At 47.3% G+C, this 276,924-nt stretch overlaps 16 protein-coding genes, 1 long non-coding RNA gene and 1 other non-coding gene across 41 annotated transcripts; 13 read left to right on the plus strand and 5 right to left on the minus strand.

Moving 5' to 3' along the window:
• Positions 1 to 17,235: 17,235 nt before the first annotated feature.
• TMEM39B (transmembrane protein 39B) lies at positions 17,236 to 38,226 on the plus strand. 3 transcript variants are annotated; one of them, XM_070459082.1, is made up of 10 exons: positions 17,236 to 17,365; positions 19,178 to 19,304; positions 19,829 to 20,048; positions 20,611 to 20,694; positions 21,000 to 21,154; positions 30,628 to 30,964; positions 32,240 to 32,427; positions 33,251 to 33,343; positions 35,778 to 35,898; positions 37,776 to 38,226. In XM_070459082.1, exons 1-10 carry the CDS (start codon positions 17,362 to 17,364, stop codon positions 38,016 to 38,018), a joined length of 1,572 nt encoding a protein of 523 aa, XP_070315183.1. In that variant the 5' UTR covers positions 17,236 to 17,361; the 3' UTR covers positions 38,019 to 38,226. The 3 variants fall into 3 exon arrangements, with proteins under 3 accessions (XP_070315183.1, XP_020751790.1, XP_070315184.1); XM_020896131.2 differs by lacking the exon at positions 33,251 to 33,343; XM_070459083.1 differs by lacking the exons at positions 17,236 to 17,365; positions 19,178 to 19,304 and adding an exon at positions 20,414 to 20,496 and having other exon boundaries at positions 19,960 to 20,048.
• A 3,364-nt stretch (positions 38,227 to 41,590) lies between these two features.
• KPNA6 (karyopherin subunit alpha 6) lies at positions 41,591 to 95,302 on the plus strand. 4 transcript variants are annotated; one of them, XM_020896127.2, is made up of 15 exons: positions 63,963 to 64,064; positions 73,638 to 73,696; positions 76,276 to 76,409; positions 77,274 to 77,366; positions 79,563 to 79,662; positions 80,815 to 80,909; positions 81,874 to 82,005; positions 82,934 to 83,022; positions 83,840 to 83,939; positions 84,257 to 84,420; positions 84,588 to 84,666; positions 86,433 to 86,558; positions 86,874 to 87,001; positions 87,988 to 88,166; positions 90,134 to 95,302. In XM_020896127.2, exons 3-15 carry the CDS (start codon positions 76,281 to 76,283, stop codon positions 90,319 to 90,321), a joined length of 1,602 nt encoding a protein of 533 aa, XP_020751786.1. In that variant the 5' UTR covers positions 63,963 to 64,064; positions 73,638 to 73,696; positions 76,276 to 76,280; the 3' UTR covers positions 90,322 to 95,302. The 4 variants fall into 4 exon arrangements, with proteins under 4 accessions (XP_020751785.1, XP_070315185.1, XP_020751784.1 ...); XM_020896126.2 differs by lacking the exons at positions 63,963 to 64,064; positions 73,638 to 73,696 and adding an exon at positions 41,591 to 41,758; XM_020896125.2 differs by lacking the exon at positions 73,638 to 73,696 and having other exon boundaries at positions 63,950 to 64,064.
• LOC139032270 (small nucleolar RNA SNORA79) lies at positions 74,408 to 74,555 on the plus strand. The gene has a single exon (XR_011484806.1). It is a non-coding gene; the product is annotated as a small nucleolar RNA SNORA79 (small nucleolar RNA).
• Positions 95,303 to 99,702: 4,400 nt separating the features above from the next.
• Positions 99,703 to 112,401, plus strand: TXLNA (taxilin alpha). 4 transcript variants are annotated; one of them, XM_020896119.2, is made up of 11 exons: positions 99,703 to 99,811; positions 100,347 to 100,556; positions 101,560 to 101,898; positions 103,636 to 103,727; positions 104,314 to 104,484; positions 105,832 to 106,026; positions 107,034 to 107,153; positions 107,390 to 107,464; positions 107,970 to 108,062; positions 108,362 to 108,457; positions 109,145 to 112,401. In XM_020896119.2, exons 2-11 carry the CDS (start codon positions 100,379 to 100,381, stop codon positions 109,469 to 109,471), a joined length of 1,686 nt encoding a protein of 561 aa, XP_020751778.1. In that variant the 5' UTR covers positions 99,703 to 99,811; positions 100,347 to 100,378; the 3' UTR covers positions 109,472 to 112,401. The 4 variants fall into 4 exon arrangements, with proteins under 4 accessions (XP_020751778.1, XP_020751779.1, XP_020751780.1 ...); XM_020896120.2 differs by having other exon boundaries at positions 99,704 to 99,852; XM_020896121.2 differs by lacking the exon at positions 99,703 to 99,811 and adding an exon at positions 100,059 to 100,244.
• Positions 112,402 to 115,859: 3,458 nt separating this feature from the next.
• CCDC28B (coiled-coil domain containing 28B) lies at positions 115,860 to 119,961 on the plus strand. 3 transcript variants are annotated; one of them, XM_020896118.2, is made up of 6 exons: positions 115,860 to 115,961; positions 117,151 to 117,356; positions 118,498 to 118,664; positions 118,762 to 118,955; positions 119,173 to 119,195; positions 119,765 to 119,961. In XM_020896118.2, exons 2-6 carry the CDS (start codon positions 117,193 to 117,195, stop codon positions 119,817 to 119,819), a joined length of 603 nt encoding a protein of 200 aa, XP_020751777.1. In that variant the 5' UTR covers positions 115,860 to 115,961; positions 117,151 to 117,192; the 3' UTR covers positions 119,820 to 119,961. The 3 variants fall into 3 exon arrangements, with proteins under 3 accessions (XP_020751777.1, XP_020751776.1, XP_020751775.1); XM_020896117.2 differs by having other exon boundaries at positions 115,865 to 115,961; positions 117,169 to 117,356; XM_020896116.2 differs by lacking the exon at positions 115,860 to 115,961 and having other exon boundaries at positions 115,968 to 117,356.
• Positions 119,962 to 120,157: 196 nt separating this feature from the next.
• Positions 120,158 to 122,947, plus strand: IQCC (IQ motif containing C). Its single transcript, XM_020896103.2, has 5 exons — positions 120,158 to 120,289; positions 120,732 to 120,875; positions 121,085 to 121,349; positions 121,562 to 121,680; positions 121,801 to 122,947. Exons 1-5 carry the CDS (start codon positions 120,248 to 120,250, stop codon positions 122,632 to 122,634), a joined length of 1,404 nt encoding a protein of 467 aa, XP_020751762.2. The 5' UTR covers positions 120,158 to 120,247; the 3' UTR covers positions 122,635 to 122,947.
• A 459-nt stretch (positions 122,948 to 123,406) lies between these two features.
• On the plus strand, positions 123,407 to 132,751 carry DCDC2B (doublecortin domain containing 2B). 5 transcript variants are annotated; one of them, XR_011484788.1, is made up of 11 exons: positions 123,407 to 123,688; positions 124,598 to 124,649; positions 125,090 to 125,166; positions 125,417 to 125,548; positions 125,866 to 126,012; positions 126,117 to 126,156; positions 126,801 to 126,936; positions 127,346 to 127,449; positions 127,842 to 128,051; positions 129,515 to 129,633; positions 132,697 to 132,751. XR_011484788.1 is itself a non-coding variant. In XM_020896107.2 (9 exons), exons 1-9 carry the CDS (start codon positions 123,423 to 123,425, stop codon positions 127,914 to 127,916), a joined length of 1,029 nt encoding a protein of 342 aa, XP_020751766.1. In that variant the 5' UTR covers positions 123,407 to 123,422; the 3' UTR covers positions 127,917 to 128,257. The 5 variants fall into 5 exon arrangements, 4 of the variants coding, with proteins under 4 accessions (XP_020751766.1, XP_020751765.1, XP_070315187.1 ...); XM_020896107.2 differs by lacking the exons at positions 129,515 to 129,633; positions 132,697 to 132,751 and having other exon boundaries at positions 127,842 to 128,257; XM_020896106.2 differs by lacking the exons at positions 129,515 to 129,633; positions 132,697 to 132,751 and having other exon boundaries at positions 127,346 to 127,935.
• Positions 124,351 to 133,342, minus strand: TMEM234 (transmembrane protein 234). 5 transcript variants are annotated; one of them, XM_070459089.1, is made up of 6 exons: positions 133,282 to 133,342; positions 132,850 to 133,001; positions 131,968 to 132,034; positions 129,287 to 129,379; positions 128,957 to 129,020; positions 128,260 to 128,591 (listed from the first exon to the last, which is right to left on the minus strand). In XM_070459089.1, the coding sequence occupies exons 1-6, from the start codon at positions 133,295 to 133,297 to the stop codon at positions 128,396 to 128,398; spliced, it is 588 nt and encodes a 195-aa protein (XP_070315190.1). In that variant the 5' UTR covers positions 133,298 to 133,342; the 3' UTR covers positions 128,260 to 128,395. The 5 variants fall into 5 exon arrangements, with proteins under 5 accessions (XP_020751774.1, XP_070315189.1, XP_070315190.1 ...); XM_020896115.2 differs by lacking the exons at positions 128,260 to 128,591; positions 128,957 to 129,020 and adding an exon at positions 124,351 to 124,881; XM_070459088.1 differs by lacking the exons at positions 128,260 to 128,591; positions 128,957 to 129,020 and adding an exon at positions 124,351 to 124,881 and having other exon boundaries at positions 129,197 to 129,379.
• Positions 133,335 to 141,805, plus strand: EIF3I (eukaryotic translation initiation factor 3 subunit I). Its single transcript, XM_020896110.2, has 11 exons — positions 133,335 to 133,420; positions 133,514 to 133,606; positions 134,856 to 134,943; positions 135,245 to 135,310; positions 136,378 to 136,527; positions 136,615 to 136,742; positions 140,119 to 140,229; positions 140,340 to 140,429; positions 140,739 to 140,812; positions 141,311 to 141,403; positions 141,534 to 141,805. Exons 1-11 carry the CDS (start codon positions 133,418 to 133,420, stop codon positions 141,613 to 141,615), a joined length of 978 nt encoding a protein of 325 aa, XP_020751769.1. The 5' UTR covers positions 133,335 to 133,417; the 3' UTR covers positions 141,616 to 141,805.
• Positions 141,806 to 141,863: 58 nt separating this feature from the next.
• Positions 141,864 to 149,439, minus strand: LOC110138785 (myotubularin-related protein 9-like). The gene is given in 12 exon segments (XM_020896099.2): positions 141,864 to 142,161; positions 142,235 to 142,386; positions 144,387 to 144,490; positions 144,492 to 144,608; positions 144,684 to 144,825; positions 145,009 to 145,170; positions 147,202 to 147,428; positions 147,891 to 148,064; positions 148,180 to 148,305; positions 148,516 to 148,624; positions 148,803 to 149,119; positions 149,367 to 149,439. Coding segments are annotated over 11 exon segments (1,632 nt in total). The 5' UTR covers positions 148,988 to 149,119; positions 149,367 to 149,439; the 3' UTR covers positions 141,864 to 142,027.
• LOC139032254 (uncharacterized) lies at positions 148,954 to 151,135 on the plus strand. Its single transcript, XR_011484789.1, has 2 exons — positions 148,954 to 149,042; positions 150,347 to 151,135. It is a non-coding gene; the product is annotated as an uncharacterized lncRNA (long non-coding RNA).
• A 689-nt stretch (positions 151,136 to 151,824) lies between these two features.
• Positions 151,825 to 153,423, plus strand: FAM167B (family with sequence similarity 167 member B). Its single transcript, XM_020896112.2, has 2 exons — positions 151,825 to 152,315; positions 152,938 to 153,423. The coding sequence occupies exons 1-2, from the start codon at positions 152,058 to 152,060 to the stop codon at positions 153,166 to 153,168; spliced, it is 489 nt and encodes a 162-aa protein (XP_020751771.2). The 5' UTR covers positions 151,825 to 152,057; the 3' UTR covers positions 153,169 to 153,423.
• Positions 153,424 to 155,250: 1,827 nt separating this feature from the next.
• LCK (LCK proto-oncogene, Src family tyrosine kinase) lies at positions 155,251 to 175,679 on the plus strand. Its single transcript, XM_020896096.2, has 13 exons — positions 155,251 to 155,363; positions 167,409 to 167,518; positions 167,811 to 167,892; positions 168,045 to 168,135; positions 168,353 to 168,451; positions 168,606 to 168,709; positions 168,892 to 169,041; positions 169,320 to 169,472; positions 169,655 to 169,834; positions 172,053 to 172,129; positions 172,221 to 172,374; positions 172,457 to 172,588; positions 175,020 to 175,679. Exons 2-13 carry the CDS (start codon positions 167,414 to 167,416, stop codon positions 175,220 to 175,222), a joined length of 1,530 nt encoding a protein of 509 aa, XP_020751755.1. The 5' UTR covers positions 155,251 to 155,363; positions 167,409 to 167,413; the 3' UTR covers positions 175,223 to 175,679.
• Positions 175,680 to 179,769: 4,090 nt separating this feature from the next.
• On the plus strand, positions 179,770 to 212,008 carry HDAC1 (histone deacetylase 1). Of its 2 annotated transcripts, XM_070459091.1 has the most exons (15): positions 179,885 to 179,905; positions 186,791 to 186,865; positions 187,252 to 187,364; positions 199,560 to 199,677; positions 204,076 to 204,150; positions 205,870 to 206,008; positions 206,469 to 206,610; positions 207,684 to 207,776; positions 208,984 to 209,092; positions 209,174 to 209,314; positions 209,875 to 209,983; positions 210,083 to 210,213; positions 210,464 to 210,616; positions 211,138 to 211,186; positions 211,451 to 212,008. In XM_070459091.1, exons 3-15 carry the CDS (start codon positions 187,290 to 187,292, stop codon positions 211,476 to 211,478), a joined length of 1,362 nt encoding a protein of 453 aa, XP_070315192.1. In that variant the 5' UTR covers positions 179,885 to 179,905; positions 186,791 to 186,865; positions 187,252 to 187,289; the 3' UTR covers positions 211,479 to 212,008. The 2 variants fall into 2 exon arrangements, with proteins under 2 accessions (XP_070315191.1, XP_070315192.1); XM_070459090.1 differs by lacking the exon at positions 186,791 to 186,865 and having other exon boundaries at positions 179,770 to 179,905.
• A 190-nt stretch (positions 212,009 to 212,198) lies between these two features.
• Positions 212,199 to 214,583, minus strand: MARCKSL1 (MARCKS like 1). The gene is made up of 2 exons (XM_020896094.2): positions 214,276 to 214,583; positions 212,199 to 213,467 (listed from the first exon to the last, which is right to left on the minus strand). The coding sequence occupies exons 1-2, from the start codon at positions 214,360 to 214,362 to the stop codon at positions 212,958 to 212,960; spliced, it is 597 nt and encodes a 198-aa protein (XP_020751753.1). The 5' UTR covers positions 214,363 to 214,583; the 3' UTR covers positions 212,199 to 212,957.
• Positions 214,584 to 226,044: 11,461 nt separating this feature from the next.
• On the plus strand, positions 226,045 to 237,856 carry TSSK3 (testis specific serine kinase 3). Of its 4 annotated transcripts, none has more exons than XM_020896089.2 (5): positions 226,045 to 226,127; positions 227,735 to 227,798; positions 229,175 to 229,376; positions 233,084 to 233,212; positions 236,826 to 237,856. In XM_020896089.2, exons 4-5 carry the CDS (start codon positions 233,140 to 233,142, stop codon positions 237,488 to 237,490), a joined length of 738 nt encoding a protein of 245 aa, XP_020751748.2. In that variant the 5' UTR covers positions 226,045 to 226,127; positions 227,735 to 227,798; positions 229,175 to 229,376; positions 233,084 to 233,139; the 3' UTR covers positions 237,491 to 237,856. The 4 variants fall into 4 exon arrangements, with proteins under 4 accessions (XP_020751748.2, XP_070315193.1, XP_020751747.2 ...); XM_070459092.1 differs by lacking the exon at positions 226,045 to 226,127 and adding an exon at positions 226,826 to 227,012 and having other exon boundaries at positions 229,169 to 229,376; XM_020896088.2 differs by lacking the exon at positions 226,045 to 226,127 and adding an exon at positions 226,826 to 227,012.
• On the minus strand, positions 234,605 to 235,639 carry FAM229A (family with sequence similarity 229 member A). The gene is made up of 3 exons (XM_020896093.2): positions 235,257 to 235,639; positions 235,029 to 235,175; positions 234,605 to 234,872 (listed from the first exon to the last, which is right to left on the minus strand). The coding sequence occupies exons 1-3, from the start codon at positions 235,391 to 235,393 to the stop codon at positions 234,770 to 234,772; spliced, it is 387 nt and encodes a 128-aa protein (XP_020751752.2). The 5' UTR covers positions 235,394 to 235,639; the 3' UTR covers positions 234,605 to 234,769.
• On the minus strand, positions 237,665 to 260,955 carry BSDC1 (BSD domain containing 1). Of its 2 annotated transcripts, none has more exons than XM_020896085.2 (11): positions 260,787 to 260,955; positions 260,415 to 260,475; positions 255,150 to 255,266; positions 252,937 to 253,104; positions 251,507 to 251,561; positions 249,423 to 249,538; positions 248,958 to 249,026; positions 248,709 to 248,787; positions 247,157 to 247,636; positions 241,130 to 241,233; positions 237,665 to 239,645 (listed from the first exon to the last, which is right to left on the minus strand). In XM_020896085.2, exons 1-11 carry the CDS (start codon positions 260,891 to 260,893, stop codon positions 239,613 to 239,615), a joined length of 1,389 nt encoding a protein of 462 aa, XP_020751744.2. In that variant the 5' UTR covers positions 260,894 to 260,955; the 3' UTR covers positions 237,665 to 239,612. The 2 variants fall into 2 exon arrangements, with proteins under 2 accessions (XP_020751744.2, XP_020751745.2); XM_020896086.2 differs by lacking the exon at positions 260,787 to 260,955 and adding an exon at positions 260,743 to 260,783.
• Between the last annotated feature and the right edge of the window lie 15,969 nt (positions 260,956 to 276,924).

Below are 276,924 nucleotides of genomic sequence, written 5' to 3' on the forward strand. Positions count from 1 at the left end.
ATACATAGGCCTCAATATTTAAAGTGCCAGTCACCCTAGTTTGCACCTTTTGTAGAGCCCCTAGGTCGCCCTAAGTGTGACACCAAATCATCTCTGTGAGCTTGGAAAGGGATAGCACTTGTCTTTAGATGATGACAATTCAGCAAACCCTGGGTGCCCTTAAGGGTTTCCCTTCCAATCCCAGAAATGCTGTTAATAAAAGAACTGGGCTGGGGCAGGATCTGGTGTGAAGCCTGGCTCTGAACCTTCTGAGACCAAGAGAGGAAATGATGGAATTGGTTGACCCTGTTTCCGCTCCTCTACATTAATTCTTAGGGTTCCCATACCTTCCCTAAGGGAGCAACCTAAACTGCTCGGGGGTGAAAAATCCTCTTGTATGAAGTGCCAAGCTGCCTGCAGCAGTGCATGATGGACATTTTTTTTTCTTTTTAAAACACACCAACAAAAAAAAATGTATTTGTAGATTGTGATAAAGTGTAAATAACTGAATTTTCAACCATGGTTTGAAGTCAGCTTTCAGGGCATTATGTCTTGTTTTGATGAAAAGAGATCACTCTATACCCCCCTTTTTAAAGGAAAATTATCGCAAGAGAATCAGGATGTGTAAAGCTAACATGCATCGCAAAAAACCAAAGGTAACCTAAATGTCTGATTTTAATAGCACATATTTCTCTTTTACATAAACTGTGACAGCAACTTGCATAAACAATTCTTTAGCTGTTAATTTTAATGTTAAAACTTTGCAAAACTTGTTTAATAAAAATAGCTGTAAAAAGAAAAACCATATGCTGCCGCATAAATTAGCCATAACTCTTAATAATCCTGCCCATCACAAGTGAACTGTAATGTAACCTGGGCACAAAGTCTGACATCTTAAATGACACATTGTAAAATTTCAATGACTGTAGTTTAGATCTGCTGCTCCCCAAAGTAAAGTTTTCTGCTCAGCTATTTTAAAATGTACAAGGATTATCCCCTATTAGGTCCCCGTATTGATATTCACAATGAAATATTACGTAAAATTTCTTTAAAGTTGCATGTTTCTCTCCTGTAATGTGTAAACTGCATGCAGGATCTCTATCTTTTATTTTGTATGTGTTTAAAACTTCCTCTTCAAAATACTGATCTCTTACTTCTCCATTTTCAGGTGGTTGAAAAGTCCTGAGGCATTTCCTGGAGTAGAATGGGTAGTGAAGATCCTTGTCAGGTACGTTAAGGTGGCTTTCTATTAAGGATATTGGGCTTTTATCCTAACTATAAAATGGTTGTGCCAGGTGGTTTATGCATATTATAGTACATGTCAGTACTTCATATATATACAGTGATAGGAAACATATTACTTCCCAAAGCCACTTATTTCATTTAAGATAGCTCCACGTATTAGAAGTTTTCCTTCATTTTGAATGAGTTGCTCTAGTGACTTAAACTGATTTACTTTAGACCACTGAAGGAATATCCTATCATGTATTTGAACATCATTTTCATTTATGTTTCTTTCCCAGCTTTAAAAGTTACTTGTTAGACTTGCTAGATCTGATTTTCAAGAAAAGCTAGAAATGTGAATTTTATATACTGCCAGTTGTTTACCGTCTGCTTAGATTTGTGTCAGTCCTTGTAAAACATCTGTGCAACCCAGATGCTGCCCATCACTTGCCAGTTTGCAGCTTCTGCAAATAGGTTAGCTCCTATTAATACAAACTAAAAGACATGTTAGGATTACTGAGTATAATTCACATACCATACTATTCACTTGTTCAGTGTACAGTTCAGTGGTTTTCAGTATATACAAAGTTGTACAGTCATCACCACAAATCAATTTTAGAAAGTCTTTTATCACTTCAAAAAGAAATACCATGTCCATTAAGCCATTTCCCACAGTCCTCTTATCCTTTCTAGGTCTAAGCAACCATTAATTACTTTGTGTCTCTATCAACTTGCTTATTCTGGACTCTTCATAAGATGGAATTATGCAACATATAATCTTTTATGACTGGCTTCTTCCACTTGAGAATGTTTTCAAGCCATATCCCTGTTGGAGCATGTTGTCAAATTTCCCCTTTTTTGTCAAACACTTATGATTTGCATGTACTACATTTTATTTACTGCTTTGGCCAATATGAATAATGCTATGAAGATTCATGTACAGAGTTTGTGTGGACATATGTTTTTTGTGGGGTTTTTTGACATGTTTTTAATTTGGGGGGTATATATCTAGGAGAGGAATCACTAGGTCATGTGGTAACTCTGTGTTTAATTTCAAAGGACTAAAAAAAAAAAAATTTCAAAGGACTGCCAAACTTTTTTACACAGAGACTAAACCATTCCTACCAGCAATGAGGTTTCTAATTTCTCCACATCCTTACCAACACTTACTATTTTTCTTTTTGTTTATTATAGCTATCCTATATGATGTGAATTGGTATCTCATTGTGGTTTTGATTTGCATTTCTCTAATGACCAGTGTTGAGCATCTTTTCATGTACTTATCCACCATTTGTCTTATCTTCTTTAGAGAAATGTTTATTTAAATCTTTTGTCAATTTTTAAATTGGACTATTTGTCTTTTTATTATTGAATTGTAATTTCTTCATATATTTTGATGCTGGACCCTTATCAGATATGTAATTTGCAAGTATTTTCTCCCATTTCTTTGAAACACAAAACAGTTTTTCATTTTGATGAAGTTCAGTTTGTCTGTTGTTTTCTTTTGTTGCTTATGCTTTTTGGTGTCATAGGTAAGAAGCCATTGTCTCTTTGAAGGACCTGAAGATTTATATCTTTTTCCTTCCAAGAGTCTTATAGTTTTAATTCTGACATTTAGATCTTTGGTCAATTTTGCTTTAATTTTTGTATATGAAGGGGGGATTTCATATCCTTTTGCATATGGATATCCAGTTGTCTCAGCACCATTTATTCAAGACTTTTCTTTCCCCTTTAAAGACCTTGGCATCCTTGTTGAAAATCAGTTGACCATAGAGGTATAGATCTATCCCCTTTGAAGTTGGTATTACTTAAACTGATTAATAAAATTTTTGGCATACAGCAGCTACTCAATAGCTGATTAGACTATTTTGGCATCATTAAGAGCTCGTCACTGGTGGGTCTGGCATTTGATCCCAGGTATGGATGACTCCAAGTCATGCCTGTAACACTGCAGGCTGCTAATGTGGAAACAAGATTATTCTAGCTACCATGCCTGGCTGTATCCTCCAGAGGCTCAGAGGCTGAGCCCCTACATGCCTTTCCCCCACCATCAGCCTCTTTTGCTCCTCTCTCCAACTCCTTCCAGGGTGTCCAGGGTACTCTTATCAAAGACACTTGCTGCTAAAGGAACTCTCTCACCCCTCCTTACCTCGGGATGTGGCAGCATTCAAATAGCCTTAGGATTTGTTCACTCTTGCTCTCTCTCCCACCACTTGCCACCTCCTGTCCCAGACTAAAAATGTAGGTGGAGATGTGTTAGCAACCACTAGGGCTTTCTGACCACCAAGAGTGAAACAGACTCGGACCGTGTTTTATTTCAGGAACAGCAACCTGAGAGTTAGGGCATGTAAGGGTTCTTGCCTGCATGTGCAGAATGCTCCTGAACCAAATGAACTAGGAGGATAAGGGTGGTGCTGGTGGATATTTTGCTCAGTTGTTTGAATCTTAAGTAATCCCTTCCTGAAGTCAAACCCTGAAGCTATATGTCACCCAAAGATCATTTGAGTTAGAATACATCAGGCAGCATGTGGACTCCCTCTTGATATGTTCTCATGCTTTGCATGAGTCTGTACAGGCTGCTGTTTGCCAGCAGAGTTACTATTAATTTTAATATACATTTTAATTTTATCTCATTTTATTACTTGTTTATTCCTATTAATTGATCTTGACCCCATTTTAAAAAATCATTTATTTATGGCTATGCTGGGTCTTTTGTTGCTGCTTTTAGGGCTTTCTTGGGCTACTCTCTAGTTGGGATGCATGGGCTTCTTGCAGTGACTTCTCTTTTTGTGGAGCACAGGCTTTAGGCACACAGGCTTTGGTAGTTGTGTGTGGGCTCAGTAGTTGTAGCTCACGGGCTCTGGAGCACACAGGCTCAATAGTTGTGGCGTACGGGCTTAGTTGCCCTGTGGCATGTGGAGTCTTCCCTGACCAGGGATTGAACCCACGTCCCCTGCATTGGCAGGCAGATTCTTACCCACTGCATCACCACGGATAGCCCCAGTGACCCCCCCCCCCGTTTTTTTAGAGAAAGTGACATAGAGAAAATAGGCAGCTTTGCCAAGCTAAGGGAGAAAAAAAGTTAATTTGACTATCTACTGTATGTCTGTTTTTGTAAATGAGGCAGCTGTTACTAGGGGAGGTGAAGTAATTTACCACAGTTGTGTAACAAGTCATGGAGGAGGTGCCCATTAGCATTTTGTACACCAAAACCCATTCTCTGTGCCAAAAGCATGCTGCTGCTTTAAGATAAACACCATATTTCATTGACACTGAGGGCATGTGTTACGAGATGCATCATGAAATAGTGCACAGAAAGAAAAAAATACTGTCAGTTAAACTGACACAGGGGTTTGTTTTCATGAGTGTTAAGATGAGTTCTGATTTCAGAAATGATAAAATCAGGAAAAAAAGGTCACTTAGCTACTATTGCATTTTTGTCAATTCTAACATTCTTTACTATGTGCCATTCACTATCTTCTCCACCTGTGAAGTAGCTATTTTATCCCATTTTTACACAGTTTAACACACATTTTTACATAATGATAACTAGCTTTGGAACCTTTAGTGGGTTATCCTATCCAAGGCTCAGTGTTTGTTTCATTTTTAATATTTATTTGGCTGTGCGGGTCTTAGTTGCAATATGTGAGATCTTTGATCTGTGTTGCAGTATACAGATCTTTAGTTGGCAGCATGGCAAGATCTAGTTCCCTGACTAGGGATTGAACCCAGGCTATCTGCATTGGGAGCACAGAGACATAGTCACTGGACCACCAGGGACATCCAAAGTCTTGGTTTCATCATCTGTAAAATGGGAGAATAATATTTATTTTTTTACAATTATATATTTAAAATTTAATACTTACTTTACATTGTTGTGAAGGTTGGGTGAGTTAATGTGTATAAAACATTCAACAGGACATGTGCTAAGCACCTGTATAAATAGAGGCTATAAACAGAGGCTGGGAGAGTAGGTTAGTGCTGATTTTGAAAAGCTAAATTTTAATCAAGGAATTTGGACATTCTCCTAAAGTTTAGGGAGGTATTTTAAGGCCTTAACCTGGACAGTGACTTGAGCACACTTGTGTTTGCCCTTGTGCTGGTGAGCTGGGGAAGTAAAGGAAGCAGTAGGTAAATACCTTCCATATATGCATCACTTCTTTGTAGGAGAGCAAAGGAGGTGTTCTCCCCTCCTCATGCTTGGCTTCTGCTCCCTCTTACCTAAAAACCTTTTTCAGAAAGAATAGCCATCTCTCCTCTCAGATGTTTGAGCTATTTGAGGGGAAGATGTTAGGCCTTCACCATACGTTGAGGGCATCATGCTATATACTGTCCTTTTCACCCACCCTGTGAATTAGAGACCAAAACTCTGTGAGTCTCCACTGGTGAAAACCATACTCTTAAGGAATTACTAAGCGAGACTTTGCGTAACCACTTTCAAGTCTTGAATGAATGAAGTCTCTGCCACCATTTCTGAGCTAACTCTCCAGGGAGTATCATGTTGCAGCATCTAGGGCAATTCTTACAACCTCGTGAAGTGAGAGTTATCCTGGGAAACTGACACTCACTTGTTAGGATGACCACAGGGTCCACGAGCTAGAGTTCAGACCCAAGTCTCTCTGCTCCTGGTCTTTCCTCTGTATCTACAGTGGCCACCAAAAGATCAGCTTACACTGGAAGTGGTTCCCAGCTTTGATACACGGGATGGGTGGTACCCCTAGCTTGGTTTCCAGATTCCTAAAGTTAAAAAAATTAGATCCTCCTTTGCCCTCTTTTTCTCTCTGGACCCTCATGTATCTCTTGCTCTTTGGATTGTTATTGCATGTTTAAAGCTAGCAGGTGTCTGATGAATATTTAATAGCCTTGAGCAGACAGGCTGCATACAGCTGTGTGGGGCCACAGCTGTTGGAAGGAAGCACAATGCACTGCCTGATGAGCATTCTTTTGTTCCCTGGCTCTACCCTTGTAGGCCCCTTGGGAGCAAAGACCTGTGGTGGGCACTGCACCCTAGTCCTGTTGTGGCCTGATGGCTCCCAATGAGGCTGCATTCAAGCAGCAGACCAAACCCATTTGTTTGGGGTAATGAGGAGCAGATATATTCACTGACCTCTAAAATCAGCTTTCTACCCCTCTGGCTGTATGTCTTCTACTCAATACCTGCCATGGCTCTGGGGCTGAGGATGTGTTCTTTTCCAGTGTTCTTCCAACTGTAGCTGTCTTTTTAAAAGGAAGGAAATTTGTATCTGGAAGGGATTTGAATTTCATAACCATGCTGCTGGAGGTTAGCTCCTTGACATTCCTTGACTACAAATCCAGCAGCTTCTCAGCAGTAAGCGTACTTCTCACCCCCAGCCTAAGCTGTGCTGGTTGTCTTTGGCTATATCTCAGGAAGGAAAGGGCAGGTTGGAATTTTCCTACAGGTACACAAGCTATATAGTGCTTCTCCCCAACCTAGACCAGGGGAGCTTTTTGCTTCAAAGAGGCCTTGTCATTTCCCAGTCAAATTTGGGAGAGGTTGTGGGGACTCCTGAAGAAGGACAGCCCATTTGAGGTGTTTCGAGGCAGAGTCCAGCTAGGCTGTCAGCCCAGATTCATCACCAAAGTAGAACACACTGCTGGAAATCTGGGTACTGTTTATGCTCTTAGTACTGCATTAAGGTGCCTGAATTAGCTCTGGAGCCTACATTGGACCACTTCAGGATAGCCAGTCTCCTCAGCAGGTACGTGAAGCATTGAGCTGGAAGATGTAGATACAGAGCTAATTCTTCTCTGCCCTCTTTGGGCTCCTTAAGTCTTCATGCTTCCTATTTACGGCCCCGCTTTAGGTACAAAATGAGTGCTCCCAATCTCTCAGGCGCTCTGGGGTTGGAATGTAGGAAGCAAACTCTGCATCTGCCTTTGAAAAAGAAAAATACCTGGTGTTCAGATACGATTCTTCATAAGCTTCTCTCAGAGGTCAGTATAAATGATGCCTCTCATTCTTTTTTTTAATACATTCACTGTTATAAACTGGAACACCTACTATGTGTCAGGCACTGGAGAGTCAGTGGTGAGTGAGTAAGTAACATAAAACTAGTCCCTGACCTTGTGAAGCTTATAGTATATCTGGGGACACAGACACTAAACGTATTAATCTCTTAAATAGCATAAAATCACCTAAGTTGTGATAAGTGCTATGAAAGAAAAGAATGGGTACTGTGAGGACATAAACAGGGGCTAACCTAGCTCTGAGATTTTCCTTGAGGAAATAATGTTTAAGCTGACATCTAGAGGCAGAGTTAACTAGACACAGAGCTTGGGAGATGGTCTAGTTAACATGAAACATACTCTAGGCAGGGGGTAGGGCTGAGGCAGTGTCAAGGCAAGGTAGAAATCTGGACCTTACGCTGTGGTCATCACTGAAGACTGTTGAATTCAGTAGTCAGAGGTAAGAGGTGGCACAATTAGATTTCTACTTTTTAAACTTCATTCGCTCCTGAGTGGAGAATGGGTAATGGAGACCTACAAGGAAAGAATTGAGGCAGACCTACACTAGGGTGACAGCAGTAAAAGTGTTGAAAAATGAATGGATTCAAGAACTTTGAAGAGAGAGAATGAACATAATTTGATGATTGATTAGGTGTGGGAGAAAGGGGACATACTAATGAGGGGCCCCAAGTTACTGGCTTGAACAACTGGGGGATGGTAGTGCCATTTTTTTTTTAAGATGAGGAGCACAGTTACATTCTTTGGCATGAGATTAGGGCCCTGGCCTGTGCCCCAGACTTAGAATGTCTCTCCTATCCAATTCTCTAGGGGATAACGCTGAGAATCAGGGGCTGGTAAGAACCAGAAAAAGTGGACCCTTGAGCCTAGGATTGAGAAACTAATAATAGCTATGAGAAGATGCCTGTTCCCTTCCAAAGGATTTAAAACTTTCTGTTAATCTTTATCTTTTTCACATCTCTGAGAGTAGAAATTATTTTCTTCTTTATATGGCTAGAGGTTCCAGTGCTTGTGTAGTTGACGGCCCTGAAGGTCTAGTTGCTTCTGTCCCAGATCACTCAGCTCAGGCATGGCCAAGGATGGGAAGTGTGAGGCTCCATTTTCATTGCCTGACTGACAGCAAAAAGAGAGTTCATAGACTGTGGACTTCTTTTTCTACCCATCTGTGTACCTAAAACCTTGTCCAGGATGCAACGAACTGGGGTTGTGCTGTAGGGTGGGGAGAGTGTAAGGGAGGCAGAGTGGTCAAATGGGAGCCTGGGAATCCCCCCAGGATGGCAGCTTCATGCTTCTTAATTTTTTTGCCTATGTCTTTGCAGCGATCAGAGGACTCCGGAAACCAGGAGAGCTGCCTACTGTGTCAAGGCTGGCCTGAGGGCATTTACTGAGCACAGAGAAACCCAGCAGAGGAGAACAACAGTCTTTTCCCACCTACCTCTTGATCTGTCTGATTTACCCACAGAAAGCCAGCCAGAGTTCCTTAAGAGTCTCTAGGCCCAGAATGGAGTCCTTAGGGCAACAGGGGATTGTGATGCTAACAATTAAACCTGCTCAGAACTTAAAGATTGAAGGGGACTAACAGTATCCTCAGCATGGCCTCCTAGATGTGAATAAACTGGCAACTCCAATTGTGTCATTCCCGGTTTGCCTGCTTCCCTTTAGTCTCCTGCAGAACTGGCTGGAGCACCCTACCACCACCTCCTGTTTCCCATTCTGCCACATGTGTGTTGTGAGTGTCAGCCTTGGACACTTGCAGAGGTCTCCCATAGAGTGGCTGGTCACCACCCCTGTAACAGGCTGAGAAAAGCCATGTAAGAAGGTTCATGTACTTTAAAAGGCAAGTTCTTTAGCCTCAGAGCCTGTTGTTTTTCTCTTTGTTGATAACTAAAGTCCAAAAATATCTTGAAGGATAGGGTAGGACTTTTCCCACTTAACATCTGGACTATATCCCTTCCCCAGCAAACACCTGGCACTGAGGAGCTCAATAAAGGTTCAGTCAAGTGATGAAGAGTGCCACTCTGATAGCTTTTACCAGCTTTGAGAGACAGCCAAAGGAGGTGTCCTGTCTTAACTCCCACTCTCCTTCCAGCTATGTTGGGCTAGCTATTTATCCTACTGTTTTCTCTTAAAGGATGGGAAAGTCAACCTTTGCTATACTTCTGGTTTCCTGTGCCAGTGCCATAGGCCCCTAGGCTGATTTTACAGAGGGCATCTCAAGAGGTTAAAGTGGAAACATCCCCTGGTCCACCAACAGAAGAAGGTGGTGGTGCTCAATCATGTCCGACTTTGCAGCCCTATGGACTGTAGCCCACCATGCTCCTCTGTCTGGGATTCTCCAGGCAGGAATACTGGAGTGGGTTGCCATTTCCTACTCCAGGGGATCTTCCCAACCCAGGGATCAAACCCCTGTCTCTTATGTCTTCTGCATTGACAGGCGGGTTCTTTACCACTATTGCCTCCTGGGAACCCCATTTAAACAATACTGTTTCACTTAATCCTCCAATCCACTATACTCATTTTTACGGATGAGGAAACAGGCTCAAAGAGGATAAATAACTTGCCTAAGGTTAAAAAGAAAACATGCTATCAGACTTTTTGTCCCTGCTTTTGACCTTTTATAACTCTTAGAGCTAGAAGTACTTTGAAACAGTAAAACATTGTGTTTGAAAGGTTTATTTAGGGTGACAAACCATCCTTGTTTACCGAAGACAGAAGATTCCTGGGATGTTGAACTTCCAGTCCTAAAACCAGGAAAGTCCCAGGCAAACTGAGATGAGTTTGTCAATCTATGTTTGCACCAAGACCTTCAATCCAGGGTTGGCTGCTCAGGCTTCATTTTCCCTGATTTCTTGGTCTCCTAGACCTCACCTGTGGTCAGTTTCTTCATCTAGCATTTGAGGACCTGCTTCAGTCCAGCAGGCAGAGGAGGAATTTGGGGCAGAAGGGTTCAGGAATCAGATGGTACCTTCATCATGGAAAACGGAGGTGCAGAGCCTGGGTCACTACTTGAGAAGCCAGTGCTAGATTCTAGGCGGCCCTGCCTACCTCCCACCCCCAGATACAGAATATGTACTTAGAAGCCATGGATTTACAGGGCCAAAGCCAGACAGATCTAGATTCAAATCCTAGCCCCTCACTTAACTTTGTATTTTTCTGGGTCTGTTCGCTCCATAAAAGTGGGATAATAATCCCAATCCAGTGAATGGGACCTGAAAAGCAACTGAAAAGTGTGTGAGATACATCCCACAGGGTCTATGCATAATCCTGTTCCACACTCAAGTGTCCTTCCTCCCTCTTTCCTGGCCTGTGTTTCTTGCCCAGTCCTGTCACCTGTCATGTCTTTCACATACTCCCTTTTGCCCTTACCACTTGCAGCCCTAGGGATTTTCCTCAGGGAGCCCTGACCTCGTGGGCTTAGGCCACCCACCCAGCTGCCCTGCATGTCAGTCACCTCCCCTGCGAGCAGAGAAGGAATGACATCAGCTTTTCCCCCTCTCCCCCTATCTGAAGCCTCTGGACTGTTCTGAGCCATAAATATTTTAGCTGGGCCTTTCTCTGGCTGTTGCCAGGGTGATGGACTCTCAGGGGACTGGGGTGGGAGTGTGGAGGCGGGGCTCCGCAGCCTGGCCTAGCTGGAGAGCAGGCCTTGGAGGGGCGGGTACAGGCCTGGCCAAGAGCCAGTGCTTGCTGCAGTAGTTCCGAAGGCTGTTACTCTGCCTGCCTTCCCTCTCCCAGGCCCCTGAGAGCGGCTCCTGCTGTTTTCCAGGCCCAGTTCTGCCCTTCAGCAGTGCTTGATCTTGGTTGGATTGCTATATATCTCTGGGCCTTCATTTCAACAACTGTAACAGATAAGTCCATTTCACCAGTAAGTGGAGAAGATAAGGTTTTGTAAAAATCCTATGAAACATGTTTGGTTAGTAAGTCATGATGGAGAAGCCCAGGGCCCACAGCCCTATCCAATAGACCTACAGGCTGGGGCCCCAGGGCAATGTGGACGCCACTCTAAAGGCTGACTGTCAGGCGCGGCACGGCCTCCCATTCTCCCCCATGCCCCCTATTCCTCATGCTTCGCCCCCAGCTCCTTTTCTAAGGTGCCCAGGCCTAGCTGGACGACTGGCACAGGGGATTCTAAGGAATTTAGTCCTTATGAACAGAGTTAATGAAAGAAAGCCTCTTTTGATTGAAATACAGAAACTGGATCTGGCCCTCACTCTTCTAATCCCCTACCGCCCCACCTCCCACCCCATCCTAAAGATCTACATCAGAATATTTGCAAAGCTGTAGCTCTCAGCAGCATGCCCCATCCCCTTTGGGATGGCTCTAAGAAACAAGAGAGCCAGAGAGAGGGGTGCCTGGCTCCATGCCCTATCCCTACCATGGAGAAGCTCTGGATCGGGTCCAGAATTCCACACCCCCTGCCCAGCCCTGCCCACCAGTGTTTGTGTGGGGTTGGAAGCTGATTCCTTTGTATCGAGCACCCTCTGGTGATTGAGATGTGCATTGCGTGAAAATAAGATCTCAAAAGACTAAATTGCAGGCCACTCTGAAAGGTGGGATGATTTGCTCTTACCTAAAGTTCCCCTTCTTGACCCCAGCTACTAGTGACAGCTATGCATTTCCTATGTCAGACAACCCTCCTGTATGTGTACTTCTGTCTGTCATTAATCCTCACAATGAAGTGGGAATTACTCTAATTTTACAGATGAAACAGACTTAGGTGAAACCAAATCTAAACACTTCACTGTATGTAGCATGTGGCATTCAAGACCCTCAAGTGATATGAACTTAATCTATAGCTTACCTCTGGACCTTTGCTCATGTTGTTTTCTCTGTTGCCATTCCCCACCCCCCCCCCTCCCCCCCGCCCCATCCTTGCAATATGTTACACACCAAATCCATCTATACTGGAAAAACTAACAAAATACAACATTTTCTCAAGCTTGCACATACTATGTCTCTAATAAGCTATTATAAGACATGGATGGGAACAAATGTCTGAGAATAAGTGGGTAAGTGTCTCTGAGATGTGGAAGGTTGGGGGAGATTAACATATATGTGGAAATCAGAATAACCCAGGAAATTAAAACAACATGAAGACATCTGGATTCTCTTGTAGTAAAAAAAAAAAAAATTAGGTATAAGTATTCTTGCTGGCAAAAAGGACAAATCTGGGAAACTGAGGCAGAAATTTAGGTGACATTTCTTCAAAAGTCATCAATCTTAAATTCACATTAGTTTTCTTGTTACTTCATAATATATCCATGTTTTAATAATAGGTAATACTTAAATAGCATTTACTATACACCAGGTATGTTTTAAGTACTTTACACTGTCTAACTTGATCTTCACCATAATCTCCTAAAATAGGTACTAATATTTTTTCAACTGAAATGTAGTTGCTTTATGATAATATATTCAAGTGTACAGCATAGTGATTCAAAACTTTTTTATCAGTTATACTCCATTTAAAGTTATTATAAGCAAAGACTTCCCTGGTGGTCCAGTGGTTGAGAATCCGCCTTCCAATGAAAGGGATGTGGATTCTATCCCTGGTCAGGGAACTAAGATCCCATTGAGCCTGTGCTGCAACTCCTGAGCCCACACACTCCAGAGCTCATGCTCTACAACAAGAGAAGCCCACACACTGCATCAAAGACCCAGCACGCCCAAAAAGTTATAAATACTGGCTGTATCCTCTGTTCTGTACAATACATCCTTGTAGCTTATTTATACATAGCAGTTTGTACCTCTTCAACCCCTGCCCTTATCTTGCCCCTCCCCTCATTCCTCTCCCCAGTGGCAACCACTAGTTTGTTCTCTACATCTGTGTGTTATACTAACCTCACTTTATACTGAGGAAACTGAGGCACAGAGAAGTTAAATAATTTCTTAGGGTCATGCAGCTCGTAAGTGGTAGAGCCAGGATTTGATTCCATGTAAGTCTGGCTCAGAGAAGGTATTCTGGATAACTATATTTTAATATTGAAAATACTGCCTTACATTGCTATGAATAAAACTGACACTCCGGGAAGCAGTATTGTATCTTATGCTGTGGTTTCAGGACCCCCAGAGGTCTGCATAATCCAGGCCGAAAACTGATCTTGAGGACAGACATGCCAACCTTGGTCCCAGAATAACAGAACCAAGGAAGAGATCCCAACTCCTGATGTCCAATGACACATGGCTGGCGCAGAGCCAGTGGCATTTCCTCAAAAATTCAAGTCTCCTGGGAGAGCCAATAGAGAGCAAGTTAATCAGGAAATGAAGACATACATACATAGTTAATCAGGAAATGAAGGAGGGAAGTGAGGGCCTCAGGGTCACAAAACAGCTGAGATGTGTGGGCACAGATCTAGAGGACAAAAACCCAACGAACATCCTGCCATCGTAGTTATTTTCTACACAGAGCCTGTAGTAGGAGGCAAATGTAGAAGGATTAAGGCCCTAGATGTTTCTAGTAGATGCTGAGATGGAAGTGTATATTGTTCTAGATTCTTTTGGTAGCAATTGTCAGACACCAAACTGACTTTTTGTAACAGAAAAGTCCATAAAGACTTCAGATATACCTGGATCTAATGATGCTGTTAAGAAAATGACTCCTGATTCTCTAACTTTTCTGTGTTTCTTTCATTGTCAGCTAAGTTCTCCCCGAAAGGTGGCAAGATAACCACCAAGAACTTCAAGTTTATATTTTACTTCCTTAGCCATCCCACAGGGGGGAAATTTTATTGCCCAATAGTTGTAGCAAAGGTCCTAGGATTGCATCTCATTTGGCCTAACTTGGGTCACTAACACACCTCCACCCTCCCCCAAGCCAGTCCCTGTAGCCTGACATGGCAGGGATGGAATGCTTTGATTTGTCAGGCAGGCCAGGAGCATCTGCACACACGGGAACTGCAGACTAAGGCAGCCACCCTAAACTTCATGGAGAGAGTGGGAGGAAGGGTAGATTCCCAAGGGAAAATGAGTGTTCATATCAGAAGAAAGAGGAATGAATTCTGGGCAGGCAAAATCAGTAGTCAACCTTTACAAGGTGAGCAGGAGCCACAGGTAATGGGTCACATGCATAGTGGTCCATTTGAGTGCCCTTCGCCCCATACCCTGGGTTGATTGAACATCCTCAAATCAATTAAGCAGGATTTCTCTTGTGGTACAGTAGATAAGAATTCTGCTCCAGGAAGATCCCACATGCCACAGAGCAACTAAGCCTGTGCACCACAACTTCTGAGCCCATGCCCTAGAGCCCATAAACAGCAACTACTGAGCCCACATGCCCTAGAGCCCGTGCTCCACAACGGAAGCCACTTCAATGAGGAGCCCCTGCACCCCAAAAAAGAGTAACCCCCGGCTTGTGGCTCCTAGAGAAAGCCCGTGAGCAGCAATGAAGACCCAGTGCAAACAAAACTAAATAAATGAAATTTTTAAATGTTTTTTAAAAAATCAATTCAGCAAACATTTCCTGAGTATTTGCCATGTACAAAGTCAAATACCTTCCACATAGTAGATGCACAGCAAGACACTCCCCTGCCACCAGCCCCAGTAAGGCAATTACCAGACTCAAGCTATTGCTTCCACCCTGAGGAATGTAACAGCCAAACTCCTATTCTCAGAAACCAGGTCCGATGTCCTCTCTTATGAAGCCTTCCCTTGATTACCTCCCCTGTCAAGGTTAGTCATCTTCTATCCACCTCTGTACCTGGTACATACTGCTGATGTTACCACATTGGGTCGTAATTTATTGATTCTCCTCTGTGTCTCTCCCACTAATGAGCAGCACCTCTGTATCCTCAGTGGCCAACATATAACAGATGCTCAGAAATGTTTATTGACCTGAGTTAAAATGAGTTCCCAGGAATGGCCCAGCTTCAGTCATTGTCTACGGAATATTCCCGAAATCCTTTAGCGTCCCTTCCCAACTGGCTTCCTTTCAAGAGCTAGTTTGCCACTATCTCAATTCAACTGAATTGATCCCAAATAAATGCCTATCACTTACCAGGTGGTGGCCAGGTGTTGGGGATTCAGTAACTAACAAGATACACTTCAAATTCAGTACTCTAAAGAGGTCAGAACCGGCTCTTCTAACCAGAATTTCTTTGGCTAGAAAAAGAAATCTCAGCCCTGGTTTCTACCCTACTTTGTGACCTGCTTTGTGATGCAGTTGTTCTCCCTACCTAAGCCCTCTTTTTCCCCAGAAAGGAAGGCCTCTTTGTTATTAATATAGCTCTATAATTTAACAGATGTATATACGTTAAAATCCATATTTCCATTTGCCTAGGCTAAAAACCATGAAGCAATCCTTATCTTCTCTTTCTTCCATTCGCACACCTATTTGTGTTTCTTCGCACACCTATCCAAATTTGTCAACAAATCCTGTTGACTTTACCTTCAAATCCAGGCTCCAACCATGACTCATTTCACTCAGTCTTGTACAAACCATCAATATCTCTTGCTACGATCACTGCCATAGCATCCTGGTCTCCCTGTTTCCACCCCTCTGCCCTACAGGCTATTCTCACAGGACAGCTGGAGTGATTCTTTAAAAAAGGAAGTTCAAAAAAAAAAAAAGGAAGTTCAAGCCCTCCAGTAGCTCCCATCTCATTCAGAGTAAAAGTCACAGGTCCATTCTTTCTCATGTCCGACTCTCATGTCTATTCCATTTCAAGCCACATTGGCCTCCTTGCTGTTTCTTAAACATAGCAGGCGTGCTCGGTGCTTGTACCTGAGGGCCCTTCCAATGACTTTTTCCCTCTGCCTGGACCGCCCCCTTCCTTCAGATATCTACATGACTGACTCACTCTTTCCTTCAAGTGTTTGTTCAAAAGTCACCTCTGTGAAACCTACTGACTACCCCTGTTTAAAATTGCAACCTCCCATCCCCCTTTCCTGTTTTCCTCCATCACAATCATTCCTTTCTAATGATTTTTACTATATTTTTTATGCCCATCTCCTCCCACTTAACTGTAAGCTTTGTGAATTTCTATTAATTAAATACCTAAATCATTTAGTTAATTTAATATTGTTGTCTATTATATGCCAAACATTGTGTTAATTGATGGGAGGTACCAGATGATGGAGACAACTTGGAAGTCTTATGAGGGAAGAAATTATAACAATTACTAGTAACAGCTCATTTATTGAGAGCTCCCTCTGTGTTAAGTGCTTGCCATACATCTTAATAGTAATGGCGGCTAACATTTATCAAAACAGACTCTGTTCTACATGCATTATTTCATTTAATACTCACCAAGCCCTGTAAGGTGAAAGTTACCAGTAAAGAGCAAGAAACAGGAATCCAAGTCTTGGAACTGGCAGAATCAGGATTTGAACTAATGTAGTGAAAGAAGGATATTCTTCCTCACATATTCTCAGAAGTGAGAAATAATGCTGAAGCTGAAGCTCCAATATTTTGGCCACCTGATGCGAAGGGATAACTCATTAGAAAAGACTCTGATGCTGGGAAAGACTGAAGGCAGAGGAGAAAGGAACGACAGAGGATGAGATGGTTCGATGTCCAAACTCGATGGACATGAGTTTGAGCAAGCTCCGGGAGTTGGTGATGGACAGGGAAGCCTGACGAGCGGCAGTCCATGGGGTCGCAGAGTCAGACACGACTGGGCGACTGAACTGAACTGAACTGAGCGTCAGGAAGACTAGGTGGAAGACTGGATATGGCGGTAGAAGGAAAAGGAGGAAATGACTCCCAAGTTTTGATTGTGATGGACTAAGAGCAGTAAGGCCAAAGAGAAAGATGAAAGCCCAATTTGGGACGCGATCAGTTTGAGGAGCCAGTGGACGACTCATGGATGCAGGAACCGAGATGAGGTTCTGGCCACCTCCCTCGGTCCTGAAAAGGTGCTAGGAAAAGGCAGGCAAGGGAAGAGATGGAGATAGGTTCTCCTCCCTCTCGGGTTTTCCAGCTGCATTTGCAGGAAGGGCGTGGGAGACCGCGAGACAAAGAGCGCGCGGCAATGCCTTTGTCCAGGGCGGCCCCTTTAAGAAGCGCGCCCCCAGCTTCTAGCCCGCCTTGTATGCAAATTTGGCGGCGGGGCGGGAGCGCGCAGCTGATACCCGGGGACTGGGCTGCAGCGGTTAGTCCTCTCTCGGCCGCCGTCGCCTCCGACATATTGCCCGCAGGAGCTGCGGCGGCGAAGCGGAGAGCGCCGGGGGGAGGAGATGGGTGAGCGGCACGGGTCCGGCTTGGCCCGGGAACGGGCGGGCTCCGGGGTCAGGATGGCCAGGCTGCTAATTGCTCCCCCACGCGGACAGGATCCCCGCGAGAGGAGGGGGAGGGGATGTTGGGCCCAGGGGGACCCCGCCCCCTCCTGTCGTTTTGCGGGTGGGGCTTCTGTTGTGGGGGCGGGACATTCGAGGGGTGGGCGGGACTGCTAAAATGCGGAGGTTCCTGGGGGCTTTAATAGGGACCTACTGTCCTGGGCGGGAGTGGGGCGGGGCTGCTCGTGGGCGTGGCCTTCGTGCTAAGGGCGGGGCTCCTAGCCTGTAGGCCCTGCTGCAGGGGCAAATTTTCTGGGCAGTAGGGGCTTTGTACTGGGGAGGTGGGGCGGAAAGGAGACCTTCCAGATGAAGGGAGCCCACTCTGGAGCCGGGCTTCTGGGCAGAGAGCTTCTATTGGCTTGTGGGCGGGTTTTCTGAGCTGACAATTGTGTGTAGGCGGAGCTTCTGGGCTGAGAGGCTATATGTGGGTGTAGAGCTTCTATAGAGAGGAGAGTGGGTGTGGGTAGAGCATTTGGACTGAGGGTACCTGTGTGGGGTTTTCTAAGCCAGGTACAGTAGCACGTGAACAGAGCTTTGGCTCTGGGGCTGGTCGCGGGCAGAGTTCCTGGACAAGAACTTTTTTGGAAACGTTGGGGAAAAGCTTCCAGGCGGAGAAGCTAGGGCAGAGGGTGTGTGTGTCTGTGGAGGCTGCTATGTGGTCATGAGGTATGAACAAGGCTTTAACTTTGGGCTTCCCAGGTGGTTCAGCGGTAAAGAATCTGCCTGCCAATGCAGGAGTCACAGGGTTGATCCCTGGGTTGGGAAGATCCCCTGGAGAATGAAATGGCAACCCATTCCAGTATTCTTGCCTGGGAAATCCTGTGGACAGAGGAGCCTGGCAGGCTACAGTCCATGGGGTCGCACTGAACACACACATTAACTTTTGGAAACAACTTAAGTGACTGAGCACACACGTAACTTTGGGGCTGGGGTGGTGCCTAGGAGCTTTTTGCAGGACCTGGGAACTTGGGCTAGATTGCTCAACTGAGAGAAAGAAGTTGTAGGTCTATGTTTTAGGTTCACAACCATGCCATTCTCCCTTGACACTTGCTCAGGCCCTGAATCCTGACTGTGAGAGCTCAGGATGCCCATTAAGCCAGATCTTGGGTCCTGGAGGAATCATAAGCCTACAGGGACTTGTAGTAGTATCCCAAAGGAGTTGCATATACCGGTTCAAAGAGCACAGGACTCAGACCCCAATACCACCTGTGACTCTGTGTAAACTGAATTTACTAATCTGGGTAATCTACCTTGCTGGATTCATTCCCTCATCAATGTGTTGTTATTGAGCAGTTACTCTTACGCTGGGCACTGTGGTAGAGGGAGGGGATACAGCAGTGAAAGAGACAGACCTCACTGGCCTTCCATTCCAGTGGAAAAGATAGGCAGTAAATATGTTAACAAATGAATAAGATGAAGAGTAAACTGTGAAAAGAAAAATGGCAATAAGATAGAGAGTTAGAATGGCAGGGAATGGCTCTCCAGAGAGTACAGCAAGCGCAGAAGGTAGCAGTAAGCTTGGTTTGCTCAAAGAGACAAAGACTAGGCTGGCTGAAGCATGGGGTCAAGGCAGAGAATGGTAGGAGATGCCTTTGAAGCGATAGGCAGGGGAACCAATCATGGGTCTCTGTGATTGAGTGACCAAATGAGACGCCAGGTTGTTATCCTTGATATATGCCCTCTGGCTTGAGGATCTACCTTATGTTGAGCCCCGCAGGAGGACGAAGAGGTCCCAACAGGACATCCTACTGTCGAAATCCACTCTGTGAGCCAGGATCCTCTGGGGGCTCGGGTGGGGGCCACACTTCCAGCGCATCGGTCACCAGTGTCCGTTCCCGCACCAGGTAAACTACTTGCTGTCTCTTGCACTTCCCTGTGGGCTCAGAGCAGCAGTCTGGACAGAGCTCTCCCTGACTGAGCCCTAGGATATGATACCCCAGGTGCCAGATGGAGGCTTAAAGGGCAGGGAGCAGAAGCAGAGTCCCTGGGTGAGGGCGGTCCCTGGGACAGATACCTTGGGACATAGTATAATGAACCCAAAGGCCTGGACTCCACTCACAGTTCTGCTCCTAATTCACTGGTGGATTGGGCAAGTTGTCTGCCCTCTCTGGGCCCCCTTCTCCTCACCTTTCCTTTCCTTCCTGGGGAATCTTGGAAAGCCTGAATAAGAGGAGGGAGGAATAAGGAAAGGCTCTGTCAGCTTCTTTGAGAGGCAGGAGAAGTAGGCGGACTCCATCCATCCTTGCCCTGGGCTGCCTTTCTGAGCCTGCCCCACGGTCCTGTGCCTGCCCCTCGGTCCCGTGCCTCAGAAGCCCCTCCTCGTAGGGTTCTCCGGTCAGCTCCTGATGACATGCGCTCTCTCCCCCAGGAGCAGTTCGGGGCCGGGCCTCTCCAGCCCGCCGCTGGCCACCCAGACGGTCGTGCCCCTGCAGCACTGCAAGATCCCTGAGCTGCCAGTCCAGGCCAGCATTCTGTTTGAGCTGCAGCTCTTCTTCTGCCAGCTCATAGCCCTCTTCGTCCACTACATCAACATCTACAAGACAGTGTGGTGGTATCCGCCCTCCCACCCGCCCTCCCACACCTCCCTGGTAGGTGCCCAGCTAGGCCCCGCTGTGGGTGCGCGTGTGTGAGTGAGTGACACGTTTGGTTTCAGTTTAGCTTATCTCGCCCAGCACCCTGTGTGTTTGGCCTCACACTGGGCATGGGAGGACTAAAAAGGAACCGATGACATCTGAACGCTCACCCCGATGTGCTCAGCACCACACTACACACCGTAAGGGCAGCAGAGATGAATCTGACTCAGATTTTGTGTCAAGGATCACAGAGTCTAAAGTCCTGTGGGGGAGCAGGCGTACATGGTTATTTCAAGGAGAGGAATGAGCTCTGTGCAGGAGCGGGGCAGGGGCCGGGTGAGCAGAGCAGGAGGGCTCACACACCACTCTCTTGTCTCCAGGGACTGTCCCACTTCCCTCCTCTGGGTCCTGTTCCACTCCTCTAGGTATTTTCCTGGTCTGACTCAGCTGGAGGCCTGTGAAGGTCAGAGAGTGGGGACAGTCCCAATGGAAAGGACTGGGTAGGGGGAGGTGGGTATGTGAAAAGCCCATATATGGGCAGGGGGCCCATGTGACCCCCAGCCTCTGCCCCCGACAGAATTTCCACCTGATCGACTTCAACTTGCTGATGGTGACCACCATCGTTCTGGGCCGCCGCTTCATTGGGTCCATCGTGAAGGAGGTGATTGGGTCCCAGAGGCTGGCCCGGGGACTTTGGGACTCCCCTTTCCCCCCTGGGGGCACCACGGAGGCATACCCAGCCCTTGATCCCTGAGGCCTTTGCTTGGGGGCTCCCTTTGAACTCGGCTGAAGAGTATTCATCCCGTTGGCTCTTGGAGTTTCCTGAGCGTCCAGGGAAAGGATTTGCCTTGACAGGTTCTGCCCACCCTGCAGGGGGGGAATCATGGGCCATGCTGGGTGGGATTTGGGCACAGCCCCCATGACCTCCATCCAAGGCCCCATCCCATCCTATCTCCCCTGACCCAGGCTTCTCAAAGGGGGAAGGTCACCCTCTTTCGCTCCATCCTGCTGTTCCTCACCCGTTTCACCGTTCTCACGGCAACAGGCTGGAGTCTGTGCCGCTCCCTCATTCACCTCTTCAGGACCTACTCCTTCCTGAACCTCCTGTTCCTCTGCTATCCGTGAGTACCCCTCACTGCCCAGCACCTGCTCCTGACCTCTGCCCCGAGAGTGGCTGGGCCCCGAGCCCCCCGTACCCAGCCGACACACAGGCAGGCAGCTACAGAACCTCATCACACTGTCTGATAGCACTGCCCTGAGATCGGGACGATTAGCCTTCTTTTGCAGGAGCAGAAACGGAGACGGCAGGCCTAATTACCCCAAGGTGCCATCGAAGGGGAGGTCAGAAGGGGGCTCAGATCTGGGTGTGTCGCCCACAGCTCCGGAGCAGGGATGCACGGGCTTCGTCTTGCTATCTCTTCCTTTCCTTTCTCTCTGCTTCTTTCTGTTTGTTTGTGCATCTTGGTGTTTGTGTAACCTCTCGGTGCCTCCCCCAGGTCTGTGTGCATGCACACATCTGTGTGTGTGTGCGTGTTTCTGTGCAGATGTCTGTGAATGAAGTGTGTGTGTGCATGCATGTCTGTCTTCACATGCGTATCTGTATGTCTGTCTGTGTGTCTGCTCTGCTTTGCTCATCCACTTCCTCCATCTTGCAAGAACCCAGATTGTTGAGGATGGGAAGACGGTGTCTGGGAGAAGCCCAGGCCTGCCTTTCCTAGCCTGGAACTGGGGAGAGCTTTGGCAAGATCTCCACCCTGGCTGTTCCTGGGGCAGGCTCCTGGCTGCCTGGTCATTCACAGTCATTTCCCAACCCCTGGGCTTTCTGGGTCATGAACTTCTTCAGACCAGTCCATCTCTGTTCCCTGGGAAACTTTTCAGAGCTGGACACTCCTCTCTGTCTCCCCTGCGTGACCAAAAGGACACTGTCATGCTCGGAGCCCAGTCACACTTGCTTTAGTTATAACTGGGCTTTAATTGTCAGAGATATGTGTGTCATATAAAAACATTAAACTTTACAGAGGCTTTTAACATAGAAAATGAAAGCCCCACATAATCTCAGTCCTCTAGAAAACCATATTTTGCACTGTATCCTTCCACATTTTTCCTGTGCAAGTACACACAATACGTTTTTTTAGAAACAGAAATGGGATTAATCCCTATGCATGATATTGTATAATTTATTACATTTTCACATGGTCATATAATGTGGATGTTTTTCCATGGCACTATATATGGGTCTGCCTCATTTTTTTAATGGCCTCTTGGTATTCCATAGGACTTCCCTGCTGGCTCAGACGGTAAAGTGTCTGCCTACAATACAGAAGACCCGGGTTCGATCCCTGGGTCGGGAAGATCCTCTGGAGAAGGAAATGGCAACCCACTCCAGTTCTCTTGCCTGGAAAATCCCATGGATGGAGGAGAGTGGTAGGCTACAGTCCATGGGGTTGCAAAGAGTCAGACATGACTGAGCGACTTCACTTCTTCACTTCATAGTATTCCATCAAATAGACTTTGCACAGTTTGTTTTGTTTTGTATTCTATTGGTGGATTTTTGAGTTGTTTCTAGCATTTCTCTGTTGAAAACAGTGAGGCAGGGAACATTTTTCTGTATACGTCTTTGCACATTTATCCGATATTTCTGTATAACAGATTCCCAGAAGTAGAATTACTGCACCAAAAGTCGTGTTTTACATTTTAGATAGATATTAACAAATGGTCCTCCAGGGTTGTACTGAAAGAAATGTTAAAAATTGCCTTAATTTGAAGGGAGCAGCGAAATCGGTGGGGGTTGGCGTGCGTCTGATGTCCGGGGCTCCCAGGAAGCCGCGTTCCTCGGATGCAGCTTCTGGGCTTTCACTCCAGATCCCTCTGTGGTCCTTCGAGAGAATTCGGGAGGGGGCGGGGGCGAGGACTAGCGCAGGTAGGAATTGTCCTTTCGACCACTCTTCCTGCCCCTCCCCTCCAAAACCTATCTCTCCTTGGAATTGTCCTTTCGACCATTCTTCCTTCCCCTCCCCCCGCAAAACCTATTTCTCCTTGGAATGTACTCGTTCGGATGCGATTCTCTGCAGGAATGGGTCTTTCCTGTGTCTGTTGATCATTGATGTAGTTTGTTTGTTTCGGCCACTCTTATACCCAGAGAAGTTGTTTACCTTAATCTATACAGATATGAGAATCTTTTCCTAACACAGAGTAGACCCTAAGTCAGGTGAGAATGTATAATTCGTCGAGTCTCAAGATTTGCGCTTCACACATCAACTTGCCATTGATTCTGATTCCTCCCTGCTCTTTCCCATTCTTTACAGCTCCAGCTCCAAACCTTGTCTGTGTTGAAGGCTCCTCCTCCATCTCACTCAGGGCTCCTCCTCTCATCTCAATCAAAAGATTGGAGGGGGGACAGAGGCCTTCCGGGGAAGAATCCCCCTACCCCAATTAGTTCTAGTGTTTCTTGCCATTTTGCAAGAGATCACCCATTTAAAAAGAATTTTTTTATATTCTTCTCTCTAATGAATATTCTTGGTTTTGTCATCTGGCTTTAGAGACAGTTGGGTTTAATCCCAGGTCTCCCTTTACCAGCTGTTGGACCTTGAGGCAAGTTTCTCTTATCTATTTCTGCATCTGTAAATTGGGAAAAATAATAGTTTGTACCTTATAGGACTTTGGGAGGATTTAAGATAAATTAATAATCTATTTAAGAGCATTTAGGTCAGTGGCTGGCACATAGGGTACAGTATATATGGTGTTTGCTACTCTTTTCCCTGTACATCATTTTAGGGATCTTGCTATATTTGATTAAGCCTTTTCTGTGAGCCTAAAGATACCCTTTCCCTCTCCCCTGACTATTTGTCTACAGATATTTTTGTTTTTCTCTACAAATGTTTATTTCATTCCCTCGATTTTTTTTTCTTAAAGGAAACCTCCTTCAGACTGTCTCTTAAAGACATCCTGTCACAAAAGCTTAGGTGATCCTTCTCTCATCTGCTTTGCCTTCACATTTGAATTCATTGGGATTGTTCCTCAAAAGATTATGAGTGAGCTTGCGACTCTTTTCTTTCATCATCATGGTTCTCAACTTTAAAAATTTGCCTCTGCACTTTGGTGCAACTTTCCTATCAGAAACAACTCTCATTGTATATGAGACACTCATTTGGAGAAAGATGAGAGCAACTGTGAAAAATCCATCTTCTCAAGAGATACTGATACATAATTCCTCTTCTGTTTCCTGTCTTCCTTTTCAAGAGAATCACTGGTCTCTGTAAAGATCTCAGCTATAGCAGTTGTGTCTTTTTAATTGATGAAGTATAGTTGCTTTACAATGTTGTGTTAGTTTCTGGTATACAGCAAAGTGATTCAGATTTATATATTCTTTTACTCTATATATTCTTTTTCATGTTATTTTTCATTATGGTTCATTACAGGATATTGAATATAGTTTGCTGTGCTATAGGACCTTATGGTTTATCTATTTCATATATAGTAGTTTGTATCTGCTAACCCAAACTCCTGATTTATCCCTTCCACCCACTCCTTTTCCCCTTTGATAACTATAAACTTGTTTTCTGTGTCTGTGAATCTTTCTGTTTTGTGAATAAGTACATTTGTGTCATATTTTAGATTCCACATGTAAATGATCTCACATGGTATTTGTCTTAATCTTTCTGACTTCACTCAGTATAACAACCTTGGTCTAGCCATGTTGCTGAAGATAACAATATTTCGTTCTTTTTTATGGCTGAGTAGTATAAAAAAAAGAAAAAAAATTAAAAAAAAAAAAAAATTGCCTTAATTTGACCCTTTCTGGACACTACTCAAATGCCACCCAGTGTTCATGTTTTGCTTTATGTTATATTATTTAACTTTTTGAGTTTTTATTATTATGAGACAAGTATATATTATGTATGATCAAATTCAGTAGTGCTAAAAAGCTGATGATGATGGGAATTCCCTGGTGGTCCAGTGGTTAGGGCTGCACTTTCACTGTCAAGGGCACAGGTTTGATCCCTGTTTGAGGAACTAAGATCCTGCAAGCTGTGCAGCACAGCTAAAAACAACTTACGATGGAAAACAGCCTCTAACTCTACCCTCCAGATTTTTAGTCCCACTTCTCATAGGCAACCTCTTTCACTGTTTTTGGTTTTAAGTGTTTTTTGAGTCACCTCCATAATTCTAATATCCTTGTGCTTTTTTTCATTTCTTTAGATATTTATTGATTGATTTTATAGTGGGGTAATAGATTTGCATCATTAAAATTGCAAAATGTATTAAAGAATGTAGAATGAGAAATCCTTCCTTTGACTCCTCTTTCCCAGCTACTACCCAGTTTCCCTTCTGGGAGGTAACCACCAGTGTTTCTGTTTTCTTATATATCCTGGGAATAAATGTTCTGTATATACAAGCATACCACACACACACACACATACACACCCCTACATGCACATATACATCAATTTCCTGCAATGACAGATGAAGGTTTAGTTCACCTTCTATCCATGCTGTTCCTAGTATTTGACAGTTATTATTTTCAGTTTCCTATTGGTCCTGTTTTTCAATAATGTGAGTATGCCAGTATTTTTTATCCCATCAACAGCAGCCAGTGTCTTAATCCCTTTTATGTAAGTATGTTGTATTCGGAGCCCTACCCATCAGCTTTTGCTTCCCTCTTCCTCCTATCACTTCCTGGCAGCTGTACTCTTATATGGTCACATTTGACATTCACCTTCTCCTGCATAGCCATGTTTAAGTCTTCCATTCTTTGGGCTAATTCTAAAGATTAAAAGCCAATAAGTGGCCTTGATATTATTATGAGTATGAAGCTGTCATTCACTGCAGGACCAAGTAGTATGCATAGAAAGATATTCCTTCTCTGTAGTTCCTGAATTCTAATCTTGGGGCTCTTAAAAAAAGAATGTTCCTAATGTCAAGGGCAAATGGTTTCTCTTTCCTTACATTCCATCGATTGCTTAAAATCATGCCACATTTTAGTTTGCTTCATATTTAGATTGTAACTTTCTCATATAGCTTTTTATTTTTCTTGGAGTTTCTAATTGCCTTTCTTCTCATTGACAAAAGAATGATGGGCCTTCAACATACCCTTAAGTTTATCCAGCCTGTCAGTCATGCTGCCTGTTGCCTAGAGTCCATATTTCCCCCCAAGAGACCTCCCTCCTGGAGCCCTCCGTCCTCCTGCTCCAGTCTGGAGTGGCTGCTCTTTAGGCCTGCTGTACAACTCTCAGCCTGGGACTTCCCTTCACTGCCCTCCTGGGTTGGATCCTCTTTTTCCTGGATCCCATGTCTTCCTCTTTCTTGGTTTTCTCCCTTCTTTTGCTGGAGTACATTATCAGGTAATTTCCTTAATAAGGGGTATGTGGGAGGTATATACATTCTTTTCCTAGCATGTCTAAAAATATCTTTATTCTGCCCTCATAGTTGATTGATGGTTTGGCCTAATATAGATTTCCAAGTTCAAATTCATATTCTCTCAGAATTTTGAAGATGTTGCTCCATTGTCTCTAGCAGCCAACATTTCTAATGAGAGGTCTGATGCTAGTTTGATTCCAGTTACTTTGTAAGAGACTTTGGTTTTTCCTTTCTAAAAGCTTTTAGGAATATTCCATTTATCTTTTGATTATTTGAAATTTTGCAAGAATGTGTCTGATATGGAGCTTTTATCATTCTGTCTTGTCAGTACCTTAGGACTTTTTTAATCGGGAGGTTTGGGCATCTCTTCAAGTCAGGGAAGTTATCTTCTATTATTTCTTTGATGATTTCTCCCCTTGCATTTTCTTCTGTTCTAAAACGTCTCTTCATCAGATGGTAGACCTCACAGATTGGTCATCTGTTTCTCTTATATTGTCCGTCATCCTTTTCATCTATCTCCCTTTCTTCCTCTCCTTTCCTCCCTCCCCTCTTGATTTCTCTCTGTTTCTCTATCTGTCTTTCTCTCTCTTTTTACTTTGCTTTTAGGGGGATTTTCTCAACTATATCTTCCATCTTTTTTATTGAGATTTTTTTCAGCAATCTTATTTTTCATTTCTGAGGCCTCTTGTTTTCTGATTGATCTTTTCTCATAGCATTCTGTTCTTGTTTTTAAAATCTCTTTGTGTCCCTTCAATTTTGTCTTTCCACTGAATCAGTTTTTCTGTTTCATGTTGCTGGTTTTCTAAGTGTAGTTAGTTTCTTTGGTTGTCTGGTTAAGAGTGGAGGCTGATCTTGCCTTCTGAGATGACCCACACTCTGTCTGTGGAGTGTTTTTCTCTAAATAAATCCACTTCTTACCTGGAAAAAAAAAAGTGAAGGACTGAGTAGCTTGGAATGCACTTTTTCTCCCTCTGCCATTGTATATCTGAATGGGAGGTTTGACTGGGAGTTCTGAGTATGTGGGCAGGGCACACTGACCTGTAGACTTTCCTTTAGGACAAGTGAATAAGGTGCTAGTTGTTAGGCTATGGGCCCCCATAGATGAGAAAGGGGAGAGGTATTGCTCTGGAATGCCCCCATTAAAGACCTCAATTCCCAGTTTATTCAGTTTCTTTAGGGAAGAATTTTTCAGGACAGGTTGTATAAGTTGTGTTGGAGAATAAAGGGAATGACTCATGAATACAGATCATTTTAATCCAGTTTGTTCAGCCCTGCTTCTCACTTCTACCCTCCATCAAAGGTGCCCACTTCAAGCCAGTCTCTGTTGGGTCACTCTGGACAGATCAGCTCCTGCCCCCAATGTAGCCCTCTCTTGACGAATCTAGCCCTATGCTATCTAGTTTAGTCATTTCTAGCTGCCTTTTGTTATTAAACATTTAAAATAGGCTAGTTTTAATTGAAATGTATTATTAGTGTAAAATATATAGCAGATTCTGAAGACTTAGCACAAAAAACAAAAAAGAAAGGAAGTAAAATATCTCATATATATCACATATATATATCATAAATAATTATCTTATATGTTGAAATGATAATATTTTGTATATATTAGGTTAAATAAAACAGTATAAAATTAATTTCTTCATTTTTTATTGTGAGTACTAGAAAATGTAAAATTATATATGTGACTCTCATATTTCTGTTGGACAATGCTGCTCTAGATGATGACTTCCTCATTTGTCAACATGTTTCCATCTGCCATCTAAATTTGTCAGAATCACTTATGTACTGATAACCCCCACTCCCGTTCTTTTTGCTGATACGAATTTATTTTCTACTTTTCTTTATTTACTTTCTACATGGATACTGTCACATCTTGGATGGAGAGGGTGAAAGAGAATCTGCCATGTTGCATGTGAAGATGTTTCTAACTTTTGACCTGTCAGAGCAGCCATTCGCTGTTATCAAATAATGTAACTGTATCTGCACTTCTTAGCGGCAAAGCCAGGACAATTCTTAAGTACTTGTCCTTAAGTTTGAGTCTGAGCCCTGTGTGGTCATGTAGGTGCCCACCCCCTCATTCCCACCGAGTATCCTGAGCAGTGTTTTGGGAATCCCATTTCAGTGTTCTTTTCTGTCCCACGGAATCACTGGCCTCTTTCTTTTCTAAACAAAGTTGTACTGCTCTTCTACTCTGGGCCAGACACCATGCTGGGCATTGTTACGAAGATTAACAACTAAAGAGTATTTATGAAAACACTAGCATAATGCCTGACTGAGCATAGAGAATCGATACAAGCTATGTCACTTAAGGCAAGTTAAGGAAACTGAGGCTCATAGACGTTAGATAGTTTGCCCTAAATCACAGCATTAGTAAGTGGCAGAGCTGGGGTTTTAACACTGGCCTGTTTGATCCCAAAGATTATGCTCTTGACCAAAATTCTCTGTTATCTTGTGCTGTGCTGTGCTTAGTCGCTCAATCGTGTCCGACTCTTTGTGACCCATGGCCTGCAGCCTGTCAGGCTCCTCTATCTGTGGGGATTCTCCAGGAAAGAGTACTGCAATGTCTCCCACATTGCAGGTGGATTCTTTACCATCTGAGCCACCACGGAAGCCCTATCTGTTATCTTACTTTAACCTTAATGGAGGGAAAGTAGTAGCATTCCCATTAGATAGATCAGAAAGCAAAAACCCAAAGAGGCTAATTAGATGAGTGCCCAAGAACACTATATCCCCTCTTGGAAGTTCAGAATAAAGGAAGAGAACATTACTATAGATAAGGAAAAGTAGAATTCTCATTGGCAGCCCAAGGACCCTTCTAGAGCTATGTCTGAGGACCTGGGGAATTGAGAGGCCCTAAGGGCTTGGAAGCTGAAACTCCAACACTTTGGCCACCTCGTGCGAAGAGTTGACTCACTGGAAAAGACCCTGATGCTGGGAGGGATTGGGGGCAGGAGGAGAAGGGGACAACAGAGGATGAGATGGCTGGATGGCATCACCGACTCGATGGACATGAGTTTGAATAAACTCCGGGAGTTGGTGATGGACAGGGAGGCCTGGCGTGCTGCGATTCATGGGGTCACAAAGAGTCGGACATGACTGAGCGACTGAACTGAACTGAAGGGCTTGGCAGGTGGCACTAGTGATAAAGAGCCTGCCTGCCAATACAAGAGACATAATGAGACATGGGTTCCATCCCTGGGTTGGGAAGATCCCCTGGAGGAGGGCATGGCAACCAGTCCCAGTATTCTTGTCTGGAGAATCCCATTGACAGAGGAACCTGGTGGACTATAGTTCATAGGGTTGCAAATAGTCAAACATGACTGAAGCGATGGATATAGCATAGCATGAGCTAAAACAAGGAATGCCTATAAAGAGAACCTGTAAGGATATTCTATGTGCTGTGCTTGGCACTTACCTGGCTTAGTTATCTACTCTTCCTAGTTATGAGTCTATCTAATTTTCTCCTTAAATTATATTAGCCATACAATCCATCCTTTAACTTAAGGTTACGCCTCAGAGGAAGGGGTTTATACTGTTTAAGGGCCTATTTCATTGCCTAGCACATATTAGACACACAACAAATACTGTTCCTGAACTGTCCCCCTCTGTAAACTTAAGAGCTGCCTTTACAGGCACCCTTGGCCACATCTTACCTCCCTTTTGTGGTACCATGTACATTTTTAATTCATGAATTGCTTTCATTTGTTGAGTGTCTGTCTTGATCGCGGGTACCAGACAGTTCCGGATTTAAATCCCAGCTCTGTTGCTTCCTTACTAATTGTGTGACTTTTCCAAAGCTACTCCTCCACCTCTCTGAGCCACAGCTTTCTCTGCTGAAAAGGGCACAAGATAATAGTACCTAACACAGGAGAAACAGAAGAAAGTGTGTGTAAAGCAGTTAGTATAGTATCTGGAGCACAGGATGTGCCCAGGGAATGTGGGCTATTGTGACTGCTGCTGGGCAGCAGTAGACTCGGAGGGCTGAGACTCAGGTCTTGCCTCCTACCGTATTCCCACCACTCCATACAGGGCTTATTCCCTGCTCAGGGCTAACACTGGTGTTGAATGACTGATCATTGGCTGGGAGGCTGGCTAGCTAGAAGGACAGGTAGAGTCTCCCCTCGGAGCAGCCAGGACAGCTAAAGCCCAGGAGGAAAGAAGATTCCCTGGGTGGTTAAAGGTTGGGATCCTGGCCCATGGCCAGGCCTGCCCTCACCACTGTCTTCCCCAGCAGGTTTGGGATGTACATTCCGTTCCTGCAGCTGAACTGTGACCTCCGCAAGACAAACCTCTTCAGCCACATGGCCTCCATGGGTCCCCGGGAGGCGGTCAGTGGCCTGGCGCGGAGCCGGGACTACCTGCTGACACTGCGGGAGACGTGGAAGCAGCACACGAAGCAGCTGTACGGCCCGGAGGCCATGCCCACCCACGCCTGCTGCCTGTCGCCCAGCCTCATCCGCAGCGAGGTGGAGTTCCTCAAGATGGACTTCAACTGGCGCATGAAGGAGGTGCTGGTCAGCGCCATGCTGAGCGCCTATTACGTGGCCTTTGTGCCTGTCTGGTTCGTGAAGGTGCGTAGCTTAACCCAGGGAGGGGAGGGGTCTCCCCGGGGCCTCACCTGCTGCCTATGCTCCAGGAGCCCTCCTGCTTGCAGAAACGAGGCTGCTGCTCTTGATGATTTCCATCTGTTCTCTCGAGGGCCAGAGTGACTACTGCCTCCCTTTTATTTATTTATATATATATTTTTTAACTTTTTCTTTTGTATTAGAGTATAGTGAATTAACAATGATGTGACTGTTTCAGGGGGACAGCAAAGGGACTCAGCCATACATACACATGTATCCCTTCTGTCCCAAACTCCCCTCCCATCCAGGCTGCCACATAACATTGAGCAGAGTTCCCTGTGCTACCCGGTAGGTCCTTGTGGGTTATCCATTTTAAATATATAGCAGGACATACATGTCGACCACAAATGCCTCCATTTCAGAATGGAAAAGACAAGGCTTGCTGAATGAAGGTGGCCCGCACAAGGTCACCCAGCCAGTGAGGGGCCCACAGCATGTTGTTCATGATACTTGAAAAGGAGTATACTTTGTATACAAAGGAGTCACTTTGTATTCCAGTGTGGCTGTTTTGGCCCAGGCACATCGCAGCGTCCCTCTCTATTATTAAGTCCAAAAACCAGATGCATCCAGATCTGGATGACTCCAAAAGCCCATGCTCCCTCTCTGCCTTGTGTGGCCATCTGGGAAGGCATATCCCCAGCCAGCTCATTGCATTTCTCCCAGGACGGGCTGCACTGACGGATTGGGGGTTGAGAAGACTTCACATCTATTGGGCAACATGCTAGAGCTTTCTTGAGTAGTATTATCCTCCTCACGCCTCTCAGAGGTGGCTACTCCTATCCTCATTTGCCAGATGAGGAAGCTAGACTGCAGAGAAGTAAAGTGACTTGCCCAAGGTCACATAGTGACTAAGCAGTGGAGCCAAGATTTGAGCTCATTTCTGTTGAATCCCAGGACCTGTTCTCTGGCTCAGAGTGATTTTTCTTTGTAGAAAACTGAGGCCTCTTGCCTTCTAGGTTGGCCCAGATTCTGTGAAGTGTATTTCTCTCTGAATATATCTACTTCTTACCCCCCCAAAAAGAAAGAGAAAGCTGAGTAGTGGGCACAGGGTTTAAGCCCATGATTAAGCTGCCTTTGTTAGGTGTTTGATCTTTGGTCTCAGGCCACCCCGAGGTCTGTCTAGGGCTGTCCTGATCTCCGAGGAAAGAGGGAGTCAGGGAAGGGGAGGGCGTGAGGCCGTTATGGGTGTCTGTGGTCTCACTCACCTCCCGCTGCCTCCAGAACACACATTACTATGACAAGCGCTGGTCCTGCGAGCTCTTCCTGCTGGTGTCCATCAGCACCTCGGTGATCCTCATGCAGCACCTGCTGCCTGCCAGCTACTGCGACCTGCTGCACAAGGCCGCTGCCCACCTGGGCTGCTGGCAGAAGGTGGACCCGGCGCTGTGCTCCAACGTGCTACAGCACCCGTGAGTCTGCCCTTCTCTGCCCCACCCCAGCGCCTCCCGGCCCTCGCCATCAACTCATTCAGTCAGTCAGCAAATAGTTACTGAGCATGTCTTATATGCTAGGCCTCGTGGCCAGAGTAGAATATGGCAGGGCCCAGGAAGGACATGCCCCCTGTCCCTGGGTAACTTGCAGTGTCTTGGAGATAGAAAGGGGGCAGGTGGTAAATTCATAGACTTGTCGACTTTCTCATTCGCTGACTTATGTACTCATTGGCTGATCTGTTCATGCATTCATTCATTCATTCATTACTTCCCTCCTTCCACTCACTCATCCATCCAGTCATTGGCTCATCTACTCTTTCAGCAAGCGTTGCATCTACCTAATCCGTCCCAGATTTGGTTCTGTGTATTGGACAGAGGAGCTTGGACTTTGACCTCTAGGGAGAGAGGTTTTGAACAGTGGAGGGACCCATTCCAAGGTGTGCCTTAGAAACCTCAGTTTGATTAACAGGATATGGTGCTCTGTTTTATGATGACATAACCTGGCCAGGGAAGAAAGCTGCAGGAGGAAAGAGCTAAGATGAGACCCCTTGAGGAGTACTCAGGCTGGTGCGGGTGATAACCGTGTACCCGAAGAGTTAGTTGAGTGGGGTGAGAGGCCCAGCTGCAGGATGGCATTGCAGTCAGAGCAGAGGCCAATGTCACCATGCTCAGGAGCCCCGAGGGGCCGGGCTGTCCTCCCCTCAGCCTGACGTCCTTGCTGGTGCTTAGCATTTCTACAGCCCTTCTTCATAGTATTTTCACCCCAGTTATGCTAATTTTCCTGTCTGTATTCCCACATTAGACTGGAAGCTCCTCAAGGCTGGGACCACCCCTGTATCACATCTGAGTCTTGGGCCCAGCACAAGGCCTGGCGGAGAAGAGGCCCCCAGGACAGGTTTGTGGAGGGAGGCCACAGAGGCTCAGCCTCCTAATGTTGGCCCTCCGTGCCAGTCAAGGTCCCTCCTCTATCCAGGTGGTCCAGAAAGCAGATGGGTGTTGCCAAATGGGCCGAAGTGGGGCTTGACTTAGGCTTAAGGTTCTGAGAGGAAAGGGAAAGAGAAAGATAGTACATGGCTAAATACAAGGATAAACCTGTCCATGGCTCACCATGGTCTGCAGGTAAGATCCAAGCTCCTTCACATGGCATCTCATGATGAACTGGCTCCTGCCAGCCTTTTCTGCCTCATCTCTTCCCCTAACCCGACTCATCTTCTGCTCCAGCCAGACCCAGTCTCTTCAGATCCTCAAATTCTGTCTGTACTTCCATACTCAGACTTTTGCATTTAATACATGTTTTGCCTTAAATGGCCTTTCCAACTTTCTTTTCCTGCTTAATTCCTATTCATCCTTTAGCACATGGCTTCCTCCAGGAACCCTTTCCCTACCACCTGCAGGATAGGTTCAGTGTCCCTGCTCTGCCTGCGCTCCCCCACCCCCGCAGAACCATGAGCATTGCACCTAACACTTTCTGCTGTGTTTGCTTGGTTACTTGCCCGTCATTCCAGGACTAAAGCTCTTGGAGGTCAGGGTCCTTGTCTATCAAGCACTTGGCCATCTCCTCACTCTTGGCAAAATGCCTGGCTTGTGATAGGTCCTCAGCAGATTTTTTGTGTTTTTTGTGTATATTTTTTTTTTAAGGTAAAATTTCCTTATAGTTGAAATGTATAAGTCTTAAAAAGTACACAATTCTCTGAGTTTTGATGAAAGTCATACACACCATGCAACCCATCCCCTGTCAAGATACAGAACATTTCCAGCCAATCAGAAAATTTCCTCCTGGCCCTTCCCAAAGACCCCTCCCTCTGGCAACCATCTTTCACTTCATTTCACCATAGGCTAGTTTTCTCTATTCTACAACTACACATAAAGTAAATCATAGAATAGATGTTCTTGGGCCCAGCTTCTTTCATTCTGCGTATTCTCTGTGAGTTTCATCCATGTTGTTACATATGACATGGGGGGGGTGTGTGCACTCAGCTGTGTCTGACTCTTTTGTGGCCCCTTAGACTGTAGCCCTCCAGGCTCCTCTGTCCATGGAATTTTCTAGGTTAGAATACTGAAGCTGGTTGCCATTTCCTACTCCAGGGAATCTTCCCAACCCAGGGATCAAACCTGAGAAATGACATGGTCACTTTTTTTTTTTTTCCACTTATTTTTATCAGTTGGAGGCTAATTACTTTACAGTATTGTAGTGGTTTTTGTCATACATTGACATGAATCAGCCATGGATTTACATGTATTCCCCATCCTGATCCCCCCTCCCACCTCCCTCTCCACCCGATTCCTCTGGGTCTTCCCAGTCACTTTTTTGAATGAAAGAATCAATAGCTCAATGAGATTGAGCTTCTTGGAGACAGTGATTCTCAGTTCACTGGCCCAGGACCCTTGGAGTTCCTAGGAGATCTCAAAGAACACTGGAAGAAAATTCACTGGTCTCACAACCTTCTTCACATGCCCTGTGGGGGCCTCTCTGCGCCAGGCCTCTTGTGTGGCATGCTCTGAGGACACAGACATGAGCTGGACGCCATCCCTTCCCTTCAGCCCTCCCAGACTAGTGAGGGATGCAGGGAAATAAATAAATGACAACACATTGGGGAAAGTGGACCAATAGCAGTAGCTTCAGGGACCATTTAAAGGATGCTGAACTCTGGGGGGAGTTTGACAAAGACTTTCTGAAGGATATTGGGTTTTGAAAGATGACATAGAGCCTGCCAGAAGGATAAGGTGTCAGGAAGGGCATTGCAGCTAGAGGGAGCACCTTGATGAAGAGACAGAGACAGGAGCAGTCAGGTATGCTGGAGGAACTAGAGGCAGTTCTGGGCAGCTTGAGCAGGCGCTGTGTGGTAGGGGTCATGGAAGGCCTCCCTCGGAGGCCAGAACACATCCTTGGGGCTTGACTCCAATGGCACTGGAAAGCCTTCAAAGGGTTTTGAGGAGGAACTAGTCAGGCTCAGCTTGGTGTTTTACAAAGACCACTCGGGCAGTTAGTTGTGCAGTGGACTGCCTGGAGGCTCGAGGTGAGGCTGACTGGAGGCCAGATGAAGAAGATGACCCGAGGGAAGAGGGGAAAGGGTTTTCTTGAGATCTGTCAGAGACATGAATGTCAGCCCTAAACCTTCTGACTGCAGTGCAGTGAATTTCTTGTGATTCTTAACTCATTTTACAGAAGAGGTGACTAAGACCCAGAAAAGGAAAGTCACTGTAGCTACGTGGTAGCTACGTGATAGAAATGGGAATAGAGCCCTGGCGGTCCCCCCATGCCCAGTCTGTCCACGTCCCCTCGTGTGGGTGAGCTGGACATAAGGGGTTCTGTTGGACTGTGCCTCCAGGTGGACTGAAGAATGCATGTGGCCACAGGGAGTGCTGGTGAAGCACAGCAAGAATGTCTACAAAGCAGTGGGCCACTACAACGTGGCCATTCCCTCCGACGTCTCCCACTTCCGGTTCCACGTGAGTCTCCTCCGCTGGGAAGGAGGGGTGGTGCCTGATCTAGAGAGCAGGAGGGCCAGCTGGGCAGGAAGGTGATATCATAGCAAGAGAAGGCTATTTTCCGTAGTTCCCGAAGCCAAAAGAAGACACTGCACACGTGCAACCCAAGGACAGTCATACAGATGATCACTTACCACCACAGCACACTTGGTACCACCAGATCTTTGAAAACTTTGGATGGAGAAGATAATACAACAAAAGGAGGGGTTCTTGGTGGTGAAAATCCTTACAGGCATCCTTCTTACTGTGTGCCAGGCCCTGTGGTCAGCACTTCCCATGTACCCTCCCGTTCAGGCTACATCAGAACCCTGTGTAAGAGAGAAGTACCAGGGCTGTCCCAGTTTTTAGGTATGAAATTGACTCAGAGAGTTTAACTTGTTCCAAGGATGCCTTACTGGGAAACCTGGGAACTAATGATATTGACTCACAGACTCAGCACAATGGAAAGGACTGCTCAAAATTATCTAGGCTGGTGAATTTCATTTACTTATTTTATTGTCAGAATTCTTTCTTCCAACACAGTCAAACTAAAGTTCAGTATATAGGACCTCTCAGTGCAGCTCTGCTTGAAAGGGTTGAAACTCCTTTCATGTCCCACTCAACACTGCAGTAGCTCCTAGAAGACCCCCCTGGAACCTGAGGCTCCAAGGAACACAGTTTGAAAAACCATAGATCTGGGCTTATCTCTTTATTTCCCAGTAGAGAAACCTGAGGTCCAGACAGGAAGGGGACCTGCCCAAGGTCCTGCAACCATCAGGTACAGAGCTGAGCCTGGCTTGCTGGTCTCTTGGACTCCTGTTCCTTGCCACTCCTCCTTCCATCCTATAATTAGTTCTTTTTTTTTTTTTTTTTTTTTTTAATGGAGAAAATTATAAAACTTTATTGAAAGATATTTTAAAAGCCTAAATAAATGAAGAATTATACCATGTTCATGAATTGGAAGACTCAATATTATACTTAATCTATAAATTCAATACAAATCCAATAAAAATTTCAACTTTTCATCTGTTTGATTTGGAACTTGTCAATCTAATTCTAGAAGTTGTATAGAAAAGTCATTGGCTAAGAATAGCCAAGATACTCCAAGGAAGGAAAGTTTGTTGATGTTGAAGGTGGAGCTATAATTAGTTCTTGAGGTTTAGGTACCTTGGCCCCTGCAGAATCATGAACCCTGGACATTGATCGTTCTTTTAAATTAATCAGAAAATTTTTCTTAGTCCTCTATATTCTACCTTGCTCTGTGGACATCAGGTAAGAGTGATATGTGTCCGTGTTCCCTGGAAGCTTCTGGCCCAGCTGAGGAATGCTGCACACACAATAGTGGGACTCAGGCTGTGGAGTCTATAATAACTTTACATGTCTGTGATAAGATACTACATTGTTCAGGCCTGACAGTACCCAGAAGGTCACATACTGCTTTTCAACCAGAAAAGTCTGATAGGGCAAGCCAGACCCCTCAAGAAAAGCTGCTGGGAAAAGGTAGAAGTTGATCAGGATCTTAAACAACCATGTAGGAAGCAGTAGTCTTTGTTTTTTTGACTATACCCCACGGCATGTGGGACCTTAGTTCTCTGACCAGGATCAAACCCATGCCCCCTGCATTGGAAGGTGGAGTTTTAACCAGTGGACCACCAGGAAGTCCCAGGGAGGCAGTGGCCCACAAATAAAGGCAGAGAGATGACAAGGTCCATAGCCAACCCTACGAAGGCCAGCTCCCCACCCAAGTCTGCATGGGGCCCCAAGAGCTTGACCCCTTCCTTGGCCACCCAGAACCCCCATCCAAGAGGCAGATTTCTGGAGCCTGCTTTCCAGTCCATGCCTACTCTTTTCCTGGGCAGTTCTTTTTCAGCAAACCCCTGCGGATCCTGAACATCCTTTTGCTGCTGGAGGGCGCGGTCATCGTCTACCAGCTATACTCCTTAATGTCCTCCGACAAGTGGCACCAGACCATCTCACTGGCGCTAATCCTCTTCAGCAACTACTACGCCTTCTTCAAGCTGCTTCGGGACCGCCTGGTATTGGGCAAGGCCTACTCATACTCGGCCAGCTCCCAGAGGGACCTAGACCACCGGTTCTCCTGAGCCCCAGGGCGACCCAGGGACAGCATTCAGGCTTCAGCCAGGGGCTCCCTGGGAAGCAGCTGTGTGGGAGGGATGGGTGAGGGGCAAAAAAAAAAAAAAAAACAGACAAAAAAATCCACCAGAGCTTTGTATTTTTGTTACATACTGTTTCTTTCTTTGATAATTGATGTGATTATGAGGAAAAAAAAGTCCTATTTTTATACTCCCAGTAAGCCTGTGTCTTGTATTTCTTTCCCCTCTTGCCTATCAGGCAGCGAGCAGAGGTGTGGGATTCTGGGCCAGGAAGCCCCATGTGCTCTGCTGGGGGCCTGTGAACTCTGCCTTCTCCAGTGGAGAAAAGATGAGGAAACCCCAGAGATCAAGGTAGCAGCGGTAGCTGCTGTATGCCAGAGGCTGCCCTCCCGGTAGCACAGGAGTGAGTGAGTGAAGTCGCTCAGTCGTGTCCGACTCTTTGTGACCCCACGGACTGTAGCCTACCAGGCTCCTCCGTCCATGGGATTTTCCAGGCAAGAATACTGGAGTGGGTTGCCATTTCCTTCTCCAGATCTTCCCGACCCAGGGACTGAACCCAGGTCTCCTGCATTGTAGGTAGACGCTTCACCGTCTGAGCCACCAAGGAAGTCCTTAATCCCATTTTTATGACAATCCTAGGAGGTAGGTGCTGTCACTCCTATAGATGAAAAACGGAAGCTTAGGAAGCTACAATGATTTGCCCGAGGTAACACAGCTAGGAAGTACTAGAGCTGGGCCCCGAAAGAGGGTTTTTGATGACATTGCTGTCCTGATGTGATGTCCCGATTCTCAGCACGCAGTCACTGAGACCCTGCCCTGTGCCAGGTACCATGGTAGATGGTGAAGATGCCAAGACACAGAAACAAACATGTCACTATACGCAGGTGGGTATAACAGTTACAAGGTACAGAATAGCTCATGGGAGAGAACACTGAATGCTCTCTGGACTTCTTGGAGGAGGAGACAGTCTGAGTTGTATTAGCCACTTCGCAGGGGGACAAGAGGAGGAAAAGGTGCTTCAAGCAGAGCAATAGCAAAGAGATTTGGAACATTCTGGTGTGTCCGGGGAGGTAAGCAGAATGTGGTTCCTAGAACAGGAGAGAGAAGGAAAGTGAGGCAGAGGTGGGTTGGAGCTGGAAAGGTCTGCAGGGACTGGGTGAGGGAGGATCAATGGCTATAGGCTAGGGAGATCAAGCCAGTCAATCCTAAAGCAAATCAACCCTGAATTCATCAGGACTGATGCTGCAGCTGAAGCTGCAATACTTCGGCCACTTGATACAAAGTGCCAACTCACTGGAAAGGACCCTGATGCTGGGACAGATTGAAGGCAGGAGAAGAAGGCGGTGACAGAGGATGAGGTGGTTAGATGGCATCACTGACTCAATGGACATGAGTCTGAGCAAACTCTGGGAGACAGCAAAGGACAGGGAAACCTGGCGTGCAGTCCACAGGGTCCCAAAGAGTCAGATAGGACTTAGGAACTGAACAACAAAGGAGGGAACGTGAGCGAGGCTGAGGGCAAGAATGGAAATGAAGCCGCTTGGAAGCCCTCCTGGCTCCCCGTGGAGCATAGGATGGAGGGCTCAGGGGCTGGCAGGAGAAGAGACACAGTTATAGACACTCATCTAGTCTGAGCATGTCCCCTGAGCCCCTTTTCAGCCACAAGTTATACTGGCGCTCCCTTGGTGGTGCATAGAAGACAGACACTGCAGCAAATGTTTTTGGTGCTTTTGTTGAGTCAGGCATTGTGCCAGACACTGGGACAGAGACAAAGATGAGGAAGATACAGTCTCTTCCATAGACAACCAGGAGAGAGAGACACCTTGTCAACAACTTAGGGTGCCAAGTGCTGAGGAAAATGTGTGTCCAGGACACTAGGAAGCAGAGAGGACATAGGCTGACCCTGCCTGAAAATGCAGGGACGTGGGCTCGATCCCTGGTCGGGGAAGATGCCACATGCCTTGGAGCAATTAAGCCCGTGGCCCTTGAGCTGGTGCTCCACAACAGGAGAAGCCATTGCAATGATAAGCCCACGCACCACAACAAAGAGTAGCCCCTGCTTGCCACAACCAAAGCTGGAACCCAGCAAGGAAGACCCAGCACAGCCAAAAATAAATAAATAAAAATACTTTTTAAAAAAGTGAATGGAAAGGCGCAAAAGAAGATAGGAGCATACATGGGGAAATGTGGTCCCCAAATATGGATGGAGCCTGGATTGCCTGGTGGGGAGTTGCCCAAGAAGCCAGTAAGGACCAGCTTAACATGATAAGGTCTCTGCTTTTAAAAAGATGGGGGGGGGCAGTAGCTAAGACTCTGAGCTCCCAATGAAGGGGGCCTGGGTTCGATCCCTGGTCAGGGAACTAGATTATGCATACCACAACTAAAGATCCCAAGTGCCGCAACTAAGACTCACCAGAGCCAAATAGTGGGTGCAAGTGGGAGAACCTGGACACAGAAGACCAGTGTGGAGACAGGTAAAACAGACCCGCAGAGAAAAAAGGGGTCTGACCTTGAGCAGTGGCAGTAGGAAGAGAAAGATAAGGCTCCATTTCCTGATCCCGATTCCTAGAACTGGCTCTTTGAGTTGCTTCCGTCAATGGGCTGGGTACACAACTAGAGATGGCAATTTGTTGTGACAGGACTTCAGCTCCCAAAAGATAGTTCCTTCTTGGGATCCATGACTTAAAGACATAGCCTTCCTCTGTGTGTTGAGGTGGGGAACAGAAGGACCGGAATGTGATTATGCAAAAAGGGAGGTCTAATGTGTACCAGCCATAAATTTCATGATTCAAAAGGCACATAAGAAACTTCCCTGGTGGTTCAGTGGTTAAATTACAGGCTCCCCACTACAGGGGATGAGGGCTCGATCCCGGTTCAGGGAACTAAGATCCCACATGCCACCGGGTGCAGCCAACAACACCAACAAAAGACACTTGAACCTCAGAGCCTCAGTTGCCTCATCTCGAAAAAAAGGAGATCATATTCCTTGTTTTGTGTAACTCACAGATCTGTTCATTCGTTTGTTTATTCATTCAATAAATATTTATAGAGCACATACCCTGTCCCAGATACTGTGCTAGGTGCTGAAGAGCAGTAATAAAGGATACAGAACTGACCTCTGCCCTCAGAGAGCTTGCAGCAGGGATAAATGAAGCTCTCTGTCAACTATAAAGCCCGGCACCAGTGTCATTTTTCTACTTATCTCCCAATAGGATTGTAATCAGTTTTACTTTAGATTTCTTCATTTCCTTGTCTCTATATCCTTGGGCAAGTCACTTTACCTTGCCAGATAACTCCTTATTCATATCCAGTTCAGGGTCTATGCGTGGTTTTAACTATTAATACAAAAGGAAGGAATACCTTTTTGGAAGAAAAAGTTTCTAGGGGAGGAGACCTTTCACTACAAAGAGGAAATAGTAGGATAAGAAGCTGAGAAATCTTAAGCAGCTTAACTTTCTTTGGTAGGTGTCCCTCCCAGTTTTCCTCCACCCACTCCTTTCATATCTCATCCCAGTTCCCCGCCTTTAGCAGCTGCGGTCTCTTTAAACGAACTCGTCTGTGTGAACTAGGCGTTGGGGCCGAAAGCGCGTTTCTTCCCGGGATTGAATGTTAAATTGTTTGTCCTTTCCGGGCTGCCGTCCTGCAGATCCGCCATATTGTCTGCTGAAGCTGCCGCTGAAGCTGCCGCCGCTGCCGCCGCCAAGTAGAAGCGAGCGGAGCCGCGATGGGTGAGTAAGGAAACCAGGCAATTGGGGATTCGGGCTGAGACAGTCTCGGGGCTTGGAGTCTGGCGAGAGCCTGTCTCCAGGCTGTAGAGGATGTCTGAATTTCCTCCAAATAGATTTGAGGGGAGAAGCCAGGCCGGGAGCGCCGCTCAGGCCAGTTTGGGGCCGGGTTAGGGCCCATGCGGGGAGCAGTCTTTGGGGGTTGGTTCCGGGAATACCTTGTCACTTCTGGAACCCCCACGTGGTGGCCCTGGGCCGGATCGCACGCGTTCCCGGAGGCTAGAAAGGGGCCGACCCTCTGGTCTGTGGCGAGCCTGGGCTTGGGGGCCGGGCTCCAGGCGGCGGGACTGGGGGCCGGGCTCCGGGTGGCAGGCCCGGGCGACGCTAAGGGAGCTCTCTCCAGGCGTGTGTCTGACCGACGCGCCTGTTAACTGGATTCACTGACTCCCCTGAACTTAGGGAAATCCTGCCGATGTCTGAGAGAGAAAGTCCTCTGGCGAAGGTACGCCAGGAGATCCGGCTCTAGGCCTGGTAACCAGGGGTAGCCATGCCAAAAGCAGCTTGGGCCGCTGAAGGCCTGAAGAACTTCCCGAGCCGAGGCGGAAATGGGGTGGTTCGATTGGGTTCAGAGTGACAGCCTTCGTAGTGGTAGAAAACCAATGCCAAGACCTCGTGGTCATGTATAGGTCGGGGACTTTAGGTTTCTGGGCCTGGCCCTGATTAGCAGAAAAGGAGGACCTGTTGCTCTTTCTAAAGGGACTCCAGCCAGCAAAGCCAGTGCTCAGAGAGATTACGGTGGCCAAGTCGTTGGATTTAGGGACAGAACCATCAGTGGTGCTTCTTCTCCAGCACTAAAAGCTGCTAAATTTGCTAAGGTCTTCCTTTTGTGCAGGCATTGTTCTGATTGCTTTACATGTCACGTTTTATTTAATTTGCACAATCTATTGAGATATTACTATTATCCCAGATAAGGAAACTGAGGCTAAAGTAAAGTAACTCAGGCAAGGTCACACAAGTGGCTTAAACCAGGAGGATCACTCCAGAACTCTAGTTTATAGCTGCTGTTTTTTGTGGCCTGGCCCTCTAGTGGTTGGGCTGGAGAAGAGGGAAAGAAAGCTTTTAATCCTAGGCAAGAGTTGTAAAGGTGTTTTGTTTTTGTTTGCTAGTGGGCCCACTTTGAAATCTTTAATCTGAAAGAAACTGAATAACTCCAAAGGTGAATTGCTAACCCCAACTATTTTGGGTGTTTTGGGGTAGGGAGCTAAATGAGATTCTAGGATCGAGTTTTGTAAGATCCCTGATCCTGAGGAAACAAATTATTTCCTTGAGCTGAACAACAATGAGTTTAGAATCAGATCTGGTATTATAATCCTGCCTACTTCTTCCTAGCTCTCATCCAGAGAAGTCACTTAAATGTCAAATGCAGTAATGCATATGGAAAACACCTAGCACAGCTCACAATAAATGTTATTTTCCTTCCTTTCTGAGCCTTCCTTTTCTCATCTCTAGAGAGAGGGAAGGGACAGTGTTATCCAGGTGTTTAAGAATTAAACAGATTAAATGAGATACCACAGTATCTCAATGGCTTACCGCAGTGGGTAAAGAATCTGCCTGCAGTGCAGAAAGCACAAGAGACATGGGTTCAGTCCCTGGGTCAGGAAGATCTGGAAAAGGAAATGGCAACACACTGCAGTATTCTTACTTGGAAATCCCATGGACAGAGAAGCCCGGTAGGTTACAGTCCATGGGGTCACGGAGAGTTGGACATGACTGAGCACACAAGCACAACAAGAGCTCTATAAATATCAAAACAGATTCTTTTTCACCTTGTATGTCTGTTCCTTTCTTTTAAGCACTCTGGTTTCCAGAATCCTCGATTAAGGCTGATAGGCCTGTCTTTGTAAGTGCAACTTCATGAATGAATGAAAGATTTGGGGGACTTCTATGTTACAGATTTTGTATTGGCCTTCAGTTTCAGCAACACTGCTGCCTCAAAAGGGAAGGAGCTAATATTTAGTTTATTAAGCCCAGTGAAGTAAATTTGGCCATGATTTACTCAATTTTTACAGATTGGGAAACTGCTTCAGAGAATAGAACACACTAGTTGCAGCAAATCCAGAAGTGAGATTCTTACCCATTTTGCTGCAGAGAAACCTCTAAATAGAATCACATTAGTCCTTTTATGGTACACTTTGAAATGGAAGTTCTTCAGTAGAGCAGCAAAACCTGACCAGGGTCCTGAAGGGGATTTTTAGCCTAGAGTCAGGTAGCTTCCCCCTTTTCTCTGCAGCTCCACTTCAAGCCCCTCCCCCCACCCCATCCCACCTTGCATTTTGTCTTTCTGAATACTCAGCTGTTGGTGGTGATGTTTTGTGTGGATTTTGTGGGTTATTTTGTTATGTGTGGGTTGGATGTTTTTGTTTTCTGATCCTTATACCACAGAGTGAAATGTATCCTTACGTTTAATCCTAACATCAAATCCAAGATGGTTTTGTGTGCGTGCTCAGTCACTTCAGTCCTGTCTGACTCTTTGCAATTTTATGGACTGTAGCCCTGCCAGGCCTCTCTGTCCATGGGGATTCTCCAGGCACAAATACTGGAGTCGGTCGCCATGCCCTGTTCCAGGGGATCTTTCCAATGCAGGGATCAAACCTGCATCTCTTAATATCTCCTACATTGGCAGGCAGGTTCTTTACCACTAGCACCACCTGGGAAGGTAGTTTTGGTTATCCCCATTTATAAATGAGTAAACAGGCTTTGAGAAGATTTGGTGTTTAGTTCAAGGCTGGTGATGTAAGCCCTAGGGCTGGGGACACTAACACAGCCTGCGTCACACCTCCATGTCTAGACCCTGCTGTATTTCACTGCCTGACTGGCATACTCTCCTCAAGCTCTGGCCTATATACTATACTGTTTCTTCTGTGCCAGACTTCGCTAGCCTTAACAGACCTTTGTAGTTATTTCATTGCTATTAGGAATTTTGTGGGGGTGATGCTTGCAGCTCTGAAAGTTGTTTTAACCCTCCTTAGCAGAGACCACAGACTCTCAAGACTAAGTCTTGGCAGACATTAATTGATTTTATCAGGTTCCTATCGTCCTGCTAACCAGGAAGCTGGCAGCACCTTCCCAGCCCTGGGGTGATTGATGTAGCCCACTAGCCTTGATTGATATAAACTCTAAATCAATCATAATTCTATCTCTCTAGACAGTGATTGATGTAGGCATAAACAGCTGATAGAGATTTTGGCTGATTAGATGTGAAGGGAAGCCTAGAGGACTTCTGAAAAAGCCTTTCTATTTGCCAAGTTTTATTCGTTTTTGCCAATTTATATTTTAACCCAGGTATCTCACCAAAGTTTGAGAACTTAAAAAAAAAGAAATGGGATAACTGTATTAATAACCAGTGCTTCTATAGAACTTGCTATATGCTAGGCACTAAGTACTATAATACTAATTCTCACATTCAGATTCTCACATTCTAGTTGAGAAAACTGAAGCACAAAGATGTTCAGTAACTAATGCAAGGTCAGAGCTAGTAAATAGAAGAATCACTTCCTCAGGCAGTGTGGTTCTAACCAAAATATGGGCTATTAAGGACTGTGTTCTGCCTCTGGAAAGGAAGGATCCCTTTTCTGACTCTTGAAATTGCCATTCGCAATACTGGGAATTCAAGAGGCAGAATTTATAAATAAAGAGCATGCAGTTCTAAGAGTGAGGGTCAAGATGGAAAGAATCTGATCTCCTTGTGATGTTTTTGAAACTGTCATTGCCATTGGCCTGTAGGATACTGAAGGTTGCTTCTAGTTTGCTGCAGGTAACAAAACCTTTCTGATAATTTAGAACATTTCTTAGTTTCTTACATCCTTGCCTCTCCATCCACCCCATAGTTCATAACAGCAACAGAGAAGGCACTAAACTAAGTGTCCAACCAGCGTCAAACTCACTCCTCCTGCGTGGGATAACTTCCCTGCATTTTTTGTTAATGATCAGACCATTGGTCCAAACACTAGGGCATAAGAGAAGTCTTACCCTTCTTTGGTTCCTTACTCTTTTCTTCCTTTCCTATATATTGGCAGTTGTTGGATACTATGATCCTCTTACTGATGTCTTCCGTCATCCCTAAATTGTTTTGTGTACGTTTTTCTCAGAGCATAGTTCCAAAAAGACTAATTCTGTGGTCTTTAAACTTGCTGAATCTCAGGCTCCTTGATGTGAAAATATAATAATATTGTTTATTAATGTTAATGAAGTGTCAATGAAGTATCAATGCTAGATGTTAGAAAATACTGTAAGTTGTAAAGGTGTCATTATTTCAGGAACTTTCTAAATCTCTTCTGTAACCTCCTATACCACAACCACTTCTGCTGCAGCAATATTGCTAAAACACCCATCAGATCTTGTCACCCTACTCCTTAATTTAGGAACCTTCATGGACTCCTTATTGTCTGCAGGATAAAATCATAACCCATAGGGTGTGGTATTGAAGGCCTTCCTACTGACTCCATTTAATATTTATCCACATATTCTGCATCCCACTCAGACTGCCTCCTAGGTGTGTATTTCAGCTTTCCTGGTAGAGAAAGTGACAAAAGCAATCCCTTCCCCACCCATCTTTTCCTATGGAAATATTGCCCCTTTTATAAGATCTGGTTTAAAGGCTCCCTCCCTCAGGGACCTTTCCGAAATACGTACCTTATGCCTTCCAAACTGGAAGTGAACTGTTCTGAATTCTGTAGCACTTTGTTCTTGCCTTTCATATAGCCCTTTTCATATTTTATCTTGTGTTACAGCTATTTCATTTTGTAATTCCATTAGAGCTTTAACCAGTTGCTTAATCTCCAGAGCTTTATTTTCCTCATCTCTTAAAACAGGGATGATGATAATAATGTCTGCCTCGTAGGAGTGTTGGGTGATTAAATGAGCGAATGCTTGTAACGCATTTTAGCATGGTGTTTAGCACACCGTGAGTACTCAGTAAATGATAACTAATTGCTGTTAGTTACTCAGTGAGCAAATAAAGTACTTAGTATGTGTCAGGCCTTGTGTTAAATATAAAAGAGTAATCAATTTGTCTTTTAGGGGAAGGCAGAAATATTTTTAAGATTTATTTATTTATGTTTATTTTGGGCTGCGGGTAGGCTTTTCTCTAATTGTGGTGAGTGGGGGCTACTCCTCCTCGTGTGCGGGCTTTGTTAGTTGTGGTCCATGGGCTTAGTTGCTCCATGGCATGTAGGATCTTCCCAAACAAGGGATAGAACTGGTGTCCCTTGCATTACAAGGTGGATTGTTAACCACTGGACCACCAGGGAAGCCCAGAAAGCAAAAATATTATGAACACTTGTCAGAAACATGATGAGGCAGGCAACAGTTATTCATCATTAATTTCAGCAAATGTTTGTTGAATGCTTACTGTGTGTCAGCTACTGTTCTAGGCCCTGGAAATATAGCAGTGAATAAAACAGACAAAAGTGTACTTTTCTAGTGAAATCCTAGAGTTTAAATTCTAATGGGTAAGTTAATAAAATTAACCAAATGGAAACTGACAGGCCAACTAGAGTCCCATGAGATCTGATTGATAGGTTCCAGCCTGTTGTTGCCATTACAGAATGTAGGTCTAACGTTGCCTTAACTTCCCAGGCCTTTCCACAATCCCTTTCCCCAGAGGTTGGAAATCTGAATTTTCATATGATTTCTTAATAGATTAAACATTTTTAGATGTTGCAAGCTAATTTTTAAAATCTAAAAACATTTTGGAAATTCCCTGGTGGTCCAGTGGTTAGGACTCTGAGCTTGCACTGCAAGGGGTATGAGTTCGATCCCGGGTTGGGGAACTTAGATTTTGCAAGCCGCTGATGCAGCCAGTAAATAAACAGATAAATCTAAGAATATATACTCCAATATAAATAAACAAATGAATAAATAAATGTTTTTAAGAAACAGAATCTAAAAACATTAACCAAAAATATATTTGAGGCCAAATATAGCCCCCAAACTGCCTATCTTATTGATGTTTTGCCTTCATTAATATTCTATGTATTTTGTAAACTATCTTAAGTAATCTATGTATTTTACCAAATTCTGTGTATTTAAAAAATATTTTTGAGTGGTCCACTGGATGGAACTTGGCACTTACACTGCAGTGGCCTGGGTTCAATCCCTTAGGGAACTGAAACCCCACATGCTGTGTGGCCAAAAAAAATAAATCATCTTTAAGATAATTTTAAGTCTTTGGCTTCCTTAGATCTGATTAGCTGGTCATTATGTTATTTTGTGTTGTTTTATTGTGATGTGGCAAGTAAAATTCTGGTACTTAGGATCATTTACTTCCAGAGACATCAGCTCTGCTGTTTTTGTTCCTCTTCCTTGTATCATTAACATTCTCTTCCATTCAGTTTCTTGACAGAACTCTACACTGTTTATTTTGTAAATGTTAATTTAGTTAAAACTAGCTATCTTATAAATCCACTTAACGAGATGCAAACCACAGTGTGATGCAGTATGATGAATGTGAATGAACTTCGTCACCCACAGATAAAAGTTGCCAGTATTAATAGGCTAATGTATAATAACATAAAAATTGCCAGTATTAATAGGCTAATATATAATAAAGATAAGCCATGCTAATATATAAGTACATATTATATCATATATTAGTAAAAATATACATATATGCTTTTCTTCCTGTGTCCCAGTTAATTTTGTGTCTCATACTTTGGAGACCATTATGGAATAAATATTTTGAGTGAGTAATCCACCCCAGCCTAGGGGAGTCAGGGAAAGCCATTAAGCTAATGAGACCTGACCTATGGATGTGATTTGTCAGCAGCAGGGTGGAAATGATTTCACAAGCAAAAGATCGGTAGGCTTGGTGGTTGGTAGCATTTCGGGGAATGATATTTAGACCTTACCCTTATGACAGTGAAATGCCATTGAAAGGTTTTAATCTCAGAAGTGACATAATTAAATTTATTTATTTCTATTACTTGAAAGCTCTGGGGAGAATAAGACTGCTAGAAGATTCTAACCAGGAGATTCTTTAAGTAGTTGGTGGGTGGTTTTTTTTTTTTGGTTTTTTTTTGTTTGTTTGTTTTGTTTTCTTTTTAATTTATTTTTGGCTGTGCTGGGTCCTCGCTGCTGAGCAAAGTCTTTCTCTGGCTGTGGTGGTCCGGCTTCCTGTTGTGGCGGCCCCTCCAGCTGCGGAGCACCAGTTCTGGGTGCACAGGCTCAGCAGTTGCTGCTGGCAGGCTCCAGAGTGCAGGCTCAGCAGTTGTGCCTCATGGGCCTAGTTGCTCCACGGCATGTGGGATCCTCCTAGACCAGGGATGGAACCCGAGTTCCCTGCACCAGCAAGCGGATTCTTAACCACTGGACTACCAGGGAAGTCCCAGTAGCTAGTTCTTAAGTAGTATTGTAGTCCTAGCAAGAGATGTTCAGAGATTGAGAGATAGTTACAGTAGAGAATGTTGTTCAGTCACTCATTTGTGTCTTGACTCTTTGCATCCCCATCGACTGCAGCATGCCAGGCCTCCCTGTCCCTCACCACCTCCCCAAGTTTGCCCAAGTTCATGTCCATTGCATCCGTGATGCCATCCAGCCATCTCGTCCTCTGACATCCTCTCTCTTCTGCCCTGAATCTTTCCTAACATCAGGGACTTCTCCAGTGAGTCAGCTGTTAGCATCAGAAGAGCAAAATACTGGAGTTTCAGCTTCAGCATCAGTCCTTCCAACATCTATTCAGGGTTGATTTCCCTTAAGATTGATTGGTTTGCTTTCCTTGCTGTCCAAGGGACCCTCAGGAATCTTCTCCAGCACCACAATTCAAGTGCATCAATTCTTCAGCACTACACCTTCTTTACGGTCCAGCTCTGGACCACTGGGGAGACCATAGCCTTGACTATACAGACCTTTGTCCGCAAAGGAATGTCTCTGCTTTTCAACATACTGTCTAGATTTGTCATAGCTTTCCTGCCAAGAAGCAGTCGTCTTCTGATCACAGTAGAAACTTTGTATTACCAGGCTTGGTTATTGGTTTCATTTGGAGGCTGAAAGTGGTTGGGGGACAGGGGTGGAATTAAGCATGACTCCTGGGCCTCTTGCCTTGAGCAGCAGAGTAGACAGTGTTGCTGTTAACTGAGTTGAGGTTAAATCTGGACATTTTGAGCAATCTCTGTGACCTCCAAGGGAAGATGTCCAAAAACAACTGGATAGAGAAGTCTGGAGCTCAAGAGTGGGGTTTGGGGTTGAAGATAGAGACCTGATCATCTGTTTATTATGTAGTGGCTGAAACTGCGGGAATTACTGATAGTACCTATGAAAAATGTGTATCATGGGAGATGGGCTGACAAGAAAACCTTTAATGTGCGGGAAGAAATGGATCAGCAGCCTTAATTTGAAGAAAGTTAACTAGTAATTGATGTCTCATAAACCAATGGAAAAGAGTACTTTTTAAATTTATTATAACATTTTATTTATTTTTGGCTGTACTGGGTCTTCGTTGCTGCCAGCGGGCTTTCTGTAGTTGGCAGAGTGGGGCCTACTCTCAGGTTGGAGCGCGAAGGTGTCTCATCGCCATGGCTTCTCTCGGAGCACGGACTCATAGACAGTGGGCCAAAAGTCATGGTGCACTGGCTTAGTCGCTCCGAGGCATGTGAAATCTTACTGGAACAAGGATCAAACCTGTGTCCCCTGCATTGGCAGTTGGATTCTTAACTACTGGATCACCAGGGGCATCTGTAAAGAGGGTTTTAGGAAGAAGGAAATGGCTGTCAGAATTGAGTGCTGCCAAGAGGACCAGCAAAAGAAAGACTGAAATTGAATTTAGCATCATGCACTCCATCAGGGTCTTTTACAAAAACAGTTTGACAGCATGGAAGCAAATTGGAGTGGACTAGGATGAGAGAGGAAAGACAAACTATTTCAAGAAGTTTGAAATAAAGAGAAAAGAAGCAGATTAGTGAGACTCTTGTAAAGTCTGGGCAGAAGATCATGAAGATCAGAGTTAGGATAATGGCACTAGGAAAAAGAGACAGAGTCCAGAAATAATTAGGAAATAAATCCACTATTCTTAGTGATTGGATATGAGGATAAGGGAAAAGGAGTTGTCAGGGGTGACTCACAAGATCTGTCTTGAAAAGCTGAGAAGATACTAACTGGTACAGATCCTTAATCCCTTTTATCAGTGTTTTCTCAAGCTTTCCATTTATTGTCACCTTCCTAAGAAGCCTTCTTAGGCATCTTTTTCCCCTAATGCATCCCTCCCAGGAAATTTTAAAACACAGATATGCTCTATGGTTTTTTATATGCAATAAGTATGTCTGTGCTTTATACATAAAAAGTAAACATAAAACTTACTTTATATTCAATGCAAGGTTAAGAGTGACTGAACAAGATTTTTAGATTAAAGTTAAATTAAAAGACTATTTACATTTAGCTAAGTTTTATAGCTGTATTTGCTGGGTAACTGATTTGATTACTTACATAAATTATATCAAATTGCATATGCAAATTAGTGTTTATAAATACAGAGACAAACTAATCAAAACTTTAAAAATTACTTAAAGCTGTTCATTTTGCAGCAAAAGCAAAACAATAGAAAAAGTCAGTTTCTTGAAATTATTGTTAGTAAACTTTTTAACTTTTGCTTTATATGAGAAAATAACAAACTGCTATATAGTCATTCAGATAGTTAACATTATTTTTAGCACTTGGTGTAATTAATTGGGACAAATTTTAATTTGTAGAATTAAATAATAAAATGTAAAGTTTTAATTACCAAAACCCATGTCACATACAAAAGCACTGGGGATCAAACATAAATAACATCCACATAACAGGCATGCTCATTGCTCAGACCACCTCTTGTCATATAACTTCAAAATTCAGCCATTGGTCAAGAGAAAGTCCCCCAGTCATGGCCATCTGTTTCCCAAAGCTTTGTAGTACAGGTCTTATATACTTTTTTTTTGTCAGCCTTTCATGAAGTCAGTGTCAGTGCTGCTCATGGCATACTCAAGAAAACCCAGCAAGAAAGTTAAATACTAGGGAATAGAACATTACTGATGAAAGTTGAGCTTTGGAGGGCCACATACCACTGTAAAATCTAAGTTCTTCCCCTCTCTCATTAACTGGCTTCACCCTTTTGAGTGTATAACACCTCCAGCAGGGTCTGGGATAGAGCCCTGTATAGTCACATATTATTAATATTTTCTGGCAAAGCACTTGAACGTTGAGTGAGATTAATAAGGGCTGTAAGTAGTCTCATGTTAGTTTTTGTTTTTAATATTTATTTATTTATTTGACTGTGCCAGGTCTTAGTTGCAGCATGTGGGATCTAGTTCCCTGACCAGGGATTGACCCCTGCCCCCTGTATTGGGAGCTTGGAGTCTTAGCCACTGGACCACCAGGGAAGTCCCTTTATGTTAGTTTTATTCAGGTTTTGTTGCTTAAATATATTTTGAGGTTATATATACTAAAAACATTCTTAATTTCAGTGCTCTTTTGATTCAGAAATCCAAATAAGGGGTTGTGGTCAATGAAGTGTATAAAGAATGAATGAGGAGCAGGTTTATGGAGACAATGCTGACTTTAAAAAAATGTGTTTAGAGCATTTGAGGTGCTTATGGAACATGGGTAGAAGGAACACCTTGAGTATTAGGTATGACTGCAGATGTGGATTTAAAAGTTATCAGCTTTTCTAGCTGGAAATAGAACTGCCCTATGACCCAGCAATCCCACTTCTGGGCATACACACCGAGGAAACCAGATCTGAAAGAGACACGTGCACCCCAGTGTTCATCGCAGCACTGTTTATAATAGCCAGGACATGGAAGCAACCTAGATGCCCATCAGCAGACGAATGGATGAGGAAGCTGTGGTACATATACACCATGGAATATTACTCAGCCATTAAAAAGAATTCATTTGAATCAGTTCTAATGAGATGGATGAAACTGGAGCCCATTATACAGAGCGAAGTAAGCCAGAAAGATAAAGACCATTACAGTATACTAACACATATATATGGAATTTAGAAAGATGGTAATGATAACCCTATATGCAAAACAGAAAAAGAGACTCAGATGTATAGAACAGACTTGTGGACTCTGTGGGAGAAGGCGAGGGTGGGATGTTTCAAGAGAACAGCATCAAAACATGTATATTATCTAGGGTGAAACAGATCACCAGCCCAGGTTGGATGCATGAGACAAGTGGTCGGGCCTGGTGCACTGGGAAGACCCAGAGGGATCGGGTGGAGAGGGAGGTGGGAGGGGGGACCAGGATGGGGAATACATGTAAATCCATGGCTAATTCATTTCAATGTATGACAAAAACCACTGCAATGTTGTAAAGTAATTAGCCTCCAACTAATAAAAATAAATGGAAAAAAATAAAAATAAAAAGTCATCAGCTTTTAAATCTTCCAAAGAAGCAATAATTGTAATGAGACGTGATTAGAATTGCTTATTTTGCAGTGAGGTAAATGGTAGAGAACGAGCCCTCTTAAAAAAAAATCTGGCTCATTGATTCTTACAGCCTAGCTTTGGAAGGAATGAAGAGGGAATAGAAGATAAAGATTAAGAGAAAGGAGCTACAGTGTTAGGAGAAAGGAAGAGGAAGAATCATCTCTTAGTGGAGAGCAAGGAAATAGAATTGTTCTTTTTGTTGGTTTTTTTTTTTTCTTTTTAAAAAACTATTTAATATTGGAGTGTCTGATTAACAGTGTGATAGTCTCAGGTGCACACCTGAGTAACTCAGCCATGCACATATGTGTATCCATTCTCCCTCAAACTCCCCTCCCACCCAGGTGCAACGTAACGTTGAGCAGAGTTCCATGTGCTATACAGTAGGTCCTTGCTGGTTATCCCTTTTAAATACAGCAGTGTGTACATCACAATGTCAAACTCCCTAACTATCCCTTCTTCTCACCTCCCCCGCCCCCCACATAACCATAAGTTCCTTCTCTAAGTCTGTGAGTCTGTTTCTATTTTGTAAATAAGTTCATTTGTATCATTTCTTTTTAGATTCATCTTATAAGGATTATCATAAGATACTTCTCTTTCTCTGTCTTACTTCACTCAGTATGACACTCTCTGTGCCCATCCATGTTGATGCAAATGGCATTATTTTCATTTTAATGGCTGAGAAGTATTCCATTGTACATATGTACCACATCATCTTTATCCATTCCTCTGTCAGTGAACATTTAGATTGCTTCCATGTCTTGACTATTGTAAACAGTTCTGCAGTGAACATTGGGGTGCATGTATCCTTTCGTACCATGTTTTTCTCTAGATATATGGCTGGGAGTGGGATTGCAGGGTCATTTTGTAGCTCTGTTTTTAGTTTTTTAAGGAACCTCCATATTGTTTTCCATAGTGAAACAAAAATGAAAGTGAAGTCACTCAGTTGTGTCCGACTCCATAGACTATAGCCTACCATGCTCCTCCGCCCATGGGATTTTCCAGGCAAGAGTACTGGAGTGGGTTGCCATTTCCTTCTCCAGAATTGTTCTTTTTGACTCTAACTTCCAGGAAATTGCCCTCATGGGGAATTGAAGATTTTTAGAGTAGGATCTGGGACGAAAAAGGAAATACCACTGATTTAGCATTTAGGCCCTAGACACTTTCACATTACCTCATCAATCATATGGGACTATAAAATTTATTATTAAAATGAGAAGCAGAGATTCACAGTAGTGGGTAATTTGCCCATGGTTATTCATTTGGGATGGGAAGCAGTTGACCTGACTCCCAAATCAATACTCTGTCTCACTATATCATACTGGAAGGAGTTGACAGGATTTGAGGGGCAACACTGAGTGTCTGTCTGTAGCACGTCTATAAGAGGACAGAGAGGATTCCCTTTGTGTGGCCTCTTAGTCTGGCTCTTCCCAACACTGTCCCAGGCTCTTTGTACATAGGGCCTCAGAAGATCACATCCCAAAGCCAGCTCCTTTTTGGATTAATATATACAGGTTAGAGAAATCCTACTTTTAAGTTGTCAGAATAGCTGTTGGAAAAGCTCTTTTTTCTGTTAACCAAAGGTTGAAATGAAGACCTAATCAGAGGATTTGTGTAATTCTCCCACAGGTAATGCTGAACCCTCCTGTCGGAAGACAGGATGAAGGGGTGCGGTGCTGCAGAATAGGGACCAGCCGTTCACTGTTGTGTCTCAGAGACATTCTGCTTGTGGACCTTTTTATTTATACCTCTGTACGCAGACTGGTCTTGTTCCTCAAACCAGCCTTGGGTTCTCTGATCTCTTTGCTTGGGACTGCTCTCCCTCCCCCACTAATTGCCTTCAGAAATAATAACCATCTAGCCTTCACAGACCACTTCAGAGCTCACCACACAGTAAAAATAGTTCTCACTTTGTTATGTCATTGCACACGGATTCTTTTTTTTTTTTTTTTTTTTTTTAAATTTTTTTTGGCCCTGCTGCTTGGCATGTGGGATCTTAGTTCTCTGATCCCAAGCTCCTTGCAGAAGAACTATGGAGTCTTAATCACTGGACCACCAGTGATTAAGTGGTGGAAAGTCCTCTTTGGTTCTTGATGGTATGAAACTAAACTAGATTGTAAAGCTTCCCGAAGACAGAAACTTTAGCAGACTGCCTGGCATATACATTTTATTAAGTGAATAATAAATCACTTGTTTATATGAGTCAGTTTAGAGATCTGACCATTTGGATTTTTTCCCCCTTGATTCCTTGAGCAGTATGAGTACTTGGGAGTTATTCAGTGAATGTTTTGGCACTGACTTAAGTGTGAGGTGAGTGCTTTGGTTTTCCTACTTTTAAGTAATTCATTATAGTTCCTTATAGCACCTAGTGGTCATGGCAGTGGGGTGTCCCTAGGAAGGTAAGAACCTCTAGATTCTGCACAGTCTACAAGGGATATTGGAAATTTTCTTTTGGAGAAATTAGACTTCAGCTGTCCTGTTGTTTAGTTGCTCAGTCATGTCTGACTTTTTGCAGTCCCATGGACTGTAGCCCACCAGGCTCCTTCTGTCCATGGAATTTCCCAGGCAAGAATACTGGAGTGCATTGCCATTTTCTTCTCTAGGGGATCATCCTGACCCAGGGATCGATCCCATGTCTCCTGCATAGGCAGGCGGATTTTTTACCACTGAGCCACCAGGGAAGCCCGTAGCTATCATAGACCTCACCTGTATCTCTCCACCCCTTACTTCCCCATTCCTAGGTCTGAGCACTGCATTTATATATATATATATATATATATATATAGATTGAAAGGCTAAAAGGACTAGTAAATGCTAGGAGAGAATTAGGACTAGAGAACTGGGATTATCAACTATCTGGTTGATGCAGTACCTCAGAGTGCCATGCTTCTCTTAGGTCTCAAGCTTTGAATATATTAGTTGTGTGTACAAAAGATAGTTTTCCCCACATGATCTTTTAGCCACACCTCCTGGTTTATAGATTCAGCTTTGTTTCCTGGAGTGATCATTCTTCGACCCAGTCCTGTGAGGATCTGCCAGAATATGAGCAGCCTTATTATGGCTCCATTATGGACTAATCCAATTGTCCATAGAGAAGTCTCTCCCATTGTTTTGGTGATTAGCAGTTCTGACAGGCTTGCAAATAACCCCCTGAGAGCCTCATTCTGTCAGACTGTTTCAGTACTGTTTTCTTGTTTGCAGTATTGCTTGGTCATAGAGCTCTGAGAGAAATTCCAGAAGTTTGAAAAACTACTATCAAACCCAGTCCTACCTTGCCAGAATAGCATTTTATTTTTCACAAAGCACTTTGGTGTGTATTCTCATAGGACCTTCACTGTAACTCTGATGTAGAGAGGGTAAGGGTAGGAGAATTAAGATCCAGAAAAGTGACGCCCAAGGCTGCACACTTGTTAAATAGCAGACCAGAAATCAGATAGTCTGTTCCCGGTGTGCCTGCTGGGGGTCCATCCAGCACAGCTGTCTTCTCTCAGCCTAAGTATTTCTATTATAAACCCTTGGAGATAGTCTGCCCATTCTCATGTTGAATTTTTATGTTTATTTTTTATTTTTTTATTTTTGTCTGCTGCTGCTGCTGCTAAGTCGCTTCAGTCGTTTCCGACTCTGCGCGACCCCATAGACGGCAGCCCACCAGGCTCCCCCGTCCCTGGGATTCTCCAGGCAAGAATACTGGAGAGGGTTGCCATTTCCTTCTCCAGTGCATGAAAGTGAAAAGTGAAAGTGAATTTGCTCAGTCGTGTCTGACTCTTAGCGACCCCATGGACTGCAGCCCACCAGGCTTCTCCGTCCATGGGAGTTTCCAGGCAAGAGTACTGGAGTGGGGTGCCATTGCCTTCTCCGCTGAATTTTTAAAATTGGTTTCAAGCCCTACACCAGAACTGGGACGATTAATTCAAATGGTTGTTTTTGTTTTTCCTTTAAAGTGGCATATAGCCGGGACTTCCCTGGTGGTCCAGCCGCTAAGACTCTATACTCCCAATGAAGGGGGCCAGGGTTCAATCCCTGGTCAGGGAACTTGATCCCACATGCTGCAGCTAAGGCCGGAAACAGCCAAATAAATAAATTAAATAAATAAATATTTAAATAAATAAATAAAGTGGCATATAACCTTCAGAGGACTACCTAACTACCTGCCAGTCCCTACAATTTTCTACTTCCTTTCTTATCTTTGTTGGTATCTTCTGATTTGTATTCCCTAATCTTGGAAAGAACTGGACCACATCTCATTGACGGATTTAGACAGGCAATGGTTAGGGTGGTAGAATCCAAGGAGGAACATTGACGTTTCTTCCAAGAAATAACAAAGGAGTTCCCTGTGGCTAGTATGCTGTTAAGTAGAATATATGTAATAGAGCTTTGACTTTAGTCAGAAAGATCTGGATTAGCGTCTCCCACTTATTATTATCTGGGGCCTTCTGCAAGTTGTGCCTCAATTTTCTCACCTCTAAAATGGGGATTTTATATGAGCTTAGACTTAAAAGCTAAGAAAATTATTACTAAGTCATTACCAATCAAATTTGCGTTGTCCCTGGGAACATACCCTCTGTAGAGGTTAGAGATGACTTTGGCATTTTGAAAGAGCTTTCAAAAGGGATATCTTGACTTATAGTCCAGATTTAATAGATAAAAACATTCCACCATGGTTAGAAGCTTTGGAAAACATTCTGGACTGGACTTGAAAAGAGGGCTTCATTCACGTCAAGCAGTGAGGACACAGATATGTAGTTTTCAGCAGGAGCATCATGATCCTTGCCTGCCTTGGTGCCTGACAGAGGTGTCCTAGCAGGACATGGAAATAAGTACCATGACACATAAAAGGAACTTATATATAGCAATAATTTGTTAGGTTAGTAGATTGGTTCTATCACAAAAACTTTAAAGGCATCTGAATGCTAAATTTGTTAAGAAAGAACTTGTGTGAATCACAGGATTACCCTAACATGCTTTTGCTATATATAATTAATGCCTAAAAAGAATAGGTATGCATATGCAGAAGAATGAAGTTAGACTCCTGCCTTACACGTAAAAATTAACTTAGTGGATCAAAGACGTAAATGTAAAAAGCTAAATCTATAAAACTTTTAAGATAGCATAGGAGTAAATCTTTATGACTTTGTATTAACAGCATTTTCTTAGATATGACCCTGAAAGCACAAGCTACCCCTCACTCCCCCCCTCCAAAAAAAAAAAAAAAGATAAATTAGACTTAGTGAAAATTTTAAAGTTTTGTGCTTCAAAGGACACAGTCATAGATAATAAGAATTATGTAAGTGCTCACTCATAATTGCTTTATTTTGGCTGACAGCTGACACAACAAAATGCAAGTCAGTTTTAATAATTAAATGATTCTTGGGTTCTGCTTATCTACATTCATCTTTTCTCATTTTCTATACAAATGTGTATATTCCTTTTCCAGATTTGGGGTTTGGTATTTTTGTTTTGTTGAATTTATTGTAAGCCACTTCAGATCTTTTGGAAAACTAAAATTTCAAAATGTTAAGTTTAATATTTGAGAGGATTTATGTGCTGTGTGCTGTGCTACAGATTCTTAATCTCAAAGATTTAATGATCTGGAAGAGAAGTGATGAGTTGTGACTAAAACAGGGTCATTGATGGTTGTCAGTGGGAACCAGTTTATGGTAACAGGTGTCACAGATGAACAAAGCTGGACACTAGTTAAAGTGATAAGGACAGATTTCAGTCAGTAATGTACTGTTGTAACAGGGAAAAGTGTGAACTGATTTCAGCTTTGATTTGTACAGAGTTAACTTTAAAAGAAAAAAAGGATGAGGGAACAAGGGCTGGAGTGAGAGTGAACTCCATACAGTCAGGGAAATGAAAAATCACAAAATTCAAGGAAGGGAAGGTGGTTCACATGAAACCCAGCCGGGCTTGCTTCTGGTGCTTATTGAAAGTAGTCTCCTACCCTCCCACAGAGCCTGGGAAATGGGAACCCTATTTTCAGATGCTAGCTGAAACAGTAAATTCATTCAGCAGCCTTGAGATTTTCCCAGGCAGGCACTTTTAAGTGTGGCTGGGGTCATCTAGCAGTGTGACCTTGAGCTGTTAGAAACTATTGGTGTTTTTTATTCACGTCTTTATAGGCCACGGTTGAGCCTCATCGAGAAAGGGCTCAGAGGAGCCTGGATAGAATTTAGTTAAGGACAGAATCTTTGGTACAGGTGAAAATCAGTTTACTAGCCTGTCTTAGGGGAATAGAAAGTTCATGAGTGGCTCTAAGACCAGAGTAATGGTAATGGCATGAATTCTGAACTAGGGAAGCTAGGGGAAGTAACTGGTTTAAGGAGACAGAAAGTGAGTTGGAGCTAGCAAGTAAGGCATTTGAAAATACACTTGACAGACTGTGACACTAGAGATTTGGTACTTGGTGTAAAAGTGGACATTGAAGCTATGGGTGATCATTTGGGAAAGGAGGCTGCTTCTGCCGAGAAGGGGACTAAAGGTAGATACACACTGACACTGAGGGATTGGCGTTATGAAACCTGAGAAGGAGTGGTTAGAAAGTAAGAGAACTGGTAGAGGGTGGTGCTATCAGAATCATGGGTAGAATTTCAAGAAGGCAAAAGTGATCGTCAGTGACAAGGTAGAAGGTCAGATACAATGAATGCTGATGAGGTTACTGAATGTGGCTGTCAAAAGTATCTTTTTCTGAGTCGTTTGTGTCCTGAAGTCATTTTTCTTTTAAGCTTATTTTGTGTGTGTGTGTGTGTCCTTACATCAGAGTGTTTCCATTCAGTTTTCATACCCATTCTGGAGGAAACTTATGGTTTCTGGATTTCTAGGAAGAAATCTTTTTAAATTCTGCTTTTAGAAGATCTGCTTCCCTCCAGTTCCAAGGAAGAGTCCTTTGCTGTGCATTTCTTCCCTTAACTTACACTTGCTAGCAAACACATGTTAAGCAACTGTTATGGCTAGACCATATATCTGGGACAATGTAGGTGTTCAGTAAGTATTGAGTAGGTATTTGAACGGTGATTCATTCAGCAAATATTTGTATATAGCATAGATGCTGGAAATACAACAAAAGATTTTGTAGAACTTACACAGCTTATGGAGGAGAACAGATACAGATTGCAAATAGTGTAATGAAGGAAATAAAACAGGTGTTCTGACAAAAATGTAGTCTCTTACTTTGTGGTGACAGGGGAAGGACCTAGCAATTCTAAGAGCTAGGGAAGAGAATTGTGGGCTGAAAGAAAACAGTATTTGATAGTTTCCAAATACTGAGAGCCATTGTGACAGGAGCATTTGATGACTGAGGGTAAAAAATTGAATGAGATGAGATGAAGATATAGGCAGCACTTTATATTGTGAAGATTTTACATGGGAGCAGTGGTATAGCCTGGCTTTGTTTTGTGGTGGTGGGTTGGGGGTGAGTTGTAGTTGCCAGGCAAGAGATGACTTTGGGAAAGGGGTGCTGTGCTTAGTTGCTCAGTCATCTCCGACTCTTTGTGACCCCACGGACTGTAGCCCCACAGACTCCTCTGTCCATGGGGTTTCTCCAAACAAGAATCCTGGAGTGAGTTGCCATGCCCTCCTCCAGAGGATCTTCCCAACCCAGGGATCAAACCCATCTCCTGCATTGCAGGTGGATTCTTTACCGGTTGAGTCACCAGGGAAGCCCAGGAATACTGGAGTGGGTAGCCTGTCCCCTCTCCAGGGGATCTTCCCAACCCTGGAGCTGAACCGGGGTCAACCGGGGTCTTCTGCATTGCAGGCAGATTCTTTACCAGCTGAGCTACCAGGAAAGGAGTGAGAGAGATGTAAATACATTCAAGATACATTCAGGATTTGTCAGTAGATTTGATCAAATAGATGTGAGAAGAGAAGGAATCAAGGATGATTTTTTTTTTAATCTAGAGTTTAGATTAAGTAACTTGTAAATACTCTTGCTGTTGATGAGATGGGGGAGTTAGAAATTGTTAGTTTCGGATACCGAAGTGAAGATTTTGATGTGTGTGTGTGTACAGTCACTAAGCCGTGTCCTATTCTTTGCGACTCCATGGACTGCAGCAGACCAGGCTTCCCTGTCCTTCACTAGCTCCTGGCGCTTGCTCAAATTCATGTTTGTTGAGTTAGTTATTCTATCTAACCATCTCATCCTCTCCCACTCTATTCTCCTTTTGCCTTCAGTCTTTCCAAGCATCAGGGTCTTTTCCAATGAGTCAGCTGTTCACATCAGGTGGCCAAAATATTGAAGCTTCAGCATCAGTCCTTTCAATGCATGTTCAGGGTAATTTCCTTTAGGATTGACTGGTTTGATCACCTTACAGTCCAAGGGACTCTCAAGAGTCTTCTCCAGCACCACAATTTGGAAGCATCAATAGGTAGTTGCAATGAAGACCCAGCACAGCCATAAATAAATAAATAAAATTATTTTGAAAATTAAAAAAAAAGAAATTTCTGTCCATGTGGAAGTCATAGGTGACCTTGACAAAAGCAGCTTTTCTTTGGAGTAGAAGGAATGAAAGTCAGATTTGATGAGTTAGAAGAGTGAAATAGAGCTCACAGAATCTACAGTATTAGCAGTGCCTTTTTTTTTTCCTTTTAATATTTATTTGGCTGCACTGGGTCTTAGTTGTGGCATGTGGGATCTCATTCCCTGACCAGGGATCAGACCCAGGCCCCCTTCGTTGGGAGTGTGGAGTTTTAGCCAGTGGACCACCAGAGAAGCCCAGCAATGCCTATTTTTTTAAAATTGGTTATTTCATTATGTTGTTATATGTTCAGTTCAGTTGCTCAGTCGTGTCCGACTCTTTGCGACGCCATGAACCACAGCATGCCAGGCCTCCCTGTCCATCACCAACTCCTGGAGTCCACCCGAACCCATGTCCATCGAGTTGATGATGCCATCCAACTGTCTCATCCTCTGTCGTCCCCTTCTCCTCCTGCCCTCAGTCTTTCCCAGCATCAAGGTCTTTTCTTTTCCAGTGAGTCAACTCTTCACATCAGGTGGCCAAAGTATTGGAGTTTCAGCTTCAACATCAGTCCTTCCAATGAACACCCAGGACTGATGTCCTTTAGGGTGGACTGGTTGGATCTCCTTGCAGTCCAAGGGACTCTCAAGAGTCTTCTCCAACACTGCAGTTCAAAAGCATCAATTCTTCGGTGCTCAGCTTTCTTTTTTTTTTTTTAATTTTATTTTTCAACTTTCTTTATAGTCCAACTCTCACATCCATACATGACCACTGGAAAAACCACAGCCTTGACTAGACGGACCTTTGTTAGCAAAGTAATGTCTCTGCTTTTTAATATGCTATCTAGGTTGGTCATAGCTTTTCTTCCAGGGAGCAAGTGTCTTTTAATTTCATGGCTGCAGTCACCATCTGCAGTGATTTTGGAGCCCAGAAAAATAAAGTCAGCCAATGTTTCCACCGTTTCCCCATCTATTTGCCATGAAGTGATGGGACCAGATGCCATGATCTTAGTTTTCTGAATGTTGAGCTTTAAGCCAACTTTTTCACTCTCCTCTCTCACTTTCATCAAGAGGCTCTTTAGTTGTTCTTCACTTTCTGCCATAAGGGTGGTATCATCTGTATATCTGAGGTTATTGATATTTCTCCCAGCAATCTTGATTCCAACTTGTGCTTCCTCCAGCCCCGCGTTTCTCATGATGTACTCTGCATATAAGTTAAATAAGCAGGTGACAATATACAGCCTTGATGTACTCCTTTTCCTATTTTAAACATACCATTGCTTAAATGGAGTACTGCAATAATCTGGCTACTCCCTTAGTGTGTGACCTTGCTGCTGCTGCTGCTGCTAAGTAGCTTCAGTCATGTCTGACTCTGTGCGACCCAGTAGACAGCAGCCCACCAGGCTCCTCCGTCCACGGGATTTTCCAGGCAAGAGTACTGGAGTGGGGTGCCATTGCCTTCTCCGTGTGTGACCTTAGACTCAGGTTATTTCTGTATCAATGAGGGTCTGTATTAATTTGCTAAGACTGAATAACAACACAGACTGGATGGCTTAAACAACAAAAATGTATCCTCTCTTAATTCTAGAGGCTAGAAGTCCAAGATCAAGATGTTAGCAGGATTAGCTAACCCTGAGACCTCTCTTCTTGGTTTTCAAATAGCTGTTTTCATATTCACATGGTGTTCTCCTACTATGTACATCTGTATCTTAATCTTCTCTTATAAAGGCACTGGTCATATTGAATTAGGGCCTTACTCCAGCATCCTCATTTTTTAAAAAGCTATCTCCAAGTAGTCACATTTTGAGGTATTAGGATTTAAGACTTCAACATATGAATTGGTGGAGGATGAGGTACAATTCAGGCCATAACAGAGTCCACACTTATTTTGTGTTATTCTTGCTAGTTCCTTGGTTCTAAGAGCTTAGGAAATGCATGGCAACAGTAGCAGTTATTTCCTAGAAACAAGAGATGCAAGCAATTTCAGGGACCTATTCAGAGAGTTCTTCAACGGAGAAAACTCCGAGTCTGCCTGAGACAGTCAGATGTTTGAAAAGGTATGTTTGTATTGTGGATTTCTTGATCCAGGCTCAGCAAGTAAGGGAGTGCATGATGAAAAAAGCCCCTTTGCCTGCTAGTCCCTGAATGAGAGTCCAGCATTCCTTTGGTTGCTGCTTCCAGATGTGCTTCTGCAAATGTTCCGCCTTCCAATCTAACCTCCCCTGTTTGGCTTCTCCAGTGAAGTCATAAGCAAATATTTGTGATAGTTTCTTGTCACCATGGTGACTAAAGCACAGCCTAGTTCTCCTTCCAGCTTCACTGTCAGCTCTGCTTGAAAGAAGAGACAGCCCTCTGGGAGAGCCCAGGCTCAGAGTCATGAAAAACCATGTGTCAGGTATTGGGAAACAGCAGTCCATAGTGGTGCCTTTAAGAATTTGTCCTGTGCCTATTAGTCTCCAGGCATAGGGGTGATCAGGGACCCCAAAGGGAGGCCACTGCATTCCCCTAGAACTTTTTTTTTTAACAGTAAATCGACTTGGGCTTTGCCAAGTGGATGTAGAAACTTGCGCATCATAAGACCTCTACTGCTGCTGTGGTTTGCCTCGCCGCTCTCTAGAATGAACAGAGGCATCTTTTCTGAAGTTTCATTTCCTTAGTATCTCTAGCTCCAGAACTCAGCCCTCTCCTCAACTGCTTCCATTTTGATTTCTCTTTCATTCAGATTCTCTTAATGGACTACTTCCCCCCCTCACATTTATGTACTTTCTTACTACACTTGAATCCTCAAGGTGGTCTCCTGTTTGAAGAACCAGCCCTAATCTAACCTTTGGAAGATTTCTTTTTAAGCTCTCATCATGATCACCCCAAAACACTCCCCAGAAAAGGTGATATTAGAGTTAACTGTCCCTTTCTGTGTGCCTCTAAAATTTATTTTTCATCCCTTTTGTAATACTTTTTGTAACTGTTTCAGATTAGAAATTTAAAGGATAAGAAATGAAATGACTATAAAGGGTAGACCAAGTTAATAAGACTTCTTCTGCTCGTATTTCTACATAATCAACTTCACTTTTATCAGTTTTTTAAATAGTGATGTTGTTTTTAACATGTCAATATTGAGTAAGATATGATAAAGTCACTGAAGCCACAGGAGGAAACACAGATGAGGCTTGGAAGGAGGAAGTTTATTATGGGTCCGAGGGCTGTGGGAGGTGGGTTCCCACTTGCCACACAGGGTCACAGAGGAAAACACCAGGGTGGTCAGGGGGCAGAAGGCACGAGCAAGCAGAAGGCTTAGGCCAGATCCTTGATTGCCGTTTCAGAGGGAAAGTGAAGGCAGGGCAGAAGAAACAGTTTAGTATTGGCTAATCTGAATAATTCTGGAGGGCTTTGGGCTATAAGAGTAGTCTCTAGTTACCTACTACTTTTGGGGCCCTGGGATGAAGCAGAGGAATATTGCCTCCTGGGTGTACAGGCAAGATAAAGGAAGTATGACTGGGTTGGTTCCTTTACAAAGGCATGCTCTTAGACATGTTATCTGTAAGAATTAGCTAGCAATTGGAGTGTCAATCTCCTGGGTTTGTAAGGCTCCCAAATGGCGAAACATCAGGAACTCAGAAAATAAGAAAATATAATCAACATAATCGGCCCTGTGATGAGTGAATACAAGTAGACAAATACAAAATCTTAAAAAAAGAAAAAAAAAAAAAACAACTAACTGAGATTCTGCGTTAATTGGAGGAAATATGCTATTTAAATAATTTTGTGGTAAAATATGACACAATTCACCACTTTAATCATTATTAAGCAGCATCAGTTGCATCTACAATGTTGTGCAACCATCACCACTATCCATTTCCAAGATTTTCATCACTCCAAACAGAAACTCTGTTCCATTAAGCAATAATTTCTCATTTCTCCCTTCCATTTGTAGCTGACAATCTCTAATCTACTTTGATAATCTCTAATCTACTTTTGTCTCTGTAAGTTTCCAGGTACCTCATGTAAATGAAATCATGTAATCTTTATCCTTTTCTTTATCCTTTATCCTGGTTTGTTTTACTTAACATACCATCTTTAGGGTTCTTCAGTGTTGTTGTTGTTCAGCTGCTAAGTTGTGTCCGACTCTTTGCAACCCCATGGACGCCAAGCTTCTCTGTACTTCACTGTCTCCCAGAGTTTGCTCAGATTCATGTCCACTGAGTCAGTAAAGATATCTAACCATCTCATCCACTGCCGCTGTCTTCTCCTTTTGCCTTCAATCTTTCCCAGCATCAGAGTCTTTTCCAGTGAATCGGCTCTTCTCATCAGGTGGCCAAAGTATTGGAGCATCAGTCCTTCCAGTGAACATTCAGGGTTGATTTACTTTAGGATTGACTGCTTTGATCCCCTTGCAGTCCAGGGGTCTCTCCACAGTCTTCTCTCACACCACAGTTTGAAGGCATCAGTTCTTCGGCGCTCAGCCTTCTTTATGGCCCAGCTGTCACATCCATATATGACTACTGGAAAAACCAGAGCTTTGACTGTATGGACCTTTGTTGGCAAAATGATGTCTTTGCTTTTCTACACACTGTCTAGGTTTGTCATAGCTTTCCTTCTAAGGAGCAAACATATTTTAATTTTATAGCTGCAGTCACCGTCCACAATGATTTTGGAGCCCAAGAATGTAGCATGTGTCAAATCTTCATTCCTTTTTATGGATGAATAATATCCCATCATATGTATAAGCCACATTTTGTTTAGCAATTCATTTATTTTTAATGTCTTTTAAAAAAATATTTGTTTTATTTATTATTTTCTTTTTGGCTGTACCACATTAGTTGTAGTATGCATGGGATCATGTGGGATCTCATTTCCTGACCAGGGATCAAACCCAGGCCCCCTGCATTGGAAGCATGGAGTCTTAGCCATTAGACCACCAGGAAGTCCCATTGCCTATTTTTACTTTTTATCCTTTTTTTTTTTTTTTTTTAAATTTTTCATTTATTTTTGGCTGCTCTGGGTCTTCATTGCTGCACAGTGGCTTTCTCTAGTTGCAGAGAGAGGGGGCTGCTCTCTTCTCAGTGGTGTGGTTTTCTTGTTGCAGTGACCTCTCTTTTGGAGTGCGGTTAGAGGGCCTCAGTAGTTATTAGTCTGTGGGCTCAGTAGTTGTGGAGCATGGGTTTAGTTGCTCCATGACATGTGGGATCTTCCCGGACCAGGAATTGAACCAGTGTCTCCTGAATTGGGAGGCAGATTCCTAACCACTGGTCCAGCAGGGAAGCCCCCATTTGCCTGTTTTTAAATTGAGTTGTCTTTGCTGTTGAGTTGTAGAAATTCTTTATATATTCTGAATGTTAAAACCCTTATCAGATAGATTTGAAAGTTATTTCTTCTGTAAGTTGTCTTTTTTTTTGTAAGTTGTCTTTTTACTTCCTTGTTAATGTCTTTTTTTTTTTTTTTTTTGCTTGTGATTTTGATGTCATAGCTAAGAATCCATTGCAACATCCAAGATCATAAAACTTTACCCATATTCTATTCTAAGAGTTTTATGGTCTTAGTTTATATATTTAGGTTGTTGATCCAGTTTAAGTTTTGTTTTGTGTATGGTGTAAGCTAAGGATCTGACTCCATTCTTTTGTATCTGAACATTTAGTTGTCCCAGCACCAGTTGAAGACATTATTCTTACTCCATTGAATGGACTTAATACCCTTGTCAAAAATCAATTGGCTGGGGAAATTCCCTGGTGAACCCGTGGCCAAGATTCCGTGCTCCCAATGCAGGGGGCCTGTGTTTGATTCTGGTCAGGGAACTGGATCCCACATGCCTCAGCTAAGACCAGCACAGCCAAATAAATATATAAAAATATTTTTAAAAATCAGTTTACTGGCCATGGATGTATGAGTTTATTTCTGGACTCTCAGTTCTGTTCTCCTGATTATAGAAATCTCTCTCAATTCTGTTCTCTTGTTTATCCTTACACCAGTATCACACTGTTTTGATTATTGTAACTTTGTAGTAAATTATTAAATCAGGAAGTGTTTGTCTTTCAACTTATTTAAGAGTCTGTTGTTTAGTTTCCACATATTTATGGATTTTCCAATTTTCTTTTACTGTTTATTTCTAGTTTCATTCCTTTGGTTAAAGAAGATAATTTGTCTAATATTAATCTTTTAGAATCTATTGAGACTTTGTGCCTTAATAGAGTTTATCCTGGAGAATGTTCCATGCATTCGTACTTGGCAAGATGTTTTTTGCTCTTGTTGGATGGGAGTGTTCTATGTGTCTTTTACATCTAACTGATTTATAATGTAAAAGTTCTCTTTCCTTAATAATCTTCTGTCTAGGTTCTATTCATTATTGAAAGTGGTGTATTGTAGTCTCTAAATGTTATTGTAGAACTGTTTTTCCCTTTACTTTGACTGTTGTAACAGTTTTTTACTTAAAAATTTTTATCTGATATTTAGTACAGCCATCCCAGCTCTCTTTTGCTTATCATTTGCATGAATATCTTTTTTCACCCATTTACTTTCAACTTCTTTGTGTTTTCAGATATACAGTAAGTCTTTGCAGACAGCATGTAGTAGATCATGGTTGTTTTTTTTTTTTAATCCACTGCCCATCTCTGCCTTTTAACTAAAGAGTTTAATCTATTTAACTCCTCTGTTCATGGAATTCTCCAGGCAGGAATACTGAAGTGGGTAGCCATTCCCTTATCCAGGGGATCTTCCCGACCCAGGGATCAAACCTACATCTCCTGGGTCTCCTGCATTGCAAGCAGATTCTTTATCACCTGAGCCACCAAGGGCCCAGTAAGTATAATATAATTACTTGGGAGTTCACTGGCAGTCCAGTGGTTCAGTTCAGTTTAGTCGCTCCATCCTGTCCAACTCTTTGCAACCCCATGGACTGTAGCATGCTAGGCCTCCCTGTCCATCACCAACTGCTGGCGTTTACTCAAACTCATATGCATTGAGTCAGTGATGCCATCAAACCATCTCATCCTCTGTTGTCCCCTTCTCCCACCCTCAATCTTTCCCAGCATTAGGGTCTTTTCAGATGAGTCAGTTCTTCGATCAGGTGGCCAAAGTACTGGAGTTTCAGCTTCAACATGAGTCCTTCCAATGAATATTCAGGACTGATTTCCTTTAGGATGGACTGGTTGGATCTCCTTGCTGTCCAAAGGACTCTCAAGAGTCTTCTCCAACACCCCAGTTCAAAAGCATCAATTCTTCAGCGCTCAGCTTTCTTTATAGTCCAACTCTCACATCCATACATGACTATTGGAAAAACCATAACCTTGATTAGACAGACATTTGTTGGCAAAGTAATGTCTCTGCTTTTTAATATGCTGTCTAGGTTGGTCATAGCTTTTCTTCCAGGGAGCAAGTGTCTTTTAATTTCATGGCTGCAGTCACCATCTGCAGTGATTTTGAAGCCCTAAAAAATAGTCTTACACTGTTTCCCCATCTATTTCCCATGAAGTGATGGGACCAGATGCCATGATCTTTGTTTTCTGAATGTTGAACTTTAAGCCAACTTTTTCACTTTCCTCTTTCACTTTCATCAAGAGGCTCTTTAGTTGTTCTTCACTTTCTGCCATAAGGTGGTGTCATCTATATATCTGAGGTTGTTGGTATTTCTCCCGGTAATCTTGATTCCAGCTTGTGCTTCCTCCAGCCCGCATTTCTCATGATGTACTCTGCATATAAGTTAAATAAGCAGGGTGACAATATACAGTCTTGGCGTACTCCTTTTCCTATTTGGAACCAGTCTGTTGTTCCATGTCCAGTTCTAACTGTTGCTTCCTGACCTGCATACAGGTTTCTCAAGAGGCAGGTCAGGTGGTCTGGTATTCCCATCTCTTTCAGAATTTTCTACACTTTGTGGTGATCCACACAGTCAAAGGCTTTGGCATAGTCAATAAAGCAGAAACAGATGTTCTTCTGAAACTCTGTTGCTTTTTCAATGATCCAACAGATGCTGGCAATTTGAACTCTGGTTCCCCTGCCTTTTCTGAAAGCAGGTTGAACATCTGGAAGTTCAAAGTTCACGTATTGTTGAAACCTGGCTTGGAGAATTTTGAGCCTTACTTTACTAGTGTGTGAGATGAGTGCAGTTGTGCGGTAGTTTGAGCATTCTTTGGGATTGGAATGAAAACTGACCTTTTCCAGTCCTTTGGCCACTGCTGCATTTTCCAAATTTGCTGGCATATTGAGTGAAGCACTTTCACAGCATCATCTTTCAGGATTTGAAGGAGCTCAACTGGAATTCCATCACCTCCACTAGCTTTGTTCATAGTGATGCTTCCTAAGGCCCACTTGACTTCACATTCTAGGATGTCTGTCTCTAGGTGAGTGATCACACCATCATGATTATCTGGGTCATGAAGATCTTTTTTGTATAGTTCTTCTGTGTATTCTTGCCACCTCTTAGTATCTTCTGCTTCTGTTAAGTCTGTACCACTTTTGTCCTTTTTTGTGCCCATCTTAGGATGTAATGTTCCCTTGGTATCTCTAAATTTCTTGAAGAGCTCTCTAGTCTTTCCCATTCTATTATTTTCTTCTATTTCTTTGCATTGATCACTGAGGAAGCCTTTCTTATCTCTCCTTGCTATTCTTTGGAACTCCTCATTCAAATGAGTATATCTTTCCTTTTCTCCTTTGCTTTTTGCTTCTCTTCTTTTCACAACTGTTTGTAAAGCCTCCTCAGACAGCCATTTTGCTTTTTTGGATTTCTTTTTCTTGGGGATGGTCTTGATCCCTGTCTCCTGTACAGTGTCACGAATCTCTATCCATAGTTCATGAGGCACTCTGTCTATCAGATCTAGTCCCTTAAATCTGTTTCTCACTTCCACTGTATAATCATAAGGGGTTTGATTTAGGTCATACCTGAATGGTCTAGTGGTTTTCCGTACCTTCTTCAATTTAAGTCTGAATTTGGCCATAAGTCCAGTGGTTAGGATCCTGCATTTCCACTGCTAGGGGCCCAGACTTGATTCCTGGTCAGGGAACTAAGATCCTGCAAGCTACTTGACACTGCCAAAAAAGAAAGTATAATGTAATTATTGATAAGGAAAGACTTCTGCCATTTTGTTCTTTTTTCTTTCTTTCTTATACCTTTTTGTCCCTCTCTTCCTCTATTACTGCCTTTTGTGTTTAATTGGTTTCTTGTAGTGAATTGTTTTCATTCATGTCTCATTTCCTTTGTGTATATTTTTATTTTGTATGTATGTATGTATATAGAGAGAGCTTGTGGGCTTTACATTTAACATCCCAAATTTATCACAATGTAGTTCGAATTGGTACCAACTTAACTTCAATAGCATACAGAAGCTTTTGTTCATTATTATTTTACGCATTTGTCTTTTTTTTTAATAATTTATTTCCTTATTTTTAGTTGCTATCTCTGTTCGTGGCGAGCGGGGGCTGCTTTAGTTGAGGAGCACAGGCTCTAGGCACACAGTAGTTGCAGCGCCCGGGCGCAGTAGTTGTGGCGCACAGGTGTAGGTGCTCCGCAGCGGGTGGAATCCTCCTGGACCAGAGATCAAACCCACGTCCTCTGTGTTGGCAGGGGGATCCTCATCCACTCTATCACCAGAGAAGTCCTGCGTTTTCTTTTAAATCATGTAGAAAATTAAAAGTAGCATTACAAACCAAAAATCCTAGAAGACTGGCTTCTATATTTCCCCATGTATTTACCTTCGCTGGCTTCAAGTTACTGTGTAACGCCCTTTCATTCAACTTGAAGGACTCCCCTCAGCATTTCTCATAGAGCAGGTCTAGTGGTAACAAATTCCCTCAGTGTTTACCTGAGAATATCTTAGTTTCTCCCTTGTTTTTGAAGTACAGTTTTGTCAGATACAGAATTCTTTGAAAGTTTTTTTCTTTCAGCACTTCAAATATCTATAAATTTTAAAATCTCAGTACCTTCTGGACTTCATGGTTTTTTGATGAAAAACTGGCTTGTATGTGATGAGTCACTTCTTCCTTGCTGCTTTCAAGACTTTCCTTTTGTATTTGGCTCTCAATAGTTTGATTATGTTTCTAGATGTAGATCTGAATTTTTCTCCTTGAAATTGAGTATCTCTCTGTGTACATTGTTGTCTCTTTTTTTGCTATTATTTCTACAAAATTCTTTTCCCCTTTATCTCCCATTTTTTTGACTCCCATATTGCATATTTTGTGATTTGATTGTTGGAGTTTCATGAATCCCTAGGCTCTCTATTCACTTTTCTGCATTATTTTTCCCTTTCTCCTCAGACTGCATAATTTCAATTTTCCTGTCTTCAAGCCTGCTACTTCTGTCTGTTGCCTGCTCAAATGTGCCGTTGGACCCTTCTAGTGAATTCTTCATTTCAGCTATTATATTTTTCAACTCCAGAGTTTCTTTTTGGTTCCTTTTCTATTTGTTGAGTTACCTCCTGGTATCATTTTCCCTCTACTTGAAGAACTTTAGACTTTCTTTAGTACAGGTCTTAGAGCTTCCCTGATAACTAAGTGGGTAAAGAATCGACCTGCAGTGCAGGAGATAGAGGAGAAATGGGTTTGATCCCTGGGTCAGGAAGAGCCCATGGAGGAGGAAATGGCAACCCACTCCAGTTTTCCTGCTTGAAAAATCTCATGGACAGAGGAGCCTGATGGGCTGCAATCCATGGGGTCGCCAAGAATCATACAGGTCATACATGACTGAGCACAGTGTAGGTCTGCTAGAGACAGAGTCTCAGCTTTTGTTTGTCTGAAAAAGTTTAAAGTACAATTAATGATGTTATTTCATTATCCTTTTTAATTTTATTTTTGGTGAAGTATAGTTAATTTACAGTGTTTTAGTTTCAAGTGTACAGAAGAGTGATTCATTTATATATGTGTGTGCATATGTGTGTTTGTGCATATGTGTGTGTGTGTATTCTTTCTCAGATTTTTTTTTTTTTTTTTTTGGCTGCACCATGTAGCATGTGGGATCTTAGTTCCCAGCCAGAAACTGAACCCGTGTCCCCTGCAGTCGAAGTGCGGAGTCCCCAACACTAGACCACCAGGGAAGTCCCTCAGATTCTTTTCCATTACAGGTTACATTATAAGTTTCACAGGATATTGAGTGTAGTTCCCTGTGCTATACAGTAGTTCCTTGTTATTTACATACCTTATATATGGTAGTGTATATATGTTAATCCCAGACTCCTAATTTTTCTTTCCCCCACCTTGTGCTAGTATTATTTGGAATTTTTATAGCTTCAGACATGACTAAGCAACTGAGCATGCACATCCTTGTTCATAAATGATACAGGAAAATTATAGGACCTTCTCATATTATCCTTCTTTGGTATTGTTATCAAAAGAATGTCCTTTTTCCAGAAGGAAGTATGTGTAAGAGTGAAACAACTTATTTAAAAAGTTGGTAAACCTCGAGAATTCCCTGGTAGTCCCAGTGGTTAGGACTCTGAGCTCTCATTGCCAAGGGCCTGGATTTGATTCCTAGTCAGGGAACTTAAATCCTAGAAGCTGCATATTGCAGCCAAAAAAAAAAAAATTTTTTCTTTTTAATCTCATTTATAAAACCATTTAGACCTGGCATTTTCTTTGTGGAAATATTCTTTAGTGCTGATTCAGTATATTTAATGGTTATAAGGCTAGTTAGATACTCTGAGTCACTTTTAGCAAGTTATACTATTCTAGGAATTTGTCTTTTCAAGCAAGTTAGCATAAAGTTGTTCATATTCCCTTTTTTTAATCTTTTTAGTTACCTGTGGTTATGTTTTTTTTTTTTTTTTTCATTTCTAAAATTTGTACCCTCTTTTGTTCCTGAGAGATCTAACCAGAGACTTGACTATTTTTAGTCTTTTGAAAGATCCAAGTTTTACCCTTGTTAATTCTCTCTACTGTATGATTTCTCTCTCCTTTCTGCTTTTTTTCCCCTAACCTGTGTATCTAAGTCATTAATGTTCAAACTTTATGTTAACTTCCTAAGGCTTATATACAATTAATTAAATTTCAGGCAAATGAATCACTGGCGTGTAAAGGGCAAGCCATAAAACTTTAAGAAGACATGACAGGGTATCTTTCTGACCTTGGGAGCATTAAAGTATTTATTAAACAGGACACGCAGAAAGAGCTAAGTATTAAAGCAAAACTTACATTATAGTTAAGAACTTGTTAACTCCATAAAGTGAAAATTGAAAAAAGGTGAAAAGATACTAGAAAATATTTGTAATACAAAAAATCAACAAATAGTTAATAACTAGAATATCTTAAGAACTATAAATCAATAAGAAAAGGACAAATAATTCAATGGAAAAATATTTGATGTACCATAAACATTTTTTACAGAAAGGGAAACACGGCTAATTAACATAAAATCTAATAACCGTATTAGTAATGCAAGTCTTTATCCTAGTGAAGTACATTATATTCAATAGATTGGCAAAAGTGACAGTTCTGAGTAACAGGATGAGTATCAGTGGGAGCTCGTTGTGTATTGCTAAGCTAATATGAATTGGCATCACTTTGGAAGGCAACATGGTACTTAGCTGATGGCGTAAGACTTGATGGTAACACCTGAAACTGTTAAAACTTCTTTAAGAAGACACAGGAAAAAAGACCTTAGTCTTGGCAATGATGTTTTTGGGGGGCGGAGGGTGATCTAACACCAAAGCACAAGCAGCAAAAGCAGAGATAAACAAGTCGGACCCATAAACTAGAGAGCTTAAACTGGAAAATGTAAAAGCCTCTGCACAGTCCAAACAAAAAGGAAAAAAGGTCAGCATTTGATGGCTGCTCCTCTCACTGCTTGGAGCCTTAAGTAGTGGGATGTTAGCCTGTCATGTATCTAAGCTGACTTATTTTCACTCAGGGCATCATGGGGATCTGGTGGCTATCTGTTAGTGCCTTCTGATTTTTGCAGAGTCAAACAATTAAAAAGAGAGAAATGGTCAACAAAATGAAAAGGCAACCTGTGGGAGAAAATACTTCCTAACTATATATCTGACAAGGGATTAATATCCAAAATATATAAGATACTTGGTGATGCCATACGACCATCTCCAAATCAACCACACTTGAACCAATGGACATGAGTTTGAGCAAACTCCAGGAAATAGTGAAGGACAGGGAAGTCTGGTGTGCTGCAGTCCATGGGGTCACAAAGAGTCAGACACAACTGAGAAACTCCATAGCAACAACAACATAAGGGACTCTTACAACTCAATAGCAAACAAACACAAATATTGCAAGTAAAAATGGGCGAAGGACCTGAATACACACTTTTCCAAAGCAAACATATAAATGGCCAACAGGTTCATGAAAAAGATGCTAAACATCACTAGTCACTGGGGAAATGCAAATGATGATGTGTTTATACAGTGAAATAATATAACATAGGAAAAATTAACGAGATAAGGCTTCATTCAATAACATGGGTAAATCTTAGAAATCCAGTGGAGTGGGTATAATTCTCAGTAGACTGAACATAGTATGATGCAGTATTTAGGGGTGTACATATATGTGATTCATAAAAATGAAAGCAAAGATAATGACAATTCATAATATCAGTTTTCTTTTGGCTGGAGTTGGAATGGGGGTGGAGGAGCCTGGGATGGGGGAAACCTTACTACTAGATTCAGGTATATTAATCTAGTTCTTGGATTTAGTGGTGAGTTGACAGATGCTCATTGTATTATTTTGCTTGGTAACTTAACATGTTTCATCTTTTTTGTATGTAGCAAGTATTACAGAATAAAATTTTAAATGTCTTTGAAAAATAGAAGGGTGACCATATGAGTTACTTTAAAAAAAAAAAATACATGGTATTCCACTGAATTGGGTACACTGTATTTCACCTTGCTAGGTTAAATATATTTGCACTTATTTAGCAAGTCATGTAACTTTTCTCTTGTCATGGAAGTGATCATAGCTTATGAGCATTTACCATATGCCTAGCGTTGTTCTAAGTAGTTGTTCAATCACTGAGTTGTGTCCAAATCTTTTGTGGCCCCATGGACTGTAGCCAGCTAGGCTCCTCTGTGGGATCTTCCAGGCAAGAATACTGAAATAAGTTGCCATTTCCTTCTTAGACTAAGTAGTACTTCACATGTGTTAAGCTATACAATCCTTCTAACAACTCTGTGTTTTAAAAAGATGAGCTCCTGAGGCACAGAGGTTAAAGAAACTTACTGAAGGTTGCACAGCTAACAAGTAGAGTCAGGGTTGAGACTTCCCTGGTGGTCCAGTGACTAAAGACTTCATGCTCCCAGGGCAGGGGGCCTGGGTTCTATCCCTAATCAGGGACCTAGATCCCACATACTGCAACTAAGACCTGGGGCAGCCAAATAAATAAACAAATTCAAAAAAGGAAGAGCTGGTATTTGAATCCATACAATCTGCCTCCGGGGCCTACACCTTTTAACTACTAAGCTTGTATCAATTGCTATAACAGCACTTATTTAATGAACTTGTTAGGATTAAAGGAAACTGTGTTGTTGTTATGAGGGTGGTAATAGAGATCTCGGGGGCAATTATTGAGATTATCAGGCTTCACTGGGAAGCTGTGAGGGTGGGTGGGGAAAGAAGCCAGTGAGCAGAAAATGCTGTCCTTTTAAGAGCCTTTGCCAGTGTGTGTGTATCTTCCCTTCTTCCAGAGACCATGGCGAGCCCAGGGAAAGACAATTATCGAATGAAGAGTTACAAGAACAATGCCCTAAACCCTGAGGAAATGAGGCGAAGAAGAGAGGAAGAGGGCATTCAGCTCCGGAAGCAGAAACGGGAGCAACAAGTGCGTTAACCTGAGTGTTCTCAAATGTGCTCTTTAGGGAGGTGGTTCAGCCACCATGGTTGGCCTCCACCTTACATTCTCCCTTTCCCCTTGGGAAAGTAGTTTAGCTCTGTGGGCCACTCACCCAGTTTCATTTGTTGTGAAGAAATGTTGGAAGCTTTGAGAAAGAGCTGTCCCTTATTCCTTTTTCATAATTTCATACAACTTGGGTCATTTTAATTGTCTTCAATATAACTTTCTAGCGCTAACCCCTTGTTTTTACTCAGTAGTCACTGTTAGGTCTGGCTTCCAAGGCCCAGTCTCAAAACTGGCCTTTTAAGAAGTTTGTCAACCATTCTGGGCTGCCTTCTTTTTCCTGAGTCCATTCTTTGTAAGTCTCTCTAGAACTGAGACTATGTTTATGCTTCATCATTTGCACTCTGCCATGCATCCCCAGCAAATTGGTTCCTTGCCCAGGTCTGGATGCTAACCTGCTTTTGCCCACCCTTACTTCTCTTCTTTGAAGCCTTTTATATATGTGTGTATAAGGGCATATATATGTGTGTGTGTGTGTGTGTGTGTGTGTGTGTGTGTGTGTGTAGGGTATATATAGAGTGTGTATATGTATATTATATATATGTATATCTGTGCCCTTTTATACAAAGGGCACAGAAATTTTAAAAAAGATTTGCTTATAAAAATGTTCTCCAAAAATATAAACAATAGATGTAACATAGAAAGTAAAGCCCTTGAATATCTTTCCATTATCAGTAGATCAGGTTTGGCATTTTCTCATAGCATTTCCTTGACAGTCATGCTGCAATTTAACATTAGGTCATTCTTTGTTCCTTGTTTCTGTACACCATTTCTTCTCTTTCCTTTCAGCTTTTTAAACGGAGAAATGTGGAGCTGATCAATGAAGAAGCCGCCATGTTCGACAGTCTTCTCATGGACTCCTATGTGAGCTCTACCACTGGGGTAAGACCCTTGCACGTGCTTCAGGCAAGCTTGAGAAGTACTTGCTTCTACAGAATAGAAATTGAGCAGTTCACATCATTTAGTAGCTTTATCAACAATCATGCTAACCTCTCTATTCCATGGGCCCTTTTGTATTAGGCTAGTGCGAATATAATTACGGTTTCGGATCATGAATTTTAAATCATTGTAACTAGGCTCAAACACATCTTTATTAATCAAAACAAGAGCCATTACAATCAATTCATTTTTGCCAACAAGAAATAAGTTTTTTTTCCCTGTAGCATAAAAATCTGTGCTTCAGGATTCAGCAAACTCTTAGAAAGCATTCTCTGCTTCCTGCTGGTTGTGGAAGCATTTTCCCTAGGAAAAGAGATGCCTGAAGAAGTGGTAGTCGGTGAGAGGTCAGGTGAACATGGCAGATGAGGCAAAACTTCATAGCCCAATTCGTTCACCTTTTGAAGCATTAGTTGTACAACATTCAGTCAGGCATTGTCATGGAGAAGAATTGGGCCATTTTGTTGACCAGTGCCTGCTGCAGGCATTGTAGTTTTCAGTGCATCTCATCTATTTGCTGAGCATACTTCTCAGATGTCACGGTTTCACCTGGATTCACAAAGCTGTAGTTGATCAGACGGGTAACAGACCACCAAACAGTGACCACGATCCTTTTTTGGTGTAAGTTGGCTTTGGGAAATGCTTTGGAAGCTTTTTCATGGTCCAGCCACTGAGCTGGTCATCACCAGTTGAAAATCCACTTTTTGTCGCACATCACAATCCAATGAAGAAATGATTCATTGTTGTTGTGTATAATAAGAGAAGATGACACTTCCAAACAACGATCTTTTTTATTTGAGGCACCCACTTATTGTGTTTTATCACCTTTCCAATTTGCTTCAAATGCCAAATGATCATAAAGTGGTCAACATTGAGTTCTTCACCAACTTCTCATGTAGTTGGATTTAAGAGGATAAGTTTCAGTGATCCTCTTAATTGGTGTTGTCAACTTCCGATGGCTGGCCACTGTGCTCCTTATCTTCAAGGTTCTCGTCTCCTTTGCAAATCTTCTTTAAAAAAAAAAAATCAGGCATTTATAAACAAGAAAGCGTACATTAATTACATAAAAATAGTTTTCAAATAGTAGAGTAGGTCATCTTGTTGTCATTAACAGCAATAAAGGAGAGAAGGGGATGGTGATGTGGACGCTCCTGGTGGGTACCAGGGTGCAAAACTTCTTGAACCCACTGCACTGTACATTCATTAGCAGTTACTGGGCCAAATGCGTTGTTGATGTTGCAAGTTATCTCCACCACTTTACGACCCATTTTGAACTCGAATAGGAAAATTGCTCAAATTTGCTTTTTGTCTAACATCATTTCTCTAGTCTAAAATACATATAAAATAAACAGCAAGTAATAAAATGGGAGCTGATGATGGATAGGGAGGCCTGGCCTGCTGCGGTCAATGGGGTCGCAAAGAGTCGGACACGACTGAGCGACTGAACTGAACTGAATAAGTCATTAGCAAAAAACCAAAGTGATAAATGCACATTAAAGTGATGTATAACATAACCACATTTATTTAAGAATGTATTCCAATATCAGGCGGCAAAGTTCAACAGTGCAAAACAGCAATCACTTTTGCACCAACCTAATACCCAGTCATCTTAAGGAGTCAACAGGGATTTGTCTCTGGTGAAAACACCAGAGGAAACATTTAAGAGGAGCTTTCAGTTGCCTCAGAGGTTAAGAATCACTTCTAAATGTTCCAGCTTGAAGCAGCTATGGATTAAACATCTGAGCCTGCTATTGTGCTTTCCTCTTGCCCTCAAGTCTTTTTTTTTTTTTTTTTTGCTGGGTCTTCATTGCTGCGCGTAGACTTTTCTCTAGTGACGGCTACTCTCTGGTTGGGGTACAAGAGCTTCTTATTGCAGTAGCTTCTCGTTACAGTGTATGGGCTCTAGGAGCACAAGCTCAGTAGTTGTGGCGTATGGGCTTAATTACTCCTCTGCATGTGGGATCTTCCCAGACCAGGGACTGAACCCATGTCTCCTGCACTGACAGGCAGATTCTCAACCCCTGGACCACCAGGGAAGCCCCGCCCTCAAGTCTTTAGAAAGCAGGATGCCAAACAGGATTATGGGCTTATATATGGCTCTAGTGTTGGTTTGCAAAATCATGAACCTGTTTTATGTCCTAGGAGAGTGTGATCACAAGAGAGATGGTGGAGATGCTCTTTTCTGATGATCCTGACCTGCAGTTAGCAACCACACAGAAATTCCGGAAACTGCTCTCCAAAGGTACAAAGCCTAGACTTCCCCAGAGAGGCCCTGCATGACTTAGCTTCGTTTCCTCTCACTGACCTCATCAACTACTATCCTTCACTCATTCTGCTCTAGCCCTGCTGGCTGTGGCATCCTTGGACAAGCCAGGCACATTCTTACCTTTGCATGGGCTATTCCCTCTGCTTGATACCCTTTAGTTGCAGATATCTGTGTAACAGGGCTTCCCTGGTGGCTCAGTGGTAAAGAGTCCATCTGCCAGTGCAGGAGAAGCGGGTTTGATCGCTGGGTCGGGAAGATCCCCTGGAGAAGGAAATAGCAACCCACTCTAGTATTCTTCTAGCCTGGAAAATCCCATAGACAGAAGAGCCTGGCAGGCTACGGGGTTGCAAAAGAGTCAGACACGACTCAGCAACCAAAGAAGAACAATCTGTGTGACGGCTGCTTCATTTCTGTGGTTAGAGCCTACCTTTCCCAGCAAAGCCTACCCTGACACCCTATCTAAAATTGCAGCTCCCCCACCCCTTGCTGCATTTTTAATCTCCTTACCTTGCCCTACCTATTTTATTTCCTATTACACTTATTACCTTCAAACATGACAGTATTTCTTCTCACTAGGATGGATAGCTCTATGGATATAAGTCTCTATAAGCTCTAGAGACTTTTGGTTTTGTTCACTGTTGTATTCTTGGTACCCAGAACCACATCTGGAACATATTTTTTTGCTCAGTAAAAATTTGATGTATGATGGGGAAAATATTCTCTTTTCTCCCAATGACTTTTGTCCTTTATCCTTGGGAGGACTTTTCTTCCTCCCAAGAAAAGAATGCTGATCTTAGAAGGGAAGTGTTTAGACTAGTGTTGGACCTACTTTGGTCATCTCTCCCTGACTTCTTGCTTACTTAGGTAAGTAAGGTTATTTACTTGCTTAGATTTAGAAAGCCAAAAGTGAGCATACTTAAATTGGAATTGGTTTTACTCTTTTGATTCTCAGCTATTTGATACAGTTCAAAAATGACCTGCTATTGTTAAAACTACCTCACCAGAAGGAAGCTTGGGAGTGTTTATAAGGATGGTCAGGAGTATTTAGGAAGGATGGTGGACTGATCCCAGTGAATGCATCAGCCAGCCCTTCTGACTTCTCCTCTCTTTCCTTTGTCCCTCTCCCAGAGCCCAGTCCTCCAATAGACGAAGTTATCAACACTCCAGGAGTGGTGGATCGGTTTGTGGAGTTTCTGAAGAGAAATGAGAATTGTACATTACAGGTGAGGCCTGGGGTGGTGAGGTGGCAGATGAACACCCTTTTGCCAAGAAATTGCTATGGCATGCTTCTGCAGACACATCTCTGAAGATGAAACATTTAAGGAGATGCTGTTACCTCAGAGGGCTTGGCCTCAAGTAAGAGAGCCACAAATTCTTCCCTAAAACAGTCTCAAAGGAAAGGTAGCAAAATATGACAGATTCATTATTCAGAGGTTGTAATATAGAATATATATATATGTATGTATATATATATACATATACATACATAAAACGTTCTAGTCCATTTCTAATTCTGGAGTGAAGCACCTTGCTTCTCTGGGTCTCTCTTCTCACAAATGAGTAATGAGCCACTCTACTAGAACTTATTAAAACTTGGCTGAAAGGATCCTTGAGAGACCTGTCTCACTTTTATCCTGGTTTCAGAAATGAATAAAGTGAAGTTCAAGAAATAAAACATGGCTTACCACAACCCACTCCAGTATTATTGCCTGGGAAATCCCATGGACAGAGGATCCTGGCAGGCTTCAGTCTATGGGGTTGCAAAAAAGTTGCAAAAAAGTGACTCACCACCAACAACAACTGAGGTGGTGGGGGAATAGTAAAGATTTGGTGTTGCTCCCAGGTTTCACTACTCTTCATGAGTCTTCTTTCATTCTTTCTCCTTCTCCTAACTTTTTCAGCCTCTCTTCCTCTAGGAAAAACAAAAATAAAGCGTGGCTTGCCCATGGACTCAAGGGGGCTGTAATAGTGCGGGACTAGACCTAGAACCATGGAAGCCTAGCTCTGTCTTCCTATTATGTCACTGCCAGTAATTCTTCCTTTCATTTAAAGGAGAAGAGGGAAAAGCTTGTGTGGTTGTTTTTTTCCAAGTCAGGGGCAGGAGACTTAACTGTCCTGAGCCATCTGGTAGGCAAGGCTGCTCTGTCTGGAATGACCTCTCAGTCATGGCTTTAATCTCACTTTCAGTTTGAAGCTGCCTGGGCTCTAACAAACATTGCTTCTGGAACCTCTCAGCAGACCAAAATTGTCATTGAAGCAGGGGCCGTCCCCATTTTTATAGAGCTGCTTAACTCGGACTTTGAGGATGTACAGGAACAGGTAATACCCAAATTTGACTTAATTCTTGATGATGTCAGTGGTGTAATAAAAAATGTATTTTTGTCTTTTTCCCCAGTTAAGAGCAAAGAGCTCCTAAAAACCTTGGGATTTTCTTAGTGATTTTTTTCTGTCATCCCTAAAGAGCACCTGAGTGTGTGCTAATGAGATGACTCAGGGTGGGGCCCTAGATAGCTTCAGGAAGGGAGGGCTAGTCATCAGAAAGACCAAATTAGGGATTAGAGAATAGGAACTTTCAGCCCCACCCCACACCCAGTCTTCCCACCCCTCCTCCCCAACCTCCCTAGGGATGTTAGAGGGGGTAAATATTGGGTTATAAAAAAATCTTGAAAAGAACTTCTGGGTTGGTGAACACTCACTGTACTGGGAAGGTGACATGCCCAGAGAGAACTGATGTAGAAGAGAACTCCACATGTTGCGTGTCAGAGGTGGTGTTGGGAAAAAGACACCACAGTACCCATTTCTTAACATCTGCAGATCATAAAAACCCTGCTTCCATTTCTTCTGCTGGAGTTTTACTGGTTGATTAGAAGTGGAGTGGTCCTGGGGATTTTTCCTCTATTAATACATATAGGGTTGGTCCTATGAGGCTACAAGAATGCAAGTTTCCCATCGTTTTCTCCTTTTATGGGAGATAAGGAGGTTTTGGTTTGGCTTCTCTGGTTGCAATACAGTGGCAGCCTGCTTTCCCCCACCAAAACCCAGGAATTCTCAGAGGAAAAGTCCTCATAGAGCAAGTACTCAATAAGGATGTCAACAAGGAGGGTACCTGAGCTTATTTGGTGTGTTTCAAACCTTGATGGGATGGTCGTCCAGGTTACTGCTGTGTGTCACTCTGTAGTTGTGAGTATAAAGTACACACAGAAGCCAGTAGGTTCTGTGGGTGACAGTTCCACCCTCCCTTTTTTAGGCAGTCTGGGCACTGGGAAACATAGCTGGAGACAGCTCCGTTTGCCGAGATTACGTCTTGAACTGTTCCATCCTCAATCCTTTGTTAACGTGAGTAATTACTGTCATCTGCACCTGGGGCATCTGTAGGGCAGCCATGTAGCAGATCTTTGGGGGACAGTTTACCTTAAGTTGATGAGTAAATAAAAAAATGCTAGAAGTGCATTCTGATTGACAGAGTGAAAGGTTATCTTTTGAGAGTAAGAAGATTGTGCCACTGGTCTGTGTCTGTACTTCTCGCTTCACAGCACTGTAGAATCTCCTGTTGGTCATACTTGGCTCACTGCTGAGCCAGAGGAGAGAGGAAGGAGTAGCCCATCTGGAAAAACCTAACTTTCTCTGCAAAATGCATTGATTTTCTATGGGTTTATGCATAGGTACATTGGAGAGCTCTGTTGTAAACCACAGATCTAAGACCCCATGCAGGGTCATATGGATGCTCCCATCCCTTCCTCCATGCCCTTAAAGTAGAGCTACATCTAAACCAAAGCAGAGGGAGGAGTTTTTCTTCAGAAGTCACAACCTCGTGAGCTACTATTAGAACTCTTTTGTGGGCCTGTCACAGAAAGTCAGTCCGTACTGCACAGCTAAAGCCCTCACACTAAAACTTCATTTAGCATGCTTATTCAAGGTCCAGCTCTCTGTCCTTATTCGCTATGGGCTTACCAACCACAGATGGTCCTAATCCCCTATGAAGATGTAGGTTGGCCTCCTGGACCAAACTAACTCGCTTAAATTACAGGTAGGAAAAGACAGTGAGGCAGCTAGAGTTGTAGGGGTCTGGTTGGGTATGCTCCTGGGGTTCACAGACAACAGCTCTATGCAAAAGGCATCATTGCTCAGGATCTGGCTTTTCTGTCTCCTTCAGACTCCTTACCAAGTCCACACGACTGACAATGACCCGGAACGCAGTCTGGGCCCTGTCAAACCTCTGCCGAGGGAAGAACCCACCCCCAGAGTTTGCAAAGGTAAGAGAGCTTCTTACCAGTTCCTGAGTAATAGCAGGTTCCTTCATATGGAGGAATTTTGACATGGGAGTTTTCAAGTCTTTGGGGAACCCTTGGAGTCTCAATCCATGGGAAGCTGAAAGAGGCAGTCATCAGTGAAGTAGGTGATCTACTGTGCCGGGGTGGTAAAGTGAAAATGTGGGCCTGATGGCTTAATGTAGTAGAAATCTCTGGGTCTTAGACTTACTCAGTAGAGGAGGGCTTGGACTGTTAGGCTCAGTGGTAGAGCTGATGTAACCTTGTCCCCCTATGAATGCCTCTCTCTCTGCTTCCAATAGGTCTCCCCTTGTTTGCCCGTGCTGTCTCGCCTACTCTTCAGCAGCGACTCAGACTTGCTGGCAGATGCTTGCTGGGCCCTCTCTTATCTATCTGATGGCCCCAATGAGAAGATCCAGGCAGTCATAGACTCTGGAGTCTGCCGAAGATTGGTCGAGCTCCTAATGTGAGTGATCCCAGTTAGAAAGGGTACAGATTCCAAGCTGAGAACTGCAGTTGGCAGTCTGCTGCCCTGTGCAAAGTCTGGACCCATGAGTGCTACAGGCCTTGGTGGTCAGCAGAGCTGAAAGCTTGGTGCTGGCCCTTTACTGACCAGATCACCCTCCTCTGTAGGCACAACGATAACAAAGTGGCTTCTCCTGCTCTGAGAGCTGTGGGTAACATTGTCACCGGGGATGACATCCAGACCCAGGTAAGGAGAAGGAGGAGAGCTGTCTGTGGGCAAAATCCTTTCCTTCCGTAGACTTTAGTCCTGATGGGAGGCAGTGTGATCTAGGAGAGAAAGCATAGACTTGAAGGAAAAATTCCAACTCTGCCACTTTCTGTATGATTTATGGGCAATTTGGTTGCCTTCATTTTTTATATAAATTGGAAGCAAGTCATTATCCATTGGGTGCTGTTGAACAAAAAACTAAATGGAAATACTTGACTTACTGCCTGGGACATTGTAAAGTAATTGTTAACAGCTTTTCTGCTATGGTACCTTTGAAACACTAAAATCTATGGACCCTCACCCCTGCTTCCTAACTAAACTTCTAGGATCCCGTGGTTTAGCCTCATGTTAGTCCTCTGGTAGTAATGCCTCCATAGAGGGCGCAGTATGCAAGGTTTCTCTAGACACAGCTGGAGAGCTGGTTAATCTTTGAATCTTCAGTAGTCTGCATAATTCTGTGGGATTCTTAACAAATATCAAAATGAGGTGAGCAATCTCACTCAAGCCCACACTTATTTTCTAGATCATTCTTATTATGTGTGTGTGATCACGCCTTGTAAACAAGTATTCATAACTTAAAATATCCTGTTTTTAAGTATAGTTCAGTGCCATTAAGTGCATTCACATTGTTATTTAACCATCATGACCATCCATCTCCACAACTTTTGCATCATTTGGAACTGAAACTCTGTGCTCTTTAAATAACTTCCCATTTCCCCCTCCCCTCATCCCCTGGTAACTACCACATTACTTTCTGTCTCTTGGGAGTTTGACTTCTCTAGAAACCTCACATAAGCCAAACCATATATATTTGTTCTTTTGTTTCAACTTATTTTACCTAGCATATTTTCAAACATATTTTAGTATTTCACACCTTCATTCCTTTTGGTAGCTGAATAATATTCCCTGGTACACATGTGCCACATTTGGTTTATTCATTCATCTGTTGATAGACATTTGGGTTGCTTTCACCTTTTGGCTAGTGTGAGTAATGTTGCATCGAATATTGGCATACAAATCTCTGTTTGAGTCCCTGTTTTCAGTTCTTTGGGATATATACCTAGAGGTGGAATTACTGGGTCATGGGGTAATTTTATGTTTAAAAATTTTGAGAAACCACCATACTGTTTAGCACAATGGCTATACCATTTTACAGTCCCACCAGATATGTACCAGGTTCCAATTTCTCCACATCTTTACCAACAATTACATTGCCTGGATTTTTTAAGAATAGCTATCCTAAAAAAAAAAAAAAAAAGAATAGCTATCCTAGAGACTTCCCTGGGGTCTGAGGGTTAAGAACCCCCCTTCTAATGCAGGGGACTCGGGTTCGATCCCTGGTTGGGGAACTAAGATCCCACATGCTTTGGGGCAACTAAGCCTGCACATCACAGTGAAGACCCAGCTCAGCCAGAAAAACAGAATAACTAACCTAAGAAGTATGAAGTTGTATCTCACTGAGGTTTTGATTTGCATTTCCCTAATGATTAATGGTGTCTGGCGTGTTTTCATGTGCTTTATGGCCCCCTGCCTGTTTTCTTTGGAGAAATGTTTATTTATATCCTCTGCCCATTTTAATTCTGGATATTCATCTTTATCAGATACATGATTTGAATATCTTTATCCCATTCTGTGACTTGTGTAATTCACTCTGTTGAAAGATGTCTTTCAGTGCACAAAAGTTTTAAATTTTGATTAAGTCCAGTTTATCTTGTCTTTTGTTGCCTATACTTTTGATGTTCTAGGTCATTCTTAACTGTTCAGCCCTCCCTTGCCTCCTCCACCTCCTGAGCAGCTCCAAGGAGTCAATCCGAAAGGAAGCTTGTTGGACCATTTCAAATATCACTGCTGGCAACAGGGCTCAGATACAGGTAGAACAAGCAGTTGGGAGGTTGAGGAGCGGTGGTAGAAAGGCCTGGGATCATGAGACTTTGTGGGATATTGCCTTCTAGACGAAAAAATTTCTCTTTTGAAATTGGGATCAATGTATGCTATTGGTCAAAGATTCCGTGGAGCAGAAGCCAGGTTCTTCTGCACCACCTTACGTATATGGGAAGGACAAAGGAGAACTTTGAGGAAGGGGAATGTGTCTAAATCTTAGCTGATTTGTGTTCTAGATTTGTTTATTCTCCTTGAAGTGACTTTTTTCCCCCATATCCCACCCCCGAACCCCCAATTCTTCTCAGGCTGTCATAGATGCAAACATCTTCCCTGTATTGATCGAAATCCTTCAGAAAGCAGAGTTCCGTACAAGGAAAGAGGCAGCCTGGGCCATCACCAATGCCACATCAGGAGGAACCCCTGAACAAATCAGGTACCACAGTCCTTCGCATTGAGTGATATGTGTACTCTACCTCTCAGCTTATGTTACATATGATCTCTAAATTGCCTTTGCTGGGATAGGTCTGCCCCTGTTCATAGGGTTTAACTGATAAGCTGATAGAGTGTAGCTTCTTTTCCCTCCTAAAGAATGGACACTTAAGAGACATTCATCTCTCTTCTGCCTCTTTCTACCCACAAGAGAATTTAAATCTATATAATTCACAATTACTCATACAAATGAAAGAGAACCATGCGATGACTCATTCAGAGCAGTTTCCTTGGGAAATCATTTTTGACAATGATACTTAGGTAAATAGGAAATAAGTAAATAGGAAAGCTATTTTGTGTGAAGATGCTCTTTGATTCTGTTTTCCATTATGAACTTGAGTTGGAGTGGTGGGAATTAGAGAAGTGCCTTGCCTTCAGCTTGTAGCTTAGGAAGGGGGAGTATATTCAGCATATTATAAAACCTTAGGAGAAAAGGATAGCCATTGAGTTAATTAAGCTTTTGAGGATACAGGGTTGTGAATGGCATTTTGGACAGGAAAAAGCATAAGTAAAAGTACAAAAATCAGAAACCTAGAGACCTTTACATGTTTGACTGGAATGTAGTATTCTTGGAAGGGAATAATGTGAGATGAAGCTAAAAAAGCTTAGGAGCCTGATTGTCTGGAGAGTAGAGCTTGGACTGTGAAAATTTTAAGCAGGGAAATGATGTTTCAGAGTAGATAGTACTGCTCTAGGGACACATTAGAGACCAGGAGGAGGAATCTGTGGCAGCCTTCTACATGGAAATGAACTAAACCAGTAGTATTGAGGGGGTGAAGAGACTGAGATAAAGCCTGTGTGTTTATGAGGGCTCAGGCAGAGTGAATTGCTGAGAGCATTGATGTGTGTGAAGGAGACCCAGGGGCCCCAGAGCACCAGTCTGGCACCTCCCTTTTCTTCTCTTGAACTTACCTGGTCTCTGCCCTTCAGGTACCTGGTCTCCCTGGGCTGCATCAAACCCCTGTGCGACTTGCTGACTGTGATGGATTCAAAGATCGTGCAGGTGGCCCTCAATGGACTGGAGAACATCCTTCGGCTTGGAGAGCAAGAGGGCAAGCGCAGTGGCTCTGGGGTCAATCCCTACTGTGGCCTCATCGAGGAGGCCTATGGTATGTGCCCTCCCCTCAAACTCATGTCTGCCCTGAGTAGACTTCGGAACCTAAGTTCTAGTTCAGAACCTCGAAGTGGTATATGTATGTGAGAGTTTGTGGTCACCATTGAATGCAAAGTTTTGTCCCACAAGTTCCATTTCTTCTGAGGAGCAAGAGATCTGTTCTCTTTCTGATAGGCTGTACCCGGTAAGTAGGTTATGATACAGATACAAAAATAAAGCTCCAGAATTGATAATAGGATAAGGAGCTGGAAGACATGTTTTCAGCTGAGTTTCTAGCAAGTTCCTTTCTTTTGTTTTTCCATTATAAACATGGTTATTACAAGATATTAGGTAAGTTCTCTGTGCTGTGCAGCAGGTCCTTGTTGTTCATCTATTTTGTTAATAGTAGTTTGTGTCTAAGGCTTCCCAGGTGGCACAGTGGTAAAGAATCCTCCTGCCAACACAAGAGATGCGGGTTTGATCCCTGGATCATAAAGAGGCCCTGGAGAAGGAAATGGCAACCCACTCCAGTATTCTTGCCTGGAAAATTCTATGGACAGAGGAGTATGTTAAAGAGTGGGATGCAACTGAGCCAGTTCACACTCGCGCACACACGCGCGCGCGCGCATACACACACACACACACACACACACACACACACACAGTTTGTATCTGCTAATCCCACACTCATAATTATCCCTCTTCACCTTTCCCCCTTTGTTAGCCATAAGTTTATGTTCTATGTCTGTGAGTCTCTTTTTGTTGTATAAATAAGTTCGTTTCTATCGGTTTTTTTTTTAAGATTTCCCATATGTGATATCATATGATAATTGTCTTTGTCTGATTTACTTTACTTAGTATGATTATGTCTGGGTCCATCCATGTTGCTGCAAATGGCATTATTTTATTCTTACTTATGGCTGAGTAATTTCCCATTGTAAATGTACACCACGTCTTCTTGACCCATTCATCTGTTGATGGACAGTTGGGCTGCTTCCATGTCTTGGCTATAGTAAATAGTGCTGCTATGAACATTGGGGTGTATATATATCTTTTCAAAGTAGTTTTCTTCAGATACATGCCCAGGAGTGGGATCACTGAATCATATGGTAGGTCTAGTTTTTCAAGGAACCTCCATAGTGGCTACACCAGTTTACATTCCCACCAACAATACAGGAGGGTTCCCTTTTCTCCACACCCTCTCCAGCATTTATTATTTGTAGACTTTTGGTTTGTTTTTGGTTTTTTATTTGTCATACCTTTTGGCTTGCGGGATTTTAGTTCCCTGACCAGGGACTGAACTCAAGGCCCTGGTAGTGAAACCGCTTGGTCCTAACCATTGGACTTCCAGGGAATTCCCTTGTAGGCTTTTTGATGATGGCCATTCTGACTGGTGTGAAGTGATACCCTCATTATAGTTTTGATTTCCATTTCCCTAATAATTATTGATGTTGAGCATCTTATTCATGTGCCTCTTGGCCACCTATATGTCTTTGGAGAAATATCTCTCTAAGTCTTCTGCTCATTTTTTGATTGGGTTGGGTTTTTTGTTGTTCTTATTGAGCTATGTGAGCTGTTAATATGTTTTAGAAATTAAGCCCTTGTCAGTTGTATCAATTGCAAATATTTTCTTCCATTCTACAGGTTATCTTTTTGTTTTGTTTATGGTTTCCTTGGCAAGTTCTGTTAGGGGTACTGGATTGACTCACTGCTCATCTCCAAGAGATTCGAAATGGTTAACAATTTGTCCAGGTTAAACCACCGATTAATAACTGACATTTTAGTTGTTTTCCTTTGGGGTTATGTAATTTTAAGTAAAGATCGCAGCTCTCCTCTTTCAGATCAAAGAAAGACCTGATCATATTACTTATGTTTATAAATGCTAATATACCTCAGGGAAGGAAAAATACATTCATGTTTTATGGACCCAAAGTAAAACACTCCAAGTTCATTCTTCTCCCTGCTTCCTTCTTGCCACCATAGGCTTGGATAAAATTGAGTTCCTCCAGAGCCATGAGAACCAGGAGATCTACCAGAAGGCCTTCGACCTCATTGAGCACTACTTTGGCGTAGAAGATGATGATAGCAGCCTGGCTCCCCAAGTGGATGAGACGCAACAGCAGTTCATCTTCCAGCAGCCTGAGGCCCCCATGGAGGGCTTCCAGCTATAATGTCTGCCTCCAGGGAGGGGAGGGGATGGGAAGCACCACCAACCAGCGGAAAAGCAGCCCTCTGGTGGGCGGGAAACCAGCCCCCCCACCATCAGCCACCACACACCTCTGCTGCCCTGGAAACTGTGCTCTTGACCTGCTCCGACCCCTTCCCTGGAGGGAGCACCCTCTGGACAGACAGAACCATCTGAGGCTCACGTTTGGGTTTTGTGACAAGAAGGGGACGTGTTGGGTTTTTCTTCCTTACACTATATTTTGGCTGCACATATGTCTTTAACCCAGGAGCCCAGGGGTAGACAAAGGAGGACTGAGGTAACCAATTTTGCACCTTTTTATTTTTATTTTTTTCTTCTTTAGTGGTGACTTCCTTCCCTATTATCTTCCTTCATCCTTCCCAGTCCTCTGCCCTGATCTGTGTAACTCTTATCTTGGGTACTTGAGCAGATGGAATATTCCAGAGGTGGGGGGGTGGGAAGGGAGGGGAGAAATCCAAAACAAAGTGTTCTTGCTCTGACAGAATATTAATCTTGTATGCTTGGATTGAGTTATTTAATTTTTTCTTTTGCACATTTTTTCTTGTATTAAGATTGCTCTTTCCCAGAGCCATGAGTTCCTGGTATTAGGAAACCCAGCTGCCAGCATTGTCTGGGACTAGAGACAGGGGGAGGTTACCATGAGACAAAAGGCCCCTCCCTCCCTCTAACCCCTTGCCCAGACCTCTTTAGTTTGGGAGATTCCCTTCACTCTCCTGGGGCATGTACACCAGTGGGAGTGAGCGAGGAGGAACACAGGCCTTCAGACAGGGCTTCCCATGTGTCGCTACTGATCCCATGTTTCCTACCCACCTTCCAGTGGTGCGACCTGACTTCATTTGTTTACTTGAAAATTCCCCTCAGAGTTGAAATGAACCTCTGAGGTAGCTGTATTTTCTCCTAAGCACGCGACAGAGGGCTGTGGTCCTTGCTTTCTCCTGAGGAGAAAGTCCTTGCTCCGGTGACCCATAAGTTTCAGAGGAGGTTGGAGTGAGACTGTCATGTATTGGGATAGCCAGGGGATCCTTGCCTTTGGTCTTTCTTCTCCTCCTTCTTCCTCTTCCATAGATGGATCATGTATATTTTACTTCCAAAGGAGAGAATGTCAAAAAGTTATGTATTTTTTTATATGCTATATATTAGGTAGGTCAATCTTAATTGGTTTCAAGAGGAAGAACTGTCTCTGTAACTTCTGTAAGTAGGATACTGTGAGGAAGACCAAAAAGAGATATGGAAGCTCTTTTGCTCAGGAAGCCTGACCTTGATCCGTCTCTCTGCTTGGGTTCCGGACCACCACCTGGACAAACCCTTAGCTCTGGAGCCTTTATATCGCAGGTCAGCCTGGTCTGATTGTCCCAGTAGCTAAAGGGAGCAAGGGCTCCAGGGCCTGGTGAAGTCTACCACTCTAGTCCTTACTGCTGAACATCCTGCTCGTATCAGGAAACCAAGACAGCCGTCTGCCTCCTCAGATTCAGTCTCAAATGCCCTTGTCCATGTAAGTTATCACAGGTGGCTGCCTCTCTTACTACAGAAATACAGCAGCCTCAGGACTTTTTTGAGAGACTGATAGCTTCCTGGATTGGGAACCCTGTACATGGTTTGGATATTGCCCTTCCTGTGACACTTAGAATCCCAATGCCTTGCCTTTTCCCTTTGAGTAGAGCTACTGCAGTGCCTCACTGGCTTGCCTGTATGTGTCAATGGATTATATAGTAATGAAGTAAAGCCCAGCTGATGGGGTGAGTGGAGGAAGTTGTTGGCTAAGTGTAGACCAGCGGTGGAGCTGAAGGCACACTCTGCCCTGTCGCTGCTTCCCCACAGAGATCAGTTAGAGATGCCCTGGTCCAAGCTATATTTTCCCTTCCCCAGAAACAATGCCATTCTTGCTCCCATTCCTGCATATCCCACCTCTGGCTCAGGTGAAATCCGTGTCACTCTGCTTACAGATAAAAGGTTCAGGTCCTTTTGCCCATTGGTTTTGAATCTGTCCTCTTTTTCAAGTATTGAGATCCAACTCCAGAGGCATTTTCTGAGAAAAATGGTTGTTGATTAGTGGTTATCACTGAAAAGTGATACCAGTGCCATACCACCTGAGTGAGTCAGATGCTACTTTCAGTTTGGGCATGATAATTACCAAGCCCCACTCTCCCTGGTAGGCAAGGGGCAGGACCCTTTTCACTTGGCCTGCTGACTCCATTACTCCTACATTTCAAAAGAAAGTCACCCCCCACCCCTTGACCTTGTCCAACAGCCAGAGCATTTGAGTAAGAACTACTTCTTGTATCTCTAGCAATAGTTAAGTCCCTGACATTGGGGCCAAATTCTTACACGTCTGTGTGAGACGTACACATCCTGCTTTCCCCAACTGTTCCTGCTTTTGCTTCAGATCTTGGCTATGTACTAAATAGAAGACTCTTCTGATTATCAGTTACTGCTTGAAGGCTGCTTTCTCCAAGGACTCCAAAGGCTGAAGTGTCTCCCAGGGCACAGGAGGACATATTTCTCATCATATAAACATGGCCTCTAGGAGCTTTCCTTTGTTTAGTGTCTTCCTCAGACTATGTTTTCCCATTATATTCCTCTGACCCCCCTTTCAGTTAACAGGTGAAGTTCTTCCAGCCCCCAGAGACAGTAACATCATCTTTTGTGTCCCCCTCTCCTTTGTTCATCTTGGGAAGCAAAATATTGTTTCTTTATAGCCCAGGCTTGACAGCTGCTCTTCGTGGACAGCCCCCATCTGGACTGCAGACCCTGGCCCAGGTGAAGGCAGAGCTTTCTGACAGATTTCTGAATGGATGTTACAGGGATGGAGGGGCTTCCCAGCCTGCTGTAGGGAATAGCCTGAGAAGACGTGTATTTGAAAGGTTAATGTTTTGGCACATGGTTATTTGCATTTTAAGATCTCTGGTGGGTTGGTGATGTTCAGGTGTGGATTAAGGGGACAAGGAACCGTTTTCTTAGCTAAAGTGTTCAAGTACTGTTTTGAACAGCTGTTCGTTTTTGCCAACCCTTCTGGACATCCCACACCCACCCATCTTCACTAGTATTAACAGGACCTCTGGTCTTAGAAGACTGAGCTATCCCCAGTGACTGGCTGGCCTTGGTATTGGCTGCAACCTTGTTAGAACCACACAGGTTCCATCCTCACCTGGCCAGCCTGGTTACTTCCGGCAGTGGGTACAAAGAACCCTTCCACGGAACAGATGTAGAAGACTTCAGCTTTCAGGGACCCTTTGTGTTCCCCTTTACCTAGAACCCCTAGATCTACTTCCATTCTCTTTTCCCTTGGAAGACTTTCCAACAGCCCTGTTTTTTAAAGCTGAACTACACAGATGATAGCTGCTACCATGCTTAGTCAGGGAAGAGCAAAAGAAGGCTCTCGGGCACTGACCTTCCATTTCCCTCAAGCCAGACCAGTTTAATCTGAAAACTCTAGCAGAATAAACTGGACTTCCATTTTCTCATGTCTGCCTGCCTTCCCCCTACACTCTACAATAGACTTACCTATTTCTAGCAAAATAGAAGGGAAGGAGATGAATGCCTATCAATACTTCCTCCTCCCACACACCCCCCTCTTTGAAGGCCTCTCAGCTCATTTGTTCAGGCCATGTCTCTCCTCCCCAAGACTCACTCAGTTTGGTGTCCATCATCTTGAATATTCCTCAGTAGATACATCATTTGGGCTTCGGTTCTGGATTCTCAGTTGAAGGCAGGGAGCCAGATTCTGCAGGCACTGCAGGGACCTACAGGGTGCTGGCTTGGGGCCTCCTTGGCAGGCTGGGGAGGGGTGCAAGGCTCAGGGCACGAACCATCGGAAAGGCTCACAGCCATAGGAAAGGCTAGCAACATCTTCCAGGTAGGACTGTCCTAGAAATAAGTACATGTGAGACTTGAGAAACTGCTCAGAGTAGGTTTCTTCCACACCTGTTTTAGGACTGCACGTTTTAGACCAATCTTGTCCAGTATTTTTTCTGTCTTAACTTTTTTATTTTTTTGTTAAGCCAGCAAGCTGAGAATTGGGCCCTGCAGGGATCCATGTGGTAGGCAATAGCTGTTCTTTGGCCAAGGCCTTCATAAAGGATTCGGTCATCCCATTGACTGTTCCCTAGCCCCACCCCCAGATGAAGACCATGGTAAGGGAAAAATTTTCAGGTCAGTACAAACCAAATAAGTCTGTAAATGAAAGCTGTTAGTTTTCCTCTGAGAGGGCATTTTGCATCAGGCCTGGGCTATGTTCAGAAGCAAACCTGGCTGAGAGTTAGAAGCACCACCATTAGATTCTGGACCTCGAACACCCCAGGAAGAAGGTCTGTGTAGTGTGTCATAAGGCCTCCAGTGGGTTTGGGCCCACCTGACTACTTCTGGGCCAGCCTGACTGCCGCTGTGCACATTAGACATACCTGAACCCCTCTGCTAAACTCAAGCCCTGCATCCCTACCTAGGTCAGATGTTCAGCCTCTGGGTTTGGGAAGAGAAAACTGCCATGGTGAGAATCCTCAAGCCCTGGAGTTGGGTATTGGCTCTTTTGGCCAGTTTTTGTGGGAATTGCCTTTGGTTGGACCACTAAGGAAGCAGATAATGTGTGAGGTCCCAGTTACCCAGGACAGAGCAGATGTCCCTCAAAAACATCTTGGGTTCGCAGCTACAAACCCTTGGAAGGTGAATCAAACCTGTTTCCTCACTGGTTTATCTCTCCAAATTTATTTTGCTTTTAAGAACTATAAACTCTAGCTATTGTTTTCCATGTTCTCAGGGCCCCTGGGTAGACAGACAAAGCTTGATGATTTCAGAGCAGATATAGGCCAAGAAACCATGGCATTGAGTGTGCTGAGTCCAGACAAATGATATTTATATACACATCCAAATTTGAAGAGAAAATGTATTTCTTTAGGTTTCAAACACTGTAATAGATATAAAGCAAAAATAAAAACCTGTTGCAAAGTTCTAAACCGTGTTCTTTGGAGTGATCCTAGACTGGATTTCTTGGAAGTCAATGAAGTGAAGATGTTTCAATTTGTGGCCTAACAAGTGGAATTAAGAATTGTAACAGCCTGCTTCTGCTACAAAGTATTTTTGAAATCAGCTTTATTGAAATATAACTGACACAGTAAATGGCACATATTTAAAATGAACAATTTGTTAAGTGTTGATAAATCTACATCCATGAAACCATCACCACAATCAAGATAGTGAACATACCTACCACCACATGCCCCTTGGGAATCTCTGCCTAAAGTTCAGCAACCACTGATGCGAGTTCTGTCTCACTATGGTTTAGTTTGCATTTTCTAGAGTTTCTATAAGATTTTCACATCATTTCATCACTACTTCACAGCCCACTGAGCCCAAAGTAGTTCACAAACTACTCACTTTGGTTTACATCAATTCCTAATGTAGCAATTAGACTAGCAGCCAAAAAGTTGATACAACTCAAAAGGAGGGTTTTGGTGGGCTTGAGTACATTTTATGTTTTAATTCATTGCCAACATTAAAAGCTGCAGCTGTATTTAAAAACACCTGGCACTTCCCTAGTGGTCCACTGGTAAAGAATCTGCCTTCCAATGCAGATTTGATCCCTGGTCCAGGAACTAAGATCCCACATGCTGTAGGGCAACTAAGCCAGCAGGCCACAAATAGAGAGTCCATGTACCACAATTACTGAGACTGTGCTCTAGAGCCTGTGCTTGGCAACAAGTGAAGCCAGTGCGCGCCGCAACTAGAGAGAAAAAAAGCCTCCCCACCCTCAAATATCTAGCATTCCTGGGCCTGAGTTTCTGCTTGAAGACAATCTGCAAGAGTTCTACTACTGTTCACCACCATTACCAGTGGGCTCCCTGGCAGATATTAATGTTCCCATTTTCTCTTATAGCAAAGGAAAAAGTAACTTTTTAACCCATTTTTCTATCAAATTTTATTATTCCTTGCCTGTGTTTTACTCATTACCTAGCAGGGCTTCCCTGATAGCTCAGATGGTAAAGAATCCACCTGCAATGCAGGAGACCCTGGTTCGATTCCTGGGTTGGGAAGATCCCCTGGAGAAGGGATAGGATACCCGCTCGAGTTTTCTTGGGCTTCCCTTGTGGCTCAGCTGGTAAAGAATCGGCCCGCAATGCGGGGAGAGACCTGAGTTCGATCCCTGGGTTGGGAAGATTAACCTGGAAAAGGGAAAGGCTACCCTATCCACTCCAGTATTCTGGCCTGGAGAATCCCACGGACTGTACAGTCCATAGTGTCACAGAGAGTCGGATACAACTGAGCGACTTTCATAGCTGGCCCTTGGAGGCCACTGTTGACCCTTCTCTGAACATCACTCCTCTCGCCCCATCATACATTGTTCTATTGTTTTTTATCTCTGCCTGGAACACCCTATTCTTATGGAAATCCATCGAGGCCTGATTCATATGTTACCTCAAGAGATTTCCCACATGCTTTTCTGGAAATAATGAGGGCCCTGGTTTTGAGAGACCTGAATTCCAAACCTTTTTGAGCTTGAGTTCCACCTTTTACCATTATATCAATACTGCCTCTCAATGTTACTTGGTAGACACTACCTAAGGGGTGGGGAAGAGCATTGCCCTGAAGTCTCTCCAACTAAGGAAAGCTATTTTAACATCTTAAGAGCTCTAATATACGCAGAGTTCCAAAGAACAGAAAGGAGTTCCAAGGCTTTCTATTCTTTGGAATATTTATATTCCAGAATAGAAAGCCTTCCTCAGTGATGAATGCAAAGAAATAGAAAAAACAATAGAATGGGAAAGACGAGATCTTTTCAAGAAAATCAGAGATATCGAGGGAACACTTCATGCAAAGATGGTCACAATAAAGGACAGAAACGGTATGGACCTAACAGAAGCAGAAGATAAATGTAGCAAGAATACACAGAAGAACTATACAGAAAAGATCCTAACAACCCAGATAACCTCGATGATCACTCACCTAGAACCAGATATCCTGGTATGCGAAGTCAAGTGGCTTTAGGAAGCATCACTATGAACAAAGCTAGTGGAGGTGATGGAACTCCAGTTGAGCTATTTCAAAACCTAAAAGAAGATACTGTGAAAGTGCTACACGCAATATGCCAGCAAATTTGGAAAACTCAGCACTGGCCACAGGAGTGGAAAAGGTCAGTTTTCATTCCAATTCCAAAGAAAGGCAATGCCAAAGAATGTTCGAACTACCGCACAATTGCACACACCTCACACTAGCAAAGTAATGCTCAAACTTCTCCAAGTTAGGTTTCAACAGTTCATGAACCAAGAACTTCCAGATGTACAAGTTGGATTTAGAAGAGGCAGAGGAACCAGAGATAGAATTGCCAACATCCACTGGATCAACCTAAACAGCATATTAAAAAGCAAAGATAGTACTTTACTGACAAAGGTCCATCTAGTCAAAGCTATGTTTTTTCCAGTAGTCATGTATGGATGTGAGTGTTGGACCATAAAGAAAGCTGAGCGCTGAAGAATTGATGCTTTTGAACTGTCGTTGACAGTTCAAGACTCTTGAGTCTTCTACAACTGCAAGGAGATCAAACCAGTCAATCCTGAAGGAAATCAGTCCTGAATATTCATTGGAAGGACTAATGCTGAAGCTGAAACTCCAATACTTCAGCCACCTGATGCTAAAAACTGACTCATTGGAAAAGACCCTGAAGCTGGGAAAGACTGAAGGCAGGAGGAGAAGGGGACGACAGCGGATGAGATGGTTGGATGGCATCACCGACTCAATGGACATGAGTTTGAGCAAGCTCCAGGAGTTGGTGATGGACAAGGAAGCCTGGTGTGCTACAGTCCATGGGATCACAAAGAGGCGGACACAACTGAGCGACTGAACTCAAGAGCTCTAAAACAATGCCCAATTTGCAAAATAATTAAAAATATTCTCTGCCGTCTCAGCCCCCAGACTGATGCTAGGTTTTAGGACTAGAGCTTTTAGCCAACAGTTCTTGCAATGTTCAGTGACTTGTAAGCAAATAATCTCAAAACCTCCCCGCTAATGCTAGAATAAAACTCTGTCCAGACCTAGAGAGCTAAAACAAACTGCAGAGAATTGAAAAGACTTTGAAGTGGCCTTTGAGTTAGGTGGGCCACAAAAGATTTTGTTTTGCCAAGAAGGGAATTTTGGAAGGTAGAACAGCACCTACAAAAACCTGGGAAGTCCTGGAAACAGTAAAAGTATAGATGGAACAAAAAAGGCTGAGGGCATAGGTAGTACTGGCTGGAAACAGAAGCCATATCAGTTAGGCATTTAATACAGGCACACAGATTGTTAACTTTTATTCCACTATCTAATAGACAAATGGATCAAGTATTGCAGTCGGTCTCACATTTGTCTTGTGGTCTCACAAGGAGAAAAGCTTGGCTTTTTTTCCTCTTTAGCCCCAGTGCAACTGGAACTTTGTAGACGGTGCGCCGTGCAGAGAAAATGCTCAGGAATCTGCTGAGGCCAAATTTCCCCTTGCAGGGCCCCCTCAGTACCTTCCAAAGAGCCACTTGAGCTGGTAATGAAGATGGAAAAATGTTACTTTCCAAGTTATCTTGGTTCATCCTCAAGGAAAGCCTACCATGGGTGGTTATACTGAGTAAGAGGCGGGTAGTCCAGTGTTAGGATGGGTGCCAAACTTCCTGGCTTTGAATCTGCTCTCATCAGTCATTAATGATGTGACCTTGCACAAGATACCTAACCTGTGTCTTACAGTCCACAGCTGTAAATTGGGAATAACAAAAGGTACAGTATTTAAGATACTGGGGAAACTAGCGTTAAAAAAAAAAAAAACTATTAAAAAATTCTATTTGAATATGGGAATTGAAGCCCTGGGAGGGAAAAGAATGCCCAGTCACACAGCAAATTAGTGATGAAGTTGGGACTGGAATACAGGTCTGATACCCTGCCCAGTATTCCCCTACTCCTCAGAGTTCCTAGACAGTCACAGATGTTCACATGGACAGAGGAGCCTGGCAGGTTACAGTCTATGGGGTCGCAAGAGTCGGACAGAACTGAGCGACTAAGCACAGACACACACACACACACATACATGTTCACAGCAGGAAGGACGGGGTAGTGGAGGCATGCATAAAAAAGTAGCGTGGCGAAAGGCTCTAGGAGCTGAATCATAGCTTCTGCGTGATAGAAACGAGTTGACGTGAGTATTTGTGCAGAATGACTGACTCCTTTCACACCTCCTGGGTCTGCGGCTTCGAGGATTGAAGCCCTATTGCATCTTGGGAGGCAGGGTTTAGCCCCGATGCATGAAGGGACGCGTAGTCCTTCCCCTCCCCCTGCTTTCCAACTCAACCTCCTCGGAGGCCGCCTTCGCTTCATCTTTCCCAGCAAGCCCCGCGCTAGCGCCGGCTATTGATTGGCTGCGGCGCGAGCAGGAGGCTCTGCCGGCAGCAGTTATCCAGGGTTTCCGGTCCGAGGCCAGAGCGGGCGAAGCCGTCGGGGTGTCGGCGGTGGGGGTGCGTACGGCGGCAGCTAGGGGGAACACCGCGAGCAGAGGGTCTGTGGTCTCAGATGGTTTTGGCCGGTGCGGGGAATCGCGCGGGTTCAATGTGAATGCTCGGGCCTGGGGGCAGGGGGGGCAGGGCTGTGGCCTGTGCGCATGCGCGGGGCGGCGCGCGCGCGCGGCTGTTGGGCGAGCGGGGCTTGGGTGGCTGCGCGCGCGCGCGCGACGGGAGTGCGCCCACGTGGGGTCTGGGGGGCGGAGAGGAACCGGGAATCCAGCGTCCCGCCACGTCAGTCCCGGCCCTTGAGCCTGTACCGCGCGCGGCCTGTGGTGAGGGGCCAGTGTTGTGCCGAGAAGTGGCTTCTGGAAAAAGGAGGCCTGGCTGGACACACTGGACTGACCAGAGGCTGGGAGAACCGCTGACTCCCTCCGGTGAAGGCCTGCCGGTTTGTTTCCAGCTTTGCGCGCCCCCCCGATATTGGGATTTCTGATCCAGGCTGAGGAGGACTTTTCAAGTCTGGAAAATAGCAATGTGTTTGTTTCTATAGGATCTGTACCTAACCTGACATTTCATACTACAATGAAGAACCAAGACAAAAAGAATGGGCCTGCCAAGCAATCAGGCAACACTTCCAACCCCAAAAACACTCCGGGGCAACCGGAAGCAGGACCTGAGGGAGCCCAGGGGCGGCCCAGCCAGTCGGCTCCTGCGACAGAAGCTGAAGGTTCCACCAGCCAGGCTGCAGGGAAGGCAGAGGGTGTGTGCCAGCTCTGCTTTTCCAACGCGCAGGGGGAGGAGTTGGTGGCGCGCCGGTCTAGCTTCTGGAATTAGAGGCCCAGGCCACTGTTTACCCAGCAGAGAGGAAATGTGGAGAGGAGGCCAGCTCTGAGTCTGCGCAGCCCCCACCAGGCGCTGGGGAGTGGATAGAGCCTACCATTCAAAGCCCAGGGGCAGACCTCTGACAGGATTAAGTCAGGTTGAGGTTGGCAGTCAGATGAGACTCCCAACCAGCAAATCCAGGTTAGAAACACCTCATTCACCAGTGGGTAACTGATGTTTATACTTAAGGCATTTCTGGTGCTTTTTTTTTTCCCTCTCCCAGAGAAGGAAGGATTTATTACTTGACGAAAGTAAAGAGAAAACTTGATTTCCCAAAACACTGTCTCCTCTAGAACTCTTTTTTTTTAAGACAGCACCCGGTGGCTTGCAGGATCTTAGTTCCCATCAGGGATAGACCCTCCCCCCACCCCCACCCCATGAAGCCCAGAGTCCTAACCACTGGACTGCCAGGGAATTCCCTGGAACTTTTTTTAATATCAAGAGGCAATATTGGCAGGGTGGAGAAGGCAATGGACTAGACTTAGAGTCTAGATGTAGAGGTCCTGCTACATGATGCCACCCCTGTGTGTTGGATGGTCTGCTTACTTGATTTCTTTTTCTTTTCCCCAATTATTTTTATTAGTTGGAGGCTACTTTACAGTATTATAGTGGTTTTTGCCATACATTGACATGAATCAGCCATGGATTTACATGTGTTCCCCATCCTGAACCCCCCTCCCACCTAGTTGATTTCTTTTATGCTCAAAACAAGCATGGTTGGGCAGTAGTGAGAAATAGTTATGTTGGTTTATAGGGAAGTAAACTGAGGCTTAGAGAATTCAGGCAACATTTAACCCAAACCAGTATGTTTGGGCCTGAAAAATCCCAACCAGAGGCCTAACCATCTTATTTTCCTCTCTGCCCTTCATCCTCTCCTGAAGGAGCACAAGCCAAGAGTGCTCAGTCTGGAGCCCTCCAGGATGTCTCTGAGGAGTTGAGCCGCCAGCTGGAAGACATCCTCAGTACATACTGCGTGGACAACAGTCAGGGGGGCCCAGGCGAGGATGTGGCACAGGGTGAGCCTGCTGAACCCGAAGATGCAGAGAAGTCCCGGACCTATGCCTCGAGGAATGGGGAGCCTGAGCCAGAGACTCCAGTAGTCAATGGTGAGAAGGAAATCTCCAAGGGGGAGCCGGGCCCGGACGAGATCCGGACCAGTGATGAGGTCGTTGACCGAGACCACCGAAGGCCACAGGAGAAGAAGAAAGCCAAGGGTCTGGGTGAGCAGAGAGCAGCTACTTGTGAGGGGAGGGAGTTTGGACCTGACATTTCTGGGCTAGCCTGCTCTGCAAGGATTCAGAAGAAACCCGACTTCCAGAGCTGCCAAACCATATAGTCTAATCAAAGCCAGGACAGTGGGGCCATCACGTAGAGGTGTACGGTTGTTCACTGCATTAGGGGAATAAGTGGAAACCAAAGTCCAGTATACTCTTTGAGAAGATGAAAAGCAGGAGTCATCAGTAGGCATCCTGTGCTGTCACCATTTCTAACTTGCTTTGTGACCTTAGGCAAGACGTTTCTCCTCTCTGTTCCTTAGTTTTCACTTTTCTACACAATAAGAGAATTGGACTAGACCAGGGTTGAAAACTCAAATAAGTTAAGCTTAGCCAGAGGGCCCCAAGAGACCAAGAGAATGCCTCCTTTATCCAAAGGCTTGACTGCCACCTGGTCCCAGTGAGTTGATAGTATGTTAGAACTGCAGCTGGCTTGCTTTTTTTAGCCAGAAACATACAGTTATGTGAAATTTCTAGATTTGTAACAGTTGGCAACTAATAGAATAGGAGCCAAACAAAACTCATCTGTGGGTTGGATTTGGCCTGTGTAACAACGATTTGCCTTCTCTGCGTTGGTCTCTCAGAGCCTCCAGGAGTTGACACTTCAGGAACCTGGCAGAGTGCTGTGCGTGGTGGCCCCCTCTGACTCAGGCACAGCCAGTGGAGGAGTCACTTGGGTGGGGATGGAGAGTGAGTGGGTTAAAGAAGCAAAGGTGATATTATACTCATATCTTATGGGATCACTACTCCCCCCACCCCCTCCCTGTTGTCCTAATTTAAAGAAGCATTTGGGGTTTTTTTAATCTTATCATCAGATATTGAAAGGTATATTTATTTATTGGCAGGGGTATAGTCATTTTAAAGTGCACTGTTGGCTGCCTCTGTTGACTGGAGTGCAGTGTTCTTGAGGAGACCTATTCCTTTTGTGTCCTTCCTTTTTCAGAAAGGCTTTCTTTGCGTTGAAAGTGAAAGTCGCTTAGTTGTGTCTGACTCTTCACAACCCCATGGACTATATAGTCCATGGAATCCTCCAGGCCAGAATACTGGAGTGGGTAGCCTTTTCCTTCTCCAGGGGGTCTTCCCAACCCAGGGATCAAACCCAGGTCTCCTGCATTGCAGGCGGATTCTTTACCGCTGAACCACCAAGGAAGCCCTTCTTTGCATTGAAACAGCACTGAATTCACAGGTGGGATACCTTTTTTTCACCTGTAGGTAGAGCGGGCAGTTTTCTTTCTCCCACTCCTGGTGCTTACCTCTGAGATTTCATAGAGACTCATTCTTCTTTTTTTTTTTTTAAGATCTTTGTGTAATTGGTGGATTGATTCATTAATTGTTTTGGCTGCACTGTGTGGCTTGCGGGATCTTAGTTCTCTGACCAGGGATTGAATCTGCGCCCTTGGCAGTAAACACGTGGAATCCTGGACTGTCAGGGAACTTCCTCAGTCCTTCACTGAATAAGTATTTGTTGAGTGTGGCCTCTGTGATGGGCACTCAGGACGGTACTGGGGCTATACTGGTGGGCAGAACTGAGTGGGTCCCAGTGCTCCTGAAGCACACAGAGGAGCGGGGAATGAGCCAGGTCAGCGAACGGAAGCGTCAAGTCTGATAGGCGAGAATAGGGGCCCAGACCCAAAGGGGCCTCCAGAGAAGGGGCTACATGGCTTTGCTCCCTGTACTCCACAGGAAAGGAGATCACGTTACTGATGCAGACGCTGAACACGCTGAGTACCCCTGAGGAGAAGCTCGCGGCTCTGTGCAAGAAGTATGCCGAGCTGGTCAGTGCTCCCCCTTTTTACACCCTCCCTGCGCTGGGAGGTTGGCACATTTTTAATTACCCCAAGTTGCATTATGTTCTTCCTATGGCGCTGAATATGCTCATGGGAGGGGAGCTGAGCTGAGATGGGAAAGCACCAGGTCTAAGAAGGTGGTGAAGGTCTGTGAGGGGGAAGCAGAAGGATTATCTGTCAATAATGAAAAGGCCAACATGATACTCAGAATCATATTGAGAAGTGAAATGGGGAATCAGGGTCTGTTGCTGTATATAAGGAAGAGGGTAGCAGGTGGGCTGGTCTGTGGACACAGGTGTCCTGAGAGTTGGGCGAATGTCGTGGTTGAAGAGTCTTACAAGCTTTGAATCTGGAGTCACAGCTTGGAGAGAAACTGGCATCTGCTGGCTGTGAGCCTCTGCTGGTTGGTCCTCAGCGTCCATTTCTGTATCCTTGATGTGGGGGCCTTTGGGGTTATTGGGGTCAGTGTGTGAAGCACCATCATAGTGTCTAGCCTGAGCTGTGATGACTGGAGTTGGGTCAACTCTGGAGACTCTGAGTCCCCACGGGGCTCTTCCTCCGTCCCTGTCTCCAGCTGGAAGAGCACCGGAACTCCCAGAAGCAGATGAAGCTCTTGCAGAAGAAGCAGAGCCAGCTGGTGCAGGAGAAGGACCACCTGCGCGGCGAGCACAGCAAGGCCGTGCTGGCCCGCAGCAAGCTCGAGAGCCTCTGCCGCGAGCTGCAGCGCCATAACCGCTCCCTCAAGGTGCGCCATCCGCTTTTCCTGGCTTCGCTCGTCTTCAGTAGCTTTCGCCCTCAAAGTAACAAGGGCTTTGGGACAGAAAGAGATTGCCTCAGTGACACAGTGCTTAGAGCTGCTTAACCACTTACTGTGCACTTACATTAGGTGAGGTAGAGGTTAGATGCTGAGGGAACCGGGACGAGGGGCTTCACAGGTCTCTCCATTCCATAGAGTCCAGGGGAGCAGCCCTTCGCCCGGAGGGCCGTCAGTCAGGCCTCTCTCCTTGCTGCTGTGCTTCACCTGGGTCGGGGTCGGTCTGAGTAAGGCTTGCTCAGTACTGTGACCTCCAGATCGTTAAATATACCCTTTGTGGTTCTTTAAAACTTTGCATCAGTAAGTATATTTTGCAACTTGTTTTGCTCAGTTTTATTGTTTGTTCTAAAATGTTATAAATTTAATATTGATGTGACAAAGAGTAAAAGGTGACAAAAGTCTAACAAATCAAAGGTAATTATTGCCCACCATCCTCAACCCCAGCCCCAGTAGAAACTAATGGGAAACAGACCTACTTATATGTAAGTTTAGGCATAGCCTTCTAAGTTTCCTGAGTGTAAAATGTAACATAGTTTTGTTTTATTTTGTTTTTTAATGAAATTATTATACATGTATTGTTTCATAGCCTATTCCATTTTCTCAATGCCTCATCTTTCCCTATCACTTATATAAGCTTGTCTCATTCTTTTTAACAGTGGCATTATATGGATGCACTGCATTTACTCACTACCCTAGTTAGTGTGTTTTGTGTTTCCAATTTTTCACTGTTACAGAGCTACAGTGAAAATTCTTTTTATATATCTCTGGCTAATTATATAGGATTTATCCATAGGCTGAATCTCAGAAGTGAAATGTCTAGGTCAGAGAGTATCAAATTTTAATTTTAGTAGATTTTGCCTTCCCACCAATAGTGTCCAAGTGTCTAATTCTGCACAACCCTACCAACCCTGGGTATTACTGAATTTTAACTACTTGTTCAGGGTGAGGGGGTCATAGATAAAAGCACATTTAACTGAGACTAATAGATCTTCCAAACTTATTCTGAGGCCAGGAAAAGTAGGCTTCAGGAAATCTAGATTTCTTTAGAAGGGCACTTACCTGTATACCTACATTTTTCAGGGAGTCTCTGTCTCGATGTCACCTATTTACAGAGGGGTCCATTAGAAGCTCCCATTGCTTGACATCTCTTTAGAGCCTGGCTGCTCCTCACTGGGAGAGCAGGGAGGGCTACCAGGAAAGAGCATCCCTGGACTGGGGGGAGAGCCCTGTGAGGCTGGGAGCAGTGGGTGATGGAGCTGGGGTGACTTCTCTGCCCAGGAAGAAGGTGTGCAGCGGGCCCGGGAGGAGGAGGAGAAACGCAAGGAAGTGACCTCGCACTTCCAGGTGACACTGAATGACATCCAGCTGCAGATGGAGCAGCACAATGAGCGCAATTCCAAGCTACGCCAGGAGAACGTGGAGCTGGCTGAAAGGCTCAAGAAGCTGATCGAGCAGTATGAGCTGCGGGAGGAGGTGAGGGGCCGCCAGGGGACTGAGGAGTCTGGGTGGGTGCCAGCACCAGGCAGCACTTTCCAGGCTTCATGCCTTCACCCGTTCCCCCTTCTTACCTCAGGAGGGATCTAGATAAGGAACTGAGGTGATGAGAGGAATCTTGCTTGTGACCAACAACTGGATCCACAGTGCCCTGTCCTAAACTGTAGGGCCAGGTGTCTTTTGGAATAAAACTGTCCATGTTCTAGACTGGAGTTATATTCATGGATCATGTATTTTGTCGCACCCCAGCACGGTTTGTGGCAGCACCCCAGATCGGACACGTTAATGCTTATGTAGTTAAACTTGTGAGTATTCTCACCTAGGTTTATAATTAGCCCTACAGTGATATGGGTCAAATTTCTCTGCCCACTTAAGACAATTTCAGTTTTCAGAGTATTTTAGAATTTAGAATTACAGGGTGGGAGCTGGAACTGTGTTCAGTGATTGACTCTAGGGGCTGTGCCCTCCAGTTACTTGCTGTTTTGCTGCCCCTGCCACCTGAAAGGGCAGGACGTCACTCCCTTGATGGGTGTTGACTGCTGTCCCAGGCACTCAAGTCCCTCTGTTTGGGTCCCTGCACACTGTCAGTTGGCCCTTCTGGGCCAAGTGAAGGGCCCTCTTCCTCTTCCCTCTCCTTTCCCCCTGGTACTCCCACTTACTAGGGAGTTGGGCTACAAAAGTGCGGGTTCTCTGTCCAGTGGAATAATGAGGCTGAAGGTTTGAGTGTATCTGTTACTTGGCTTCCTGGGAGGTGATCTCATCCCTGTGTTAATGCCAGACTGACTCAGTGGGAAAGAAACAAGGTGAGGTTGGGAAGTAGACCTTCCAGGTACTTGAGGCCACAACCTATGGGACATGAGGGAGTCCAGCACTGGGCAGTGCCCTGGTCTCTGCATGTGGAGCATCCTGTAGCTATTGGGCATCCCCAAGAAAAGCTCCTAACAGATGGAAACCACACACCCACCCCCGACAATGCTTTCCTGCAGCACATTGACAAAGTCTTCAAACACAAGGACCTGCAGCAGCAGCTGGTGGACGCCAAGCTCCAGCAGGCCCAGGAGATGCTGAAGGAGGCCGAGGAGAGGCACCAGCGGGAGAAGGATTTTGTGAGGCTCAGGCCCCGGGGGTGGGGGTTCTGGGTGGAAGGTGGGTCGGGTTCTGGCTCAGCTCACAGTGAAGTGTGCCCGGGAGAGGTTGTTGTCTGGCTAGGCCAGGGCACTGCTAGCTCAGAAACCATCTGAGAGCAGGAAGCCTTGGGGGGTCATGGTGCGTATGGCTAAAACAGTCCAGATGCAGCCTCTAGGGGCTTCTGATGGAATCTGGGGTCCTGTCTTGGAAATAGCTCCTCAAAGAGGCTGTGGAGTCCCAGAGGATGTGTGAGCTGATGAAGCAGCAGGAGACCCACCTGAAACAGCAGGTAAGACTACAGTCTCCCCCTGTGCCTCCATGGTCCCCAAGCTGAGCCCCATCCTGGGGGAGGGAAATGGAACCCTCATTCTAGGCCCACCTTGATTCCTGTGTGACCTCCCAAGCCTTTGTTCTCTCAACCTGGCTGGCACCTATGTGGTGGTGACCAGGGTGGGTAGGCAAGCTAGAAGGACTTGTAGGTCCAAAGTGTTGTGTTCCTTTTGAGGAGGTGGAGACAGAACAGGTGATTTCAGTTATGTAAATTAGACTTCATTCTGGAAGAAAAGTTTGAAAAGGAACATTACAGGAAATACATAAATCACCCCAGTCCTACTTTTTATGCTTAACATTTTAGATTATATCCTTCCAAATATATGGTTTTTGTCTTGTTTTAAGGAAAACTGGTATCTCAACAGAATTGTTGGGTCAGAGGGCTAAGGGTGGGTCTGAGCTGGTTGACCAGAAGTGCCCTCCAGAAAAGCCCAGTCTTACTTGTGGGCTTCTCTCTCACCCAGCTTGCCCTGTACACTGAGAAGTTTGAGGAGTTCCAGAACACTCTTTCCAAAAGCAGTGAGGTCTTCACCACATTCAAACAGGAGATGGAAAAGGTGACTGTGGTCCAGATTGGGGGTGACTGTGGGGGTGCAAACGGCTTCATTCTGAATTGAACACTAGGCCTGCCTTCAGGAAGCCCCATCCCTGGAGTGCTTCATGTGGTGCTCTTTACAGTAATATGTGACTGATACCATGGGTGGGTAGGAGTGGGCCATATTTAACCTGGATACACCCTGGGGTGGCTCAGAAAGCACTGATCTCGCCCCCTTGGGATGGTTTCCCAACTTGGAGACAAAGATGTAGAGATCGCCTGACCCCCTGACCATTTCCTTCTATGTGTCACATAACCCAGATGACTAAGAAGATCAAGAAGCTGGAAAAAGAAACCACCATGTACCGGTCCCGGTGGGAAAGCAGCAACAAGGCCCTGCTGGAGATGGCCGAGGAGGTGGGCTGAGTGTGGGGTGCAGCCGGGCTGGTGGGTGGGAAATTCTTGGCCCTTTTCTGTACTTCCTACCAAGAAGGATACAGTGAGCCCCAAGTGGAGCTGGGATTCACACGCATGTCTGTCCAAGTCCAGACGCACCAGCTGTCTCCTCAAGGGAGGTAGTGAGCTTAGTGATAGGTCTGTAGTGGAAGCAAAGAGAGCAAATGGAAGAAAGGAGGAAACAGCAGAAAAAGCAAGGGGTGCCGATGTGTGTGCAGCTGGCATGCAGAGCCGTGCAGATAATTTGATTTTGCGGCTTGAGGTGAAGGAGGAGAAAGTAATTGATGGAGAGGCTGCTGTGTGCCAGACCCTGCTGAGTGTGTGGATGCGCCAGCTCATTGAGCTCTCTCAAGATCTATGAGGTGATGTTAGTAGTCCAGGCTAACTGATAAGGCAACAGACTCAAAAACCAAGCACTTCCTAAGGCCATCTGGTGAATAAACAGAGGAATCCATCACCTCCAAGCCATGCCCCTTCTCTATACCACACCTGTCTCCAGCTGGCAGCCATGTCTCAGCATACACCAGGACTGTTTACTCAAAAGGGGCCAGCGTTGTTAAAATGTGAATGGTGAATGTTTTCTACCAAGGGGCAGTGGTGGCTGGGTGGTTGATGACATGGAACTGAAGGCCCCATTTCTCTCCCTAGAAAACACTCCGGGACAAAGAGCTGGAGGGCCTGCAGGTGAAAATCCAGCGGCTGGAGAAGCTGTGCCGAGCGCTGCAGTCAGAGCGCAATGACCTGAACAAGAGGGTGCAGGACCTGAGTGCTGGAGGCCAGGCTCCCCTCACTGACAGTGGCCCTGAGCGAAGGGCAGAGGCTGCCAATGCCTCTAAGGAACAGGGTGCCGAGGGGCCCGGGGTTCAAACTCCGAGCTCCCCAAGGGCCACAGAAGCTCCTTGCTGCCCTGGAGCACTGAGCACAGACCCTTCAGGCCAAACGGGGCCCCAGGAGCCCACCTCCATCACTGCCTAGGGTGCCCATGCCAGGGGGCGCTCTGGGAAGGGAGCGAGCCACTCAGCCAGGCCCGGCCTGTGCGAGGCTCCCACCGCTGAGGCCCAGGGTGCTCTGACCTGGCTGACATCTGACTCTTTGCAGTTTTGGATTTTATGGGTCAGTTCTGCATACATACGGCATATGTGCAAGGCCTCATACATTTATATATCTGTAAGTGTAAAATGGGCTTGCATCATAGGTGGGGTGTGTACACATCAAGTCAGTGGCTCTTCTGTGAGCTGAAGCATCTTAAAGGGGAGCTGCCGTCACAGTAAGCTGGCAGGACAAGTGTCTCGAGCTTTTCCCTGCCTGATGTGAGGCTCACCCTTCCCTCCCTGCCCTTCAGAGCTCGTGACAGGTGACACGCCCAGGCCACGACTGTGTTTCTCCTGTTAGCGGGACTTGGGCAGCTCCAGCTCTCCTAGCTCCCCTGGAAGCTCCTTTGCTTCCCTTGACCTGGAAAAGGAGTCTCCAGGCAGAGCGTTGACAGAGCACTTGGAGCTGGTGATCGGACTGCTTCCCTGCCTAGGACAAGGGACCTGGAGCATGTTCTGTGCAGGGTGATGTGCTGGTAGGGAGCCCCTCAGGTGCCGCTTCCAATGATGCTTCGCAGTAGCCTTATCATTCACAGGTGCCTCTCTAGCCTGCACAAATGATGGACCAGAGATCACCCAAAGGATTCTTTCTGAAGGTTTGGGTTTGTTTCCTGTTTGTGTTTTGCACGTGACAGTGTTCGGGTTGAGGCTCTTCTGAGGAGGAAGGGGCGCTGTAGCAGTGGTGCCTGGGCTCCTGGCCTCTAGCGCCCCACCCCCCTCAGCACCCTGCCTGGCACCTTTGCCACATTGGTGCTTCGGATTCCTGCTTGATGAAGTCAGATTATTTATAGTAAGAGAAAGGAAAGGGTCCCCATGGCTTTGCCGCAGGCTTACCTGTGGCTTCAGTCCTGGGTGGCCACTGCTGATGCCATCACCACTGTCTCCACGCAGCAGATGCTGGGCCCCGGGTCCAACCGTCCCCTTGGCTTGATGAGTCTGCTTCATATATCCATGCCCACAATGTGCGTTCTTTTTTGAGATTTGCCCTGATTTTGTTACCCACGTAATAAGAGCTGAGATATGCCCTCCTTGACAGCCTATTTGTTCTGTGTGAGAGCCCCCAAGTCTTGTCCAACGGCTAATGGATAAGAATGAGACTCAGCCATTGACTGAGCCCCAGAAGTCCGCAGAATGGCTACAGATAGTTGTGTCTGTTTCTTCTCTACCCCAACTCCCACCCCTCACACATGCTACTCTATACTCTGAAAGACCTACTGTTTGCAAACTTGCCAGAGCATTAGCCAGTCTTTGTACAAAACACTTCTGGGACAGCAGAATGTATGAGTCTTGCATCAGGAAGCAGGGCTGCACTGGGTTTGGGGGTGCCATAATCCCATCTCCAGCTGGGCCTCAGCTTCAGTTTAGCTGCGGAAGCCATAGACCAAGATGGATTGAGTGGATGAGTTTTTGCTTCTTGTATTTCCCTGAAGTTAGTTCGTTGTCTTATAGCTCCCTTCATCTTCCACAAATAGCCCGCTCTTAACAGTTCTTAAATCCCTCAGGTGACAAGGTTCATAAAGAGTGTGAAGCACTCCTGAATCATGTTAGGACTTAGACCAGAGATGGCAAATGAATGACACACCGTTTCCCCTCTTCATCTATGGGTGGTACCACTAATCTGCTTCTGAGTATTTCCTGCTACATTCCTGGTATACCCTCATTTCTCTAGATTCCCCCAGCAGCCAGTGTGAGTGATGAGACCTATTTGCCATCCCTGGCTGAGATCCTGCTCTGCTGAGGAACAGAAGAGCTGCCAACAGGGTTTGCTGGGCTGAGGAAGTGCGGGAAGAGGCAGAAGTTTCTGCCTGCCCCCTTCACAGAGCAGGGAGGCCTGCAGTGGCCCACAGGATCACCTGCCCCACTTCAGCTACCTCTTAAAGCCTATAGTGCTGGCCAGGTGGGGACTGCCAGAGCCCAGTATGGTGTGGCAAGGTACAGTCCTCAGAAGCCAAGTCTAGCTGCTTGGTGAGCAAGGTGGCCCCAGCCATACAGGGTAGAAGCTCTGCTCTCAGCTCAGCCCTCTGTCTGTAGCCATCCAGGCCAGGCTGTAGGTGGGGTCCCATTCTCCTCTCTGTTGACCAAATCTTTTCAGTCACTACAGCTGCTCTGCTTGCTCTGCTTTCCAAAGTCAGCCCAGGTTCCTGGGTGCTGCCCACACCAGCCAGGGTCCTGGGCCAGATGATGAGGTGGCCTATCCGCAAATGAAGGCCAGTTCCTTCCTCAGTGGGGCAGGTCTCATGCCCATGACCTCAGTTTTTGGACCAAGAGCTGTGTTGGTTTCTTAGATTGCTAGCTTTTCCTCCAGGGGACCACCGCGGGTGAGGCTCTGCTGACAGTAACTTGTGTTCAGGGTCTTGTCCAGCTGAGAGCTTCGTGTACACCAGATTCTGAGAGGTGGCAGCAGCACTTTTTAAAAATTTGTCTTCTGTGAGGTTTTTGGACCATGGGCTGCGCTCAGGCACTTTCTATGAGAGAATGTTACGTCTGTAAACAATGGTTATCCCCCCCCCCCAGCCCCCACCCTGGTGTCTGTTGCCGGGGGGTGCCCAGGCCTGCTGAGGTGGTTCTCCTGCTGCTGCTCCAGCCCTCCCACCTTGCACAGCACAGAGGAGGTCACCCTAGGGACAGCCAGGCACCTGCCTGGGGGAGGGGTGCTGCCTTTTGTCCCTGTAACTGCTTCCCTTATGGCCCAGCCTGGCCGTCCAGATTTGTTTGAAGCTGTGCTGACAGCTTTTTTGTCTCCTTTTGGTATTCACAACAGCCAGGGACTTGATGTATTTTAAAACCACATTAAATAAAGAGTCTGTTGCCTTACTTTTTCTCTTCCAACCTTTGTGGTCCTTTGCTACTTCTGGATCCATCCGACCATCACTGATGTGTCCAGATCTGTGACATCCCTGGTTCCGCCCTGGTATCGCGCACCTTCCAGAGTGCCCTCCTGCCTTCCAACAGTCACTGCAGGCTTAGGACACTAGCAGATTCACTTCAACTGCCTGAGCAGAGCCCTTCGCAAAGTTGGCATGATGCTCATCAGATATATATGATTTTTTTCCCATCCAAACTTGTCCCTGGCCTCTCAGAGTTCATGGGCTAGTGAGGGGGAAATGTGCTTTTAGATACAAGAAAGTTGGTTGTGCTCTGGGAGCAGAGAAGAGGTCCTGTTCCCTTCACCAAGGGGATAGAGTTGGATCCTAGAATAGCCTAAGGACCCAAAAGGCAAGTGGAAGTTTGACATTTAGTGAGGAAGTGGTTGATTAGGCAAAGCAGGTGCACTGGAGGGTAGTGGGAGGAAATGAGACCAGCCAAACCACCATGAGCCTCTGTGCCAGGTTAAGGAATCTGGGCTAGATCGAGAGAGAAGGAACCACTGAAGTTGCTTAAATACGAAATCAGTCAAGTCTATGAGGAAGGCGCAAAGCGGGGAGAGTAGAGTTTGGCATAGGGCAACTAGCGGGGGCCCAAATTAAGATGAGTTGATGCTGTCACCATCGCCACTGGGGCTGTCCACCATGGGTTGTATCTCTGACACTGGCCCACCCAAGAGAATACACAGGAACTTCCACGTCGCTTTAACTTCATGCATCCCATTCCAAGACCAGAAGTTGCACTTAATGCTTATGGATGGGTGTGTTTCTTACTCCTGTTCACCTACCCCAAGGTGAGGTGTAAAAGTTGAGACTCCTATAAGGGAGACATCCTACTTGAACCTCACCCAGCATCCTGTTCTCTCCACCTGGGCTGGTCTGGCCCAAAGGATTACATATGAATACCTGCCACATGGCGGAGACAAGTGTCCTTCCCTCCAAGCTTCCACAGGCTTATATGTCCACACTGATTGTTGAAGTCTTAATGTCTTCCCTTCTGGGTCAGTCTAAATGTTAGAAGCACCTGGGAAAGAGCCCTGATGAGGTGCATTTGGAAAGGGTGACCGCCCCTCTGGAATTCAGTGAGGCCCAGGCCCGAGAGAGATGCTCCTGCTCTGTGTGTGTGTAGGGGGTGGGGGGCAGGGAGGTGCGGTGGTGGTGTGCTGGCCCTGGGGCAGTTATCTGAGACTGCAGGGCAGCCTCCTGTTGCATCAGATGCTTCTCAGGGGACCTGAGCTGGGAGCCTCTGACTGGTCTTTTAATAGCTGCCCCATTGATCTGGCCTCCTGGGGCAGGACCAGCAGCGCTGGCTCAGCCTTCATCAGACACTCAGGTTTCCCTCCTGGGGGCTGGTGTCAAGCGCTGGGTAATCGCACTGGTTTTGCTCTGACCTGATGCTCCCCACACGTGTCCCCTAGGCCTGGGGGTAGGGAGAGGGTAGGCTTGGCCTTGTCATTTCATGAATGGCTGAATACACCCCCATCACCTACCAGAATGGGTGCTCTGGAGGGAGTGGTATTATCCTCAATATTGTTGACTTTTAGTAAAATGGGACAATGACTGCCTTCCTTCAGGATTGTTACAAGGATACATAAAATGCATAATAGGGGACCTGGACTCACTTGAAAGATGGTTATCTTCTCTTGCAGTTTCTTTCTGCTGCTGCTTTTTGTGTTTCATATTTGTTGTTGTTGCCGTTCAGTTATTCAGTTGTGTCCAACTCTTTTTGACCCCATGAACTGCAGCACGCCAGGCAACCCTGTCCTTCACCAGCTCCCAGAGCTTGCTCAAACTCGTGTCCATTGAGTCGGTGATGCCATCCAACCATCTCATCCTCTGTCATCCCCTTCCCCTCCTACCTTCAATCTTTCCTAGCATCAGGATCTTTTCCAATGAGTCAGTTCTTCCCATCAGGTGGCCAAAGTATTGGAGCTTCAGCTTCAGCATCAGTCCTTCCAATGAATACTCAGGATTGATTTCCTTTAGGATTGACAGGTTTCTCCTTGCAGTCCAAGGGATTCTCAAAAGTCTTCTGTAACACATTCAAAAACATCAGTTCTTCAACGCTCAGCCTTCTTTATAATTCAACTGTCACATCCATACATGACTATTGGAAAAACCATAGCTTTGACTAGACCTTTATCAGCAAAGTACTATCTCTGCTTTTTAATATGCCTTCTAGATTTGTCATAGCTTTTCTTCCAAGGAGCAAGTGTCTTTTAATTTCATGGCTGAAGTCACCATCTGCAGTGATTTTGGAGCCCAAGAAAATAAAGTCTGTCACTGTTTCCATTTCCATTGTTTCCCCATCTATCTGTGATGAAGTGATGGGACAGGATGCTATGATCTTGGTTTTTTGGATGTTGAGTCTTAAACCAGCTTTTTCACTCTCACTCTTTCACCTTCATCAAGAGGCACTTTAGTTCCTCTTCGCTTTCTGCCATTAGGGTGGTGTCATCTGCATATCTGAAGTTATTGATATTTCTCCCCCTGGCAATCTTGATTACAGCTTGTGCTTCATCCAGTCCAGCATTTTGCATGATGTACTCTGCATATAAGTTAAATAAGCAGGGTGACAATATACAGCCTTGACATATTCCTTTCCCAATTTGGAACGAGTCCATTGTTCCATGTCCAGTTCTAACTGTTGCTTCTTGACCTGCATACAGGTTTCTAAGGAGGGAGGTAAGGTGGTCTGGTATTCCCATCTCTTTAAGAATTTTCCAGTTTGTTGTGATCCACACAGTCAAAGGCTTTGGCATAGTCAATGAAGCACAAGTAGATGTTTTTCTGAAACTCTTGCGTTTTTCTATGATCCAATGGTTGTTGGCAATTTGATCTCTTGTTCCTCTGCCTTTTTGTAAATCCAGCTTGAATATATAAAAGCTCTCGGTTCACATACTGTTGAAACCTAGCTTGGAGAATTTTGAGCATTACTTTGGTAGCGTATGAGATGCGTTCAATTGTGCAGTAGTTTGAACATTCTTTGGCATTGCCTTTCTTTGGGATTGGAATGAAAACTGACCTTTTCCAGTCCTGTGGTCACTGATGAGTTTTCCAAATTTGCTGGCATATTGAGTGCAGCACTTTAACAGCATCATCTTTTATGTATTTTATATGAATATATATATACACATTCATTCATTCTCTCCCAGCTCCCCACCTCCTTCTCTCCTCCATTTCTGACAAAGCTTCCACCATTTTGCAAAGGACTGTAGCTTCTCTCTTAAACTGATATTCAGTGAAAGGGTTTTTTGGATTGTCCTCGCATAACCAATATCATCACCTTAATTCAAAAGGAGACGTGAAGTTCAATGAAAGGGACAACTTAATAAATGTGGAGATGCTCCTCCCATCTCACTCCATCCCACTCTTTAAAAGGTCAGTTTCTCTTTAAATGCAAATTACCTACTGCGAGCTCAGCATCCACCCATTCCGTTCCCTAGTTGGAGAGTGCTGAGGGCGGAGGGAACCGGCACGGAAGCATCACTCCAGACCCTAAATCTTCAGGTTCGTTTCCCCCTTGGGGGTGGGGTGCAGAGGCGGAATGACGCTGGTCTCTCGCTCCATTTCGGATCCTGGCTTCCGAGCTGAGAGATCCATTTGGCACGCGGGTTTATAGACTGATTGTGGAAAATAGATCCCAGGTCGCCACCACGCTTTCCTGGGGAGCTGGGGCTCCCACTGTAATTCTTCTCTCGCGTCTCTAATTGGACTGAGCTGCTTCTGGGCCAGGCATTTGACGCGCTTGTTCCCCCAGCACCACACCCCCTCAGTGCCAGCCGGCTTCGTGCCAATTTAAATGCTTATGCCCCAGGCGCCACCCCAGAGTGCGGAGTCGGGTTTGGTGTTGGAAGCTGGGAGTAAGCAGCTTGGGGAAACCCCGTAAAGGGCCTCCAGACCTCAGGCAGAGGCACCTCCATGGACCTGGAGCCGAGGGGGCGGGCCGAGAGGGAGGCCGAGTTGTGCGAGCATCGGCGCAGCCTTTGTTGGAGGCCTAGGCTGCCGGCTGCCCTGCCAGACCACCCGGCCCTCTCTGACTACAGCTGCAGCCTAGAGGGGACTTCCCGACTGGGGAGGGTGAAGCAGCTGGAAGTCTGTCCCAAGGAACTAATGGGAGTCTCCTGGTGTTTACCGTTGGGGGTGGAGTGGAAGAGAAAGGATGCTAGTGTCCAAGTGCGGGGACTGAGCCCTGCCAGCTCAACCATTGATGCCCATCCTCGGGGTGCGACACGGGGTCTTCCCAGGTGATCCCATGCACGCGTTGATCCCCTTGAGGTTTGTCAGGGTCTGTCCAGGCAGTTGATAAATAGAACCGGAGTCTAATTAAGACACCCCTAATCCCCAGCTGGGCTCCTGCCAGCTCACATCCACCCTGACTCCCCCTACATTTCCTCTGCCAGCTCCACCCCCTCAGCTACAGGGACAGGAAACCCCGGGAGCAGCTGCAGCCCAAGAATAGTGTCTGATCCAGTCCTTTCAGGCAGGACCTAGGTTTTCAGGCTAAAACTAAAGGGCAGAGGAGACTTGGACTGGGCCACAGGTCTTTGGAATACACATCTGTGATCTCAGCAGTAGGTGCCGGCACCCGGCCTTCCCCTACTGGAGTGATGAGGGGACAGTTTGAAGGTCCTGGGGCATCCTTTGCAATTCTCAGGGATAGCTGGGTGGAGGGATGGCTTTGCCCACACCATCTCAGTGGGTGCCTCCCTCCCAGGGCCTGAGGCCTAGCCAGCATCCAATGGAGGACAAGAAGAAGAAAAGGAGTCCCAAGCCCTGTTTGACCCAGCCAGCCCAGCCCCCAGGCACACTACGCAGGGTCCCAGTGCCCACCAGCCACAGTGGCTCCTTGGCCCTGGGACTCCCTCATCTGCCATCCCCCAAACAGCGGACCAAGTTCAAGAGGTAGGTACAGATGGGAAGCAGGGCAAGGAGGGAGGGACCCTAACTCTGGCCTGAGCCCTGTGGGCAGCAAGGTAAAGGGGGTCTTAGCCTATAATTACTAAGTAGGAATCCATGCCTTCCCTGGGGCTCCCCCTCCCTCCACTGGCCCCTGAGATTTCAGACCCAGTCCCTACTTTCAGGTGTGTTAGGGAAAGACCCGGTGGGTCACAGGGATCACCCAGTGTGATGATGCACCTCTTAGAGCAGGGAGTGAGCAAACTTCTAGGAAGTGAATCAGAGAAGGCTGTTGGGCACACTGGAGACAGAGACTGTTCTAAGCTGAGGGGCCTGGCTGGCAGAAGTATAGAAGAAAAATATTGCCTGCAAGGTTCCAGGAATCACAAGTGGTTTGGTGGTCCCGGAGTGTCATGGGGCAGGAAATGGTGAGGGGATACTCAAGTAAACAATTTGAGTTCTCCACTTGTTTTAATGATTGAAAACTTGCCTCCTACCCTGTAATGTGTCTACCCTATAGCGTTTCCACTAAACACACATTCTTCCTCTAATTACTATGTTTCCCTGTGCCTTTGGCACCACCTGCCTGAGAGGCATGTTTGGACACAGCCAAGTGCGTGTAGCTGAAGCTCAGGGCTGGGACAGGAATAGTAGGAAATGCAGTTAGAGAGGTATGGAGGCCAAGCTGGGAAGGTCGTTCAATGTTCTCCTGTGGGCAATGGAAAATTCAAAAAATGGTTTTTATATACAAGAGGGGCAGAAAGATGTTTTTGGAAGTGGTAAAATGGCTCACTTGGCAATAAGGAAGTAACTGTCCCCAAATTCACTGAGGACCAGTGAGCACAAGCGATCACAGGAGAGAATGAGTGAGGGGTCAGACAGGAACCCAAGAGCCCTGCTCCAGGCGTGGTTCTGGCTGTACCACTGGAAGAAAATGACTTCTTTTGATCTCTCACCCTCACCCCTCTTCATCCACTCACTTCCCTTAATGCATCCTAGTGCCCCAGACAGGGTCAGAAGAACAAACATCCACTTATGTCGATGGGTGGGGATAGAAAGATGAATTAGGGCATAGACAGATGGCACAAAAGACCTGGGGGTACCTGGCTCCCCCACGCTGTGACCATGGCCATGCCCACTCACCCAGGGCAGGCAAGGAGAAGTGCCGCCCCGTGCTGGCAGGAGGTGCAGGCGGCTCTGCAGGCACCCCCCTGCAGCACTCTTTCCTGACTGAGGTGACCGACGTCTATGAAATGGAAGGGGGGCTGCTGAACCTGCTCAATGACTTCCACTCGGGCCGGCTGCAGGCCTTCGGTGAGTGCCGGGGGTGGGGCCGGAGGGCTGGGTCTCTGGGGGCGAGGCTGGGACCGCAGTCCCAAGCTGGCTCCCAGAGCTGACAGGCGCTGTCCAGGGAAGGAATGCTCCTTTGAGCAGTTGGAGCACGTGCGGGAGATGCAGGAGAAGCTGGCCCGGCTGCACTTCAGCCTAGACGTGTGTGGAGAGGAGGAAGAGGAGGAGGAGGAAGAGGACGGGGTGACTGGCGGGCTACCTGAGGAGCAGAAAAAGACGATGGCTGACCGCAACCTGGACCAGCTGCTTAGCAATGTGGGTCAGGCTGCGGGCTTTGGTTCCTGAGGGCACCCGGGGGTGGGAGGGTACATGCTGCCAAGACCATTCCTGGCCCCTAGGTGAAAAACTGGGGGTGCATGGAGGCAAAAGCTCTGGGCCTCTCAACACCCACCAGAAGATGAGCCCCAGAACATCCAGAGTTTGGCCTGGTGCCCCTCCTTACAGAAATCCCCCTTTCTCTTTCTGTTGACAGCTGGAAGATCTTAGTAATTCTATGTATCCTTTCTAGGGGACTTGACAGTGGGTGTCTTCCCCTCCCAGATATAAAATCAGCTTCTGCCTCCCCACCACCCTGCAGGAATATTTACAGATAATCAACATCCTCACCCCTTTCACTCCTACAGAATTAGCCACAAACTCCCCCTACCCTGGTAGAGGGTGCAGAAAGAATTCCCCAAATGTTAGGTGAAAGAACAGTGGTTGCAGGGAATATGTTCTACCTACTTATCAAAATATTTGTAGGCACTTTAGCTGACACCAATCTATGACAAAGCTTGTCTGATGTCTCCCTATTCTTTCAGCACTGAACAATTATTTTTACTGATCAGACTATCTCACATCTAGTCCTAACAGAAGTAGTGCACACACATGATCTAAACCAAAAGCGAAGGGGGTAAGGCCTGGCAAGAGGGGCCAGCAAGGGCTGCAATCCTGAACCACGGACCACCCCAGTGTCCCTGACCCCCGCCCATTCGCGCAGTTGCGGAAACCAATCCTGTGCAGGCTGGGACAATAGGGCTGGAAGGACCTGGGGTCCAGAGCATCACAGTCCTTGACCCGCACAGACAGAAGCTGCACCTGGCCGAGAACGCCGAGCCTGAGGAGCCGTCAGCTGTGTAGGTGTAAGACCCAGGCCTTGACTGTCCCTTCTCATTTCCTTCAAACTGTGACTTTTTTACGGACTCGAGTGGATGTTTCGCGGCCCCCCCAGGTGCTATGGGAGAGGGGGGCACTGAATGGAATTAAACCAGAAGGAAAGAAAGCGGTCTGTGTCTTCTCTCGTTGCTCCTTTTACTCGGAGGGGCGCCCGGGCCCCAGCTCTCGCAGGGACTCCCCTGCGCAACACACCTGGTTTGGGATGTCCCGCTCGGGCGGTTGGATTCCCCGGAGCTGCTTGGGGTGTAAGGGAACAGCGCCGGCTCGCGCCGGGTCCTGACTGTAGCCCAAAGAAGGCCAAGGAGACGGCGGGGCGGGGCCTGAGCCCGTCGGCCCGCGGCGCAGGCCGGTGACGCACTGCGCAGGCGCCAGGCGGGTCAGTTTGCGCCCGGATGGAGCGGGAGCGGTTGGTTCGGAAGGTGACGGCGCTGCAGGTGCGGGGCGGGCGGCTTGCCTAGTGATTTCCCCCCACGGGTTCTCGGACTGGGTGGGACCTTTGGACCAGGTGAGGCTCTCACGTCTAGTAACCTGCCCGCGTGCCCATGTCCGAAGCTACCGACCCACCCCACCGGCCTGAAGAATGTGGGGACCCTAGTGATCCTCACGCGTCCGCCCCCTCCCCCACCCCGCACCGCCACCACAGGCAATTACGGGATCAGGGAAAGGGTGGAAAGGGCCTTCAGTCGAAGAACTGTGCTGGATCCAATCCAGCACACTCCCTCGAACCCCCGGAGCCCCAACGCACAGCGTCACCTGCCCTTTCCCCGAGCCCGGTCCCCTATTGCAGTCACGCGGATGACCTCTCCAGGAGCGTTCCCCAAGATATCCCCATGTTGCAGCGATAAGGGTTTTTTCTCCCCTCGTTCTCCACACCAGGCCTGCATCCGGGGCTTCTTGGTCCGACGCCAGTTCCAGAGTCTTCGAGGTGAATATGAGGCTATTGTACGAGAGATCGAGGGTGATCTGGGCACGCTTCAGTGGACTGAGGGCTGGATTCCCAGGCCCCGATTTCTCCCAAAGGTACTACACACCCTAGAGGTAAAAAATAAAGAGGGACCTGGGCAAGGGGATTCCACCTTACCTGCCGACAAGCTTTTCTCAATGGAAAAGGGAGCAGACTCACCTCCTCACACCCCAATCCTTAGTCCTCATCAATTGGTATGCTAAATCAGAATGTCCAGATCCTTGGAGGGTTTAGCCTCAGGGCTCTCACCCCTTTGATTTCTCAGAAGGCAAAATCCCATCAGACCTGGAAAGCCGGCGGAGAGAGGGTACCAAATCCAGAGCAGGAACTATGGAGCCACTTCCCATGTAAAGAGACTGAGAAAGAGACCATCTGGGAGGAGGTGATACTGAAGAAGTCAGGAGAGAGCTTCACAAACTCCAGCAGTCTTCCCTGCAGAGATGCCAGCGCCTGGCTTCAGGATGAGCAGAGCAGGAGGACCAGGAAACCGAGCCAAGAGACCAGAGATGTGTCAAGGATGGAAAACCCAGGTACACCTCTACCTAGATCAGGGCAAGCCTCTGCCCTCTGGGCCCTAAGCGTTCCCATCTGAAAAGTGAAAGGCTTGCTGCATCCCTTTCTTCCCTCCTTCTGGTTGGGGGCTACTTATGGGTGGGTAGGGGGAAGGTGCCAGGCCCTAAGGGCTAAGCCAGTGTGCAGTGTCTGTTCCCTCAAGGCTTTCTCCCTTCATTCTCCTTCACAGAAGCTGCAGGTCCAGGACTGTCCCACAGCCAGACTGAGCTCCAGGAGCTCCAGAACCAGCGCAGCCACTTGGCCATGGAGCTGCTGTGGCTACAACAGGCCATCAATAGCCGCAAGGAGGTAGGCACTAATTTGGAGCCTTTTTTGCACATTTAGGGCCAAGGGTGGGGGTTAAGGAAATACCTTCTGCCAGGCCCAAGCAGACCTGCCTGGTACAGTGTCTGTTCTTTTCTCTAACAGTACCTAGTTCTCAAACAAACACTGAGATCCCCAGAAGTGGACCAGAACAGACATGAGCCCAGCTTGTGCCAAGATCATGGGGAACATAGCTGTGAAAAAGCTGGATCACAACCAGGCCCACCACTGGAAGACCAGTCCTACAGAGGCAGGACCCCTGCAGAGCCAGGCCATGTGGATGCCTCCTGCTGGAAACTCAGATCACAACCCCACAAATTCCCAGAAAGACTGGCCACTCCAGATAAAACCACTGCTGGGGCCAAGTACAGGGACCCATGCTACAGACGGCCTGGACCACAGCTGCCCACACCACCGGAATGCCAGGCCACAGGGAAGAGGCTCACCAAAGAGCCGGACTGTGGAGAAGAGATCTCTGGAGAGGCCTGCCTGCAGCTGACACTTCTAGAGGATGAAAGCCACAAAGAGCTCAAATCTAAGGGCTCCTGTCCTGGAAAGGCCAGGACACAGCTGCCCACACCCCGTGAGGACCCAAACGTTGATGACAATTCTCCCAGGGGGCCATGCCAAAAAGAGCCTGATTGGCAAAGAGCTGTGCCACTAGAGTTGGGCATCTCAGAGGACCATGTCACCTGGGATGGGTCTTTGGCAGAGCATGGTGGCCTGGATCTCTGGAAGAATAAACCACCCAAGGGCCAGACCCCCAGGGACAAAAGCTCCATAGATAGACCCTCCAGTGAATCTAGCCATGAAGGATGGCAAAACCAGAGGACTGCACCATGGAGATCGAGGCCACCTGAGAAACTGTCCACAGGATCAGACCACACGGGAGAGGATCACTGGAGGGGCAGACAGTGGAAAACAGGACCAGCAGGCTAGACCCTGGGGAACCAGGGAGGACCAGGTTCCAAAGGGGGATGCTGTGAAAGGGCAGTGAGGGAGACAGACCTCATCGTAGCTCCCTGGTCCCAGTTGTACCTCCTGCCCCTGGGTATTGGTGGCTAATGAGGCCAAGAGAAGCCGGAGCACAGAGCTGGCACCAGTAGAGGGAGAAGGTGGGAGGCTACTTCCATCCTCTGCCGGTGGCTCAACCCACATTTTGGAATAGGGAGCCACCTGGGGCGAGGCAAGTTGGAGCATAAAGGTTGAGAATAAATAAAGATGGAGAATAAAGGTTTTCGTTAGATTCTGAGCCTGGTGGCATTTATCTTCTGCCCCTGGTCAGGACAAGCTTCTGGGACCTCCTGTTCACTTCCTGCTGACATGGGGCATCCTCTCCAGAGCTGGCCGGGAGCCCCAGCCTAGGAGCATACTAGCATCCTTGAGGAACAGCCCCCCAAAGCTGTTGGACTACAGAGTGGCAGGGAGGCTCTGAGAATCCCTGCCCCAACCTAGTACTGAACATCTGTATTTCAGTGTGATCTCTGCCACTGCCCCTCTCACTGAGCCCCGGCTCTTCCTTCATACCTAATGACCAGACCCACCCTACTCCTGTGAGGCCCCACCAAGAGCAGACTGGATGAGACCCTGAATGCAGACAGATGCTCCTATGGAGGCTCTCCCTGCCTTCCTGAGTGAAAAGGCAGGACCCACCTCTGACTGGCATTGCTCCCAACCCTGCCTTAGTTGCCTGGCAACAGCTCTGCGTCTCTAGCCAGGGACACACAATGGCCGGTGGCGGTCCAGCAGCTAAGAGGGTAGTGGTGTACCGGAATGGGGACCCCTTCTCCCCAGGCCGCCAGCTGGTGGTGACTCAACGCCGCTTCCCCACCCTGGAGACCTTCCTCTCGGAGGTGACCTTGGCTGTGCAGGCCCCAGTGGCCGTGCGTGCTCTCTACACCCCTTGTCATGGCCACCCTGTCACCGACCTGGCAGACCTGCAGAACGGAGGGCTGTATGTGGCTGCTGGCTTCGAACATTTCCACAGGCTCCCGTGAGTGGGCTGGGGCTGGTCAAAGAGCCTGGGGAGGGAGGTAATAGCAGCAGCAAAGCAGGTGTTCAGTACTGACTATGTAGCTCACTCATGGGACATTAACAGTCCTGTGAGGCAGGTGGTCTTATCCCCATTCTTTGGAAGAGCAAATCAAGATAGTCCTAAGCTGCCTAGGAGTAGACAACACAAGTGGAGCCACAGTTCAAGTCAAGAGTCTGACACTGATGATCATGCCTATCCAGCCAGGACCAACCCATGGCAAGAACAATATTCTCATGCTAGTTGAGCCCCCTTTGCCAAAGGCTCTTCCTGATGGGATCCTTATCACCCCCGTCACCACCACCATCAAATACTCTAAAATCCATCCATAGGCATCCCATGCTCTCCAGTGGGGATCACCCTTTACAGGGTGTGGCTGTGCTTTCCAAGATGGGAGACTAATTTCAGTGTTTGAGCTTCCAAGTCAGATCTGGCCTCCAAGCCTTCCTCCACTCTCAGCGAGCTGAGAGGTTGCTCACTGTAATGTAAGGAGCCAGGAGTTGGGAGCTAGACAGACTTAGAATCTAAGCTTGGTCACTTCCATGTTACTTAGGGAGTTCTTGTTCTGTCTCATATAAAATGAGATGAAACCACATACCCTGTGAATGAGAACATTTCTGAGATACAGGAGGATTTTGACCTTTAATTATGTGGTTTGTGCCTGAGACCCCAGACTGGATGTGCAGCTTGATACACACAGGCCTAAGGCAGGTTCAAGTGTCAGCATCTGTTTCTGGACTGAGATGACTTGAGACTGTTTCACTGGGAAGAGAGACCTGGTGAGCTGGGCCCCAGCCCCGCCCTCTGGCAGCTGCTGGGCTGCCGAGATCACAGCATCCAAGATGACCTGTGACCTCTCTGTCCTTTCAGCTATTTACCCCCTGGAGGGAAGGATCCAGGTGGGAAGAGCAGCAGATTGGCAGTGAGTCCTGGGGCAGGCCAGCCCCCAGCCCTCTGTTCTCCCCGTCCCCTGGGATGGCTCCCACTTTGGTCTGGGTGGTCAGGGGCCCTGGAAGCAGCAGGATCTGCCGCTCTCCACACCTACTCTGGAGCCAGCTGCTAGCCTTGCCGGGGTGCAGGATTTCAAAATGCTGTTCCCTGCGCCTTTCACAACCTTTTATCTCCAGGCTGTGGTCCTCAAAGGAAACAGGATGCTATAAAACAGAGGGATGGGAGGGGGTTAAGAACGTGACTTAGGGAGGTAGAAGCACCCTGTGGTAAAAAGTGTGATCAGTCCCACCCTCCCTACCCCCTCTTTCACCCCAGTCTGGTTCCTTTCCCTCATCCTACCCACCTTGGACTGACCTACCCCTGACCAAAGACCTCAACATGCTCCTGATCTGGGGACCTGATGGGTTTCAGGGTCCTCCCGTGACTCGGCAGCTGTGTGATGGGGCCCTTGGACGGCAGCTACCTGCAGGTTCCCCCTGCTACATCCAGTGAGTGCCCGTGTTGGGGAGGCAGGGGCATAGAGTTTTGTTTCAGTGAGACCAAGGAAAAGTGGGTGGATTTGTTCCAGAAGCCCCTGGTGACTGGTGGGGACGGAAAAAGTCCAACATGCTTACTGGGTGAAGAGGGACCCGTGCACCGAGTCTCAGACTGTCTTCTGGCCCCGGTGCCATCCTTCATCCTCTCACAATTAAGGAGTTCTGGAGACCATTCCCCTTACCAGGCTGCTCTTTGTCCCAGTGTGTTCAGGAATGGGGACCTGTCAAGTCCTCCATTCAGCCTGAAGCTGTCCCAGGCCGCCAGCGAGGACTGGGAAGCACTGTTGAAGCTCCTGACGAAGAAGGTGAAATTACAGAGCGGGGCTGTGCACAAGTGAGTCTGGGGACTGCGGAAACCAGAATGTCCCCAGAGGGAGCCGCCCTACTGGTTCTAGCCTTCCTGGAGGATGAAAAGGCCAAGGCCAAAGGAAAGCATGTTTCCCCAATGGGGACTTCTTTCTGTGCCAGAGGGAGAGGCCCTTCTGGCCCAGCCCTTGGAGCCAGGGTGGAGCCTGGGGGACTGGCCCTGGTGCCCGGAGGACCAGCAGCCGCCGGGCACCTTGGAAGAGCTGTACCCACCCCCTCACAGTCTGATGAATATCAAGATCCACCTTGTTCACTGGCCCTTATGTACTCACCTCTCTCCCCCAGGCTCTGCACCCTGGATGGGCTCCCACTGTCAGCAAGGGAGGCTCTGGTGAACGGCCATTACTATGTGGCCGTTGGAGAGGATGAGTTCAAGGCCCTCCCCTATCTGGAGCTGCTGGTGCCCAGTTCCTCACTGCCCGGGGGCTGCTGGTATGTATGTATGAGGGGGAGGGGTGCCAGGTTAGAGCAAAGGAAGCCACCCTGACTCCATGTCCTGCTCTGCCCCCTATAAGCCTTCTCTTTTTTCATTGCAGGAGTCCCCCAGATCCAAAGTCCAAGCCCCACAAGCAGGTGGTAGGTGACCCAGGGGGTTGTGGGGGGCGGGAAAGAAGGAAGTGACTAGCTTCCCTCTGACCTTATTGTACTGTATCCTCTCAATAATTTTGTGAAATAAAGATTGTTATTCCCATTTTCCAGAAGAGAGGCTGAAGTTCAGAGGAGTGAAGTGATTTGTTCAGGGTAACACAGTTACTGACAGCAGCCAGACCAGAACCGGGTCTGAGAGTCAGCTTATCTGGGCTCTACAATGATCTTCGCCACTCTGAGTTGCTGGACCTGATGCCAGATTGGATGCTGGGAAAATCAGCATATCTGGCATGGCAGGGTCCAAAATGCTTATCAGCTTCCCATCTTATCCCAGGCCTAAGCCCTCCCAAGAGATGAGCCAGTGAGTTGGGGGTTCAGTTCAGTTCAGTCGCTCAGTCATGATACAAACTGGTTTCACTGAGCATTTAGAATACCAGGCATCATCTACTATGTCCCTGAATAAAGCAGCCTGATGGAAGAGGGAGCAGGGAGGGAAGATGCAGGCTATGAAGATGGACGGCTTCTCCTCTCTCAGGCTCCCAAAGGCATCAGAGGCATTCACACCTGGACTGGGAGTGGAGAAGGTAAGGACAGCCTACAACCATGGCCCACGCTCAGTGTTCCCTCTGCAGGCCCAGGGCCATAGAGCACAGGCAAGCCAGTCCTCTCCAAACGAAGCCAGACAGATCAAGCCATCTGCTTTCTATGCCAGACCCCAACGAGCTATTGAGCCAAGAAATATGTTCCCCACACTCTCATTTCCATCAGGTGAGGGGATCCCAGAATTCAAGGCCTTCTCAGCCAGCTTCTAACAGTGACATGGGATGGTGCCTGCTGGGGATGACACAGAACGGGTGAGGGAGTCCCATGGTTCGGAGCTGGTCTTGATGTCAACACAACTGTCTCCTACTCCCTCATGTGCATAGCCAGTTCTTTGCCTTTTTATGGGGACCTGGCTTATGAAAAGAAACATGTGGAAACTCAAAGATATGACATTTCAGGGGTGGGATTTGGAAGGGTTGGGGATGGGGGCCAAAGGTCTGCCCCTGAACTAACCTCCATCCTCTGTGGTCATGAGCAAGGCTCAGGGGAGGGGAGGGGGCTGATAGAGAAAGTCTGAGGGAAGAATGTTGAGGGCTCCTCAGCCTCGGCGTTGATCTATTGCCTTCCACATCAGGAACCAAGGGAGTGTATGGGGCTCCCCACCCAAGGAAGGAGATGGCAGGGGCCCAGGAAGTAGCAGATGATGAAGACACCCAGACAGAGAAGCCCTTGGATCAGGTGGGCTGGGGCTGGAAGCCGTGTGTTGGCTTTTGTTTTGCTTGTATGGTTTGTTCTTTGGCTGTACCCTGTAGCATGTAGGACCTTAGTTCCCCAACCAGGGATCAAACCCGCACCCACTGCATTGGAAGCCAGGGAAGTCCCTGGAAGCCACATGTTAGGATAGGAGTTCTGAGCTGGAAGCCAGCAGCCCTGGGTCCCAGAAACAATTCTCCCTTGTGACTGTGAGCAAATCTAACCTTCTCAGAGCCTGAGTTCCTATGTTAATGAGATGGTGGATCCAGATTTCTGGTCTCTTCCTTTCCTGGAGTTGGGAAACCCCAGGCTAACGGCTGGAGGCTGGACTGGGGTGCTTAATGGCTCCGTCCTGTGTGGCCTTCTTCCTCCTCCAGCGAGCAGCACAGATAGTGGAAGAGGCCCTGTTCCTGGAAGACCAGCCTGGGGCTGGGGCAGCTATCTCAGCCTGATGCCTGCTCCACCATCTTGAGATCCGGCAGCTCCAGCCAGGAACTGGGGACCTTCATTCTGCAGCCATCTTTTATCCTCAGCCTCCAGCATCCTGTTCTCAAGGAACCAGTGTCTCCTCTGGGCTCACTGAAGGGGTATGATGCAACCCTTTCAGTCCAGCTCTTCTGCTCGTAAACTACACGCCCGTCTTCCTTTCCTTTTAGAGTAGAGAAGCCCCAGCTACAGAGGCTATTTCCCTATGAGGTCTCTGGCCAGAGAAAGCAGTAGCCAGCTGGGTTTGGGGGAGAGACCACAAACATGGGAGTGGGTCTGTCACAATAAAAGAATACTTACTAACCTCCATCTGTTTACTATAGATTTATTACAGACAACTGATTTAGCAACTCAACAACAACTGCTCACCCAGCATTGCTCCACACGCTAGAGCTGGGCAGTGCCCGGGCCCACAGGCATTTGAGGGGAGCAGGCAGTTGAGGATTTACACCCACCTCAACGGAGGGACAGGCGAGGCTAACAGCCAGCTCCTCTCCCCCATGTCATCTGCTATTCTTAGACACTTTCCCTCAGTTCCCTGTTCAGCCAGCGAAGGCTGAGCCCTGGAGGCCTCCTGTCTGCATTTCTGGCTCAGAGGCTGTAGCGGGCCTTCCCCTTGCAGCTGGGGTTCTGCAGTCCACCATCCAGCTGCTGGGATAGTCCAGGTCAGGCCGCAGTAACGGCAGCAGGTCTGGGGACCTGATGTGACAGCAGAGAGTGCTGCTGGGGCACGAGGGTTGCTGAGGGTGCGGGTGAAGCCTCTTGTGCTAAGTCTGAGTGGTTGAATAGCACTTGAAAGTTACAAAGCCCTTCCACTCTTGTTCTCTTATTACGAACCGTGAGGTAGTTATTATCCCAGGAGGTGAGGAAGCTGGGGCTGCGGCTGGGGGTGGGAGGGCTAATTCCCAGGCTCACTGCCTCTACCTCATGGCCCAAGGGTTTCCTGGAGATAGCAGAGCTGGAGGTGGCCTTGGATCAAAGTGCAGACGGTTGCCCTTGCGTCTTGGTCACTGAGCTTGTGATGCAGAGTGTAATTCCTGCCACGGTGAGCACCATGCCAGCAAATGCTCCTGGGATAATGGGCAGAAATTGAGGAGCTCTGAGACTAGCCATGCCAGGAGGAGCTGACGCAGGGCTGAGGAAGGACTCAGATGGGAACTACCCAGGGGAAGGCAACTCTGATGGCAACAAGGAGGCAGGAGAGCTACAGAGGAAAGGGCAGGATGAGGGAAGAGCCTCTCCTCACCTGGTCACAGAAGACAGCTCTGGAAAAAACTAACCCAGGGGTGTCAAAGTCCAAGTAGTGGCTTCCCGAACTTGCAGTGTCCTGACTTACGTTTTCCACCAATATCTTCTCCAAGGACCTTCCCAACAATCAGTGTAAAGATGATGGCCAGAGAGTTACTGATGGGCACAGCTAGGGTCAGATCTGAGTGATCAGAATGAAAAGAATCTCTGAGATGCAAAAAAAATGTTTAAAAAGACCTCTTTCTAGGCACAAAACACTTTCATTACATCATCAAGACAGTTTTTAAAAAAGTGTCTCATGACCCCATTTTTTCAGATAAATCGCAGCAAAGCTCAGGATTCAAACTCAGGTCTCCTGACTTCAAATTCAGTGCTTCCTCAGGATTTCAGCAAGAAGACCTAAACTACAAGGTCTGGGACCATCTTGGTTTGCTGGTAAGGATGAGTGAGGTCTTTGCACTCAAGAACTACTTTGATCTCAAGGACATCTGGACAGACAGGTACCCAAAACCCAAAGCATGCAGTAACATGAGTGCAGTAACACCAAACACAGCCGCCACTTATCGAGCACACTTTATGTGCTGGGTGCTTCGTGTACACATCGAATCAATCTTCATAACAACAATGCAGGAAGAGCATTAGCACCATAATGGAAACAAAGGCTCACAGACACCACATAAATGGAGGCAAATTGAGGATTTAAACCGAGGTCTGCCTGACTCCAAAGCCTGTGCCTTTACTGAACTAAATGGATAAGGACAAACCAAAACAGCAGGTGAAGCACATTTGTTTCTGTTTCAGCTCAGGCTTGGGCCTCATGGAATTATATAAGAGAAAAAACATCAGAGGTAGGAACAGGTACAGGACAGGCCCCACAGGGCTGGGTCTTAAGTAGAGGTCACCACAGTCCAGGATCTGGTGCTTAGTTTTGAAGCTCTGACTTCAATAAACGAAACTTCAAAAAGACTTAGCGGAGTTAACAATACTCTTAACTTAAAATTTATTACACTTAAATTTTGTACATTTGAAGCTTTTTAAGAAGACAGATTTTATGTTATGTTCTTAAAACACATACCAAAAAAAAAAAAAAACTGAAAAAACTAATGGATAAATAAGAAACTGAGTTTCTTGTTTGCCAGACTCATAACTGCCAGGCAGGCTGTGTACGTTGGCTCCTCAGCACATTGTTTCCCAGCCCTCCCAGGCCTCACCTGCTCCAGGTAGAGGTGGAGAGAACTGTGTAGCTGCTCATCCCCCACAAGGCACTGCCATGACTGGTATCTGCCATCCAAGAAACTGACACAACTGCCATCTACTCAGAGTGCTTTCCTTAACCTTATACAACACAGAATGTAATGATTGCTAAAGACTGGTTTGCAACAGTAGATGGGGGAGGGAAGCAGCATGGTGCGAGGGAAGAACAGGACACTGGAGTGAGGCAGACCCAGGTTTCCCTATGTGGTCTTGGCTAGGTCATTCAAACACTCTGAGCCTGTTCCCTACCTGAGAAACAGTGATAGCAAGATAACAGCATCATCTTACAAAAGGGCTTTTGTAAGATGAAATATGATAGCGTGTGTATATCCTTGGCTGAATAAATACTAACCACTGTTCTGACTATTAGAATGGTGGACCTTAAAGGATATAGGCAGGGTAAGTGGTGAGATAAGAGGATCCTGAAATTCCAATTTGCTCAAAACTTGGTAAATGGCTAACTGCAGGCATCTGTCCAGAGCACTCAGCCTTCTGGGCAGCAGGGAGTGCCAGAGGCTTTCAAACTTTTTTTAAAATGAAGTCTTATGAGAAACCCAAAATGTAAAACAGATGAAGGTGGAGTGATGCTAGTTGAAGCTGACTGACCTGGAGAAGCAGATCTGGAGGTTGGCCTATCCCCTCCCTTGACTTCTGAGGGGTTTCCAAGGGCTATTTGGGGTCCAAACTCCCCTCAAATCCATGGGGGGGGGGCAGGTGAGACTCCAGGTGAGTTATAGAAAAGTTATAGCAAAAACTTCTCATAGCAAGGTTCAAGAGCATAAACTTTAGTAATAGACGGCTTCACATCCTTCTGCACTGACATGCTGTGGGACTTAGGAGATGAAATAAGTTGCCCACAAGTTTGGTAACTTCATCGCCTTGGTGGAGACAATCGTGTCCATTTTATAAGGTTGAGCTGAGAATTTTTTAAAACGTGTAAAACTAGAACAGTATCTGATGCAGCAGACGGCACACAACAAAAGGGGAAAGGAAATTTATCCTTATTGCGCTCCTCTAGTCCACTGTGCACCAGGTACTGCTCTGGATGCTTCTCAATACTGAACTTAATTCTCTCAGTGCTATGAAATCAACCATAAAAAATCAAGGTTCAAATAAGAGACTTGGCCAAGGTCAGGCAGGTAGTTAGCAGTGGAAGCAAGAGTGTCAAAGGCAGCCCTTGGGGAATTTGCTGTCAGTCAGGTGGTTAGGACTCTGTGCTTCCACTGCAGTGGGCCTGGGTTTGATCCCTGGTCAGGGAACTAAGATCCCATAAACTGCATGGTGCACACACACACAGACACAAAAAACAACCCTTCACACAGCCAAAGGAACTTTCTTTCTCTGCTGCTGCATAAGATTGCCAGGCTTCAAACCAATCCTGTGCCTGGCAGCATACTCATAACCAACCCACCTACCCTACTGCAATATGGAACCAGATCCCTCACTCATGGCAACAAGGTGTTTGAGACACCCCCCCTCCACCCTAAGCACAGCAGATCTAAGCCAGAGACCCACCTGTTGATGCCAAGGTGAGGTAATAGAGAAGGGAACCACACTGGTTGAGAGAAAAGGGCATCAGGTACTGGAAACAGAAGAAAACTACAGTCAGTGTGATTGCTTACCTGAGCAGGGATGCCTTCTTTGAGCTTCAAAATAAGCCTTTCCTTGGAGGGAGGGGTAGCTATAAGGGCCTAGAGCCTAAGCCATCTGAAAAGGACCCTTCCAGGGCAGAGAGAACATCACTGACTGAACCCCATGCCTTTGCCCTGAATGCCCTCTTCTTCAGCCCTGCTGGTTTCTATCCTCCCCATCCTGCAAGTCCCTGAGTGCCAGTGTTCCTCTCTCCAAGAAACCTTCCCTCAGTCGCCTAGCTCCAGCCTCCCTCCTCTGAACTCACGCAGCACTTTATCTGTACCTCACTCAAAGCCCTTAGCCCTGAGAGGCGGTTGTGTCTATGTCTTGCCTTTCCCACTAGCCGAGACTGGCAGCACTGAGCTCAGAAGTAGTACTCTAAATTCTTCCTTACCCCACTCCCCAGAGCCAGTTTGAGCCCTAAGCCCTCCGTCTGGAAAAGTCTGTTGGAAGGATCACCACAATAAAATATTGATAGCGGCTCAGGGCATCATAGACTTGAGACCTAATTATATGTATAAGGCCCATTGCTAAGTGCTTTATGTGCCTCACCTCACTTAACCCTCACAACTGCCCCATGAAACGGTTACCCTTATTATCCCCATTTTACAGATGATGAAACTGAGACCCAAGGCAGATAAGAGACTCATCCAAGAGCTTCTGGCGAGTAAGTGGTGGAGGGCAGATTTTGACCCTGATCTGTTTGACTCCAGAAACCAAATTCTTAGCTGCTACCCGCTAGAGAGGGCTCACTCACAGACGCACCTCGGGATTCAAGAAGAGGGTTTTCATTTCCTGCAGCAACTGCCGGGCCCAGGTCCGCTCATGAACCTGCCGCAGGCGGGAGGAGGCCCGCTTCAGCAATGGCTGCGTGCCGCCCCACAGAGCTGCCACCAGCACCAGAGCCAGCACCTGCCCTGGATGGAGAGAAGCGTGACATCCCCCGCCGCCCCACCGCACGGCCTTAGCCCTCCTCCCGCCTCCCATTCCCACCCCGCCGCCCCCACACCTCTTCTTTGCTCTCCGACGCCCCGGGTGTGACTGGCGGGTAGGACAGGCCCCGGGAAGCCGGGGGGATGGATCCTGGAGCCTAGGTTCGGGGTTGTAGCAGGGGTCGGGGTTAGGTGGTGAAGGTGGAGTAAGAAATGAACTTGGGATAGCGGTCTGGAAGCCAGGGGAGGGGCGGGGCCAGCTTACCCAGGGTCGCCGCCATGGCAACGCCGCTCCTCTCCACTTCCGGGAATGAAGGGGGCGGAGACTCGTGATCCGGAAGTGGCGCCAAAGCCTCTTCCGGTTCTACTCACGTTGCTGCTTTCTTCGCGTCACCGCTGGGATGGTGAGTTCTCTTGTGTTAAAGGTGTTGACGTGGGGGTCCGGGCTGGGGTAGGGGCCAATTCTGGGCGCTGACACTGCCGTCCTGTCCCCACAGAAGCCGATCCTGCTGCAGGGCCATGAGCGGTCCATTACTCAGATTAAGTACAACCGCGAGGGAGACCTCCTCTTCACGGTGGCCAAGGACCCTGTGAGCGTCGGCCGACGGGCGGGCCCGCCGGGACCTTGCTGAGGGGGCCCGGGAGCGGGCGAGTTCATTCTCCCGGGGCTAAGGGTGGACAAGCTAGTTTTGCTGCGAGAGATACCAAAGAGTGCCCCGTTCTGAGAAGTAGGGAGAGATCATCCCGGGGTTTGGAGGGCAAGAGCATTACACCGATAGATGTGGGAAAGGACTCCATTGTTGATAGGAGGAGGGAGTAGCCAGGGAGAAGACAAGCAAGGGGACCTTGTGGAAAGGGGACGGGGACGGGGGTCATCTAGCTCATGGGCGGAGAGGGGCTCATTCCGGGGAAGAACAAAACTATTCTACAAGGATAGAGGAACAGACCACCTGGAGAAGGGGGAATTCGATCCTGGGGCGGCGAGGGATAAAGGCCTTAAAGAAGGTGTCCTTGGTATCATTTCAGTCATCCCTCTTCCTGCCACTCAATCACTGCAAACAGCCTCTCTGAGTACTGCCTTTTGAGGCACCTCCATATGAAGAAAGTTAACCCTAGTGGCTAAACGTGGGGGCTCTGAAACCAGACAGACCTGATTTGAATCCTCAGTCCTGCATTCACTAGCAGTGTGACTTTGAACATGCCATTTAACCATTATAAACTTTAAGTGCACCTTTTTACAAAATATGTGTAGTAATAGTACCTCCCTCTTGGGGTTGTCTTTAGGATTAAATGAGATTATTCAAATAAGAAGCTTACTTGAATAAAGAGTTTGTGAGTACCATATTAATGTTAGACACAAATTTTAAATTCCTTAGACATTATTTTATTGGAATTTCACAGCTACCCTCTGAAAAAGGCGTTATTGTCCTGGCCAGTTTACACTTGGGAAAACTGAAGTTCAGAGGGGAAAAGCACAAATTTTGAGATAATACAGTGAGATGGTAGCAGAGCAGGGACTGGAACCCAGGTTTCCCTCCTACGAACTGCTCCCATTTGGACAGAACACCAAAACACTACTGTTTTGCTAGGCTGATACTCAACTTGACCTTTTATTCCTCAAAGGGTTTAGGAGTCTGGGGAAAGGCTGGTATGATGGAGACTTTTTTGCAAGCAGGAAGAGAATCCAGGAGTTGAGTCTTTTTACCAACAACCTGCTGTTCCCCAAGAGATGAGCAGGGGAGGGTAGAATCTGGCCTGGCTAGAAGCTTCTGGGGCAAAATAGTCCATGGCCCTGCCTGTGATGCCTATCATCCTGTCACATTGTCCTTGATCCTCCAGATTGTCAATGTATGGTACTCTGTGAATGGTGAGAGACTGGGCACCTACATGGGCCATACCGGAGCTGTGTGGTGTGTGGACGCTGACTGTATCCTTATCTTGTTCTGAGTCTGTGCTCCCAGGGTCTGCCAGCAATGGAGAAGCTGCTGACCTGAAGCTGGGAGTTTGAGATGCTATGGTGGGGTTTGGAGAATGATGCTACCTACCTCCTACTCCTTGGTCTGTTCACTAGTTCGGGGAACATCTCGGACAGGATCCAGTTCTGAATGAGGAGATTAGGATGAGAGAAGGAAGGCTCTCTGGTGCTGAATAGGGAGATGATTCAGTTGGCCTTCCAAGAGGACAAGGGCTCTGGTGAATTCTGTCACGCTTCTTAACACCCTCTTCAGGGGACACCAAGCATGTCCTCACTGGCTCAGCTGACAACAGCTGTCGTCTCTGGGACTGTGAAACAGGTAAGCCTGGATCCTTCACTTTTCTCAGCATACAGTGAAGACCTATATCATATGTTTATTGAGGCCAACAGGTTCTGGGGAAATAGAGATGAATCCAGAGATGGTTCCCAGTCTAGGGAAAAAGAGACAAGAAAATAAGGAAGACAGAGGCGAAAAGAAGCACTCCAGTGAGATACAAGCCTTCTTAGAGGTAGCAGAGTGCACTGTGAAAGCCGAGGGGGAGGCAAGTGAAGGCCTGAGATGGGGATGGGATCAGCCTGGGAGGTTTCCCAAAGGAAGTGTCATATGAGAGTGATTGCTGTGACACTTGCAAGAGTGAAATCACAGTGAGTGTCATGTCCGAGTCATCTGATCTGGCGGGAGTTCCTGCTTCTTGCGGGATGAAATAGACAGCAGTGGAGAAGCTGAGGCAGGCTAGGGCCAGAACAGGCCTTGAATGTGAACTCAGGAACATGACTTTGTTCTGTGGTACTTGGCATGCTGTGGAGGGCCCCGAGCAGGGAAGAGCGTGTTTAGTTCTTTTTTTTTTATTATTTTTGGCCACACCCTCTGGCAAGTGGGATCTTAGTTCCCTGACCAGGGATCAAACCCACACCCCCTGCATTGGAAGGCAGAGTCTTAACCACTGCTGGGGAAGTCCGCAAGCATATTTAGCTTTAGCAAGCCCAGGTAGCAGTGGGGAGCATTGTAGGAACAGACAGAAGACAGGGGAGTCTGTTAAACCACTCCATTTAGTAAATATTTTCTGGGTACCCAGATCTCTCCCAGGTCTTTGCTGGGCACTGGTGACATGCAGAGAAATTAGAGCAGGTCTTTGCTATGGAGAAGCACATTCTCCACAGAGGTGGAGACAGATACAGTGTAGTCCATTGTGAGTGCCACAGTGGCGGGCTGTCTGAGGAGGGACTGTATGGAGAAGTTAAAAGACAGTTAAAAGGAAGAAGACGGGCAAGAGGCTCGAGTCACCGGCACAGGAGGAATAGTGCATTGTGACAGGCAGGGGTAGAGGGCATCCTTCTGGGATCAGCAGGGGGCTGGGACTAACCCGAGACTCTGCCTGTTCCCAGGGAAGCAGCTGGCCCTGCTCAAGACCAATTCAGCAGTCCGGACCTGTGGCTTTGACTTTGGGGGCAACATCATCATGTTCTCCACAGACAAGCAGATGGGCTACCAGTGCTTCGTAAGCTTCTTTGACCTGCGGGATCCAAGCCAGATCGGTGAGCCGGGGCTGGGGCACAGGACTGGGGTTGAGGTGAAGGGTGCGGCTTCAGAGCCCAGGGCCTGACATGTGCTGCCCCACACAGACAGCAATGAGCCCTACATGAGGATCCCTTGCAACGACTCCAAGATCACCAGTGCCGTTTGGGGACCTCTGGGAGAGTGCATCATTGCAGGCCACGAAGGTGGAGAACTCAACCAGTATAGTGCCAAGGTAAGGTGGGTGAGGCCTACGCCCATCAGAATGATTCTCTGTGACAGGCAGGATGAGCCCGGGGGTTAAGAGTGAGGGCCAGTTTCACACAGACTTTACCATTTTCTAAGTATGTGATCTTGGTCGTATTATATAACTTCACGGAGCCTGTTTATCTGTAAGATGTTTCAAGGATCAGATGACCTCAGATGTTTGAAAAACTTGTCATAGAGTACTCAGGACATGTTACCAGTGATCACAATTAAGCGTTTCCCTGCCCCCACTGAGTGGCAGGCCCCATGCTAGACTCTGAGGACAAAGAAGGGAATCAGACATGGACCCTGCGCTCCGGGAGACAGACTGGCATACAGCTAGCACATGGGTCAGGTTGTGAGCTCTGCCACTATTGAGGTCTCAACCAAGTACAGAAATGTCCTCTGTCACAGAGGAGGTTGCATGTACATTTAACCTGTGAAGAATAAATGGAGCTTCAAGCCAGAAGAGAGGGTTGTTCCACAGACACAGGAGCAGTGTGTGTGAAGGCAGAGTTAAGGGAATAGGCGGATTCCTCAGGATGGGAATTTGGTCTCACTGGAATGTGGTGTTGGGGAAGGGGGACCAGGACTAGATTGCGGGTCCAGAGATACGGGAGCTGTGACTTCCCCTTAGGCAGGAGGAAATCTTCAAATGGTTATGCTGATCAGGTTTTCTGTTTATTTTTTAAAATATTTATTGGTTGATTTTATATTGGCTGTATCGGGTCTTGGTGGTGGCATCCCAGAGTGTGTGAACTTTAGCTGTGGCTCTCAGTCTTCATGTGGGATATTAGTTTTCTGACCAAGGATCAAACCCACATCCCTTGCATTGTAAGATGGATTCCTAACCACTGGACCACTAGGGAAGTCCCGGGTTTTTTTCTTTAGAAAGCTGTCATAGGCTAGATTGGAGAATGCACAAAAACTAGGTAGTAGTCACAGGGATGTGGGGTACCTGACAGGAGACATTCGGGGTGACCAGTGAGATGGAACGTTACCAAAAGGGTGAAGTCCAGGCTGTCTCAGATTTCTGATGTGGGCTCCTGGGTTTCTGGGGAATGCTGGGATGCAATACTGTAAAGGTTGGTCAGTCACTCAAGCACTGGCTGTGGTCCACTAAGGTACCAGGCCTACCTGCAGGAAGGGGATGGAACCAAGGTGAAGGCCATAAATAGTGCGTGATGCCAGCAAGCAGTGGAGCTGATCTGTGCCCCCAGATAGGCCTGACTGCAAAACTGGTGCTTGTTCCCCAAAATAGAGAAGCCAGATGCCTCCCTTCCATGTGTCCATGGAGGAGACAAAGATACATTCTTCCCTCACAGTAAGTGAAAGTAACTCAGGGAAGGAAATGACAATCTTCTGAGGGTCCCTGTGTGAGGCCTAATGCTTGAGGCCTTTTAGTCATCTTAACAAATGTTTGCAGAGCACATGCCAGGCGCCCATCACTCAAATTCAAGTAAACCCGTCCCAGTATCCTTGAGTCGGGAAGATTCCCCGGAGTAGGAAATGACAACCCACTCATATTCTTGCCTGGAAGATCCCATGGACATAGAAGTCTGGGGGGCTACAGTCCATGGGGTCACGAGGAGTTGGATCTTGTTTTCTAAATAGAGAAATCGAGGCACAGAGAGGTTGTGCTTGTTTGTTTTTTTAATTTGGCCATGCTGCGAGGCTTGCAAGATCCTAGTTCCCCACTTAGGGATTGAATCCAGGCCCTCAGTAGTAAAAGCACTGAGTTCTAACCACTGGACCACCAGGGAACTCCCACAGAGAAGTACTTTTAAGGGCAGATTCTAAAACTCTTTGTACTACATAGTCTAGCAGGTTCTGTAAGTGGGAAGGGAAATCAGATGAAAGAGCCCTTTGAGAAAACCTGAAAAAAGGCTGGATGAGCATCGGTCCTCATGAACTGTGAGCAAGACCCTGCGAGGGAAGGAGATGCCAGTGGGTTCTGCCTTTTACTGGTTTTGAGCTCTCCAAGTCACACCACCTATTCTTTTTTTTTTTTTTTTTTTTTTTCTTTTCTTTTTTTTTTTTTTAATTTTTATTAGTTGGAGGCTAATTACTTTACATCATTACAGTAGTTTTTGTTATACATTGATATGAATTAGCCATGGATTTACACGTACTCCCCATCCCAGTCCCCCCTCCCACCTCCCTCTCCACCCGATCCCTCTGGGTCTTCCCAGTGCACCAGGCCCGAGCACTTGTCTCATGCACCCAACCTGAGCTGGTTATCTGTTTCACCCTAGATAATATACATGTTTCAATGCTGTTCTCCTGAAACATCCCACCCTCGCCTTCTCCCAGAGTCCACAAGTCTGTTCCATACATCTGAGTCTCTTTTTCTGTTTTGCATATAGGGTTATCGTTACCATCTTTCTAAAGTCCATATATATGTGTTAGTATACTGTAATGGTCTTTATCTTTCTGGCTTACTTCGCTCTGTATAATGGGCTCCAGTTTCATCCATCTCATTAGAACTGATTCAAATGAATTCTTTTTAATGGCTGAGTAGTATTCCATGGTGTATATGTACCACAGTTTCCTCATCCATTCGTCTGCTGATGGGCATCTGGGTTGCTTCCATGTCCTGGCTATTATAAACAGTGCTGCGATGAACATTGGGGTGCATGTGGCTCTTTCAGATCTGGTTTCCTTGGTGTGTATGCCCAGAAGTGGGATTGCTGGGTCATATGGCGGTTCTATTTCCAGCTTTTTAAGAAATCTCCACACTGTTTTCCATAGCACACCACCTATTCTGAACCATAGTTTCTTCCTTTTAAAATTCTGTTAAAATACCCAATTCATAGGATTGTTGTGAGGATTAAAAAAAATAGGTGTTGTTAGGTGCTTAGCACAATGCTTGGCAAATAGTGTTGCCAAGCAACACTATTGCTTATTGTTGTTATTCAGTTGCTAAGTTGTGTCCATTTCTTTGCAACCCCATGGACTATAGCATGCCAGTCTTCTCTGTCCTCTATCTTCCAGAGTTTGCTCAGATTCATGCCCATCAAGTCAGTGAGGCTGTCTAACCATCTCAGCCTCTGCCTCCGGCAAATAGTAGCCATTCAGTATTTTTTGGAAGAAGGATTAAATGGAACTGCTCTACTGTTACATGATGATTAATTAATAGGTTTCACCGTAAGTGTTTTCCTAGGTGGACTAGCAGTGTTTATGAAACCTGTACACTTGGGGCAGCTTGGGCTTGGTAGTGGGAGTAAATGTTGATTCAGGGGATACTAAGGCAAGCCCAACCTGACTTCCCCTCTCCTTCATGGGACGAGAAACAGTCTAGAATCCTGGCTGAGCCTGGGGTAGTGGGAATGGAGCTGGTCAGAGCCTCCCTCTTCTGTCCACAGTCTGGGGAGGTACTGGTGAGTGTTAAGGAGCACTCCCGGCAGATCAATGACATCCAGTTATCCCGGGATATGACCATGTTCGTCACTGCATCCAAGGACAACACTGCCAAGGTGAGCCTGGGCAAGGGGTCTGGCGGGCCTGCTCCCACCCTCTGACATGGCTCTCAGCTTCCCCCAAGAAGACTCCTTTTAGAGACATTTCCCCTGCCTTCTCTCTGTAGCTCTTCGACTCCACAACCCTTGAACACCAGAAGACTTTCCGGACAGAACGACCTGTCAACTCAGCTGCCCTGTCTCCCAACTACGACCATGTAAGAGAACCTACCCAAGCTTCTTGCTAAAGACAGAATGTTTCCAGGATCTAGTTGTTTGTCTAGCAATTAAGAAAAGAGCTCTGGGGGAAAATAGTGTCAGGCAGAGAGGAGATCTCAGCAGGAACAAGGGTGAATGATGGCGAAGCCCTGGGGGCAGGGCAGGAGGTGGCTGAGGGATGTTTGTTCCTTACCCTTAATATCTTCCCAGTTTGTTGTAGGAGATACTAAAGGCTTATAGGGTTGGGGAAGAAACGGAAAATGGACTTGGCCTGCCCTATGGGCCCATCTAGAGTTTCTTCCCTTCAGGTGGTGCTGGGCGGTGGTCAGGAAGCCATGGATGTAACCACCACCTCCACCCGGATTGGCAAGTTCGAGGCCAGGTAAAAGGGGAAGGAAACATCATGAAGTGTCTCTCACAATGGCCACAAACCGGATAACCAAGGAAACTTTCCTTCATTCATTGGCTGCTAGGGAGTACCGCCAGATTGGGGGCCCTCCTGTGACAAGTGTCTGATAGAGCAGTTAAAAGCATGAACTCTTGGGCTCACTCTGAAGCCCTGCACATCATTGGAGTTCTCTGTGCCCAATCACACTTGACTGTATAATGGGCACAGTAATATTGTACTTACCTCATAACACTGTGCCAATTAAATAAGTTAATAGTTGTGAAGCTCTTAAGAGCACTGCCCAGCACATGGTAAGGAAGACATTTGGGTCCAGTCTTCTCCCAACTTCATCTTGTTTCTTTGCATTCATTTCCCCCTTATCCCAGTTTCCCTGCTTTATAGTTTTGTTTGGGGAATGGTTCCCATTGATGTGTTTTGGTAGGAGATGGAGACTGAATGAACTGTTGCTTCCCACCCTGCTTTCTCCTCTAGGTTCTTCCACTTGGCCTTTGAAGAAGAGTTTGGAAGAGTCAAGGGTCACTTCGGACCTATCAACAGTGTTGCCTTCCATCCTGATGGCAAGAGGTAGGGCCTGGTGAAGGGGGCTGAGCCCAGCCCTGGTTTGCCCGCCTCTGCTCCTTTCCCATGTCCTGTCCCCCAAGCCTGCTTCCCAAAAGGCAGGCCTCTGACTGGGCCCTGCCTGTCTGTTTTCCAGCTACAGCAGCGGCGGTGAAGATGGTTACGTCCGCATCCACTACTTCGACCCACAGTACTTTGAATTTGAATTTGAAGCTTAATAAGCCAAATCTCTGGGAATTCCCTGGCGGTTCCGTGGTTAGGAGACTGCGCTTCCACTACAGGGGGCACGGGTGATCTGCAAGCATCACCATGCAGCCGTGTACACACACACCAAGAAGCCGGATCTCCATCTGAGCCAGGGTCACAGAAGCTTTTGGACTCTATGAAATAAACTAGTTTGGAAATAAATAGTTTCTGGTCAGATATTTTATCATTTTCCCTTCTTAGTGACACCCTAGCCAGCTGATACCAATCATGGATGCTTTTATTATTTGGACCTTCAGCCTACACTTTGGACACTTCACACATGGATCTGGGCTGGGTTGTAGGCACTCTCTTCCAAGATCCAGAGGTGCTGAGGGGCCTGGAGAGGTTCCAGGAACATCTCAACCACCATCTAAGGACCAGTACTTAGGGTCTAGGCTCAGAGGCTGAATCTGTTGGCTGAGAGCCTTCTGTCTTCTCCTGATCTGTCACTATTTGCCACACCTTCTCCCACGCTACCTCTGAAGGCTCAGGCGGACGGGTCCCGCGCAGAAACAGGCCTGAGGAGGAGGAGGACAGGTAAGGAAGCTGGGCAGAGGCAAGAACTCCCCCGGGGAGGAAGAGGAGGGTCACCTTGCCACAGTCGCAGGCTCTGGGGCTCCGCCGAGGGCCAGATAGCCAGGGGGTTGGGGACGTAGAGTGGGTTCCGGAGCTTTCGTTGCTCTTTTGGCTGACTGAGCCCAGACCACAGGGAGTGTGTTCGAGTTCTCACTTCACACAGGCATCTGGATGGAGTAAGACCATGAGCTTCCAGACTTGGCTGCGTGCTCTAGGATTCTGGGTGGGGGCCCTGGTTAGTAGGGTGACAGCTCCCCCAGGGCAGTGATAACATCTGCAAGTGTTACTGGGATTCAGATCCTGAACTACGATAAAGCAGGAACCAGGCAAAGTCCTAGTTCTTAAGGAGTTCTGCTTATCTTGGCCTGAAAGGATCATGGAAGGCTAATTAAGAATGTGCCATTTGAGGGATTTCCCTTGCGGTCCAGTAGTTAAGAATCTGCCTTTCAATGCCGAGAACATGGGATCAGTTCCTTGTGAGGGAACTAGGATCCTACATGCTACAGAGCAACTAAGCCTGTGCACTGCAACTGCGGAGCCCACGTGCCACAACTGGAGAGTCTGCACCACAGACAAGAGATCCCCAGGATGCAACAAGATCCCACATACTGCAACCAAGACCTGACACAGCCCAATAAATAATGAAAAAAATTTTAAAAAGAATGTGCCAAAAAAAAAAAAGTGTGCCACTTTAGCTGGGTCTAGCAGCAATTCTTTCTTTCGCTTTCTAGCAGCAATTCACCAGGTGTGCAAAAACATGAAAATTACAAGAGCAAAAGCAAGAAAGTGGGAAAGGGCCCACTGTGAATACTGATCGGTCTAGACTGATGAGTCAGAGAAGGCAATGGCACCCCACTCCAGTACTCTTGCCTGGAAAATCCCATGGACGGAGGAGCCTGGTGGGCTGCAGTCCATGGGGTCACTGAGTCGGACACGACTGAGCGACTTCACTTTCACTTTTCACTTTCACGCATTAGAGAAGGAAATGGCAACCCACTCCAGTGTTCTTGCCTGGAGAATGCCAGGGACAGGGGAGCCTGGTGGGCTGCCGTCTGTGGGGTCGCACAGAGTTGGACACGACTGAAGCGACTTAGCAGCAGCAGCGGCAGACTGATGAGTTTAAAAGAAAAAAAAAAAAGGAAAGTGAAGGTACTATAAGCAGTGAGGAAGCTATTCCAATGGTCTACATGGAAAAGAAAGTCTGGATTAGGGAAGTAGAAGGGGCCTTGGACGGGAAAGGACTAAGATAAGAAATTCTTAGAAGAAAAGCTGAATATGTAGGATGGGGAGAGAGGTAAAAAGTTTCTAACCTGGATAAGCAGAGTTAGTGAAAACAACATGGCGGGGAGGAGGCCACTGGGCAAGAAAAGATAACTAAATATATGATCTCCACCTTCTTGGACAGGAGTGAACCCTCCTTCCCCTTGTCTCAATCTGATGAAAGAAAGATGGCTAATGGGAGCAACAAGTCAACCAAATAACGACAGTAATTACCACTTGTGTGCCTACTGTGCCAGGCACAGTGTTAAGCACTTGGTATGCTTTTAACTCAGCTAATCCTCTCACACACACATATAGCCCACCTCTAGATTATTGTGACTATTATGATCACCTCCTTGCTACTGATGAAACAGACTCAGGGTTGCTTTTGATCATCCATCAGGTGAATGGTGAGCCAGAATTTGAGCCCAAACAATTTGACTCCAATCCATTGCTTCACTAGAATCAACCCTGCAAAGTGGTAGAGAGCCCCAGAAATGATTTCGGCAGCAATTTCCCCCTTCAGTGCTCGTTTTTAAGCTAGGAGTGCATGGTTCTTGGCTGTGGACAGGGTGGGTAGGTCTGAAGGACTGACCGTGGACCCACTCATTTCTAGCTTTGCAGAAATTAGGGGAACGTGTGAGATCCGGAGGCAGGAGAGGAGAGGACACACGGTTTTTCTACAAGAGAAAGTCAAAAAGGAAAGATACCTTCTTTTTTGGAGGGGAGGGAGGAGGGGCAGTCTTAGTTCCCTGACCAGGGATTGAACCCAGCCCCCAGCAGTGAAAGCACTGAGTCCTAACCCCTGGACCACCAAGGAATTCCCAAAGATGTCTTCTAAGGAAGTAGGTACCCGCCCCTGTCTTGTGCCTGCCCTCTGGCCCACCTGGACACCCCCTTAGCTCACCTCTCCTTTTCGTTGTTGCACAGGAAGGTGCCAAAAGGGGAGGCATAGGCGTGATCAAACAGCGCCAATAGCATCCCCTCCCCAAACTCCAGTGACAGCGGGAAACTGGCGACCCAGCTGCCACACGCAGTCCAGGAAGAGGAGAAAGGTGGGTGCCTCGTGTTTGGGGCGGGCGTGGGAGAAGGCTGAGTGAGCACAGCGCAGCTGGAAGGGGTGGCCAGCCTGGGGAAGGGGCAGAGCAATGGGCATGAGGAAATGGATAGAGGGGGGGTAGGGCTGGGCTGGGCAGCCACTCACCTGGATCCACTCTCGCTCTATCAGTTCCTGGAATCCAGCCATGGTTCGGCTCAAGGGGTCTAGGATGAGTTGGGCCAGTGAAGTGATGAGCAGGGTGCTGTCTGTGCCGTCAGCCCCATGTACCAGGACGCAGGCCCCTTCCCTGTGGGCCCAGGGCTCATCAACAGTGGCCTGTTCTTCCCTGCCTGGAGTGGCCAGGTCAGGAATAGAATGGGCCCATTTGAAGGCTACCTTTGCTTGCTTACTGAGACATGGCTTTGTATCCAGTCATGGAGAGCCCTGCCCACCCTGCCCTGTTCCCTGTCTTGTAGGGTGGGGGTCTTACTGTTCCATGCTCTGAGCTGCTAGGCAGGCGGTACTCAGAGTCTCCTTCACATGGGACAGCCAGCGGCAGCTCTCTAGTCGATTAAGCCAGCGGTCCATGCTCTGCTCCAGGTCCCCACAGGCCTCCACCAGGTGCACGAAGCTCTCCTGTAGGGGCCGCCCCCTGCACAAATGGGAGTCTGGTCATTGTTCCTCCAGCCTAAAGCTCTGGAGAGCACAGCCTTGGAACGAGGGCTCCAGGACAATGAGAGAGACACAGAGCTCTCAGGGGAGCCCATCTGACAAGAGGGCCACAGGACCCTTTGGAGAGCCCACGTAATCTGATGGAAGTGACTCCCTAATCTTGAGGATTCCCCAATCTGCTGGAGGAGGTCCAAGTCCCTTTGGGGAAACCTCCTCTGTTGGAGAGGCATAACATTGCCTCCTGGAGAAACAGAATGCTCTGTTGTTGTTTAGTCACTAAGTTATATCCAACTCTTTGTGACCCCAAGCAGCACGCCAGGCCTCCCTGTCCTTCACTATCTCCCAGAGTTTGCCCAAGTTCATGTCCATTGAGTCGGTGATGATATCCAACCATCTCATCCTCTGTGCTTCCCTCTTCTCCTTCATGGATCACAGCTTTGTCGTGGTGAAGGGGCTTGCGTAACTCAATGAAGCTATGAGCCATGCCATACAGGGCCACCCAAGACCAACGGGTCACAGTGGAGAGTTCTGACAAAACGTGGTCCACTGGAGGAGGGAATGACAAACCACTCCAGTGTTCTTGCCATGAACAAGTATAAATCCCATGAACAGTATAAAAAGGCAAAAAGATAAGACATTGAAAGATGACCCTTCCAGTTTGGAAGGTATCCAGTATGCTCCTGGGGGAGAATGGAGGGCAATTACTAATACCTTCAGAAATAGCCCTGGGAAATTCCCAATTTGATGAAGGTGTCACTGTCCCCCTGATGTACCCCAGCCCAATGGGAGCTACACAGTACTCCCTTGGGAGAACCAGTCTGACAAGAGGTACAGAATACTCTTTGGATTCTGGAATCTTCCCAGGAACTGTTCTGTTCTCGATCACCAGGAACCTCCTGCCAGAAAATCTAAATGGTACTTTTTTCAGGCTTGTTTAAAAGCCTTCAGTGACTCCCCATTGCCTTTAGGATAAAATCTAAGCCCATAATCATGGTACTCAAGACCCTTGCTCTGGCCCGGGTCGCCCCTTTAGCCCCTACCTCCACCTCACACTCCACACTCCCACCACACTGTACTGTACGTGCAAAGTTGCTCAGTCGTGTCCAACTCTTTCTGACCGCATGGAGTGTAGCCCACCAGGCTCCTCTGTCCATAGGATTCTCCAGACAAGAATACTGGAGTGGGTTGCCATGCTCTCCAGGGGATCTTCCCCAACCCAGGGATGGATTCCACGTCAGTGCAGAGACTGGTTCTTTACCACTAGCACCACCTGATTCCAAAACAGGGCAATTGACTAGGCTGCCTGATCCTACACACCTGGAGGGCCTTCCACCTGGCATGGAAGGCCACCCTCCCACCCTCTGGCTTACCCCTCCTGTGTTTCAAATCTCACTAAAGCACCCTACTCTCAGGGAAGTTTTCTTAGGATGACCTGTTCTGAGAGGGGAGCGCCTCCAGTGCTGCTGCTTATCACACTGAACTCTAATTGCCCGTTTACTGCTGATCTGCCAGCCATGTCTGGGCTGACCACCATCTCAGCCTCTGTGCTCAATGTCAGTCAAATAAATGAATAAACAGTTTTGTATTCTGGACAGGGGAGAGGTCCACTCTCCTCAAAGCACAAAAGTCCCTCAAGACCTCCTCTTGGTACTACCAGCCCCTGGAGACAGTGGGAACAGATAACAACTGTGCGGGTACAGCCCTCAGGGTGGGGCTGGGACCAGTGTGGAGACAGTGAGAGAGTGTGTGTGTGTGTGTGATGAAGTTGTTCCTGGAAGACAAATTTCAGTTTACATTGAAAGAAGAGATTTCTCTTTCCAGGCAAAGTTGGGATGCCTAGAGAGGAAAGAGCTTTGTCAGTGGGTGCCTGCACGTGTCCATGCCCACCTGGCAGGATGGCTACCAGGAAAGACCAAAGTCTTGGAAGTTCCTAGAAGACACCAGTCCCCCACCCCCATCCATGACGAGTCCTGCAGGAAAGAACCTAGGAGGGCATGAGAAAGCCCCTTACCTCTCCAGGGGCCGGTGCAGTCGTTTCCAGCCAGGGTAGGCAGCCTTGGCCTCGGTGCCCCCGCCAGTCATGCGGGCCTGTTTGGCGGCCTGGGGCGAGCGTGTGTCCACGATGAAGCCCCGGGCCCCGGGCCGAGCCCCCGCCAGCACAGCTCTCAGCAGCTCCTCGTCCTCAGAGCAACGCCGCTTCTGGGGCCCAGTCAGGGGCTGACCTGCACGTAGCAGCACCTGCAGACAGGGATCCAGCTCCAGAAACTGTACCCACCCAGTCTTGGCTCAGGAACTTCGCTCAGGGCATCCCTTCGGCCGGGTGTACACACTGGAGCGGATCTAGAGCTGGCCGCGGCAGGCTGGATGGAGCTCAGGAACCCTACGGGCTTCGAATTGGGTCTCGGTGGGTTGTGGCCAGAGCGAGAAGGGACCCGAGAGTAGGCCGTGGGCGGGTCACGGGTGGACAAAAGAAGAGGAGGTTTCGGGGAGGGGGCCAGACCAGCCGGAGGCGGAGCCAGAGGCCGGGGAGACTCCAAAACTGCGGAGAGGGGCGGGGTCAGCACCGGTGAAGGCACGATTGAGCCGAGGGGGCGGGGCACATTACGGCCAGGACCGCCTAAGAGCCCGCTAGGGAAGAGTGGAGCCAAACGGAGAGGCCGAGGGTCCTAGCCGCGGGGTCTGGGGAGGGGCGGGGCTCACGGTTCCGCTGGGAGCGTGGTAGTAGCTGAGCACAGGGAAGCGGCCTCCCTGACGGAAGCGGGCGCTGCGCGCCAGGGCACTGTCGTCCACCACGCGAGGCACGATCACGGCGCGGGGGTAACTGGGGCACAAGCTGAAGTCCTCGTTCGCCTCGCTCAGCCGCCACGCGTTGGTCTGCGGCACAGGGACGAGTGAACACCCTGTCTATGGCACCCGATGAGTGCCCGGTCCCCGCGCCCCTTCTAGACCTGGCTCTCCCACATCCCCAGCCCCGCACGGCCGCGCCCACCTCGCGAGCTACTCGCTTGTAGTAACATTCGGGAGGGTGGAAGTGCCAGGCGTCGCCCAACCTCAAACCTTTGGGACGGTAGAAGAACGGAAAGGAGGTGATGACCGATTCCAGGGAGGACAGCGCCTGGGGAAGGAAGTCAAGGGATCTGGAAAAGATCGGAATCCAGTCCTCCGTTCCGCAGCTCCTGCCTCTCCACGCATTCCAGACCACCCTGCATCCCCTTCTGCTCCGGGACAACGCTGGATCCTGAGCCCCCTTGAGAAGTAAACCCTGCTGACTCCTCCCGTTACGGGATAGGGCAACTTAAGTGCCTCCGTTGCATCCTTGGCGTACCTCGATGGAGCGGGCGATGTCCAGCGTCGCCTCCACGCCGTCTATGTCCAGCTGCAACACTCGCAGGTCCTTACAGCGCAGCGTGATGGTGCCCGAGTCACCCGCAACGCTGGGAATGCACAAGCTTAGGTTTAATGTCCACTGACCCCCACCAGGGGGAGGAGAAAGGAGTTTCTTAGGATTGTACGTTATGCAGGGGGGCACCAGCTCCACTGCGCTAGCCCCTTCCCCTCTCCCTGCCGAGCCACGCGCTCCCTGACTACGGGGACGCCTTCGCCACGTCTCACCGCTTCTCGATGGAGTCAACGTTACGCAACAGCAGCAGCCACAGGTCTGGAGTCGCCTGGGGCCCTGGCGACAGCAGCAGGTGGTGGCCGGTGATACAAAGCGTGCCACGCAGCGGGGGCTCCTCTGGGCCCCGAAGGAGCTCGGCTTGGGCCTGGCCGGTGCGGATCAGCTCCGCGAACTCCATTCCTCCAGCGGCGGGCCTGACGCCCGGCAGGGATTGACTCCGAGCGTCAGGCGGGGTGAGCGCGGGCTCCGAAAGGGACAGGAACTGGCTGGGCAGCTGGCGACGCCGGCAGGACAGCTGTTAAGGAGGCCCCTTGGAGGAAGAGATCGCACAGTTTCACAGGAATTCCCCCACCCCCATCGCATTGCTAGCACTTCTTAGTGAGGACCCCGGGACTAGAACCTGTTAGGGAAACCTCCATTTCAGCATCTGTGAAATGGGGGAGAAAAATCTTGCTAAAGTCCTTTAAGACCTCGTGTCTGGGTCGCAGGAGGCATTAAAAAAAAAAAATCTCTAAGGTGCTGGCACTCCCACCGATTTAAAAAACAAAGAAAAATACCCGTCTCTTCTCCAGTACCCTGGTGGGAGGGGTGGAAAGGGTGAGTGTGAAACTAGGAAGTGTCTGCATCCTCTCCTACAGCTGAGGCTGGGTGGGGAAATCCCTGGGTCCACCTTAAATGCAAGCAGCTGTGTAGCTGGCACCCCTCCCCCACCACAGCTGGCAGTCCTTGCCTGAGGGCGCCCTCTGTGGGGGCCACATCTGGTACAGTTCTGCCCTCTGGAGCCCCATCCCTCATCACTCCATCCTTTGACCAAAGGGGAATTGCCTATACACTGAGCTGGGCCCTAGGGACCCAAGGGTGGCTGAGGAAGTTTTCCTTCACAGGGTTTTCAGTCTGGCAAGAGACACAAACTGGTAAATTACAAGAGTTTCAATCTATTTACTGGAGGACCCATCCATCCAAATATTCTTTTATTTTTTAAACAGTGATGCCTACAATGTGTTAAGTGCTGGTCACTAAGAAAAATAAAAGGTACTCCCGCCTTTAAAGAGCCTTCTGGTCTACTAGGTTCCAGGCTTTTGTGTGTGTGCAAAACCCTTCTTTCAAAGAATGAAATCATAAGTGGATTCCTACCCCCCCCACCCCCACACACACACATAATATAAACACAAAGTTGGAACCGCTCTATAAAAGGAACTAGATATAAAAGAGTATAAATTGTGAAATTCCAGACCAGGAGCATCAGCTGGGATGGGAATTCGTTAAAAATGCAAATTGTAGGCCCTACTCCAAATATACTGAATCTGAATCTCTGGGAATGGGGCAGTCTATTTTGATAAGTTTCCAGGGGATTAGGATCTATGTGAAAGACTGAGAAAGACTGGAAAGTATACAAAAAAGCAAAACTAATCTAGGCTGTCAAAAATTAGAGCAGTATTACTGAAACTGGGTTCCCCAGAAACCAAGTTCCCTTACTGAGTTTATGATTAATCTCTCTATCCAAAACTTTTTAATCTTTTTTATCCCCTCTGTCTAGTCAAAGCTTTGGTTTTTCCAGTAGTCATGTATGGATGTGACAGTGGGACTATAAAGAAAGCTGAGCACCGAACAACTGATGCTTTTGAACTGTGGTGTTGGAGAAGACTCTTGAGAGCCCCTTGGACTGCAAGGAGATCCAACTAGTCCATCCTAAAGGGCATCAGTCCTGAATATTCATTGGAAGGACTGATGTTGAAGCTGAAACTCCAATACTTTGGCCACCTGATGAGAAGAGCTGACTCATTTGAAAAGACCCTGATGCTGGGAAAGATTGAGGGCAGGAGGAGAAGGGGAGGACAGAGGATGAGATGGTTGGATGGCATCACTGACACAATGGACATGGGTTTGGGTGGACTCCGGGAGTTGGTGATGGACAGGGAGGCCTGGCATGCTGTGTGGGGTTCACGGGGTCGCAAAGAGTCAGACACGACTTAGCGACTGAACTGAACTGAACAGAAGAGACATTCTGACTCTGAAACTACTATTAAGAAATGTCACAGAAACATCACAAGGTGATGATTAATCCCAGCCTCTTTGTTCTTCCCCTTTTCTTCCCCCTTTTCTTTCTTTCTTTTTGCCCTACCACGTGGCATGTGGAACTTCCCCAACCAGGGATTGAACCCGTGCCTACTGCGGTGGAAGTCTTAACCACTGGACCACTGGGGAAGTCCAATTCTTCCCCTTTAAAACAAAAAAGAAAAACATACAAAGACAAAGTTGATGTGGATCTGAGACTTGTCTCTTACTCCCCTGCTTGGCCCCCCTGCAATAAACCCTTTGCTGCAAACACCCTGTCAGAGTTTGGCTTTCTGAACTGTAGGTGCATGGGCAAGCTATGCTTGGTTACATTAGGAGAGTGTTCTAGACACAAAGGAGCTTCCTGGTTGATGGTAATACTCCTTTGCTTGATCTGTTTACATCAGTGTGTTCAGTTGGGGAGAATTCATCAAGTCATGTATTTATGACAAGTACAAAGTTTTAAAAAGGGAAATGCTCTGGTTGAAGTCCTGGGAGGGGCAGGGAGAGGAAGGTCGAGGAGCCATCCGCAGCTCTGCCTTTACCCTGCACACAGTCCTTGTGGGATCTCCAAGGGAACCTAAAGTTCCTTAGAATATAGCCTGAAATCATTGATCTGTCCCAAGAGTCAGTGACTTGTCCAAGGTCCCATAGAGCCAGCACTGGAACGCAAGTCTCCTGACTCCCAAATTGGGGATCTGGACACTATTCCTTTGCTGAAGGGCCACAGTCATGAGTCAGGACTGGGGGCAGCTTGTCAGCCTCCTATCCCCTCCCCAATCCCTTAACTTGGGTCTTGGGAAGAGGGCCAAGACTCTGGTGTGGACGATGCTTTTCTTATCCTGGAGCAACTTCCTTTCTGGGAACTGGGTGTCTCCTTTTGGGCAAAGACAATAAATTTCATCCAAGGGGCCAGAGGCGCAGGGCTCCTCCTGCCCCCACCCGGATGGGCATCACGTGGCTCCTGGGATAGCAGTCCAGGAAAATCCCAGCCCTTGCACACTCAGCCTCCCACACCCATCTGCTTACCCTGACACACTCAAGCCTCCCTGACCCACCTTGAACATTCACCATCGCACTCTCTGGCTCATTTCTTTCACTCTCAGCTTCTCCCACTTCTCCCTGGGTAATACTGCCAGCCTTTCCCTAACCCCATAGCTGCAGCCTTTCCCTGTCGCTGCTCACCCCCTACCATGTCCCTGGGACCATTAAAATTCCAGGCAGTGGGTGAAAATGAGGAGGATGAGGAAGCAGAGAGCTTGGACTCTGTGAAGGCGCTGACAGCCAAGCTGCAGCTGCAGACACGGCGGCCCTCATACCTGGAGTGGACAGCCCGGGTCCAGAGCCAGGCCTGGTGCAGGGCCCAAGCCAGACCCGAGCCCAGGGGACCTGGGGCCATTTGCGGATTCGACTCAATGGACTCTGCCCTTGAGTGGCTCCGACGGGAGCTGGTGAGTCTGGTGCGGTGGGCGGCCTTGCAGAGGGCCTTGAGGGCAGTCCTCAGGGCCCAAAACCCGGGGTATGGGGAGAATGACCCTGCCTCCAGCAACTGCCCTCTCCTGTGGCTTTGTCCCAGGGTTGAGGAGCCAGGAATGAACTTGTCCAGTGTTTTATTCAGGGAGCCTTACTGAAGAAGGAGTCCATCAGTCTACTGACCTCATGCTCCTGTGGCTCAGAGGACAGAATCCTGCCCTTGGGGGCCACCAGGGATAGCTAGGGAAGGCATGGCCTCCCAGTCTCCTCTGCAAATTGCTATACCCCAAAGATACAAAGGAGGCACTAACGATGCTGTCCCCAGAGGAGGCCAGTATTAACTAAGTGGCTCTTAATCCAGTATGTGCAAATATAAAACTGTCCAGCCTCCAGACTGGAGATTCCATCTAGTTGATCTAAGATCAGGCCCCAGGAACCTGTACTTGTTTAGCTTAGTTTTAGAGCAAGACCTATGAGATGGGCTATATAGAGCCAGGGTATGAGGGGGTGGGAAGGACAGAGCCAGGGCAAAGCCCCCCAGGTGTGGACCGGAAGGGAAGAATGGAGGTTCAGCGGGCTCATGCCCTCTCTCGGCCGCAGCGGGAGATGCAGGCACAGGACCGGCAGCTGGCAGGGCAGCTGCTTAGGCTGCGGGCCCAGCTGCACCGGCTGAAGGTGGACCAAGTCTGTCACCTGCACCAAGAGCTGCTGAACGAGGCCGAGCTGGAGCTGGAGCTGGAGCCTGGGGCCGGCCTGGCCCTGGCCCCGCCACTGCGGCACCTGGGCCTTACGCGCATGAACATCAGCGCCCGGCGCTTCACCCTCTGCTAAGGGATCCCTGCGTGTCTCCTGCACCACCCGCTACCCATTCCCCTGCCCACCTGGGACGAAGGAAGAGAAGGGCGCCCCAGAGGAGCCAGCACCTGGAGAAGGGTCGGGGTAGAGCTGGGGAGATGCTCAGCGCTCTGGGAGCTTAAAGCCCCAGTATCCTGGGGCCCTGCTGCCCGGATGGGGGAGGAGGGCGGTTTGGAGGAAGGGGAGGAGTTCACAGACCCCCCAGTCTCCTCAATAAATCTCTGCTTCCCATCAAGGTCTCCGCAGTCCTTTATTCAGGCCCGGGTTCACTGTCTCGCTGGTTGCTAGGGCCAAGGGTTCTACCTCGGGAGAGGAGGCTGGCCTTGCTGGTAGAGAAGCCCTCCTCATCTCCCCCACTGCTCCACTTCTATCGCTCTATCTCATCAAGATCAGGACTGGAAAAGAACTTAACAGTCTAAATCACCCCTATGGAATGTGACTCAGATAAATGAGCTGCTGAAGAATGCAGGATCTTATAGACCTGGGTTCAATGCCAGTTGCAACATTGATTCTCTCAGACCTGGAGGAGGTCTCTTAAACTCTGCATCTGTTTCTTTATCTTTAAAATGGAAAATCCAACTCCACAAGTAGTTAGATACATCTTAAGTGAGATAATGTACAGTAAATCCTCAATAAAAGTGCATTATTATCACTAGCCCCAGTCGTGTTCTTACTGTTGTCCTGGGGCCCAGAGATGCACTGCGAAGAGCTCAGGTTCATAGCAAGGGGAGCTGGAGCCTGCAGCCGGACTCTGGGCTCTGTGTCATTCTGTAGGGCTGTTTTTTTTTGTTTCAAAAAAAAAAAACTGTGTTTCTCAGCTTTTGTTTCTGTGTCACCCTCTTTGTCTGACTTTCCAACTCAGGCTTCCTCTTCCCCCCACCCGTTTCCTGTCTCCCCCTTCTCTCCGCAGCAGCTGAAGGTGCATACAGCATCAGCTTCCACCTCACAAACCCCAACAATGCTCTGTGGGCTTCCCCTCCCCCAACCTGCTGCCTCAGTGCAGGCTCAGGCGGTGGCAACAGGTTTGTTTTCCAATGGGTGGGGTCAAAGCCCAGCTCTTGGGCCTGAGAGAGGCCACCTAGAGTTCCTCGTAACACTGGTGACCTGACCCTCAGCCTCTGGCATCTGCCACCCTCAGCCTGGCCCCTGAGGAAAGGGAGATTGTTGGCCTGCTTCGTGCTTGTGACAGGGTCCCTGCCTCCTGCCTGTAACAGAAAGTGCTGCCAGTCTATCGCCTGCACCGGGAGCCTGAGCAGGAGTGTTTGTTCTGTCTCCCACCTGTTGCAGGAGGTGGTGTCAGGCCTTCGCCTCTGACAGGGGCTGTGGCCTCGTCTCTACCTGAGTTAGAAGGGTTGCCCTACTCTCCAACCATAATTAGGGGGTGTTGTCTTGCCCTCTGCCCACAGAAGAGGCTATGACTCTGCTCCCTTAAAGACACCAGGTGGTCCTGTCTGCTTCCTTGAACAGCCTGTTGTCCAGCGGACTGTCTGTAAGAGGGGTGTTAGCCTCCCCTCTGCAAATAATAAAGTTCTTGCCCCATGCCCTGACATGGCATAGCTGTGGTTCCATTGTGTGTCTAGCAGCTGTGTGCGCCTGGTATCTATCTGACTACCTAGCATCGTATCTGCTCTCCAGCGATTTTACAGGGATGTCGTTCCCCCCTCGACTCTGAGGTGATGTTACTTTTGCACTCTGACTGTATTGAAAGGGTCACCTGGCCCTCAGACCGACAGCCGTGCAGCTTGCCCTTCGCTGAAAGCTGAGTGGGTGTCTACTCGCCTCCTGCTCACTGGGGCTTCAAGGCAGCCCTTGAATCTCTGGTCCAGGTGCTCCCTCGGGGGGCGGAGGAAGTTACATCCAATATCCTCCGCCACCTCCGGGTGCCACCTTCGGGGTGAATGGGGCCTGGACTGGGGGTGAAAGGACCCTCGAGGGCTGAGAGGCAGGGAGCGATGGCAGCAGGAAGCTTGGGGTGCTGGAGGCTTGCGGTTGGGCTGCTGGGGCCCGGTTGGCTGCGGAGCCCTCAGGAGGAGGCAGGAAGTCAGGGTGGGACGTGGGCGCGGGGAGACAGCCGGTGGCTACGACGGTGAGGGGAGCCGAAGCTGTGCTGGGCAGCCGGGCTAGGCCAGGAAGACCATGTGAATGGGGCCGGGGGCTCCTGGGCTGGGCAGGTAAGGAGTACCGGGAACAGGGGTCTAAGGGCTGGGTGTGGGACCTGCGAGCAGAAGGCTGCAGCTGGGCCTGGGGTCAGGCTCCCCCGGGAGGCAGCAGCCCTTCAGGCTGGGGTCAGGAACACCTGGAGGTCAGGTGGGAGGCAGGCTGAACAGCCAGATCTCCCCTTTCCTGTGTAGCTGTCGCTTCCTGCCTCCACCGCAGTGCCTGCCATCAGTGCCCACCTCACTGGGAGCTTTCTCCTTGGGGATCTCTTAGGTACTGTAGAGGCCTTCAGAAATCCCTACATCCAGCCCCTCATCCCATGATGGATAAGCTTCCTGAGGCCCAGATTGGGCAAAGCACTCCCTCCCCACAGTCCGTCAGCAAGGCAGAAGCAGATAGGGTGATGACCCAGGGAAAGGTCATGGCCTAGGATGTGAGTCCTCCCTGGAGCAAGGTGATGGACAGGCTTGAGTCAAGGGTCCCAAGAGTCCTTCCGCTTGCTGGTGCAGACCCCAGTGACAAGACTCTCTTGAGAGAGGGAGGGGAATCACCCAGAGCATCCGGAGGGACACGTGAGAAGTGACTTTAGCCTCGACCCACACTGCTTGAGAGAAGGAGGGGGTCTTCCTTTGGGAATGGATGGGCGTGCAAGGGGATATTTACCATCTGGGATGGGGCCTGGGGCGGAAGTATCTGACAGGACTCCGGGAAGTTGGGGGGTGAGAGGATGATGGGAGAAGGGAAGAGGAAGGGCTATTTTTATTCTGGACAGGGGTGCCGTTGGCCCTGGGCAAGGACTGTCTGGATTTCCATCTGGAAATTTGCCACTCCTGCCCCTGCCAAGTGTCCACAGGATGTCCTTTCCTCTTCCCTTTGCTCCCTCCCGCCCCCCACCCCCACCCCTGCTGCTGCCTGCTTCAGGCCAGTGGGTCCTGCTGGTTCCTACTTCAGACCCCAGGAAGGTGGAGGCCCAGGGAGGCAGAGTCAGCTCCCTGTCCACCCCCTCACTTTAGCTCTCAGCCTGCAGTTTATGGGGTAAATCCCCACCTGAGCCACATTTTCCAGGTTTCCCCTGCCTCCCCCACCGCCATTGGAGTTTTTCTTGAAACAGTTTCCACAGTCTCAGCCATGTCGCAGTCTTTTGTCCCCAGCTCCAAGGCCTGCAGCCTCTTGTGGGGCCTGGAAAACAAGCTGGGTCTTCCCTAGACTCCTCCCGACCCTGGACCGGCATGGGCCATCCCACACCCCAGCCTGTGCTGAAGGATGATTCAGGGTCCCTCGCCCTCGAGGCTCTGGGACAGAGGCGCTTCTCAAAGGGAAAAAGGGCCAAGAGATGGAGCAAGAGAATGGGCGGAAGCTCCGGAGATCGAGAGGAGGCTTCCCTTGGGTGATCGGAAGGCTTCCTGAAAGAGTCAGGTGGTTCTGAGAAGACAAAGGCCTATTTTGCAGAGTACCTAGGATATGCAGCCAGAGTCACTGTCTCTGGGTTGTTCCTTGGGTCCTAGGAGGGCAGAGACCTCAGGGCCAAACCAAACACAAGAGAGCCAGCGGGTTTGGTGTAGAGTGAAGTAAGGACATGCATTTCGCAGTCAGGCTGACCCAGGCACAGTTCTGGTTCTGCCACTTCCTTGAACAAATGACCTCACTTCTCCAAACTCCAGTTGATTTATTGGTAAAAAGGTAATAATAAATTCTCTTTGATTTCCCACCAGAGAGTGCTGGTGGGAAATCAAAGAGAGAATGGCTGTGATGTGCAGTGGGTAGTACCTGGCATGCAGTAGGTGCTTAACAGAGGTTAGGCAACCACTTCTCCTGCAAATGGTGTACCCAAGGGTGTGTGTGTGGTGGGGATGTTGGGGGGGCTGTCCGTACCCGGAATTACTCCTACTTAACACCTTGGCAGGCCAGTGGGCAGCCCATTCCTTCACACTTGTGGTGTAGCTTTGCAAATGAGCTTGTTTCCTGTGTGTTCTAGTGGGTGTGAGAATTCTAGGCTGGGCCACAGGGTCTATATTGGAGGAGAGTCCCACATATATCTTCCTACAGACACATAGACACGCACATACACATGATCCTTCCCTTCCTAGCCCAAATATCATTCATATCATCACTAGGAAATGTAGGTGTGCATGGATGTTCAGAGGCAGAGGCAGGGACCACATATATATCACACATCAGTTCGGTTCAGTTCAGTTCAGTCGCTCAGTTGTATCCGACTCTGACTGCAACACACCAGGCCTCCCTGTCCATCACTAACTCCTGGAGCTTACTCAAACTCATGTCCATTGAGTCGGTGATGCCATCCAACCATCTTATCCTCTGTCGTCCCCTTCTCCTCCCACCTTCAATCATTCCCGGCATCAGGGTCTTTTCAAATGAGGTCAGTTCTTTGCATCAGGTGGCCAAAGTATTGGAGTTTCAGCTTCAACATCAGTCCTTCCAGTGAATATTCAGGACTAATTTCCTTTAGGATGGACTGGTTGGATCTCCTTGCAATCCAAGGGGCTCTCAAGAGTCTTCTCCAACACCACAGTGGGATCCTATAAATCCATGCACAGACCCACAAGCTGATGGCTTCAAGGCCAAGCTCAATTCAGTGAGAGCAGTGCTGAGGGGAGCTGAGTTTGTGGGTGGGGTGGAGGCGAGCGGGGCCCCCATCCTGGTGTTGGTTGGAAGATATCTGGAGCTATATTTCCAACCCTTGGTCTAAAGAATGCTAGTCCCACGAGGTGCCCGGAAAGAAAACAGTTCTGGGTCCAAATCAACACAGCCTCAGCTGTGAGGCGTCCCATGTGAAATTTACCATCAATGTTAGCTTCCCCAGAGAAGGCGGCTGTTTGATCTTGTCTAACCCGGTGTTTCTCAGATTTCAGTGGTCACAGAACCTTTTTTCTTGCATCCCTAGTCCCTTGCCTGCACTTCCGGAGACAAGAGGAGCAGTGGAAGGTTGATTCTTCTCAAAGGATTGTGTCTCTTACCAGAGTTTTTGCGTTGGTGGGGACTTGGTTGTTTTCTGTTTTTCAATTATAAAATTAGCACATGGCTGCTTCTAAAATTTAAACAGTAGGGACTTCCCTGGTGGTCCACTGGCTAAGACTCTGTGCTCCCAGTGCAGGGGGCCCAGGTTCGATCCCTGGTCAGGGAACTAGATCCCACATGCCACAACTAAAGATATTGCATGCCGCAACTAAGACCCAGTGTCATTAAATAAAATAAATAAATATTTTTGAAAAATTTAAACAGTACAGAGACATATACAGAAATATAAGAAATGCAGCTCCCTCCAATCTCACTCGTGGGCTATGCTCACTGTGAACAGTTTGGTGTACATCCTTTCAGATTTTCCCCTATGTGGCCACTGAAAATCATATTAGTTAAGAGTTTAATCCCTGGAGGCAGATAGCCTGAGGTTCAGCTACTTATTTCTATCACTTATTTGTTATGAGGCCTCAGACAAATAGCTTTACCTCATTTGGGCCTCAGTTTCTGCATCTGTGAAATGGGGATAATAATAGCACTTACTTGATAGGATTATTATGAGAATAACATGAAGTCATGCAAATGAAGGCTTAGCACAGAGTGGCTGAAAAGAATCCCCTAGGTATCCATATTCAAATGCAAATAGGGGGATTCCCTGGTGGTCCAGTGGTTAAGAATCAGCCTGCCAAAGCAGGGGACCCACGTTCTATCCCTGTGTCCACGTACATTTGCTTTCACATGCCGCTGGGCAACTGGACAATAGCCCCCACTCTCCGTAACTAGAGAAAGTCTGCACACAGCAACAGAGACCCAGTGCAGCCAAAAATAAACAAATGAGTAAATAAATATAATATTAAAAAATAAATGCAAATAGGCTTATACTCTACATTCTGTTCTGTGACTTACTTGCCATGTTATCTCTGGAACATTTTCCCATGTCTATGTGGAGATTTACCTCACCTTTTCAGTGGTTTTAGCTAAATATCGTTAACTTGGTTAGTGGGCAATGTGGTGATTTTAAGATGCTGCTTCCTTGACAGTATTGCTGTTTGGCGCTGTTAGTGTTTGGCGCTGTTAGTGTTTGTCAGGAGTCCCACACGTTACTGGTCAGTGAGCTAAAGGCAGACCTTACTGCCTCCTGTGAAAATAGAGTGACCCACTAGAGGGGCACCCACCTCCATCACAGAGGGCAGAGTCAAGTGGACGGGAACCTCTGATTATTCACCTGTGTGTCCCCAGCTCTAGATCAGAGCCTGGCACATAAGACATACCCATTAAATTGTAATCCGTAGGCTGGCCAAGCAAGAAAGTTGTGCCTCCTCTAACCTACCAAGCAAGGCCTAAGCTCAGAGCTCTGTTTCACAGTACGGCATTTCCCCAAATACCACATCATTGATGCAGGTGAGTGATCTTAGGGTTTCATGAATGAACATGTGCAACTGTAAATTTAGGTATTATACCATGTGTTTATTTTAATATATACTGATTTCCATTTATAGTTGGTGATACTAATTTTCCATTTTTTTTTTTAAATTAAAGTACACTTGATTTACTGTGTTCTGTACTAATTTTCCATTTATGGTAGCAAAGTTTTCATTTGAGATAAATATATTAAATGTGAAAAATGGTCCATGGAAGTGCCAAAAATCAAAAAGGAAAATGAATATGTTTAAGGCTGGGGTCATGAAATACCCATGCTGGCCTCAAATAACAATTTTCATTTACTTGGTCCTTACTATGTACCATGTTAAGTACTTTATTATACGAGGTCATCTAGATATCACATATTATGTTCACAACAGCCCTGGACACAGATCTTTTTTTAATTTCCGTTTTGAAGATACAGGAACCGAGGGAGGTTTATGTTCTTTTTCTTTTTGGTCACACCGCAAAGCATGCAGGATCTTAGTCCCCTGACCAGGGTCCAGGGATTGAACCTGCCCAAAAGCCCTCTGCCAGTGAATGACTGGGAGACCTTGGGAATGAACTTGGGTGACTATGAAACGGACATGGTGAGCTGAACCTCTCTGATCGGCAGACTCCCAGAAACTTTAATAGAGTGGTGTGGATTGCCAAATTTTAAGTAATGCTTCGTCCTGATAAAACCTACATGATGCAAAATACAGACAGAGGTACATAAGGAAGGGGACTCAATATGACGAATTACTCTATATATATAAGTTACTAGTTGGAGGACCTCTACCCAATATACAAGCTTTAGAATAATCACTCTATTGCCCTTTTTATGGCAAAACTAACTAGGAGAATCAGTTCTGTGTTCAAACCACTCCCAGTTTGTGAGACTAAATCCATCTTATTTGCATATAAGAAAAGACTCATCCTTTTGTTCTCCGTTTTTGTGAACTCTGTGAACTCTCAGGGTTTATTCTAAACTGGTATTATATCAAAGAGGAACACATGAAAAAGGAAAGAATTCAGGATGCATCCCTGTTTTACCCACTAGAAATTATTTGCCATGCCTGTCAACCCTGATTCTCAAGTACTGTGATTAGGATTCGGCATGGACAGCCACAGCCCAGGCTCTTCACTGAACATATGCACTTTCACCAATTATCAAATGTTCACCAAAGAAAAAAGGCCAAGAAAATGCTTTAAATTATTCCTAACAGAGTTTGCCACAATGTGGCCCAGAGTGGCCTGGGTCAGTGAAATAGCCTGCCTGCTCTTGACATACACATTGACCCAAGAAACCTGGGCAAGAAGCTGGCACACATTTTGGAAAGAATGTTCAATAAATGAATAGGTTTACAGTTCAGGGGAGGGAAAGTCTTGTATTCTTTTTAAGGGGACAAAACACATTCTAGGCCCAGTCAGGTGAGACAATGTCTATGGAGTTGGTAAAAGTGAACGAGCTGGCAAGAGTCAGAGCTTGTTATGGTTTGTTGTTGTTGTTGTTTTAATACTGATGCTTTATTATTACTATATTTCATATTATATATTATACAGTATATATTATCCATATTATAGTTCATACTGTATTCAGGTTCTCTTAGTTTTTAAAAAGTAATGAATTCATTTGGCTGAGCTGGGTCTTAGTTGCTGCATGAGGGATCTTTAGTTGCAGCAAGTGAGATCTAGTTCCCTGACCAGGGATTGAACACAGGCCCTCTGCATTGACTGCTAAGTGAGGTCTTAGCCACTGGACCACCAGGGAAGTGCAAAATAGAGCTCATTGTGGTGATTCCTAAACAACCCTGGGATCAGAAAATTTGGTCCAGGAACTTCATGAAATCTGGGATTTTTGATCAATTCTACACAGAGTATGAGCAGGGAAATTCCATGGGTGGAGGAACCTGGCAGCCTATAGTCCATGGGGCCACAAAGAGTCAGGCACCAAAAAAAATAAAAAAGAGTCAGGCACCACAGTGACTAAACAACAATGATGAGCAGGGCACTGTGTGTTGGGCTCTGTGGGTAGAACGCTTTACCGCCTGAGCTACCAGGGAAGCCTGTGTTGGGCTCTGTAAAAAGAGACAAGAGAGATGGGACCTGAAATCTAGCCCTCGCTCCACTCTCCAAGTTTGAAACCCCAGGGAGGGGTGGCCCTTTACAACTGGCACAAAGCCCTCTGTGGACCATGGACAGACCTTGAGTTTGACCAAGAACATTACAGACACCAGTCAGAGAAGGTCTAGAATCTACAAATTTGCTCCTATTGACCCTGAATTCTTGAGTTGGGAGGAAAGAATGTCCTGTCTCATTCACCCCAGAATCTGCCTTTGTTACTGATTCTGGGAGTCCTGGCGATTTTCTGGATCTGCTTCCTCTTTCTTTTTCTTTCTTTCTTCATTCTCTCCTCTCTTACTTTCAATGAGAAATTTATATTAAGCTTTAATTTTTATTTTCTTTTTACTGACCTCATTTATTAACCTGGTTTGATCAGACTAGAATGGGACCCACATAGCAATCCACTCCAGTACTTTTGCCTGGAAAATGCCACGGACAGAGGAGCCTGGTAGGCTGCAGTCCATGGGGTCGTAAAGAGTTGGACACGACTGAGCAACTTCACTTTCACTTTTCACTTTCATGCATTGGAGAAGGAAATGGCAACCCACTCCAGTGTTCTTGCCTGGAGAATCCCAGGGACGGCAGAGCCTGGTGGGCTGCCGTCTATGAGGTCGCACAGAGTCGGACACGACTGAAGCGACTTAGCAGCAGCAGCATAACCTCACAATTACATAGGGACCTATACAAACCATACATACCCCCATTTCATTATACAGCCATCTGCATACACGGATAGGTATGTACACATAGCATGATGCTCAATGATTAATGTGCCTCAGTAGGCACAAACTCGTATTCACCAGCCAGGGAAATGTATTCTCAAAAACGTGCATTTTTGAGACTCACCTAGTGGAGCAGTGGATAAGAATTTGCCTGCCAACGCAAGGGACACGGGTCCAATCCCTGGTCCCAGAAGATCCCACATGCCGAGGTGTGACTGAGCCCGTGTGCCACACCACTGAGCCCACTCGCCTAGAGCCTGTGCTCTGCAACAAGAGAAGCCACTGCAATGAGAAGCCTGCACATCGAAGGGATGAATAGCCCCCGCTCACCGCAACTTAGAGAAAGCCCGAGCAGAAAAGCAATGAGGACCCAGCACAGCCAAAAAACTGAAAAATAAGTAAACCAAAAACATGCGTTCAATATAGATGGAGATTTGTCTTAGAGAGAAAGGCCTGTTAACAGCACAATGTCACACTTCTGATGGAGAGTAGATTCCATTCTGTCAGACCTCCTTCCGTGCTCCATTTTCTCCATCACCTCTCAGGATTCCCTACCCTCTTTAGACTTTCCAGGAAGTGAAGAACAGAGCAGAGTACCTGGATAGAGGAGGTAGGGGCCTAATTGGAATTCCACTTCTGCCAAGAGCCCTCATGTACTATTGGGAAAAACCACTCAGCTCCTCTGATCTGACACCATCTCCATCTTTAAAATGAGGCTAATGAATTACACTAGTGCTTCTTCTTTTATTTACTTATTTTTTATTTTGGTTGCACTGGATCTTAGTTACAACCCTTGGGATTTTAGTTGCAGCATGTGAACTCTAGTTGCGTCATGTAGGATCTAGTTCCCCGACCAGGGATGGAAGCCAGGACCCCAGCATTGGTAGCACAGAGTCTTAACCACTGAACCACCAGGCAATTCCCTACACTCTTGCTTCTAAACTCTTCCCTCCAAGGACTTACTTGTCCTTCCCCTGTCGTACTTTTCCCCGCTCCCCCATGGCTCTCGTGATTTTGAGGGTTTTGCTGACTAAACTACCTCATTTAGGTACTAATTTTGTTGTTTCTAGTTCAAATTTTAATCAGATACTTAACTAAGTATGCATTGTGTGTGTGTGTGTTCAGTCGCTCAGTCAAGTCTGAACTGTGTCTTACTCTGTGCGACTCCACAGACTGTAGCCTGCCATGCTCCTCTGTCCATGGGATTTTTCCCTACAAGAATATTGGAGTGGGTTGCCATTTCCTCTTCCAGGCAATCTTTCCAACCCAGGGATCAAACCCGTGTCTCCTGCATCTCCTGAATTGGCAGGCAGATTGTTAACCACTAAGCCACCTGGGAACCCCAAGTATGCACTGAAGAAACAATAATGCAATTTGTCAAACTGAGAAACAAATCACCTGCAAGCCTTCAGTGTTATTCTGGATGCAGCCTCATAGGTGCATGTAGCTCCCAGTGGCTGGGAGCCACTCACCAGAATTATGTCTGACACTGCCAGGTCTTGGGGTCTTCTGATTGCTGCCAAGTGTTATACTCCAAAACTCACACTTCTGTACAGGGCAGGGCCTGAAACTCGGTCCTCAGCTGGAGGACTCCAGGGGCCCTAAACAAGTCACAGAAGAAACACTAAGGATCAGATACCCAGCAGAGTTACCAAGTACCATTTTCCTTAATTTAACACAGCTTGACTTTTTCTCACTCCTGGCCCGTCTTTTTTTAATCAACGTATAGTTGATTTACAATATTGTGTTAGTTTCAGGTATATAGCAAAGTGATTCAGTTATGCATATATATTTTTTTTTCCGATTCTTTTCCATTATAGGTTATACAAGATACTAAATATAGTTCCCTCTGCTATACAGTAAATTCTTGTTATTTATTTTATATGGAGTGGTGTGTATCTGTTAATCTCATATTCTTAATTTATCCCTCCCCTCCCCCATCCCTTTCCCCTTTTGGTAGCCACAAGATCATTTTCTTTTTTTTCCACAAGATCATTTTCTAAGTCTGAGTCTGTTTCTGTTTTGTAATAAGTTCATTTGTATTAGTTTTTAGATTCTGTATATAAGTGATATCATGTAATATTTGTCTTTCTGTTCCTGGCTTATGTCACTCAGTGTGATAATCGTAGGTCCATCCATGTTGCTGCAGATGGCAATATTTCATTCTTTTTCACCTGGTCCCAGTCTTTAGGGACATCATCATGTCCTCTCTGGCAGGTCCAGATTTATCCAGGGTATAGGTCCTGCCTGCATGTTTTCCTGGACCCTCGCCCAAGGCCAGGCAGCTCCTCTTCTCTCCCCTTGTGACCCCAGCCTGGACCACGTGCAGTATTCAGCCCTAGATTCAGCATAGATTTCCTCTGCCGGTCGACCAGCCTCTCCTCACTGCTGCACCCCAGTTCAACCCCAAGCTTTTCTCATCTTGCTCTTACCTTTTTTCCAAAGCCCCTGAGAATGTCAGGCCTAGAAGGGACTTAACTAATCTAAGTTGACACCTTATCTGATGTTGGTGTTCTCTGTATAATATAGCCAACTGGTGGTTTTCCAAGGGCTGTTTGACTATCACAAAAACCAGATGGCTCAGGACCTCAGACCTTAGACAGTCAGCTCATCTGAGGCTGGTTCAAGAATGTATAAACAGTTCTTTTCTGGAGGCTTTTGCTGTTAATCAGTTCTAAACCATAATAAAATTCACAATCAAAAAAATAAAAAAGCCGTTTGCAGCCACAGAGCTGAGCAAGATTTCTCAAATGTCTCCCCAAGACTCCTAAAGTAAGGGGGAAGAGTAGATGCGCAAACACCTTTCCTTGAAAGTCTCTTGATTTGGCTTAAAATTTTATGTACATTTTGTATTTTCATCTATTTGTAATAGATCTGTTTGTTAAACTATGTGAATAAGGTTTAACTATGTGTTTAACGCTCATGCTTTGAGAGGTACACACTCGTGACTTCCGGTACCCATGAAAGGTTATAAGTACCTCAGTTTAAGAGACATGAGCTTATCAACTACACTCCGATATAAAATAAAAATTACATAAAAAAAAAAAAAGAAATGTGAGCTTAAAGCCAAGAAGATTCTTTACCAGTCACATTCTTCCACTTTCCAAAGCAGGGGTTGGTAGGGCAGAATGGGTACTCATGGAAGTCTTTCTAAGCTCTAAACCAAGCCAACATTTATCTAAGCTTCTGAGGAAGGGATGACAATTCCCAATTGACAGAAAAGGCAGAGTGAAACTACAGAATGATTTCAGCAAAGTGACACAATGAGTATTATCCCCAGAATTTGAACATAACTCCAGGGACTATCCTTGAGTCTTTTTTTTTTTTTCTTTTTTTCTTTAATTGAGTTATAATTGAATAGGTCCTTAAGTCTTACTAACTAAAAAAACGCCACTGCTCCCCACTTCTGGTTGACCTCAGCATGGATTAGCAGCTCTAGCTTTGTTCTGCCCATAACAGTTGTCTGAGTTTGAGCAGAACTTTCTGGTCCTCTGTTTGCTCATCTAAAATCTGAGGTTAGACTTGGTGGTTTCTAAGACCTTTGCAAATGGGAGAATCTGTGCATTAACCCTCCACATACCAGTCAACATTTATTAACAAGAATCGTCCTGGGTGATGGGACATTCAGGCAAATAAAACACAACCTCTTCTCTTGCTGAATCCCTGTTCTCACCAAGTGGGTAGGAAAGGCAGGGGGACTGACACATAATTTAGTGTCATCGTGGCAGTCAGTGGAAGTTGATGATTGTGGTTGGTCAGAGTGGAATGTTGTAGGAACAAAAAGCATTGGGCATTGGGGAGGCTTCACAGAGAAGGTGATATCTGAGCTGAGTCTTGAAGGTTGAGCTAGAGTTCAATAGATGGGCAAGAGTATTCCATGGCAGGTGAACCACACATGCAAAGGTACGCTGTAAGAAGAGTGTGAGTTTTTTTGGGAAGAGGAGCTCAGAAGACAGACTCTGTGTGTGTGTATGTGTGTACACACATGTGTGTATAGCAGAATAGACTGAGGAGATGGATTTGATCTTGATATTAAAGCTTCTTGAATGCATAAATTAATTTATCTGGGACTGGTATTTCTAGGTAGTCCAGAGGACCAGCCCTGGGGGCAGAGGTACTATAAGTCCACCCCTGGGGACTTAGGGGTGTGATCCCCACTCTGCTTCAGGCAGAACAGCTCCACTTCTACCTGCTTTATCTACGGGGTTCCGCTCGATTTCATCTGACAAAAAGTTTCCACTGCCAAAGCAAGCAAACAAATACAAAAAAATGTATGGCCAATATGGCCGCTGAGGGGTTTTCTGATAGGGAGAAGCAGAAAGAAGCCTCTGAAGCGGACTCTGTGGGGGATTTGGGAGAGCAGAGGCCTGATGGCTGACATTTGGGAGAGGCGGTCCCTCATTCAGTGTCCTCGGCAGCAGGGGGGAGCTTGTAATTAGGAGGTGAGGTACACACACCCCACTGGTAGGGGAGGATCTAAACTCAGGTCTCCCCTAGGGCTGGGGGAAGTGTATGTGATCTCTACTAGGTAGTCCCCCAACTTGGGGGATGGGCTGAGAAAGTGGGAGGGGGGAGAGGCAGGAAGTGGGCAACTAGACTAACAAAGGTGCCTGTGGCGGTTTACCCAGCCCAGGTGGGAGGGCGGGGCCTAGGTCTCAGCAGGGGCCATGTGTGACTATTGGGAGCTAGGACCCCATTTCAGCTTTTCTGCGGCTGGAGAATGGTGGCTGGGGGGCTGACAATCTCAGGCACTTCTGGAAGTTCCCAGGGCTAGGCCCTAGCATGTCTGATGTTGGGGGAGCCCTTTCAGCCCCCTCTCCATTCCCCCAGGGACCATGGGCTGTAGCTGCAGCTCAAACCCAGAAGATGACTGGATGGAAAACATCGATGTATGTGAAAACTGCCACTACCCCATAGTCCCACTGGATAGCAAGACCACGGTAAGAGGCAAGACAGGGGGCTTGGTGAGGGAATCGGGTGGGATGTAGGCGTGGGGAGAAAGGAACAGATCATCCCTACAGGTCCTGGAGATGACAGCGAGCCCCCCTGCCACACAGAAAGGAAAACGCTAGAGAGGGAAAGGGACTCTCCTAAGGTCACACAGCAAGTGGTGGGCAAATTCAGTGAGAAGATCCAGCCAAGCTGAAGTGAAGGCGAGCAGGAGAGTGGGGAGGCAAGCCAGGGTCTCACCCAACCTCCAGCTCTCTGACTTCTCTCATCCCACGCCCGCAGCTGCCCATGCGGAATGGCTCTGAAGTGCGTGATCCACTGGTCACCTACGAGGGATCCAACCCCCCAGCTTCTCCACTGCAAGGTGACTTCAACCAGCAGGGCCTGAAAGACAAGGCCTGAGGATCCTTGGCTGTCAGCCTCCTTCCCCTCCTCTCCTCCCCGACTTCTAACTCCTGAACTCACCCTCCCAGCCTGTTCCAGAAGTCTTCTCCCTGACTGCCCCTGTCTTTACAGACAACCTGGTTATCGCCCTGCACAGCTATGAGCCTTCTCACGACGGAGACCTGGGCTTCGAGAAGGGTGAACAGCTCCGTATCCTGGAGCAGTGAGTGCCCCCCTTCGCCCTGCCCATCCTGGGGTATCTTCAGTACCGCAAACCCCTGCGGTCCCGGCTTGCAGTGGGAGCCCTTCAGACAAAAATGGGAGGCTCCGGAGTGCTGAGCTGGAGGGTGGGGTGGCATGGCCTAACTAGGGGCTCCGACGGAGGGTTTCCAGCTGAGTCCGAGGCTGTGCAGACCATGCTAACCGCCGCCGTCGCGCAGGAACGGCGAGTGGTGGAAGGCGCAGTCCCTGACCACCGGCCAGGAAGGTTTCATCCCCTTCAACTTTGTGGCCAAAGCGAACAGCCTGGAGCCCGAACCGTGAGTGGGGACGCGTCATGGGAATGGTGGGACGCAGATCCAGGGACCTCGGAGCAGAGGAGAGGTGCTAGGGGTGGTGGCGGTGAATGCTTGAGGGTGATAGAGGAAGACTGGACCAGCGGACCAAAGAAGCCTTCGCTTCTGCCTTGAGCAGCTGGTTCTTCAAGACCCTGAGCCGCAAAGACGCGGAGAGGCAGCTCCTGGCGCCGGGAAATACGCACGGGTCCTTCCTGATCCGGGAGAGCGAGAGCACGGCGGGTGAGCCGAGGGGCTGCTGCGGGGCGTCGGGAGGGGGCCGCGGGCTGGGGCCGCTAGCCGAGGTCCGGGGTGCGAGCAGCCCGCGGGGGTGAGGGGCGTGGGCAACGCGTTGGCGGAGGGGCGACTCGCTGGAGGCCACCCCTCCCCGTCTTTTGCGTTCCTTCATCCCTTCTTTCGTTCAGGATCGTTTTCACTGTCGGTCCGGGACTTCGACCAAACCCAGGGAGAAGTGGTGAAACATTACAAGATCCGTAACCTGGACAAAGGCGGCTTCTACATCTCGCCCCGCGTCACTTTTCCCGGCTTGCACGAGCTGGTCCGCCATTACATGAGTGAGCGCTGCAGGACTCTTCACCTGGGCCATACCTATCAGCCAGTCTCCCCCGGTTCCTCTCAGGGGTCCCCCTCCACTCCCCGCCCATCTCTCAGCATGCTCCTTTATTCCCCCCACCCCACCCAAGTGCGTGAGGGGCGGTACCTTGTAGCCTCAGGGATCAGGTGACAGCCCCATTCCTCCCCTGCCTGTCCATTTCCCCAGGTGGGGACTGAGTGAGCCCCCAACCCCCAGTCCCGCCTTACTGACAGCCCTTCGCCCCTCCCTTGACCTCAGATACTTCGGACGGGCTGTGCACACGGCTGAGCCGCCCCTGCCAGACCCAGAAGCCCCAGAAGCCGTGGTGGGAGGATGAGTGGGAGGTTCCCAGGGAGACGCTGAAGCTGGTGGAGCGGCTGGGGGCTGGCCAGTTCGGAGAGGTGTGGATGGGTGAGTGAGGCCCCCCAGGACTGCGGGCAGGTGGGGAGGGGAGTCGTCTATTGAAGTCCTGAGAGTTCTACGACAGTACCCTGAGCGACTCTCTCTCTCACACACACACCCTGTTTCAGGTCAGCTGTCTGGCTCTGAGTACTTGGGCTGCGAGTGACCCTCCCATCCCTTCCCTGCCCTAGGGTACTACAACGGGCACACGAAGGTGGCAGTCAAGAGCCTGAAGCAGGGCAGCATGTCCCCCGATGCCTTCCTGGCCGAGGCCAACCTCATGAAGCAGCTGCAGCACCAGCGGCTGGTCCGGCTCTACGCGGTGGTCACCCAGGAGCCCATCTACATCATCACGGAATACATGGAGAACGGTGGGCGCCATAGCCGTGCGCGGCCGCTGGGGGCGCTGCCGTCTCCGCTGCCCCCTCCGGGAGTGGGGAGGAGATACGTGTGGCTCCGCACTGAGGTTTTTCTAGAGGAATTTTGCTGAGGCCTCAAAGACTGACCTTCAGGGGCGACAAGAGGGTGTGTGGAGAAGAGGGTGTTCTGTTTGAACCGTATCTGGGAGCCCAGCTTGAGGTGGCAGACTCTGGTTGTTCAGCCGCTCAGTCGTGTCCCACTCTTTGCAACCCCATGGACTGCAGCATGCGAGGCCTCCCTCTCAGGTTCTGGAAGAGCACTCAACCCCCATTTTCCCTCACCTGCAGTACTGTTTGCCTTCTTCAAAGCCTTATCTTGATCTAAGGATGCTTGATCTCAGGAGATGAGTAGGTCCCTAGCCCCTTTTCTATCTCTTCTGCCCCCAGCCTTGCGGGGTCTGATGTGTTCCAAGGCCCTCTTTTTCAATTCTTGGTGAGCCTCTCCCTGTCCCTTCCTCCACTGTTGGACAGATTGAGAGCCCAAGGAAGGGTAATTTAAATAAATAGGAATTTCTAGGCCCAGCTTTGGGCCAAGTCTCTGTCCCACCTCTGCGGCTCAGTTCCCTCAAGAATAACAGCAGAAATCTAAACCAGCTTATCCAGAAAGTAGTAATCATCAAGGGCTCTGACTGCTTGGGTTGGAATCCCGGCTTGAGGACTGTGTGGCCTTGGGCTGATCACTTCACTTCTCTCTGCCATGGTTTCCTCACCTGTAAAATGGTGATAATAATGCAATAGTAACTTTCTTATAGGATCTTTGTGAGGATGAAAGCTAATGCATATAGAGCAGTTAGAACAGTGCCTGCTGTATAGTAATGGCTCAGTAAGTTTGTTGTTATCTGGCTCTGATTCTTTGGGAGTATAAAATCTGTCCCTCTTTCAGGAAGGGAAAAAAGCTAATTGGCTAATGGATTCTGAAAATGGCAAATAGCAGGCCACCTTCAGTTGGTAGTTGCTTGGAGCTCTGTGTTGAGAAGGATTCTGAGGTTCATTGGAAGTGAGCACTGGGATTGAGTAGCAATATCTGCCATAGACACAATGGAGGAATGACAGGGTCTGTCCACATATTTGCTGCCGTTGGGTGAGGTTTTGTCTCAGTGACTAATTCAGCACTCAAATGGGGACATTCAGGTTGTTGTCATCTTCACACAGGGTTTTAATCTCTTGAGAAGGGCCAATGGTTACTAGCTCTGTTCCAGCCACTCTAATGCCTGGTATTTTCCTAGTTACCCTCTGCTACCAGAAAGATGGTCCCTCACTCCCTCATGATACCTATTTTCATATTCCATTTTATATATTCAGCATACATTTATTGCTGTTTACTTTGGGCTGGGAGGAGCTTCCCACGTGCCTCACATAAAGAATCCGCCTGCCAATGCAGGAGACACAGGAGATGCAATTTTGGTCTCTGGGTCAGGAATATCCCCTGGAGGAAGAAATGGCAACCCACTCCAGTATTCTTGCCTGGAAAATCCCATAGACAAGAGGAGCCTGGTGGGCTACAGTCCATGGGGGCCAAGAGCCGATACAGCTTAGTGACTGAACATGCATGCACTGTAGGCTGGGAATACTGGTGAACAAAATAAGAATCTTGCTATCAGAGAAACCTTGCTTTAGTTATGCACCCTAGGAAAACCAGTTTATGCCATAGGAAAGTCTTAGCAGGAAGATGATGATGATGATACAATTTATTATTCTTGGTATGATCTAGAGAGGCTTTTTAAAGGAAGAGTCTAGCTGAGCCATGACCAAAATGAATCCGTAGCAGAAGAAATGGGACAAAGAGACTTTGGAGTGGGAACCCAGTGGTCTATGAGAAAAATCTCACAGTTGTCTAGGGTAGATGGAGTAGAAGAGACAGTAGTGGAGGGAAGAGAAGAAACTGCAGATGTGGACTATGCAGGGCTTGGATGCCTGGCTGAGGAGTTCAGGTTCCACCCCACTGGTGACAAGAAGCTTGCAGACCCCTCCAAGTGACATCTTAGTCCCCAGGAAAAGGGCATCACACATCTCCGGCACCCTTACTCTGAACACACACTCCTCCATTTTCAGCTCTTACTCTTTCTTACCACACATCAGACATGGGTTCTAGACCCCTAGTTAGGGGAGAAGGGTCTGGGAGCTTCCCCCTGGGGCAATTTGGGTCAGCAACTCTTGCTTCTGTCCATAGGAAGCCTGGTGGATTTTCTCAAGACCTCTGAAGGCATCAAGCTGACTATCAACAAACTCTTGGACATGGCCGCCCAAGTAAGGAGACTGGGGAGGGGCTGAGTATGGGCACAGGGCAATGGGATGCAGATGTCTGGCCCAGGGCTGCTGACATGTACCTGGTCTGCAGATCGCAGAGGGCATGGCATTCATTGAAGAACGGAATTATATCCACCGCGACTTGAGAGCTGCCAACATCCTGGTGTCCCATAGCCTGAGCTGCAAGATCGCAGACTTCGGTCTAGCACGCCTCATTGAGGACAACGAGTACACAGCCAGGGAGGGTAGGTATGGGATATGAGGGAAGTCAGGGGTCTCTGGGGTCTGGCCTGGCAGACCCTGGTGACCTCACTGCCCTCCCTCCAGGTGCCAAGTTTCCCATTAAGTGGACAGCCCCAGAAGCCATTAACTATGGGACATTCACCATCAAGTCGGACGTGTGGTCTTTCGGGATCCTGCTAACAGAGATTGTCACTCATGGTCGCATCCCTTACCCAGGTCGGGGTCCAGGCTGAAAGGGTGATGGGGAAGGGCAGCAAATTCATGTCTTTCTACTTCCTCCTGGGCTCAGAATATGAACCTTTCCAGCTGCTTCCTCTCCGTCCTCCTAGGAGTGGCACTCGTGCATCCCCAGTCAGGTGCTACATCTTGTAGGCCTGTCTTCCATCTCTGTCCCTGAATCTCTCTTCCTGCAATAATCCCAGCTCTTTTATTTAATTCTAACACAGGCAGCCTAGTAGGTAGAAGAGGATCTGATCTGAGAGGCAAGAGGCCTGCTTTCTTTTTTCATTTTTTCCCAAGTTTTATTTATTTTAATTTCTGGCCACACCTTGCAGCATGTGGGATCTTAGTTCCCCAACTGGGGATCAAACCTGCACCTGCTGCATTGGAAGGCAGTCTTAACTGCTAGACCACTGAGGAAGTTCCCAGAGGCCTGCTTTTTATTACTACATCTGCCACTGATGCTTTCTCTTTGACTTTGATCAGATTATTGCTTCTTTCCCCAGTTGTAAAACATGAGGTTAGAACAGTATTTGACCCATACGAAACACTCAAGAGTGTTAGGCTTTATTATTAATCACTTTGGGCAAGTGACTACCTTTCTGAGCCTCAGTTGCATGATATGAGAAGCAAGGTTATTTTTGAAAGAGCTTGACTCATAGTAGATGCTCACGAAACACTGACTTCCTTTCCCTCTGAAGCCTTCCATGTCGAGTGAGAGAGATGTGTAAACAACCAATTCCCATCCTCTCCCACTCCTCGCTCTATCTCCTTGACAAAGTTCTTTACCACTGAATTCAGCCAGGACAGGAATGGAATTTTTTTGGAAGGAACTTGCTAGGAGACTCTGGGGAAAGGAAACAGAACACAAAGACAGGGTCAGGAGGTCGTGCAGCCCAGTGGCCAGACTGGCAGAAGCTTCTCACATCCTGAGCAGTGTGCCCAGAACTTTACTCCTGGGAAGGTAAAAACACCTTAGAATTAGGTGTGAGTGTGCAGGCCTTCCCTGGTCTGGACTTGTCCCATCAAAGAGTTCAAGGGCAGCGCTGGGTAGAAACATACTCTTGTCATCCTGCCAAGAGCTCACACTGCTCCCTTAGAGAATTTTTCTCCTAGAAGAATAAAGGCAATGAAAGCACGATGATAAATGGCAACTGACACATAGTTTCAGGGTCAGGGAGACTATGGGGAGTAATGGGGACCTGGGTAAACTTGCGTCTGCGCTAGCAGATGGTTGCTATTAAGACACCAGGGCCCAAAAAACAGAGCTGTGTTATTTCAAGAGAAGCCAGAGCTTGGAGTTTTAGGAAAATTTGCCTATTTCCAAATATTGGTGATGATTCAGATTGTTTAAAAACACAATAAGGGGCCAAGCCAAAGTGGGTCTGTCTGTGGGCTATATTTAGGCTGGGTGCAGCCAATCGGTTTGCACCCTTGACTCTGTCCATCAGTGTTGTTTCCTAGCCTATGTCTTTCCGTGCCCTGATTTTTAAATGTGAGGGACACCTATCTAGAGGCTCCCCAGGGGCAAGGCTTGAGGAAGAGAGGTCTCTATTGACTAGGCTCCAGTTTGAAGCTTTGTAGGAGTAAAACTACTGTTTTGCTAGGATGTCTAGGAGTTAGGCTTCTCTTCTCAGGAGAATGAAGGAGAAATCAGAGGCCACACAGGTAATTTAGAAACAGGGAGTCTATTTCTGCTGTGACCATTCAGTTCTCCAGAGCAGCATCTCTTGTGGTCCACATGTAATGGGCCTCGCTGGTGGGGCCAGGATCAGTACAAAGGGAGGGAACTGGTCCAAAGATGACTTCATCTGGGTCACAGAGGGGCCTAGTGAATCTTCTGTGCCCAATGCAGCGTCTGCCTGGCTTCGGCCCAGGATCCACCTGGCTTCCTGATGCAGCATCTCATGTGCCTGTTCCCAAAGCTGGAGAAACTTCTCCACTGTCCTGGCTGTGGGCCCCCATCCTGCGCTGGGCCCTGACAGCGCCATCCTTCCCCACCAAATAATAATCATCACAGGCGCTCTTTATGCTCCATCTCCTCCTCCAGGCACCATCCTCAGGGCTGTGTACACACTTTCTCATTTAATCCTCACAACATCTCTAGGAGGTAGGAGCTCCTATTATCCCATTTTCCAAATAAGGAAACTGAGGCTCAAAGAGGGGCAGTGGGTCACGCAAGGACTCACAGCCAAACACGTGTGTGTTATTTCATGTTTAAGCCATAGCAGACACTCCAAGTGGCATGACTGACCTTTCATAGGCACTGCCAGTATAGCCTTACCATCCTTATCATCGATGAAGACCAAGATCCCTTTGGATTGGTGCTCACACCATACCTGTTGTCAGATATCTTCTTGACCATCACCCCTGCCTCTGGGCTTCCGAAGCCTGGAGCCTTGATGTTAGTTCTCCTATCAACCTCTAGGAATGACCAATCCTGAGGTGATTCAGAACCTGGAGCGAGGCTACCGCATGGTACGACCTGATAACTGCCCGGAGGAGTTGTACCAGCTTATGATGGTGTGCTGGAAGGAGCGCCCAGAGGACCGGCCCACCTTTGACTACCTGCGCAGCGTGTTGGAGGACTTCTTCACAGCCACGGAGGGCCAATACCAACCCCAACCCTGAGGGCTGTAGGTGACTGGGGCTTGCAGCCCTCCCACCATCTAGCCAACCTGGCTGGGGGAGGTGCCGTTCCTGTGTCATACCCATGTGGCCTATGCACATTTGGACTCAGCATGTGAATCCCGCCCATGTGCGACACATACACTTCTCATGTCTTATACACAGGATCTGTAGTTGCGTGGGCTTTGCACATGTGTCTTGTACATGTGTGGCCTGGGCATATATGTCTTGGACACTTGTCCAAGTTGTCTCTTTCTGGGTGCCCCCCTGACTTCCAAGACCACCAAAGAGAGGAGAGAGGCTGTGATTAACACCTGCTTCTCCCTGCCCCCTTTTCCTTTCCCCTGGTCATCAAGACGCTCTTTGAGGGCTGGGACCTTATCTAAAATACCTCTGTGTGCTCCTTTTTGGTGTTGGCACACATAAGGAGCTCAATAAATATCTGTTGGCGAAGATTGTACATCTTTCTGCTGCCCACTCCAGTCTCCTCTTCCTTGCGGGGGGCAGGGGGGAAGTGGACATTCCGAAGATGGAAACTGAGGCACCCTGATTTGGGGTAAAAGGTGGGAGGGATGAAGGGATGTCTGAACTTTTTCCAGCCCTGCTGATGTTGGGTGCCAAGAGAAGGTCCTTATACTTTGCGGTATGTGTTTTTTAAACCCCTTCAAGCCTCCACCCCTAGCCATCTGGGCACCCTAGCCAGAACCGCCTAGAGAGTAGATGTGTCCCAAGACCCTTCCTTTCCCATTGTATAAGGGTGACTGCCTTTTCCTTTTTACAGCTACTGATTCAAGAGCTATATGTTCTGATTCACCTTTAAGGTGTTTTTAAACATTGAGTTAATCCACTCACTTAACAAATATTTATTGAACATTTACTGTGCACTAGGCAGTGGATAAGATCTCTGGGGAGCTTACAGGGAAGATAAGACAGTAAGCATCACAAAGAAATAAATGGTATGGTATGCTGCAAGATGATAGTGGTAAGGGGAAAATAGAACAAGGAAAGGGGGATTAAGAATGTCATATTTGGGGGAGGTTTGTAGTTTTAAAGAGGGTGGACTAGGAAGGTCTCATCGAGAAGGTGAATTTTGAGCAAAGATTTGAAGGAGGTGAGGGAGTAAGTGGTATAGGGGAGGAGCACTCAGGCAGAGGGAACAGCCTGAGGCAGAAACTTGAGACACAAAGGGCAAGCTCTGAGACAGGCTGCCTGAGGGAGAAGGATAGATTCTATGGGGCCTGAGCCTGTGGCTTCTGCAGGAGCCATTTTGAGACTCACATTTTAAAAGGATGGCTCTTACTGCTGTCTTAAAAATAGACTGAGAGCCTTCCCTGATGGTCCAGTGGAAGACTCCATGCTTCCACTGCAGGGGGCATGGGTTTGATTGCTCTTCTGGGAAATAAGATCTTGCATGCCAAGGCACAGCCAAAAAGTAAATGTGTGCTGTGTGCTAAGCCCCTGCAGTCGTGTCCAGCTCTTGCGACTCATGGACTGTAGCCTATCTACAGGGATTCTCCAGGCAAGGATACTGGAGTGGGTTGCCATTTTCTTCTCCAGGGTATCTTCCCGACCCAGGGATCAAACTTGAGTCTCTTATGTCTCCTGCATTGTCAGCCGGGTTCTTTCATTAAATTAATTAAGTAGGGCTTCTCTGGTGGCTCCATGGTAAAGGAGCTGCCGCCAGTGTAGGAGACACGGGTTCCATCCTTGATCTGGGAAGCTTCTACATGGTGCAGAGCAACACAGCCTGTGCACCGTAACTACCGAACCTGCGCTCTAGAGCCCGGGAGCCGTAACTGAAGGCCCTGCGCCTTAGAGCCCACACTCCGAAACAAGAGAAGCCACTGCAATGAGAAGCCGAAGCACAGCACCGAGACCGTAGCCTCCGCTCGCCAAAATTAGAGGAAAACCTGCCCAGCAGTGAGGACCCAACACAACAACAACAAAAAAAATTTATGGAAAATTTAATTAATTTAAAAAAAGGAAAGAAAATAAACTGAATTAGCAGCCAGTTTATAAAACTGGGGCAGTTTGGCATAAAACTCCAGATTTCTGTCTTCTCTTGAGAAAAAAGCAAGACTTGGCTTTTTCTTTGGGTTTACCTGGCCTCATGGAGCTGAGTAATGGCCACCGCCTTTAGGTGGGGCATGAGCTGTGCCTTTCACACCCTACTGCTCTTCAGATTATGAACCTAAGTGTTCGTGGCTATTTATCATCATGCTTGTGCTATGGTTTTTATAATAAAGAGGCAAGTGAAAAATTTTTGCACACCGTATTTCTATTACAAAGTGTAAAAATTAAAGATGCCTGAAGATGGCAGTGTGTTTGAAGAAAGATGGGAGGACATATTTCTTTATGAAAGTAAAAAAAGAATCCAGTTTTAAAAATAAGCAAAGTACCCGACTCAAACCAATATAACTATAATATAAATCCACTCATTTACATCACCTTCCTGACCTCTGTAGGCATCTGAGTTTGTGATTCCTGTTCTGCATTTTATAAAACGCTGCCACACCCATGACCTCATCTGATCCCACCCTCCTCCTTTTTTGGACATGGCTGCAGCCACAGAGTTGATGAACTTTGTTTTTCTTACACTCTATTTTACTAAGCGGGAAATGGGGACACAGAAAGTTTCCTGGCTGGGAAGCAGCAACACAGAACAGGCGATAGGGTTTATTTCTTGGTCCTTTGCTGTTTCTATAATAGAAGCGCCCAACAACACCACCTAAAGGTTAGACAAAGCATCTAAGCCAACCCTCCGACCCCCTGGACACACATCTACCCTCACCCCATACAAGGAACAAGCTTCACCCCCCACCCCCGGACGGAGGTGGTGGCGGGGGAAAGCTAGCAAGCAAGCAAGGAAACCTGTTGTTTGTTCTTGCTCCCTGATGCTGCCGGCTGCTGCCCTAGGGGCCCCAATAAAGCCTTGCCTGAAAAAAAAAAAGTGCCCAAACTTATATCTCCTGTTACTTTTAGAATTAAAGGCTCAAATGCAGTTCCCATGTGAGGAATACAAGTGACCAGGCTGTCTTTAGACTAAGTCATGTCCGACTCTTTTGTGGCCCCTCCCCTCCACCAGCCTGCTCCTCTATCCAGGAGACTTCCCAGGCAAGAATACTGGAATGTGATGCCATTTCCTTCTCCAGGGGAATCTTCCCCACCCAGGGATCGAATTTGTGTCTCCTGCACTGACAGGCAGATTCTACTGTAAAGAGGCATAAAAATGTATCTTATTGACTGTAGAACCATGAGTAACTTACTTGGCACACAGTAAGCACTCACTAAATATTAATATTGCTGTAGTTGCCTCTTAAATAGTCCACCATAGTGCTTTTCAGCCTTTAGCTTTCAATAATGATTGACTGGTTGATCTAGTGCAGTGGTTCTCAAGGATAGGGCTGGGGGCACTTTTATACTCCCTCCAATCCTCTCTTCCTTGCCCTGGAGACATTTTGCCTTGAATAAGTACAATTTTTGTTGTCACAGCTGCAGGGGGCTGGGGCAGTGCTGCTGGCATCTAAAAGTAGTGGCCAAAGTGAAAATGTTAGTCACTCAGTTGTGTCCCACTCTTTGGGACCCCATGGACTATAGCCCACCAGGCTCCTCGATCCATGGAATTCTCCAGTATCCTTATACTGGAGAGGGTAGCCATTCCTTTCTCCAGGGAATCTTCTCCACTCAGGCACTGGACCTGTGTCTCCAGCATTGTAGGCAGATTCTTTATTGTGTCAGCCACTAGGGAAGCCCAGGATGCTGCTAAAAAACCTACAGTGCACAGGATGGTCCCCCACAACATATTTGGATACTATCCAAAATATTAATAGCTTCAGTATCTTTAGAAACTCTGGTATAAGTGACAGTTTCCTCCCATCTAAAGGCATTGCTTAGCCCTCCTGGGTGACTGCATCAGGGAGGCAGGCTTTGGAGTAAGAAAGGCTGGGTTCTGTGCTTCTGGAGTCAAGTAAGCGTTTAAAAAAAATCTGTGGTTGAAAACTGAACGTAATTATTGTGTGACTCTGAGGAAGTCACAAAGTTCTCAACTTCATTATCCTTGTCTGTAAAATGGGGATAAAAGGCCCCATTACAAGGCCGCCAATAGCAACAACAGAGATGGCTGAGATAACGTCGGTAAAGCTACGGCACAGTCCTTGTCTACAGCAGTTTCCTGTCGTTTGTCAATTTATTTCTCCTCCTCCAAACTTAGCTAAGTGACCTTGAGCGAGTCACTTTCCATCGTAGGCCTCTGTCAAATGACAGAGTTGGCCTCTGATATCCAAGCAATCTCCCAAAGCGAAATGGGACACCCAAGTTAGCAGGCCCACTTTCTTCCCCCGGGACGAATGGTACGGTCCCGGGGCAGCCCCACCCCCCCCGTCGCGGACCTTGGTACAGGCCCAGGGGGCCCTCGGAGGCCTCGCCGGGCTGCCCTTGCCCCCCGCCGAGTTCCGGGCCGTCCCGGCGCCGCTGACTGGCTGGAGCGGTGCCCGGGCTGCGCGGCTATAGGTGAGCCCGGGCGGGGATGGGCGGAGCGCGCTGGAGGCCCGCCCCCTCCCCGCTGGGTCGGACGCTGAGCGGAGCCACCGGCGGGAGGGCGGACGGACCGACTGACGGGAGGGACGGGAGCGAGCAAGATGGCGCAGACTCAGGGCACCAAGAGGAAAGTCTGTTACTATTACGACGGTGAGCACAGTCCTCGCGCCGGGGGCGGGGCCTGGCCCGAGCCGGGCGGGATCCGGGAGAGGGAACCGAGGAGATCCGAGGAGGGAGGCTGAGGCGTTTGGGAAAGGCTGAGGGAGGAGGCTGAGAGAAGGAGGCTGAGGCTGAGAGAAGGAGGTCGAGGCTGAGGGCAGAGGCTGGAAAAGGTTGGGGTTGAGAGAGGAGGCTAAGAGGAAAGGAGGTGGAGCTTGAGGGAGAAGGCTGAGGGGAAGGGGGTCGAGGCTTAGAGGGGAGGCGGGGTGGGGGGGGGGGCTCCGAGGTCAGGAGGGTCGCCTGGGGAAGCCTGAGGTCACCTTGGTGGGGAATTCTGAAGTCTGATGTGGAGTTTGCGGCGGCCTCCTAGAGGGGAGGCTGAGTCCGAGGCAGGAGGCAGAATCTGGTGAAGAAGATTGCCGGGTTACATGTTCTGCTGAGAATCCTAAGATCTCTCACTGCCCCTTTCCTTCCTCATCTCTTCTGGTGAGAGGCCTGCAGGGCTCAGCACCTAGAGGTCACCAACTCCCCTCCCCCTGTCTCCCAGCGGGCCCTGCGGTTGCTGCTGGGAAATGGGACTCCTGGGATTGTAAGAAGAAGGATGCAACTTGTTAAAACAAACTTTTTCGTTGGACAGAAATCTGTGGAGCAGCAGCTTCTTCTGTTCTAGGTATCGTTTAGGGGCTGAGGCCAGGGGATGGTCTTGCCACCTTCCTCTCACTCAGTCTGGAGGAGCGTATAGACCATGACAGAAAAATTGCTCTACACTATCAGGTTGAGAGGAAAGACAACTCAGAGTTTGCTGGGAGCACAGAGAAGTATCTGCCCAGCCTGAGAAGTCAGGCAAGGAGGTGCCATCTCAATTAGGACCTGAAGAGCAGGAGTTATTAACTAGGCCCAGGAAGGACAAAGATAACAAGTTGAGAGGTAAGAGAGAGGCGAGCACCTTTGAAAAATGCCCGGATGTACAATATGGTAGAGGCATAAATTTGATGGCACAGTGTTAGAAGGTGTAGAGCAAGGGTGAGAAAAAGGTTGCAAGTGATGAGGCTGGAGAAGTAAATGGGGGCCAGATCATGAAAGGCTGGGCACGCCACTCTTAGAAAGTTGGATTATATTCACTGGTGAATCATTGAAGTCTTATGCAGGTTAGTGACATCATCAGATTTATTGTACCTTGGAACTATCACTCTGGAACAGAAGTTAAATGCATGAATGGAGAAGTAAGGAAAAAGGCAAGGATCCCAAGTATCTAGTTTGGGCAGTTTCATGCTGAACGTAGAAGGCCATTTCAGTTGATAATATTGGGTGTTTTTATTTTTATTTTTTTGGGGGGTTTTGTTTTTTAAAGAAACATTTGTTGAGATGTCTGGGGGATATCCCAAGTAGAGGTGTCCAGTAGGCAGTGGCCATTCAGGTCTGCAGTTTAGAAGACAAATGAGAAGATAGAAATTTTTGATGATTGTCAGCATACATATATTCAGCTGGTAATTTTAGTTAGAGAAGAGGATGCAGTCACCCTTGTATCCCATATAAGAAGTTGTATAGGGTGAAAAGAGAAGAGGGTCCAGGGTGGGATTCTAAGGAAGTGAGCTGAGAAAAAGTCTAGTGTTCTTCATGCTCTGTACTCCCGGGTATGTAGAGTACATTTGCACATTAGTCACTGTGTATTGGAATTGCCCATTTACTTATTCATACTTCTTACAGAAAGTGAACTCCTTAGGGAAAAGGGTCATGTTTTGTCTTACCTTTGTGTACTCAGCCCCCCAAACAGTGCCTAGCTCATAGTAGATTCTCAAAAAATACTGTTCATAGAGTGAGTAAAGATACAGAGGGAATGGCTTGAGATGTAAGTGAACCAGAAAGTGTTGGGTTACAGTAGCCAAAAGAGGGAGGGAGTGGCCAAGTGTTGGCAAGAGCTGTTTCCTGTGCAGGATTTAGAACTGAAGTTAAATTGCTGTAGACTGAAGGGATGAGTGAAGAGGAGGCATTAGATTGAACTTTTTTTTTCAAGGGAACTTTTTTTGGGGTCATACCACCCTGTGTGTAGGGTCTTTGTTCCCAAGCCAGGGATTGAACCTGTGCCCCCTGCAGTGGAAGCACGGAGTCTTAACCACTGGACCACCAGCGAAGTCCCAAAAAGGAAGCTTGTTGAGACAGAGAGAGGGTTGTTGATAAAGAGGAGATGTAGTGGCTGAGAGTTAAGTATGTGCAAATTGTTATGGAAAATAGGGAGAGGTTGAAGATACTGGAGAGAGGGGCTAGTAATGATGGAGGTCCCTGAGGAGAGATCAGGTGAGATGGAAACCAGAGCACAGGTAGGGACACCCGTCTTTTAAGAGGAAGTTCCTTTGGGATGAGAGGGTAAGTGGCAAGAAAAAACGTGTTTGAAGGAGAGAAGATGGAAAGGAGAGGGGGCTTTCAGGATGAAGTAAGCAAATATTCCTTTTCCTGAGAGTGGGGGAGGGCAGTTGGGTAGAGTAGGAATCTTGAAGAGAGATAGCTGTTATGAAAGAGGGAGCAGGAAAAAAACATTTGAAGGATTGCTGGGCAGTGGTGAGGGCCCATTTGAAGCTGGAGTTTGTGACTTCATAGCTTTATCAGTTTGCACAGTTTTGTGATCTCCACATTCTCAGTTTAAAAAGAGAGAAAGTGGAAAGACCTCCATCTTTAGAGAAGGGTGATCTCTTCCTTTCTGAGAAACTACTTGTGAGTTTCTCAGTGAGGTCACTAGTTTGGGACTGAAATTTGGCTCTGCTGCTCAAAAACTTTGAAGTATTGGACAAGTCATTTTACCTTTCCAAGCCTCAGGCCTCTCCCCTGCAAAATGGAGAAACTATGAGAACAGTGCAGAAAGTCCTTTTTAATAAAGTTTTAAAAAGTTTAAAACAGCTGGACTGGTTCCAGGACCCCAGCACAGATATCAAAAGGATGCTCAGGATCCTTACATAAAATGACACAGTACGGTAGGTCCTTCTTAGCCAGGGTTAGTGGATGGGGCGGGCCAATTCTTATCTACAAGGGTTATTTTTTTTAAGTCTCTCAGCAACCTGATTAAAAACTGTTAAAGACTGGATAGCATGTTTGGGCCCCGCCCTCAGGTACTCAGCTTTCTAGATAAGTTATCTCAGTTCCCCAAGTCTAAACCTTGGCTGAATTCTGGCTTGATAGGCAGGGGAGTTGCTAGGGATCAAGACCTATACCAGAGACATGGGTCAGCAGGAATCTAATTTATATAACATAGCAATGACCTTGTGACTCCTGACAGCCCACAAATTGGGTCTGCATCTTGAAGACTTGGGCCTACCTGGTGGCTTAGATGGTAAAAGAATCTTCCTGCCATGCAGGAGACTCGGGTTCGATCCTTGGGTCAGGAAGATCCCCTGGAGAAGGGACTGGCTACCCACTCCAGCATTCCTGCCTGGAGAATTCCATGGACAGAGGAACCTGGTGGGCAGTGGTTCATGGGGTCAAAAAGAGTGGGACACAACTGAGCCACTGACACTTTCACTTTCTGGAAGTCTCAGCCAGTGCCTTGAGAACCTGTTCTACCCACCCCCGTGGCTGGTAAGGTTGTCTGAGGAGCCCTGGGAACAAACTTCTCTGACTGCCTTCCCTCCTACTGTATCTCAAAGTCTGTCTGTATGGGACTGTTGAATGCCACTACATGCTGTGCTAGCTTGTGACTGTCTGAGAACACAGGCCTCGCTAAAATCAAAAGAGGATGAACACTAGGTGTTCATTAGGTGAACACTAAGGAAATCTAAAGTATGAACTTTTAGTAAATATTATCAATATTGCTTCATTAATTGTAACAGATACTTTCTCTTTCACTAATGTAAAATGTTAATAGAGGAAATAGTATAGAATCTAAGAACTCTGTACTTCTTTGCAACTTTTCTATAAACCTAAAATTGTTTTAAAGAATAAGGTTTATTTAAAAAGAGAGGGGCTTCCCTGGTGGTCCAGTGAGTGGGATTCTGCACTCCCAAGGCAGGGGCCTGGGTTCAGTCACTGGTGGGGAAACTAGATCCCACATGTTGAAACTGAAGATCCAGTGCTGCAGTAAAGATCTAGGATCCTGGGTGCCGAAACGAAGAAGACCTGGTGCAGCCAAATAAATATTTTAAAAAACAAAGAGAGAAAAGGATGAGATCTTAAATATCCAGCTGTTTAGAAGTTTCCTATTATCACAGGCCATGTCTGTGCTAAAGAGAATTGAAGTACAGCTTGGATGCTGTTGGTGGCATTCCCCACAGTGCATTGCTCCCTGGAATGAAGCCTATTTCTGGCATTACTAAATCATTGATTAAGAGGTTGGGACCCTTTGTTTCACTGGTAATGAAAGATCTGCCTTATTCTAGTGAACTTCCAAGGAGAGAACTTTGGGTGTGCAATCACATGATTTTGAAATATGTTTCCAGCAACTTTCTACCAGGTAGGCTACAGAGCCCTTTAGGTTAATTGCAAACTGAAGTAGGTACCTGGGAAACCTGATAAAGGTTTTTTTTTTTTTTTCTTAATTTTGAAAATTTTGACCACCCTACTTGGGCATGTCTCAGTTCTCCAACTAGGGATCAAATTCTTGTCTCCTGCATTGGAAGCCCAGAGGCTTAACCACTGGATCACCAGGGAAGTCCTGCTGATACAGTTTTTAACATCCTGGATTTGGAGTTAGAAGGGTTGACTCTCAGATCATTCATTAGCTCTGAGATTTTTGAGCAGGCACATAACTTCTCTTGAGTCTCAGTTCATTTCCTTGAATCTCTATTCAGCCTGGGGCATATTTGTCCTTGCCTTCAAGGAGCAGTCTTGTAGATATAAAATAGATATGTAAATAATTGAGATACAAAATTAAGTGCCATATATAAATTGCATGCAGAGGAAAAGACCATTTATTATGATTAGGACTATGCCTGGAGCTTTAGCTGAGCTTTGTAGTGTGAGGAGGATGCTCAGAGAAGCAGTGACATTCCAGGTCAAAGGAACAGTCTGAACAAAGGATACTTTGGTATGAAGGTGAATGCATTCAAGAAGCTGACAATAATCTAGTGTGTTCATAGCAGAGATTGGCAGTTCAACTCAGTTCAGTTCAGTCACATCCAACTCATGACCCCATGGACTGCACTGTAGCACGCCAGGCTTCCCTGTCCATCACCAACTCCCAGAGCTTGCTCAGACTTGTGTCTATTGAGTCGGTGATGCCATCCAACCATCTCATCCTCTGTTGTCCCCTTCTCCTGCCTTCAGTCTTTCCCAGCATCAGGGTCTTTTCCAGAGAGTCAGTTCTTCGCATCAGGTGGCCAAAGTATTGGAGTTTCAGCTTTAGCATGAGTCCTTCCAATGAATATTCAGGACTGATTTCTTTTAGGATGGACTGGTTGGATCTCCTTGCAGTCCAAGGGACTCAAGAATCTTCTCCAACACTGCAGTTCAAAAGCACCAGTTCTTCGGCACTCAGCTTTCTTTATAGTCCAACACTCATGTCCATTTGTGACTACTGGAAAAACCATAGCTTTGACTAGACGGACCTTTGTTGGCAGAGTAATATCTCTGCTTTTTAATATGCTGTCTAGGTTGGTTATAGCTTTTCTTCCAAGAGATTGGCAGACTTTCCGTAAAGGGCCAGATAGTAAATATTTTAGAGTTTGTGTGCCTGGGAGGGCTTCCCAAGTGGCGCTAGTGGTAAAGAACCCACCTGCCAGTGCAGGAGACATAAGAGATGTGGGTTCGATCCCTGGGACGGGAGCATCCCCTGGAGAAAGAGTTGGCAACCCACTCCAGTGTTCTTACCTGGAGAATCCCATGGACAGAGGATCCTGGCAGGCTACAGTCCATGGGATCACAAAGGAGTCAAACATGACCAAAGTGACTTAGCATGCATGTGCCATATGGGTGGGTCTCTATAGTAACTATTTAGCTACTCAACTCTACCATTATAATGTAAAAGTAGTCATAGATAGTAAAACTAATGGGCATTGTTGTATTCCAGTAACATTTAGGAAAATCAAACAGCCAGTTGTATTTAACCCAAGTGCCATAATTTGCCTGCTAATGTCTAGAGCAGAATGTGTATGTGTATGTGGTGTGTGTGTGTTGGGGTAGGGTGGTGGTGGTAAGAAGTTGGAAAAATAGATTAAGAAAGTCTTATTGAAGTTGTTCGTTATTCTTTATCCTATAGAGATAAAGGATTTATCTCCTTTAAATCCATTAAGGATTTTTGAGTAGGGTAGTGATGTTATCAAAGCTGTATATTAGGAAAATAACTAGTATGGCAGATAGTTTGAACTGACAACAGAGGGCCCAGCGGAAGGTTATTGCTGTGGATAAATCAGGAGATGGTGAGTTTATGGGGCTTCCCTGGGGGCTCTGCCAGAATCCTTGCCAGAATGCTATGGACAGAGGAGCCTGGCAGGCTATAGTCCGTGGGGTCGCAAGAGTCGGACACGACTTAGTGACTAAATAACCAACCAACCTGGTGGCTCAGTGGTAAAGAATCTGCCTGCCAGTACAGGAGACATGGGTTCAGTCCCTGATTTGGGAAGATCCCACAAGCCTCGGAGCAACTTAAGCCCCTGTGCCGCAATCACTGAGACTGTGCTCTGTAGAGCCGGGAACCACAACTGCTGAGTCCCCATGCTGCATGCCCTAGAGCCCATGTTCACAACAGAAGGCACTGCAATGAGAAGCCTGAGCACCATAGTTAGAGAGTAGCCCCCATTCTCGTCAACTAGGGGAAAGCCTGAGCAGCAGTGAAGACCAGCAATAGCCAAACAGAAAAAAAAAATTAATGGATAAGATAATTTAAAAGGATGGTGAGTTTAGTCTATAATCTATAAAATGGGAATAATACTCCCTGTCTTAACTATTTTCCAGGGTTTTTGTGAGAATCCAGTAAGAAAGTGATTGTGAAAGTACTTTGACACCATAAAGTGTTATGATGTGCAAGAGGTAAACTGTGACTTACAGTAATTCTGAATAGTGATGATTATTTTTTCTGTTGTGGGAGTGAATTCCTTGGAGACAGTGAGGTGAGTTACCTCACTGGCCGCTGTTCCCCAGTAGCTTTGGACTGACCCCCCTTACACTGTTCAATGCCTTTGGGTTCCAAGGGAAAAAACTGGGCTAGACAGACATCCTTAAGTGCTCAATCTCACCATGGTCCCCTGCTTTTTTTTTTTTCTTTTGGAGTTACCCTTCCTTGAGGTGGGAGAGAATCTTGGATCCTAGAATGAACCAGACAGAATTTGCCTAGAAATTTGTTGTAAAGATCTGTGGATTCTCCTGGGAGTGTGTGTCTAACTGTGTCACTGAAGCCGTCACTCTTTCTTCTTCAGGGGATGTTGGAAATTACTATTATGGACAAGGCCACCCAATGAAGCCTCACCGAATCCGCATGACTCACAATTTACTCCTTAACTATGGTCTCTACCGGAAGATGGAAATCTATGTGAGTACTGGGAGCTTCACCCCTCCCTAGCCTCTTCGGCTCTGGTTCTCCATATATCATTCATTACCTCATTTTTTTTCAATGACTCATTTATTAAATGTGTTCAGTGACTGTTACACGGCAGACATTGTAAATGATAGAGATTCTTTGTTTTTTAAGGTGCTCACTCTAGTGCTGGTGAACAACATGTACACAAATTGTACTACAGTGTATAAGGGCAGCAATTTAAAAAAATGTGTAAGATTCAGAGAGATTGAGGGGGAATGTGGAAGGGAGCCTTGGAATGTTTCCTAGAAGTGATAGCTAAGCAATGTTTTAAAGATTATATGGAAATTAGCCTGGAGTCCAGGAGGGGACTAGCATTCCAGGCTGAGGGAAGAACATATACAAAAGGCAGAAAGGTAGGAACAATATGATGTGTTCAGGGAAATATAAGTAGTTTAGTGTGCAGGTATTGCTGCAGTATAAAGTTGGCAAGCATGAGAGAGGGGAGCTAGAGCTGGAGAGGTCAGCAAGAATTGGATGTGCTATATTAAGATAGTTTGCTGGGCCAGGGTAAAAAAATCCAGTCCCTAAAAACTAAGTGATTGGAACTGTGTTGAACTCTTAAGTTACTAGAGAGCATGGACTTTCTAGCCATTTGGCACGGCTCCAGCTGCTGTCTTTTGCCACGTCTTCCAGTTTTCTCTGATGGCTCAGCGGGTAAAGAATCTGCTTGCAATGCAGGAGATACAGGAGACATGGATTCCATCCCTGGGTTGGAAAGATCCCCTGGAGGAGGAAAATGGCAACCCACTCCAGTATTCTTGACTGAAAAATCCCATGGGCAGAGGAGCCTGGTGGTCTGTAGCCCAAAGGGTCACAAAGAGTCCGACACAACTGAGTGACCAAGCGCATAGCAGTTTTTAAAGAGAAGCCAGAACTCTGGATTATTACATAGACTCTCCAAGGTGTAAAATGTTGGCCCAAGTTTGTTTGTTTGAAACATGTAGGAACAAAAGCACATGAACATATCTGTGGGCCAAATTTGGTCCAAAGTTTCCCAATTTGAATTTTCTAGAGGCTGTAAAAAAAAAAGTATTTATTCAAAACATTTTGTTTATTTGTTTGGCTGTGCCTGGTCTTAGCTGTGGCACACAGCATCTTCCATCTTCATTGTGGTGTGCTGGATCTTTAGTTGCAGCATTCAGGATCTTTTACTTGTGGCATGCAGATCTATTTCCCTAATCCAGGGATTGAACCCAGGCCCACTACATTGGGAATGTGAACTTTTAGTCACTGGATCACTAGGGAAGTCTCAAGTGAAGTATTTTAAACGAGAAATAGGAACAGGCATGCGTTTCAGAAGCAGGGAGGCTAAGTTAGGAGGCTGTTGCAAGAGTCCAAATGAGAAAAAAGGAGGGGCTGGGGGCCTTTGTTGCCTTATGGTTAGAGTATAAGGGTTGTTGAAGTCTGTGCTGACAGCTTAAGTAACCTAGCAGCAGCAGCATCCTTCCCCACCATTCCAGAGACTGAAAGGAGATGAATCTTCTGTCTGAGGCAGCCGTGTCATGTCTCTGGAGCCACTGGAGGCAGCTGGGGAAGCAAGAAAGGAAGGTAGACAGAGGAGCAGATGGAACTTGGGACCAGAGAGCATTTTCAGGTGTGAAGGGCATCTGGGAATGAAAAACATAAAAGATAGCAGAGGTTTTCAGGGACTTTAGGGAACAGACTAGTATTTAGATTAAGAGAGGGTGAATGTGGAATAGTAACCACCAGGGCTTTACAGGGCTGCCTGTTGCACATCTCAGCCATGCTAACCTGGCCTCAGTGTACCTCCTTCCCTGCCACTCGTCCCGCATTTCAGCCAGATCAGATTCTGCCTCTTTCCACCCATTCTGATGGGGAGGATTATTTATTCCACCTACTCATGTCTTTCTCATTTTCAAGAGTTGATTTAAGCACTATTTCTTTTTTTCATTCAACAGATTTGTGTTGAGTACTTGTTATAACCCAGGGACTTTATTAACCTCCATGAGTGATACTGAGATATTGATAATAAAAAAAGATCATATCTTTAAGTGAGAGGAGAAATTAACTAACATTTATTGAAGATTGCTAGGTACCAAGCCAGGGCTACTGTTATTTACTTAATCTTTATAGCAACCTTGATTTGAATCACTCTCCATTGTACCTACCCTACACTCTATTTTTATTAAAGAAGAAAGCCCTTCCTAGCAACTTCCTAACAGATTTCCCCTTAAGTCTCATTGGGATATTTGCCATACTTAACACCATTCACCAGCAATTTGATCCTTGGGGCTGCGTATACCCAACCGTATTGAGATCTGTTAACGAGAGGGAAGGGAGAGAATAGCCCTTTGGGAAGTAACCAACCGTGGCTGTCATAGGAGATAATAATACCTTATTGGAGATTACTTCATCTGTGTGGTATTCTTACTGTAAACTAAAGCAAAAGCCCAGTGTAATCTCTTTATGAAGTCTCTAGGCCATGTTCTCTCTCTCTTTTTTTTTTTCATTTATTTTTATTAATTGGAGGCCAACCATTTCACAACATTGCAGTGGGTTTTGTCATACATTGACATGAATCAGCCATGGAGTTACATGTATTCCCCATCCCGATCCCCCCTCCCACCATGTTCTCTTTCATGTGATCTTTTTCCTTTTCTGGTTCTATCTCTCTTTTTTTTTTTTTTTTTTTCCCCTTAAAATTTTTTTTAAAAAATCTTCGACCATACTGCAAAGCTTGCAGGATCCTAGTTCTCCAACCAGGGATCGAACCTGTACCCTCTGCACTGGGAGCACAGTCTTAACCACTGGACGACCAGGGAAGTCCCTGGCGATACCTCTTTATTGAATATGAATCTTTAGTCCTCCTCTCTCAACAGTGTTTCTCTGCACTGATCTCTTCTTTCTTCTCCCTTCTTTGGGCTATGATCCTAGCATCCCTTTCCCAAAGGACAAATAGCCACACAATTTCACCCTCTTTGGTTCTTTTTCTACACATCTAATTAATCTCTCCCAGAATCTAAATCCTCACTTTTCGTCCAGGCACCTTCCTATTTACATAATTAAGAATCCTGCTCTCTTCCTTGCCTTGGATGCTGATTTTGTATATTCCCAGGCTTCTTACTCATCGCCTTCTGTTCCTTTTTTTCAATGTTTTTATAAAATATTGAGTAGATATGAAATAATTTTTATAAAATATATGTAAAGTATAAAGAATCACATTATTAATAGCACCTTGTTTAAGAAAAGGAATATTTCCATCACTGTTAGAACTCCTGTCTGTCCTTCCCTGATTCTGTCTTCTTCTCCAGTTAACCTTTGCCCTGAATTTAAGATTTATTATTCACTTGCTTTTCTTTATAATTTTACCAGTATGTATCCTTAAATGATACATATTTTACTTTTACATGTTTGAATGTTACATAAATGGAGCCATACAGTATTTATTATGTGACTTGCCTTTTTTGCTCAGTATGTTCCTCAGTCATTCATGTTGATACATGTAATATATTTATTTTCACTGTATTTCAAAAGACTATACCACAAATTGTCTATTTTATTGATATTGGTGGGCATTTGGTTTGTTTCTAGTTTTGAGCTATTACAAACACTGCTGCTATGAACATTCTTTTTAAAATATTTACTATTTTTGGCTATATTGGATATTAGTTGCTGTGTGCAGGCTTTCTCTAGTTGCGGCAAGCAGGGTCACTCTTCTTTGTGGTGCATGAGCTTCTCTTGCAGTGGCTTCTCTTGCGGTGGAGCATGGGCTTTAGGTGTATGGGCTCAGTAGTTGCAGCTCTCAGGCTCTACTGGGCTCACCAATTGTGGTGCATGGGCTTTGTTGCCCAGCAGCATATGGAATCTTCCTGGACCAGGGATCAAACTTGTGTCCCCTACATTGGCAGGCAGATTCCTAACCACTGGACCAACAGGTAAGTCCTGAACACTCTTGAGCATATCTCTTGGTGCGCATATGCTTGAGTTTCACCAGGTGTTGTGCTTGGAGGATATAGGCACAAAGTCATCCTTACTGCTATTTGGCATGCAGATAATGCCAAGATGATATTTCTCTTGTTACTAGTGAGGTTGAGGATCTTTTTACAGGTTTCCCTACTGAAGTTCCTATTCAGGCCTTCGGCCCATTTTTCTTTTTGATTGTCTGGTTATTCTTGTGTTTCTGTTGTAATTGGCCCTTAGATACATAGAATCAGGTTAATTGTTATTCTTGGCTTATGAACTTCCAAAGAAGATTCATGCTTGGCCATTTTTTTTTTTTAAATTTACTTCAGGGACTTCCCTGGTGGTCCACTGGCTAAGACTCCACACTCCCAATGCAGGGGCCCTGGGTTCGATCCCTAGTCAGGGAATTAGATCCAACATGCCACAACTAAGACCCAGCATGGTCAAATAAATATTTAAAAAAAAAATTTACTTCATTTATTCATTCACTTTACTTAAATATTTTAATAATGCAGTGAACAGCCATATTCCTGCAACCCAATCATCTTCTAAATTTTGTGATTATTCTTTTGCTTATCATATTATTATGTTTATTGTGTATATATGTGCCTAAACAATATATTGAATTTTTTAAAAAAGGTAGTGTGCTATGTGTAGTTAGTTTTCTGGGACTTACTTTTGTCTCACAATATATATAATTACTAAAATCTATACAACTTGTTGCATATAGCTATAATTCTTTCATTTTTCTCTGCTGAATAATATTTTATCATTTCGGTATATTGAAATCTATCCATTCTCCCATAATCTTAATTTGTATCTGTTTTTTTAAATTAATGCATTGTTTTGGCTGTGCTGGGTTCTCATTGCTGCTTGTGGACTTCCTGCAGTTGCTGTGAGCAGGGGCTACTCTTCATTGTGGTGTATGGACTTGTCTTGTTGCAGAGCACAGGCTCTAGATGCCTGGGCTTCACTAGTTGTGGCATAGGGGCTTATTTGCCCCTCAGCATGTGGGGTCTTCCCAGGCCAGGGATTAAACCCATGTCCCCTACATTGGCAGGCAGACTCTACCACTGGACTACCAGTTAAGTCCTATATCTAGGTTTTTAATGTTAGGACCAGTTTTTCTGTGATACTCTTACACATGTCTCTTAAGTGTATACATGCAAAATTTTCTTATGGCTCTTTATCCGGGGGCAGAATTTCTGGACTACAGGATTTGTGAATATTAAATACCAAGTTGTTTTTCAATGTGGTTGAATGAACTGGCAATATATAAGAGATACCTTGATTTACATCCTCTCTTATGCTTGGAATTAGACTTTAAATTTTGCCAATTAAATGGGTGAAAAAACCCTATAATTATGGTCTTGATTTGGTTTTTGGGGCTGTACCACATGGCACGTGGGATCCTAGTTCCCCAGTTCCCTGACCAGGAATTGAACTTGTGTTCCCTGCATTGGAAGCATAGAATCTTAACCTTTGGACTGCTAGAAGTCCCAGTCTTGATTTGCATTTTGCTAGTGACCAGTAAAACTATGTTCTCTACTATGAAATATCTTTTCATTTATTTTGCCCATTTTCCTCTTGGGTCATTTGGCTTTCTTTTTCTTACCAATTTATAGTAGTTTTACCTCTCTGTCTCTTTTTTATTTTTGGGCCACGTGGCACGTGGGATCTTAATTCCCCCGCTAGGGATAACTTAAGCCCTATGAATTGGAAGTAGGGGATCTTAATCACTGCACCTTTTCTACCAGGAAAGTCCCCTATAGTAGTTTTTTTTTTTTTCAATGTATTTTGGTATATGTAGTTCATTGTCAGTGTACTGTTATAAATATTTTCTACTCTGGTTTTGCTTTTTCAATCTAATGTATCCTTAATAAACAGATTCTTTTTTTTTTTTTAATAAACAGATTCTTAATTGTAACATAGTCATATTTATTGTTTCTTTTAAAAGTACTTTTTATGTCTTAAGAAATACTTCCCAACCCTTAAGACGTTCTCTTATGTTAATTTTTTAAAAATCTTTATAGGTTTACCTTTCACATACAGATATTCACTTATCTAGAGTTGACATTTTAACATGGTTTGAAGTAAAGAAACCACTGAAATTTTCCCCCCATATTGTCCAGCTGATTGATTAAAGAGTCTGTTGTTTCCCCACTGAGCTAAGTGCCACCACTTGTATATCTGAAATGTCAATATTTATTAATTTATTCCACAAATACTTATTAAGCACCTACTTTGTGCCAGTTACTGTGTTGGAGTTTGTTTCTGGGCCCTCTGTTCTCTTGACTTTGCCTGTTTATTGCCCTGGCCAGGCTCCTCTGTCCATGGGATTTCCCAGGCAAGAATGCTAGAATTGCCTTCTCCAGGATGCTATTACTACAGTGTCTTAATTATAATAGCTTTTTATGAAGTCTTGATATCCAGTATTAAGTCCTCCCACTTGGTTACTCTTTTTTTTTAAAAGTGACTTGCTACTTGCTTTTTGTACTCTGAATAAATTTTAGATACCTGAGTTTGGTCAGATCCCCCAACCAAGTGGGAATGCAACCCACTCCAGTATTCTTGCCTGGAGAATTCCTTGGACAGAAGAGCCTGGATTGCAAAGAGTCGGACACAACCGAGCAACTGACATTTCTCTTTCATTTGTCATAAATTTTAGAATTAACTCATCAATGGTACAAAAAAATCTCCTAGGATTTTGGTTTAAATTTCAGTGACTCCGTGCATCAGTTTAGGGAGAATTGATATCTTGAGACTATTAAGTTTTTGAATCCATGAACATTGTATATATCTCCATTTAATTGCGTCTTTTTAAATGTCTTATATAAAGATTTCCTTTAACTTCTTTATTGTGAAATATTAACAAAGAAAACTGCATGAAACAAATATGCAATTTAACAAATTGGTGTAAACATTCACACGAACACCGGCTAGTTCAAGAAATAATAAAACATTGCCGGTACCTCAGAAACCTGTATGTGTCCCTTCCTGATTGTAGCCTCTTCTCTTCCCCCAGAGGTAACTTGAATTCTGACTTTTTTGTTAATTGCTCCCTTGCTGTTGGTCATAATTCAACTACCTGATTATCTATTTTTAAATAATATAGTTTAATTTTGCTGAATTTAATATAAATGGAATTACACAATATGTATTTTTTGTGTGTAGTTTTAGCTTGTTCATATTAATTACTGTATAGTAATTATCCATTTATCCATTCCACTGTTGAGGGGGAGTTGAGAATTTGGCTATCAATATAAAGTTTTATAATTTTCTCCATAAAGGTGATGTACCTCTTTTACTAGATTTTTTCCCCATTACTTCATTTTTTTAATGCTATCATAAACTGTATATCTTTTGAACTTTTTATTTATTTATTTTTAGAATTTAACACATGACTTTTCCTTTTATTCATAAGTTCTGAGCATACATTTTGGTGTCACAAATTGAACATTTTTTTTTTTAATTGTTTACTTGTCTATAGTAGCTCACCTGGTAGAGAATCCACCTGCAATGCAGGATTGCAGGGTCGGGAAGATCTCCTGGAGAAGGAACAGGTTGCCCACTCCCATATTCGTGGGCTTCCCTGGTGGCTCAGACTGTGAAGAATTCACCTGCAATGCAGGAGCCACGTGTTCATCCCTGGGTTGGAAAGATCCCCTGGAGAAGGGAATGGCAAGCTCCTTCAGTATTCTTGCTTGGAGAATTCCATGGATTGAGAAGCCTGGCAGGTTACAGTCCATGGGGTTGCAAAGAGTCAGACATGACTGAGTGACTTTCACTTCACTTCACATAAAAATTCAATCTTTTTTTTCTGCTTAAATTATTATTAATTATTATTGTTTTGGCCACACCCCATAGAATGCAGGATCTTAGATCCCTGATACGGAATCTGACTTGTACACCCTGCAATGGAAGTGCTGGAGCCCTAACCACTGGACTGCCATGGTATTCTCAATGCTGTTCTTTTTTATCTAAACATATGTCCCAGGTCCCGGAGGATCTGATTCTGCTATTAGTTGTTTCTATGACTTCTTACCTCTGGTGCTTTGTTTTCTTGTGATTATTTTTTTTTTTTATATTTATTTATTTGGCTGCATTAGGTCTTTGTTGCAGCATTCAGAATCTTTTGTTTTGGCGCACAGACTCTCTAGTTGTGGCATGTGGGCTCAATGGTTGTGGCATGTGAGGTTAGTTGCTCCGTGGCGTGTGGAGTATTAAGTCCCTAACCAGGGATTGAACCCGCATCCCCTGCATTTCAAGGGGGATTCTTAACCATTAGACTGCCATGGAAGTCCTTTTTTGTGATTTTTGATTATGAGGTCATATTCCTTGAAACTTTGTGGCCTGGGGTGAAGATGGATTCTTAGGCTGAGATTTGCTTTTATTTTGTAAAAGAGGCAGCTTTTGAGATTGGCTTGGGCCTTCAGAGGTATGGGATAGGGATGAATTTCAAATAGTAGAAAGGCTTAGTCAGAGTCACTGGTGGGAAGCTCTGTAGGTCTTGTTGAGGAAGAGTTATTTTCTGGAGGATTGTGTTTATGAAAGAGGGTAACAGGAGGATTAGATTGGAAAAGGAACCTTGTAAAATTCCTTGATTACTGTTGTTCAGTCGCTCAGTCATGTCTGATTCTTTGTGACCCCATGGACTGCAGCACGCCACACCCTGTCCTTCAACATCTCCTGGACCTTGCTGAAACTCATGCCCATTGAGCCAGTGATGCCATCCAACCATCTCGTCCTCTGTCATCCCCTTCTCCTCCTATGCTAGACTTTATTTTTTTTTTTTTATGCTAGACTTTAAAATTGAGTTTACAGTCCCCTTGATTACTATGGTAGACTTTAAAATCTTTTCTTTTGTCATTGAGTGTTCTAGAAGAGGGCATTGACTTTTTAAAAGATTTTTGTGACACCATTATGGAAGATGGATTGGAAGAGGGTTAGACTGGATATAAATGGAACTGCTTAGGAGACCAAAAAATAATCCAAATGAGAGTTAATTTATTATGACAACAGATTTTTATTGAGCACTTGCACAGGCTGCATGGGGTCTTAGTTCCCCGACCAGGGATTGAACTTGGGTCATGGCAGTGAAAGCTTGGAATCCTAACCCCTAGGTCACCTGTGAACTCCTCTCCTGTCCTGTTTTCTTAGAATACATACAGACAGACCTGCTTCTGGCCTCCCAGAGTTAAATAAGGAACACAATTTCTATACAGGTTGAATGTGATGACAAGGAAGTACAGGGTTCTCAGGAGAGCACTTCAGAGAGTTACTTAACTGAGACTCTGGGGGTCAAGGACTGCTTTCTGGGGAAATTAACTTTTCAATTGCAACCTAAAGGTTGCATAGAGGATGGGAAGAGGACAGTATTCTAGGCCATAACAAGTGCAAAGGCCTAAAGATGAAAGAGAATTTCCTTAAGAGAATTGCTAGTAAAGTTGTGCTCAGCAGATTGGTACAGTCGATTCATGAGAAAAATTCAGCCCCACAAACATTCTTGTTTAAATCACAAAGTATTTTTAAGAACTTTATGTTAGTATCCAACCTTTGAAATAAATGGAATTTAATCCAGAAGACACTGGCATTTAGGCCCGGATTCCCTCACTAGTTTTTATTTATTTGTTTGTTTGAAGCACCAAGTTAGCTAAACTGCCTGGCTTTTACAAGTGCTTTGAATTTGGTGTTCCCTAGGCTTGAGCATAAAATATTTTAGGAGGATTCTAGAATGGTGAGCAGGGATCCAATTATTTTGGTTTTTCAACCCAAACTAAAGAGTTTGAGCTTGATCTTGTGAATAATGAAGCCACTGAAGGGTTTTTAGAGGGGAGTGACGTGATTCAGTTTGAATTTTAGACAGATTACTCTGGCTGTACAATTGAGAATAGATTCACAATTATTAAGGTTAAGGGTGTGATACCAGGTAGAAGATTATTGCCACTATCCAAGCCAAAAATGTGTGACCTGGGGATGGAAGTGGACAGGCTTGACAGAGACGTTGGCAGTAGTTTCAAGAGAAGTTGAATGAAGCAGATGAGGAGTCAAGGGTAATGCTCTGACTTGTCTGGAGCAACTTAGTGGGTGGTGGGGAGAGTGGAAAACCTGGGAAAGAGGAGCATAGGAGAAATAAGGTGGTGGCTGCAGTCAATATTATAGAGGGGGAAGACCATTGTGGAGGTGTAATGAAAGGGGTTGGCAGTGGGTTGAAATGGAAGGCAAGAAGGACAGAGTTAAAGATGACACTTCACTAATAAAACCAGCATAAGAGAAGTTCTGGAAGTTAAATTTGAATGCCTCTAGGCTCTTAACAAGTTATTATGTCCAGTAGAATTTGAAGTGCCTGTGGGATTTGTGAGTGGAACTGGCTGGGAAGCTATTGGAATTGTGAATCTGAAGCTTAGAACATCAAGATGCAGTGAAAGTCTGGGCAGTCACCTATCTAGAAGGGATTGCCAAAGCAGAGCTTTGACATCATTGTCAAGAGTGTAAAGGGCTTAGTATAGTGAAAACAACTTAGTATTTGGAACTAGTACTTGCATTTTTCACTATGGGTTTTTTTTTTTTTTTTTTCCAATAAAACAGTATCTGTCTTTTTCTAAGATTTATTTATTTATGTCTGAGCTTGGTCTTCACTGCTGCTTGTGGGCTTTCTCTAGTTGAGGTGAGCAGGGACTACTCTTCATTGCAGTGCACAGGCTTCTCATTGTGGAGGCTTCCTATGTTGCTGAGCACAGCCCTAGGCTCGAAGGCTTCAGTAGCCGTGGAGCTTGAGCTTAATTGCTTTGTGGCATGTGGGATCTTCGTGGGCGGAGGGATCGAACCTGAGTCCTCTGCATTGGAAGCAGAGTCTTAACTATTAGACCACCAGGGAAGCCCCTGTTTTTCATTCTTAATATTCCTCAATAAATGAGGATTAAATGAGAGTTAGATAGTACCTAGAGCCAGACCTCTGGGTTCTTATTCCAGCTTACTAGCTGTGTAACCTTGGGCAAATTATATTTAACCCCTCTCTGCTGTAGTTTCCTTACTGCAGAGTGAAAATAATAGTATGAACTTTAAAAGGCTGTCTCATACTGGATAGCATATAAAGTGCCTGAAACAGTGGCTGGCACAGAGGAAACAATTACTGTTAGCTGTATTTGAAAATGCTTTATAAACTGTAAAAATATGGGTCATTAGAAAAGAGGCTTGTCTTTGAAGGAGACCCACCTTTAAGGGATGAGAGGAAGAGAACCTTTATTTTTATTAAATTTTTTGGCTGCACCAACATAGCATGTGGAACTTCCCCAACCAGGGATTGAACCCACGCCCCCTGCAGTGGAAATTCAGAATCTTAACCACTGGACCACCAGGGAAGTCTTTTTTTTTTTTTTTTTTTAATTAAAAATTTCTTTGGGAGAATTTTTAAAAAGAGGACAGGCTGAATTAGAATCCTGGGATAACCAGGAAATTACTATGTCAAAGAAGTTTTGTTTTTTTTAAATATTTATTTATTTGGCCTCACCTGGGCCCAGTTTGCATTGTGGCAGGTAGGATCTTTAGTTCAGGCATGCGAACTCTTAGTTGCAGCATGTGGGATCTAGTTCCCTGACCAGGGATCGAACCTAGGTCCCATGTCTTGGGAACAGAGTCTTAGCCACTGGACCCCCAGGAAAGTCCCTCAAGGAAGTTTTTATGGGGAGGATGTGATCAGAATTATTGGTGTGATGATGATTTATAAAGGATTTGCCATCTATATCAGTCAGTTACTAGTCATCCCTTCTTCTTGAACTCTTAGAGCCATTTGGTCCATAGTTGTATATTGTTATATTTAATATTGAAGTAATAATAGTTTGTAAAACAATTTACAAGGAGGTTTAATAATCTCATCCACTTCTCACAGCTTTCTTGTGAAGTAGATGCTATCATCTCTATTTGCCAAATGAGGAAATTGAGGCCCAAGTGATAGACTTGCCACCACAGTTAAAAACTTAAAACAGTCTCTTAGATTTAAAAAATGGTAAAAGAAATAGACTGACCTAAGCGGTGGAGCTTGAGTTGCAGTCTAGGTTGTGAGATACTGAATATCTTTTGATAATCTTGTTTGCTTAACTAGATTATGAGTATCCTGAGGCCTGAATCTAATCAGTAATTTCTTTTTATCCTGTGTAGCTCACTGCTGAGTGAAGACTGGCCATGGTCAAGAATAACATGCTCTTTCTCCCCTCTGTCCTCTAGCGCCCTCACAAAGCCAATGCTGAGGAGATGACCAAGTACCACAGTGATGACTACATTAAATTCTTACGCTCCATCCGCCCAGATAACATGTCTGAGTACAGCAAGCAGATGCAGAGATGTAAGTGCATTCTCTTCCCTCTCTACTTTCAAGCCCCCGTTAGATCTCCCTTCTAGTTGGAGAAACTCACCCTCCCTTCACTTGTATCCCCCAGTCAGGTGACACCCTTCAGGTGACACCATTCAGGTGATACCCCTGCTTCCTAAGGGTACCACAGTGCTTCTTTTGTCTCAGACTGGCTTTGTTTCCTGATTTTGTAAGGAATAGAGACTGAGCATTGTCCAGTTAGGTTCTCAACACCATCCCCTCCAAACCATAATTGTAATGGAGAAAGCAGTGGTCTGGAAGAGGGAGACAGGCGATACAGGTTCCAGCTCTGACTCTTAACTGACTGGGCAAGTCACTTCTTAGATTTTTCTTTTGTAAAGTGGACTGGATGGCATCCCATGCAGCTGTAGCTGCTCTCACTATGTGAGTGTTAGTTGAGAATTTAGCAGCTGCTTAGGACAGACTCTAGTTGATGTCATCTTTGAGTTGAGGTGATTCTGCCTCTGCCCCCTGGAACTTGAAACCAGAACAGGTCTCATTTCAGAAGCCACACTCAGCTTGTAGGAATTATGGTGATTGTTTTAGTTGTGGGGGAAAATATGTTCAGATTTGGGAAGAAATTATCATACGTGATTTCTCATTTGTGTTATTTTAGAAATTATCCTGTAACACCTAAGATCTCATAATAAAACAGTGTAATGGTATTGTCTAGAAGAAGTTTTGAGTAGTTTATGATAGTTTATTTTGGAATACCGGGAAATCTGTGACACTTTTCTTGTTACTACTGGCCACAAGGTAGTCTGATTCCTAAGGCAGAAATTTATTTGTTACAATAATTGTGCACTGCTAATGATTACAGAACTACAGAGACCTTTTTGGAAGCATTAAGCTTCTTTGCCACCCACAACTCCAGGACCAGCTGCCCCATCTAAGGTATTTACTGTCTAAATTGGCAGGGTCTTATTTCATTTCAGTCTGTCTCAAGGTGAGACAGATTCATTCCTTTGCTCTCGATGCCTCTAAGGGGTTCCGAAACTTATTTAGGCCAGTGATCAGGCTCTGCTCTCAGCAGAGAGTCTCTCATTAGTGAAGCAGCTTGGTATTGCAGCAAAAGAATGAGCTCTGATGTCTTAGTTTGAAATCTGTAGCTCTGCCACTTAGCTGTGTGTTCTTGAGGAAATCCACTAGCCTCTTTGAGCCTTGTTTTCTCCTCTTTAAAAGGAAGACGGTAGTGCCTATTTTATAATGGGGTTTGGGGGGATAAGTAGGATAATGTATTTAAAGCACTGTCAGTGAAAGTAAATAGTAGCTTTTGCTCTATGACTTACTGCTTTTGTTATTTTCAAATCTTCCAAGGCAGACAACATAGTAGGCCCTTGGGTGTGCACTAGTTTGGTTCTGGCTCCCAGTTTGCTCCAGTTTTCCCAAAACCAGCATTCTAAAGTTGTACATTAAAAAATTAGGTCTGAGATTTTCTATCATTGAAAGTGGAGGCAAGAAGGATGAGGCTTTCTAAGGACTTCAGGGTACTTACTGACATGAGTCAGAGAGATGTCACTTAGTGCAGTGCTTTATAACCAGGGGTGTCTGCAGAGATAACATCAGGGATGGAGAGCCGAGCTCTTTTTCAGTATTTGCTGACACCTAACCTAGGAAGTTGGGCTTTCCTGGTGGCTCAGTGGTAAAGAATCCCCCTGCCAACACAGGGGACCTGGGGTTCAGTCCTTAGGTTGGGAAGGTCCCTTGAGAAGGAAATAGCTGCCCACTCCAGTATTCTCTCCAGGGAAATGCCAAGGACAGGGGAGCCTGGAGGGCTACAGTCCATGGGGTCACAAGAGTGCAACACGACTTAGCAAATAAACCATCACCCTGAACCTGAGACGTTATACCTCTCATAAGACCAAATACATCAGGTTTCCTTGCTCTTGGCTAGAATGTAATTTAAATGCTTGGTGTTCACTTTGAGACTTTGAGAACCTAAATTAGAAGTTCTGATCTAATATTTAATAATGGGAACATAAATAAATGCATTTTGGTGGGGGGCAGATAGTCTATCAGACCATGAGGCCTATGGTAGAAACATGATAAAAGGAACTTGTGCTAATAAAATGTGGAGGCAAGCTTTTCCATTTTATAAACCTATAGAGGTGAAATGACTTTCCTAGCAAGACAGTGGTAGAATGGAGAATGGAACTATAGTTTCCCGACTCTGGAGTGTTTTATTTATTTTGGCTGCACTGTGCGGCATGTGGGTGGGACTTTAGTTCTCGGACCAGGGATCGAACCCACATCCTCCACATTAGAAGCATGGAGTCTTAACCGCTGGTTGCCAGGGAAGTCCCTGGAATATTTTAAAATATGTTGCAAATAAAATATTTCAGACACACAAAGTATAAAAATAATGTAATGAACATCCATGTTCCTATAATCAGCCTAAGAGAGAAAATATTACCAATATAGTTGAAACCCCCTGGGCATCTCTATTTGATCACATGCCCTTTTTCTTCTACTCCCCTCTCCACCCCATTTCCACCAGCACCACCACCAAGGAGTAAGCACTATCCTGAAGTCCATATTTAATCCCATACATCTCTCTCTGCAGTATGTTTTTTACTGCCCTCTCAACATACATCTCTCCCATATCTCTCATATCTCTCACCCAATATTGCTCCCCATCAGTCTAAAGCCAGGCTAAGAATGAGAAAAATATTTATAGTGGGAAGAGAGAAAACCCATAGAAAAGTCCTCCCTAGTCTCACAGATTAGTCCAGGTGAGGGTCTGCTCTCCCAGTTTACCCCTTTTCTGTCTGTAATCACACAGCTCCTGGGAATAATGGACTGGCCATTTGAGCTGCATATTGATGTGGGGCCTGAAGGAATATAGTTTTTCTCATTTCTAAAATACCAGTTTCTTCCCATGGGGTCTCCACATCAAACAGGACTATAAGCAAAGCTTTAGAAACCCAGACAGGCCAAACCCACCGAAGGAGGAAGCCGCCAGAGAGGGAAATCAAATAAATAGCCTGGCTTCAGGGATCAAAGTTCTTATTGACACAGCCTCCCAATGTTTACCTGGGAAGTGAGGGAGAGGGCCACCTTATGCTTGCCCCCTTCTGTACACCATCCTTTCTCATAGCACTGTTCTTGGCAGGGCTCCAGATCAGAGCACTCTCCCGAGTTTCGGCAGTACTGGGGTTGGTAACTCTTGTGGCTGATGCAAAGCTTGAGCTTCAACTGTGTCTCAACAGGTCACCACAGTCTAAGCTGGGCTCTCCTACCCACCTCATCCTAGGGCTCTCCCTGTTTGCTCGATTTTTATTGATAATAGTGAGTGCAATGTGAAGGCTGAGGCAAGAAAACATGGATTTAGCCTCAGCCCTGCCTCTAACTTCTGGGTATCTCAGCAGTTTCCTTTTTTGTGAGAGGAGACTTGGAGCTGTAAAGTTCTTCTCTAGCTCTGAGTCTGTAGACTTCAAATGTGCTTCCCTTCCTGTCTTTTTCATTTTATTTGCATTATTGTTTGCATGTGTTTCCACATTATGTGTTAGTTTGTACTTTTACTCTTTTAAGCCTGAAATAACTTTCCTCCAGTTGTCACTTGTAGTAGAAAGAGCACTGAACTGTGGGAGTCAAGACACCTGGACTCTGGTTCTACCACTGCCTGGTTGTATAGCCTTGGGCAAGTCAGTTAACTTCACATCTGTTTGTTCCTCTGCACAGTGGGGTTGATATGGGTCCCTATCCATCTTTTATGGAGTTATGCAGATTCAGTGAGATTGTGTATGTGAAATTACTGGGGAAAAGGCCAGAGTATATTTTCATGGGCTTTTAGGACAGACAGACCAATCCTTGAATACTGCCTCTGCCATTTACTGGCAGTTACCTCTTTGAGCCTGTTTCCCCACTTATAAAACAGGAGCAAATCCTACCTCAGAAAGTTGTGTGAGCATAGATGACACCAGGTATTTAAAGCACTTAGCATGGTGTCTGGCATGTTGTTAAGCATCAGTGGATGATAATAAAGGTCTCTGTTCTTTGCTTCCTTGTTGACCAGTTGGAGTGAGATCCAGGAACAAACCCAGGCTGGAATAAGAGGCTAAATTTTTCTCCCTCAGGAATGAAACAACATTTTCCAAGTACTTACTTGCTGAATGCTTCCCCATGTAAGGTTTCTATTAATCTTCTCAAGAATTAGATGAGGTGGATATCATTATTGCTTGTTAAAGATAATAAGCCAAAGCTCAAGGAAGTTAAATGACTGGACCCAGTCCCACAGCCAGTAAGCAGGATGGCCTGGACAAGAACCCAAGCCTTCTGAATCCAAATGCTGTGTTTTTTCCATCAGCTCATAAATATGTAAACAAAACCAAAAGGAAATTGTGGAAACTAACCTTTTCGTGTTTTTTCAAGTCAACGTTGGTGAGGACTGTCCAGTATTTGATGGCCTGTTTGAGTTCTGTCAGCTGTCTACTGGTGGCTCTGTGGGTAAGGACTATATACCCTTCATTAAGGACTGTTCTGGGTTGTACCAGTGAGGTCTGTCTTTTAGGCCACTTCCCAGTGAGGATGACCTGTGACCATGTAAAATGGTCCTGTGGGTTTTTACATTAGGTCCTTAAAATGTTACTCTGCTTCAGTCTGAGCCCAGGTTCAATCTGACATGGTACAGATATGTGTCCTTGCCTGTCCTTTCCTACTAAGACATCCTGTATACAGGAACTCCCTGCAGACCTCATGGGGTTGTTGAGATGCTGAACATAAAAGTAATTTGTGAACTGCAAAGTGCTGTAAAAATGGGAAGTGTCATCATCTGTGTCTTACAAAAGAGCATGGTAATTACGTTTAGAGGTCAGAAACACTCCCCACGTATATCCCACTTCCACTAGTAATATCTATGTTATCTCTGGGGACACCCTACCATTTCTTAACAAATATTTATTTTTCTGTGATCATTGTTTTTTCTCCTCCCCTTTCCCCACCACCTCCCGATATAATCTCAGAAAACAAAGAAGTATACAGAGAAAAAAAATTGACTACAATCACACTGTCCATGGATAAACCGTCGTTATTACCATTTTGGTATTTGTACATCCATGCTTTTTTCTTTGTGCATATATCTGGACAAAACATATATTCATCTATATCTTACAATTTGTTGTATGTGTATAGTTTTGTGCCTCCCTCCTACGATTTTTACTTATTAAATCTGGTTTTTATTTTTATTTTTGGTCATGCCATGTGGCTTGCAGGATCTTAGTTCCTGGACTAGAGATTGAACTTGGGCCTGTGGCAGTGAAAGTGCTGAGTCTAACCACTGGACTGCCAGGGAAGTCCCTACTTAGTAAATCTTTTTTTTTTCCTACTTAGTAAATCTTTAAAATTTATTTGTAATAAAGTTTAGCATGATGTCTACTGGCTGCATGATTATGGAACAACTTCACTTGATATAATTGGTCCACTCAAGTTGCTCTATGTTGGTGTTTTTTTTTTTTCCACACCACGAAGCTTGAAGGATCTATCTTAGTTCCCTGGCCAGGGATTGAACTTGACCCTTTGACAGTGGAAACATGGAGTCCTAACCACCAGACTGCCAGGGAATTTCCTTATGTTTTTGTTGCTGTCAAAGTCATACTGCCACAAAGGCACTTGCACACATGGTGTGTATTTTTCTCTCACTTCTTCTTGGACCTATTTGTACTTCAAGCCTCTGTCTACTACATTTGGTATCTTCAAAATATTCTGGCCATGAACCACAGTAAGAAATACATTTACATTTAAAGTCCAGGTTATAGACGCACTCACGCACACACATCCTCTCTTGCTCTGCAGCTAGTTTCACAAAAGAGTGGTTACCTTTACTGTTATTCTGATATTTTTATTCTGTAGTCTGTCTCATTTAAAATATATATATATACACACTAACCATAGCCCACTAAATCAGTTTTAAGACCTACTAGTGAGTTTTACCACTTTCAGTTTGGAAAACAGTTTTTTTAGAGTAGCCAATATTGTGTTTATTCCCATTGGAGTAGGCAGAGGGAGAGGGCTAGCTGGTGAATTGTACAGTTCAGCTGTTAAATAGGCAGATCCTACCTCTCACTGGGTTCCCATGGTTTTTGGGGGAAAGGGGAGAGAGAGCCAGAAAAGAAAAAAAGGGGGGGGGAGATTTTGTGACAGGCTTGTGTTCTTTCTTCCGGTGCCCAGCAAGTGCCGTGAAACTTAATAAGCAGCAGACGGACATCGCTGTGAATTGGGCTGGGGGCCTACACCATGCAAAGAAGTCCGAGGCATCTGGCTTCTGTTACGTCAATGATATCGTCTTGGCCATCCTGGAACTGCTAAAGTATGCCTGCTTGGCCTTGTCTCTTGGAGGAGCACCTTAGGCCAGGTTCCCACTCCCCTCTCCCCCGGGCTTGCCTCCCTAGTTTGCTTTTCCTAGCGGTGTGCCGGCTAGGATGTGTTTGGTGAGTGTCTCTGGCCATCCTCTCCTTGACGAGGCCTTGATTTGATCTGAGCCCACGGCAAGATCAGGGGCAGGTGCTGCTCAGATCCTGCCTCCAGAATGTCCTTGTGTGGCTGGAGTTGACCCTGGCTGTAGAGTAGGAAGATCGGACTTGGTCGGCTTGGTCAGGCCTCTGGAGACACCCTGCCGCTCTTCCACCTTCCTTCAGCCAGTTTCCACGTCTCTGGTGCTTAGAGATACCTGAGGGAGGCAGCCAGCCCGGTAAGCTGGGACCTGGCGCCCTTGGCGCGTCCCACTCCCAAAGAGCCCCCAGAACCCCCTGACCCCCTTCTGATCCTAGGTATCACCAGAGGGTGCTGTATATTGACATTGATATTCACCACGGCGATGGCGTGGAAGAGGCCTTCTATACCACAGACCGAGTCATGACTGTGTCCTTTCATAAATATGGAGAGTACTTCCCAGGAACTGGGGACCTACGGGTGAGAACTCCCTTCAGGAGCCAACCAGCTCACCCTCAGCTGCCAGCTCTAACTCTCCTATCTCATGTCACCAAAAACCACTTCCTGCCTCTTTTGCCATTCAGAGACCACACACCTGCCACGGTCTCTTTCCCTCTCTTGTTCTGGAGGAAGGGAATGATGAAGCATACAGGTTGTGAGGGATGGGGGCCTCCTGACTCTGCACTTCGCTCCTGGCCACAGCTGAGTTGCATTACACTGTTCAGATGTCCCAGACAGCTTGAATTTTAGGCTAGAAATATCAGGTTCTCTCCCACGGGCTAGGAATTGGGAACTTTGTGAACCAACTTAAGGGTTCTTAGTATTTTTAGGTTACCTTCCCCTTTGACCATCTGACTGAAAGCTGCTCTCTCCCAAGAAATGTACATAAAATTTTACATTTGGTACTGAATAGTTAATAGACACCTCCTCCTACTGAAGCCCATCCATGGACCTCAGGATAAGAATCCCTGGAAGCTAATTTATTAAAGTCTTCTGCTTGTGTTAGCATGGATACAGTGAAACCACCCACTTTGCCATGCCAGTGGCCCTCGGGTGAAAAAATGGCATTAAGTCAGTTTGCTATGGCAAGCATTAGAATAACTGAGCATTTACAATTTTGAAGAATTCTTCTTCGCTTTCTGCCTCCTTCCATACCTCCCTAGAGTTGAGGGTGGGGGAGTAGAGGAGTGAGCAGTAAAGCATTCTGGAAAAGGGTTGCTGTAGGGTGGGTGTTAATTCTGTGGTCCAGCCCCCAGCCACCTTTAACCCAGTCCAGAGGAAGAGATCTCATGCTGTGGGGGTGGGATATTCAGTCTCTGGCCCCATAAATGGTTCTCAGCCTGGGTGCAGACTCTGGTTTATCCAGAGACGTGAGCTAGAGTTGTCCCGCCAATGAGGGGAATGATGCTAACTTGCTCTGTCCCTGGCCCACCTCATGGACCCAGCTTCTCTCTCTTAGAACCACTGCCTCTTTCCTTAGCATTCCAGCCCCTATCCTTGAGCTTCCTCCTAGCTTCATCTTTCAGTTTTACTTTAATGTCCTTCTTGATTAGGATATTGGAGCTGGCAAAGGCAAGTATTATGCTGTTAACTACCCTCTCCGAGATGGGATTGACGACGAGTCCTATGAGGCCATTTTCAAGCCGGTAAGTGGCATTTCCACCATTGGGCTATAAATGGGATTGGTCTAAGGGAGGGGTAGCAAAAGCATCTCAGGGATCTCTCCCCACCAAGAGGCTGGCTGGAAATGAGATGGGTGAACCCTGGATTGCATGCTGTATGACTAGTTTGGAGAACAGAATTCTTCCAAGTATATATCTGAATCTGTTATCAACACTGTTGTTACACAGGAATGTCTAAGGCATGATCTGTGTCCTTGAAGACCTCACAGTCCATGGTGTAGTCTATGGTGTGGGAGGCAGGCACATCCCCAACAGCGTGTGGTCAGTGCTGTTTTTGAGGGATGAACAGAGGAATGAGAGAAACTGCCCTGAGCTGGGGAAAGGGTAGTCAGAGGTGATTTCACAAGAGGTGGTGACATTTGAGCAGGACTCAGAAATGAGGAGTTACTCGTGTGAAGAAGGCGGGGGCTAGAGGGGAGGGGTGGCAGAGGGAACGGCACCAGCAGAGGCACAGAGGTGCCAATATGTAGCATGTAGGTCTGTATGATTCGGGGAAGGGTGTTGAAAGATGTGGTAGAAAATATTCGTTGGAAAAAAAAAAAGAAAATATTTGTTGGGTTAGTATTTCAAAGGGAGCTTTGAAGGCCATGCTGAGGAGTTAAATCTTCACCTGTGAGCAGCAAGGAACCAACCATTACTAGAGTAGTAACCTAGTTAGGTCAGGTAGTAGTTTGGCAAACACCAGGTGCCTACTATTAATACATACCTAATAGTAAGGGTGACAGAGAAGCCTGAGTTACAGTCTCCGTCTGCAGTCACATTGGAATCTAGTTGTGAGAATGAGATATACGAAAGTGAGGCAGCTCCTTATAGTGTGAGGCTCAAAGTCTGCAGGAGCTAATGCACAGAGCAGATGCAGCTCAGGGTCAGAAGAGCTTCTTGGAGCCAGTGGTCCTGGACCTGGAGAGCAGGGAAGGATGTGGGGAATTGATGAGGAGGCTGTTTAAGGCTCAGCATTACTAGAGCTAGAAGGCTCCTGGAAAACTGAACAAAGTAGGGAAATGGGAAGCCCAGATTGGTGCTCCCTTTTCTCTACTCCTCAGCCCGGGGGAGAGTAAAAAGGTAGGAGTGGTTAATAAGGAACAGAAGAAAGTGCTGTACCCATACTTTTCAGCCTGAACCCCAGATAGGTTTTCTTGAGGGTGGTGGTGACCAGGTTGTGTCCTTTCAGGTCATGTCCAAAGTAATGGAGATGTTCCAGCCCAGTGCAGTTGTGTTGCAGTGTGGCTCTGACTCCCTGTCTGGGGATCGGTTAGGCTGCTTCAATTTGACCATCAAAGGTGAGTCCAGGTAGCATAGGGATGGGCAGGCAGGGTCCTGCTGGGTGCTTCTGTAACTTGGCACCCCTTCTCCCACCAAAGGGCATGCCAAGTGTGTGGAATTTGTGAAGAGCTTCAACCTGCCTATGCTGATGCTGGGAGGAGGTGGCTATACCATTCGTAATGTCGCCCGGTGCTGGACATATGAAACAGCTGTGGCCCTGGACACGGAGATCCCTAATGGTAATGGCGCCAGGGCCAGGCTGGGCCAGGCAGTGCTGGAGCTCCTGTGTCCTTGAGCTCACACCCTCTTCCCGTTGGCTCTGCAGCGTCTTCCTCTTCAGATTCTGATTCTCTTGCTAGCCTCTTGTGATTTTCAGACCATAGCCAACAGTTTTTTTCTGAGTCTTTTAGCTGCCCCTGTCCATTCTCCCTTGACTTCTGAATTATCAGTAGTTATTTATAGCTTTGGAATTCATACTCTATAGGGTAATTGGGATATGAGTGAGGGAGTACTCAGAATAAGTATTGCCTAAATTTTTCTAAACCAGGGGCTTCAGCCTTCTCCTTATACACAGGCACTGTCACACACACACACAGACACCACTGGTGTGGACACGGGAGAATGGCTGTGGCTTTTAAACAGTTGAAATTCTATAGGTACCCAAGTCTCACCCCATCCTGAAGGCATGCTTCTGTTTAATAATTGGGCTGACAAGCCCAGATAAACCTGCAAATGCTTTTCTCAGGGTTCCATGGTGGCCAGATCTCTTAACTCTCTCACCCCCCCCCACCCCAATTAGAGCTTCCATACAATGACTACTTCGAATACTTTGGACCAGATTTCAAACTTCATATCAGTCCTTCCAATATGACTAACCAGAACACTAATGAGTACCTGGAAAAGATCAAGTGAGTATACCCCCACCCCACACACCCCTAATTGAACATTTCAAGCTCAGGTTGGTCCCTGACCAGAGCCCAGCCCGACCTCTCTACCATTGGCCATAGACAGCGACTGTTTGAGAACCTGAGAATGCTGCCCCACGCACCTGGGGTCCAAATGCAGGCCATCCCCGAGGACGCCATTCCAGAGGAGAGTGGCGATGAGGATGAAGAAGACCCTGACAAGCGCATCTCAAGTAAGACCCAGACCCCAGGGGCCTCTACTTTCCTACTCTGTAGGCTCTTCTTATTTCCCTCCACTGTTCCTGGCTCCACGTTCTCTCCAAGCTGCCCAGCTGTTGAGAACCCCAAGTGCTCATACCTGTAGGGATAATTTAATTTAGAGTCCAGGTCCCCTTCCCTCAGTGTCTTTTGTGGAAACATGCAGAAAAGCAGTCTTTTCTGAGAGAATCGGCTCTCTCACTGGAATGTTCCATTACCTCCCAGTCTGTTCCTCGGACAAACGAATTGCCTGTGAGGAAGAATTCTCCGACTCTGATGAGGAGGGAGAAGGCGGGCGCAAGAACTCTTCCAACTTCAAGAAAGCCAAGAGAGTCAAAACAGAAGATGAAAAAGAGAAAGATCCAGAAGAGAAGAAAGGTGAGTTTGGGTTGGGCCGGGACTTGGGTCTTAAGCCCCAGGCCCTGGAAGATGAATTTATGTAGGGCACTGGGGTGGGGGTGGGGGTGGGGGGCTGACTTGGCACTGTCAGCCCCTTGGGGTACTCCTTTCTGTGGTTCCCAGAAGTGGCCCACAGAAGAATGAAACTCCATTCGTCATCCTCACTGGCTGACTGAGCCCTGCCAGGTTCCAGAGCCAGGGACATGCCTGGGCTCCCCTTGGTCAGGCGCGGCTCTCACATACCACCCAAGCCCTTTCCCAGTGCTTCACCTGTTTCCCAGGGGGCTGCCTCCACCCACTGGGTTTAGGCTCTAGCAGGCTGGGAAACCGGTCCAACCTGTTTGTTCTCTACAGGTCTAGCTGGGAGGGCTTGGGATGTACTTTTCTCTTTTGTGTGTCCACTGAGCTGTGATGTTGGGAAGGGGTTTCAGTGTAAGTGGAGATCCCATGGGTCTTTCAGAGGGGCCGCCCTTGACCATCCCTGCATTCTTATGTTCTAGAAGTCACAGAAGAGGAGAAAACCAAGGAAGAGAAGCAAGAAGCCAAAGGGTGAGGAAAGAACTGCCTGTCTTCTTGCTGGCATTGGAGCACCAGCCCCTTTGTCCCAGCACACCAAGAGGGACAGCTGGTCCAGCTTACAAAGGCCTCTTTCAGGGACCAGTCTGTCGTTTCTGCAGTTCTAGGCAGAGCTAGGAAGCCCCAGCCTTCAGCAGTCACCTGGGCAGCCAGGGGCCCGAGGAAGTCATTGTACCCTTCCTTTTTCCAAGGCCTCTAGGGTGGGTTATCTAATGCCAGTCTCTGCTCTCTCCACAGGGTCAAGGAAGAGGTCAAGTTGGCCTGAAGAGACCTCTCCAGTTCTGGCTTCTTGCCAAATCCCCACCTTTATCCCACAACCCTTCAGATTTTATATTTTCTATTTCTCTGTGTATTTATATAAAAATATATTAAATATAAATATCCCCAGGGACTAGACAGGAACCAGGGCCCTGAGGTCAGGGCACACATTAGGTGAGCTTTTCTAGTAGCTGCCTTGCAACCCATCCCTCCCAAACTCTTGAACCCTAATGGGTACTGGGTAAAAGGGATCCGCTTAAGCAGCCATAGGACAAAATCTTGAAGTGCCTGCTTCGTAGCTTTGAAAAGGTGCCCTTACTGAGCATTTGAGAAGGGGGTGGCTGGGTCTTCAGGGACTTCCTGTTGTTTTTAGGCTCTTAAGGTAACATTGGCCAGTTTTAGATTGGTTCTGTTCTCATGCCTGCCCTCTCTGTCTTCCCCCAATTCTGCAGGTGAAGATTGGTAGTCTAGTTTACTTTTTGAGATACTATATTCATTTTTGTGAGAATCTTTGTAATAAAATGGTACATTTCTATACTCTCTTGAGCTCATCTCCACTCTGTAGTATCCCCTGGGTTCACGTCTCTGCCCTTCCGGTGTCCATGAGAACCTGGGCAAGCCTTCAGCGAAACCCCAGGCTTACCTGTCTTGATCCCCCCGTCAAAGCTTGAGGTTGGCCAGTCTTCTCACCTTCACCCCCAGAAGACCACTCATGAAAAAGCGCCACTAAAGGGACAACATTTATTCCTTTTCCAAATGTTACAGTAAAACCAGGTGGAAGAGAATGGTTTTAGCAGTTAGAAAAAAAAAAAAAAAAGTACAAATCTGGGGTTTGGCCATTAAAAGTTATTTACAACAATGGGAGGGGGAAAAAAAGACAACAAGAAGTTGTTTCACATTACAGACCTCCCGCCCACCCCAAAGCTTAATACTTGCTTACCAAGTCAAAAAAGGAGACACGGGTTGATTCACAAGCTGGAGGTTTGAACTTGAGTAAGACATTTATAAAAACCTAGACAGGGGCAGTGTTCTCCCCAGCCCAGGTGCCACTAGGCACAGCACAGAGACTAAAAACAGGGGAAGGCTGGACACTCAGGGTTTGGGGGTGTAGGCACCCCCACATCTGGCTCAGGGATTTGGGGAGTAAACAAAACCTACTTGGAAAAGAACTGGGGAAGAAAACCAGCAAATGCCTTCGGCACAGGTGGGGACAGGGAAGGAGGTAGGGCCAAGGGCAGGAGCATTTCACATCACTAACCTAACTTGGGAAAACTGCAAGGGACCATCTTCAACTGGCCTTAAGAGGAAGACCAGATGGATGATGGGAGAATCCACAGGAGGGAGAGGAGAGGGAACGTGGCTAGGGGGCAACAGCCCCTTCCTTTCTGGGCACAGGAAGGCAGCTGGGGCACCAGGTCCAGGCAGTGACCTCACAAGGACAGCACAGTTTTTGCAGCTTAGAGATCACCCACCTGCCCCCACCCAGCTACTCATTCTGCTCGCTGGCCGGTGCAGGGTCACTCTCTGGCCCCGAGGGAGTGGATGGCTCTGCGGCCTGGGGCCCTGCCTCTTCTGCGTCTCCTCCCTTGGCGGCAGCGCTGGCCTCTGCCCCTTTGGCCTGGGGCTCCTGGCTCTCGGGGGTGGCAGCAGCCTTCCCTTCCTGGGCAGTGCCCTCCTCGCCGCAGGCACTGATCTCCCCCTGCTCCTGCTCTTCCTCTGTGGGTGAGGAGGCAGACGAATCACCCCCACCCTCCTTCCGATTTCTCTTGAAGGACAGGCCGCTCAATTTGAAAGGCTTCTTGAAAGAGAATTTCTTCTTCTTCTTGGGGGTCTCCTTGGGGGGGACCTCCCCCTTAGCCTCAGCGCCCTGGCTAGGGGGTGCTGGCTCGATGGCATCACCAGTGGCCCCCGCTGCCTCCTCTGTTCCGTTCACGGGGGGCGATTCCCCTTCACCTTTGGGGGATAAGTCTCCATTGCTTTTCACGTGGCCGTTCTCCTGCAGGGCAGAGAAGACCGCAATGAGGGTCGGGGCTCTAACTCCCCTCACCCAGCCCACCCAGACATCGGGGTCCCCAGTCATTCCACCGCACCCCCAGAGCCTGGCTGTAGCCTCACCCCAGCGGCATCCAGTCAAACCTCCCTCTCCTGCCCCGCACAGGGATACAGAGGCCGCGGCCGGCAGGAGGCGCTGGGGTCTCGGGGCCCCCCACCCACCTCTCCCGGGGCGCGCTCTCTATTCCGCGCAGGACCGCCCGAGGCCGCGGATCCCGGACGGGCGGGGGAGCCGTGCAGCCGATATTGGGCGGGAAGCCGCCCCGGGGCGCTGTTCCCTGCACCTGGACGGCCTATTTTCCCAGCCGCCGGCTTTGTGTAAAAGGCCCCCACCCACCGCAGGCTCTCCTCACATCGCGGCTCCTCCCTTAAAAAAGGCATTGGGATATTGAGGTCGGGTCTGCGGGGGGAGTGCCCTCGCCTCCGGGCACCCGCCCCGCGGCCCCCGGGCGCCCCCTTGGCGCGGCCCAGCAGCGCCTTTGTTCCCCGCGCGGCACTCGGGGCGGCCAGGGGGCAGCGCCGGGGGCCGGGGCCGCGAACAAAGAAGGCGGCGGGGCCCGGCCGGCGCCCCCTCCCCGCCCCTCCCCTCGCTTCGCCCGCGGGGGCTGCGGCGCCGAGAACAAAGGGACCGGGCGGGGGAGGGGGCGCCGCGTGTCCCGGGCCGGACAAAGCGCGCGGCCCCGGACCGGGGCCCTAGAGGGGACGAGGTTCGAGAGGAGGGGGCCAGGTCGGGCCGTGCCGAGCGCACCCACCTGTCCGTTGACCTTGGCGGGGGAAGCGCCTGCTGCCTCCTCGGCGGTCACGTCGCCCCGGGGAGCCTTGGAGCTCTGGCTGCCCATGGTGGGGGTTTCTGCTGGGGGGGCGCCCGGAGCCACCCCGGGCTCGCGCCGCAGGGGATAGTTCGGTCGGGTGGGCCTGGCCGGCGGAGGGGTGGGGCTCGCGTCTGAGGGGGAGGGGTGTCGGGGGGAAACCAAGCTGCACCCCCGCTCCGCGCCCAACCCGCTAGCTGCGCCCACCGCCGCTCCGCTCCGCTCCGCGCCAGAATGCCGCCTGCCGCCCGCCGAGCCTCCTATATATATGCGCCCGGAGCTCGGGGCGGGGCCGGACATTTAAATAAGCGCCCAATCGAGGGGCGGAGGCGGACCCAGGCCGCGGGCCCCACTTGAACGGTGGGCGACGCTGGCGGTCTGGTCCCCCAACCCACTCGGCTCCCGGGGGCAGGTGGGGTTCAGGGCGGGATGCAGGGAGGCGGGTCCCTACGCGAGCTGGGCAGAGAGGGGGCTCCTAGAGGAAAGAGAAGGAAGCAGTCATCCCCTCCTCTCACCGCCCACCTCTCAGGGTGGACGCCCTAGCTCCTGGAGTGGCCCCCATCTTCTTAGTCCCGCATTGGCAAGCCCTGTCAGTCTCCCCCTAGAACTGGTCGAAGGACTCACATGCCCAGACTCGTCAGCCGGCAGGCTCCAGAGAATGTGGTCATGGCAGCCGCAGGGCCCTAGCTGGGTTCTGTGCCCCCTCAGGCCTGGAGATGGGTCCGAGGTCCCGCCCACGTGCTGCCTGCCCCACCAGCCTGGGAGGCCTGCCCGGCCGCAGGGTTAGTCTGGTGAGTCTGGTGAGGTTGTCCCTTGTCCCTCCTGTCAGTCCCTCGGTGGCCAGTCACACTAAGCCCCAACAGACAAGCTCACCTTTTGGTCCATCTTCTCTCAGACCCATGACAAAGTCCCCCCTGGGGGATCTTAGCAGGTATTTCCATCCCCATTAGAAAGCTGAGGAGCCTGAGGCTCAGAGACCTGGACATAACCTGTCTGACTTCAGCACTCCCTGGTCACATCCGCTCCCCTACATCAGGGTTCCCCCCAAGACAGCAGAGGGAGCCCAGGAAGGGGCTCAACAACCCTTAAAACACTCCAGCTCCTCAGGAGGAGAGGCCTTGGATGGACCCTTGAGCCAGCCCCCAAGCTGCCCACTCCAGCCTTCATTCAGCCCTGCCTGAGTAGGGGACCCTGGAGACAGGGGCCGGGTGGAGGTGGCTGGAAACTGCAGCTGGAGCCTCCTGCCGCTAGTCCAGGCCAGGGGGAACCCCAGAGTCCTGGCTGGCCCCGGATGTGTGCGTCCGGCTGCTGCCCTCAGCCCCCAGGAGGAAGGAGATGGGGGCTGGCGGAAGCCAAGTGTTGCAAAAGCAAGGCTGTGTGTCCTGGACAGCTCAGCACAGCCTTCCCTTGTTCCCTCCCTCCTACGAGTAAGGTCTCCTGGGAGGCCTGAGGCTGTGAGGTGTGGAGACACCCCAGGGCCTGAGAAATCAGGAACTCCCACAGATCTGACGACAGGGCTGAGATGACTTCTACCTGCAGCGCTCACTCCTGTAGCCTCCACCCCCACCCCTACTCAGAGACTACAGAATACTCTCGGCTTCATTAACGCCGTTTTTCAGAGTGGGCACAGATTCGGAAAGGGAAAATGACATGTCCAAGGATACACAGCAGATACCAGTAACTGAGGGTAAGACAGAATTTGGAGAGACCTGTAAAAAGGGGCTGTGAGCTTATATATAAGGAAAGTCCCGGAAGCAGTCTCTCTGGAGATCTGGGGCTGCCTGGTCAGAGTGGGAGGCAAGAAGAGCCAGCTCTTGGGACGGGAAGGCGCACCATGCCCTATGGCAACTCACTGACAGGACAGTGACTTCTCCACCCCTGCCAGTAAGGGATGGACATCGTGACCCGCATTTCTGTCTTGACCACAATAGGGAACCCACAATGCTGCCAGGCGCTGCCAGCTCTGGCTGGCAGGGCTCAGATGAAGGCTGTGTGAATCCTGGAGGGGTTGGAGTCAGAGGTTAAGATCCCAAGGTCCCCAATTTCCAGGCTCTGCTCTGGTGGGGATGAGTGGCGCATCGTTAGGATGATCCCAGGAGGAGAGGGGAGCCATCGAGGGCTAAAGGACCCTAAGTCCCCAGAGCCCCAAAAGGAGGCTGGTCCACAAGGGAGCCCTGCATCCCCCACCAGACATGGAAGGAGGCTGAGGAGGGGGCACCTGAGAGCTGAATCCCTCAGCAAATCCAGGTCCCAGCTGAATTCAGCTTCTGGAAGGGGGAAGAGGCTTGGGATGCTGCGGGGGGTGAGTGGGGGTGGTACGGCAGCCCCCACAGCCCCCTCCATCCACACTGCGGCTCCTTTCTCCCCAGCTGCTGCCAGCCCAGACAATGCGCCCATTGTTCTGTATCTCCAGGGGCCTGTGTGCAACTGTGTGTGTCTGTTTCTCTCTGTGTGTGACTGTGTATTGCTCTGTATCTGTCTGTGTGTGAGAGAGACTTTGTGACTCTGTGTATATGTGTGTGTGTGTGTGACCAGGTGTGTACTTTTATAGCTGTGTGAGTTTGCATCTTTGTTTGGCAGTGTGTATTAAGGATGAGAGAGACAGGCTTGGTGACTCTCGATGACTTTCTGAGGCTTTCTGGGTGTGTGTGCCTGTCTGTCCTTGAGGTTGGGTTGGTGACTGGCTGTGACTGGGTGTGTGACTATGAGTGTATGTGCATAGGAGAGTGGCTACTTTGTGTTTGTGTGAGTGGCTGTGTGTGCCTCTGCGGGTCAGATCGTGGTGATCAGGACCTTTGAGAGTGAGCTTTTGCCAGGACAGAGTGGCAGGGGCAGGAAGAGTGGGGACTGTGAGATGGACAGGGGAAGGGAAGCTGAGAGACTAGAATTTTCCCACATCTTCCATCTGTCCCAGTTCTCCCATAAAGACTCAGACCCTGGTCCTGGCCTGAGATGCTCCTAGTTCCCATGGACAGAAGGGAATGAATGGGACCCCAGGAGAGCCCTAAAGGAGGGGGAGGGCAAAAGAGAACACCACCTCATAAAGAAGGCTGTGGGGGCATGGGAGGCCTCTGAGGAGGGTCTTGTGATGGAGATCAGGTTAGATGCTAGGTGAGTGGGCAGGATCCTATCAGGAATGGAGGACGGGCCTTCCAAGGGGAGGGACCAGCATATGCCAAGGCCTGGAGAGGGGAAGAGACACCAGAGGACCGCTAGGTCCCAGTGGAGACCTCAAGAATGGTGACTTGGAGCAGCCCATTTCCCAGCCCCAGGGTCCCCATCTCCTTCCAGGGAGGATCACCTGGACCCAGAGACTTTATAGCTCTAGCCCCAGCTCTGCCTTCCTTTAATTGTAAGCCCGTTCTCTCTCCTCTCAGGCCTCAGTTTGCTCATCTGTACAGTGACAGCTTGGCCTCTGTGATTCAAGTGCACAGACTGGAGTTCCTCCTTCTGCTCCTACGTGGCAGAGTGTCAGCTGTGAGTCACGCCGGGCCCCTGCCCGCAGGGGTTTCCCATTGGGGAGGCTGGCAATGCCTTAAGAGGAGAAGAAAGAGCTAGAGCAAGGTCAGAGGAGAGACCTGTGGGTTGCATGGAGGAGGGCCCTGTGGGAGGGCCAAGCATTGGAGGAAGAGCTTCCAGTAGCACAAGGGAACAGCAGACGGTCTGTGTGGAGTGGGGGTGAAGGCAGAAGCTTGTTCTAGAGCAAAGTTAAAGAGACAGGGTTCTAGGATCGGGGACTGACTGGTACAGGGATAGGGTGGGGACATGGGAGTGAAGATTTCTGAGTTTTCTGTTTGGGGTCCATGATCCCATGATTGAGATAGGGAATCAGAGGAAAAATAAAGCTGGCAGGGGGTTGTGGAATTTAACCTTGTTGAGTCTGAGGAGCCCAGGGAAAATTCGGGGAGCCGTCCAGGAGGTAGCCTGTACGCTTCAGCACATAGGCATGTGATCATGTTTCCTGAGCCAAAGGCCAAGCCCCAAAGGCCAGACTCTGGCTAGTGACCTTAAAGGGATAACAGACAGAAGGTTTTAAGTCAGAAGTGACCCCAGGAAATCTGGATCTCTGGTTGCTGCTAGTAAGAGGGTGACTGGAGCCAAGCAGTGCATGAGGTCACCCAGGAAGTCCTGGGGCAGTGGGAGCTCTGCCATTAGCCAGGCCAGCAGCAGGAGAGGGCCCCAGGGAGGGAGTCAATGGGAGGGGAAGGACAAACCCTAGAGCACAGAAGCATGGGGATCCTTGAGCACTCGGGAGCGTTTTGAAAAGGTAGGGATGACCAACGGTAATAATCATAGCTGCTACCAATGCATGCCTGCTATACCACGTTACTGCGTGACCAGCGTTCCCCTTTATGGAGCCGGACGCTGAAGCCCAGCCAGGTGGAGTGTTCATTAAGCAGAAGAGGAGGAGGTCAGGTCTAAGAGAAAGTGGTTTCCAGGCCCTCTGAGGAGCAGCCTCCACAAAGGGTCCGGCGGCTTCTGGTTTGGGAGGAGCCCTTGGGGACGTCAGCAGGGAGAGCGTGGCAGCTGCAGGACCGGGTCCCTGGAACTGGACTCCCCAGCACCCTGGGTTCTGGCTGGGTTGTCAGCAGGCCAGTCCTGGGCCTGGAGCCTGAGTCTGGATACTGGGCACCTCAGGGACCCTTCCCTGACCCACCATCCTACCAGTCACCACATCACAGAGACAGGGATCTGGAAAGTTGCTTTTCAGGATTTTAGGCCACTCAGCCCTTTTATTCCTCCCTTTCGCTCCCTCTTCCCCTGGTGTGTGTGTGTGTGTGTGTGTGTGTGTGTGTGTGTTGGCAGTGGTTGTGCAAACTGGATAAGATCCAGCCACTATCTAATAGAGTTGTCTCTCTGGGGCTCAATTTCTCCAATAGCTAAGAGGTGTGTAATCCCAGCTCACCTGCCTATCTCCCCCAGGCTCAATGAGGTCACCAGAAATTCAACCCAGTTCTGGGTTGCCCTTGGCCTCTCCCTTGCCCCTGGCCCTCCCCCTTTCCCAACTTTCAGTTTCTTTTCAGATCCTCAGGTGCCTTTGTGGCGAAGAGTGGCCAAACCAGTGGAATTTGGATTGCTAACAAATTTCCAGCCAAAATCCCCCATTTAGGGGAAGTCCCTTTAAAAGGGAAACTGAAACTCTCTCCTAGTCCAGTCCCAAGTCCCACCCCTTCCTCTCCACACTGCTCAGATCTTGCCCCATCACCTCTTCCATTCAGCCTCCTCCCCCAAATGACTTGGATCCAAGCTCCAGCCACCTTCCTGCTTTCTGACTCTGGACAAGTCCCTTCCCCTTACTGAGCCTCAAAATGCCCACTCCATACAGCAAGGACATGTGGCACCACTTCGGGTTGTGGCAAGGGTTCAGTCTCTGACTAGATGAACCTTCAAAGTCGACGAAGTGGTGTTGGAGAAGACTCGTGAGAGTCCCTTGGACTGCAAGGAGATCCAACCAGTCCATCTTAAAGGAAATCAGTCCTGAATATTCATTGGAAGGACTGATGCTGAAGCTGAAACTCCAACACTTTGGCCACCTGATGCGAAGAACTGACTCATTGGAAAAGACCCTGATGCTGGGAAAGGTTGAAGGCAGGAGGAGAAGGGGATGACAGAGGATGAGATGGTTGGATGGCATCACCGACTCGATGGACATGAATTTGAGCAAGCTCCGGGAGTTGGTGATGGACAGGGAAGCCTGGCGTGCTGCAGTCCATGGGGTCTCAAAGAGTCAGACACAACTGAGCAACTGAACTGAACTGAAGGGTTCAGTAGGTATTGTTGTGTTGAGGCAATGGTAGTGGTAAAGAAATGGCTCCATCATGTCCCAGCTATGTGGCTTTAGGCCTGCTCTGAGCCTCAGTCTCCATATCTGTAAAATAGAAATAATGATTATAACCCTTTCTCAGGGTTATTGTGAGATGAACGACCTAGTATCATGACATAGAGCCCTAAGAACTAAGCACCTGAAGAGTGCAGCACGTGGGAAAAGTTGACAATGTTCCTAAGAGTGATTATGTGAAATCCTGGGCCAGGGCCATTCTCTTCCCTTCCTACCCTAAAGATAGGAGGTGGGTGTCTAGGGCCACCCTGGGATAACCTTGTATCCCCTCCATCAACTTTCTTCCTGTGCAGGTGGTAGAGGGACTCTTCTAAGGATGCTGAAGTGTTCAGAGGGAAATTTACTGGGCTCAATCAGTTCCTTAAAAGGGAAAGGAATCTGCCTCTCCCCAGAACCCTGAGGATTCTCTTCCTTTTCTCTCACACTCCAGAAGTATCCCCCGGGGACCTTCTTTTAGTGATTTTTCCCAGAAAAGACATACTGTGGACACCCCTTGACGTGCACATCATCTGTCTCCTCCCAGCTCCTCCTCACATTCTCCTTCCCTCCCATCTGTGTGCATAGGGAGGTCTGGCATCTCTGGGGACCAGCCTGCAATGCTCCAGGTTGTGCCTCAGAGATGGGACTCCCAGCCTCACTTCCCTCCTCTTTCTTCTTGGCCTATTGGTCTTCAACTCTCTTGGCTTTTTAGGTCCTCAGGGCTGATCTTCTCCTACTTCAGGGCCTTTGAACAGTCTGTTCCCTCCACCTAGAATGCCTCTTTCCACTTCTTTACTGGCTGGATTCCTACTCTTCTCTTTTTTTCTCTCTCTTTTTTTGCCATGTGGCATGTGGGCTCTTAGTTCCCCGACGAGGGATGGAACCCGTGCCTCCTGCAGTGGGAGCATGGGGTCTTATTATGCACCGGACTGCCAGGGAAGTCCCTCTGGTCTCTCTTAAACCACTCCCAAGGACTTTCCAGATTCCCCAGGAGGAAGAGATGGCTCTCCCACCACATACTCCACACCCCTGGGCTGAGGGTTCCCACTACTCAGCTGCCCATACCAGAAACCTGTGCTGCATAACCAGGCCACCCTCATCAGCTCATCCTCCCCTGTCTCCATCTCCACGATTGGCCCTTCTCACCTGGACCTGGGCCATTTCATCAGCCTTCTCACTTGTCTCTCTGCACAAGTCCAGCCCCTCCATTCATTCTCCTCTGCCTGAGAATTACTTTCCAATAGGGGGTGCTCAATGAATAATCTGTTGACAGATGGAGTAAATGAGTGAAGGAATGAATGAAAGAAATGTAGAATCAAACACATCCCCCTTGGCTTCAAACCTTTCTGTGGCTGCCTATGGCCCTCAGAACAAAGTCTGTGCCTTACATTTGAGATCCTCACTGATTCCCCATAGCACACTCTGGGCTTTCCCCCAAGCCCTAGCCTGCTCTCCTTCCTGTATTCACGTGCAATTGTCTTTCTTCTCTGCTATGCAAGAAGCGATGTTGAAATAATCCATGATGGGAAGAGATGGTAGGAACCTAACTAAAGAGAGCGGGGAGAGTGAGCCAACACCAACACTTCCTGGATTAGACTAGACTCTGTCCTCGGGGCTGGGGACTACGAGCAGGGCCTGGAAGCTTCAGTTTGAGATGCCTATTAGCGTCCCCGTGGAGACATCAGGCTGGCAGTTAATAATCTATGAGCCTGGACTCCAGAGGAGACCTTTGGAGGCCTCCCAAATTTGAAGCCACAGGACTGGATGGGATTCACTGAGAGAAGTGGCTCAAGAAGACACCACCAGGGCCTCTCCAGCATTGAGACTCTGGATGGGAAGCCAGCAGGTGGGTTCAGCTCATGGGCAGAGAAAGGAAGAGAACCAGGAGAAGGGTATCCTGAAGGCTGAGGGAAGAAATGGCTTCTAGAAGGAATGTGTGATCTGCCAGCTCAGATGCTGCTGAAGGTGGAGGAAGACAGAGGAGGAGAGGTATAGGAGGAGTTTGGGGGGCAGAAGTGACAAGTCTTAACAAAAGACAGGATGATGGGAGTCAGGAGGTAGGGCCAAGGATGGTGCCTGAGGGTCTGGCTTGGGAAATGGGGGGAAAGAGGTGCCAAGTCACACACAGGAGGTCTAGAGGAGGAGCAATGGGGCACCACAGAAATGGAGAGGTCAGCTTTGAACAGGTTAAGTCGAGGTGCCTTTGGAATGTTGTTGGGATCTAGGCATCTGGAATGAAATCTGTATTGGAGAGAAGATCCCTGTATGTGTGTGTCTATCTGTCTCTGTAACTCTTCTCTGTCCTTCTCTATGTGTATCTATAGGAGAATCTGTATGCTGACCATTATGAAATCTCTATCTTCAGCCCAGATCTCTCCAGAACTCTGGCTGCCCTTGGAGACCACCCCGATGTGCTACAGGGACCTACAAGACACAGAACAACAGGCTCAGGACACAGATCAAAAAGGACAGAGTGGGAGGCAAGATAAACCAAGGAAGAGTTGGTCAGACTGGTCCAGACAACAGTGAAGGTGGCCTGAACTAGGCGTGGGCAGAGGGCAGAGGTGGAGATGAAGTGCAGAGACATTCAGGGAGTGGAGAGCACCAGAGATGGGGGCGAGGTTCCGTTGGAGGGAGGGGGGATAGAGGAGGAAGGGAGCCGACTCTGGGGGTCTGCTGGGTGTGGGGAGTGGGGGTTGCTGTCTTGCATTTACCTGTTAATGTGACCGAGAGATCCCCCCAAAAGGACAAGGGATGGGTTACAAGTGGCTCTTACGGAGGGGAGAGGGCGAGGCTGTTGACCACAGAGCGGTTGAGTCAGGGTTCCTGCCCAAAGATGGCTCAAGCCATCAGCTCCCTCTGCCAGATCCCTGCAGGGAAGCTTGAGCTGATCCGGTCCCAGCCTCGGTCCCAGGTAAGACCTGCAAGAATGTATAAAGGGTTCAGCGACAGGGCCTTGGACCTAGTTGAGGGCCGGAGACCACTCATTGCCCACCAGAGTAGACTCTGAGATCCTGGGCGGGCTGTAGGCCTAGAGATGCCATGATGGGATCATGTCCCTCCCTTGCTTTAAACCTGTCCATGGCTCTCTACTTCCTCCTGGACCATGTCCAACCCCTTGTCCTGGCTTTCAAGGTCCTTGAAGTGCCAGGCTCAGCTAGCTCCACCTTAGGCAAAGAGCCCTGGCTGCCAATCTCATGGTTCCCTCAGCGGGATGACAGCTTCAACGATACCACTGCAGCCTGCATATCACCAAATCTTTCTCTATGCTGCCAGTTCTGCTTGGATTGCTACTTCCCATATAGCTGCACCCAGGGCCTGCCCATCTGTGGAGACTCAACTCAAGGAAATCCTCCAGAAGGCTTTCCTGGGGGACTTCCCTGGCAACCTGGTGGTTAAGACTCGGAGCTTCCACGGCAGGGGGCATGGGTTTGATCCCTGATCTCTGGTCAGGGAACTAAGACCCCACATGTCATATGGTACGGTTAAAAAAAGGAGGGGTGGGGGTTTCCTGACCTTGCAGAGGAGTCACTATGCCTCCCCAAATTAATGTCACCCTCCTTTGGCACCTTAATGAGCTGGCATATGCCTTTCTCTTTCTATGACCTGTGAGGGTCTGGGGAGCTGGAGCACATTGGGTTCATCCAGTGTACCCCATGGGGGGGGGTCATGGGTGCAGTAGGACATTCAAGGGTGGCTGCAAAGTTCTTCCCAGCTCTGTGGGTTCAGTCTAACTCAATGTGGGTGGCTGGGGAGGACACAGGTAGGGAGAGCCAGTGAGCAGTGAAAGCTGCTTTATTTGGGCAGTGAAGGGCGGGAACACGGAGACCCCAGGAGAGAGGGCGAAGGGACAATCTTCACCCACAGAAAGGGGACGGAGGGCTGTGCAGTGCTCCCGGGCCATTTCCTGCTCATCCTGGCTTGGCGCAAGTTGGCCTCGGGACCGTGATGTCATGAACCTGAAGCTGTTTCCCCAAATTCCTGGAAAACAGACATCAGTGACACTCTTCCAGGACCTGGGGCACAGGGTGTGCCGCTGAGCACACCAGACTGTCCTGGCTCCTGCGCAGCTCTGCTGTGAACTTGTGGGCGTCCTTGGACAAGTCACTTCATGGCGCTGAGCCTCAGTCTCCTTATATGAGGATAATGGAAACATCAGTGGTACCCACCTCAAGGGTTGTGATGAAGCATGCAAAGTTTTAGCATAATAACTGGCCGAAAGTAAATGTGGAATAAATATTAGGTGTTATAACTGTTTTATCAAGAGACCTGGGTTGTGGTCCCAGTTCTGCCACATTTTCCTCTCCGGACCTGCCTGAGTTTCCATCTATAAAATGGAATGTTGAAGGATTAAATGAAATAATGGATGTGGCAGAGGCTCGTAAGATGCGTGATCGTCTTTGCCCCTCTGAGGTTCCCCTTCCTGGGGCTGCAGAGGAGTGGTCATCTCCACTCTGTCAGGTCTTTGCTGGGCTCTCTGTCCAGGCAGGATCTGCTGCCACAGGCCAGTCCATCTCCTCTCCTCTGTCCGTGGGGCAGAATGAGAGGAAAGGGCTGTGGTTGCCCCAGCAGGGACTGTGGTTACACAGGACGAAGGACTTCCTTCCGGACTGCAGGATGCTATCCTGGGAAGGAGCCAGAGATCGTGGGACTGAGGCTGCCGAGGGGAGGGGTTGCTTCCAGGGGAATATCCAGACCAGGCAGGTTAGGCCAGAGTGGGCCAGTGGAGTGAATCAACTCAGCAGTGACCTCACTTCCAGAGATCTTGGAGGGCCCTGTTGAAACCCATCTCATCCCCACCCCACTACCCCCACCCACCACCCCCAAGATCAGAGAGACAACAGAAAGGAACAGAGACATAGCCAAGGGGTATTACAAGATAGATAGCTAAAGGCAAAGGGCCACACATGAGACAAACATGCAGGCTGTTCCCTCCAGCCAGACTCTTCCCAGAGTCTGGAGTGGCTGCTCTCTCACTCTTCAAGCCTTGATCTACAGTTACCTCCTCAGATAAGACCTCCTGGCCAACCCATCCATTCAACACCCTTTAGTGAGCCCCCGTTATGAGTCAGGCATTGTTCTAGATCTATGAACAAGACACAGGCTGTGCCCTCTCCACACAACATAGCACTTGGCCCACTTCATCCTTCTCAAACACAGCACACTGTTTATCTCTGACTTCTCTTTATTGTTGTCTCCCCACCAGAATGTAAGCTCCATGAGGGAGCCTCAACTATTCTTTTCACCAATTTGAACTCAGTGACTCAGGATATAAATCTGACACAACCCTCTAAAATAGGCCCTGATAAATACTTGCTGAATAACCGAATGGACACAGAAACCAGGGACAGACAGACACACAGAGAAACAGAACCATGTTCAGAGGTGATGCAACATTCAGAGATGCCCCCAAATGTGAAGCACACACAGACACACACGGGAGAGTGTCCTTCAAGCAGACCAATTCACTTAGTTCATTCAGCTTGGTCACCAAGCCTGGGGCTGGGGTCACTCTTGTCCTGAAACTGACCCAGTTGGTGACCAACGCCATGATATATTCTGGTTTCCACACTCCCTGCGCCAGGCTCAACTTGGCACTGTGTTTGAAGAGCCCTCTTTGAAACTCTATTCTACCCCTTTAGTTGTCTTTTGATGAACAGAACTTTTAATAGAGACGAATCTGTCAATCTCCTAAAAAAATGTTTGTGGTGGTTTGAAAAGGGCAGGGATGAATAACCCCGCAGAAACCCACGCCCAGCCCGCGGGGCCTTTATCACTGCGGCTCATCCCCTCTGGGTCCTCGAGCCTGGAAGGCAAGGCGGACTGACCTCGCGCCCGGGTATCTCCGTTCCCCACCCCAACCTCCGCCAGGTCCCGCCCCTAGGCCCGCCCCTCCGAGGTCGCGCCCTCTGAGGGCCCCGCCCTTCACCGGCTCTCGGGGGTGCCGGGGATCTAGATCTCTTTTCCTCCTGCCCAGGTATTGGTAGTTAATATTCTGCCACCGGTGCTTCCACCTAGGGAGGGAAAAGTGGGCCGCCAGGACGGGGGCAAATTCGACTCGCTCTGGGATTACGCCCACTGCCTTCCTTGGACTGTCGCTTCAGGCCCCGCCCTTAACCACCCAGTTCCGCTCCCTCTTCCCCCTCCCAGCCTCAGTCAAACCAGCCTATCCAACCCCTGACCGACCCTCGGGTCTGGGGATCCGCCTCTTCCACAGACCCCGCCCCTGCCGTAGGCTCCGCCCTCCGAGGCCCCGCGGGCCTCCGCCCCTCCCCTCTCAGGTCCTCCGCCCCGCCCACCCGGGGGCCTCCGCCTCCGCCCCGCCCCGCCCGCGCGCTCACAGGAGTGGCGGGCGCGCGCCGTAGCAGCTGGGCCCCGCACCGAGGGTACGTCCGCCACCCTGGTGGCCACCGGCAGCAGTAGCAGGTTGCGCGCGGGCCAGCGCCAGGCGGTGCCCGGCGAGCGGCTGCGCTGCGGGCTCATCCAGTAATCGCCCAGGCTTCGGCGGTCGGCGGGCGCCCGCAAGACCGGCAGCCCTAGAAACATAATTCCTAGTCCAGGCGGTGCGGGGGCGTGGCCCGGGGGCCCCCGTAGGGGAGACAGGGCATCGGTCCCCCCAGGAGGCGCGACTCGCTGGGAGGAGGCGGCCTCCTCGGATCAGACGCCGCGGGGCGAGGGTCGTGATCACTCCTGGCCCAAGCTGGGGAGGAGGGAGATTGGAGGCCCCTCTCGGGATCTTCCCAAGGACCTGCGCTCCTCCTCCCCGCCTGCTGCCAGACCCGGGGCCTTTATCTCGCCGGCACCCTCCTCTGGACCCCTTCACCGGGACAGAAGAAAATTCACCACCAAGTGGGCAGTCTCGGTGAATAGCATAGTGTCCAGGCCGCCTGGTCCTCTTCGACTTCTTTTAATAACTGCTGGGACGTGGAGGGGGAGCCCTGAAAGCCCATATTCCCCTCGGGCCCCGCTGATTTTAGCAGGAGGCCTCAGCTGCCAGAGCCGGGTGGGGCAGCACCAGGCCCTCTGGCGGGGTCTAGTCGGTGGTCTTTCTTCACCAGCCGCTTCAGGGGGAGGGGGTTGGTCACCACCGCTGGGGGATTCCCTGGGACGCTAGTCCCGCAGGGTCAGGGACAGAAAGACAAGGACGGAGGCAGCAAGAGGGGCCCAGGAAAGGTCAGCTGCTGTTTGGATCAACCCTTCCTTTTATTTCAACCAGGGGCCTCCATCTTCTGCTTACACACCCGCGATGGTGTGCTCAGGAAGACGCCACACCTCAAAAGGCCTCACTGTTTCCAGGCTTCAGAGCTCCCCACCTCTGCCCCCCTGGCCCTTGCAGGAGCCTTTCCCTTGCTCCAGGAAACTCTTGAATCAGAGGCGGAAGGCTCCTCAGCCAACTCTAGTTCAGATATATCTAGAAGCCAGGGATGAGTCTGTGGGTCTTCACTAAACTGTCTGCCAAGTTCAAATACACATATATTTCTGGAAGGAATCTAGAAATCTAGAAAGGGTCCCTGACACCTGTCTCACCCTCCAGCCAAAAATTAAAAAAAAAGTTAAAAACCCTAACGTAAATTTTTTTTGCAGAAAGGGAAATAGATTCAGAGAGGGACAGCAAAAAGCCAGTTTACTCTGCCTGCCCCTACAAAGGGTAAGACAACTTCCCTGTGCCCTTGTCCTGCTCAGGGCATGGGGTTCAGGGCTCATAGCCCAGGCTGGGCCCTGCTCCCCCCACGCCCTGGGGAACATGTTGGCCCTGTGCCCTTTTCTATACTGCCAGTTTGGGCTGTTTCCCCCAGTGACTCACACTGGCTCCTGGGAAGAGTGGGCAGCTATTTGGAGTCCCCGGAGCCCTGTACAGGCTTGCCCCCCACCCCAGTTGTGTGGCCATATTTGGGGATTTCACCTTCTCTTTTCTCTCCTTGAGGAATTTCCCTCCTCTCATCCCTTCCTCCTTTCCCTGTCTCCAACCTCTGACTCCCTGATGGCTGTTTCCCAGCAGCAAACAAACAGGCTCTAGTCTTTCCTATCTTTCAAAAAGAAGAAAGCCTTCCTTCGACCCTGGGTCCTTCTCCAGCTCCCCTTCACAGCCAAGATTCTTGAAAGAGTTGTGTGCACGTGTTGTTTCTACTTCCTCACCCTACCCCTGCAATCTGGCTCCCTCCCTCACCATTCCACGGGAACAGAAACAGCTCCTCAAGGTCACCACTGACCTCCTTGTTGCTAAATCCCAGGGATGCTCATGAGTTATTATCTGACTTGACCCTTTAGCAGTGACCGACTTTGACACAAACACTCTTTCCTATTTGAAATATTTTTGGGCCTTTGTTTTTCTGAACACTGCAGTCTTGACTTATTTGCTATCTCACCAGTTGCCGCCACGTGGCAAATTTCTCATTTGTTGCTCATTGCCTAATCATGGGTGTTCTTGGGCCTTGTAGTATGTCCTGGGGATCTTGTCGGTTCCTATGCCTTTAATGCCCACCTCTGTCAGAGACTCACTTCTGTCTCAGCCCAGACCCCTCTTCCCTGCCCAAGACCTGTCTCCTGGCCCCCTTCTTCTGGATGTCCCACTTCACAGCAGACATGCCCCATACCTGTCCCTCCGATGTTCCCCAGCTTGGCTGTTTCCTCCGTTGCCTGAACTGGGAATCTGGGCCTGGTTCTAGACTCTTCCCTGTCTCTCCATTTTCATAGTCAAGCAGTTACAAAATCCTGTCCTCTCCAGGATGTCTAAAATACAGTTGCTTTTCTCCATTTCCACTGTTCACACCTGGTTCAGGGCCCCATCGCCTTTCACCTGGGAGGCTGCAGCAGCTTCCTGAGTGATCTCCTCCTGCTCCTTGCCATCTCTTCTGTGGTCTGTTCTTACAGAGCAGCCAGGGCTGTCTTTCCAAGACTTGAATGTTTCCCTCTTCACAGTGTCATCAGCACCATGTTCATCGTGGCACAGGCCAGTCTCGGGGCTGGGGATATTTCCCACTGCCCTGTCCTTGTGTGGGTGACCGCTTCTCGTTTTAGTTTCAGGGTCAGTTCCTTAGGGAGGCCATTGCAGATCCCCCAACTGCCTCTGCTGTTCCTTCACCTCGCCGCGCTTGGCCTCCCCTCTGTGGACCCACCAGCCGTTGTTCAGTAGCCAGTCTAATCGACAGACATTCTACCAACTCCTGAGCCCTTCCGTTCTCAGCCCCGGGATGTCAGGGTGAATATGACACAGCCTCCGCCCTCGGTGAGTCTGTAGTGTAATGGGGTGAATAGGCATTCAACAGGGATCCGGGAAGAGGTGAGGACACGGTGGGACAAGCAGGTGCTCTGGGAGGGAACGGACAGGTGGTCAGAGGAGGCTTCTTTGAAGACTGACATTTGGTGGAGATCTGAGGGGTAAGGGGGGTGGGAGGAGGCTATTCCAGGCAGAAGGAACAGCGTGCTGAGAGGTGGAAAGAAGGTTTTGTGAACTCAGGGGTGTCCTCGTGGTTGGGCAAGTCACGTAAAGGAGCCATTGATGAGATTTAAATAGGAGAATTACATGGCTGGATTGTGGTCTTTATAGAATAATTTGGGGCTGGAGGAATCAAGCAGGGAAGGAAGTACAAGACCATAAGACCAGTTAGGAGGAGACTTCCTTGCAGAGGCTGTGGGTTTGATCCTTGGTTGGGGAACCAAGATCCCACAGGCTGCGGAGCAGCTGGGCCTCTGTGCCACAGATAGTGAGCCCACGTGCCACAATGAAAGATCTCACATGACACAGTGAGGATCCCAGGGGCCACAATGAAGACCCAACTCAGTCAAATAAATCAATAAAAAGTATTTTAAAAATTTAAAAAATAAATAAAAAAAAAAGAAGAAAAAACAGGTTAGGGGGCCACTGGAGTCATCCAGATGAGTAGCAATTGGAATCTGATTCAGGGCAATATGGTGGAATTAGAGAATGGACTGTGGGCGCCTGGACTGGGGCCCGGGGAAAAGAGAGGGAGTGAGACTGATTGCAGTGTCTTCACCCCAAGGGAGGGTGGGGAGAGGCCCATGGATCCCTGTGGGGTCCAACCCACTGATCTACCTGGTGTCAGATTGCCTGATGTCTCCCCATGGCCCTCATCCATGCTTTTTCCTAGAGGAGCAGATGGAGTCTCGAGAGGTAGATGGCTGCTAAGAAGGCCTAGGAGGAGGAGGCAGATGGGAGGAGGAAGGGGAAGTCGGGTCAGGGTTTGGAGGTGATGAGGTTCCAAGGAAAGCGGCATCCGGAGTTTCCTCAGATTCCGGAAATTCCACTGTCCCTGGATTCACCTCCCCCATTCCTTCTTTAATTAATTAATTTTTACTTTTGTTGCTCTGGGTCTTTGTTGCTGCATGTGGGTTTTCTCTAGTTGCTGTACGCGGGCTTCTCATTGTGGAGCTTGTCTTGTGGAGCACAGGCTTTAGGGTGTATGGGCTTCGGTAGTTGTGTTCAGGCTTAATTGCTCTGTGGCATGTACTGGGATCGTCCCAGACCAGGGCTTGAATCCATGTCCTCTGCACTGGCAGATGGATTCTTCTCCACTGTCCCACCAAGGAAATACCCCACCCCCCACCAATTCTGAGATGCTCAAACTCAGGGCCAGTTCTTGGGAATCCTGGAAGCCTTTTAGGGGCTGTGAGTCTATATCTGAAAAGCCACAATGCCCTGACAGGTCCCCAGGACTCTAGAGAGTCACTAACATCAGTGTGCACTTCCCATGAACTGGCCCAGTGCCCGTCACCTGCATGATCCCCTGCAGTCCTCACATTAACCCTTGGAGGCATGTGGCTTTCTGTCCCCATTGTACATACCAGTCTTCCAGGGTTAAGGGACTTGCTCACATTCAAACATCTAAAACCATGCAAAAAGAGGATTTGAACCAAGGTTTGACTGACATCAGAGTCTGTGCTTTTAACTCCTGTGCTATATTAAGCCTGTCGACCCCTTGGTTGATTGGCTCAGTAAAGGGAGGAGGCTTTGTGGGGGATTTGCTTGTGGTTGGGGTGGCTGCCCCCCTCTCATATCAAGCGATGGGAAAGGGTAGCACTGACGTCAATTGTTGCCATGGCAATACAGCAACCCTTTCCCTGCCATCTCCATGGTAACCAGGGGGGGTCCATCTGTACTTCGCCCCCTCCTTCTAAAAGAGGGTCCCTTAGGGAGGGGCTGGCTAATAAGGTGTTTGAGAGAGAAGTCGGGGAAGGCAGGGATTTGAGTATCCTTCTTTGACTGGGCCCCTCCCCATTCCTCAGGCAGAAAATGAGGCTGGGATGTGGGGGTCCTGCTTTGGGGTCTGCATGCATGCTAAGTCACTTCAGTCGTGTCTAACTCTTTGCAACCCCAGGACTGTAGCCCACCGTGATCCTCTGTCCACTGGGATTCTCCAGGCAAGAATACTGGAGTGTGTTGTCATTCCTTTCTCCAGGAGATCTTCAAGACCCAGGGATCGAACTCAACGTCTCTTACGTCTCCTGCATTGGCAGATGGGTTCTTTACCACTAGCGCCACCTGGGTAGCTTTGGGGTCTGGGGACAGCTTTATCCTCTAGGGTGAGGAAGGCAGTTCTGCTTTTCCTACCTGGGGATTCCCCTGAAAATGCCCCCTGCCCCCAAGTTCCTTAGCTCCTGAGCAGGACTGATAGGAACTTGACAAAGGGAGGCAAGAGAGAGTCCAGATACCCAGCCCTTGGGGACAGGGCTAGCTGGCTCTCTGCTGCCCCTTGAAGCCAAAGCCAGCATCCTCTTTCACTCAGTGCTAGCTGTGCCTGAGATTCCTGCCTGGTGCATGACTTTACTGAAACCTTCCACCAGATGTCATTAGCCCCATTTTACAGATTTGGAAATAGAGACTCAGAGAGGCTAAATAATTAGCCCAAGGTCGCACAGCTAGTAAATGACAATTAGGACTCAAATCTAGGACTAGAGTTTAGGCCAGTGACTTTTCCTGGGGAAAAAAGGAAGAAGCAACAGAGAACATGATGGAAAAGGAAAAGAAAAATAGAGTCAAGCGACCCAGGTTGGAGCCTGTCACTCTCCCTGTCACCTACAGAACAAGTTCAAACACACAGTCTCCCTGATCCAGCTTCTCTTCTGTTAACTCATCCCCGGGTCCCTTAAATTCTCAGCTCTCCGACAGGGACCTGCCACCACCTGGTATGGCCCAGATAGGTGTTGGTGAAAGTTGATTGAACTGAATTCCTTAAACTTCCCTGCCTCCAGGCTTTTGCCCATTGTGTTCCTTTCACCTGGAATGCCCTTTCCTCTTGCTCCTGGCCATTCTAGAGCTATCTAGCTCCAGGGTCTGGCCCATTGGCAAGGTGTTTGTCGGTATTTTTTGTTATCCCTCACTAACCAAACATATGAAAGCGGCAGTAAGTTTTTTATTTCCCCTTTTCTTTTTTGGCCATGTCTCACAGCTTGTGAGATCTCAGTTCCCTGACCAGGGATTGAACCAGGGCCGTGGGAATGAAATCCCGTTATCCTTACCACTAAGCCACCAGGAAACTCCCAGGCAGTAAATCTTTTTTTTGAAGGAAAGGAGGGTTCCAGAAGCCTAGAGAAAGGAAATGAGGGAGATAAGAGAGAAAGGAAGAATGGGAAGAATTCTGCATCTGTGGGCTGGGAAGGTCCATTGAGATCAGCTGGTGCTTTTTTTTTTTTAAGCTAGTGAGGAAATGGACCAGAAGGAAGGGACCTGCCTCCTAGCAGGTCATTGCCAGGCCATGTGAGTTTCATGAGAGTTAAGGCCCATGTTTGTCAGTTTCATTGCTGACATTGTCCTGCATAGGCCTGGCTAGTAGACCTGTATTGACTGAGACAGGGACAAAATCTGAAAGAGAACCCAGTGGCCTGACTCCTGGTCGCACTTTCCAAGGCTCCTCGTTGCCATGGAGCTGTGTTGTTCCCTGGCCTCTATCAAACTCAATTCATTTTTTTTTTCAGGCTTCTTTACCTCCCAGGGGTACTTGATCACTGCATAAGTGGTCTCTGCTCCTGGAATGTTTTTTCTTCATCATTACCTGTTATTTTGTAGTGATGCTGTCAATCACCTGACTGTGCTTGCACCTCAAGGTAGGCTTACCTGTGGCTTAGCCTGGTCAATTGTAGTCTTCCATCTCCCTGACAGTGGTAACTGGCCCAAGGAACATGCTTGTGATTTTAAAACGGGTCAATCATCGCCCTTTCCAGGAATAGGTATATCGAGTTGGGGGAAGCAGCTCTCCCCTTCTGGGATTTATTTTTAGGTGGTGGGGGGCTGTGTTGTGTGGCATTTGGGATCTTTGTTCCCCACTCAGGTATTGAACTTGGGCCCCCTGCAGTGGAAGTGCAGAGCCCTAACCAGGTAATGCTGATTTCCCGGGACTTCAAAGCTGAGGCAGCCGTGTTCCCTGCCCAGAGGAGATAATCAGGGATGTATGTGAGTGTGTGCATGCTCAGTCGCTTCAGTCGTGTCCAACTCTTTGCGACCCTATGGACTGTAGCCTGCCAGGCTCCACTGTCCATGGGATTCTCCAGGCAAGGATACTGGAGTAGGTTGCCATGCCCTCCTCGACGGGATCTTCATGACCCAGGGATCCAACGTGCATCTCCTGCATTGGTGGATTCTTTACCACTAGCGCCACCTGGGAAACCCCATGTTGAATCAAGTGTCCTTAAATCTCAGGGGACAGAAGACTGAGCCTGACCTTTGGGTTACATATATTTTTTTCTGATACTAAAATAATGCAGGTTCATTAAAGCAAAATTAGAAAGTGGGAAATACTCATTCAGCTTCCAGGCAGCCCTCCTGTCATGGGCCCCTCCCAGAGATGCATTTTGCTGCCTAAAGTCTGAGGACACTGAAGAGTGCACCTGGGGGAGCCGGCGGAGGGGCCAAGTGGCTTAAGGCTCAGTTCTCTCACCTGTAAAACAGGAATAAGAAATCAGTTTTTCAAACGACTTCTTCCCCCATCTTTCTCTGATCCCACCAGTCCTTAGGAGAAACCAGGGGTAGAGATGGTGGGGGCAGCCCCTAATCCCTCCAACAAAGCCAGAGAGGCCCAGGGTCACAAAATAGAAGGCAGCAAAACCAAACTCCATCTTTGGAGAATTAAATGGGGCCGGGGTGGGTGGCCATTCTCTTTATTTTGAGTTGTCTGTCCATCTCCTTGTCTCAAGCTTTTCTGGGCCCCCAGAGTACAGCACAGTAATGCTGATTTTCCTGGAGAGACAAAGGGGAGTGTCGGGGAGAAGGATGAGGGCAGCGCCCAAGCAGAAGCACGGCCCTGGAGCGGGTCGTGACCAGTGGGAAAAAAATGAGGGGAGGGTTTGGTGCCCAGCCAGAAGCTAGCAGACCCGGAGGGAAGGGCGGGCCCCTGGGGCTGGGCCCAAGGGAGGAAGCAGCAGAGGGAAAGGTGATATTGGATGGGGCGGAGCAGCCGGCGGGCCGAGCCGACGGGATAAGATAGACACGGCCAGCCGGAGTGGAAAGAACAGTTTATGCTGTGCTTTATTAAAATGTGCATCATTCTTTTATTTTAAAATGTGCATCATTGTCTCGTGCTCGGTGCGCTCGCGACCTCAGCGTGGTGGCCCGCGGCGGGCCCCGTCCCCGCCCGGCTCCCGCGGAGCCGCCGTGCGCAGGCGCACTCAGGTGGCGCGGGCCCGGGGGCTCCCGCCCATGGCCAGGTAGACGTCGATGGGCACGTGCAGCAGCGTCAGGCAGTGGCAGCCGGGACAGCGTCGAAGCGGCCTGTGGAAAGCGGGGCGCGACAGGGGGCGCTGAGGCGGCGGCCGGCCCCATCCTGTAGGGGGCGCATCAGTCCCAGAGGTTCGGGCGTGGGTGCGGGTTGGTCCGGGAACAGAAAGTGGGCAGGGGTGGGGCCGCGGGCAGGGGCGCTGGTCTCACCTGACTGGGTTGTGCTCCGTAGCTACCGGCTCCGGGCTGTCCTGGGACTCGGGGGCGGCGGCAAGGCCAGGGGAGTCTCCGGCCTCAATGGGGAATCTCCGACCTTGCGGGGGCTCCTGGGCACTCATGTCCAGGCCCCGGGGCGCTCTGCGCGGGGAGTGGCGGTCAGGCCGCTCCCGGGCCGCCTGGCGCCCCCTCCCAGCGCCCGCCCCCTGGGCTGTTGCTCACCTGCCGGAGGCCGAGGCCGGTCCCAGGCTGGAAGCAGCTGCCCGAGCCCTGGCCGCGGGAGGACGCTCCGGTCCAGGCGGAGCCGGGCAGGTGTCTGCGGCGTGTCCCGGCCCGGACGTCGAGGGGGAGGGCTGCATTGTGACCCGGGTCGCGGCGCGCTGACCTCACAGAACTCGTTCCTCTAGCTGGGGAACCCCACGCCGCCCGGGCACTTAGCGCGGCAGCGAGCCGGGAGCTGGAGGGCTGTGGCCATGGGTCGCGCAGACCCCCTGCTGCCCGATGGGGGCGTCCACGGAACAGAGCTTGGCATCCCGGGCCCAGCGCAGACATCGGCAGCAACCCTTACAGGCGGGGCTATGACCCACTGCCTGGCGCGGGGGCGGGGCACGGAGGTGACTTAACCCGTGCTAGGTTTTGCGGTGGTGGTGGTGCTGTTGAGGGCAGATGGGGCATTGCCCATTTTGGCCCAGGGTCACACAGCATTTACATCACAATTGGGCCAGAGTTTTAAAATGTCTGACCCTCTCCCTCCCCACCACCCGCGGCTCCTGTGTCCAGACGGAGAATGTTGTAGCGCTGGGGGCAGCTGCGGATGAAGTCCTTGGGGGGAAAAGAAGCGGGCCGAGGGCGATGGTGGAGTAGAGCTGCCTCGCAGAGGCAGCATGAGCTGAGAGGGTGATAGGAAGGAGGTGCTAGACAGCATGGAGGACTTTCTGCTCTCCAATGGGTACCAGCTGGGCAAGACCATTGGGGAAGGGACCTACTCAAAAGTCAAAGAAGCAGTTTCCAAAAAACACCAAAGAAAAGTGGCAATTAAAATTATAGACAAGATGGGAGGGCCAGAAGGTGAGCTGGGGCCCCTTTGGAGTAAGGGAGGGCTGGCTGAGGTGGGTGGATGCTTCCTCCAGTCAGAAGGATCAATTCCCTGCTCCCCTTTAGTCCGGAACTAAAGAAAGCAAGAGAGGCTGTGGCTCTGGGGTCAGTCAGCGGGGAACAGAGGGAGTCCAGGAAAATTACACCTTCCAAAAGTCCAAGATGAATGTGGCAGGTGGTGAAGGACCCTCAGAAGCAGAGTCAGAGCCTACCAGGCCTTTCTTATTCTAGGTGGTCAAGCGATTGGCCAGGCCATGGCCAGGGCTAGCAGAGAGCAGGAGCTGGTGCAAGGGAGAGAGATGGGGGAAAGACAGGGCTCATGGGAAGAACTGTGGGTCAGGGGGCACAGGTGAGAGGGGCTAGCTTACCACGCTGTGGGCAAATCAGGCCTCATAACTGAGTTCAATAGATTTGTCTAAAAGTTCCCAAAAGCGCTTTGCTATCCATGGTCTCACAGGCTGCTCACAACAGTCCCTGAGGCTGACGGACCAGTTCCTTTGAATAATATATTAATTACAAAAACAACAGAGGTTAAAACTCTTTGCAGTATCCAGGCAGCTCGACGCTAAAGGATGTTAAAGGGAACCAAGGCCGACGACCCAGACATGGTGGGCAGACAGAAGTTGGAAGGCAGGAGACAGAGGGAGGAGTTAGGCTCTTCTGGACTTGATTCTCCATCTCTTTTGTTTCCTTAAGAGTTTATCCAGAGATTCCTGCCTCGGGAGCTCCAGATTGTCCGTACCCTGGACCACAAGAACATCATCCAAGTGTATGAGATGCTGGAGTCTGCCGACGGGAAAATCTACCTGGTGATGGAGCTGGCTGAAGGAGGGGATGTCTTTGACTGTGTGCTAAATGAGGGGCCACTGCCCGAGAGCCGGGCCAAGGCCCTCTTCCGTCAGATGGTCGAGGCCATCCGCTACTGCCATGGCTGTGGCGTGGCCCACCGGGACCTCAAGTGTGAGAACGCCTTGTTGCAGGGCTTCAACCTGAAGCTGACAGACTTTGGCTTTGCCAAGGTGTTGCCCAAATCACGCCGGGAGCTGAGCCAGACCTTCTGCGGCAGCACCGCCTACGCCGCCCCCGAAGTGCTGCAGGGTATTCCGCACGACAGCAAGAAGGGTGACATCTGGAGCATGGGCGTGGTCCTGTACGTCATGCTCTGTGCCAGCCTACCTTTTGACGACACAGACATCCCCAAGATGCTGTGGCAGCAGCAGAAGGGGGTGTCCTTCCCCACTCATCTGGGCATCTCGGCCGAATGCCAGGACTTGCTCAAGCGGCTCCTGGAACCAGACATGATTCTCCGGCCTTCAATTGAAGAAGTTAGTTGGCATCCATGGCTAGCAAGCACTTCATAAAAGCAATGGCAAGTCCTCCCCAATAAAGTAGGGGGAGAAAGCAAACCCAAAAACCCGCTTCTAAAATGGTGATATATATATTTTACATTTTAAGTTTACTTATCCTAAACTTACCTACACCCTCCCCAGCCTTACTTCTCTTTCCCTTTAAAGATCTTCATGGAACCAGAGGGCCTCATTCAGACTTCCCTTTTATTATGGCTGACAAGTGATTTTCATACAGGTGTTTAACTAAAGTTACTTAAAAATAGACCCCAGAATCATACACATACAGGGGGAGGAGAGAAAAATGACCAAGAACAACTGGAACCACTGTTGTTGCATCTTCCTTTCCAAATAAAAGCAGAAGCGTTGGGAATGCAGAAACGGCCTCTTGATTCCTTGTCTTGGTGAGAGGCCTTCTGGGGGCCCTGTCCCTTCCTCACCCCAAAAGACGAGGTGAGTCTGGGATGAAGACAAGGGATTTCCTTGGAACCCAGGCTACCACCTCCCATCCTGACCTCTCCCCCAGGCTCCAAGCAGGAGGGCACCTGCACACTGTCTTGCCCTGGCTCTGGGGCAGCTGCTGCAGGGGACAAGAACAGAGCACCTTCCAGCTTCTGTTGAATCTCTTTAATAGCTGTTAACGGCAAGTCTGGAAAAGGTTCAGGACAAAGTTCTTTTTTCTTTCTTTTTTAATTACAAAACTAACAGCTGTTAGAGTCTTTTTTTTTTTTCCTTTTTTCTTATCCCGGCTACAAAATACTCTGGGGAGATACATTATAATTTAAAATATATAATATTGCACAAACAACCAAAAGGTTAATTAAACTAAAGAAATAATTACAAAGAGAAAAACCCCATCCCGTGAAAAAGAAAAAAAAAGATTCAGCATTCTCTCCATCCCACCCCCTCATTGAAAGTTTGAAGTGGAAGTGACCACCACTCTCTTGGTGTCCCTCACCATGATCCCTTTAAATCATTGGTGCACACACCAGATTATGCACAAGAATCACCAGAGCAGCATCGTGAAGCACCAGGGTCTCCAAGCATTCCTGCAGCCCCTCGTCCCCCCCAGAGAGGTGCAGCTTTACCAGCGTGGAGGGTGACAGCCACCAAGACTGGATCTGCCTTCAGGAGGAAGAGCTTTTGCAGAAGCCTGTCGAGAATCTCAAGCAGCTCACCCCCAGCATATCCCTTCAAGAGGCAGAAGGGTTGAGGCAGAGAAATTGGGCTTACCAGAGTTGTAAGTACTCGGCTCTGATCACTGCTCTGTACCGCTGGTAGCTGGCTTGTGTCCTAAGCTACGGGGGAGTCAAAGTGGGTGGCTGGCTGGACAAGGTACCCCGCCAGGCAACACACGGAAGGGCCTGAAGTGGCCCCCTCCCTTCTTGGGGAGGGGAAGAAGGGCAAGAGCAGACTCTTGCAGATGGCACAACTGGGCTAAGGACTCGGGTGCATCCGACATGAAGACGGCTTGGGAAAGGCGCTGGGGACATACCAGCCTGGACCGGGGGAAAGGAGGGAGTTTGGTCTCTAGATTCTGAACCACAAGAAGCCCTTCCAGGAATGGAAAATGCCTGGGAGGGACAGATTCCTAAGGGAGGCAGATTTCCCAGAAATGAATGCCTCTTACCCACTGGGATAGGAACCAAAGTGTGTCTGCTAGCCCTGTCAAGCCAAGGGCAGGTGGCATGGCCTTCCTTGCCGGCTCATGGGTGACAGAGTGTTGTTTCGGCGTCCTCTATGAGACCAGTGGTTTAGCCTCTGTCTAACACAGGCACATGGGCGAGGGCTATCCCTTGGGACTCCTCAGCAAGAGTCCCCAGGAACAGTGGATATTCAGCAGAGAAATGTAGGCTCTTCCAGTGGGGGGTGGGGTGGGTGCGGGAAGTTTCCTCCCCTCAGGTCATCCTATGGTTGGCACAAGTCAGAGTTCCTGGTTTGGATTTAGCGAGCCCCTTCCCAGACGTGAGCAGAGGCCCAAAGGGCCAACAAGGAACAACCCAGAATCTGCCGAGAGCTCTGGTTGACAGAAGCCATTTGGGGGACATTCTTAGTCAGTGTCTTCCGGGGCCGGGCTGAGACGGGCGAGGGACGTGGGAAGTGCTGTGGGTGGGGGAGCTGCTTGCTCTGGCTCCCCTCAGTCCCAGTCCTCCCACTCTACGTCTTCCAGCTGCAAAGGGGAGACAATGGAGATAATGGAGAGCACGAACACATATTTACTCCTCTGAGTCAAGTCCAGACCCAAGCTCCCCCGCTGCCCCATTTCAGGATAGCCCTCCCTGCAACCCCAAGCCCCACTCTCCTGGGCTGGACCTTGCCTATGAGAATGAACCACTAGCCTCAAGTGGGTGTCTGGGGAGCAGAGCTGCCCTCTGCCTAAGGGGTGGGTCTGATGGTTCTAGACTCAAAGGAAATGCTTCTACCAGCCAACCCTGGACACCACAAGGGGATGCCCTGCCTGCAACAACCCAGTCAGTCAGTCCCTTAAGGAGAACTTGTCTCCTGCTGAGCAGAGAACACAGCTCCAAGAGGCAGAACTTGAGAGTGGCACTCCGATCAGAAGCCAGTGCGGCACAGGACTAGAGGGGCTCACCGGGCCTTCACTGGGGGCTCTAGCACCCTAATCCCCTGCTGAAGTCTTCCAGGCAACTCTCTCTCGGCCTGCTGTCAGTGGATCCCCTGGTATAATGGGTTATAGAATGACTCTGTTCAGGTATGTTTTATGTCGGGTTTTAAAGAGGGCTACAAAGACATCAAAGCCATGATGGTCCCGTGGCGTGAAGGGCACCACGAGCCTTCTTTCCTCTGGGTATAGTGAGATCACAGGTGTAAAATACTCTTGTGTAGGTCACTGTGGCCCCCAGCCTTCAGTCTCCCAATATGAAAAACAGGGCCCTTCCCATCTCTCGAATCTGTTCCCTCTTTATAGCAGGTTCCCTGAGCTATGTGATGGAAGGAATCATGGGGTTCTTGTGTGACAGTTCTTGATAGAACATTGATGTGAATCAGAGGTGTGGGCTGGAGCCTAAGTCCTGTCCCTTACTAGCTGTGAGAGCTTTTTGCCCAGCCTCTCCTTCACATCATTTTTCATTTGGAGAGGTAGTGAAGAAAAAGAGTAATAGGCCTCTGAGCTTCTATTTTGTGGTGGTTTCAGGAACTTCTATCAGTGTTCCCATGTCCCAGGCACTGTGCCTAACCGGAGCACATGCATCATCTACCACAGCGTGTGAGGTTATAATGACCAATGTCATGTTTAGATGGGGCAGCAGAGGCTCAGGTCAAGTGATCACACTGTCTTTTGTCTCCAAGGCCAAGGTCTTAAGATCCCACACCTGGTGAGCATGAGTCACAAGATCTGGGGCAGGGTCTGGCGTGTCTATTTCTCTGGTGGTTCCTCAGGTGATTCTGATAGGAACTAATGTCAAGAACTGCCCCCATTCACTACTCTGGAACTCAGGGGAAGCAGAGCCTGAGCCTGCTGATGACCACTGTTCAGGGCCTAAGCGGGAGGTCTTGGCTCCCTTCCCGCAGCCGGCCACCTCAGATGGGAAGGGATCCACCGTGAGGGGACAGTAGGGCTTGGTGGGGAGAGTCCTCAGACCTGGGATCATTGGGTTTGCTTCCCTGTGGCCCACCATCAGCAGGCCCACTCACCTCACCGGAGGCATCCACTTTGGAGAGTGCCATCTGCACTTCTTCTTCAGTCATGTCCAAATCAAAGTCCTTCTCCCAGTCCTCACTGATGTCTGTGCTCGAGCCTAGAACCATGATCCACAGTGTGAAAGACAGGAAGGGCATGTGAAGAGGCTGCAGCTGGGGGTGATAAACTCTTTAGAAGGGCCTGGCAAATACACACCAAAGGGCTTACATCCTGCTATCTCTGGCTCAGTGATCCCACTTTTAGGAATCTATATTAAGGAAAAATCCTGGATTCAGTAAAAAAAAAAATTTAACCAAAAGGATGTTTACTATAGTGTTGTTACAGTGATAAAAACTTAAAAAAGCACCTAAAAGTCCTCTGCTAGGGAATTATAAAAATAAAGGGTATAGTCCTATGATGGAATGTTATGTGGCTTTTAAAGGTCAGGTTATAGAACATTTGTATGCATGGCAAAATAATCTTACACTATTAAGTGAGAAAAAGTAAGTTACTGAGTAGTGGAGAAATACTTTGGTCTAGAAACTCCCTGGGAGCCATGGAAATCTCTCAGAAAAAACAATGAACCTCTTCCTCCTTAGTCACTCCATTCTACCTACACTGATCCTGCTGCTCCTGAATCATATCAGGCACATTCCCACCTAAGGCCTTTCCAAGGACTGTTTCCTGTACCTGGAACTCTTCTTTAGATACCCACAGGCCAACCTGCTCACTTCCTTCACACCTTCGCTCATATCTGACCATCTAAATGTGGCCTGCCCCGATCATCCTATTTTAAATTGCAACCCTATCCCCCTCACTCTGCTCTGGACGGTCTTTTCCACTGTATTTGTCACTTTCTAGTGTATTACATCATCAGGTTCCCTGTGCTTGTTGTCTAATAATAGAGAAACTAGAACGTGAGCTCCTGGAGGACAGAGATCTTCTATTTTCTTATGTATTCCAAGTGACTAGAACAAATAGTTTGTACTCAATAAACATCCCTGGACTCTTTCTCTAAATCAGGGGTTGGCAAGCTATGGCCTGTGGACCAAATCCAGCCTACCATCTGCTTTTGGAAATAAAATTTTGGAACATAGCCATGGCCATTTGTTGACATATCACCTATGATTGCTTTCATGTTGAAAAAACAAGAGTTGATAAGCTGGGACAGAAACTATGTCCCCCGAAGCCTAAATATTTGTGACCTGCCTCTGTACAGAAAACATTTGCTCCTTCCTGTTCTAGGTGATTCTGACGCCTGCTAAGGTTTGACAGCCACTGCTCCAAACATGCCTATTTGGGTATGCCTTCTTATAGGCAATATTAAAAAAAAGTACATATGAAAGTTATTACTGAGAAGAAAATGACAAAAATAGTTCCTGTAAAAAAATACATGCAGTATGATTTCATTTAAAAAAATATGCTCACAGATGCAGGCACACACACAGAAAGGAAGAGCAAAATACCCATAAGAATCCAACAATGGTTATTGCTAGGTGATGAGGCCATGGTGTAATTTTTCTTTTTTTTTTAAAAATGATATATTACTTTGTAATCATTTTTTTAAAAGCCTCTTTTAAAAAAGTAGGCTCTGATCCCCTAAGGGCACCACCTGTAAATACCTTGTTTCTTCTTGCCTAGCTTGCTCCTCACCACACACCCAGGCTCTGAGACCTCCCCAAGCCTGGGCCCCACATTCCTTACGAGGGTTCTTGCCCTGTTCTCTCCAACCACCCATCTAGCCACAAGCAGTGCGGCAGTGTCTCTGGGCTTCTCTGGTGGCTCAGATGGTAAAGAATCTGCCTGCAATGCAGGAGACCTAGGTTCGATCCCTGGGTTGAGAAGATCCCTTGGAAAAGGGAATGGCAACCCACTCCAGTATTCTTGCCTTAAGAATACCCATGGACAGAGGAGCCTGGTGGGCTCTAGTCCATGGGGTTGCAAAGAGTCGGACACAACTGAGTGACTAAGCACATAGGACATAGTATCTCTGGAGTCAAGCAAACCTGGGTGGAACTCTCTTTTTTCTACTGTGTAGTCTTGGGCAAATTATTCTGGGCTTCAGTTTATTTATACTGATAAAATAAGAATAAAACCATCTTCTTTGCAGAGAACCACCGGAGGAGCTTATTAGAAAGCAGATTCCTCCCTGCCCATTCCCCTCATTCAGATTTAGCAGGTGTAGGTGGTGGCCCAGAATTCTGGATGATTCTGTATAGATCTTGGCCTGCAGTTTGAGATACAACAGTGTTACAAATAGCAGCATCATGTAAAGTGCCTGTAACATACATCAGTTCAGTTCAGTTGCTCAGTTGTGTCCAACTCTTTGAGACCCCATGGACTGCAGCACGCCAGTCTTCCCTGTCCATCACCAACTCCCGTTTACTCAAACTCATGTCCATTGAGTTGGTTGTAACATACAGATACAGTGGATGTTCCATACAGATACAGTGGATGTTCAACAAATGGACCCGTTAAAGGCTGGTCCTAGTTAAGTAATTTTGTACATGGCCCCTCAGCCAGTCAGGATCAGATCTCAAACAGAGACCCGGTTCTGCTGACCCCACGTTTAAGGCTCCCTGTGCTTTCAGGATGCTCTGGTGGTTCTGCCTGGTCCTCCGTCAGTGCAGGCTTCCTGTGGGTGAGAAGCCAGACTCCCGGCTGATTCCTCCCTTCAGAGCTGTGGCTGTGGTCATGACAGCTCTTCCTGACCTTAGGTTTCCCTCCAGGGATTTCAAACTCTCTTCAGGGCTGAAATGCTAGGGCAAATCCGTTGGGTAGAAGAGAGTCTCAGCTAACATTTTTGGAGCACTTCATACCGATCTCAGAGGGTGGATGTGAACAGTCCCAGTTTACAGATGAGGAGACAAAGGCTTCGAGTGGCAGAGAGGTGAATCTGGGCTTTCTCTGCCACCTGCCTCCTCCCACCATCCTGTCCTGTCACACAACAAGAGTACAGGTAAGAAGGCCATTACAGTGGGCACGTGGCAGAGAACTGATCTATGCAACGATTTAAGACGTCACCATGGAGTGTTACTGTTTTCTTTTGTTTGTAAGGAACGGGGAGTTTTCGGGTGATTACTAACATCATAGTGCTGTCACTCACAGCTCATTTTATTCTGTTGAATTGGATCTTTGCTTCTCCAAAGAAGAAATGGAGGCCAAAATCCCTCCCAGGTGGTCAGTCAGTGGTGAAGCAGGGCCGTAAGCCCAAGGCTCTTTCCAGTCCACAGTCCACAGGGCCTGCCCCAATCTCCCCTCCCTCTCCCTGCTGTGGGCGCCTGAGCATGCTAAGTTTAGTCTCCTCAATCAAATGGATCTCGGCACAAATGCAGGTGGGAAGCAGCTCTGCAATGACAGGCATCACCCTGGGACCTCAGGAGCCCTTAGGCTCGGCCACCCCAGAGACTGGTGTACCCAGAGACCAAGCCTCCCTCATGTCATCTTTGGATGTGCACACAAGAAGGAAAAGGAGTCACTCTGCCTTCAGGACAAAAAACCTATTCTTTGAAGGTTTTACTCTCTCTACTCTGTTCCCACTGTCTCCTCCCAATCCAAGACCCCAGCTTTGCCCCCCACTAAGTGTGTGAGAGGCAGCAGAGAGCACATGGTTAAGAGCTTCTGCTGCATCTTCTCCATAATCTCATTTCTTCCAGTCTCTACCCATCACACTCTCCAGTAGTCCATTTCCAAATGGAACCAATAAATCTTAAACCTTCCAACTGTGTCACTGTTATCCCCACCCTTACCCAGCTCAGATTCTATGAGCCATCATTCTGATCACTTCCTGCATACACTAGACTTTTGTCCTTTTGAGTTCACCTGGATAAACTTAAACCCTACTTCAGTCCAACTTCCCACCTGCTCTGTGCCTGCACCTGAGCGACTGAATGTGGCAGGACAAAAGTACCACAGTGCTGACTGGTCTCTCTCAAAATTCATGACCATTATCACAAATGGACCCTTCGAACCATCCACCCAGCAACCCCACAGCACCTGCTGAATTCATCACCTACTCTTCACTCTCCTAAAGGCTATTTCACATTTATCTAAATACCTACTATGTGGGTGATTGATCTTAGTTTCCCACCAGTAAAAAAGAAAAAGAAAAAAAAAAGAAAATCTCACAGTTCTCATAGGGTTTTTGGTGAGGATTGAGTGATATGCATATTAAGTGCTCAGCACAGACCTATATAAATATACAGGAAGTGTCCAGAGACTGGTTGGTACCTCTTACTATCTTCATCATCTCCCCGAAGCAGGGCTCTACCTCAATTTCTTCCCTGACTGAGGATCTATCATGAAACAATGACTCTCAACTTATACAGAAAATGGAGGCTTACAGAAAATCAGTAACATTTCTGAAGTCACATGGCTTATGAGCAAAGTTGGGATTTGAACCCAGTTCTGTCTGAACCCCAGAGGCTGAGCCCTTAGCTTAGTCTCTACATGTAAAGCCCCTAGTACAGGCTGAGCATGTAATACAAGCAGCACGACCTGCTGCTTTGTGGCACCACGTCCTTCTGAATTTGGCTTAAGATTTTAAGTTCTATTTCTGAGCTGACCCCACCTCCCTTCTTATTCCTCCCTCTCCTGCGAACAATACAGAAAAGTGGGCTTTGGTCACCCCTTCAACATGCCCCATGCCCTCTGCATTTTGGACTCTGTAGGACCCTGCAGCCTGGACTACTGCTCCCCCGCCCGCACCTGCCCCAAACTCTCCAACCCACCTATACAATGCCTGTCTCCTCCTTGAAACACCTGCTGATGCCCAGGGGTTCCTTCTTTGTCTGAACCCCTCTGGTACCAAACCTGCCCTGTCGTACTTCGTGCTTCATCATAAAAGACTATAGCCTCTGCCCCTCCCTCCTCAGTGTCTCATAAAGAGTAGGTAGGAGCTCAATGGATGACCTCACTGAATCAGACTCAGAAGGAAAGCACTGTGTCGGAAACTAGAAATCTTGCAGTTTCCATCAGGGAGCAGAGCAGGGCAGGGTTATGAGGGGCCCATTCCCATCCACAGCAGCAAGCCGGTCTCTCACTGCCAGCAGGCTGGTGCGCACCTGCTGGGCACGCTGGGTGGCTGACTGGTGCTGAGTGTGGGCAGACAGGATGCCTGTGGGTGAGGAGCCGAGGGGAGGTCTTGCTGCCAATCGGCTGCCTCTGCAGAGGTATTGTGGATGTGACCAAACAAGCTGACATGAGCGCTACCGCTGTTCTTTAACTGCAGGAATGAAGAGAGCTTCCCCCCATCACAACGTCAGAGTGTCTCCTGTCTAAAATTTCACTGAGCAGATAAGAAACTAAAGCTCTGTTACTTAAGCTAGGTCACTGCAAGTTCATGAGTATTCCTTTTATTCTTTACACTGTACACATAAGCTTTGTTCATGTATTGTATAATAATAATTAAAGAAGGCTTGGGAAGCTAAAGGACTTTCTTGAGGTCATCCAAGGGAGAAGACCCTTGGCAGTAATCAGAGTCACAGGAGTTCCCACCCCGAAACTGAACTGTCCAAAAGGACAGGAACTGGCACAGTACGGGAGTTAAGGGCATGGGTTTCAGGTCAGACAGACCTAGGTCTGAATCCGGGCTTGCTACTCTCTGGCTGTGTGAATTTGAGCAAGTTACTTAACATCTGAGGCTCACTTTCTTCAACTATAAAATGAGGACAGTAATATAGGGAAATGAGATGTAAATTAGAAATTAACAAGCTCCCCTGGTAACTGAGAAATTAACTGCAATATTACATCCTTAACCCATGATCTGACATAAATCTTATTTTGTTGACTCTAAGACTCCAACAGTTATAAGATGCATCCTAAGTTCAGAGAATAATGCATGTTGGAATTGATGGAATACAGTAATAAACACTCAACCTATAGTAGCTGTCATCATTATCAGTATCACAAACGAAGGCCATCTCTCCTACACAAGGGACAAGGGCTCCTCACAAGGGACAAGGAGACAAGTCTGCCTTGTGAGGTGGCAACTCTCACCTGCCCTGCCCCAACATGATCCCTGGGCTCTGGCCCTGACTTACCTTTTTTCCCATTGTTGGAGGGTGTAGACTTCCCACTGTCCGAGTTCAGCTCAAACACCCGTAAGTCTGTGAGGACCTCTTCCCTGAGAGTCTCTACTCTGGCTGGAGGCCGGGGCTCTGGACCGCTGGGGCGGCCAGAGGGGGTGTGGGGCTTGGACTGAGCTCGGGGTGGGGGTCCAGTCTCGCTCGTATCCACAGCCAGGTCCTGTTCCTCCAAAGATGCCTCTAGAAGCTTCTGGGACAGGTCCTTGGGCAGCGCTGGGGCCTCAGAGGCAGGGGGCGGTTTGGCAATCTGGGTCACCAGGGAGACGCTCTCACTGCTCTCCGAGGGGGTCACTTCTGTTGGAGGCTCGACAGGGGTCACCAGATTCTCTTCACAGGGGTTCTGGGGACTGGGTCCTCCTTCAGGGGATGTGGAAGGTCTGGCCACAGGAACCTTTGCCTCTTTTAGGGAAGTGGGTGAAATGCCTGCAAGCTCCTCTGTCAAGAGAGAAAGGAAGAAGAGAGTGATGTACTCTGGTCAGCCCTAAGACCATCATGGAGACCACCAGACAGACCTCAGGTCCTCATCAAAGTTTGCTCTAGTCAAACTTACTGGAGTCGGTTTCCTCACCCCCTCTCCATGGTAATTCTGTAGGTACTCCCTGCTGGTCAAAGTATCTCCTACCCGTGAGGCCTAGTACATGTCTGGTAGGCACTCAGCTTCTAGAAGTGCAGCCCAAGGTAACATGACAGCTTAGAAAGCCAAGACCTGAAAGTTGGTCAGGATGAGGTTCAGGTTGAGCTCTGCTACATCCCCGATGCATGGTCTCGGCCAAGCCACTTAACTCTCCTTTAACCTACTTGCCTCATTTGCAAAAGAGGGATAATAAAGTTGTGGCAAGGCCCATACATGTAGAGCTTTTAGTATGGGTTAGGCATATGATATAAGCACTTAATAACTGTGTTAACATATCATACAGGTGGCTCCAACACACTCCTAATAAGCTGAGCTACCAGGCAGAGGAAGCTCAGCTCTGTCCCTAAGCCAGCGCTTCCCAAGTCTGGCTGAGCATTAACATTACCAGCAGGGCTTGTTAAAAATACAAGTCTGGGATGCCCCTGGAGGTCCAATCGTTAAGACTCCATGCTTCCACTGTAGGGGTGTGTGCATGTTCGGTCCCTGGTTGGGGAATGAAGATTCCCCCCAGGCTTCATGCTGTGGCTAAAAATTAATTTAAAAAATTTTAAAAGTATATAAGTTTGGCCACATGCCCCGAGTCTTAGTTAGAAGAAGGAAATCTAGAATTTCAATAAGCACCCCCTACTCTGAAGTAGCTGGTCCATGGGCTGGAACTGACACATGCAATCTCCGTAACATAGACCTGGGGTCCACCAGCCTTGGTAAACACCCCGTTGTTAGCTCAGACTCTCCTTGGCACCTGCAAACACTGTATTCAATCCCTCCTCTTTCCTGAGGTGCCGTGTCCCTCCAGGCTTCTGAGAGAATGGCCCAGACAGCCCCCAACAGGCAGGACTTGGTACTTGCTCATCGCCTCTCAATACCTCTTACCTTCTTCCTCCTCCCAGCCAGGTTCTTCAGAGAGGCTCTGTTCGGCCCGCTGCTTCAGGGCATCCCTCCGGGCCTGCTCCTGAAAGTGGGGGAGGAGTAGATGGCCAGGAGCAGTCAGGAAACCCCCTTTCCCAGACTCTGGTTCTGACTCTAGAACTCTTGGTACCCTCTGTCCCCTTCTTCCCTCAACAAAACCCAACCCCTACCCCAAGGCTGAGTGGAGTACCTCCCCTGGTTAGACCAGCATACCTGCTCCAGTTGATGGACTTTATAGAAATACCGATGCCAGAATTCTGAATGGGAAACAGCTGCAGGCACCTGGAGGGAGGGGACAGTGGAGATGGGACTTCAGAAGTGGTTGTGTGGGGTCCATGTCCCCAGCCTTATCAGCCAGCTCCCAGTCATTCTGGATTTCAGAGGGTCTAAGCGGCCAAGCTGTGATTCTTAGAGCACTTCCAACCCCCAGACCCACCTTCCTGGCCCAGGAGGTAGAAGAGAACTCCCATCAGGCTTTGTTGGCCCTTCCATTTCTCACCGTGACTGCCAGAAGCCTGGTGACTTAGATTCCCCCATGTGGATTCTTGCCTCAGGAGCTGGCTGGTGAGGCTCCACAGGGCCTCCTGCTGCTCTCTAGGCCAGGGGACTCCACAATGACTCTGGACATGTCCCTCCCGCTTCCCCACACCTTCAGCCAGGAGCCGGAAAGGCCCTCACCATCTTGGTGTAGAGGGCCCGGATGGAGGGGCTGCCTACAAGGAGCTCTGAGATCTCCCCCTTCTTCTCCTCCAAGCAGAACTCGGAAAGCCAGGCGTCAAACAACTCTGGAGGCCCTGCAGAGGGACAGATACTGATGGTCAGTTGTGTGGGGCTGGAGAAAGAACCCTGGGCTTAGAGAAAACACACCGAAGCCTGGACATGGACAATGAGGAAAGCGTAAGGTTTTTTCCAAAGCCATGTGGCCCAAGGTGGGGGATCAGGCAGGGTGAAGGGATGGGTGGGCCTACTATCAGGGCATGGCCCCTCAGTGATCTCCGGGGGGCTGCAGTCTCCTCTCTCTCCGGGGCCTGCGTGGTTTGTAGCTCACTACACTTGGCTACCAAAGCCTCTCCTCTCTGCAACAGCTGCTCTCAGGTCACCAGTGACGCCATGCTGCCAGATCCAACAGCAGCTTCTCTGTCCTTGGTCATGTCACCACCCTACAGCTTCTGCCCTGGGAATCACTACCTTCCTCTTGAAGCCCTCTTCTCTCCTGGCTTCTCATTCTTGAGGGTATTTCCTCCTACTGCTCTAGGAGTTCCATCTGAGTCTTTGGTGGGCTCCTCTTTTTCCTTTCCTGATCTCTTCTCATTCTCCATTTTCTCCCAAGATGACCTCCACTAAACCATGAGTTTTGACCTCCTCTCCCACTGCCCGTTCCTCAGTCTGGCAGCTGAGGCTACCTTCCTGGGCTCCAGACCCAGAGGTCCCGGGGCCACGACACACCCACCTGCTCAGATGCTGCAAATACAGCACGTGTTCACCTTCTTCCCTCCCGCACCTGTCCCACCCAGCTACCCACCGGCGACCTGGGGGCCCTCCCAGGCTCCTTCCTTATGCAGTCACTCTGGATTCCACCTCCTCAGTGTCTCTTATATGCACACCTTCCTCTTCAGTCTATCTGGCCCTTCCCTGTTTCTGGCTTTACCTCTGACATGAGGATTCCCACCCAGCTTCCTAACTGGTCTTCCTGTCCTGTTTCTCCCTATTTCATCCTTAACAAAACACTGCCTGAAGGCTCTTTTATAAAATGTAAAATCTGATCACATCAGGTCTTAAGACTCTTCAACAGTTCTCTACAGTATGGCTTTTTAGACTATGGTCCAAGGATAGGCTTCAAAGGGTTAAAGAATTCCCATACTGCATATACAATTCTATTGAAAGAGGGCTTATGATTTTCAACAGAGTTTAAAACTCTGTTGAAGTTTAAACCTTTAAAAGGTCTTTGTGACTCAAAAAAAGGTTAAGACCCACTACCTTGAGTCTTTCAGGACAAAATTCCAATTTCTTAGTCTGGTACCCAAAGCCTTTCAGTCCAGTGCCCTGGCAGCTCTCACTGCCCTCATTTCCTCACACGTACTCTCTCTCTGGTGTTCTCGAATGCCTAGGTTTTTCTAGACCTTCAAAAGTCCTGTTGTCATGCTTCAACATTGTTCCCCCACTTCTACAAGTAAAATTAGTTTACTTCTAATTCATTGTTAAAACCTCAAATCAGGTGTCACATCCTAGGTTTCCCAGGCTGGGTTACGTGCCATCCTCTGGGTTCCCACTGCTCCCTTCTTCGGTGGAAGCAGTCACTCCATCTCTAGTTATCTTTGCTTTATTCCGTTTCTCTCTCCTAAAGGAAGGCAGGTTCCTGGAGGTCTGGACAGGGTTGATTCAGTTTCACTCATTTCCGGTGTCTAGTTCCCAGCCTAGACACCAGCTCCCCTCTCCGGATGTGGGGTGTGCTGTACATCAGGAGTTTAGCGAACAGGCCAGAGGGAAGGCAGGCAGGGCAGCAGGGCTGGGAGGGAGCCTGAGTGAAGATGAGGGATGAGAGGAGCAAAGCCTCTGTAGATGGGGATGAAGACAGTCTGAGTTCAGGGAGGAAAGGCAACCATCAAGCCTTCCCACCAGATGTGGGGTTCAAAGTAGCCCCCGCTCTGGTCCCTTACACAGAGGATACCCAGCCTCTGCTACAGAGACAAACAGGGCGTACCATCCAGACCCCCTTGGCCTCTCTGCCCAGCAAGCCTGCCCCCCCACCACTACCCCCTCACCATCTGGTTCATTGCAGTAGGTTGCTGGGTCTGACTGCAGGCTATAGAGGCGAGCCTATAAAAAAGAAAAAAGAAGAGAGATTCTGAGGTGCCAGGGACAGAAAGCAATGCCTCTCTGCCAATCAACCACGACCCAGCTTCTCCCCTGTTGGCTGCCATACCGACAGGGCACTTGGTAATTAACAGTGTGGGTTATGAGTGGAGCACTGAGCTAGGAATCTAAAACTGGGGCTCCTAGAAAAATGGTCTTTCACCCAGTATTCCACCCCTGGAAACTAAGAAAATAAGGTAAGCAGGCTACAAAATCATACATATAAAATAGTTTTGAATTATATGATATAGAAATCATATAGAATCTATATGATATAGATTAGTGCAGATATATTAATAAAGTCCAAAATTCACTGGCAAATTTTGAAACATTTAACTCAAGTTAAAACAATTCATCAAGAATTTTAATTTCATAGCCAGTCTGCCAAATGAATTGCAAGTTGTGCTCCCATTAGGGCCCCAGGAGTCGTGAACTTTAGCTGGTACATGGAAAGCCCCTCCTTCCTTCCTCATCGTTATAGGAAGCATGGGTGGGCTGCATCAGAACTTTAGCAAATGATTTTGGTTGATTCACTGTTATAATTTAAAATTCTGTAATTAAAAAAATTTCACAATCCACTTAAACGTGTACTAAGTGGTGGTGCTAATACTAGTGCTGAAAAACATGCTTGAAAAATCATGTTTGGGGTGGAAATTCAATGTGGTAAAATGCTGGCCAAACTGCTGACACCACACCGTGAATGTGGGAGAAAAAACTCCAGGGAATGTGAGAAATAATGGTGAGAAAATAAAATGCAGTAGAAATACACTACTGCTGCTGCTGCTAAGTTGCTTCAGTCGTGTCCAACTCTGTGCGACCCTACAGACGGCAGCCCACCAGGCTCCCCCGTCCCTGGGATTCTCCAGGCAAGAACACTGGAGTAAGTTGCCATTTCCTTCTTCAATGCATGAAAGTGAAAAGTGAAAGTGAAGTCACTCAGTTGTGTCCGATTCTTAGCAACCCCATGGACTGCAGCCCACCAGGCTCCTCCGTCCTTGGGATTTTCCAGGCAAGAGTACTGGAGTGGGGTGCCATTGCCTTCTCTGAGAAATACACTACTGTTGTTGATATAATTGCTTTGAAGACATACTCCTCCTGTACATTTATTCCAATTAAAATTTAGTCTTAAACAACACAAATGCGGAACTCATGCCTGTAAAGATGCTCTCGAGCACTTCTTGTTATGGATGAAAGTTGAAAGGAATCTAAATGTGCAACACTAGATAAATGACTGAATAAATTATGCTATATACACCTGCAAGAATTTAAAGACATTAAAAATGATGGTGATAAGGAAAGATCAGGTGGGAAGCTAGAGCCCGGGGCCGCTAGTGAATACCTTGGTACCATCATAGGGCTCAGCGGTGCCAGAAGGTGTGCCCATCAGGGTGATGACGTCGCAGTCGATGGTTTTGTCTGGTGACGGAGCAAAGGTGTCGGAGATCACCCCCAGGAAGTCAGACAGCCCTTTCTTCATTTTCTCTGTTGCTCCAGAGGAGCCTTCAGTCTGCAGAGAGAAGCCAACAGAAGAAGTAAGTGGCTCAGAGGCAGGTTGCGATCTGGGGTGTGGGGTAGAGAGGGGTGAAGCATCAGGGGTCAAGGTGTACTGTGTAGGGGCACCAGGGAAATGTTCACAACTGTTCACCCCATCTCTGGAGCTGGAGACGGAGAGGGGGCAGCCAGGGTCCCCACCCCCCAGATAGGGATGCAGATTAGGGCTGCAGTAGGCCTGTGAAGGTCAGAGCAGAGCTCCTTGACTGGCTGTTTCACCAAAATTTCAAGGCCAGTCAAGCTGATCAAAGATTGACAGGAGAGGATTCACGGCACAGACATTCAGCAGGGAAGAGGACTTAGAGGGAGAGAGATAGGAAAGGCACCAGCTTTCGGGTCAATCTGGGATTTGAATCCCAGCTCTACTACTTGTTACTAATGAGACCTAAACCTCTCAGAGTCTGTTTCCTTATCTATAAAATGCAGATAAATATACTTCCTACAGGGGGTTACTCTGGAGATTTTTTAAGAGATAAGGCATGTACAATGTCTGGCACGTAGCAAACATTTAATAACTAGTAGTACTGTAATATTACAATCTCATCATCATCATTGCTCAGGAGATATTTTGTATGAAAGGTTGAGGAAATACGGGCAGGATGAGGACAGACAGCCTTGCCTAGAGACAAGCCTGGGACCAGCTGAGGGCCAATGCATGGACCCCCTAGAAGGGGCAAGTGGGACATCCATCTGAAGCCATGCTGGTCAGAATGCCCTTGAGCAAGAAGGGACGGTGTGCTGAGAGATAGGACCAGGCTCCGCAAACCCTGCAGCAAAGTGTCATATTTATTCCCAATAAGGCTGCCCAGGCATTTTAAACCTTGAGCCTATCAACTGTGCCTGGCACATGCTGGCACAGGTATATAGCTGTATTTGTTGAATGAAAAAAGGGATAAACAAATGAAGGAAACAAGTCGTGTCTATGCTACTGGCTGTACGTGCAGCAGTTCAGCTGGGTGACTACTCGTCATTCATGCTCATCAGTGGCTGTGGTCAGCAGGCAGACAGTATTTTCTAAGATTCAACAAAAGAAGCTTGGCTAAACACTCTACAATATGTTTTTCATAACATGGCCTCTAATTACAAGGTGACTGATTCTGCTGGTGATCAAAGAAACTGAAGTCTGTTCCACTACTAAAGGGGAAGTTATAATACAAAACCAGTACCCTACACTTTCTCAGAAATTTGAGATCTGTGGGGGTATCTCTGACCGTATACAACTTTCAATTTTCATGCTGACTTGAGAATCTAACTCCTATCTCAGAGGAGAATTCCAGTATACATCTCTGATTGGTAAAACCTGGACCAGTAAAAATACAAGCTGGCAAAAACTTTTTGGAGGTAGTTCTACAGAAGATATTAAAAGGTCTAAAACTATATTCATCTTATATCCTTTTCAATACCTTATTTGCAAGAAATATTAAAGGCAAAGATTAAGTGATCAGAATGTTCACTGTAGCTCTGCTTACAATATTGGAAAAAACTGAATCAGGAAACTAGGAGCTGGTCAAATACACATAATAGAATACCATGCCATGGGCTTCCCTGGTGGCGCAATGGTGAAGACTGCCTGCCTATGCAGGAGACACAGGTTCAGTCCCTGGTCCGGGAAATTCCCACATCTGGCGGGGCAACTAAGCAGTGCACCACAGCTCCTGAGCCTGTGCTCCAGAGCCTGGGAGCAGCAACTGCTGAAGCCCGCAGGCCCCAGAGCCTGTGCTCCTAGACAAGAGAAGCCACCACAATGGGAAGCCCAGGCACCACAGCTAGAGAGCAGTCCCTGCTCACTGCCGCTAGAGAAAAGCCTGAGCAGCAGCGAAGACCCAGCACAGTCAAAGAGAAAAATAAATAAATAAAATGTCAAAAGAGAAAAAAAGAATACCATGCCATTTCTGATGCTGTAGAACCGGGTCTGCAATGATTCATTAAACAGGGAGGTTATGAAACATGGTGTTCAGGCTACGGGGGGGCAGTCCCTGGGAGGGTGGAGGTGGTACTCACAGTCAGCTTCTCCTTGACCACACTGGCGGTGGCTGCAATGGTGCAGGCTGTGTCGTGCTGCACCACCTGGGTGAACTCCGTCAGGTCCCGCTTCATGAACTCCAGGGCTTCGGAGGACTAAGGGAAGACACAAAGGGATGACAGCTGGCAGCTCCCCCACCCCTTGTTTCCTGCACCTCAGTGCCCGACAGAAACATGGCAAGCAACTGACATGGGAAGCCTGGGCTCAGAAACAATGCTTACTTGTCCCAATTCCACAACCTGGGATTACTCAACAGCAGAGAGCACAGAACTTCCTGCTGCTCTGAGAACGGGGGACTGAGCTCAGCCCAGGTACTTATAAGCTCTGTGGCCAGGAGGAACTCTCATCAAGTCATCGGTTTTCCCCTAGGTAACGAGGGAGGTGGACTAGGGCAGTGGTTCTCATGAGCAGACTGGGCTAGGGTGCACGTGTAGTCTGAAAACAAGACAGACTTTGCATCAAGTCGCTATGCTGTAAGCCATGACCTCTGTCTCAATTTCAAACATGAAGAGAAATAATTTTTTTTAATCAAAGAAAAGTGTTCTCTATTTTTACTTCTTTTTTTTGTTACAAGGAAATTCAGTTGAAATACGAGACAGCAGGTGAAAACATTTGTGTGAAAGGTTTCACAAACAGGTTGTATTGGTAACTGCAATAGTTTAGAAAGCTTTTATGAGCAATTTTTGACAATACCAGTAAAAGGTGTGTCATTTTTCTATATTCAACAAGAGGGGTGTTAAGAGAAATATTGGATTAGATTCTCTCCTAGACTGCCCTCGTTCTACCACTTCAAAGCTCTGTTCATCCATAGAGCTCCTTTGGGCAGAACTGATACTTGCTTCTGTCAGACAGTTTTCCTCTCACTCTGCACTCAGACCCAGCAGCCCTTCAGCTCTTGTTTAAGTCTTACCTTGTCTTCATCCTCACCCACTCTAAGACATTTTCCTGGACTATCTCTGTTCTCATCTCTGCAAGCCCTTTCATTTTATGAGGGATAGTTATCTGCATTTTTAAAGTGTCTTTTTGAGTGTTCTGGTGATTTATTTCCTTTGGGGAAAGGTCTGCCTTGTTCTCACCAGCCTAGGAAGTCTCATCTATCAGCCAGAGGCTTCTCTGCAAGTGGGAATGCTTCCATTTCAGATCTGGGACTCCTTAACTGGACCGGAAGAGTCATTTTTATTAGTTCTCTCTCCATGCACACCACCACCACCACCTCAGTCCAGGCTAACCTGCTCTTTCATCTAGACTCTTCTCCCAGGTTGCATGAAAGTGAAATTCGCTCAGTTGTGTCCAACTCTTTGCGACCCCATGGAATTCTCCAGGCCAGAATACTGGAGCGGGTAGCCTTTCCCTTCTCCAGGGGATCTTCCCAATTCAGGGATCGAACCCAGGTCTCCTGCATTGCAGGCGGATTCTTTATCAGCTGAGCCACCGGGGAAACCCAAGAATACTGGAGTGTGTAGCCTGTCCCTTCTCCAGGGGATCTTCCCGACCTAGGAATTGAACCAGGGTCTTCTGCACTGCAGGCGGATTCTTTACCAACTGAGCTATGAGGGAAGCCCCCCAGGTTGCATAAGATGCCTCTAATATCTTTTCCTCATGGCAACAGGGGGACCTCTGTAAGTCAGAGCAGACCGAGATGCCCTGTTTTACAGTCTTCAGTGGCTACACAGTAGCCCATAGCAAGTATAAAATCTTTCCCTTCGCTTACAATCTCATCTCTGGGAGACTTTCCCACTATGCCCCTCACTGAGCTCCAGCTGGCCATGCTCAAAATTTCCCAAATGTTCCACTATCTTTCCTACTTCAGGGTGTCTGAATACATCATTCCCTCTCCTTGACACAGTTCTAACACTTCAAAACAAGCGAACAAACACAATGAACAAACCCCCTCAGCCGGATAACTCCTGTTCCTCCTTCAGAGCTGCGCCTACATGTCACTCCCCTGGGGAGCTTCCCTGATGCCACCTCAGACCAGGCTGGCTCTTCAGCTCATGGCACCTGCGTGTTCTCTTCTTTAACATTTCCTCTACTTCAGATTTCTGATACCTGTTCACTGTCTATCTTCCTGGGTAAACAGCAAGTTCTGTGAACACAAAGCCTTTGTTTTTTATTCACTGATACTCTCCCAGTGTCTGACATAGAGCCTGCCATAGAGTTAGACTGGCATGCACCAGGGCAGTTTTAATTATTATGTGATTATCTGACGAATGGCTGTCTCCCTCACTTGACTGTGAGCTGAGGGGACCAATATGAATAGACATGGTGCCAGTCCTCTGGAAGGTCCCAGTTTCCTGGGGAAAATGCTCATATAACAGTGCTGAGGTGCAAGGGCAGAGCAGTGACCAGTGTATTGTGGGGAGGCTGGAGCGACTTGGTGAAGGGAAGCCTGGATGGAGCCTTAAAGAATGAGTAAGAGTTACTAAGGAAAACTGGGCATAGTGGCACCTGGAGTTTACTGAGGCCTACAGGCATTTTGGTCCTGGGAGAAATGAAAATAAAGAGCAAAGCAGAAGTGGTGAGGGATAAACCTTGAGAGGGCGACCATGGAGGGCCTGGTCAGCCCTGATGGTGATGGGGAACCACCGAAGTCTGCAGGAGGTAGGACATGATGAGATTTGTGTTTTTGACATGTCACTCCTAAGACTGGGATGGACAACAGGTCCAAGACTTGAGTAGACTAGAAATGGAGGGACCAGACAGGAGGCTGTTGCAATAGTCCAGGAGAGAAAACAGAAGAATATGAATAAGGACAGTGCTGGTAAGGATGACAGGATGGAACTGGTTCAAGAAATATTAGGCAAAAGAGATGGATTTGGTGATTAAATAGATGTGTTGATTGAGGGACACAGAGTCAGGAAGAGCTACTGGCAACTAAACTAGGTGACTGGGTGGTTGCAGTGCTGCTAGCCAAGGGAGGAAATGCTGAAGGGGGAGCAAGTTTAGAGAGAAGCTATATAGTGTATATAGCTATATAAATATATTCTATAGGCTATATGTTTTGGAAGCTATATAGTATCTGTAGTGACTGGGGGATATTTGGGTCAATTGTCCAGCAGGAACAATTCTCAAACACTAAAGCTCCGAGGAAAGGACTAGGAGTCACCCTAAAATGAAAACGGAAGAGCTCACCCAGAAGAGTCCATTGAGTGAACACAGCAAGGCACTGAGGACCAGGTTCCTCAAACACCACCTTTAAGAGGCAGGCAGAGGAAGAGGAACTCGTGAAACAGGAAAGCCTGGAGAAGCAGGTGGAGAACTGAGAGAGAATCATGCCATAAAAGCCAAGGGAGTATACTTTCAAGAAAGAGAGTGACCGCGAGTGTCTAATGCAGCAGAATGGTCCAGGAAGATAAGGGCTGAAAAACACCCACTGGATTTGGCAAGTGGTAGGTGAAGCCAAGTGTTTATAAAGATAAGTCTACATGTAGTGGCCTTAGGGGTGGGGAGGGAGTCAAGAGACATGATGTTATTGACTTCAAATTTTAAATAGGAGGAGGTGAGGCTGTCAACTCGAAGTAAAAAAGGAAGTGGTTGGACAGGGAATGTGAGGGGAGAATTAAGTTTGGGGAAAGTTACTGAAGGCAAGGGGAGGAGCAAATAGAGACTGAAAACACTTGCTAGGGTAGGGGGTGGAGGCTGAGAGGCCCAAGACCAGGCCCAGATGAGTTTGGGGAATCCGTGGTAGAGGCAAAGAGCAACGTGACTTTTCCCACCAGTGTCCATGGGCAAGTGCGAAAACACACACACACACACACACCCACACACAACAGGAGGAAGTAAGAGGAAGAGGAATGCAGATTATAGCACCATATCAAAGCTGTAGTTTCCGGGGCAGTATATGCTATGGGGTGCAAGAAAATTGGGGGGTGTGTGGCTGGGAACTGAGTGGTCCAGACGGAGCCAGGATAGTGAGGGAAGGAAAGCACTGAAAGACCATGAACAAAATTAATAGAAAATGGTAGCTGGTATTTAACAGGTTTCCCCATCACTCTCAGTACTTTAAAAAAAAAAGGACTTTAAAAAAAAAAAGGACTTATTTAATACTTATATTGTGTGCTAGATACTGTTTTGGTGCTTTACATATATCATCATTTAATCATGACAACAATTCTATCAGGTAGGTATTAGTAGTCCCACTTTACAGATGAGGAACTGGGGCTTTAAGAGGTTAAATACCTTGCCAAAGTTCATATAAGTGTAGGAAATTAAATCTTTTCTTTTCAAATGGGGAACTGTCAAAGGCAGAAACAATACCCCCTCCCTGTGCTTCAAATGAGAGAACAAACATGGAAGGCTAATTGACTACCTATTTTTTGGGGTTATAGGAAGACCAACATTCACAGTAATACATAGGAGGCCCTCACACAACATTTGCTAAACAAATGTCAGGCTCTCCTTCCAGAAGACTGCTCAACAAGAAGCAAGCTACTCTTGGGTCCCTTCTATTAGAACTCAGTTTGAAATTCTCCGAGTCTTCATTAACAACATAAACAGCTCAGGTCATTCTCAGGTTTTCTGGGCTGTAGCTGAAAGGCTAGTATGCAGGCCAGGCGAGGATAAAAATGCTTACACAGTAGAGCATTGATTTAACTGAAGCCAGAAGCCTCCTGGAGTTGCCCTGAAGCAGGACTCACCCCAGATGCTTGAGGTTAAATAGTAATTAACTTTTTCCAGAATTCAGAAGAGTTGGTTTTGACAAACCAGCATGGAATGAAACAGGAACACACACTGGCATTGCCCACAGGCAGAGTCAAGCCTCACTCACTCCACAGGGATTGCTGTCTCCTCACTAGACCATGAGTTTGGGGAGGCCCAAGACTGCATCTGTTGGGCTAATGTCGGTATCCTGAGGACCAAAGTAGTCTGAGAGTGCGCCAGCATACACTCAAACATTCCACTATTTGCATGACTATAGGAGTAAGTTTCTATCGCTGGAATCCTTTTTCTTCAAGGCCTAGATCAAATGTTCTCTTTTACGAAACTGTGAATTTCCCAAGTGGGAATACATCGCTCCTTCCCACGGATTCCAACGACACGGTAGCTCCAGTCTTTAAGACCATCTTTGTTTCACTGTAGCTAGAGTCATACTGGTCTGAGTCGGGGGTCTGACCTCCCGGAGGGCCCAAGTCAGCCCGGTCCCCGAGGCCCGGAACCCACAAGGTTCAGCGGGACAGGCTCGGAACAGGGTGCAGGGAGATGGCTTGGGGCCCTACCGGAGAAAGGGCGCTGGCCCAGCTTACCTTCTCCTTGACTGCCTGGTAGCTCTGCTGCAGCCAGCTCCGCCACCATCCCACGTCCTCCCTGTGGAAGACAGACACATCTGGCGGCCCCGCGGTGCGACTGTGGCCCGCGCAATGATCGGGTCTCAGTTCCCCTCTCAGATGTGGCCCGTGGGCTGGGGCATCGCAGGCCGCTTCCCCACCCCCTCACGCTGCGATTCCACCCCGCCCTTTCAGCTCCGTTCAGGCCCGCGCTGGCCTCCCGTTCCCCCGGGGGACCCCGGCCCAGCACCCCAGCCCTGGGGAGAATTCGGGGCCCAACGCCCGCAGAACTGGATGACGGGCTCACCCTTCCGCCATCTTGCCCGCATGACATCACCACTATTTACTGACCTTTGACATCCGACACGGCACCGCCCCCTCAAGCACCACCCCGGAGCGCGCGGCCCAATCCCGGCGCCGACATCGTCCTCAGCCCCATCTCCGCCCGGCTCCATCATTAGACTCCGCCTCCTTAAACTCGGTCCTGGCTCGGTTCAGGGTTCGGACTTAAAACTCCGCTCCTGAAAGCTCGGTCCAATCCTTATTCAGGATTGTCTCCAGGCCCCACCCCAAATGTTAGCCCCGCCCCCACAACATCGAAACCCTGTCTGTATCCGCTGACATCGGATACGGTGGCCGCTTTGGGTCAAGATTGGCCGTGTGGCTGGGGGCTCGGGTTGTAAAACGGGTAGAGAGGAGGCAGGGAGCGAGCCAGCCAGGAGCTCGAACGTCTGTGTCCCTGAGCGCAGGGTTAGGACCGCCCCCCTTTATGAAACCTGCCGCGTAGCCGCAGCCTGAGGTCTCTTCGGGCTAATTGAGCAAGCGCAGTCCGTGGAGCTCTGGGCGGGGGTTTGGAGGAAAATTCAGAGATGTCTTCGATGCAACCTCTCGGGGAGGCGCTCTCAGGAGATTGGGGAGACAGACACATTTAGTTAGCTCAATTTTTGGCGACCCAGTTCAAAACTACGTGAACTGGATGTGGTCTGGAGAAATCCGGAGACAGTTTGGAGGAGAAAGACTGTGTGTGTGTGTGTGTGTGTGTGTGTGTGTGTGTGTGTGTCCGGAGACAGTCTGGAAGAGAAAGACTTTGTGTGTGTCTGTCCGGAGACAGTCTGGAGGAGAAAGACTGTGTGTGTGTGTCCGGAGACACTCTGGAGGAGAAAGACTCTGTGTGTGTGTGTGTCCGGAGACAGTCTGGAAGAGAAAGACTTTGTGTGTGTCTGTCCGGAGACAGTCTGGAGGAGAAAGACTGTGTGTGTGTGTCCGGAGACACTCTGGAGGAGAAAGACTCTGTGTGTGTGTGTGTCCGGAGACAGTCTGGAGGAGAAAGACTCTGTGTGTGTGTGTGTGTGTGTGTGTGTGTGTGTGTCCGGAGACAGTCTGGAGGAGAAAGACTCTGTGTGTGTGTGTGTGTGTGTCCGGAGACAGTCTGGAGGAGAAAGACTCTGTGTGTGTGTGTGTGTGTGTGTGTGTCCGGAGACAGTCTGGAGGAGAAAGACTGTGTGTGTGTGTGTGTGTGTGTGTGTGTGTCCGGAGACAGTCTGGAGGAGAAAGACTGTGTGTGTGTGTGTGTGTGTGTGTGTGTGTCCGGAGACAGTCTGGAGGAGAAAGACTGTGTGTGTGTGTGTGTGTGTGTCCGGAGACAGTCTGGAGGAGAAAGACTCTGTGTGTGTGTGTGGGTGTGTCCGGAGACAGTCTGGAGGAGAAAGATTCTGTGTGTGTGTGTGTGTGTGTGTGTGTCCGGAGACAGTCTGGAGGAGACTCTGTGTGTGTGTGTGTGTGTGTGTGTGTGTGTGTGTGTGTGTGTGTGTCCGGAGACAGTCTGGAGGAGACTCTGTGTGTGTGTGTGTGTGTGTGTGTGTAGTAACTTTCCGAATGAGGCCTCCGTTTCACTTACCGCCTCATCTGCTACCTGCCTGCATCTGCGCTCTCATACTTTGGCCTAGATCCCATACTCTCTTTTACTGGAGTGTAGTTGATTTATAATCTTGTGTTAGTTTCCGCTGTACAGCAGAGTGAGTAAGTTATACATTTGTGTTCACTTGCTCAGTCGTGTGACCCCATGGAATGTAGCCTGCCAGGGTGTTCTGTCCATGAAATTTCCCAGGCAAGAATGGGCTGGGATCCAACCCACAGCTCCTGGGTCTCCTGCCCTGGCAGGTGGGTTCTTTACCATTATGCCACCTGGTAGACCCCATACATATACGTATATATCCACTCTTTCTTGGGTTCTTTTCCTATATGAGTCATTTAAGAGTACTGAGTAGAGTTCCATGTGCTCTCCAGTAGGTGCCTGGATAGTTATCTATCCATTGTCTCTTGTCTATGGGTGTAGCTATAATTCTTTTCCCCCACTCCATTTTATTTCCCTTTTTCCAAGATTATTTCTGTCATCATGCATGCTATTATTTCTTCCATCTTCATAGCAAGCAAACAAAAAACTAACCCTCTCTTGACTCATCACCATTTCCCTACTCCCCTTTACAGCAAAACTCCTGGAAGCATTCCCTATATTCACATGTCCCCATTTTCTCTTGATCTCACTTCAGTGAGGTTTTTGCCTCTCCACAGTCATTTGAATTAAGTTTGTTAGGGTACCAAGAGCAGTGGCCAACTTGCAATTCTTATCTTATTGGAACCATCGGTATCTTGTTTAAGACGATCACTTTCATTCTTCAGACATTTTCTTCACATGCTTCCAGGACATCTTGCCCTTCTAAATTTCTCCTACTTCTTTGGTGTCTCCTCGGTGTTCTTTGCTGTTTTGTTTTCACACCTACCTCTTATCCCTAGAATGTCCTAGTGCTCAGTCCTGGACCCTCTCCTTTTCGATCTCTGTCATCATTTCCCCAGATGATGTCATCGGGCCACATGATTTTAAATGACATTTATACACTGACAGTTCTCTGAGTTTTCTCTCCAACCCACATGTATTCTCTGAATACCAGGATTGTTATCTGTATTTGGTTGTATGATAGACATATTAACTTAACGTGTTCCCAAACTCCTGATGTATCTGCCCCAACTTCCTGCAAACTTCTCCAAAGCTGTAAACAGCAACTGTATCCTTCTACTTGCTCAAAAGTAGACCTGGGAGACAATTTGATTCCTCACTTTTTTTTCATACTCAAAAGATAATTCCTTGGCGAATCTAGTTGGTGCTACCTTTAAATCAAAATCTAGTAGCCTCTCAGCATCTCCATTGCCACTATGTAGGTCCAAACCACTGTCATCTCGCACCTGGATTACCGGTATCTCTGTGTCCACTCTTGCCTTCTATTAGTCTAGTCTTAGTTCATCCTGAAGGCAGTCTTTTAAAAAGCATATGACAGTGGTCATGTAAAGTGGTGCAGCTACTGTGGAAAACAGTATGGTGATTCTGCAAAAAATTAAACAGAACTACCATGTGATCTAAGAATTCCGTTTCTAGGTATATATCCCAGAGAATTGAAAGCAGAAATTCAAGCAGATACTTGTATGCCCACATTCAAGCTGTGTTATTCACAATAGCCAAGAAGTGAAAGCAACCCAAGTGTTGTTTGACATATAAATGGATAAACAAGATGTGGTATACACATATACATGTTGGAGTATTATTTAGCTTTAAAAAGGAAGGAAATTCTGACACATGCTGTAACATGTAAGAACCATGAAGACGCTATACCAAATGAAATAAGCCAGTCACAAAAGGACAAATATTGTAATATTCTACTTATATGAGGTGCTTTGAATAGTTAAACTCATAGAGACAGATTATAGAATGGTGGTTACCAGGGGCCAGGGGGAGATGGGAATGGGATGTTATTGTTTAATGGATTCAGAGTTTGAATCTGAAAAGGCCAGTCTTTTGCTCAGCAATCTCCAATGTCTTCTTATTTCACTCAGAGGAAAAGCCACTACAGCCTCGCAGTTTCCTTGAAGTTGATCTGATCTTGATCTACTGGCCTCTCATTCCCTCTACTCCAGCTGCAGTGGCCTTGAAAATTTCCAGCACTCTCCTGACTCAGGGCCTTTGAACTTGCTGTTCCCTCTGCTTAGAATGCTCTTCCCCCAGATATTCATGTACCCGGAACGGTGCCTGGAATGGAATATTGATAGGGCAAGTGAGATAGAACGTGTAAGGAGAGTAAAGACAAAGACAAGTCTAATTGGGAGCAAGCTGGACTGGCTAAAAAGAAAATTGAGAAGATGGAGATGAGGTTGTAAAGATCAGTAACTCCTTTACTCCTGAGAACCTTGGATGAAGAACTAAAAATTCAAACCTAATCCATGGATAGAGAGGCGAGTTACCAGAGCTTTTAAAATTTAGTTCTATTAAGTGTTTAAAAAAATTTTTTTGACCATACCATGCAGCCTGTGGGACCTTAATTCCCCGACCAGGGATCAAACGGGCATCCCCTGCAGTGGGAGCATGGATTATTAACCATTAGGCCACCAGGGATGTCCCCACCAGAGGTTTTAGAATAAGGAAATGACTTGCGCTGTGAAGGCAATGTGATCTAGTGACCACACACTAATGGTGCTATTAATCAGGTGATCATCTTACACAGTGTTCCTTGTGTTATCTTCCCAATTGTCCTATGAGGTAGGAAATATTTTTGATCTCTGTTTTGTAGTGGAAGAAGATGAGATTCAGAGAGATGGAGTGAGATGAACTTTTCCCCAGGTCACACAGCTGGGAAATGGCAGAATTCTGATTTGAAAAACCCAAGGCTTTTTGATAAAATCAAGTTTCTGACCATAGCATATTCCTTCACTTCGTTCAGGCTCATTTCTTGCCTCCCCACCCAGCCACGAGCTGCAGACAGATGGGGACTGTGTCTTCTACTCCCACCCTGCCATCCCCAGGACTAGCACAGCACTCGCACGTGAGGTCCTCTGTGTGTGTGGACTGAGTGGGACCTTCTTGGATCTCTTTGGTCTTCCCCATCTGTCCTTCCCTGCACCCTGAGCCTTGGCTCCCTTGAATGACTTCAAGCAGATCTGGATTCAAATCCCAGCCCAGTCACTTCCCAGCAACATGGCCTTGGGCAAGTTAACTTCCCCTCGCTTTAGTACCTTCATCATTAAAATGTGGCCACAACTCCTGGCTGTTGTGAGAATTAAGTAAAATAAGTAAAATACAGGGAATCCCCTGCCAGTCCAGTGTTTAGGACTCTGTACAATCACTACTGTAGGGCTCTGTTTCAACCCCTGGTTGGGGAACTAAGTTCCCACAAGCCTTGAGGCTTGGCTGGAAAAAAAAAACCATAAAAACAAAACGAAAAAAGCCCCTAACATATCATATGAAAGTCCTTAATATGGTAATTATTATTGTCTTAGTCCTTCACCCTTGTCCTAGGCACAGTTAGAGGACTCATAAGCACCTGTTGAACTAAATGGTATGTTAAAGATCACTAGATTGAGATCCAGGAGAAGTAGATTTTAATCCTGGGTTATGGGCATTGGTCACTTTTCCCTTTTTGGCATTGTTTTTTCATCATTCTAGGGACATCTGAGTTTTCTTCTAATTCTAAGGTGAAGTATGAATGCATCATGTCACCCTGTCCCTGACCCTCAGAGCCTCGTTTGACCCACATCTCCTCTCCTGCCCTGCTGGATCCTTCTTGGTGGACAATCCTTGTCCCAGGAGCCTCCCAGCTTTGGCTCCCAGGGAGCCCTAACACACAACTGCCACCAGATGGTGCTGTGGACTCATTCAAGTGAAGTTGGCTTTCCGTCTCCAGCCGGGCTAACGGGAGTGGTACTAGGATGCCTTTCTGGTTGGTTCCTCTAGACAGTCTGGGCTTCCCCAGTGGAAGGGAGCCAGGCCCAGGATGATCCTTGGAAGGGAAGTTTCCAAAGCCTGCCCTGGTTCTGCTGTGGAAATCCAGCATAGAGTTGGCTGCAGGACTAGCTGCATAAATTGTAGGACCCAGTGCAAAATGAAAACGCCTAAGCTGCTGGTCGACTTCCCTGGTGGCTCAGATTGTAAAGTGTCTGCCTACAATGCGGGAGACCCGGGTTCAATTCCTGGGTCGGGAAGATCTCCTGGAGAAGGAAATGGCAACCCACTCCAGTAGGAAAATCCCATGGATGGAGGGACCTGGTAGGCTACAGTCCATGGGTCGCAGAGAGTCGGACACGATGGAGCGACTTCACTTTCACTTCATTTTCAAGCTGCTGGTGGAAGCAGCACAGGGCATGTCTAAAAGCCAGCAGAAAGTTTCTGGTTCAGCCTTCTAGTGCTGAGTATGCTGGTTGTTGAACACAGCCATGGTTGTTGTTTAGTCACCACGTCATGTCTGACTGTTTGCGACCCCATGGACTGTAGCCCGCCAGGCTCCTCTGTCCATGGGATTTCCCAGACAAGAGTCCAGGGTTGCCATTTCCTTCTCCAGGGGATCTTCCCAACCCAGGGGTTGGATCTGCATCTCCTGCATTGGTAGACGGATTCTTTACCACTGAGCCTGAACACAGCCATTACAAAAATGTAAATTACAGAAACTGAAAATTAAATAAATGATATAAAAACAATACCAAAATGATATAAAAACAAAGCAATAAATACCTCAAACATATTTTTATACATTTTGCTATCATCTATGACTTTGAAATAACTTACATTTTTTACATCTATGTGGAGAAAATGCCAAGTAATGGTGTGTGACTTACTGTAATCTCTTCCCAACTCTGCATTACATGATATCACACTGGTAGTTTAAAATCAACGAAGGTGGGAGTGTTTACATCATCAAATCTACAGACATTACAAACTATGTACCCTGCCCCCAAGCCAGTTGTTAAACTTTTCTGGGTATACCTCTGGTCTTAGTTGTACTCCTAACATGTTGTGTTGTGTGATCTTGGGCAGAACCCTGTTCCTTCCAGCCTCTGATAAGTCTATGCATCACTTTAAAATTTACAAAAGACTTCCCTGGTGGTCCAGTGGTTAAGAATCTGCCTGCCAATGCAGGAGACAAGGGTTTGATCCCTGGTCTGGGAAGATTCCACATGCCTGGGGACAACTAAGCTCATGTGCCACAACTATTGAGCCTGTGCTCTCAAATCCAGGAATTACAACTACTGAACCCTTGCACCACAGCTGCTGAAACCTGGTTCTCTAGAGCCCACGCTGCAACAAGAGAAGCCACTGCAATGAGAAGCCTGCATACACGATTAGAGAGTAGCCCCCACTTGTCCACAGTTAGAGAAAGCCCTCGCTCAGCAACCAAGACCCAAGCAACAAAAAATAAATAAATAAAATCAATTTTTAGAAAGTAAATTAAAAGAAACCAACCAACCAACCAGGGCAAATGATGTTTCTGCAAAAGAGCAGATGACTTTGGCTACCAGGGTGGTTGTCACCAAGGCTTCCAGAAGGTGGCGCTGTGGACTGACTCAGGGAAGCAAGCCATCTTGCCTTTCTGTGCCCTTTCCTGGTGTTGAAAAAACAATAGCAGTAATAATATATTCCAGCTGCTTTCAGCACTGTTCTTGGGACTTGGGACATCATAAACTTGCTCCATGGCTGTATCTGAGAGTGGGCAGACGAAAGAGCTAGCCCGCTCTGCTTCTGTAGAAGGACCCAGCAGTGGGAGGTGAGAACTAGCCTTTCCTCCCTACCGTGACTGTAACAGACATTGAGGGTAATTCCCCAAATGGAGACTGGGGTTGGACGCTGAAGGAGGTCAGGAAATGTCAGCCTAAAATATATTGCCTTGGAATATTGATTATTTTCCATTGAAGGCACTTGAAAAATGAAAGATTCAGGAAAAAGCTCTCTGAACTTCATCTGCTTAAGGACAAATCCTCCTAAAGGAACTCAGTTTTCATAAATCCCAGGGAAGAGACTAGAAGTTGGCCCCACTCCCAGAGAGACTGTCACAAACTGTCACATCTGTTGTATCATATATTCTTCTGAGGGCCCATTCATCTTTTCGCCCAAATCATTTACTTTCTCCCCCAAGTGTCTCCTTATTAAGTGAGTGTATAATATTTTAAAGTTTTGTTTTTTTATTTTTGGCTGTGCTGGGTCATCGTTGCTGCCCGGGCTTTTCTCTAGTAGCGGCGAGTGGGAGCCACACTCCATAGTGGTGCACGGGCTTCTCATTGCAGTGGCTTCTCTTGTGGAGCACTGGCTCTAGGGTGTGTGGGCTTCAGAAGTTGAGGCACGTGGGCTCAGCAGTTGCAGCTCCCAGGCTCTAGAGCACAGGTTCAGTAGTTGGGGCACACAGGTCTACTTGCTCCACAGCGTGTAGGATCTTCCCCGATCAGCAATTGAACCAGTGTCTCTCCTGCATTGACAGGTGGATTCTTTATCACTGAGCCACCGGGAAAGCCCTAAGTCAGTGTATAATCTTTTAATTCCCACCCCTCCTCTTTTTTTTTTTTTTTTTTTGGTATTTACTATTTTTTTCCCCTGCTATGTCCCATGTACCCAGTATTAAAAATGAATAAATTTGTATGCCTTTTCTCCTGTTAATCCACCTGTTATCAGTTTATTTCATAGACCCAGCTATGGAACCTGGGAGGTAGAGGGAGTCTTTTCATCTCTACAGTGTGGATGGTTCAAACATTAACTGTCTATGTACCCCATTTGCTGCCAAACATATATCTCTGTGTCCCAAACTGGGGCTTGCTCCCCAAGGAGTAGAAAACGGTTGTTATTCCTGTAATTCAAAACACTCTTAACCCTCCAGGAAAGGCATCCCAATGCCTTGATGTCCCCCCTCTAGCTTTTTCTCAATCCCTTCTTGAAAATCTGTGACCTATGTCTGCATGGTGAAGGTAGTCTCAATATACAATCACGAAGAGACAGAAGTGGGGAAAAGAGAGAAGCAAGAAGAAAATGTATGTAAAAATGTTAAATATGTACACTGAGGAAGGAAGCTCAAGTAGAGGCTATAATCTTCACCACCTTGATTAATTTATTAGTATTATTATTTTTGGCTATGCTGTGCTGTACATGGAATCTTGGTTCTCCGGCCAGGAATGGAACATGTGCCCCTGCCTTGGAAGTGCAAAGTCTTAACCACTGGGCCACCGGGGAAGTCCCTCTTTGACTTATTCAAAAGTTGATCTTGTGTTTATGGTTTTCCTTCTTAACTATTCCAGGTTCCTTCTGCCTTCGGTCAGCAATATAGTCAAGTTCTGTGCCCACAGAACAGACAGATTCTCTTGTATAGAATTGCAGCAGTCTTGCAGTAACTTTGATCACAGGGTTTGTAGTAGGAATAGGATTCTCAGCGAATACAGGTGTCTGTCCCTAAGCCTCTGGCCCCTATTGTGTGGTAACAACTTATTTCCTCTTGATAGCCAGAGTTCTGAACCTTACAAAATACCTTGATTTCTTTTTCTGCTTGTCTGTTCAGCAGTATGAGGTACTCAAAATGGTTGAGTCAGGACTTCCGTGGTGGTCTAGTGGTTAAGAAACCCACCTTCCAATGCAGGGAGTGTGGGTTCGATCCCTGGTGGAGATCACACCCTACATGGTGCAGGGCAATCAGCCCACAAGCCACAACTACTGCCTCAACTAGAGAGAAGCCTCTGAGCACATCTGCCTCAACTAGAGAGAAGCCCACAAGCTGCAGCTAAGACCTGACACAGCCAAAAATTAAATAAAAATAAATATTTAAAAAATTATTTAAAAATGGCTGAGTGGAGTTTCAGCTTCCGGTTTGGGGGGAAAAATTGTGTCACTTGGCGGAGGCATTCCACTCCCTGGACTCTAGAAACTTTGAACATACCTTGCTTCCCTGCAGTCATGAGGTCAAGAAATAGATCATTTTAAAAATAATTTTATTTGTTTATTGTTGGCTGCGCTGGGTCTTCGTTGCTGCTCGGGCTTTTCTCTAGTTGTGGTGAGAGGGGGCTACTCGCTAGTTGCGGTGGGAAGACATCTCACTACGGTGCCTTCTCTTGTTGCAGAACATGGGCTCTGGGTGGGTGTGGGCTCAGTAGTTGCATCTCCCTGCCTCCGGAGCACAGGCTCAGTAGTTATGGCACATAAGCTCTGTTGCTCCTCAGTGTATGGGATCTTCCTGGATCGGGTATTGAACTCATGTCCCCTGCATTGGCAGGCGGATTCTTTACCACTGAGCCACCAGGGAAGCCCAAGAAACATAATTTTTGAGTGAGGAAAAGATTTCATTGTCCAAAGAAGCCACTCCTGCATCCAGCCCCTTGGTTCTCGGACTCTGTGACTGGCTACAGGAGAGACAGTACCCTAGTTCAGGGGATTACTCTATCTTGCAGATGGTATCTACCTCCCCAAGTGTTGTCTACCAGCTGGTACTTTATCTGGGCCTTTAATAGGCCTTTCTACCATTCTAGGCTGGCTAATGAAGCACACAGCAAGGCCAGTGAATCCTGTCTCATTTCTTGTCTTGTGAAGTGAGTTCCATGGTCAGAAACAATACTGTATGGGATATCAAGACTGTGCATTTAGTCCACAGGTGGAGGTTCTGGCAGAGGCGTTCGAGGCAAGGAAAGCAGATGCATATCCAGAATAAGTGCTTCTTCTAGTGAGACAAATTCCTGCCTCCATCACGGAGTCCACTGTAATCAATCTGCCCAAGTAGTTGGCTGCTCCCCTTAAGGTCTGATACTAGTTCAAAGGTCCAGGTGGTGCTAGTGGTAAAGAACCCGCTTGCCAGTGCTGGAGATATAAGAGATGCGATTTTGATCCCTGGGTCAGGAAGATGCCCTGGAGAAGGAAATGGCAAGCCACTCCAGTATTCTTGCCTGGAGAATCCCATGGACAGAGGAGCCTGGCAGGCTACAGTCCATGGGGTCGCAAAGAGTTGGATATGACTGAAGCGACTTACCATGCATGTGTATGCAAGGGTCCAGGGCTGTTAGCTGCTTTGTGCAAACTGGACATCAGTCCTATTGGTTGCCTGAACACCCTTGGTGAGGGATATTCCTATGCTTGAGCCCATGGCTAATCGCCATCCCTGTCATCATGGTATTTTGTGCGTGAGCCCATTGAACAAGAGCTGGACTGGCTGGGGGAAAAGGTCATCAGTTAACATCCAGTTAACACCCACAGAGCATCCTATTTTCTGGTTATTAAAAACTTCCCCCCACTGGGGGCCCATGGTAAGTATTCATATGGCATACTACTGTATTATGGTTTTGGATATTCATAGAAATCTATCTTTTGCAAACTTCTTTCTCATGAACTTCTAATTTTTAAAACTTAGAGCTACTCACATCATTAGTCTGGTATAGATGACCTGGTATAGATCCTGAGCTCAGGTCTTCTCTCCCTCCAGGCAAAGGGGACAATGAGACATACTTCTTATAGTTCTACCTGGGGAGAGATTTTCTTCCCCACTAGACTTTGGGGCTACATAGCCATTTCTATAAAACCATTTCTTGCTCTTTCACAGTCTGCTATCTGAAAGCCAACCTCTAATAGTTTTTCCTGTATAGGGAGCCTTGTTGCAATCACACCCACAGCTGTGAACATATGGTCTGGCCCTATTTCAGCAGGTCTATCCTTGTTCCTCTGTCCCCAGCTTTTGTTCCCAAGACTCTCATTTTGTTTTCTTCAGTAGCCATCACCTGGGATTCAGTGTCGATCCTGATTTCAGGCCATCTCTCCTTCGAGTTGTGGCTGTTGTTCAGTTGCTAAGTTGTGTCTGACTCTTTGAGACCCCATGGGCTGCAGCATGCCAGGCTTCCCTGTCCTTCACTGTCTCTCAGAGTTTGCTCAAACTCATGTGCATTGTCAGTGATGCTGTCTAACCATCTCACCCTCTGCAGCCATCCTCTCCTTTTGCCTTCAACCCCTCCCAGCATCAGGGTCTTTTCCAATGAGTCAGCTCTTTGCATCAGGTGGCCAAAGAATTGGAGCTTCATTTACAGCATCAGTCCTTCTAATGAATATTCAGGATTGATTTCCTTTAGGATTGATTGGTTTGATCTCCTTGCTGTCCAAGGGACTTTCAAGGGTCTTGTCCAGTACCACAATTCGAAACATAAATTCTTTGGTGCTCAGCCTTCTTTATGGTCAAACTTTGTCTCACAAAGTAGAAACAACCACACGCTCTACTCCATGTTCTGCCACCAGGACAATTTCCTTCCTCTGCTCTCCTTCAGGGTCATCTTGAATGGGGTGCCCCAGCCACAGCAGTCTACACTTCTGGCTGATACCTGCACATTGTACAGAGCCACACATAAAGCAGTTCTACATTTTTCCTTCTCAATCTCCTGGGTTGAAGTTGTCATAACAATGTGGCAGGAATGGGTACACTGGGAGGGGGACAACCTACACATTGCCCCTTCAGGTCTGTTTGGGCCAGGTTTTACACGGACCATTTCTCCTGAAGCATTGCAGGCATAAGAATTAATTAGAGAACATCCAGTTCACAATGGGCAGCTCAGGTCACAAGGTCATCTGGAGCCCTGTGGTCAGGTGTGCTGTCTATCAGAGCCCATTAAAACTTTAGGAGCTAGCTCAAAAAAGAGAAATACTCTCTGATGAATAAAGCATGTTGTTGTTTAGTCGCTTAGTTGATGGCAGTTTCCAGGCTAGAATACTAGAGTGGGTTGCCATTTCCTTCTCTAGGGGATCTTCCTGACCCAGCGATTGAACTGTGTCTCCTGAATTGCAGGTGGGTTTTTCTTTATTTTACCGCTGGACCACTAGGGTAACCCGAAAGAAACATGGCTTTACCTCTAAACCCTAAGGATCTGGCTACAGAGTTTCCTCTATCATTGTTTGCAATAGGCTTCATAGAGCATCCTAATTTACCTGGCACTTTGAGCTGTGGATCTGTTTGGTCATCAGGATGAAAACACTGGACTACTTACACTGTAGCCTGAATCAACTGGAGAGACCGCTCTTACTTTGCTTTCTCTGTGCCTTCCTCAAAGCTGGAAACTGGTAGATGGGTAGGAATAGTTTCCCAGTCATGCTGTATGTTGTTGTTGTTCAGTTGCCTGATCGTGTCTGACTCTTTGCTACCCCCATGGACTGCAGCACGCCAGGCTTTCCTGTCGCTCACCATCTCCCAGAGTTTGCCCAAGTTCATATCCATTGCATCGGTGATGCCACCCAGCCATCTCATCCTCTGATGCCCTCTTCTTCTTCTACCTTCAATTTTTCCCAGCATCAGGGACTTTTCCAATGAGTCAGCTGTTTGCATCAGGTGATCAAAATACTGGAGTTTCAGTTTCAGCATCTGTCCTTCCAGTGAATATTCAGAGTTGATTTCCTTTAAGATTGACTGGTTTGATCTTGCTGTCCAAGGGACTCTCAAGAGTCTTCTCCAACACCACAGTTTGAAGGCATCAATTCATTGGTGCTCTGTCTTCTTTATGGTCCAGCTCTCACAGCCATATTTGACCACTGGGAAGAACATAGCCCTGACAATTCGGACCTTTATCAGCATGAATCATGATGTATGTTTCCTCCCAAATCCAAAGAGATCCATCACGTACTGGGCTCCTTCTATGAGGAAGGAAGTCTAAAGTGCAGCAACCTTGGCCTTTGCTTTGGAGTAAATGTCCTAATGTGTTCAGGCCATATACTCTAGGATTTTAACGTAGTGTCAGGCTATTATATTTTCACTGGATTCATCTCACACCCTTTGGCACCTGCTGCTTTCCATGTTTTGTGTTCTATCCATATGGGGCCTCCAGCATGGCTGCCTGTGGGATGAAGTGACAGATACGTGGACTGACTCTTGACCTCTATGCCACCATCTTTCTACCTGAGGAGCTGTAAAGCTAAAAACATTTCCCAGACTCCCTTGCAGCTAAGGTTCTAGATGAGATTTAGGAAAACAGAAGTGAGGCAGAAGGCATTTTTCTGCAGCAGTGGCTATGGGCAAGCAAGATCTGCTTGAAATACCTGGAGTGATTTCTGTTTCTTGCACTGGACTGCATGGTCCAGATGGTAACAGAGTAAAAATGTAAAAATTCCTGTAGACTACATTAGGGCACAGAGCAGAAGGGTTGGCTTTTCTTTGGGTCAAGATTATAAAGCTAAGTGCTTCTTTTATTCTCTGCCACAATGGACAAAAATACATGTTTTTTTCCGATGAAGTTTTCGGGGGTTGTGCTGGTATACTTTCCCCCCCAAAACCACATCTGGAACAGCTTTTGCAATTGGAGTCACTGTCTGATTAAGTTTACATATTATTCTGTGTTCTTCAAGACCATCTATCTTGTCTGAAGAATGGATACACGTGACAAAAATCACCATGTCTGCATATTCAAAGTCATTAATGGTGGAGTTACTCTCTTCAATTCTCTCAGGATTTTTAATTTTAATTTACATATTGGTGGGAATGATGAACTTCAATAATATCTAGTTCATTTTTCTTATAATAAAAACTTTTAACATGTTGTCTAGGAGCCAGTGTAGGATTCTGTCAGTGATTTAAGATATTTATTCCAATTACACAAGTGAAGACAAAAACTAGCACATGCCTAGATCGGTCCTTAAATGGACTTTGATCAAAACTCCATTTATGGCCTAATTCCCTATACTTCATATTGTCTCTTATTACTTAGTCTCTCATCTGTTCTTTTGTCATCTCCTTTGCACTCCCAGGGCTAGAGGCCTGAAAACTATATTTCCCAGAATCTTTTGCTAGCTGGGTTCCCGTTAGTTTCTGCCAATGGGAGACAACTAGTTATGTTTTTTTGTTAATAGATATTTTCTAATCTCCATAGGTATTGCAAACATCTTCTCCCATTCTATGTTTGCCTTTTTTCTTTCTTTATTTAAAAATTTTATTTATTTATTTTTGGTTGTACTGGGTCTTGCTGCCTGTGGGCTTTCTTTAGTTGCATTGAGCAGGGGCTACTCTACTTGTGGTCCTTGGGTTTCCTGTTGTGGTGGCTTCTCATTGCAGAGCACGGACTCCAGGGCATGTTGGCTTCAGTAGTTGCAGCAGATGGGCTCAATAGTTGTGGCACTTGGGCTTAGTTGCCCCACAGTACATAGAATCTTCCTGAGCCAGGAATCAAACCCATGTCCCCTACATTGGCAGGTGGATTCTTAACCACTGGACCACCAGGAAAGTCCACTTGGTTATATTTGAAGGTGGAAGGGAGAAAGTCTTCTGCTTCAGGAGGTGCCTTATCTTTGGCAGCAGAAGGTACTCTGGCATCATCAGTAGTGAGTGTGGGGTTGGGCACACTTAGGCATCAGCCTAAGAGTGAAAGCAGCTTCCTGGGTTCCAGAGACTTCCGTCTTTCGCCACTAGCTTCCAGCATTTCCAATATCTTTGTCACCAATCCATGCATTAAATTCTCTGTGCTTGAAATATGTAGGGTGGTGTCTGTTTTCCAACTGGTACTGATTCACACATTTCCATAAACCCACACTCTTTTGAGCACAGGGGAATTATAGGTGCCTAGAAAAAAGTGTGGCCAGTGTCTGAGCACAAGTTCTTTGGATCAGGCAGGAAAAAGACTCACAGTGTGATCTTATGGTATTTTTGTTGTATCTCTCCTTAAGGGTCCTTGATTTTCTTTTTCCTTAGTGCTCAGAGCGTTTGTAAATTGATTTGGATATGGGGATTGGATGAAAGCTCAAATTTGTTTATTATGTCAGTAGAAGCCTTTGTTCACTGGACACAGAAGTGTTTTTTTCTTGTTATTGTTATAAAAACTAAATGGGAGAAAAAACCTAAATGGGAACTGTTAATGATTACTCAGTTGCTTTCAAAGACTTCTGGGGATCAAACCACTGTGATTTCATGCCCACTCTGCTTCTTATTGATAACCCTTCCCGTTTTATATTTGATGGGTAGTTGCTCCTACCTGACTCCACCACCCCAGAATCCTCCCATCCTCCCTGAGATGAGTCTATTTCAATTGTAGACCCGATTACCACCATTCCTGACTTACAGAGGATGCCGGAAGAGTGCTTTTTAATGATTCTGGCACATCCCTCATCAATTGTCCTTCAGCTTTGTTGCTGCTGCTGCTGCTAAGTCGCTCCAGTCGTGTCCAACTCTGTGCCACCCCGTAAATGGCAGCCCACCAGGCTCCCCCGTCCCTGGGATGCTCCAGGCAAGAACACTGGAGTGGATTGCCATTTCCTTCTCCAATGCATGAAAGTGAAAAGTGAAAGTGAAGTTGCTTCAGTAGTGTTCGACTCTGTGAGACCCCATGGACCGCAGCCTACCAGGCTCCTTCGTCCATAGGATTTTCCAGGCAAGAGTACTGGAGTGGGTTGCCATTGCCTTCTCCTCAGCTTTGTTAAAGGAGGTAAATTTTGGATCTTTTCAAAGAATATAATAAAAGCTTGGTCAGCAAGATGCATATATATAGATTTAATAAATCATCCTGCCTCTTGAAATCTTTGAATTTCTTCCTCTGGTTTATGCCAAGAGATTTTGACTGTCATACAAATTAATGATGGGTCAGTATTGTATCCACATTTGCATCAACTAACACTACAAATTGCTAGAATAACAGCTGCCAGCTGTCAGAGGGAGCATACTGAATGCAGACTCTCCAGTAAGCACACTCAGATCGATAC

The sequence above is a fragment of the Odocoileus virginianus genome, chromosome 30 (assembly GCF_023699985.2).
Source record: "Odocoileus virginianus isolate 20LAN1187 ecotype Illinois chromosome 30, Ovbor_1.2, whole genome shotgun sequence".
NCBI classification, from domain to species: domain Eukaryota; kingdom Metazoa; phylum Chordata; class Mammalia; order Artiodactyla; family Cervidae; genus Odocoileus; species Odocoileus virginianus.

Excerpts from the sequence above, each read along its gene's own strand:
- TMEM39B (XM_070459082.1), top strand. Across the intron at positions 19,305-19,828 it reads AGTGTCCGTTCCCGCACCAG|GAGCAGTTCGGGGCCGGGCC; the intron begins GTAAACTACTTG and ends TCTCTCCCCCAG. Across the intron at positions 20,049-20,610 it reads CGCCCTCCCACACCTCCCTG|AATTTCCACCTGATCGACTT; the intron begins GTAGGTGCCCAG and ends TGCCCCCGACAG.
- KPNA6 (XM_020896125.2), top strand. Across the intron at positions 83,023-83,839 it reads ATCCTCAATCCTTTGTTAAC|ACTCCTTACCAAGTCCACAC; the intron begins GTGAGTAATTAC and ends TGTCTCCTTCAG. Across the intron at positions 88,167-90,133 it reads CCTCATCGAGGAGGCCTATG|GCTTGGATAAAATTGAGTTC; the intron begins GTATGTGCCCTC and ends TTGCCACCATAG.
- TXLNA (XM_020896119.2), top strand. The coding sequence starts at position 100,379 with ATGAAGAACCAAGACAAAAAGAATGGGCCTGCCAAGCAATCAGGCAAC. Across the intron at positions 100,557-101,559 it reads GGCTGCAGGGAAGGCAGAGG|GAGCACAAGCCAAGAGTGCT; the intron begins GTGTGTGCCAGC and ends CCTCTCCTGAAG. Across the intron at positions 108,458-109,144 it reads TGCTGGAGATGGCCGAGGAG|AAAACACTCCGGGACAAAGA; the intron begins GTGGGCTGAGTG and ends TTCTCTCCCTAG.
- CCDC28B (XM_020896116.2), top strand. The coding sequence starts at position 117,127 with ATGGCTTTGCCCACACCATCTCAGTGGGTGCCTCCCTCCCAGGGCCTG. Across the intron at positions 117,357-118,497 it reads CAGCGGACCAAGTTCAAGAG|GGCAGGCAAGGAGAAGTGCC; the intron begins GTAGGTACAGAT and ends CCACTCACCCAG. Across the intron at positions 118,956-119,172 it reads TGGACCAGCTGCTTAGCAAT|CTGGAAGATCTTAGTAATTC; the intron begins GTGGGTCAGGCT and ends TTCTGTTGACAG.
- IQCC (XM_020896103.2), top strand. The coding sequence starts at position 120,248 with ATGGAGCGGGAGCGGTTGGTTCGGAAGGTGACGGCGCTGCAG. Across the intron at positions 120,290-120,731 it reads GGAAGGTGACGGCGCTGCAG|GCCTGCATCCGGGGCTTCTT; the intron begins GTGCGGGGCGGG and ends TCTCCACACCAG. Across the intron at positions 121,681-121,800 it reads CCATCAATAGCCGCAAGGAG|TACCTAGTTCTCAAACAAAC; the intron begins GTAGGCACTAAT and ends TTTCTCTAACAG.
- DCDC2B (XM_020896106.2), top strand. The coding sequence starts at position 123,423 with ATGGCCGGTGGCGGTCCAGCAGCTAAGAGGGTAGTGGTGTACCGGAAT. Across the intron at positions 125,549-125,865 it reads CAGAGCGGGGCTGTGCACAA|GCTCTGCACCCTGGATGGGC; the intron begins GTGAGTCTGGGG and ends TCTCTCCCCCAG. Across the intron at positions 126,157-126,800 it reads CCAAGCCCCACAAGCAGGTG|GCCCAGGGCCATAGAGCACA; the intron begins GTAGGTGACCCA and ends TTCCCTCTGCAG.
- TMEM234 (XM_070459089.1), bottom strand. Across the intron at positions 132,035-132,849 it reads CCCTCTTCTTGAATCCCGAG|TACCTGATGCCCTTTTCTCT; the intron begins GTGCGTCTGTGA and ends TTCTGTTTCCAG. Across the intron at positions 128,592-128,956 it reads TGCATCACAAGCTCAGTGAC|GTGGACTGCAGAACCCCAGC; the intron begins CAAGACGCAAGG and ends AGCAGCTGGATG.
- EIF3I (XM_020896110.2), top strand. Across the intron at positions 134,944-135,244 it reads GTGGTGTGTGGACGCTGACT|GGGACACCAAGCATGTCCTC; the intron begins GTATCCTTATCT and ends CACCCTCTTCAG. Across the intron at positions 136,528-136,614 it reads GCGGGATCCAAGCCAGATCG|ACAGCAATGAGCCCTACATG; the intron begins GTGAGCCGGGGC and ends TGCCCCACACAG.
- FAM167B (XM_020896112.2), top strand. The coding sequence starts at position 152,058 with ATGTCCCTGGGACCATTAAAATTCCAGGCAGTGGGTGAAAATGAGGAG. Across the intron at positions 152,316-152,937 it reads AGTGGCTCCGACGGGAGCTG|CGGGAGATGCAGGCACAGGA; the intron begins GTGAGTCTGGTG and ends TCTCGGCCGCAG.
- LCK (XM_020896096.2), top strand. The coding sequence starts at position 167,414 with ATGGGCTGTAGCTGCAGCTCAAACCCAGAAGATGACTGGATGGAAAAC. Across the intron at positions 168,136-168,352 it reads CAGCTCCGTATCCTGGAGCA|GAACGGCGAGTGGTGGAAGG; the intron begins GTGAGTGCCCCC and ends GCCGTCGCGCAG. Across the intron at positions 172,589-175,019 it reads TGGTCGCATCCCTTACCCAG|GAATGACCAATCCTGAGGTG; the intron begins GTCGGGGTCCAG and ends ATCAACCTCTAG.
- HDAC1 (XM_070459090.1), top strand. The coding sequence starts at position 179,857 with ATGGCGCAGACTCAGGGCACCAAGAGGAAAGTCTGTTACTATTACGAC. Across the intron at positions 204,151-205,869 it reads GTCTACTGGTGGCTCTGTGG|CAAGTGCCGTGAAACTTAAT; the intron begins GTAAGGACTATA and ends TCCGGTGCCCAG. Across the intron at positions 210,214-210,463 it reads CCCTGACAAGCGCATCTCAA|TCTGTTCCTCGGACAAACGA; the intron begins GTAAGACCCAGA and ends ATTACCTCCCAG.
- MARCKSL1 (XM_020896094.2), bottom strand. The coding sequence starts at position 214,362 with ATGGGCAGCCAGAGCTCCAAGGCTCCCCGGGGCGACGTGACCGCCGAG. Across the intron at positions 213,468-214,275 it reads CCGCCAAGGTCAACGGACAG|GAGAACGGCCACGTGAAAAG; the intron begins GTGGGTGCGCTC and ends TCTGCCCTGCAG.
- FAM229A (XM_020896093.2), bottom strand. The coding sequence starts at position 235,393 with ATGCAGCCCTCCCCCTCGACGTCCGGGCCGGGACACGCCGCAGACACC. Across the intron at positions 235,176-235,256 it reads CCGGCCTCGGCCTCCGGCAG|AGCGCCCCGGGGCCTGGACA; the intron begins GTGAGCAACAGC and ends CTCCCCGCGCAG. Across the intron at positions 234,873-235,028 it reads ACGGAGCACAACCCAGTCAG|GCCGCTTCGACGCTGTCCCG; the intron begins GTGAGACCAGCG and ends CGCTTTCCACAG.
- TSSK3 (XM_020896087.2), top strand. The coding sequence starts at position 235,958 with ATGGAGGACTTTCTGCTCTCCAATGGGTACCAGCTGGGCAAGACCATT. Across the intron at positions 236,103-236,825 it reads CAAGATGGGAGGGCCAGAAG|AGTTTATCCAGAGATTCCTG; the intron begins GTGAGCTGGGGC and ends TGTTTCCTTAAG.
- BSDC1 (XM_020896085.2), bottom strand. The coding sequence starts at position 260,893 with ATGATGGAGCCGGGCGGAGATGGGGCTGAGGACGATGTCGGCGCCGGG. Across the intron at positions 251,562-252,936 it reads AGCCCTATGATGGTACCAAG|GCTCGCCTCTATAGCCTGCA; the intron begins GTATTCACTAGC and ends TCTTTTTTATAG. Across the intron at positions 239,646-241,129 it reads AAGTGGATGCCTCCGGTGAG|CTGGAAGACGTAGAGTGGGA; the intron begins GTGAGTGGGCCT and ends TCCCCTTTGCAG.